At 39.0% G+C, this 288,358-nt stretch overlaps 16 protein-coding genes, 1 non-coding gene and 1 pseudogene across 30 annotated transcripts; 10 read left to right on the top strand and 8 right to left on the bottom strand.

Moving 5' to 3' along the window:
- The first annotated feature begins 17,310 nt into the window (after positions 1-17,310).
- On the top strand, positions 17,311-34,444 carry LOC143884816 (MOB kinase activator-like 1A). The gene is made up of 7 exons (XM_077388622.1): positions 17,311-17,461; positions 21,723-21,771; positions 22,319-22,427; positions 23,637-23,730; positions 25,345-25,478; positions 25,608-25,771; positions 34,144-34,444. The coding sequence occupies exons 1-7, from the start codon at positions 17,439-17,441 to the stop codon at positions 34,216-34,218; spliced, it is 648 nt and encodes a 215-aa protein (XP_077244737.1). The 5' UTR covers positions 17,311-17,438; the 3' UTR covers positions 34,219-34,444.
- Positions 34,445-35,273: 829 nt separating this feature from the next.
- LOC143883436 (uncharacterized) lies at positions 35,274-42,177 on the bottom strand. 2 transcript variants are annotated; one of them, XM_077386782.1, is made up of 3 exons: positions 41,879-42,177; positions 40,949-41,357; positions 35,274-36,081 (listed from the first exon to the last, which is right to left on the bottom strand). In XM_077386782.1, the coding sequence occupies exons 2-3, from the start codon at positions 41,293-41,295 to the stop codon at positions 35,574-35,576; spliced, it is 855 nt and encodes a 284-aa protein (XP_077242897.1). In that variant the 5' UTR covers positions 41,296-41,357; positions 41,879-42,177; the 3' UTR covers positions 35,274-35,573. The 2 variants fall into 2 exon arrangements, with proteins under 2 accessions (XP_077242897.1, XP_077242898.1); XM_077386783.1 differs by having other exon boundaries at positions 35,274-36,063; positions 41,879-42,176.
- A 29,815-nt stretch (positions 42,178-71,992) lies between these two features.
- Positions 71,993-91,740, top strand: LOC143884815 (protein ENHANCED DISEASE RESISTANCE 2-like). Of its 2 annotated transcripts, XM_077388620.1 has the most exons (23): positions 71,993-72,928; positions 73,162-73,236; positions 75,718-75,771; positions 79,591-79,656; positions 79,993-80,105; positions 81,216-81,266; positions 81,420-81,487; positions 81,585-81,701; positions 81,851-81,891; positions 82,006-82,106; positions 82,975-83,070; positions 84,342-84,406; positions 84,503-84,574; positions 84,710-84,865; positions 85,590-85,828; positions 85,930-85,966; positions 86,065-86,219; positions 86,360-86,461; positions 87,298-87,342; positions 87,417-87,557; positions 87,655-87,750; positions 87,847-87,948; positions 90,775-91,740. In XM_077388620.1, exons 1-23 carry the CDS (start codon positions 72,791-72,793, stop codon positions 90,895-90,897), a joined length of 2,253 nt encoding a protein of 750 aa, XP_077244735.1. In that variant the 5' UTR covers positions 71,993-72,790; the 3' UTR covers positions 90,898-91,740. The 2 variants fall into 2 exon arrangements, with proteins under 2 accessions (XP_077244735.1, XP_077244736.1); XM_077388621.1 differs by lacking the exon at positions 81,216-81,266.
- Positions 90,103-90,203, bottom strand: LOC143885655 (U6 spliceosomal RNA). Its single transcript, XR_013253529.1, has one exon. It is a non-coding gene; the product is annotated as a U6 spliceosomal RNA (small nuclear RNA).
- Positions 91,741-98,560: 6,820 nt separating the features above from the next.
- On the top strand, positions 98,561-121,589 carry ORC3 (origin recognition complex subunit 3). The gene is made up of 17 exons (XM_077386781.1): positions 98,561-98,682; positions 98,782-98,982; positions 99,098-99,272; positions 99,632-99,801; positions 99,925-100,055; positions 101,732-102,005; positions 102,131-102,205; positions 104,553-104,629; positions 104,794-104,881; positions 106,461-106,678; positions 108,602-108,671; positions 112,358-112,446; positions 113,399-113,488; positions 116,618-116,693; positions 119,362-119,489; positions 120,032-120,208; positions 121,170-121,589. The coding sequence occupies exons 1-17, from the start codon at positions 98,611-98,613 to the stop codon at positions 121,273-121,275; spliced, it is 2,217 nt and encodes a 738-aa protein (XP_077242896.1). The 5' UTR covers positions 98,561-98,610; the 3' UTR covers positions 121,276-121,589.
- A 2,036-nt stretch (positions 121,590-123,625) lies between these two features.
- LOC143883434 (protein CDI-like) lies at positions 123,626-125,192 on the top strand. The gene has a single exon (XM_077386780.1). It carries the CDS (start codon positions 124,177-124,179, stop codon positions 124,900-124,902), a length of 726 nt encoding a protein of 241 aa, XP_077242895.1. The 5' UTR covers positions 123,626-124,176; the 3' UTR covers positions 124,903-125,192.
- A 4,050-nt stretch (positions 125,193-129,242) lies between these two features.
- On the top strand, positions 129,243-130,889 carry LOC143882815 (pentatricopeptide repeat-containing protein At5g66520 pseudogene; annotated as a pseudogene).
- A 187-nt stretch (positions 130,890-131,076) lies between these two features.
- LOC143884814 (uncharacterized) lies at positions 131,077-141,927 on the bottom strand. 2 transcript variants are annotated; one of them, XM_077388619.1, is made up of 5 exons: positions 141,661-141,927; positions 136,441-136,684; positions 136,254-136,358; positions 131,906-132,642; positions 131,077-131,368 (listed from the first exon to the last, which is right to left on the bottom strand). In XM_077388619.1, the coding sequence occupies exons 2-5, from the start codon at positions 136,628-136,630 to the stop codon at positions 131,363-131,365; spliced, it is 1,038 nt and encodes a 345-aa protein (XP_077244734.1). In that variant the 5' UTR covers positions 136,631-136,684; positions 141,661-141,927; the 3' UTR covers positions 131,077-131,362. The 2 variants fall into 2 exon arrangements, with proteins under 2 accessions (XP_077244734.1, XP_077244733.1); XM_077388618.1 differs by lacking the exon at positions 131,077-131,368 and having other exon boundaries at positions 131,733-132,642; positions 141,661-141,926.
- Positions 141,928-146,943: 5,016 nt separating this feature from the next.
- On the top strand, positions 146,944-158,052 carry TL29 (ascorbate peroxidase 4). Of its 2 annotated transcripts, XM_077388616.1 has the most exons (11): positions 146,944-147,112; positions 147,504-147,599; positions 147,983-148,067; positions 148,207-148,241; positions 148,403-148,468; positions 148,599-148,639; positions 148,779-148,909; positions 154,793-154,899; positions 155,707-155,844; positions 156,211-156,345; positions 157,678-158,052. In XM_077388616.1, the coding sequence occupies exons 1-11, from the start codon at positions 147,017-147,019 to the stop codon at positions 157,786-157,788; spliced, it is 1,041 nt and encodes a 346-aa protein (XP_077244731.1). In that variant the 5' UTR covers positions 146,944-147,016; the 3' UTR covers positions 157,789-158,052. The 2 variants fall into 2 exon arrangements, with proteins under 2 accessions (XP_077244731.1, XP_077244732.1); XM_077388617.1 differs by lacking the exon at positions 146,944-147,112 and having other exon boundaries at positions 147,966-148,067.
- Positions 158,053-159,104: 1,052 nt separating this feature from the next.
- Positions 159,105-165,361, bottom strand: LOC143884812 (uncharacterized). Of its 2 annotated transcripts, none has more exons than XM_077388614.1 (5): positions 165,166-165,361; positions 165,014-165,063; positions 164,786-164,891; positions 163,215-163,258; positions 159,105-159,422 (listed from the first exon to the last, which is right to left on the bottom strand). In XM_077388614.1, exons 1-5 carry the CDS (start codon positions 165,277-165,279, stop codon positions 159,371-159,373), a joined length of 366 nt encoding a protein of 121 aa, XP_077244729.1. In that variant the 5' UTR covers positions 165,280-165,361; the 3' UTR covers positions 159,105-159,370. The 2 variants fall into 2 exon arrangements, with proteins under 2 accessions (XP_077244729.1, XP_077244728.1); XM_077388613.1 differs by having other exon boundaries at positions 163,200-163,258; positions 165,166-165,358.
- Positions 165,362-171,581: 6,220 nt separating this feature from the next.
- LOC143883432 (uncharacterized) lies at positions 171,582-174,030 on the bottom strand. The gene has a single exon (XM_077386779.1). The coding sequence runs from the start codon at positions 173,753-173,755 to the stop codon at positions 171,746-171,748; it is 2,010 nt and encodes a 669-aa protein (XP_077242894.1). The 5' UTR covers positions 173,756-174,030; the 3' UTR covers positions 171,582-171,745.
- A 642-nt stretch (positions 174,031-174,672) lies between these two features.
- LOC143884810 (putrescine-binding periplasmic protein-like protein) lies at positions 174,673-181,621 on the bottom strand. Of its 3 annotated transcripts, none has more exons than XM_077388610.1 (7): positions 181,171-181,621; positions 180,809-180,954; positions 179,934-180,182; positions 177,916-178,050; positions 176,286-176,468; positions 175,732-175,893; positions 174,673-175,411 (listed from the first exon to the last, which is right to left on the bottom strand). In XM_077388610.1, the coding sequence occupies exons 1-7, from the start codon at positions 181,535-181,537 to the stop codon at positions 174,992-174,994; spliced, it is 1,662 nt and encodes a 553-aa protein (XP_077244725.1). In that variant the 5' UTR covers positions 181,538-181,621; the 3' UTR covers positions 174,673-174,991. The 3 variants fall into 3 exon arrangements, with proteins under 3 accessions (XP_077244725.1, XP_077244727.1, XP_077244726.1); XM_077388612.1 differs by having other exon boundaries at positions 174,673-175,312; XM_077388611.1 differs by having other exon boundaries at positions 180,815-180,954.
- A 6,533-nt stretch (positions 181,622-188,154) lies between these two features.
- LOC143884809 (protein NUCLEAR FUSION DEFECTIVE 4-like) lies at positions 188,155-199,374 on the top strand. 2 transcript variants are annotated; one of them, XM_077388609.1, is made up of 3 exons: positions 188,155-188,585; positions 190,980-191,860; positions 199,309-199,374. In XM_077388609.1, the coding sequence occupies exons 1-3, from the start codon at positions 188,277-188,279 to the stop codon at positions 199,319-199,321; spliced, it is 1,203 nt and encodes a 400-aa protein (XP_077244724.1). In that variant the 5' UTR covers positions 188,155-188,276; the 3' UTR covers positions 199,322-199,374. The 2 variants fall into 2 exon arrangements, with proteins under 2 accessions (XP_077244724.1, XP_077244723.1); XM_077388608.1 differs by lacking the exon at positions 199,309-199,374 and adding an exon at positions 192,538-193,338.
- Positions 199,375-208,623: 9,249 nt separating this feature from the next.
- LOC143884808 (pectin acetylesterase 8-like) lies at positions 208,624-219,212 on the top strand. Of its 4 annotated transcripts, none has more exons than XM_077388606.1 (13): positions 208,624-208,905; positions 209,996-210,117; positions 210,305-210,387; positions 210,772-210,901; positions 211,289-211,368; positions 211,522-211,608; positions 211,683-211,807; positions 211,932-211,992; positions 212,198-212,251; positions 212,329-212,406; positions 214,603-214,708; positions 217,612-217,757; positions 218,879-219,212. In XM_077388606.1, the coding sequence occupies exons 2-13, from the start codon at positions 209,997-209,999 to the stop codon at positions 218,990-218,992; spliced, it is 1,185 nt and encodes a 394-aa protein (XP_077244721.1). In that variant the 5' UTR covers positions 208,624-208,905; position 209,996; the 3' UTR covers positions 218,993-219,212. The 4 variants fall into 4 exon arrangements, with proteins under 4 accessions (XP_077244721.1, XP_077244722.1, XP_077244720.1 ...); XM_077388607.1 differs by lacking the exon at positions 208,624-208,905 and adding an exon at positions 209,076-209,321; XM_077388605.1 differs by lacking the exon at positions 208,624-208,905 and adding an exon at positions 209,399-209,652.
- A 2,422-nt stretch (positions 219,213-221,634) lies between these two features.
- Positions 221,635-225,599, bottom strand: LOC143882814 (RNA polymerase sigma factor sigA-like). Its single transcript, XM_077386222.1, has 9 exons — positions 224,897-225,599; positions 224,784-224,809; positions 224,648-224,740; positions 224,236-224,364; positions 223,749-223,773; positions 223,555-223,665; positions 223,398-223,479; positions 222,906-223,016; positions 221,635-221,838 (listed from the first exon to the last, which is right to left on the bottom strand). Exons 1-9 carry the CDS (start codon positions 225,081-225,083, stop codon positions 221,730-221,732), a joined length of 873 nt encoding a protein of 290 aa, XP_077242337.1. The 5' UTR covers positions 225,084-225,599; the 3' UTR covers positions 221,635-221,729.
- Positions 225,600-225,876: 277 nt separating this feature from the next.
- Positions 225,877-229,419, top strand: LOC143884807 (Tetratricopeptide repeat (TPR)-like superfamily protein). Its single transcript, XM_077388603.1, has one exon. The coding sequence runs from the start codon at positions 225,946-225,948 to the stop codon at positions 228,481-228,483; it is 2,538 nt and encodes an 845-aa protein (XP_077244718.1). The 5' UTR covers positions 225,877-225,945; the 3' UTR covers positions 228,484-229,419.
- A 3,394-nt stretch (positions 229,420-232,813) lies between these two features.
- LOC143884805 (dual specificity protein kinase YAK1 homolog) lies at positions 232,814-262,557 on the bottom strand. Of its 3 annotated transcripts, none has more exons than XM_077388600.1 (18): positions 262,165-262,557; positions 259,982-260,178; positions 258,785-258,938; positions 258,577-258,686; positions 256,967-257,036; positions 256,771-256,853; positions 256,596-256,674; positions 256,402-256,442; positions 255,905-256,027; positions 246,526-246,676; positions 246,318-246,432; positions 246,112-246,194; positions 245,910-245,984; positions 245,373-245,450; positions 244,389-245,203; positions 234,368-234,550; positions 233,505-233,800; positions 232,814-233,103 (listed from the first exon to the last, which is right to left on the bottom strand). In XM_077388600.1, the coding sequence occupies exons 1-18, from the start codon at positions 262,279-262,281 to the stop codon at positions 233,027-233,029; spliced, it is 2,847 nt and encodes a 948-aa protein (XP_077244715.1). In that variant the 5' UTR covers positions 262,282-262,557; the 3' UTR covers positions 232,814-233,026. The 3 variants fall into 3 exon arrangements, with proteins under 3 accessions (XP_077244715.1, XP_077244716.1, XP_077244717.1); XM_077388601.1 differs by having other exon boundaries at positions 233,505-233,797; XM_077388602.1 differs by having other exon boundaries at positions 262,183-262,557.
- A 17,009-nt stretch (positions 262,558-279,566) lies between these two features.
- Positions 279,567-285,491, top strand: LOC143884804 (benzyl alcohol O-benzoyltransferase-like). The gene is made up of 3 exons (XM_077388599.1): positions 279,567-280,397; positions 283,919-284,454; positions 284,918-285,491. The coding sequence occupies exons 1-3, from the start codon at positions 279,960-279,962 to the stop codon at positions 285,306-285,308; spliced, it is 1,365 nt and encodes a 454-aa protein (XP_077244714.1). The 5' UTR covers positions 279,567-279,959; the 3' UTR covers positions 285,309-285,491.
- The last annotated feature ends 2,867 nt before the right edge of the window (positions 285,492-288,358 follow it).

The following is a 288,358-nucleotide window of genomic DNA, read 5'->3' as shown; positions in this document are numbered from 1 at the left end:
GTGCTGTCGCTTCAACCCTTCACCAAAAATTGAAGTTCATTAAAGATGGGAAGTTGTTCACTGTCAGAGGTGATGAAGAGCCAGAAATAGGGCAAATAACAGGAGAAACTTTGATCCTTCCAGTTGCAAAAGCAGATGACTACAACTTGAATGGTTTCGCATTCGAGGTTGCTGTTATCTCTTACAAGGATGCCTCTCGGGAGGAGTTGTGTTTGCCGTTCGCCATCAGTTCTGTGGTGGCCAAGATGATGAGAAAAATGAACTACTTCCCTGGTATGAATTTGGGCCGTGATCCAAGCAAGGCATCTCACTGGCGCCCAATCAAAGCAAACCATGGAATTTTCGGTCTTGGATATGTACCTACTGAAGAGGAGGAGGAAGCCATGGAAAAATTGTTGAAATTGAAGGAAGAAATCCGCCGCACCGGAAGGGTACTCCTAATGGCTCCATATCCCTTATCAATGAATGGTCATTTTATCAAAGAAGGTGAGACGTTTCCATACTATGGGTTTTCTGAACCATGGTATGACTCAGTGACAGGGATCATGATACCCGGTTTTGAAATATTCAGTGGCCTTGCTCTCCCAGAAACAGAACCGCCGATATATTATGTTGAGAAAACTGTTGAGGACTGGTTAGTCTACCTTGAGCCAGATGTGCTGGAATCTTTGTTTGAAGAAAATGTGCCTGATGTTGATTACTATTCTGAAGAACAAGAAGAGACAGATTGTGAAGATGTGCTAGTGGCAGTTATTCAGAGTAATGATACCTTTACTGAACCTCAGAGTCAGATTGCACCTGCAACAGAAAATCTTTCAAACTGGAGTTCTGATGTTTTTCCATCTTATTTTATTGCTAAGTCAAGTCTAGTCAAGTCGAGTGAATCAGTGTCAGTGCCTAGTCCAGGCGAGTCATTTTCTGAGTTTATTTACTATGTGAATCCTGAACCTGTTCAGGATGAGTCCAATGATAATGATGTAACTTCTTTCAATTCAATGAAATCTGATTCTCAGTATGTCTCTGTGTTTGCTTCTGACTTTAATAATAATGATAACACTCCCTCCTCAGATGAGGAAGGGGGGATCAACGAAACTCCCCTTGAATTGCAGCATATGCTCAAACAAGAGGAGGAGCGCCGAGCCCAGCCTCTTAAAGATGAAATCGAAATTATAAACATCGGAACAGAAGATTTAATACAGGAAATACGAATTGGAAATACTCTATCCTCTGAAGAGCGCGATGAATTAATAAACCTACTTAAGGAATATAAAGAAGTTTTTGCCTGGTCCTACAAAGATATGCCCGGGTTGAGCGAAGACATTGTTCAGCACAAGCTACCTTTATTGCCTGGGATTAAACCTAAAAAGCAGAAGCTAAGGAGAATGAAGCCTGAGTGGGTCCTGAAAGTAGAAGAAGAGGTTACTAAGCAGTTGAATGCTGGATTTCTGCAAGTGGTGGAATATCCAGAATGGCTCGCAAATATAGTACCTGTACCGAAGAAAGATGGAAAGGTGAGAATGTGTGTAGATTTCAGGGATTTGAACAAGGCAAGTCCAAAAGATGATTTCCCTCTACCACATATCGATATCTTGGTGGACAATACGGCCGGGCATGAATTACTATCTTTCATGGATGGTTTCTCGGGCTATAATCAAATTAAGATGGCACCCGAGGACATGGCTAAGACCTCGTTCATTACACAATGGGGGACATATTGCTATCGGGTAATGCCATTTGGTCTTAAGAATGCCGGTGCGACATACCAAAGAGCAGCTACAGCCTTGCTCCATGACATGATACATAGAGAAGTCGAAGTTTATGTCGATGATATGATTGTAAAAGCCAAGGAAAGGAAAGATCATATCCCGAACCTTAAGAAGTTCTTTGAAAGAATTCTCAAATACCAGCTTCGCCTGAATCCTAGCAAGTGTGTGTTCGGGGTTACCTCCGGTAAGTTGCTTGGATTTATGGTGAGTCAAAGGGGTATAGAGGTAGATCCTCAGAAGATTAAGGCTATCCAGGAGATGCCACCGCCTAGAACCGAGAAGGAAATTCGGGGATTCCTAGGAAGGATACAGTTCCTAAGGCGATTCATCGCTCATCTGACATCAACTTGTGAACCTATCTTTAAGCTCTTAAAGAAGAACTCTTCCAAAGAATGGACAGAGGAATGTCAGCAGGCCTTTGAAAAGATAAAGCAAAGTTTGTCTGAGCCACCGATAGTAGCACCAGTGATACCGGGGCATCCATTGCTGCTTTACTTGTCAGTAACAGAAACCACAATGGGTTGTATGTTAGCACAGCAAGATCCAGAAACCAAGCATGAAAAGGCTGTGTATTATCTTAGCAAGAAGATGTTGGAGTATGAACAGAAGTATACTGTCCTAGAAAAAACCTGCTTAGCCTTAGTTTGGGCCACTCAGCGACTCAGGCATTACCTTTTATCACATAAGGTCCTGCTTTTGTCGAGGATGGATCCTCTGAAATATCTCTTTGAAAAACCAGCCCTGACAGGCAGGACTGCCAGATGGTTATTATTGTTGTCTGAATTTAACATCACTCATGTAACCCAAAAATCAGTAAAGGGCCGAGCCATTGCTGAACAATTGGCGGAAGCACCCCGAGAAGAAAGTCAGCATTTCAAGCCGATGTTCCCAGATGAAGAGATCATGATGGTTGAAGATGAATATCCAGAAACTGGTTGGACCCTCTATTTTGATGGAGCAGCAAACCAAACAGGACAAGGAGTAGGGGCATTGCTTGTGTCGCCTCGAAATGAGCATGTCCCCGTTGCCGTTAAGTTACAATTCAATTGCACCAACAATATGGCAGAATATGAAGCATGCATTGTTGGGCTTGAGGCTGCATTGGCCTTAGGCATAGAGAATCTTGACGTATATGGAGATTCGAAGCTAATCATTTGCCAAACTCAAGGAGAGTGGAGAACCAAAGAAGAAAAGCTATTGCCATATCATGAATACTTGGATATTCTCGCTAAGCAATTTCAACGCGTCACTTTCAGTTATTTGCCAAGGTTGAAGAATAGATTCGCCGATGCCTTAGCAACGTTAGCTTCCATGATTGACATACCTCACAATATGAAGATGAGGCCCATCACGGTTCAAGAGCAATGGGCTCCTGCATATGTTGATGCTATAGAAATAACTGCAAGATGTCCCGATGGAAAGCCATGGTATACAGACATAAAGAACTACATCTCAGGCCAGGGGCATCCCAATGAGGCGTCGAGTAAAGAAATAAGGACTTTGCAGAGATTGGCAGCTAATTTCGTCATTTGTGGAGGAGAGTTGTATCGACGGTCTTTCGATGGAATTCAACTCTTATGTGTCACTGAAGATCAGGCAGAAGAAATTCTCGCAGATATTCATGAAGGGGTGTGTGGGCCTCATATGAATGGGAAGATGTTGGCAAGGAAGATCCTACGTCTGGGGTATTATTGGCCGACATTAGAAGCAGATTGTCACACATTTGTGAAGAGATGCTATAAATGTCAGATACATGCGAATCTCATCCATGTACCACCCACCGAATTGCATTCTCTTACCTCTCCTTGGCCGTTTTCGGTATGGGGAATTGACATCATTGGCAAGATTTCTCCCAAGTCGTCTAATGGTCACGAGTACATACTCGTTGCTATTGATTACTTCACCAAGTGGGTTGAGGCCGCTTCTTATGCAAAGCTTACATCCTCATCAGTTGCTAAATTCATACGCACCAACATAATTTGCAGATATGGAATTCCCCATGAACTTATCTCAGATAATGGATCTCATTTCAAGAAGGAAGTAATCTCTCTTTGCGAAGAGTTCAAGATTAAGCATCATAAATCCTCGCCTTATCGTCCGCAGACAAATGGAGCGGTAGAAGCTGCAAACAAAAATGTCAAGACTATCATTAGCAAAATGTCAGAAACTTATAAAGATTGGTCGAATAAGTTACCATACGCCTTGTGGGCTTACAGAACATCAATTAGGGCTTCAACTGGGGCAACCCCTTACTCTCTTGTTTACGGGATGGAAGCAGTGCTACCTGTTGAGATCCGTGTACCTTCGCTCCGAGTATTGACTGAAGTCAAGTTACCAGAAAATGAATGGGCAGATGCCAGGTATAAAGAGTTGAACATGCTAGACGAGAAGAGATTAAAGGCGCTTTACCATGTGCAAGGTTATCAGCGCAGAATAGCCCGTGCTTTTAATAAAAAGGTTAAGGTCAGAGATTTAGAAGAAGGCAATCTTGTTCTAAAAGAGAATCGAGCACCAATGTTTGACCCAAGGGGCAAGTTCAAACCAAATTGGTCAGGACCATACATTGTGGACCAAATCTTACCCGGAAAAGCCGTCAAGCTCCGTAATTTAAATGGAGAAATATTGCCAGAACCAACAAATCTTGATCAACTCAAGAGGTTCTATGCTTGAACATCAGAAGGCCGTCCTTTGGCCGAATAAATCCCAAATTCATAACCAAAAATCAAAAAATTTATAACCTTTTGCAAACCCTTTTGAGCCTAAATAAAATTTTCCTTCAAATCCCAATATACTAGGGGCATTCGCCCTGAACTACGCATGATCTGATTCCTACACTGGGATACGTAGGCAACCTGTTCATAGGTTCGGTCGAGACCCTTGCAAAACCTTAAGCCATTCTTTGAAAAGCCCTACCTCACCTATAAAGTCCTTTTGGTGTTCAAGTAAAAAGAAAAGAAGATAAAAAAAAATAATAAAAAAGAAAAGAAATGGAGCTTGAAGATCCGCTAGATTGAAAAACCTGAAAAGGCGATCTAGGCAAAATTTAGGATCATTCCCCTGCTAAGTTGAAAACCTGAAAGGGCGGCTTAGGCAAAAGGTAAGGGGGTGGCCCGCTGAGTCGAAAACCTGAAAAGGCGATTCAGGCAAAAGTTAAGGCCGAGCGGTCCACCAAGTTGAAAATCCAAAAAAGGAAGACTTGGTCGTGGTAAGATTGGATTCACGCCAAAAGAATTACATCGGTCTCTGAACTCGCGGTAGGTCAGGCGAAGCTAATACACAATGATTCTCGAAACTAGGGGCATTAATTTTGAAGCAATCTGAAAGTTGATAGAAAGATATATGAGGTATCACTGTATTAAAAATAAGTGAAGATGTTTATCAATGGAGAAACGTTCTTTAAAAGAGGCTAGTCTAACCCAAAAGAAAATACTGATAAGTCAGAAGCATCACGAGATTACTGGAGTAATCTTTCTTATTTTGTGTTTTTATTACAAGTGTCTGTAGTTCTATTTAAAAAAAAAAATTTATTTTTAGAATTGTTGTAGGGTGCAATCACTCTGAAGGCAGGTTCATTAACAGGTTCTGAGGAACTTGGAAAAAGGTGACGCTGTCACGAATGACGAAGATCTTTGAAAGAATAATCTCTGGTCAACGAATAGAAGAAGGTTAGAATGCCTCAAACTGAGGCAGATTGCTAATGAAGTGGCATCCCATATTTAAGCCCTGAAGTTCTTTTGCTGCATAGTGTTATTAAATCCTTTGCTTCTAAAGTTGTTAATTGGAAATTTTGATTTCTCTCAAAGCTCAAATCATCATATCTCTCTGAATCCATTTGGAAAAAGATATTTTCTCTCTGAACATCACACAAATATGATATCTCGCTTCCTTGGAGTCCGTACAAATACGGTATTTCACTCTCCGAGTCCATACGACTATGGTCTCTTATCCCCTTTGAACATCATACAACTATGATGTCTCATTTCCTTGGAATCCGTACAAATACGGTATTTCATTCTCTTCGAGTTCATACAACTATGGTCTCTTATCCCCTTTGATCATCATACAACTATGATGTCTCATTTCCTTGGAATCCGTACAAATACGGTATTTCATTCTCTTCGAATCCATACAACTATGGTCTCTTATACCCTTTGAACATCATACAACTATGATGTCTCATTTCCTTGGAATCCGTATAAATACGGTATTTCATCTTGCCCAAGCCCATTCAAAAATGATGCTGCATTTTCATTAAGAATCTTTCAAAAGTCATCCATTATTCTCTGAGACCATTTGAAAATGACGTCTCATTTCCTCTGAAGCTGTTCAAAAGCGATATTCCTTTCCCTCCGAAAATCCATTTGAAAATGGTATCCCATTTCTCTCGTTGCCAGCGGCACCGCAGCGGGTTTGTTTTATTGCATTCCAATTCTAGGATTTCATCTAAGGTCTTGCATTATATTAGGTTGCATTGTGTTTAGGGGGTCCTTTGTCGATTAAAGCTACGCAAAATGGTTCTGTCATTTTGACTTTGGTATTCGATGACTACGTCGTCTCTACCAAAGAGGGGCATCTGTAGACACCCACATTTTGCTTTACTTTAACCAACAATAACCTAATATATTGATCCATCCTCAAATTTTTTGAAAAAAACAAAATGATAAAGAGATGTACCTGGTGAGATGATTAGATCCGAAAAATTGAAAAATACCCTGATTAGTGAATTTAGTGTGTTAAATCCATGTGAGAACCCCCTCTATCATTGATTTATATGTTTTAGGTCATTAATATCTTGATCTGACTTTACGGATCATCAATCGGGACAAAATAAGCTAGGGTCACTTCATAGCCCGGACCCTGATTCCATTCCGAGACCCGATTTCCGTAAATCGTTAGATCAATGACAGATCTTGACCTGGGTCTCACCATCCAAAACCACCTAACCTCTCCTCTCATCCTAACCATCCAAACCTCACCTAACCTCACCTAACCTCTCCTCTCATCCTAACCACCCAAACCTCACCTAACCTCACCTAACCTCACCTAACCTTACCTAACCTCACCTAACCTTACCTAACCTCACCTAACCTCACCTAACCTCCTATCCCATTCTCCTATAAATACCCTCTCATCCCACCATCCAAGGGAGAAGAAGAAAAAGAATCCCTCTCTTAGAAAATTCATCCCTCTCCCTCATCTCTTCAAGGGTTCGGCCATCCTTGTCGGATCGGGTGATACGTTGGGTGATATATATCAAAAGCAGTCATTATCAAGCAAGGAATCATCTTCAAGGAATTAACATCAAAGAAAAATCAAACACAAAGTGGGTTTTCAAAGAGGTAGGCATTTATTTCAATTCTATGTAGGGTCTGTTTTCATGCATATCTTTTACTTTAAAAGAAAAACCATGTTAGGAAGCATCTGGGATCAATCTTTACTCATTCTTCTTGATGGTAGACTTTGAAGTTATACATGTTTCCCTCTTCTCTTAACCCATCTTATCTTCATTTTTATTTTTCCCTAATGGTTCACACCCTGGTTCCCCCTGGTTAGCCTCTGGTTAGACCCTGGTTGCACCCAGGTTCGTTGCTGGTTGCACCCAGGTTCGATACTGGTTCGCACCCTGGTTCCCTGCTGGTTCGCACTCTGGTTAGACCCTGGTTGCACCCAGGTTCGTTGCTGGTTGCACCCAGGTTCGATACTGGTTCACACCCTGGTTCCCTGCTGGTTCGCACTCTGGTTAGACCCTGGTTGCACCCAGGTTCGCTGCTGGTTGCACCCAGGTTCCCTGCTGGTTGCACCATGGTTCCCCTGCTGGTTCGCACCCTGGTTCCCTGCTGGTTCGCACTCTGGTTAGACCCTGGTTGCACCCAGGTTCGCTGCGGGTTGCACCCAGGTTCCCTGCTGGTTGCACCCTGGTTTCCCTGCTGGTTGCACCCTGGTTCCCCTGCTGGTTCGCACCCTGGTTCCCTGCTGGTTCACACTCTGGTTAGACCCTGGTTGCACCCAGGTTCGCTGCTGGTTGCACCCAGGTTCCCTGCTGGTTGCACCCTGGTTCCCCTGCTGGTTCGCACCCTGGTTCCCTGCTGGTTCGCACCCTGGTGCACCCTGGTCCGCACCCTGGTTTGTACCCTGCTTCCTCCTAGTTAGACCATGGCTAGTCTCGGGTTTGCTCCTAACTTAGACCCGACTCACTTGACCCTAACCATTAACCCAATCCAACCTAACCATTAACCACACCTAAACCCATACCCATAAGCCTTAAACCCTATAACCATAGCCACACATCATACACCACATGCCTTTCATTCATCCACCCAACAGTACCCCCATACACCCCTACAATAGACCCGGCCAACCCAGTTAACCCGGCCATCGGGCCCATTCGGCCCAATTAATTCATTCCCCTTAAGAGCCACTTTGCCCTATTGGTTCCTAAGATACTCCAACCACCCAAACCTCAAGCCGCACCCCAATCCACGCTCAACCAGTTCCAATCCAGTCTAAGCCAAGTCAACCCGCACTTGACCTTGACCATTAACCCAATCCAATCCAACTCAACCATTAACCCCACCTAACCTGACCCTAGCACAACTCAACCGAGTCACATCAACCCAAGCCATACCTTTGTCCACTCACTGAGGCACACCATTTATCCATAAATCTGGTTACATTAAATCTAACCCAGCCAGGCCACCTGCAGCTTAAGTCAAATCGCCCCAATACAATCCATCCAAGTGGGATCCCAACCCAGCTCAACTGAGTCAACTCTAGCCAACCTCCCTAGTCGAGTTGACCCAACTCTCTAGTCGAGTATGCTCAACCTCTTTAACCGATTGGACTCTCCCCTTAGTTGACTCAATCCAATTCCTTAATCAACCCATCCCAATGCAACCGAGTCGCATTCGACCAAGTTGCGGCCTTCCATGTCACAACCGAGTCATTCCCCTATTCTACTAATGCCCTTTTACACCTAATAGAACTTCCTCCCTTTTGCCTAACCAAGTCATATCCCAACACAATCTGAGTCGCATGTCTGAATCCATTTGACCGAATCTCATAAGCCCGCCCATTTTGAATTCCCAAAATTCAAACCCTTGATGATTCCTATATGCTCAATTCTTTGATGCAAATTCCCAATTCCAAAATCCCATTGCTAAATCAATGTTTCTGAATCTCAAGTCCAATGCTCAAATACAAACCCGATTCCTGATCCAAATACCAATCCTGTTTTCCAAAATCCAAGCAACCTCCCCAGCGGAACTACGTGTGGCTTGATCCCCATCGCGGGGTACGTAGGCAATTTGGCACTCCCAAGTTCAGTCGCACCTTTCTCTATCTTTCTCATTCCCTCACACTATTTCATCATCTCTTCCATTTTTTTTTTCACTAACCTCGAGAATTTAAATCGATTTGTCTTGTGTCTTTCGGAACCGTTGGATCACGGTTTCCGTCGTAAGGACCCTTAGAGCCCAATTTAGGAACACCGGTGTCGTGTCGTATCCTAAGTTTTAGAGAGTCCTAGAGTTAGGAGTCCAGCCTCATCACGGACGCTTGCTATGTATAGCAACCGTGCCATAGGTCTAGTTACACTAGTCACCCAATCTTTCCCTAGGACAAGCCTAGTAAACTAGGATGTAAGGCAAACCTGCATTAGTCTAAGGGACCATTTGCATTTAGATGAGAATCATATAGCATCTTAGATGAAATCCTAAGATAATAAAATCCTCAACTTGAATTAAATAACTTCTCCTAAAACTGTTGAAACAGTCAATCCCGTCTAGGTCGGTGTCTTAGTTGAGTTAGGCATATGTAACTTAGCTTAGGTGCACCGAACTACGTCGACTCTGATCCCAGTGAGGCTTGGGTACGTAGGCAGCTTGGATGTCTGACGGCATACCACCCGCGAGTCGGCACCACAACAAATTGTGGTGTTTTGGATATTAATTTTCTTGTAAATGCTTAATCAAATCATTTAGGGCTTTCCATGAAATTAGAATTCTAGGAGAACTTTCACTTAGAATGAATCCAGACAAATTAATAAATCAAGATACACATCTAGGATTCACATTGAAATTAGATCATAGGATGCATGTCACTTAGTTCGCACATTAACATAGAGTTGAATGAGCCATTTAAAATAAATTTAAAAAGTTAGCTTTTGGAATCGAAGGCCGATTATCGGGCAGGAATGGTGCATGTGGCGGATAACTCCCCATACCTTCCATTCTCGTAACCAGGTAGCGAGTCTAGATTTCTGGTTAATTTCGGGTCCTAGATCCCACATCTAGGTGGCGACTCTGTCAGTCTCTTTCGTGTGGAATTCGGATTGCCTTAGTGATCCCAAGTTCACATGAAAGACGAATTCAAATCAACAATTAAATGCACACGCCAATCGCGTGGGTACGGGAGACCAAGAGAGAGCGCGTGGCGGCTCGCGCCCCACCCCTCTCGCGGGATCGGGTACCACAACGAGTCAAAGACTCTCTAAGAGATGGAAACACGAGTCAAAGACTCCAAAAACACCGACTAAAGGATATACGAGTCAAAGACTCTCTAAGAGATGGAAACACGAGTCAAAGACTCCAAAAACACCGACTGAAGGATAAATGAGTCAAAGACTCTCTAAGAGATGGAAACACGAGTCAAAGACTCCAAAAACAACAACTAAAGGATACACGAGTCAAAGACTCTCTAAGAGAGAAAGATTGAGTCAGAACTCTTTAATAACAACACCTGAAAGACAAATAAGTCCAAGACTCTCCTACAACACTACTGAAAAGACAAATGAATCAAAGACTCTCTAATAACGCCACCTAAAAGGCGAATGAGTCAAAGACTCTCTAATAACACTATCTAAAGGATGAATGAGTCAAAGACTCTCTAATCAAGGCTGACTCCTATGCGAATGGACTATCGACTAAGGAGAAGCTTACAAGCAAAAGGAATAAGAGACCTTGTGCATATTTGGCAAAGGTAAAAACATCCAGCCGGGCCGGACAGCTACCTAGCCCTCAGGGTGCAACAAATGTGCAACCCAATACCCATAAGGGTAGGGGTATGAAGCCAAGCCGAGTAAGGTGTTCTTCCAAAACCAAACGGCGCACAAAGAGGAGGTTTAGCAAGAGAATGAGACCGGGCGGGTCTAAAAGGAAATAAGAGACTTTGTGCATATTTGGCAAAGGTAAAAACATCCAGCCGGGCCGGACAGCTACCTAGCCCTCAGGGTACAACAAATGTGCAACCCAATACCCATAAGGGTAGGGGTATGAAGCCAAGCCGAGTAGGGTGTTCTTTCAAAATCAAAAAGCACACAAAGAGGATTAACGAGGGAATGAGACCGGACGGGTCTCCCAAACACACAAAGATGGGCTCTAAGCAACCTTATCATTGCCCTTGCAAAGGGGGAAGCAAGGCTAAGACAACTAATTGACCAAATTGGTCTCTAATTAACAAATGAACAAACTGAGGTGTAATCTCAGAGAGGATTCTACAAATGAGGCTTGCCTCCAAAGGAGGATTGCCTAACGAGACAGAGTATGTCTCCTAGTACAGGTTATAGTATCTAAAGAAATCTAATAGAAATCTAAAAGACTGTGCTAGTCTAATCAAAGAGAGAGGAAATGCTACCAGATAATCGCAAATTTCAATCAATTATTATAAAATCAAATCAAATATCAGCAAAATATGATCTACAACTAAAGAGTGCACAATCTGTAATAATAGCAATCATACAATGATAAACAATATTAAATAGTCCAGACCAGCCGCTGGATAGCTTAACAAAGCAAGAACAACATTAAACACTTCTATGCCCAACCACAAGTACCACTGCCCCAATATGGGGGTGAAATCAGATGATGCTAAAGTAATCATCTGATATCACAAATACACAGGATAATATTTCTATGCCCGCCTTGAGATCAGACAGTACTCATGTCGATGATATCGAATAGAGTAGTCATCTGATCTCCTTCTTTCCTAAAACAATTTATTTAAATAAAAGACAAGTGTATGAACCTTAAGAGAGTCTCACCTGAGCAGTCCATTTATTATCATCTTCAAAACCTAACTCAAAGATTAGTACAAGAGAAGAATATATATAAAAAAAGAAATCAAAAGATTATGATAATTCTAATTTAGTAAAAATTTCAGTGCATACAGGGGACATCAACTTGCTAAATGCTCCACAATGAATAACATAGGTGATTCAGCTACAGATCAAGGACACTGTTTTTAGAGCTTTTATACTCTCCTGTAACAGCAAGCGTTCTAACCCACACTAAGTCCCTGAGCATTAACCCTCATAAACTTCATAGATTTCAAGCATAACACCACATATGCCACTAAAAAAAAAAAACAACAATCCATGTCAATGGGTAGTAGGAGTATTTTATAAGCAAGGAAGGTGGCCTTGTTCAGCCCAAGGAGGAGTTAAAGGCCTAGAGAAACTTCTCAATTTTGGGCAAAATTTAGTCCCATAGTACTCAAATCCTAAATACTCACTATTGGATTTCTAGCAACAGAGATTAGAGATGTGTTAAAACATATCTGAGCATGGATCAGAAAGCTTCTAAGAAACATAATATTGAGTGAAATTTCAAAATCCACTACAATCGAAGACCTACCAAAGGATAATGGGTTCAGCTGCTTGGTCCATATTTAAACCATTCTATGTTGATTGAAATCTGAAACTGAAAACAAATTTTCTGAATTTGAACTCCTTTCAACAGAATATATCCACACCCATTAATCTCCAAGACTTGCTAAAATAAAGGAATCTAATAGCTTGCTCAAGCCTTTCCACACACGACATGCATGCAATACTGATTCAGCCATTAAGTAGCGAGAAGAAAATTTCAACGGCAAGATCTTCTTTACAACTGTAAGTAGATGATTTTAAATCCTCTCTAAACATATAGACCTAAATGGATGATTAAACCGATTTCAAATCATTCAATGACAGCACAGACAAACAAATCTCTACTCGATGGCAGTCCATTTTAGCAAAGGAATAGAACCTACTTCGTCCTCCCCTCTGAGAATCAAGAGCATTGTCCAACAGAGTCTAACCTCTTGAATCTCCTCCACTGGATAGTAATGGATCACATACAACACATATTCAAGACAAATGCTTTCACTCTCAATTAATTCAATGTCATAGCTTAGATTTTAGACTCGAACAAAGTAACTTAGACCAGGAGTAGTCACAGATCTATATATTCCACAACAATTTGAAACTAGAATCAAAACATTAACCACGCACAAAGCATGTCAACAAAATCACCAAAATGAGTTTATAACAAGAAGACTAAAAACAATTTTATCTCAGAGATGTACCTTTCTCTTAGGGATCATGAAATTGCTTTAGATGAAATTTCAATCAACATGCAGATCCACCTGCAAACGATGCCTCCTTGCTCAAAATCAAGTGGAATGCCCAAATCTTATCCAAGTGACCGGCAGAAGATTAAAATGGCCGGAATCCGGCAAAGTGTGACCGGAGAAGACGAATGGCCGATGAACACTTCCCTCATCTCTACTTTTCTCTCTCTCTTTCTCTGAATTTTTTTTTTAGACGAAGATCCTTCTCCCTCTCTTCTCGGATCTGAGATTTCTGCAAATGAGAAAATCTCCGATCCCCTTTTTCTCCTCTCTCTGCTTTTCTCAGATCTGAGATAGCAATGGATGGCTAGCTCTTGCCCGGAGCTCCGATGAGGAATGATAGGATGGATGAAGGATCGACCGGATTCCGGTCAGATCTCACCGGAGAAGACGATCGGGAAAAGGGAAAATGGGTTTTTCTCTCTCAGATCCCTCGAAATTTTTCTGAGGAAGATGAAGAGAATCTTCTCTTCTCGGAGCTAGATCGGAGAAGGAAGATGAACTTACCGGAATCCATGGGATTTGCCGGAATTTTTATAGATCTGAGCTTCGGCCGGAGCTTGAACCGGGGAAACGATCGGAGAAGAGAGGGTGTGGTGGCTGAGAATGGAAGGAGATGAAGGTAGAGGTTTGGTCGGAGCTCCGATGGGAGAAGGATTTCCGACAGACGATCGGCGGAGGAAGAGAAGAAAACCTAAATTTTCTCTCTGGTTTCGCTCTCTCTCTCTCTGCTTCTCGCGAGAAATGAACAGTACCCCCTTTGCTTGATTTTTTTTTATATTAAAATATCCGTGCTGATATTCACACCCCCTTTTGATGAGGAGCGCGAATTAATAATCGCACCCTTCCCGCTTTGTCTTATTAGCCCAAAAGACAATATTCGGCTATTTTTCAAGAAGACACCCCCCGTCTAGGATAATTTGCCCCCCTTCTGCATTTATACTACGACACTGACTCGGTCCGTTCGCAGGGCAAACCAACTCGGATTTCGACGAAATTTTACAGGGACCTGTGGGGGACCCTAACCTAGCTTAGGGTGTAATTTGAGGCCCTAACTCACTGGTTTGGCGAGGTTTCGCACCGGCGACACGAACTTGGGTCCGGTCAAAATGGGGTGTCTACAGGAAGTTAATCAGACACCTGTTGATTCTGAGCATTTTCACTTTGCATGCATCGACGACGTCATTTGCATTATGTGTCGTTCTAAAAAAGTTATTTTCATCTAAGAAAGACATTAGAGCCCACTGAAGAAGTGATGTTCCCCTCTGCTTCTCAATCGCGGCCTGAAATCTAGCCATAGTGGACAAGAAATTGGTCTACTACCCCTAGAATTGAATTTTTGACTTTATATAAAATTTGGCACTCCCTCACATTCATCACCGGCCACACACCACTCACACTGATTGACCGGGGCAACCACGCTAGTGATTAGAGAACACATTTGGAATTATTGAGAATCAAATGGCCATTCGCTTGGAATGGGTCAACAGATTTTTATGCCACGCTGACGCCTAATGGTGTGTGGGAAAACGTGCATACATTAAAACACACCTGGTGCCTGTTTTTTTTGTGTAGCTTGAGTCGGACGGTCTGTCGACCCTGATCGTCGTTCACATTTTGCGCGTGCCGACACCCCCTCTGCGTTGAGCGCTGCGCTCTGCACCTAAAAAGTCCTTTCATTTGTGCAAAGGCGGAGGACCCCGAGGAAGTAGTGTTGTTTCTCTCTTCTTTTCAATTGCCTGAAATCCAATCCTAGGGGACGGAAACGTTTCGGTCTTCGTACCCCGCCAATTGAGTTTATGATTTCTTACTTTGAGAGATGGCACGCTCGTGCGTGCGTGCGCGCGCGCGCACGCACACACACATATTTTAGATGAAATCCAACATCTTGTGGCACGCCCGATGGGACACGGTGAGTTGTGTGGCATTTGAATGGCTCATTCTCCTTGAACCTCTCTACCGATCCATCTACTTTGGTCTTTACCTTGTACACCCACTTATATGAAATATGTGATTCTCCAACAGGTAGTGGAACTAGATCCCACATTTCATTTTTCTTCAAGGATATGAGCCCATCTTCCATTGCTTCCTTCCATTCTGAAACACCTTGGGCTTCTTCAAAAGACATTGCTTCGATAACACTAACTTCTTCAACTGATGTCGCCACGTACTCCACATCTGTAGACTTTGGACTTTCTAAGATTTCTTCTCCTGACACCACCTCCTCGAGGTTTTGTTAATCCGACATCACCCCACTAGAGTCGCTGTCGAACGGTAAGTCTGTCATACGATTCGAACATCTTGAATGAATTGTTCGGTCACCATTACTTGTGTCCACTATACAAACGACATCCACAACCTCTGTAATCATAAGAGCAGCTTCACATGTATTATCCTTTTCTTCTTTGATAGATAGAAAAGAACTCCAGTCCTCATCGCTGTCACCCTTTTTGGGATCTTCAGATGTTGCATAGGTACCTTCCTTGTTCTTTTTCTCTGGTACATGACAATTTCTAGCAAAGTGACCCCACTTACCACATTTGTAGCACGTCCATCTGGATCCTAAGTTCTGAGTTCGTTTTTCAAAACCAACCCCCCCCCCCCCCCCCCTCCGATCAAAACTTTCTTCCACTTGATCTGATCTAGAATTGGGATTACCTTTCCGATTCTTTCTTGATAGGAGTTCTGAAATTTCTTTTCTCGACCGGTGAAGAGAACCTCCTTGTTCCCCTTTATCATAGATCCAACCACTTGTTTGGCTAGGTTTTCTTGATTTGCCAAGAGAATCTCCAATTCAAGTAATATTGGTTGAGATGGCCGTCCTTGGATTGCTGTGACGAAACCACTGTACGTGGGTTTCAATCATTGAATTATAATCCTTCTAACAAACAAATTGCTCCGCTAACCTATTAAAAAACAACCAACTTCCTTCTAACAAAAAAGCGCAAACAAACCTAACCATTATATAGATCGGAGTGTTAGGATATGTGGAGATGATTTACAAGGAGCAGCCTAAATTTGATCAGACAAAAGACATAATCAATTCGATCCCCCGATCCAACTGGAGGCAAACGCCTATGAAAAGATCGCTTGGATTTACGATCCTTTAGAGTGGGCCCACTGTGTAGTAGTTCAGGAAAAACACTGGATTTCATGCTCAAACCGTATAGAATCTCTCCAAATCTACAGCTCACTTACCATATAACTCAACTTTATATATAATTTAGGGAAATGTTATCAGCACTACTGTATTTTGATGAGGGCACTCCTCATTTTATTAAAAGTATGGTATAGCCCGCACCATAGCATGATCCAAACCGTCCATTAGATGGGCCACAGCCTAAATAGGTTGTGCCCCAAAAATCATTTCCATAGGTTGATCCTAACCCTCCGATCTTAATGTTAGAGGGTTGACCCTAACCGTCTATATAGATCGGAGGGTCTGGATCAACCTATGAAAATAATTTTTGGGGCACAACCTATTTAGGCGGTGGCCCATCTAATGGACCGTTTGGATCATCCTATGGGGTGGGCCATACCGTACTTTTAATAAAGTGAGGAGTGCCCTCATCAAAATACAGTAGTGCTGATAACATTTCCAATAATTTTTTTATAACATTTCCAATAATTTATCGACCTATGAAATGGATGAGATTGTACAAAGACAGCAATGGCCCTATAATCAGCTGAAATTACATCCAGCAACGACAAGAGAAAATAGTGGATAAGTAACGGGAAACTATTTATTCATCCCTATCTTCCCCAAGGCACCCCTTTTAGTGTAAACAGACTAAGAGAGTAATCATAAATATACTAAGGGGGTCGTCCGGAAAATAAAATGGACTGAATATATCACTTTCCAAAGCAAAAGTTTAGGGACAAAATCTTGCGTCTCTTCGTCTTTCCACTAATAAACAATTTCTTCGCTTGAAACGAAGACGGAAAACCTGTTTCTATAATTTTAAGGGAAATGATAAATTCGCACCCGCTGTAGGATGATTCGCACCATTTGTACAAGTCAAAAAGCGTTAAAGTCTGCCGCAATTCTCGTTAAAAGGGGCGCGAATCATCCTACAGGGGTGCGAATTTATCATTGTCCAATTTTATTTGCGTGATACTTTTTTGGATGCTTGCGTTTAAAAGCTGCCCGAGAATAATGGCAGCAACGGGCAACTCGGACTGCTGCCCGAACCTGTTTGTGCCTATTTAAATTAGAGTCTTGACAAAAGCCCTTTTTCATTACAGGCACCCCCCCCTCAAGATCTCTTTTCTCTTCTCTCCTCAGCCATGAGTCTTTTTGGTCTGGGCAGGCAAGCTTCTTTTTCTTCAATGATTTAGAATTCCTTTTAATTTTCTTGTCCTGATTTTTCTGGGTTCTCAGTATTTAACTTGTTTATTTATTTGATGAGTTTTTAGCTTTGATTTTTACCTTTTTGGCTTGTATCTATCCCTATATACGTTTCAGGTTGTATCCCTGTTGCAAATTTGGTTTCTGATTTTGATCTTGCTTTATGAGTAGATCCACTTATTCTCTTATTATTAGCTTTTATCTTTGATAAGAAGTCTACAAGAATAGGGAGGTGGGTTGGATTAAGAAGTCTCAAGGACACCTTAATTTGTATTTAGTAGGAATGGAGGTGGATCAAAATAGCAAATCCTGATTCTTTTTAAGGATTATAGTTTACTACTGTTTTAGTGGATGGGTAGAAAGAGTTAGTTCTTGTATGTCATCTGGAAAGGCATTCTTAAGGTTAGAAATCAATGGAAAAAGAAACTTTTATACTCATTTTGGTTAATTTTGTGGTCCAACTGTCCATGGGGAACATCGTCCGCACAGTAAGAATTCAATTGAATAGTTTTGTGGGACTCACAGGGGATTGGGGTTAGAGAATTGACTTGGAAAATGCCACAAATATCATTGAAATGGTGTAGCTATCGATGCGTAGCTCATTGCTCTGGCTTTGGAATCAGAACTAAGAACTCAATTGAATAGTTTTGCGGCACTAACAGAGGATTGGGTTTAGAGAATTGACTTTGGAAAATAGCATAAATATCATTGAGATGGTGTAGCTATTATTGCATGGTTCACAGCTCCGGACGGCTTTGGATTCATCATTTATGACATTCACGGATTCTTCACGTCATAACATATTGGATTAGGATTACTCATTAAGAGTTGATGCTGTCTTTTAGTTGAAAACATAAGACCAAGGGCCAGTAAAACCTTTATGCACATGTTAGCTAGATTGAAATTCTACAACAATTGTGCATGAAATTTCATGAAAAGAGGACTGATTTGCAAGAAAATTATGGGCTAGAATGTCTAAAATACGGTTCTAGAAATTTATTCTCTCAACAAACTACAAATGGAACATGAAATCTACAAGCAAGATATTTCAAATATAATTTGGAAAGAATTCTCAATATAGGAAAAGAAAATTACATGCTCCATGTGATCTTGTACTCGACAAGATTTTCTCATAGTGAAGGTGCATGATCTTGTACTCGACAAGACAAGTACAAGATGAACCAACAATCCGAAGAGGATATGCAAATCACTCCATGGCGGTGCAAATTCCTAATGGATGAAACCTCCATCTCCTCTCTTGGAATACCCACGAGTCCCCCCTCTCCCACCCCCTCTGTCAAAAAAAAAAAAAAACACTTCAAAAATTGCATTTTTCAAAACTCCCTTTGAGGCTTAGACTCTATCCCAGCCCCTATTTATAGAAAACTCTAGCCCTTTAAGTGAATAACAACTCATCAATACCTATTTATAGAAAACTCGGGCCCTTTAAGTGAATAACAACTCATCAATATGATGATGTGTCATTCCATTTTAGCACACATTCACTTTCCTTTACATCGCCATACACTTGTACAATGTTTTACACACACTTGCACCACTTAACCCGCGCTCAATCAAATCTAGGACGTTGATCCACGTCCACGCCACGCCAAGGTTTGGTCCGATCTACATCATACTCCTCCTCCCCTCCTCCTCGTCCTCAAGCTCGGACCTTCCTCAACAAAAAGGGAGTGAAAGACCCTCTTGACCAGTTCGCTTAAAGTGTTGCAACAAACTCAGGTGTAAATTTCTGATGCTAGCCTGCTACCCTTCAACTTTCATCAAGGAGGAATAGCCTAGTGTTGATCATCACAATCAAGGATGATCAGCACTTCTTGATAATCGGGTTTTTTGCAAACAACCCTTTGCTGACAGCACTGGCCTTCAACTTGTGGTGACAATTTTAGGCATTCGTTGTCCAAAACTTCTAGTGGGAATGAATATTCACCCAACTAAATTATATAGCAGCGGGCACTGTTATAGTCGACATAAACTTTCAATGAGCAGGGTGTAGTTGATCCAGGCTTTCAAGCATTTATGTAAGAGCAGATGCTAGAACTCTCTTAATGATCCAAAATTATTAGAACCTTATAAAATGGAGTAGATTTTCCAATTTTGGAATTGCTTAGTTTTCAGAATAGCAACCAAGAAAAGGATAAATCTCAGCTTGTGTATCATGTATAATTGGCCATTCCTTGGGTGCTTATTTAGACTGTTAACAATAATAATAATTAGTCACTCTTCATATGATGTGTGTAAAGTCATGGTAAGCACTTTAAGAGTATTTTCATAATTTGTGTATATTAGGGTTAACAAGATTGATGTGGAGGTGTTTTTTTGGAAATTATTTTTTAGGTATTATGTTTGGACATAAATATTGCATGTTTCGTTATGTTAATGAATTTGTGGTCATCTTGGAGTAAAAGTTTATAACTTTCATATTTACACTTCTATTAGGGTATATGATTATTCGTAGTATGCATTTAATTCACTCCAGTGTTTTGTGGAATCTTTTACACTCATACTGGACTATTTACCTACAATCTATTAAGAGTGTGGGGTGATGGATTCACTTTGCTATAAATTCATTTTGTGAAACAACCAATTACTCCAAAAGCTTAAGCCGTTAGAGTTGGTGTTATTTAATCATTTATACTTCAACACTCCCCCTCACGTGTGGCCCCTCTTTTGGGGGGGGGGGGGGGGGGGGGGGGGTGGGGTGTTTGGCCATACATGCGGACTTTTAATATGAAGGAGTTGTGAATTTTGAACTCAGTACCTGTGGCTCTGATACCATGTGAAAGGACCAATTAGTTCAAAAGCTTAAGCCGTTAGAGTTGGTGTTATTTAATCATTTATACTAAAACACATTTCATTGGCAATATTATTTACATGGAAATGTCCTTCATTACATAAATACTGGTGGCAGGCTTGATTTTTATGTGCACATAATTCACACAAAATGCATAATAAAAATATATAACAAAGAAATAGAGTATATAGACTTCATACTACAATCAAGCATGTCTTGATTTATGAGTTCCTGAGTATCAGAATCATACTCTGTTTCCAAGTTTTCAACTTTATACTATTTATTTGCTTTGATGTACGTGAAGCAACTGAAGTAGTTAATGTGTATTTATGTATACAGCTGCCTTTTACTCGAGAGAACTCACCTTTACCCAAAAGAACTGAACTCTCTCCACGCAAACAAGTATTTTAGGAAACTAAAGCATATCATGTTCGACTTAGTCTTCCACTTACAAAAGACACAAGTGCCCTGAAGTTATAATGTTACTACTCACTCCAGCGTAGAGAAAGTTTAGGGCGTGTTTGGTAAGGCTTCTCATCCTCGCTGATAGAATCGGGTAAAAGCAGATTCATGAGAATTTGCTGAAGCGATTCCCGCAGAATCTCACCACTTAGCTGTGCAAAAAATGAGAAATATTAGAAATGGACTATGTGGGTCGTGGCTTCTGGACAAGATTCTCAAGATTTTTTTGCTCTCCTCATTTTGGGACCTACAAAATCGGTAGAAACGACTTTAAAGATGGTCGCTGAACGTGCCCTTAGTATTTAAATGTCTTTTCCTTTTTTGAAACACCAAAACCTGATTAACATATGCTGCTAATTAATATTTTCAAATTTGATATTTTTATATTTAGTAAATGATAAGGCATCTATTTATTAGTAGATATTGGTCAAAAGTATATTAAATTATAGAGTTGCTATTGTATACACATTGTATTTCATGTATGTATCAACTTCAACTTCGTACAACTCAATTTTTTCCATACGTACGAAACATCCTTGTTGTCCATGTTTAGAAAAAAAACTGAAAAAGTGAACAAAGTACGAAAGCTAATCAATCTTATCAAACTTTGTCCGTCCGGTTATTTTGTGGTTTTATTTGGATAGGCTTCTTATTGTCTCTTAATATGAAGTGCTAGTTCTAAGCATTTCAACTTGTCCTGTTCTATCTCTATTATAAGATGCATCTTATTCCGTGTCAACAATGATTCGTATCTAATTGCCACATGTCACTCTTAGCCTTATGACATTTATTATACTTCCCCTGCTATTTGAGAGTGACATTAGTTATATCCATGAGCAACGTTCAATTTTTTCCTTTTTTATTTTTTTGAAATTGTCGTGAGCAATGTTATATCTTGCTTTTGTTTCCTATATACATGCCGCCTTACAATGAATTGACCTTTAAGCAGGAACCAAAGGACGTTTCGCCCCAAAAAGAGTGCACCATCAGGGAGTAAGGTGTATTCTCTACCTCCATTGGATGACTACTTCTCTACCTGTTTCCAAGTGGATATCAGTACCAGCCTATTGTCCTACTTGGAATTCTTAATAAGCATCTTGCTACATGTTCTTATAATCATATTTCTATTTTCTTGTTAAATGTACCTATCTTCGTGGATTTCTTGCATGGAATAAAAACTTGTTTCACTTCTATATATTCTTGTTGTCAACTCAATTGTTTGGAGATAAAATCCAGATCTGGTTTTATGGAAAATCTAGAACCTTCAATGAGATCTGTTTAGGATCTATCTTGGTTAGTTGCAAGAACTTAAATATTTATGGACTCAGATTTCTCTGGGAAGCCTTTTACAATATAAGTGACTGGTTTGCTGATTTTTTTCGTGTTCAAACCTTTTTGTTGTTAATGTTGACTAAATGTCTCTACCATAACCTATGGGTTCTCCCTTGGAATCAAAGCTTGTCCCTACAGTCTGCTTTGACATAATTCTTCAGAAGTCTAGGGTGTCTCCTAGTTCCCTATCTCTGATACGTTTGTTACATGCAGGGTGCTCAGCTACGAAAGCACATTGATGCCACTTTGGGTAGTGGGAACCTAAGGGAAGCAGTGCGACTTCCTCCGGGAGAGGATGAAAATGAGTGGCTTGCTGTGAATAGTAATATTCTCTCTTGGTTCTTAACAAAAATACCAAAAATGTTTGCTGAAAAGCATCGCTTACTTTTTTTTTCTCCAAAGCTTCCTCATCCCTACCATACACGTCCCTCTCACGCATGCTGATGAGAGTGTTGATCTGGTGGGTCACTAAGGCCCTGTTCGTTTGAGATTATGCCAACCGATTGTGAGTTCAAAAACAATTATTGGATTCAAAATTAATGTAAATTTGAGTCCAATAATTGGTTTTGGAATCACAATCGGTTGGCATAATCTTAAACGAACGGGGCCTAAATGTGCAGTCTGGACTTCCCAAAATGGCAGCTTTCAGACGATCTTAGCCATCCACCCATTGACTGCAAATAGATGTGGTCAAGTCAACAGGTTACGGGAAAGCCTAAAAACCCCTTTCCTGATTGAATGGTTTGGATCTTGGCGACCAGATAAATGATCCCAATCCCCATCCATTCACACCCGTTGTATGAGCCAGAGGAACTTATAAACATTGAGGAGAGAGACTTCTTAGCATTTTTCCAATATCAAATATTTGTCTTGCTTTTGACATTCTTGTCTTGGTCTTTATTACCTTAGAATCTTTATTTCTATCACAACTTGCTAAAAATGCTACAATTTAATTTATTAACTTCTTGGTTTAGGTTCGTTTTACTTCGTAGTTTACTCCAACATATGTAAATAACTGAAAATTTATATCACTAGATTTACCATGTCATCTATGATTTAGCCGACACTTCGAATTTATTGATGACACACGTGTCCTGCCGTGTCCAACACGACACGCGTGTCCACCCGTGCCGACATTCCTTTGGACACTTTTCAATGTAGTGCCATATGTGTTAGACTTAATGTGGGTGTGTGGACACATTTTTGTGCCGTATCAAGTGTGACATTCTATTTTATTATTGCATATTGTGGTTACCTCTTTTATTATTAACTCTTCTTGTATTATAAGCTCTTTTTTAGCTCTTCTTTAACTAATATTTGTTGTTTTATCATATATATCCTTTCTATTTTAGCAGTGTCCCCATATCTAAATTTTGAGGGTTTGTCCGACACACTCCGTGTCCGTGTCCACAAATCATAGCATGTCATGACTACAAAGATAAATTTTCTTTTCCTGTTTTACTGCAACAAGTTTCCTGAATTTTGATATTAGAGCTTAAACTGAATAAAAATTGTTGGATTTTATTGTCAGCTGTGGATTTCTTCAACCAGGTGAATCTGCTCTATGGCACTCTCACCGAGTTCTGCACACCAGATATCTGTCCTACAATGACTGCAGGGCCTAAGTATGTCTTATGACACAAATTTACTAAATGTATTAATTAATATTAGGTCTTTGGGGAAACACTGTGATACATGTATTATTATTTTGTGAAGCATGTATATGTTTTATCCGCTTAAAAGTACTTTTTCCAATCCTCAATCCTTCAAGTCATGTGCTCACCATTTATTTCAGCATGACATACATCATAGGCGGCCCATAAATAAGTGGGCAACTAGATGTGTATTTTCTCAACACGATCAATGAGAATAAAATCCTATTTGACTGGTGTTTTCTCGAAATAAGTTGTTTCTTCTACTGTTTAGAAAATATCATCCGGCATAGTGTGCAAAAACCAAAGAGGGAGAAAAGTTTGGGGGTTAGAAGGATGAGGGAGATGAATGAGCACTAGTCAGTAAATGGCTATGGGAATCCGGTGAGGAGGTGGATAGTCTACGTAGAGAAGTTACTTCTAGCTAGTATGGAGAGGGTAGAGAGGCTTGGTCACTTTGAAAGCTAATGAGAGGTGAAGGTTCAGGAATTTGGAGAACTATTGATGGCATAGCAGATGACTTTTCTAAGTGGATTAGACATGGGTGTTAGAGTTAATGCCCTAAAAGTAGTTCATTTCACTTCAATTATTAATAAAGGTTTCATTTCATGGCGTCTATTGGGTATTATCTAATTGAATATGTGTGATGTGCTCATTATTCGACACATTCGTCCTTAGGTAGCAAAGTAGGAATACCATGCTCAAGGATTAACAGATCCTAGGGAGCAAGAAGATATGGTATCCCAGTTCTTTGCAGACCTTAAAGGTTCCTGGTTGGGGTCGAGATTGGCAATCTCCTCCTGTACGCAACCAACGCCAGTCTTGCCTACATGCACGTGTCGTGGAGTGGCTTATCTCAGTCACTTGTGTAATGGACCATAAGCAAGAACAATGGATGCGACGATGGGATTTCGCACTAAACAGAATCACATTAGAATAGCCTGTGGACAAGAGTTAGAAAGGCTATTCTACCAGACACGACTCTTCACATGTCCTTAGACCTGAGAGGTCACTTGAGGGTAGTACTGGAGTCTTGGACAAACCCACGAGGCTAATAGGGATACCCGACGTGGAATTCTCTACCCCTAATTTTGGGGATTACATCAACTGTTTCGGTAAGAGCAGTAGGCCTATAATATAGCCTGGCGAGGTGGATTTGATAAATAGTTTATCAAATGTTTTACTAAAAGCTTGTATGTTTTTGAAATGATTTTTAAAATGCATTTGCGGGCCCTAATTGTTTGACAGAAAGATATACCGTGAGTGGGCCCAGGGTATAGTATATGTCCACCCCCCGTAGGACCCAACTCAGCAGATGTGGGAAGGAGAAAGGACTTGCACATATTAAATTTGATTAGGGGTATGATGATTTGACGGTCATCTTCAGGGTTACGTCTCGATGGAGGCCACTGATCCAATAGATATTATCAATTAATGTTGTGACTTGATCTGTTACACCCAGGAATAGATATTATCAATTAATGTTGTGTGTGAACACGCCTTTCTGTGTCATACTTTGGCATCTATCTTCATTTTGTCATTAGTATAAATTTAGAGGCTCTATTTTACACCGATGAAACTTTACAGGTATGAGTATAGATGGGCTGATGGTGTACAAATAAAGAAACCTATAGAAGTTTCTGCACCAAAATACGTCGAGTATCTGATGGACTGGATTGAAGTTCAACTTGATGATGAGTCCATATTCCCTCAAAAGCTTGGTATGATCATTATTGTACATTTTATATTCCTTTTTTTTTTTGAATGGTTGTACATTTTTTATTCCTTTGAATCAACCACATGCATTTTTTCTCGGTTTATGTGTTTTTTTCAACCATTGTGTATTGCAGGCGCACCCTTCCCTCCGAACTTTAGAGAAGTCGTGAAGACAATATTCAAACGCTTATTCCGTGTTTATGCCCACATATACCACTCACACTTTCAGAAGATTGTGAGTCTCAAGGAAGAGGCTCATCTTAATACTTGCTTCAAGCATTTCATCTTGTTTACATGTGTAAGCCTTCCTTACTTATGACCATCTTACTTAGGTTGGCGAATACTCCATACACATGGATTCATGACTCAACTTGCCGTATTCCATAACCAAGTCATACACATTTATCCTTTTTCATTGGGTACTAATGGCATGTTTTTCTAAGCAATTTTCACTCCCATTTTTCCTAGTTTGAATTTTTGACTGAGTAGGGTTAAATAGAATATGGATTATGTTTTTGTGCATTGGATTTTCACATAATATTAATTTGTTTCTTTTGTGTTCCAGATTGAGTTGGGAGACCGAACCCTTCTATTAGGTTGTTAGATCTGTGTCTAGAAATGTTGTTGCAACCTAATACGTTTCAAATGTCATTTCCCCAGAGTAGCTCTTTTCATTTTTTTTTCTTTTGAAAACCATTGGCTAGACGGGCCCTCTATGATTCATCTGGGGGAGGATAGCTTGCATTATCATTTATTTCTCCTGAGGGTTTTGTTTTATGCTGTGATGCAATTTTCCCTTCATTTCTGTTCTAGCTGATTTAACCAGCAACATTGGTTCTCTCAGGTCTTGAATATAGTGCTCATATCATTTTCTTCATCTTTTTCTGTATGTTATCCCACCATTTCAAGCATGAACAATTTTTCTTTTCGTTTCTCTTTTATCTATTCCTCATCTGAATAAGAATAGTCTCCTCTGTCTTTTTCTTGTTAACTATGATTTCCATGCTTATGATGGCCATTACTACTTATTCCCTATAATGCTTGGATCACACTGTCTCAGAAGAACTGACCGAATACCTTTGTCTATAAAGAGTAGTACAGTTATTGATTGAAGGGAATAGACTGTGGGGGTACATTTCCAGATATATTTACTTGTCCAGACTCCAGAATGAGTCAAATTGTGGTGAAGATCGTTGACTACGATGAATGGATAGCCAATGGACACCACATTATTATATGAGCATTGAAATCTTCATTCCCACCAAAGAAAATGTACTAAACTCTATGTAATCTTTGCCAATCCTATACTCTTCATTTCATAGTGTGGACCCCGATCCGAGAGAGGCGGGGGACGAGCCCCCACGAAAGTCTCTCTAGATCATCCAAGTGAATGGAGAGCTCTACCAAGGAACTCTCGAAAGAAGTGTCTCTCACAGCATGAGTGGTGATACAAAGGGAGATACCTCTCGATTCGGGGACTAGCCCGGATTCGAGACGTATCTCAAACAAAGAAGAGTCGCCATCCAAGGAAGTGGTCCCTGGATCCCATACTATGCTCTGTTGCAACGGATAACCAGAGATATAAAAAGAAGGTTCGTGCCTGGTTACGAATTTGGAAGGTCCGAAGAGCACCTCATCCGCCCAAGTGCAAACACCTGGTCTCTTATGTCATTTAGTTATTGATTTTGAAGAGTTTTGGGCGAAAGTCGTGTGAAATGGGAACACATATTTCCGAGAAGACGTCTACCTAATCATGCATGTCTCGGAGATGAATAATAAGCACAAACAAAATAAATGAGAGAAGTGTCACCTAAGAATAGCTAGGTTATGAGTGTCATACCTAATTGGTGTCTAAGTTCTGGTGTGCAAACACATGCATGTTACAGCTAAAAGTATAGGGTCTGTAGATGAAAGTAAGAAAACACAACAAAACACACAACACAATTCAATTCTATACACGACTTGACAAGACGAATCATAAAACTCTAATGCAATACTTGACTCGGACCAGAATGGCCATCCACCCTGGCTGCTCTACGTATCCCGGCCTCGGGAAGAATCAGAATCAACATAGTTCGATGACATATTCTAAACTACGATGCCTAACCATCTAGAACCGCTATCCTAGACTCGATACACTAGACTCGACTGATTTTTAAAGCATTTTGTACGATTGCTTAAGTTTATGTGAATTGTAATTTTTAGGACTCTCTATATGCCCTAACTAATGCAAGTTGATTAGCCTTAAGCTAATGTAGGTGGGCCTTACATCCTATGTGTAACTAGGCTGTGCATCCTAAAGAAAACCATGGGTTGACTATATGCTTCATAGTCTAGCCATCGGTTCGACTAAATGTCTAACCGACCAAGACTCGAGGCCTTCTAACTCTAGGGACACTCATACGACAAAATACAGCATATCAACACAAACAAGATAGCCTCCTAACTCTAAAACACCCCAAACATCTAAGACAGACTCCTAACTCTAGGGGAAGATCTTTTTGAAAAGGTTTTGAAGAATTTTTGTATTTTTGAAAGGTTTGAAATGTTTATTTTTAAAGGTTTGGCTGGACCTGGGATGTGGATCCCAAGCTGCACTACGTACCTTGTGGAAAGGAATCAAGCCAACGTAGTTCGGAAGAGAATTTCCTGACTACTCCTAACGACTCAAGATTTTTAAGATTTTAGAAATTTTCAGATTTTTTAGAATTTTGATATATTTCAATGTTTTTGAGTTTTTTGACATAAGATGACAGAATCCTATCATCATAAGGGTAGGATAGACTCCTGATATCCCGCAAAGGTTGGACAACATCCTATGCTTTGAGGGGAATTGGACAGAATCACATCTCTGCTAGGGTTGGACAGCATCCTATACCTTGCAGGAGTTGGATAAAAATCACATGACTTGATGAGAGGATGGACATAATCCTAACCCCTATGATGATAGGACTGACTCCACTAAAGACTGACTCTCTAACTAAGGACAGACTCCTAAATTGATGACTCTAAAAGGGATGCTAATGAGACAAGGTATGTCTCCTAGAAGAAGAGGAGATAAAGAAGGGTACTAGTGAGACTGGGCAAGTCTCCTAGACACAGAGGTGGGCTCCAAGTAACCTTATCATTGCCCTTACAATGATAAAAATGGTTAGGACAACTACCAAACCAAGTTGGTCTTCAACTAAGAAGTGTTCTGCTTAAGACTTGGATTCTCCTATAAATGACTCGCTAATGAGACAAAGCTTGTCTCCAAAGGATGACTCATTAATGAGACAAAGTATGTCTCCAAAGGATTTGATTCTGTTTGTCGAGATTTAGGTTGTCTCCCCAAAAGGGATAAGCTCCAGCTAGCGCTATCATTGCCCTTTCACAATTAGAAAAGGGGGGAATGTCTATACAAGTCTAAAAGACTTAACAAATCTTTTAAAAGAGAGAGGGGATTACTACTAGGAAGATGGGCTTGGGCTAACAAATACCTAGTAAAATACCACAAAAATGAGAATCATCTTATGTCACAAAGGAGTACCAAACTATATTCCCTTATTTCCCATTTCAAGTAAGATATGAGGATCTAATTAGCTTAATACCAGTAACAAAACATATTACAGGATACCCTTTCAGATCACACTCAAAATTCAATCCCTATAACAATCAATTCCTACGGTACAAATGCCCCTAAAAAAATATATATGACATTTTCGAAATACTCATGAGATAATATATGCAAGCCTGGATCATTTTTTAGGAAAAATAACAGATCATTGCGACTGAACCTGATCATCATATGGACTGATTTTATGAAGTTTTCTTTCCAAAACATAATGAACCTGTATCATTTTTTAGGAAAAATAATAGATCATTGTGACTGAACCTGATCATCATATGGACTGATTTTATGAAGTTTTCTTTCCAAAACATAGTGAAAGCAAAGTGGCCTAATGCTACCTGAATACATTCGAGCTGATTTTCATGAAGACAGTGAACACATTGCCATGCACATCAACAAATAATCATTAAAATTTCTAAAGCAAAACTGTATACTCAAAGGTAGACCTAGTCAAATAGAATATGAAAGTAAGTTATGAAGAATAACATTATGAAGAATAACAGGAATGACTGAGTGCTAATAATAATAATAAAAACTGCTAGCATGAACCTTATATGTTTTAGTAATGACATTAGATACATTGGCCCCTTTTAACCTCTTTAAGCATAACATAGTTCCCAAAATCATTTACAAAGAATAAACCATGATCATAAAGAGTGTACCGTTATTAAAATGAAAAGAGGGCAGGTATTAACTATTACCATATCATCGAGATAGAGATATTCAATACAGTTCAGCACATATGCTCAGTAGATAGCATGTATGTAATAAAAACAAAATCCCTACAAAGAAATGAATTAAAATCTGGACATGTAGGATCAATAAGATGCTTTATAAGAAAGTGAAAACACCCTACATATGCTATCGAGGTTCTACTATCCATTCAACTCCTTTAAAGCTCCTTCAGCCATGTTACCGTAATGAGAAAAATTACAGACGACACAATAAGAGACCTAACAATATGAGGGATATCCATATCAAGAAAGAGTAAGGGCTGTTATTATGACAGGTGTGTGGGGGGGCTGCCATTATCAAGGTGATTGCTGTAAAAAAATAAGGCCATGATTGGGCTGTCATTATCAAAGAGGGTGAAAGAGATGACACAACAACATTACTTGACATTATGGCAGAAATCACTCGGCCATTTTCTACAACATTCAAAGATAATTGTATATTCTCACAAACTTTAAGATAATGAGGGAACAAAAGTAGAAACTACCATCACTGAGATTCAGCCATGTCACAACTTAAATAGGTATTTGTAAATGACCACTTGAATATGAACACGCATACAAGCTGTACCCTGTTTCCACACATATACCGAATTATTTTATCCCCTTAACCCACTGAAAAATTTCTGAAACAAGTGACAATATTAGACGCTAAAGACCATACCAAACTTTGATAAGAATCTCAAAGACATGAGACTCAGTCAATTATACCAGCCAATAATTCAGAAATTAAGCAAACACAAGGCAATCATAATCATATCTTTTAAGGAACTATACATGTGGCTCATGAACATATAGCAAAATAGTAAACCTCTGCAACATATTTTGAAACTTTAAAGTGACTGTAGTGACTTAAAACATGAAAAGTTAACTAGATTTTCAAAGTTACGGGCAACTCAATTCGTCTAAGCAATCCTCATCCAAACATTTAAATATATATATATATATATATATATATATATATATATATATATATATATATATATATAAAGAACAATTCTACAAAAAAATCATTCTAAGCAATCAAATTAAGGATCAATCCCTATCTATTCATTGCAAAATAAGATGTAAAATACCTGAGGATTTTCGATTCTGATTTTTAAAATATCAATCAACCTCTGAAGCCCATTTTTGTATAAATCTATGCCGATATTGCACAGATCAGAGCTTGAGGTGTACAGATCTAAACTCTAAATGACTTGATTAATACTTCTCAGATGCTTACTGTTTTTTCATCTCTTCTATCTTCAAATTTCGCTTGGTAAAGGAGAAACGCTTGCAAGATTTTGTATATGATGAGGCTATAAAGAAATCAGGCTTTGCCCGAAATTGACCGGAATCCGGCCAAATCCGATCGGAGAAGAAAGATAAAAGGGGAAAAAAAGTTAAGATTTCTAGACCTAGAAAAGGGATTTCTAAGGTTTAGGAACGGATTAGGGTTCAGATAAAATAGAGAGAGATCTTTATTTGAAGATTAGCATTTGAAACTTTCTGAAATGATCATAGATCTAAGGGAATTAGAAATAGAAAATGAAGATCCAAGATTCAAGCCTTCGGATCTAAAGTTTTAGAATGAGCTAGGGTTTCAGAAGTTTAATAGCACAAAAAAGAAGAAGAGAAAGACTAACAAAGAGGAAGATGACAAGATAACAAGCATAACTCGCCGGTCGAAGTTTGGAATTCCACCGGAATCTGGTCTGAGGAGAAAGGGGAACAAGCTAAGGTTAGGGTATTTGGGAATTTTTCTCTCGTTCTCTCTCTGCGAATTTTTTTTTTTAAATGAAGGATAAAGTGCTATTTATAGGCAAATAGGAGAGCTGATATCGGCACCACGAATTTGATGGGCGCACGAAAAGTTGATATGGCGCGCCCGCCAAATTTGTCCTATTCGGCTCGGGCGCGCCCCCCACAGGATAAATTCACCCCCTTTTCTGCTTACATTGCGGCCCTCTCTCGCTTTGTCTTATTTGGTAAATCTGCTCCGATTTCGACGAAAATTTGCAAGGACTTAGCTGGGACCCTAAGCTAGCCTAGGGTAGAATTTGAGACCCTAATTGACCGATTTGGTTGGGGTTTTTTACAATCATGGAAGGTTTAGGGCACGGTCAAAATGGAGTGTCTACACATAGGCTAGCTTATGTTTTACTTTTTGTTGCCTCTTCTTTTCCTGCTCCCACTTCCACTAGTAGGAAACTATCCTCTGATGCTAAAGACCCTGGCTCTGTTAGGATGCAGATAGGTTACCTTGGAGATTAGTGGTATAAGTAGTCAATAGGGAGGAGACAAACATTTGATCTACCTAGGACTTACCTAGTAGAATAGTGATAAGTAGTGTTTGGTTGCCAACCTCGTAGGTAATGGGAGAGAGAGAGAGAGAGAGAGAGAGAGAGAGAGAGAGAGAGAGAGAGAGAGGGAGAGCGCTTCTACTCGCCAAATTCCTCATTTTTTGAGAAATTTGGCATGGAAAGTATGAGGAGACATTGGTGCCACGTCACCAGACAAGCAATTATTACCTCTGTAACTTGTTTGGTAGTCTCCAGGGATTTGGATGCTAAATTGGAAACCAAACACCTTAAAGTTACCAAAAAGTGCATTTCTTACTTGGGTAATCCTTGAGGATGCCAGGCATGTGGCAACCAAACAGTCCGTAAGTGTTCCATATGGTTAGTTTACTAGTAGGCTCTCCGATCTTCTAGATTGCTGGTCCTTTGTTCCATGGCCAAGGAAAGGGAGGATTCTATGGAAAGTAATGTCGTTAGACACCATCTTGGTTCTTTAGAAGGACATAAATGCTCTCATCTTTAAAAGCGTAGTCAAAGGTCTGTATTTCATCTACATGAAGGCCCTATCACTCTCTATCTCTAGGATGAAGATCCTCCCTGTCTTTAAGTTCTTATTGACTTCCGATCTTAGCCGGTGTTGGTGTGATATTTGCTCAAGCAAGGAGAGGGCCAAAGTGCCCACCTGGACCACCCCTAGGTGGATCCCTCTTGGCCCAGGATTGGTGAAGCTCAACTTCAAAAGCTCGAGCTTGGGTAACGCGAATCCTGTTGGAGTGGGGGGAGTCCTCAAGGATGAGTCCAGCTCCACCAGGTGGGATTTTTCTCGGGTTCCATTGAGTTCACGGATTCCAATGAAGCGAGCTGAGGAAGATGCTGCAGGGCATTAAGAGCGTATAGAGTAATGATTTGGGCAGATTGATAGTGGAGAGTGACTCCCTCGTCATTAGGTGGTTAGGAGCTGACCCTAACCATGGATTTACGCGAATATGATTGAAGAAATTCAGGTTCAAGTTTGAAGTTCGGCAAATAGTGATGCGGACCAGTTAGCTCCGAGAGGGTGTGGCTAGGGCTCGATTGGAGATCTCTGACTTTCTTCCTCACGCTTTATTTTTAGCATGGTTTGATTTGTAGAGTGCCTATTTCCCTCTTTGCATTGTAACCATCTTGGTCGCAGTTTTGTTTTTTGTTTTTGTTTTTTTATTTTTGGCAGGTAAGCTGTGATTGAGGAGTGAAATATGCACTCTACAAAGCAAACCACGATGAAGAAGAAGAGGATTTTTCCTAATGTTAAAGTATAAAAGATAAATAACGCCTTTCTCCAATAGCTTAAGCTTTTGGAGAAGTTGGTAAGTTAACATGGTATCAGAGCCAAAGTTCTCGAGTTCAAACCTCCCGGATAGCAAAAGTCCACATGCGATGGTCGGCCCAAAGTGGGGCCACATGTGCCACTTGTTTACCAAGTGGGCCACACGTGCGGGGAGTGTTATAGTATAAAAGATAAATAACGCCTTTCTCCAATAGCTTAAGCTTTTGGAGAAGTCGGTAAGTTAACACCTAAAATAGCCACATTTCTACCTTATTGCTGCTGTCTCTTCCTAGATATTTTGGCAACAAAGGGTTGATTCTCCAAAGGTAGCACCATAGCAGCTTGATATTTATCAAGCCATTGCAGAAATTTGGGACTATCTCCAGTCTCTAAATATCTATGATTACTATCTATTATCTTAGATAAGAATGAGAAGTAAACCCTGAACAAATCCAAGTCACACATTTATAGCATATGCCTTTGTTGGCATACTGAATGAGAAGTAAACCCTGTTCCAATTTTATAGATAAGATTGAGAAGTAAACCCTGTTCCAATTTTATAAGATAATGCAAGTTACCAATTTGAGATGTATAGAGATTGCAGCATGGCAAATCGAGGTGTGGTCGAAATAAAAACAAATAATTTTTTTTGAGATGTATAGAGCACTTTCCTCTGATACTCTATAACTTATAGCGTTGATTGCTTATGCACAACTAAGGTTTGTTGCTGTTGTGATGCAGGAATTTGCTTTGATTGACAAAAAGGAGCTCGCGCCGCTTCAAGAGCTTATAGAATCCATCATAATTTCCTACTAGAACAAAAGCATTTATCTGTAGACCTACTTATTTCTAAGACAGCTGTGTTCCTTTGGTTATAAGCTTACTTTCATACCTTCTATCCTTGAAAACAGGGGACAATTTGTCATTAGCACTATGAAAACTTTTAATAGGTCTCTTGATCTGATATCTCATGTTGATAAATAGATTTTATTAGTGATTATGTTTTGAAATAATACAATAACTAAATAGTATTGGCACTACAGTTCTTTAGCATTAGATGTAAGTGATCTTTTGATTAACTTTAAGAGGCTGATATTTGAGACTGTTAGGCATTGTTTTAATATTTTGAAATTTGAAATTTGAAATTTGAAATTTGAAATTTCCCGTTTTTCTCTGTACTGTACTCATTGCATATGCAATCGTATTTTTTCATGATCTTTTGTTTTATGTATGGGATTTGCTAAGGTACAACGCAAAAGGTATTTTGCGGCTGGTCTGTCGTACGTCAGACCAGCCACCTTGTGAATGGAGACAAAAGCTCTAGCAATTCCCTGTATGTATTTATCTGTGTTGAAAAATTAACGGGTGGTGCTTTGCCGCAGTGTTTGATACTTGATAGAGTTAAAATGTCTATTTCCTAGGCCTGTGTATGTGTCCTTTTTCTTCCCCCAATGGGAGTGAAGAGGCTAAAAATTTCTGTAATCTCTGCAGACCACTAAACCAGTTCTCAAACGAAAAATCTTGATGAAATAACATTAAAAATCCATTACTTGAGGATTGCTGTGATGGGAATCTTGTACTGGCTGTGAGGGAGGATTAGTATTTTTCAAAAAGTACAGTGGGCCCACTTGGTAGGATGATCCAAACCGTTCATTTGTTGGGCCACCATGTAAATAGGCTGGACCACAGATTGGGTCATTTTCAGTGTTTTTAATTTTTTTGGCATTTCGTAGGGATTCGAGCACACTCGTCTTCTTGCGCATGAGTCACAGCATAGAGTTTTTTCTTTATTTTCCGAAGGAAATCCCGCTTTGCTAGCAAGCGTATTTTGTTTTTGTTAGGCTAATTTACATTGGAACAACTCCCCACAATGGAACAAATTACGCAATTACTTTTCGTTACTTACAAGAAGACGAAGCTCATGGATTCTGTCCCACAACATACTCTAAATACATTCAGTTAAAAGACAGTTGATTTGGGTCAAGAGGTAAAGGAATTGACACTACCCACATTGTTGAAACGGCTTCAAAACCATTTTCAAATTAAGAAGAATGGGATACGTAGCATCCCATTAGGACTCCAAAAGTTAAGCGTGCTTGGGCGAGAGTAGTACTCGGATGGACAACCTCCTGAGAAGTCCTCATGTTGCACTCCTCTCCCTTTTAATGTCTTTAGTCTTCCTCAAACCCATCTGTAGCTGCGTGCATGCTCATGAGCTCGGAACTCCCATACCTAGAAGCCGCAAAACCATATGACCCCAAAACTGCAACAAATACGAGCAGAACTGCGGCGAACAACTGGAAGTTGGCGAGCAATTCTCCTCGGACCTCATTCTCGGGCAACTTACATATGATCTCATTGTCCTTGAGGTTGCAACCGTGGGGCATCATGGGGCCGTGGAGGCTAAAGGCTATTTGGTAGAACCAAATGCCTTGGAGTGTGATGGAGATTCCACAAGTTAAGTCGAGAGGGAAACTCGTGGGGAAGAGGGTTGCGGTGAGGATGGAGATTATGGAGATGGAGATGATGAGGAGGAGGAGGATGTGGTAGTAGGACTCGAGGCCTTTGTAGCTTGTTGAGTGGTTGGAGAAGAGGAGGTATTCGGCTAAGAAAGCAGTTGCGATAATAAGGATGAGTGCTCCTTCTGGTAGGGGGAGGTACCTGCGTACATAGGCATCGCTATATTTCAAAAAAATATATAAGCTGTTCGGATACGCGGATTTTATAATCATGGATTTCGTCAAAATCCTAGATGGAAGATGAGAGGAGGAGGAGACTGTCTGTCCTTTTCTGATTTCACGCCCTACTTTCCGTCGAGCGAGAGAGTAGGAGATCCTCCCGTTTCCAGGTTTTACAAATCTCAGGATGGGGAGATATTTCTAAAACCTGGATTTCTTACTTAAAATCCAAGAAACACAATCCGGAGAGCATGTAGCAGCAGCGTGATTCTAAAATCCGCGTATCCAAACGGCCCCACAGTGCTCAAGAAAGAAACAGAATAAGAATATACATTAAATTAAAAGCCACATAAGATGTGAGGTACATCTTAGATTAGATCAGGTGCAACTTGGGTAACTAGGGTTGAGCTTTTACACAGAAGGTAACGTTTGGTTGTTTTACTTTTATCCCCGTAGAGTAATGATCAAGTCATCTCTTGGTAAAGTAGTAGTGAAGTGGTCCTTAAGTAGTCTTCAAGTAGTATTCTAGTATAGGTTAAAACAGTCATTTGTTTTTCTGTAAATAGCTAGTGGAATGCAGGAAAAGTGGAAGATATTGCATTTGGTAGCATGTAAAACACTAGTACGATACTGATCAACTTATGCATGTGACTAACACAAAATCCAACAAATTACACATGAAATCACCGCATGCTAATAAAAAGAAAAGAGAAAAGGACCTATCAATATCGTAATATCGTGGTCGATGGACTGAAAATACCTTCTATCAAGACTCGTTTCTTTTTCAGGCTAATTAAGAAGGCCATTTTTGGGATAGGTAATATTGGGCCACCATGTACTGTTACAACTTTGATAGTTAGAGAGGACTTGATGAACCAAACACACTTGCTATTTTAAGTAGGGCTGCAACTCGGGTCGGGCGGGTTGGGTTTTTTAAGAACCCAACCCAACCCGAGAAATATCTCGGGTCGGGTTGGGTTTTTTTCTGGAAAACCCAAGATTCTCAAACCCGGCCTTACCCATGATAAATCTCTGTTTGGTTGCCAGGTTTTTTTTTGTTCCTGGGATTTATGTGGAAGAAAAAAAAATCCAAGGAGATTGGTGGGGGAAAAAAAGTCCTAGAAGTATCCCAGTAAAATAAAAATCCCATGTTTGGTTGACCGGACTATGGTGGGGAAAAAAATACTTTGTTTGGTTGCTTGAACTGTTGGGAAGAAAAAAAATTCTTCTCAAGCTTATTTTAGGTTTCTGGGATTATTTTGGGATGGGATGAAATGGCAATCATTACAAGAATGAGATTAAAAAAATTCACCACACAAGCAATCATTACAAGAGTGGGATTCAAAAATTCTAGTGCTAAAAGGCAACCAAACATGGGATGGGACCAGAATTTTACTAAAACTTCATAGGACAAAAAATTTACTGGTAAGGAAAACTCTTGTTTGGCAAGGCAACTCAACTCATAGAAGTTGAAAAACTCAAGCATGGCAAACTCTCTAGTCCATTAACTAATAATTAGTCCAAAGAGAATAAATTGATGCATTACCAAATGAAAATGATACACTCATATGAGATAAACAACAAACTATTTAGTGCATTAACTATTTAGTTGAAACTTGAAACCCTAGAGCTAAAGCGGGGAAACAAATAGAAGATGGAAAGAGCCCCTGTGATTGCGTGCGTGACTTTTACTTTTAAGTTTTCACTTTTAAAGTAACAAAGTTTTAGAAAAAAAAATGCATACTATAACTTAAGTAACTTGGGTCGGTCCCTTCAAACCCGGCTCGACCCGAAGCCCGAGAAACATGAACCCAACCCAAGCTATTTTTGGGTCGGGAGCGCAATGGTCTGAGGCTTTGTATAAAAAGTGAATTGACATCCTGACGTAGGACATGGGAGCTAAAATATTTATTTTGACCAACGTGTCCAAGTCAGTTCAGCTGGGAAGAAAAGGACTCGGATAGGTCTGATTCAATTAATGAGCGAGCTATTAATACGGGATGGGTCGTGCTTTACACTAAGATCGTACCCATTGGTTTTCATTTTTCCGATAGGGATTAGACTCAATCTCGACCGCACACGTGGAAATTTTTTATTAACCACCAACTGCAGTTGTAAAAAGAGAGCTAAATTCATATTTTTAAAAAGCGTTTGACGGATCAATATGTTGAGGGGCTCACCAAATAGATGGTTAGGATCACTGCATCTATGTGGTGCAGTAGGCAAGCAAGCAAGGATAATTCTCTCTCCTTGGATGGGGCATTGTTGGAAAAAGGTCATGTTTGGTAGCTAGCCATGATTTTTTTTTCATGGAATATTAGTTTATCCACCGGTGGGAGTGAGGTAAGGAGAGTGGGAGAGGGAGAAATTTGTTAGGGCATGACTGACTAAAGGATTAAAGGGTGAGAAGTGGATAAAATCAGGGAAAAAGTAAAGGGTGATGATAAATTCGCACCCCCTATAGGATAAGTCGCACCACTTTACAACGAAAGAGTAGAGTGAGTGACAAACATAGCTAAGCTCATTTTGAACCACTGACGAAAAAGAATTCCAGAATGAATGAATGGAAAAACTGGTTAGAGCGTCGTTATCAATACAATTTATCTCAGAATAGATGGTTTAGATTAGTATCGAAAAAATGGCGAACTAGAGTCAATCAGCGTTGTACGATTGATTGAAAATTAAGATTTCAAACAATAGGATTTGTATGAAAAAGAAAAAGACCAATTCATTTATTACGAGAAAGAAAATGATCGTACGGTGAATTCATTGCTACCGTGAATTGATGCGGCAGACTTTAATGATTTTTCACTTTAAAGGGCTACGAATTATCTTGCAGGGGGTGCGAATGTATCATCATCGCCCAGAGAAAAACTTTAATAAAAATTGGGAAATGATATGAGCAAAACCATGTTTTGCTACTTTCGCTAACTTATCTTATCTTTTACTGTTTAAAGAGCTGTCAAAGGATATTATTACAGTTCCCAAAAGCTCTCACAAGCCGATAAAAAAACAAACGACAAGCTAGGTTTGTACAATTTTTAAAACATGGTTGTGGTGATATCATTTTATTTTTCCTATTTTTAAGCTACTCAGTCTGCTAACTCATGCCCTCTCGAATTCTCTCTCCAATATTTTCTACCCGCAACCTAACTGGATTTTAATGTGTGTCTGCTTTTCAACGACATGAATTTAATCACAGCTATCCAATTTGACTAGGACAAGCTAAGATAGACACCTCAGCTTCCACGTCATATAAGTGGAAGTCAAAATAAGGATAGCTATTACTGTAAAAAGAAAAATAAGTTTTAGCTTCCACGTCATAGGAGGGTAAGTCAAAATAAGGACAAGCATTACTGCAAAACGACAAATTAGTTCATCTTTCTATTATATTTTTGTCATTCCCCAAAAAAATAGATAATATTCTTGCGACCATGAAAAGAAAATTTATTTGTTTGGTTGCATAAAAGCTGGGCTCGTTTGGGTGTTTTGCTTGGCTTTTTGGTGTCACGTCAACAAAACCCCTTATTTCCCTTATTTGGTTGCTCCGTATAGCATAGAAATCCAAGGAAACTATCTACTCTCAACAAAATCCTAGCAAAAACCCACAAAAAGATGGCATTTGGTTGTATGCCTTGAAATGATGCTCTCTCTCTCTCTCTTGGGAATGACCCCTACCAATACTCTACTTTATTGACAACTAAACACTACTTACCACTACTTTACGGGAAAAATTCGAGGGATTTACAAGACTTGTCTTGTCCATATCAAGTACTTACACTGCTACTCAGGCTCTGTTGGATGCTTAAGCATCTTAGAGAAGTAAAGTCTAGGGGGGGGTAAACCCTAATAAAGCCATGTGCTTTATTTTGTTTGGATGGAAGTTATCCAGGAGAGGAAGAGATAGAGAGAGTTGGAGACAGAAATGAGGAAGAGATGATTACCTAGAAATCTCTTCTTTTTTCGGTTATTTAACATGTAAATTCTAGCGATGTCACGTCACAACACATGCAATTATTACACATGATTCGTGTCTCGTAATCTCTAAGAATTTTGGGTGTTACTTTGGAAAACAAACACCACATAGTAATCCAAAAAGTTTGTTATTATTCTTTTTTTGGCTTAGGGATTGCTTGAGGATCCCTTGCATGTGGCATCCAAACATAACATAACTACGCGGAGCCACATATGTAGATACCGAATCGCCCAGTCGTGAGATAGGGGAGGGATGACGCAAGAGGGGAAAATTTGGGAAGGCACGAGCGAGAGGGGCTAAAAAATGAAAAACAATAATTCTTGATTTGTTTTATCTATTGATACTGGAACTACAATGTTTTAATAATTGCACAAATTCAGCTAAGCTTTTCTTCTTCTTCTTTTTAATAATACGCTTGTGATAACTTTTTGGTAACCTGTAAAAACTTTTGACATCTGTTCAAAACAAGTGCCCCGTGTTAAGGTGCATTGGAAATGTAAATCTAAACATTGTTTGAGAAAAAAGACTCAAAAGCCATGTAAAGCTCTTAATCCCTGTGTAAATTTATTGTAGATTTACATTTTCAATGCAGCTTAAGGGCACTCTTAACAAAACCCAAAAAAGAAAAGACAGGGTGAGTTTGTGCAGTTATTAAAACACCGTAGTTCCAAGTTCCAACATCATTAGCCTTGTTTTGTTTTTCCCCCTTATGCTTTTCAGCCTCCATGCATGATGCATGCTCCCCTCACTCACGCCCTCTGTGCTCCTCTCTCACGACTGGGTAAGCATGGATTCCATGAAAAAAACAAAAAAAAAAATCATGGTTGCCAAACACGCTGTAAGATTAAAACGGAAAACAGTTGAGGAAGAGGTACCGAGTTAGATATGTCACCTGGTTTTCTCGTTGAGCAGAGCAACAACTCCAAAGATGAAGAACATTAGAAGCATCCCCGAGTGAGCAAAATCGTTCATGTGGGAAGGGTTTAAAACCCCATTGACGAAGTACCTAAAATGGGGCGAATAGAGGAGCTCGATGCATAAGTCTATGAAAGAACCCACCACCACAACATACAGCTCCATGTATTTCAGCCTCCCACCAAACCCTACAACTGGGCTCCAAACCCTTATTTTGAAGGCCTTTGGGTTGGACACGTACCTCACCACTGAACTCCAGGTATGCCACACCCCAATGACCAGAAACAGAGTCCCTGGAACAAGGTGACCTTGGAAGGATCCCATCTCTTTTGTAAGCCCAGATTTCTTAATTAGATTAAGCTACTTTTTCCATTTTTTTTCTTGCTCTGCAGCAATCAATGAGAAATGAATAATTTTCAGAAATTTTTTTAAGTGCATACTTGGAAGTATAAATGATTAAATAACACCAACTTTATTTTCAGAAATTTGCAGCAATCAATGAGAAATGAATAATTTTCAGAAATTTTTTTAAGTGCATACTTTATTATTTTTTCTTTACAAGGGGAAAGGTGAGGTTTGGCGTTGTTGAATTAAAGATGGTTTCGATTTCCCAACATATTGCTTGGATTTTGTGCCGAACACTCAAAATTTCTAGACTGCTTTAGTAAGAAAAATTGAAAATACTCTGACCTATTTAGTCAATAGATACATGATCAAGACTGTCTAACGAAAGAACAACTTTAATGGTGAAAAGAAGATACAGATCAAAAGAATCAGAACTTGAATCGTGCCAATATTGGTACATTAGAGTTCAAATCCATAGCTCTAAAGCCGAAATAAAATAAAACCACTGATTGTTTCTGTTTTTGCTTTTCTTATTAAGATTTCTAAGTCGTGACTTACGTACCTAGGACAGAATGAGGGTTTGTAGGATGGATTTCGTGACACACGTTCCTGAGTGCATATGATCACGAAAAAGATCTCTGAGAATAGAAGCCCTTGATTGAAAGTTTGAAAGAACAGTAAAGAACTCACGAAGTGGGGGCGGCGAGAGGGTATTTGGAATATGGCGAAATTACAGGGCAGTGATATTTACGCCCCTTTTGATCACCTGGGACACTCAGCGCCAGTGTACGGGGCAATCAAACCCAATGGATTTTTCTGAAGTCAAGTACATTAGCCTCCTTTTTGTCACAGATACACTGGCGCTGGGTGTCCCTAGTGATCAAAAGGGGCGTAAATATCACTTTCCAAATTATATGGTGATATTTGGTCCAAAGTGTCCAACACTCCAACCACAGCCTTTTATAAAGTGAGTTTTTATATGATGAAAGGCCTTATAGGGCAGTATTTTTGGACTATAGGATGATCCAAACCGTCTATTAGATGGGCCACAACTTAAATAGGTTGTGCCCAAAAATCATTTCCATAGGTTGACCCTAACCATCCGATCTATAGAGGGTTATGATCAACCTTCTAATGTGCATTCCCTCTATAGATCGGTTAGGGTCAACCTGTGGAAATGATTTTTGGGGCACAACCTATTTAGGTTGTGGCCCATCTAATGGACGGTTTGGATCATCCTATAGTGTGGGCCGGTACATTTTGAAAAATAATGGACTATTAACGCTTTTCGAGTAGGCATAAAGACGCATATATGGTGACACCATTACATGGTCGCTTGTGCTCTATTTGGATGCTGGTAGATGTTGGGGGGATTTAGAGAAGAAGAAGTCAAAGTGAAATCAGTCAATTGTTTGGTTGCGTCCGTAGTTGTGAAGGAGATTTCTTTCCGTATTTTTTAAAGATTTTTTTGGGAAAATGTTATCAGCACTACTGTTTTTTGATGAGGGCACTCCTCACTTTATTAAAAGTACGGTATGGCCCGCACCATAGGATGATCCAAACCATCCATTAGATGGGCCATAGCCTAAATAGGTTATGCCCCAAAATTATTTCCATAGGTTTATTCTAACCCTCCGATCTATAGAGGGTTAGGATCAACCCTCTAACATTCAGATTGGAGGGCTAGGATCAGCCTATGGAAATGATTTTTGGGGTATAACCTATTTAGGCTATGGCCCTTCTAATGGATGGTTTGGATCATCCTATGGTATCGGCCGTACCGTACTTTTAATAAAGTGAGAGTGCCCTCATCAAAAAACAGTAGTGTTGATAATGTTTTCCTTTTTCTTTTCTTTTTTGTAAAGGAATTTGCTAGCCAACTTCTCCGAGGTGACTTCTTAGCTTATGGCCCATCCTTTGTGCAAAGATGGGCACATGGGGCAAGGTTACTAGCAAAAACATAAAAACATAAAATAGGAAAAATACTAATCATTACCAAAAAATAGTAAAATAGCACAAGTTTTAAAGTTTTAAATGAAAAATTACGGAAAAATTGTTACAAAGTTCAAAAATTACGAAAAAAATACCATATGCAATAACATACGACAATTACGAAAATAACTACAATGAAAACTATAAAGTTATGACAATTACGGAAAAAAAAAATTTGCCTTAGAAATTCTCCCATTTTTTCTTCGATTCGGAGAGGCGAATTTTGAGGGTTCCACGTCACCGAGAAGCGCCCAACATCCTGGTGGTCAAACTCCCCAAGTTTGCTAAATTCACTGCCAAACACCCTTCAGGGAATTAGTAGAATTACATTCCCTGCTATTTTTCTCAAAAAAAGGTAACCAAACAGAGCATTGGTGATTGGTATTTTTTTTTTCCCGGCAGGGCCGACATTTTGGTTTCATATTTTTCAACTGAAAAATGCGAAACGTGATGGGAGATGAATTTAGGGCATGATTGCCCAGCATGAAAAATTATTCCCTAGAATATTAGTGGGGCCAGTTGTGAGAGATGGGTTAAAAAGGAGAGTCTTGAGACTTGAGAGGGTGGGAGGGAGAAGAGCAGAAATTTAAAGGGAAGAAATTACCGAATTTAAAAGTAGCACTTTTTTCCCTACTTTGTAGGGATTCCTCTTATTGCGGAAATCTTTTCCATGCCCATACACAATGATGCCTTTCACATGCCATATCCACTATCCGCCCTATACATAATCATGCTATATGTTGGGAATCTCCTGAGTCCAGCCCCAATGAGAGAATCTGGCATAAAGCTAGTATAATACGAGAAAGAGATTTTCTCGTGAAGCCTCAAGAGAGAGATATGGAGGGAAAATTTCTAGGTCCTTCATTTTAGAGTCCAAGCGAGTTTTCCGTAGTATTCACCAATGGGGCCAAAAATCTTAGGAGGATATTTCTCTAAGGATCAATTACCAATGGGGGACAAAAATTAGGTGGAATTATCAACAAGACCCATGCTTTTCAGAAATTATCAACGAGGGACAACAGAAGTCTTGTCATTAAAAGCTGGACAAAAATGTCCTTTTCTTAAGCAACACGTTTTGCTTTTCCACTTTTCCATCTTCTCTCATCTTTCCCTCTCTTTTTTTTTTACTTTTTCATTTTCAACTTTGTTTTTTTTTTACCTTACCAGTCACCTTCTTCATCATTTAGCCACCATTTGAGGTGGGAAAACTCAAAAATTTGAAACGTGAGTTCATTCCCATCTATCTCTCAATATCTAGGTTTTGTTTTTCATTTGTTTTAGGGTTTTACATTTCTCCTTCTCCCTTTCAATGGAGGATGAGGAAGATGAATCGTACGGTAGAAAGAAAAAAACGTGAAAAATGAACGAGTGAAAAAAAAGAAAGAAGTAAAAACATGTCCATAAGGGACTTGATAAGCCCATTCGGAATTTGGTAACCCCATTTTGATACCGGATAACCCCAACTCCAGAGACTTGAAAACCCCCTTCCAAAACTCTAGTACCGTTGGGCAATTTTAAGGGACTTGATAAGCCCATTCGGAATTTGGTAACCCCATTTTGATACTGGATAACCCCAACTCCAGATACTTGAAAACCCCCTTCCAAAACTCCAGTACCCTTGGGCAATTTTAAGGGACTTGATAAGCCAATTCGAAAATTGGTAACCCCATTTTGATACTTGATAACCCCAATCCTATAGACTTGAAAACCCCCTTCCAAAACTCCAGTACCCTCGGCCAATTTTCAAGTACTTGATAAGCCCATTCAGAAATTAGTAACCCCATTTTTTATACTAGATAACCCTAATCCCAGAGACTTGAAAACCCCCTTCCAAAACTCTAGTACCCTTGGCCAATTTTCAGGGACTTGATCACCCCATTCGGAAATTAGTAACCCCATTTTTTATACTAGATATCCCCATTCCTAGAGACTTGAAAACCCTCTTCCAAAACTCCAGTACTCTCTGCCAATTTTCAAGCACTTGATAAGCCCATTCGGAAATTGGTAACCCTATTTTTAAGAGTTACTAACCCCCTTCCAGAGAGTTGATAAACCCCTTCTGCTACAAAACCCCCTGCTTATAGCAACTCTTCTAATGGCATTACAATTCTGCTCATGATAGAAATAACAAAAGAAATGGATGTTGTTTTCATTAAATGTGCTTCATGTATTACATCCCAATTTGTGTATTACAAAAAAAAGAAAATTTAAGTAAATCAAAAAATGTGTAGCCATCCATTCATGTATTACATCAACTTTTTCTTATACAACCACTTGTCTTCCAAAAAAGTGAGTGAAGCCATCCATGCATTATCTCCAGAACTCACCCTAAAAAAAAATAGCTTAAACCCTAAACAAGATAAATTAGAAACAGAGGAATGAAAAATAGTGCAAAACCCTAAAAAAACAAAAACAAAAACAAAACCTAAATACAAAGAGATAGATGGTAAGAACTCAACATTCAAGTTTTCAAGATTTGCCAACAACAATGGTGGCTGAGCAGGGAGGAAGATGACTGGTAGGGTAACAAATTAAAAAAGGTGATAATGGAAAAGTAAAAGAAGAGGGAAGAAGGAAAAACCAAGGTCAAAACGTGTTAAATGTCAAAGGGCATTTTCGTCCAGCTTTTACTGACAAGACCTCTTTTGTCCCCCATTGATAATTTTTGAAAAGCATGGGTCCTGTTGATAATTTTGCCTAATGTTTGTCCCTCATTGGTAATTGGTCCTTTCTCTAAAGATGAAACCGCAGAAAGGCATGTTCAGAAAATTGAAATGATGTTGACTTTTTTGGGTAAGCAAGCTGGGTTAGACAAAGGCGGAACACTAAACCTAAGAATTCAAACTCCTCAATGCTCTTTAGTTTACATAATTGACTAGCTTGATGGGAGCATATTGAAATCTTTGAGAGGGTATTAGGCAATTCTTATTTAGAACCGCCTATCATGGTTCGATATATTTGATTCCTCCAATTTCGGGCACTCTCCTTCTCTGTCCTCTTGCTCAAGTGGGATCATATTGACTAGATGATGTTCATCCACCCATGATACTTTCTTTTCTCAAGCTTCTTGCCTAGGCTCTAGGTGATGAGTCAGGGAAAGATCTTTGTCTTTCCTGACTCATCTTCAGCGAATGATTCCAAAGGATTGATAGTAATCTCCCTTCCATATTTATCGTTGAGCTAATGTTCTCCATTCGTTTTTGTTGTTTTTGGATCCTCATTTTCTGTTGGATCGTCTTCATTGTCTGAGGAATATTCCGACGAGGGATTTTCTTTTCTCAATTCCCTAATTCTTCATCTTAGTTTTCACATAAAGTGGAGAAGAGATATTTCACATATAAAAGGGTTTGAAAACCCTAATACGAAAATGGTTTGATCATGTTCCGAAGAGTAAGGAGATAAGGAGGAGGAAGAAAAGCCAAAAACAAGAGGGTTGTTGAAGGCTCTTGGAGGAGATTTATTGTAAGGGGTTTTTTGAGGTAAACACGTGTTCCTCCAAGATCATTGTATTCTTCCATTTCTTGTTGTAATCCTCAAGTTTTATTGAGAAAACTTGAAAAGCACACTGTGTCCCTCTGAGGAGATTTATTGCAATCAAGACACTTGATCTTGTAGAACAGCACAAGGCAGCCCAGTTGGTACCCGTCCCCATGCGCAAAGAACATTCCATCGAGAAGGTGCAAGTTACATTTTTTTTAAAAGGGATTTGCTATGGACCATCGCAGAAGGTTTTTCACGGAACGGGCTGTTGCATGAGAGAGTGCAACCACATAGGCTCAGATTTTGTCTTATTCATTTTATTCATATGAGGTGGCGGCACTCATTCATCAGCCGTTCTGCGAAATTGCTTCTGCCATTGTCCCTAGCAAATCCGTTTTTAAAATGAATAAATTTGAAACTTCCCACCAAAGGAAAATAAGACCTTTGTTAGTTTTTTCCCTTACGATTACTTCTTGAGCCCCACATGAACCCCATGGATGCGATCTGATTGATTGATATCTTATCGTCCATGGCTCGGACTTGATCAGATGATCTTTGCCTAATTGCCTCATATTTTATTAGGCCTTATATAGGGTTATGTCAAGAAAAGTTAAAACATTGATTTTACTGCCTTAATCTTACGGGTATGATGTCCTTAGACGTGGAACGAGGAGACCATGGGTCCCCTCATTATGATCCACTAGATACACACATTTCCTAATGTTGATCGTTATCTTAAGAGTGGCCTGTCTGTGTTGCCGACTCAAAAGAATAAAAAGCTATTAATATTCCCCCTCCCATGTTTTGATGATGAGACAAACCGAGATTGTCTCTTATTATTTACCAGTTGTTAAAAGATATTACAATTAGTCTTACAATTAAGGAAAACTAGCATATCATCTGCAAAAAGGAGATGAGATATCCTTATGTTTAATCTAGGCATGTGAAATCTGCCAGTTCTTCTAGCTTCCATCAGCAGATTGATGAAGCCATGCCATGCGGTCGTTTCTTCTTCTTTTTTTTCATTTAATTTCAAGAGGGAGCGCTTGTCTTATTAACCCTAGTTGGGTTGGGTTGGGTTGGGTTGAGCTTTTGCGGAAAAAAAATGAACAGGATGATAACTTGAACCCAGACCCTAATTCCCTAAAATTAACCCTAGTTGCACCCAAGGTTTTAAATTCGGTTTCGGGGTAATTTCGGTTCTCACCGAGACTGAAATTTTAGCTGAAATTCCAAAATTTTGGCTGAAATTCGTCAGACGTGCTCGAAATTTTGTTTTCTTGGGCCGAAATTACCAAAATTTCAGTAATTTCGGCTGAAATTTTGTAACGGAATAAAAAAATTGATATTTTATCAAGAATTTCACCAAAATATCCTGAATTTCGACCGAAGCAATTTCAGTTTCGGTCCTCACCGGCCGAAATTTAAAACCTTGTTGCACTCCCTCACAATTTCCAAAAAACTTTCAACAATCAAATTAAAAATGAAAAGACAAGTGAGTTCGTCTCATTATCAAAATATGTTAGAGCAACTATCACTAGCCTAAAAAAGGGAGAAGAAGGGGAATGAAAATGGGAGAAAATGCCTTCTCAGTGCCACCGAGATACCCTCCAGGACGTGGCGATGGACTACTACGTATTCTCCCGTCTATGTATTTGCATCACACTCAAGCCCTAGATCCAGGTTCTTGGTGTCCTCTTTTGATACTCCATTTTATCTTAATTCTATTTTTGTTTTGATTTGATTAGCTTTTCTTGGGACTATTAAATCGTTTGCCTGATACTGTTATTTAGTCTGCAAATAATTAATTTCCTCAAACGTCTCGAATTTTAGTTTTGTTACACTGCATTTCTTTAACCCTTCTTTTTGATACATTGCCATGGTTCTCTCCCTGAAATGTGTTAATTGTCTGGAGGCAGTTCTAAGTGACTATAGAAGTGGTTACTAAAGGTAAATAGATATGTTGTGTTACGTGCTTATTTAGGTCCCACCTTGGCTGAAATAAATCGGTTGAGATATTTGTTATTCTGAGATTTGCTTTGTAGTTATTTAGTTAATTAGGAGTCTTAGTGATAAGGTGTCACGCCCCAAATCCTACCCTGGGTGTAGGACATGATAGCGCCGTATACCTGTAAAGCAAGCTATACAAGTATACAAGGCTAACAGAATAATATCAGATCCAAGCATAAAATAAGCTAAGCTTAAAGAGATTTAGCGACATCTTTTGCTGGGTTCACATAATACTCACTGTCTAACTAATCAAGTTAAACTAAAAGATCTCAAGGTTAAGCCTTGACTTCCTCGTTTGCCTCGAGAGGATCTAAATCTGAAAATGTTATAATCATAGTCAACTGAAAAGCTCAGTACATAATAAAATACTATAAGTGTAGGTCTAAGCATGCCAAGACTCAATAAGGGTCAAACAAAAATGTCAGAACTGAATACTAAAGAACGGAAAGAGTGGGTATACTGATAATCAAAGGAGCATGTCAAGACAAAATACTGAACGGAGGTGCATCCGAAACTAACTAGTATCAAACAGTAATCAAAGATAGTATCAAAATAAAAATCAAAGCCAGAATCAAAACAGATACCAAAGCCAAAGAGGGTGTCCAGAATATCAAAACAATTGTCAATGCCAAAGAGTGTTCGGAATTCAAAGTTCAGAATGCAAACTCCACTCCGAGATTATCGGCTTAGTCCAAAAAGTAAGTTATTTTCACCCCGACTGCCCACAGGTCCAAAAAGCGTGTTATTGCTTACACCGACCGCCCACGGTGTCGGAATTAATTCCTTAAAGTTCAAATATAAGTCGACATGGCCAACGTTTTATCCTACTGACGGGCCAGAAGTTCCAGTGTACTACCCCCATGGTGGGTCCAGAATTGCCAATTGTCTTACCCCCATATGGCAGGGTCCAGAAATAATCCAAGCCTCCACCAAAGTGTCCAGAAACAGAAGGTGAATCCAAAGTCCATAACAGATAGTTCCAAAGGTCCAGATAACAGATCCAAAGTCCAGAGACCAAAACAGATATTTTCCAAAGGTTCAGGTGTCATATCAACGGTTCGTAACTAACTGGAATAACCAAAGTAATAGTGGTGACAAAAGCAACATGAGTCCAAACATATGGTATCGAAGAGTTCATAAGGATGAGCGTCAAAGCTTAGCAAAAGGGTTCCATAAGGGTTTCAAAAGTTCACTTTATAGGTAAACTCAACAATATCGTGGCAAAGGCAAAAATCAAAGTAATCCATATCGGTACAAAGCCAAAGAGTCCATATCACATTAATATCATAACAAAACTGAAATCAAATGGTATATAGCATAATAAGAATAGCATGCTAGACCTAAGTGATAACTGAAATCTTATAGGTACGCCAACAATAACATATGTAATCAAAGAGAATGAGTTAACGGTTCACCCAAAGTAGTACGTTATTACGTACCTCAATGAAGGGTGCTTTCCTCTTGAATTTGCCTTAAGGATCAAATGCCCAATACATATAAACCATATTTATCACTTAAGGGGCCTAAAAAGTAAGCCGAAACAAATAATCCAAAAACCCGAAACCCCTGAAACCAGAAATCAGAGTTCCAACAGGTTCGGGCGCCCGACTCAGACTGTTCGGGCGTCCAAGCCTTCGTTAGGACGACACTCGGGTGCCCGAGAGCTCATTCTGCAAACTTTTCTAAAATTTGGAACGCTCGGGTTCCACTGATCCCGCTTGTTCGGGCGCCTGATCAAAGTCTATTTGGGCGTCCGAATACGAATTTCGGTTTCATCCGAACACCAAATTTTTAAGAAAACACTTCGCTTCAATTGATTAAACTATATTCTAGGGTTTTTAGGAATTAAGAAATCACCATAAGATGGAGATGTAACCTTGGATCGCGATCTTCGGTCTTCAAGCTTATTTCTCTTCCATTGATCATAGCTCTCCTTTTCCATTTGTTGATCAAATCATAAAGGAGAGGCTTACCTTTCTCATTAGATATGAAGGATAAATATCCCTGATGCCTAAATGAACCCAACTCAAAGGCCTTTTTAACTTTTCTTGGATGTGTATCCAACTGCCATAACAAGGAGTACACTTTTATTCAACAAGGCCGAGGAAAAACGTTTTGGGTATTTTAAATGGGTAGCTATCTAGACGATATACTTACATTGAGGACACTTGCTAAAGCTACCACAATAATGCTATTTCCATGGAACTCTCGTTTCCAAATCTTCTTGTGCACGTCTCCAAAAGTCCTAAGATGAGCACCAATCATTCTTAAGATGAATAATTTCTACGTTAATCCTCTAAATTTCATACAGGGTATATCAATAAAAAGGAAAGTCTCCGACTTGTTTAGCTAACTAAAACACCTACTATGAGAAGAATTAGGAGGGAATAAATGGACGTTCCATATTTGGTGCAGTCCTCCCAAACTTTACATCTTGTGATACCTCTCCATTTATGCCTCTTTGTTTATTGGTTAAAAAATAAAGAAGGAAGACTTTCCCAAAGCAATTCGTTAGCTTGGACCATAGGGAAAAGAGAATTGCTATTTCAAACCTCATCATTCAAGGCCACAAAAATAGGCACGATATCACTCTTGTGTCTACCAAATTCTATCATGTGTCGAACAAATTTTATCTCATTATGATATTGGCACCCCATAAATTTTCCAAAAACTTACACTAAGCTTTTGATACTGGCACCCTTACATGCTAAAAAAAACTATACCTAGCTCCGATGAAGACACTCATTTAGAAAATTGGGTTTTTCTTACGGTGGAGCCGGGTTTTACGTAAGGCTTATCTTGGTTAGGGATTTTTAATAAATAACTTGTACGTAGCCTTTCTTTGTTCAATGAGAATTTTATCCCCAAAATAGTGTGTTTTGTGCACAGAGGAGGACGACCCTTCCCTCGAAGTGGGTCAAGAGGCTGATCTTCCCTTTAAGAAGATCAAATCCGTTACAAACCGATTTCGTAACAAGTTGTTACTGTTTTGCTCTTGTATCCACAACGGACACTTGAAGCACGACTAATATTCTGGCATGAATTAGAAGGCAGTAGTAAGCCTAAAGTGTTGGTGTTTCTAATTTGGATTTCAATGCTATGAAATAAAGGGTTAATAGTATGCTCACATGGGTCCGTGGCTTTCCGTTTATAGGTCAATTCATAAAATAACTACACAATATCTAATTCTGTGGGCTATTTAGTTTAAGCTCTTTGGTGATGATTCTCTAAATCTGAATAAAATTGGAAGAAATCTTGGTGGAAGCAAACTGTTGGGCCACCTTGCAATTTGAAAACAACTTTCCAGGATTGTGTTAGAATTTAAATTGATCCTGAATATGTTAGTTCTTGAGGGACAGAGGATTCATTAAAAAATTGGATCTTCTTGGGTTGTTAAAAGTTGATGGAAACTATGAACTATCATGCCACCCTCCTCTTTTCTATTCTTTTTTTTTTCTTTTTGTGATGCTACCCTTTTACCAAATCTTATTAGAACACTTGACTAGTGCTGTTTTCTTTCTTTCTTTCTTTTTTTTTGTACAAACTGGCTCTAGTTTAGTTGCAATTAGCAACAAACCATTTTGATCCCGCGATGTCTCTTTCTCTCTCTCCATCTTTTTTCTTTAAATGATAGAGAATTTATTAAATGCAAAGGGGAGAACCCGTCAATGGACCTGATCCCTTGCCATGTCTGCACCTGTAGCTATGGGCCATCCCTATCTAATGGCGATTTGCTAGCGCAGAAGGCATTTGGCGGATGGTTTGTTGCACGTGAGAGCAGCCGCACAAGCTCACTTTTCAGCAGATTTTGTCTCCATTCACTTGGTGGCTGCTCTCATGTGCAACAGACCATCCGCGAAATGCCTTCTGCGATGGACGCTAGCAAATCCCCTAAAATATATTCGGAAAAGTGTTGCTATTCGGTCCTGTAGCTAAGCTTATCTACTCGGTCGGGTTAAATACAGTGGGGTCCCACATTGTTTGGGTGATCCAAACCATTCATTTGAAAGTCTCTTACCTAGATAGGGTGTCCGCAAAAAATCAGACCCATAGGATCATCCTAACACATCCAACAGTGGAGGGAAAAATGGGCAGATCTGTGGACAAACTGTGTCTGTCCATTTTTTCCCATTTTTTCCTCCACTGTTTGATAGCTTAGGATGATCCTATGGATCTGATTTTTTGTGGACACCCTACCTAGGTAAGGGGCTTTCAAATGAATGGTTTGGATCACCCAAACAATGTGGGCCCCTACGTGTATTTAACCCGTTGCATTTGATGATTCACATTACTATGTGTGCAAGTAATTAAAATAGAAGAAGATACTATTTGCAGAAGACCACCCAAGTCGCAGAGCTTTAGAGAGAGAGAGAGAGAGAGAGAGAGAGAGAGAGAGAGAGAGAGAGAGATGAGGAGGAGGAGGAGGAGGAGAAAGGAAATGGAGGGAAGGAGAGAATTCACGGGGTGTGAAGTTTTAACACCATGTCCCTCATAAAATTCTCTCTAATAATGTAGAGAGGGGGGAAGTAGTCTCTTAAAAGAAAATGACATTCACAAGCTTAAAAAGATTGTCCAACTCCAACCTAGGCATGAGCACACCAATCAAACCTTGAGATCCAAGGATTCGAGTGTCAATTGTAATAGAATCCGGCTCACCATTAAAAAAAATTGTAATAGAATCTGGCCCATTGATACCCTTAGGGCCCGTTTGGATGCCGAGAAGATATTGATTTGGATTTCTCACATTTGCAACCCTTTTTTACATTGTGATTTGGATCCGGATCAAATCTTTGGATTTTCAAATCAGCAGCTGACAGTGAAAAAATTTCCAATTATGCTGTGAAAATAAGTAATTGGAAATCTTGGCAGTTTCCTTCACCCTCTTTGCTCCTCAACTTCTCCACTCCACTAGGAAGTACTCCCTTCCCTCTCTGTCTCCCTCAACATGAGCTGGCAGATCTATTCAATTTGTATTCTCTATTCCAAATCCAAATACAGAATATGGGGAATCCAAACGGGCGCTTAGTGATCTCATCATAAGATATCCTAGACACGAGGGCTTGTTAAGGGGCAATGTGCCTTAAAGGGCTTCCTATGGGCTTTCCGAATATGTTAAGGCCTAAGCTGTTAGACGTCATGAACTATTGAAGCCAAGGTTTGCTAATGGATGGAATCTTCGTTCAGCACTAGAGTTGTGACCAATATTGCCTTGTGGTGGCCCATGGAATCAACAGTTCTGATCATCCAACTGTTTGCTGTGTACAATGGGCCATGCTTGTTGAAATTACAGACTCTTGACCTAGATATTCAAGTGAAGAGAAATAAAATGAAAAAATAAGAAACACTTCAATTAGTGGGAGAGATTCAGCAATAAACAAGATTTTAATTAGATGGTTGAAGAGGGGTAAACAAGTCAGTAACCAGTATATGGTCTGATTTCATTTCGAAGACCTTGCTTTCAATGACTTCTAATTATGCCTCATGTAAGACTTCAGATTGATTGATTTGTCAATGATTCTTCGGACTCCAATAACATCAATTCTTCTCATCATCTTTAGTTCTTGCACCCATATGTTCTTCAAAGTGACTATGCATTTCCCAGTACTATACTTTCAAGTTGATGCCCATCATTGTTTCAAGAATCCACCATCATCATGCATTTGATTATATTATTTTTGGGCTTTATGCTGAGGGGTAATTGTGTAAAATGAATGCATGTATCTCCTTCAATCTATTGGATTCTGGACTTTAATTTCTGTAGGCTTTTTTTGTTTTTGTGTTTTTCAATAAATATTCTAGTTTCTTTTGCTTTCAGCTATAGGTTTCTTTGAGTTCATATCATCTTCTGCCAATTTTGCTATAGATTGCATCTATCCTCCTTTTTCTATTTCATCTTAAATCTTTCACTCTGATCTTCTTCTTTTTTTTCCATTTCTTCAATGCCCGTTGACAGTTTTTGAGTTTTCCAACTATTCAATGTGTTGGGTTTCTAGTGATGTTCATCTTCAATCATTTGCAATGACATCGAAATTCCTTTTGTCTGAAGTCACCCAAACTGAAATAGTTGCTCTTAGAAGAGAAATGGGAGTTTACCTACAATTGGAAATAATCTGAAATATTTGTCGCAAAGAGGTGTCCACACAAATCTTGCAATCTGCTTCGTGTAATGTAGTCCTTCTATTAAAAAGTCTGATATCATAGGTTAGAGTCTGTATATTTCAGTCTTCCTAAGTGAATGCGAAGGTATATGAATTCTCGGGTTGAATGCATGTCCTTGTTGTGGTTAATGACTTTCTGACGCATGGGAAAGTCTTTCATGGTCTGATACCGCATATAGGATTATACTTAAAAAACGCATGAAGGCATGCCATTATGATGAAAACACTTTTCTATGAAAGGAGTTCGGCTTATCTCAATTCATCTCAACCCATATTTTTCCTTGAAAAAAATCCCAGGCACTAGTTTCTCGTATATCAGATTTATTGGTGTAAACTCGGAGGTTCGTAGGTTATTTTGGAGAACTTTAGGTGTCTAGAAATTAATCAATTCGTATTAAGATATTTACTTTGATCAAACTTTTGAGATAATTCCCATAAATAAGTCAATAAACATATCAATGGGCAGCAACAAATTGATGGTCTAAACACAGTATGAAAGCCTAAAGAATATAATGCATCCATGGTTTTAAATTTCTCCAAATTTTTTCCTAAATGTCTGAAAATTTTCCGTTTTCATCCCCACCGAATCGAAATCTCAACTATTTCATTCCACCTCAATTTTCTCTACAATTTCCGAAATTCGGCTTAAATTCTTGAAATTCGATCGAAATGGTCGGACCAACAAAAAATAGAAAATTGTTATATTTTCATTTCATTAACATAGAAAATGATATTTGGTAGGCAACATCATTGTACTGCACAGCAAAATAACTGTATCTTATTCATGTAATGTCATATGGGCATGGGACCAATAATACCTCAAACTCTGTGGTTTTTTCGTTTTGGGGGAAGCTCTCAATTGGAGAAACGTTTCTTTTGAGTTTGTCCAAGTGCATGGAAGGAAATGAGCTTGGCTCTTCGAAGCTCTTTCTCCTTGTTTTCCTTAATACCTTATGTTGAGGCAAGGTCTTAATAGTGTTGTCCTGGAGGGCAAGCGTCCCCACACTAGGCTGTTTGATTTGTGCTATCACTACATTGGAATGAAACATCTATAGTTTCAGTTCTACTTCCGACCTATGGGAGCTAACATCACAGGCTGGGGTGCTTGTGACTGAGATACACAAGAGGAAGGGGCTGAAGGAGCAGATGACCCTGCTGTCCGAGTTCGAAGACAAGCTCTAATCTGTGCCCGTGTTGAAGGAGAAAGATGAGATGATGATGATATCGTAAGTCTTCTTTTCTCTCTCTTTTCCTCCTTTGATTTTTTTCGTTCTTGTTACAGTTGTTGAGTTCGCTTGTGATCAAATAGATGTTGATTCGTAGCTTTTCTATTTATAATTGCTATTTTGTAAGGATGAGGATGATACTCTGTTGCTTAGTATTTATGTTTTGGACAAAAAAAAATCTATAGTTTCTGTTTGTCCATCAACATTGTAGTTTTTAGTGTTGATTTGAAGTTCCTCAACAAGCTTTGCAGAATTCTGGCTTGGATTCCACACATGCATGAAGGTTCTATGAGATTTCCCTTGAAATCTTTGTGTCTATATGCCTTATTCCTAATGTCATTGATCTTCTCCGCGGCTTCAGAAATTTGGCTGAATTTCACCAAGTAGCAATCAGATCTATGCTTAGAGCATAGTCACGGTTTTGTTCTGTGGAATGTTTTCTCTGTATTGTTAGCAAATGGAACTTCACCTTTATAATTGAATCAATCTCTATATGCAGGGCTCAATAGGATTGAACCGTGCCAATTGCTCCGCTGTTTGATTAATGATAACCTGTAGAGCGTTGAACATCTCTATCGTCATGTTGCTTCATTTTATTGTTATCCGTGGCAAGCCATAGAACGTAACAGGGCTTTGATACCACCTGGCGTAGCCGGAAGCACGAAGAATAAGTCAGGGGTTGATCGCTGTCGACATCCGATTGGATAAACCGTTGAATCCATGAAGGAAACTCTTCGAACCGATGAAAATCAAGATAAGAACACTAATATCTAATTTTAAAGGAAGAAAAGGGGATAAAGACAGTACCTTAATTTTTTTATTTTAAACAAATTAATGGTCGTCCAACACCTTTGCACATAGGGTTATATATATATATATATATATATATATATATATATATATAAGAATTCCTGTACTCCAACAAAGACTCTAAACCTGCATGGACTAGACTACCTATCCAACCCCACCTAACTCTAAACAATCCTAAATAAAAATTCTACTTGGACTCCCCTATCAATCAGAAACGTGTAGCCATATCTCAAGCTACATTCAAGGTTTTTTTAATCCTTATCACGTCTCTCTCTCTCTCTCTCTCTCTCTCTCTCTCTCTCTCACACACACACACACACACACACACACAAACACACTACCCTTTCAGTGTAAAACATAAAAAAAAAAACTCCAACAGAAAATCTCTCTCTCACTCTCTCTAGGCCCCAAGAGGAGATCCCCCAGCCTCTCTCCACCCTCCTGATGCAGAAACAAAAGGCTCAAAGGATTCCCTTGATCAAATCCGATGCTTATCAAAACACTAGAATCGGAATTGTTATGCGATTCCGTTTACAGGGGAATTGGAATATGAATAGAATGTGATATCCATACTGATTCCTGATTCAGGTAGTCCAAAGGTAATCAGTGTGAATAGGGTTTCTAGGTTTAATGTCTCTATAGACGAGAAGCCAACAATAACACTAACACTTCAAATTTCAAATGGTCCCGAAGCAGCAGGTTTGAGTTGAAGAAATGCAGTTGCACTGTTGTCATCATTTCTCTTTGTTGTTTCCACCGGAGAGAGAAAACTACGGAATAAACCTTTGTGTGTTTCAATGTTTGGAACTTGAATGAGGTTGTGGTCCAAATTTGTAGGCGCAGGTGAATACTGATCATCTTAGTGAGTATTATCTCTACCACTTGCATAAATTTTAGAAAAAATGACCACAAAAAAGGGCTTTAATATGACAATGACCAATGTAAAGTTGTTTAGACGAGAATGCCCCTCACTGTAAGTTTTTCTCTCTCCCTCTCCCTCTCTCTCTCCCCCCTATCAAATCAAATTACAGGTGATGATTACTTTTCACTTTTTTATTTTCAAAACCCCAAACCACCTCTCTCTCTCTCTCTCTCTCTCTCTCTCTCTCTCTCTCTCTCTCTCTCTCACCTGTTTTATTTTGAAAACTCCAAACCACCTCTCTCTCTCTCTCTCTCTCTCTCTCTCTCCGGCGTTCTCTCGCCAGCCCTCTCTCTCCCCGTCACCTGCACAAAAGAGGGCGCTCCGCACACGGCGGCTCGCTTCTCAGGTTGGTACCCCTCTCACTGTCACTTTCTCCTTCAATTTTTTTAGTTATTGTTCCCATAAATTCTGAAAAACCCCTTATTTTTTTCAGTTATTGTTCTCCTTAAGTTATTGGGAACACATTATTGGAAAATGTATGGTTTAAACTAATAATTTCTCATACATTATTGGTTTAAACACCTAAATTTTGGAATATCAATGGTTTAAACCAATAATTTGTGAACAATCATTGGTTTAAACAACATATTTTTAGAAAATCAGTTGGGAAATATCTAATTTTAAAAACATTCATGGTTTAAACCTACAGTTTGTCAGAAATTATTGATTTAAACAATTAAATTTTGAACTATTAATGGTTTAAACCAATACTTTGGGAGAAATATCTGGTTTAAACCCCAAAATCAGTTGAGAAAACCCCTAATTTTTAAAAAATTAATCGTTTAAACAAACAATTGATAATAAATTATTGGTTTAAACCTTAAGTAGTTTGTAAATCAGTTGATAAAGACCTAAATTTTCACAAATCAATGGTTTAAACTTATAAGTTCACATACATTATTGGTTGAAACACTTAAATTGTGAGAAATCATTGGTTTAAACCCCTAATATTTCTGAAACCACTTGAGGAAACCCCTAATTATAAAAAAATCAATGGTTTAAAACCTATAGTTTCTGACCCATTATTTGGTTATACCCCTAAAGTTTGAGAAATAAATGGTTTGAAGCAATTATTTTTGAGAATTTATTGGGTTAAACCTGTAATATATAACAAACCAGTTAAGAAAACTCCTAATCTTTTAAAGATCAATTATTTATACAAATTATTTCTCCCACATTATTGGTTTAAACCCCTGAAGTTTGAAAAATTAATGGTTTAAACCAATAATTTGTGAGATATCATATGTTTAAACCACTAATATTTTCAAAATCTGTTGAGAAAACCCCTATTGTTTCAAAGATCAATGGTTTAAATCAATAATTTCTCAAACATTAATGGTTTAAACTCCTAACTTTTGAAAAACAATGGTTTAAACCAATATTTCTGAGAAATCATTGATTAAAATTCGTAATATATCAAAAATCAGTTGTGAGTTTTGAACGATCAATTGTTTAAACCATTAGTTTCTCAGAAATTATTGGTTTAAACCCGTAAAGTTTTAAAAATCAATAGTTTAAACCAATAATTGTTAAGAAATCATTGGTCAACCCTTAGTATTTAGGAAATCAATTGAGAAAACCCTTAAACTTTGAAAAGGTCAATAGTTTAAACCAATAATTGGTTAGAAATTATATGTTTAAAGACATAATATTTCTGAAATCAGTTAAGATAACTTCTAATTTTTGAGAAATTAATGGTTTAAATCTATAAATTATTACACATTATCGGTTTAAATCTCAAAAGTTCGAAAAAATAATAGTTTAAACCAATAATTTGTGAGAAATCAGTTGTTTTAAACACTGAAATTTGAGAAATCAGTTGAGAAAGCCCATAATTGTTAAAAAATCACTAGTTTAAACCACCATTCCATTGCTTCCTTTGTAGGGGCATAAACCACCATTCGATTGCTTCACTCCAAAGCACAATTCCATTACATTGCACCAATACTAACCTCCCTTCCATGAAAAGGTATGTAGTTCCCTTTCCATTCTCCTCTCTTTCCATTTTCAGCACGTTTAAATTGCTTTAAACAACTTCTAATCATTTTTTAATTTTGTCTTTACAGGAAAGAGGAATGAAGGGCTTCTTGACGGAAAGAAGTTGCCTCTTATTGTGGGTCGGGGAACAAAATTTAGAGATTTTGACAATCTAATTCATAGCAAAATTTGGACCAATAGAAGTGAGGTTTCTTTATCTATAAAGTGTCCATATATTTTTGACCCATCTCAAATCATCTTATATAATATTCGAGATGACGTCGACCTTGATCTCAGATCATCTTATATGATATTCCCGCTGGCACTTGCAGTAGTCGAGGCCGAGACGTATGATAGCTGGATATGGTTCATGCATTTGTTCCGTTAGAATTTCATTTTGGCAGGATGAGATGTCATCACGATTGGGTCCGACCGGATGAAGAGGTTGCCTAGAGCCCTAGCGGAGGCTCTGCCAGGGTCGCACCAAAAAACCAAACTAACAAAAGAGTGATCATGTATATAATATATGTACTATTTACCTGTAGCACAATAGCGCATCCGGTGATTGTGGACCCCGATCCGGAGAGGACGTGAGGTGAGGGGAAACTGGTCCCCACACCGTCCTCTGGATCATCCACGTGAATGAGAGCTCTGCCAAGGAACTCTCGAAACGGATGCCACCCTCATAGCATAGCACGAGTGGCGATATAAAAAGAAAGAGATATGTCTTGATCCGGAACCGGGGTTCGAAACCGAGACATACCTATAATAACTCAGAGTCGCCATCCATGGATAGGCCATGGAACCCTAAAATCAAATCCTCTGTGCAATGGATAACCAGAAATATATATGGGTTCGTGCCTGGTTACGAATGGGGAAGGTCTGAGAGCACCCCCAATTCGCCCGAGTGCAAGCACTTGGTCTCTTATGCCATTTTCATTAATTCCAAAGAAGTTTGAGTAAAAATCATGTGAAATGGGAACAATCCTCAGGAATCGTCTACCTAAGCATGCATTTCCTGAGAATGGAGAAATAAACACGTAAAATGAAATGAAAAATGTGTCACCTAAGCAAAGCTAGGTTATGAGTGACATGCCTAATGGGTGTCTAAGTTTCTGGTGGACACGCACATGCAAGCTACAACCAAAGGTATAGTATCAGTACAAGAAAGTAAGAAAACATATCAAAACATGAGACACAAATCTATGCTATGTATGACGGGACAAGACAAGTCCTAACTCTAATGCAGGACTGGACTCGGACCAGAATGGCCATCCATCCTAGCTGCACTACGTATCCCGGCCTCGGGAAGAATCGGAGCCCACGTAGTTCGATGCCCTATTCAAAATTATGATGCCTAAGACACCTAGACCTCTATCCTAGACTCGATCTAAAAGACCGGACTAGTTATTAAAGCTTCTTGAACTATTATTTAAATTCCAATGAATGGTGGATTTTAGGACATCCTATATGCCCTAACTAAATGCAGATTGATTAGCCTTAAGCTAATGCAGGTGGTTCCTACAATCCTATGTGTAACTAGGCCGTGCAACCTAATGAAAACCACGGGATGACTATATGCCTAGTCTAGCCATCGGTTCGACTAAATGTCTAACCGATCGACTCGAGGCCTCCTAACTCTAGGGACACTCACACGACAGGACATACCATATCAATACAAATCAAGACAAACTCCTAACTCTAGAACACAACCTAAACAGCTAGGACATACTCCTAACTCTAGAGGAAGATCTTTTTGAAAATGGTTTGAATATTTTTGTAACTTTGAAAGATTTAAAATTTTTATTTTTAAAGGTTTGGCTGGACTTGGGATGTGGATCCCAAGCTGCACTACGTACCTCGTGGAAGAGGATCAAGCCAACGTAGTTCGAAACGAACTCTCAAACTACGCTTATAAAAGAAAACACTCAACACTTTAGATTTTTTTAAGGTTTTTGATGTTTTCAAATGTTTTTTGAGTTTTAAATTTCTAATTTTTTTTTGGATTTTAAAGCTTTTCCAATGCTCAGGACCTTAAAATATTTTTAATCTTAAAGGGAACACGCAAGTAATACCACAAACTAGGGCAAAGCCCTAAAGCAAAAGGGGAAACCCCGAATAAGCAATTAGCGTCTCAAAGAGACAAACCACAACAAGAAAGATAGCGTCCCAAGAAGAGAGAAAACGATCCAAGATCCCAAGCAAGCAAAGCTCTAATAAGACTGAGTTAGCCTCTAATCAAAAGCGAAGTAATCAACAACTCTAAAGGAGAAACTCCGAACTAACAACACTAAAGAGGGGAACAAATGAGTCAGAGACTCTCTAATACTACAACTTAGAGGAGGAATGAGTCAAAGACTCCCAAATAACGCCAACAGAAGAACCAATGAGTCAAAGACTTCCTAGTAATACAACAAAAGAACGAATGAGTCAAAGACTCTCTAAAAGAAATGGAAACATGAGTCAAAGACTCCAATAATACCAACTAATGGATAGATGAGTCAAAGACTCTCTAAAAGAAAAGGAAACACGAATTTGCACATTTTATCAGTGTTACCTGAAGGCATCGACCCTAACCATAATCTAGCGGAGTGGAGAGAGGATCTCGACTCATGACTTTGTTTGTGTACCTAGGACCGATCGTAGCCATTGGAAGATGGACTACGGCCTAATCTAGACACAAATGGGTAGGATATCCTAAACTAGGCTCACACACGTGATGCACATGTGTTCGTATACTACATGCATGTGTGGGTTAATCTAGGGGTAAGGCCAAGAGTTCCCTTAGCGCGAATCCATGTTCGATATACTGTACCAGTGTCCGGCGTATCAGTACGTGAACAAGAGATCCGTTTACGTACCATAAAGGTACTAGGCTAAGGGTGGAATGCTTCTCTAGCACAGAGGCACCAGGTGATGAAATCCCAGTCAACCATGCTAGATAACACTCCGGGTTCCTAAAATAGGATGTGTGTGCATGTGAGATGCAGGGGTTTAGATGAAAGTGATGTAAGTGTGTGCAATAAGTTCGCGCAATCTATGATGCCTTCAGGTTTTGTTAGATTAAGTTTGAGTAAATGTGATGAGAAAATAAAACATACAAACTAATCACAGCATCAGGATTTTACAAAGGAAATCAGTGATTCCTAAGGTTTCTATTTTGATAATTTAATTATTGAATATGTGATGGAATATTATGATCTGGAAATTTTTAAAACAATTTGATTTTAATTCAATTTACTCAAGGATTTTAAAAGGTTTCAATTCAGATTGTAGATTTACACATCAACATATAACAAATCTTTTCAGAACAAGATGAAATTTTTACAGTAACTTCTCCTTAATTATATAAGATTATAATAAAAATTTCATAGATTTTAAATGTGGTTTGCTATTAGTTTTTCAATGTTGAAAGTTTCTGTCCAGATTGTGAATTAACACAGTAACGTATAGCAAATCAATTCAAAACAATATGAAATTTCTATAGTATGTGTATTACAATAAGAAAGGATTACTGTAAAAGTTTCATAAATTTTAAAAATGATTTACTATTAATTTACGATTTTACAAATATCCATCCAGATTATGAATTAACAAAGAAACACATAGTAAATCAAATCCAAATCAGTTTAAACTTTATGAAAACATGTAATTCCAGTCGTAATTATCAAACAAATATTTTCAGAAGTTTTTATTGCAATTTACTATTTTTATCAGATTTAATACAGCATGCATGATTTTACGTAAAAAATCATAAACAAATATCCAACAGCAACCAAAAATCTTGAAAAATTCACGGGAGATTAGATTAGATTTAATTTGCATCTCATCCAAATTTCACTTTTGAAAACATTATAGAGTTTTTGAAAATTGGTTTTTTCCAAAAATACCCCTAGAGTTAAATGAATTTTTAAACCCTTTAAATCAAATCAAGAATTCATAAAGAAATTCGTACTAATTCAAAATCTTACAATTATGTTATGTTTAAATTTTCATTGATTTTGGATCTATGTTGACATCTTCTTAAATTCAATCTTTAGAATTTTACCCCTTTGAGGGTAAAGTTCAAAAGGTCAAATTACGGTCAAAACGAAGTCAAAATTCTTCGAAATTCCAGATTTCTACACTTCTTAATGTTCAAAACACTCAGAGATTGAAAAAAACATATTTTGAATAACAATAAGAAAAAATAAAAATAAATCACAAATTCAATCCTAGCATGCTTCTAGTTTAAGATATATGAAAGAGGGTTTTGGAATACCAACCTTGCTAGCTCTCCTTGTCTCTAGGGTAAGTAATCCTCGGATATACGCTTTGTCTTACCCTTTCAATTAGCAAAGAAAACCCCCAAAAAAAATGTTGCCGCCGATCCGTTCCGCCGTCTTCACTTTCTCTTAGAGGGAAGGATTGGGAGGTGATTGGGAGAGATAATGGAAGAAGAATATAGGGAAAGGGATTGGAGGGAGTGATTTGAAGAGATAATGGAAGAGAAAAAGATAATGGAAGATAAATCTCTCCTTTTTCTCCTCTTTTTTATGGATGGGAAGGAAGATATATATAGGGAGAGAAAGAGAGAGAGAGAGATGTGTTGGTGGAGAGCTCATCATGTTGTCCCTCTTAGTGGAGAATCCATCATCATTCTTCTTAGTGGAGGGCCCATCATGTTTCTTAGTGGAGAATCCATCATCATTCTTCTTAGTGGAGGGCCCATCATGTTTCTTAGTGGAGAATCCATCATTATTGTTCTTAGTGGAGGGCCCATCATGTTTCTTAGTGGAGAATCCATCATCATTCTTCTTAGTGGAGGGCCCATCATGTTTCTTAGTGGAGAATCCATCATCATTCTTCTTAGTGGAGGGCCCATCATGTTTCTTTAGTGGAGAATCCATCATTATTGTTCTTCATAAGAGGCCTCATAAGAGGCCCTACTGAGGCCCCACAATGTGGGCCCCACAACGCGGGCCCCACAACGTGGGCCCCACAATGTGGGCCCTCGGTTGATTCGAATTTTAAACAAATGTTCAATGCGGGCCCACCAAACGGGTCCAAATTCTCCCTCGCTCGGATTCTTATGAATAATCTCTCTCAACCTCTCAACACTAAACGGAAAAATGCGAAACATGGCGGAAATGATCGGATGGGGTTTCTCCCAAGCATAGCGAACTTGGGTCCGGTCAAAATGGGGTGTCTACAGTGATATATCCCGTCTTCCCGTTTTTGGAATATGAATCCAATGACTTTACCAGGAGGTTGTAGACGGGGTATGCCCAAGCAATTCTCCCCACGGTCTTTGCTCTTAAGTAGGGGAAGATGCAGGATTTCGTCCTGTGATCCACAGGGTCAGCCCGGGCAAAAAGCACAGAGTAGCAACACATGTCTCACTGTTGCCTGGACCGGTGCAATCTCATCTGATCTGGACTCTGCCCTGACAACATCTGCAATCTCACCAAATCTCGCCCAAGCACCAGAAAACCTCAAACCTTTGACCTCCTCTGTCGAATGCCAGTCCACCCGTATTCTATTCCCTATAAGGCTTAGGCTCAATGCCAATGCTAAATCCCTTACCTCAAAGGGGACTAATATGCCACCTATTTTAAATGCCCTCGACTTTGGTATTCAAGATCGCACGAGGACGGTCACTATTGCCTTGTGCAATTTCAGACCTTCTAGATTAAGCAAGGCCCCAAATGGGCTGCTCTCTAACATATCAGTATGTGCTTTCCTCAACTCAAGGGACCTGAAGAAGTCGTGAAACTTAGAGGGGCAGCATCTGGACGTATCATAAGACGCCTGCAAAACAAACCATTATCAGATATATACAATATTTTAAAAAATACAAGGCTTAAAAGAATAACGGAGGCATTACCATGGTTTGATGAGATGATCACTAGGTGAAAAAGATGGAATCAAATCCAATAAATCAGATTTGGACCTGTTCAGACAGAATGTGATGAAAAAATGTTAACAACTAATTTAAACCAATTGATTTCTCAAATATTAGGGGTTTAAACCAATGATTTCTCATAAATTATTGGTTTAAACCATTGATTTTTCAAATTTTAGGGGTTTAAACCAATGATTTATATCAAATATTGGTTTAAACCATTGTTTTTCAAAATGTAGGGGCTGATTTTCGAAATAGAAGGGGTTTAAACAAATGATTTGTCATAAATTATTGATTTAAACCATTTATTATTCAAGATTTAGGGGTTTAAACCAATAAGGTGTGAGAAATTATTGGTTTAAACCATATATTTTTAAAAAATTACGGGTTTTCTCAACTGATTTTTGAAAAAATAGAGGCTTTAACCAATGATTTATAAGAAATATTAGTTTAAACTATCATTTTTCAAAACTTAAAGGCTGTTTTCCGAAATAGAAGGGATTCAAGCTGTTTTTCGAAATAGAAGGGATTCAAACCAATAATTTTTCAAACATTATTGGTTTAAACCATTTATTATTCAACATTTAAGGGTTTAAACCAATAATGTGTGAGAATTATTGGTTCAAACCATACAGTTCCCAAAAATTAGGGGTTCTCTAAATTGAATAGGGGTTTTAACAAAATATTTCTATCAAATATTGGTTAAAACCATTATTTTTCAAAACTTAGGGGCTGATTTCGAAAATCTAAGGTTTTCTCAACTGATTTGGGAAAATATAAGGTTTCCTAAACTCATTTTCTCAATTTTAAACCAATGATTTCTAACAAATTATTGGTTTAAACCAAACTTTGGGGGTTTAAACACAAAATTTATGAAAAAATTGGAAGCAATTAGGGATTTAAACCAAACTTTAGGGCTCTAAACCATACATTTCTAAGAAATTAGGGGTTCAAACAAAACTTTAGGGCTTTAAACCATATATTTCTAAAAAACATAGGATTTTAAACCAAACTTTAGGGCTTTAAACCATAAATTTCTAAAAAAAAAAATAGGGTTTTAGTTGCTGATTTTCCAAACTGAAAGAGAGAGAGTACCAACCCTAACTTATTGGTTTGAATCTAAACTGATTTGGGAAAATTATAGGGTTTTCTAAAATGATGTGGGAAAATATAGGGTTTTCTAAACTGATTTTTCAAAATATAGGGTTTTCTCAACTGATTTGGGAAAATATAGGATTTTCTAAACTGAATTTCTAAACCAAACTTGTGGGTTTAAACCAATAATCTATGAAAAATTTGAGAAAAATTAGGGGTTTAAACCAAACTTTAGGGCTTTAAACCATAGATTTCTAAAAAAAATAGGGGTTTAAACAACTGAGAGGGAGAGACTACCAACCTGTGAGAGGAGGTTCGCTCATAATCAGAGGCTACCGGAGAGAGGTGCACGGACCTGCGGGGCATTGTGGCCCTCTAATGGACGGTTGGGATCATCCCATGAGATAAAAAGGGCATTGTGGCCCTCTAATGGACGGTTGGGATCATCCCATGAGAGAGAGGGGGGCATTGTGGCCCTCTAATGGACGGTTGGGATCTTCCCATGAGAGAGAGAGGGGGGCATTGGGGCCCTCTAATGGACGGTTGGGATCATCCCACGAGAGAGAGAGAGAGAGAGAGAGAGAGAGAGAGAGAGAGGCATTGTGGCCCTCTAATGGACTGTTGGGATCATCCCATGAGAGAGAGAGGCATTGTGACCCTCTAATTGATGGTTGGGATCATCCCATGAGAGAGAGAGAGAGAGAGAGAGAGAGAGAGAGAGAGAGAGGGAGGGCATTTTAAAAATGAGGGTATTTTTATCCTAAACAGACGCAAACCAGTCACCATCACTCTAGATTGGTTATTTCCAAGTCTTCCCCCTTGACAGGTCATTATCATATCAAAGCCCTTTTTTTTAGTCATTTTCTCTAAATTTTATCACCAAATTCAATTAGATTTCTATTAATTTATTATTAATATGTTATAAAGGAATGCTAAACTGAAGAGCACCCTCACAAAAAACCAGATGCAAGAGTGCCCCGGTGGATCCACATCACTCAACTTAAAAAAAAAATACAAAATTAAAGGAATGATAAATGAAATTATGTGATATGGATCTAATGGCGTGCCCTTTTGGCAGGGTTTTTCCAAAAACACCCTTCAATTTAGCATTCATGGTCTTAACATCAGTCTCCAAATTAACTCTGATGTAATAATTATAAAAATGGGAATGCTTCACTAGCACACGACTTCTCTATATGGCATAGTGATTCCCATAGGCCACATGTTTGAATGAATTTGAACTATTCACTAGCTTGGCCTTGCTTTGGATCTCATATACAGTTACAAATATTTAATCAAGGCACCTATTCTATGAGAATAGATCTCAAGTTACCCTTTACTTTTTCCGGCAATTGCATTGGTGCCTTTTTCTCTTCGTGCCTACAAATACACCAATAATCCAATCCCAACATTTGAATATGAACCATTGCCCATATGTACATTTTGAATTTTTAACCGCCCATGGGCCATTGTCAACAACAAAAAATACACATTATTGGGTGTTAGGATCCAATGATTAAGTGGTTTTTGACCCATACAAGATCCGAAGCAATACCTATCAAACGGATGATTGTTGGGACAGTAAAACTTAGTTCGAGTGTTTCACATTCCATCTCCTTAAAAAGAGACTGAAATGATGATTATCTAAGGAAAAATCTTCCGTGTGGTGGAGAAAAGTTCTACTACCAAGTTGAAGCATCGACATGATAAGATCACCCACTTTGTTTTTCATATGTCCCTTTGATGTCCAAGATTGAGGCATCAATGGGACTTTTTGGACATAATATATGGAATATGGACCCACCTTAATCTTCTTTGACTAGATTTCACCATAAAATTCATTTTAATTTCTCTATATATATTCCTTCCTAGTCTGTTGCGCTAAAAATTAAAATCGTCCAATCCACATGAAGGTCGCTAAGGGCATTTTTTACTACCATGAATTTTTTCCCCTGGAATATTAGTATACCCAATGGTGACGAAGGGTGGGATGGGGAGAGACATGAGAGGGCAAGAATTAGTAGAGGGTAAAATAATCCTGAAAATCAATGATTTAAAAAACTTCACCTAAAATAAGATTGATTTGTTCCTTGGTTTTTAAGCCACTTCTCACCTTCTACTCATTCGCGCCCCTTGAAATCTCTCCTCTCCCTGTCTTATCACTTGATAAGCTAATTTATCATGAAAAAAAAAAATTCATGTTTGCCAAACATAGCCTAAATTAAGATTCTTACCCAAAAAAAAAAAAACAAATCCCTTCAAAGACCTCGATCCTCTAATCAAGTAACACTTGAAATTTAACCCATTGGCAGGTGCTTGTGCTTCCTTTTATAAAATTTCCTAAGATGGTATATCCGATGGGGAGCCCCCAAACCGATTATTGGAGGCAAAATTAAAGTAATTTGAGTCTAATAATCAGTTTGGGGCTCACCATCGGATGTCATAATCTCAAACACAGTGGGGACTGATGCTGTACTTGTGCTTCCTTTTATAAAATTTCCTAAGATGGTATATCCGATGGGGAGCCCCCAAACCGATTATTGGAGGCAAAATTAAAGTAATTTGAGTCTAATAATCAGTTTGGGGCTCACCATCGGATGTCATAATCTCAAACACAGTGGGGACTGATGCTGTACTTGTGCTTCCTTTTATAAAATTTCCTAAGATGGTATATCCGATGGGGAGCCCCCAAACCGATTATTGGAGGCAAAATTAAAGTAATTTGAGTCTAATAATCAGTTTGGGGCTCACCATCGGATGTCATAATCTCAAACACAGTGGGGACTGATGCTGTACTTGTGCTTCCTTTTATAAAATTTCCTAAGATGGTATATCCGATGGGGAGCCCCCAAACCGATTATTGGAGGCAAAATTAAAGTAATTTGAGTCTAATAATCAGTTTGGGGCTCACCATCGGATGTCATAATCTCAAACACAGTGGGGACTGATGCTGTACTTGTGCTTCCTTTTGTAAAATTTCCTAAGATGGTATATCCGATGGGGAGCCCCCAAACCGATTGTTGGAGTCAAAATTAAAGTAATTTGAGTCTGATATAAGTTTGGGGGCTCACCATCGGATGTCATAATCTCAAACGGACAGGGCCTAAGCTGTTATTCAACATTTCGGCCTTTTGGCCTTTTCCACTGTTCACCAACGTTCGAAACACAGGATTTCAAACCAATTATTTCTTAGTTTCTACTGACCTACAAGGGGTCATCATCATTCTAGCTTATTCTTTCTGTCAAGATGTCAAGATTCTGTCCATTTGACAATGAAACCAACTTTATTACAAAATGACAAAAATAGTTGAGGCGCTTTTTTCCATTACGTGGCGCCAACAGGTCCGAAAATCAAGAAAAAATGACAAAAAGTAGCCAAATCTTAGATAAAATCATGAGATAACAATCCACTCGCCCCTTTATACTTAGCTAGAAAATATGTGAAAATATCATTTCCCTTAATACCACAAATAAACATTAAGAACGACTATGCAGAAAATAGGTATAGGCTCAAGGGGTTGCCACCTTCATCATGACTGTCTCAAAATCGTGTGGGACCCGGGTAGAACTTGCCCTTAAAAGCAACCCGTTAAGAGGAAGGTGCCCAAGTTCTTATAAGCCCATCCACATCCTCCTGCGTCGGCAACGTGGGAACTACGAGATCTTCTCTGAGGGAATTTTACCGTCCTCGAAGGCAGATCGGGGTTAGCGAGATCTTTCCCGAGGGAATTTTACCGTCCTCAAGGGCATAACAGGGTTACCACGCCCCCAGCTCTGATACCATTTGTGGGACCCGAGTAGAACTCGCCCCCTCTAACCGCGATTCAACCACAACACCCATGATCTCTCCACCCGGGTGCCCATTCCCTTATAACCCATCCACATCCATCTAACATGTCCGATGTGGGACTATTGCTTTTGTGTGGAACCCCAACACTCTCACTTTACCGATGTGGGATCTTTTGCTTTTGCGTGGAACCCCAACAAATTGAACTATTTTGTGTGATTGATGTCAGCCACCAATATTTTTGTTTTTAGTAATCTCAGCCCTTCTTAAAAAAGCATAAGGGCTAATTAGATGCGATGGAGGTGAAACAGCTTCTATGATCAATGGTAAAAGGTAATTTTTGGGCCCTGAACAGAGCCATTTACGTGAAGTTTAGACCATCAATCTTGTAGAGCATCATGAGTGGATCCATGTTGTATTTGTCCCATACTGAACAGACAATCTTAAAGCTCCCCTGCATCATTGTAGATTCCCTGAGCCGACTTCCTTTTACATTAGCCGTATTGCACATTTTGCTACTGTGTGTTGCCCTACAAAGTTAATAGAAATTCCTTTGACTCTCTCGAATTACGACAGTGTCCACATCCGCATTTTTAAACACTGTTTTACTCTGTTTACTAAAGATGCTCATTGGGCGTTCCTTCTAAAATATCTAGCACGGGGAAGTATTAAAAGGCACCGGTTGTATTCCTAACAAACACCCACTGGGCCCCATAATGCTCTACAAGTTCAACGGTCTCCATTGCACATAGCTTTACACTAGAGTTAATCGTCACCGTGGATCTGATGGTTCGGTTTGCATATTCCTTCCCTTCAATATGTACCGGATCTAAACCACAACGTCAACGCTTCTTTTTCTTTTTTTGTTTGACAAACCGAAAAAATAAAAAAGGTCTGTCTCTATCTCCGTGAGTAATTATATACTATAAGAGACTAATTTCTCAAGGGCAACGATAAATTCACGCCCCCGGTAGGATAATTCGCACCTCTGTAAAGGAGCGTATGTGGCAGACTTTGACGCTTTTTAATCAATAGGGAGCTAATTATCCTACAGGGGGTGCGAATTTATCATTGCTCTTTCTCAACAAATCATGACAAGGAAAACCCTCGCTTTGTAATTCCCCGGCGGTAACTTTGCCGGTAATTCCAACGCGCCAGCAAAGTAAAAAAAAATAAAAACAAAAAACAAAAACAAAATTTACTGCGTTTTCTCCTTGCCTTCGCCAGTTCGCCCCCCCTTATTTTAAAACCAAAATCTCTCCTTCTCTCGTCGTTGTCGTCTGTCTCTTTTTTCCTTCTCTCCTTACTGTGCCGTTTCTTATGTTTTTTTCTCTCTCTCTCTCTCTCTCTCTCTCTCCTGACGAGATTACGCCGGCAAAGGCCGTGCTCGCCGTTTTTCTACCGTTGAACGAATCGGATGACCGGAATCATCACCGGATTCATCTGAATCATCGGATTTCATCCTCTTAATGAAGTATTTTTGGTTTTGGAAGCTGCGAACGACGGTTTCTCTCTCATTTTTTTTTGAATCGAAGGATTTTTCAGAAGTATAGCGTTATACACGACGAATCGACTCGGTTTATTTGCTTTCTTTCGTTTCAATTAGATCCAGGAATGTCTTCATTTGCAGAATTTCTGTTTTTTCTCTCGACTACGGAGCCAAATCTTATAGGATCAATGCATTTTGTGAAAATTAGCGGTAGATTTTAGTTAACTAGGTCGGATTGTTTTGAAGATAGAGAGGATTAGTTTCGCGTTTTCTGATTTGCAGAATTGATGCATTCTCTCTCTACTGCGGTGCCAGATTTTATAGGATCAATGCATTTTGTGGAAAATTAGCCGTAGATTTTAGTTAACTAGGTCAGATTGATTCGGAGAAAGTGAGGATTAGTTTCCGCGTTTCCTGATTTGCAGAATTGATGCATTTACTCTCAACTGCGTAGCTGGATTTTATAGGATCAATGCATTTTTGTGGAAATTAGCGGTAGATTTTAGTTAACTAAGTCGGATTGATTACGAGAAAGTGAGGATTAGTTTCCACATTTGAGGATTTGCAGATATTCGGTTCTGTGACTCGGTTCTAGGTTTTTGATGATGCTGGAGAAGATCCTTGGAGGCCTGTGACGATTGGAGATGTCAAAGGTCGTTTACGAGGGATGGATGGTCCGATATGGAAGGAGAAAGATCGGCCGTTCGTTCATCCATATGCGGTATTTCGTTCTTGAATCCCGTCTTCTCGCATATTACAAGAAGAAACCTCAGGATAATGTTGTAAGTTCTGATCTAATACATTTGCTTTGCAAGAATTTGAGTACATTGCGATTTTCTAGGGTTTCAGGTTATAAATTTGTTTTCCCTGTATGAAACGATAAGTCATGGAATTTCGTAGCTTAAACTAGTTGTTTTACATTGTGTAATTCTTTTTGTTATTTATTTGATTTTATCTTTGGAGGAAGCATTGCTATCTGGCTTTTGATTCTGAGTTTCTCTTTGTGCATATGAAGGTTCCGATCAAGACTCTTCTTATTGATGGAAACTTTAGGGTGGAGGACCGAGGTTTGAAAACGCATCAGGGACATGTTAGTTTCTCTTTCCTTTTTAGCCCTTAACCCTTTTTTTCTGGTCTCATGATGGCTATTGTAATCAATGGGGTTATGCACATCGTCAATTTTTTATGGGGTGCCATTTGCTTCTATCTTTTGGTTTCTCAAAGTTGTTTTGTTCAGCGATTTCACGAGACTGACTTTAGTTTATGCTGCTGGATCTTATTAAATTTATACACGAAGGAAATGAGAAATGAGTAGGCTTTTGTTCAGGATGGCTATTATTTACATTAATTCAAGTTTGAGAGATATTGCATCCTTTGAGTTAGAGATCACCTATGTCACAAATGTTGTTCTCGGGAATTTCTCGGCAAGGGAAAATCTCGGGATATATTAATTTTTATTATTTTTTTCAGGTTTGTAACGGGAAATAAACGGTAGAATTAAAATTATAAAAAATATTAAATTTAAGAAAAAATATAAAATAAAAATATCGGGATAATATAGCGATATTATCCCGATATTTTATGATAAAAATGAAAATATTGCTATATTTTTAAAACCTCAAGATTAGTTCGGGATTTTGTCGTTTGATCAAAATCTCGCGATAAAAACACTATATTTTGAAAATATCGGAGATATTTGTGACATAGGAGATCACGAATGGATATCTCGCTTTGGAAGGGGATCAATATTGTTTTTTCTTGCGAGTTAGTGCTGAGAGTTGTCAGTGTTGAACAGTTTATCTTCCAATTAATCACGATATATGAAATCATTTCACTTCTAATAGTTGTGCCTTTCGGGCTTCAAGCCCGTCCAGAGGAACCACTGATATATCTTGGAGATTTTCACCCCACCTGATTACTATTGGGTGCTTTAGCTTGCATCTCCCTGTGAATCTTCTCACTGAAACTTGTGTTGTAATGTTGCCAACATTGTTCAAAATCATGTGTAATGGCTATTAAACAGTTACTTGGGTATTGGGATGAAGAACCACTTCTGCATGCAACCTTGGTATTGTAACTTTGGTGCTGTGTGTTGTTTTGGGAGTTGATTGGATTAACTTGTCTCAGACTAACTGATCAATGGACTTCGAGTCATCCTTAATTACTTATTGAGGTCAGCTTTTGTTTCTTCTCTCAATGAAACTCTCTAAATCTAGCCTAATATATTTATCATCAATTGACGTTAGGTAGATGGAAGTTCTTTTTATGGAATCTGCTTGGGAGTTTTTTAGATTAACTTGTCTTGAACCAACTCATCAATGGATTTTGGGTCATCCTTAATTTCTTATTGAGCTCAGCTTTCGTTTTATGAAATCCGCTTGCAATTTGAATTGGCGATTTCTTGATGTACTCGATCAATGTTTGAAGGATGTGGTCAAAGAATATCATTTTGATTTCGAAATTAAAAAAAAATATCATTTTGATTCATGATTGTTGCTAACAAGGCAATATCTTTGAACCACATTTGTTCGGTCAGTAGTGAAATCAATTCTTACTTTGACGGTGATTTTCATGATGAAATACCTAGAGTCAGCATGCAAGAACTTGGTCGCCAAAACTGGCTGGGAGTTGCTGATTTTCTTTAAATTCTTGTCTAAAACTTCCAATAAAAAAGAAACTTTTAATGTAATAATGGTAGTTGTTATTACCCACAAATGGAAGCACAATTATTTTAGTGAAGATTCCTTCTCATTAAGGCAGCATGATTGGTAGCTTTGTGTACCGGAGAGAAGAGTTACACAACTGTATGATGAAAACCTTATGCCCATGCATCAGCAAACTTCAACTATTAGTCTTACCTCTGCTGAGAGGTCATAGGTGGTTCTTCATCAGTCCTCGCCATACAAACCAGAAATGTAGAACATGTGCAGTGAAAACTAAACATCTATGTAAATGATATTTGCATAAACATTAAATCTTTACTTCATTAAAATTTCCTCTGCAAGAGTGTTTATATCACCTTCAAAACACATTCCTTCTTAGACCTTTTGTTACTCATTTTTTCACTTCAAAACACTATTAGAAAAGGCCAGAACCCCAAAGGACCGTACCACTTTTCAAAACAAGGACTTCTAAAATGCAAAAGAAAACTTCCAAAATTTCAAATAAATGTAACTGAATTAAAGAAAAGATCTTTTATCAAAGGTAATTCTTTTCCAATTTCTGGTTTAAAAGACCTGTGGTTTTGCACCGCATCAATAGTTTATACATATGTTCCCTAAATTAATGATGGAATTAGTTATTTGAGTCTTTCTTATTCGCGGCATATATGGTTATTTTTCTACATTTTATACGGCATTTATTAGTGAATGCCAGGCACACTCAAAGGGGTTACCCATGTGCCTTATTGTGCCGTGAGAAGCCTGGAATGTGATCTTTCATCTTCGCAACTAATAGGGCGGTATAGGCCCTTTTTATTATTATTATTATTATTATTATTGTTCTCTTTCTCCATGTATTTATTTCATATGGTTCTATGTGCACTATCTTACCAATTCTTTGTACTCAACAGATGGTCTATGTTTTATCTGTATACAACAAGAAAGAGAAGTATCATCGAATTACGGTATATACTCTTTACTTGCCCTTTGTTGGATTCTGAAGAAAGCTTTTATCTTCTATATTTTATTTTTCTTTACTCTCTTGCATGTAATCTGAACAATCAAACATGTCTATGGATGGGTGATGATGACATTTACACGCCATTATATTTCTCATTGTTGTGATTCACATATTTTGAACCTAATATTCACTAATTGTTGACTTTGAAAGCCTTGAGAAAGTTTACTTAGCGAAGTGGATGTTGAAATCGACTTGGTCGAACAATTCGACAACAATGGTTTGGGAAGCACTGATCGTATCATAAGGATTGTAAGAAAAAAGTGGAAATTTGCAGGGACTTATCTATGGGGCAAAAGCAAAGGGAATAAAAAATAGGTCTAAAATCTAAACAGCATAAAGAGATAAAAAAGGAGAGTGAAAGGTCACCATAAGGACTCACGTAAATAGATCTAAGGATAGGAGATCTTTAGAAGAGACTAAATGATGGTTATGTAAGATCTAAGGATGGAAGAGATTATTGATGCAAGGAAAAATTCCCAGCAATATAAGATCACCTTTAAAATTTCAGCAATTTCCCCACGAATTAAGTGAAAATAAAATTTCTATTCAAAGCTCCAGAAACTTAGATAACACTCAAGAATCCTTACAAGGAGGGAACGAACAACATCGAACCATTTTAGTCTTATACAATCACTTCACAAGGATTATAGCATCACAACTCGACCCAAGGTTTTAAATTTCTGTTTCAATTAGAAATTTTGGTGGAAATCCTGAAAAATCATAGAAACCTATTGTTAGTAATGATATTAGGGTTAGAAGAGAGGAAGAAGAGGAGGAGTGAAGGATGAGGAGTCTCCACTAGGGAGCTCCTCATGAATATGATGTATATATAGGCCCAAATTAGGGCAACAACATACAATGACTACAATACCCCTAACTAATACAAGTAATGTCTAAACTAAGCTAATACATTATTCAACACTCCCCCTCAAGCTGGAGTGTATATACTATGAAGCTCCAGCTTGCTACAAAGAACTACGTCAACAACTAAAAAAGTACAAGAAACTCATGCACATCCAGCTTGGTATAACACTCATCCTCAAGCTGGTGTGGTACATACATAATGAAAAACATAAACAAAAAAACAAAGGCCACCATGAACATCATCGAGATCAATGTCCATCAAAAGAGTAGCTCCCCTGAAGTAGTACAACAACGAGAGCGATCAAATAGGGCCTCTTCCTGAATGAGAGCACGACGAACATATCCGCATATCGAGGGCAATGGAGGCTCCATGGCAAGAATAGCTACAATTCAGCAAGCAAAAGAGACACCAAAGGTGCGCACAACGAACATTGGCGAAGCAGCACAACACCAAGTGAAGAGGATAACAACTGATGGGGAAACCATCGAAGACAAGGTCAACGGAGAAACTGTTGCCTGGAGAGAAGGGATAGAGAGAAAGAGGATAATCAACCAACGATGGGGAAACCATCATCTGGAGACTAGGTCGACGGCATGAACATCGTCACCTGAAAAGATAAGAAGATAGGAAGAGGATAACCAACCAGCGATGGGGAAACCATCGTCTGGTGACAACGTCTACGACATGAACATCGTCGCCTGAAAAGAGCATACCAACGATGGGGAAACCATCGCCCGGAAAGGAGAGGTCGACGGGAAAAGACAGTCGCCTGTAAGAGAACCGACCAACGATGGATATGGAAGCCATCGCCCGGAAAATGAGGAAGAAGATAACATGAAGGGATAAGGCAAAAAGCCGAACAACACGAAGAGACATGAAAACAAGACATGAAAACAAGACAACACTCCCTCAAGAAGACAAAGACAACACTAACAACACTCCCCCTCAAGAAAAGACAACAAAGTGGACAACACTCCTAAGAAAAGACACAAAGAACTAAATGAAAACACTCCCCCTCAAGTTGAAGGTCAAATACCTTCAACTTGCAACGAAAAGAAGACAAATAAGGCACTACACCGCTTTCGGACATTTGATCAAACACTTGGTGTGCGCCGTAGAGAAGAAGACGAAGGAAAGATGACAAACAAGGCACCACACCTCTCTTAGACATTTTATCAAATACTTGGTGCGCGCCTTGAAGAACTACATAAAAGACATAAAAGGTAATACAAAGAAAGAGATGATAAGAAGACGACAACAAGACAAGCACAAGAGAACAACAAGAAACAATACAAGACAACACTCCCCCTCAAGTTGAGGCCAAAGGCGTTCAACTTGAAACAAAAAGAACACTTTCAAGGCACAAAATCCCTTTGAGACATTTCATCAAACACTTGGGATGCACCTTGAAGATGAGATGAGAAAGACAAAGGCCATAGGCCAAAAAAGATATAGAGAAGAGAAAATAAAGAGAGCTTTAGAGTGGAGGAGAACCCAAAATGGGTTTACACAAGTAATACAAATATGATTTTTGTTTTGTTTTGAGATATACGATAGAGGGAAAATGGATTAAGAACGAAATGGGTTTGACGAAATGAAAGAGAAAGAGTGAGATTTCTAGGGTATAGAAATGGTTTTTTTATTTTTATTTGGGTATTGTAGTAGGTACTGTAGCAGTACTGTAGCGGGTTCCTGTAGTGGCTTACTGTAGCAGGGAATGGAGGGGTTAAGGAAAAGGGAAGAGGGGCAGTGGGAGGAGGAGGGAAGGACACGAGCGAGGAGAAGAATTGAGGGAGAAACTATAGAGAGATAAAGAGAGGAAAACGAGATACGAGAGAGACACGAGAGAAAGGGATGATGGCATGGAGAGAGATACTCTTCTTCTTTCCTTCTTGAAGGATCAGCCCATTGGCTTTGATACCATGTTAGTAATGATATTAGGGTTAGAAGAGAGGAAGAAGAAGAGGAGTGAAGGATGAAGAGTCTCCACTAGGGAGCTCCTCATGAATATGATGTATATATAGGCCCAAATTAGGGCAACAACATACAATGACTACAATACTCCTAACTAATACAAGTAATGTCTAAACTAAGCTAATACATTATTCAACACCTATGAAACATATGCAATTGATATAATTTTAAGATGAAACTTCAGGAAATGCTAGAATAAGCACAAATACACACTTAGAAATCATCACATAAGAAAGTCAATCACCCATAATGGTTTAATAACATCAAACACCTAGTGAAATGCGGTCACCATGTCTGATAATTTTGTACATACCACATTTCACATGTAATTCGTATAAATATTTATACATACTACATACACAACATTTCACATGTAGTTCATTTAAATATTTATATATAATATATACACCACATTGCACATATAATTAATTTAAACATAATTATGTTACACATACTAATATAGTATACGACTAATGCACCTTGTTTGTGGATGTTGGTAGAAAGGTATAAATATAACTCAATAATAGTGGCCGTGCACCTCCGTCCTCCGTGTCATGTGAATGAGGATGATGGAGTCAATGTTGACTTTGCTATGATTCCTTCATTTTATTCCTAACACGTCTACCCATTCAAAACATTATTTGTTTAAGCTTCAAGATTGGTTTTCCTTGACCAGCTCTTTGACAGGTTCTGTTGGTATTTTATGGTCCGGTCATTGTATTCTACTAGTGATTCTTTGCTCTTACAATTTGTTGGACTAATTTCATTTTCCATTATAACTGCTAGTGGCTAGCTCTCTCTTATAGTCCTCATGGTTGCGATGTCGTGGTGCGTTATTTAGATACTTAAGTGTATTTCCTGCATTTCCTGGCATTCTTTTCTCTGAAAACAAATTTCTTTGATATTTTCATTGTTCTCGAACAGATGGCAGCATTTAACATTCAGGAGGCTCTGATCTGGAAGGAAAAGATTGAGCTTGTCATTGATCAGGTACGAATCTACAATATAATGTCGATCTTCTTGGCTTGCTGAGACACTATGTATAAGCAATGGTTCTTTTCTATAAGGGATTTTTCTCAATTTAACTGTTTTGACTTGCGATTATGTTTCCAAATAGATGATCAATGAAGTTTAAATCTTTAATTACTTATTTTCATGTAAATCATGTCTTATAACAAATCTACGGACATTGTTGCGTTAGGTTTTAGTCACTGATTTAAATATCCCGGTGTCCACTATTTGGTTCTTGCCTATTATTAGGTTTTACATTTTCAAAAGCAAGTGATGCATATCTAATATTGAGGACTGATAATGCATAAGTTACAGCATCAGGATTCACTGGTTGCAAATGGCAACAGTAACAAAGCCTATGCTTCATTTGATTACAAACCTGGGATTGATAATGGGAGGACTGCATCCTCGTCAGACCGTGAAAGTCAGTAAGTAGCTAATTTATGCTTACTTTGCTGTAATATTAGTTATTGTGACACTGAAATTGCTTTCTGCTTTGTCTGTGAGATAGATAAGTCACAACTTGTTTTCATTTTCTTTCAAAGTATTTGAAATTTTGTGTCCTAGGCTAAGCTTAGCTTATTGAGGCCATCCAGTTTATGCCTTGGATAAATATCTGCAATTGAAGCAGAAGGAATTGATATTTGGCCATCTTCCTCCAATGCAACTTTAAATATCTTGAAACCATTGGAGACCATGGGTATGCAAAGAGTTGATGCACAAGGATATCCAGGTTTCGGTTCTACGATAAATTTAGGTTCTACGATAAATTTAGGTATCACTGATTTCTCATTACTAGTTCTACTTAGGTGTTATCACATTGCAAAACACGGCAGACCACAGATTACATGTGGAAATAATTTTTCCTGTACTTGGACACCTCCTAACCTAACCATTAACTTGGCACTATGATGGCGAAAATGCTTTCTGTAATTTGTATTCTTGTCGTCTTTGCATCTCCTGACAGCAACCCTTGACAAACCAATCATAATGGATAAGCTATGACTCTTCCATCTTTGAATTTGTCTTCGGTTTGTGAGTATTTGACAAATATTCTCTCACAGCTTTTCTGCCGAGCAGACCCTTTCTCCAAACTTTAAAATCAGCCATATCCTAGTGAGCAACCCATTAAATACTTAATTACTAGCTTTACTTCTTCAATTTTCAATCTCACCAATTGTCACATATTTTGTCCCAAAATCCCATAATGATAATCCTGATTTTTCTTCTACATTTTCCTTCACTGCTAAATTTCTCGAGGTATCCTAAACTTCTCTGTTTGCTAGCACTATGCTGCTGACTGGTCTGGTTAATGTAGATTTGGTGTTGTTCTCTTTGATTAGAATGACATTTAAATCTTTCATGCTATTATTGTCTGTGAAAAGATTTGCTTGTCCACAAGTCACAAAACAGTGAAGACTTAGGAATATATGTGCCATTTAATGGTCTAATCATCCGAAACAGGATTTGTGATTGTAATATTTAAGCCAACTGTGGCATCCGAGTATATGAGAGTTTTTTTTCTTTCTTTCTCGTAGTTTTGAGGAGTTTTGGGCATCATCACTTTCTGATAATTCTTTTTTTGAACGGTAACTTTCTGATAATTTTTTTCAGTCAGCTGTTTACTTTTTAAAAATTGATTTCCCAAGAGTGCCAGATTTAATTTTGTTTGATTCTTTTTTGGCTTATACCATACTTGCACCGTAAAATTCCTGCTTAATGTTCTGAAAGTACTCTTGTAGGTGTAGTGCACCAGAAGATGAAGAAGAGAACCATCCAACTTTGCTACGAAGAACAACAATTGGAAATGGTCATTGAAGATTTAATTATCTAAGTAGTTATAGGTTTTATGTGCATTTCTTAGAGGAATATCTTGTAGAATATGATCATACATCTCGTACTGGCAGGTCCTCCAGATTCAGTGCTTGATTGGACCCGGGAGCTTGACTCAGGGCTATCAAATCAGAATAAGAGCGATCAAGTCTTATCTGGAAAGCATTGGCGTCTAGTCCGTTGTCAGAATGGCAAGTTCTTCATGTAACCTTCTTTAAACAGAGCATAATTTAGATGCCCTAGGGCCAAGCAGTGAATATGTCTTGGTCCTTTTTGGTTTTCATTATTCTTTATGTTTCCAAGGAGAACATCAATGAGTGATTGGGCTGTGAATTTGCAGGACTTAGGATATTTGAAGAGCTTCTTGAAGTTGATTACCTTGTACGTTGTGGGCTCTTTATTGCTTTGGCATGTTCTGATAATGTTATGTACTTTCTGGTTGGAAATTGAGAGTTTTTCAAGTCACACATGTCCTGAATAGCTTCTCCAATGCAGCCAAGGAGCTGTAGTAGAGCAATGAAGGCTGTCGGGGTGGTGGAGGCATCCTGTGAAGCAATATTTGAGCTTGTAATGGGCATGGACGGAAAACGGTTTGAGTGAGTTTCTTTTGTTGTCTGTTGAAGATTCTTAACTGATTTATTTAAACAGCTCATCCTTTTGTACTTTGTAAGTATCTTGTATCTAATAAATGTTATGACTGGCTTTGAAAAATATTTTCCTGCATAGTTTGCTGTGTAAAAGTGACTATTGCATGCATGCAGATATCTTTCTAGTTATTATATTTAACTTTTCGTTTGGGTCGTGCACATAACATACTTAAGCTTGCCTAAGATCTGCATGGACTTGGAGGCCAGATTCCTTGTCCTAATTGGTGATTCTCCTGATTTTGCTCTCTAAGGCTTTCATGATTAGCTACTGTCTTTTGAGGTTTTCTCTCCTGTCTAAAGAAAGCCACATTCCCATTTCAACTTTTTCACATTCCTTTCTAGCCAAATTATTTTTTTTTATCTTGACGTCATTTCATTTAGTTCCAATCATAGTTTTAAAACTCCCTTGAGTCATCGTGAACTCTCCGAGTCGAGTCCTTTTACCTTGGCCACGTTCCACGTTTTTCGGCCGCATTCCTCATTTGCCGCCGTGTTCCGCATTTTGTCCTACAAAGTCAATAAAAACTCCTTTAACTCTCTCGAATTACGACCGTGTCAACTGGGGACTCAGCCGTGACAACCGAGTACTCGACAGCATTGTGCCGAATCGACTAGGATTTTCTTTGACCGCATTTTGACCCACATCCGCATTTTAAAACACTGGTTCCAATAGAGTTATACTTCTGATTTGAAAGGTTCACTTTCTCCCATACATGGTTAAGCCTGGTGATTATTTTTTTAGTTGTATTAACTACTATATCAATCACTGGTACACTAGCCTCATCACCTTGATCTTATTTTCCTCTTTGTTTTGTAGGTGGGACTGCAGTTTCCAGTGTGGTAGCTTAGTTGAGGAGGTGGATGGACATACTGCAATACTTTATCATAGGCTGCAGCTGGACTGGCTCCCAATGTAATATTCCCTCCAACGAAAATAAGTATTTGGTTAATGCACTGAAATATTGTATTCCTTATCCCATTCTATTGCCTGCAACATTCAGTTACTAGGTAGCTGAAATAGATAGATGTTAGAAATTCATATGCAAGCTGATATTAGAAGTAATTTCTTGCTGTTGCGAGTATGAATTTCCACTCTCTTGCATGATAAACTACTTTCCTGGTTGAGCTGAAACTCTTTCCCATCAATATGCTGTTTTTCCAGAAAGTTGACTGTGACTTGTTCATGACCTAGTTATGCCAAACAACTTAAGGTCAAGGTTTTAAATTTCAGCCCAAACGTGTCATTTCAGCAGAAAATTTTCGGTTTCGGCTTGATCGAAACAAAATTCACCGGAAATCGGAATTTTACAAGATTTAGGCGAAATTTCAAATTTTTGTTTTTACCCTCTTTTACAAAATTTCCACTGAAATTGCCGAAATTTTTACTGAATTTTAGACATTTGGTGGAAATTTTAAAAATACTTAAATTATCACGATTTTACATGATTTCGGCTAAAATTTCCACCAAAAGCAAAATATTTCTTTTTCGGCTACCAAAACCGACACCGAAACCGAAATTTAAAATCTTGGTTGAGGCCTCAAGAATGAACCACATTTTTAAATTGCTTAAGAGATTTATTTTATTTTTTGTTCTTTTTTAAAGTTGATAAATTTGAAAGGTAGAGCTTACTTCACCCATTCATGATTGGGGAAGAAACTCCACCTAGACTACACTTTCGCTTTGTAGTCAAGAGAACATTTACACATACACTTGTGCTATATCGAAATAACATACTCTGGATGTCATGTTAAAAAAATATTGTAAATGTGAAATGATATAAAATCTCATCAGATTTCTTGGCACAAAAAAGCACATATGATTTATCAACAAAATGTAAAACCTTAGATAGCATGTTGTCTTAACTTGGTAGAGTTTTTGAAGTCACGGCTACTAACCCGTGAATAGATTATTCAAGTGCGATCTTAGAAACTGATTATTTTGTTGCATCCAAAATGTTACTGAATGCTTGGAAATTCAGCTGACCTGCCAATTCTATACTCGAGTGTCATGAATGAAGGGCTATATGCTAGGCTTTTACATCTATACGATGCTACGACATTTGTTTGGTGCTGAGATGTCTAACATGTATTGACTATTGGGAAGAACTTACTACTGCTTAACAATACTTGATTAAATATTATAAATAAGAATAAGATATCTCATCTCATTAGCTGCTATTGCAGGTTTGTGTGGCCCCGTGACCTTTGCTATGTGCGTTACTGGCGACGTAATGATGATGGAAGCTATGGTGAATGTTTCACTTGGTTACTTTTACTTGATGCATTATCTCTTTTACTTTTCCGTTTTCAGAAATAACCATGGATGCATACCTGTCATTGTGCAGTTGTCTTATTTCGTTCCAGGGAGCATGCGAACTGTAGTTCACAGCCGGGATTGGTGCGGGCTCACATTGAGAGTATATTTCATTGTTTTTCCCTGAATTATACTGAGGATTCTTGTGGATAATTGAATATATGGGCCTTTTAATTCCTAAATTTTGATGTTTCATTCTTCTCAGCTAAGTAGCATCCTGTAATCACATTGTTTGCAGGTGGGGGATTCAATATTTCTCCTCTAAAATCTCGAAATGGGAGACCAAGAACGCAAGTACAACATCTTATGCAGATTGATCTGAAGGGGTGGGGTGTGGGTTATCTTCCATCCTTTCGGCAGCATTGCCTACTTCAAATGTTGAACAGTGTTGCAGGTAGATTCTGAATTCTTACATCTCATCCCCACTTTAAGTGGTTTGGAGTGTCATTGCGAATCTGACAACAGCCTTATGCATGTGGATTCGTGTGATTCTTTTCTTCTCACTTAGTCATATTACTTGATTTTTTATGATGCTTTATTTTAAACCAATAAAGTTCATGAAGTGAAAAAAGCTAGGCAAGACAAAGCAAATGACTGGGCTATTCATATACCAAGATTGAAAAAATCAAAGAAAGCAAAAATCTTCAAGCACCAACACGTCAATAATGAGAAAGTGTTGATCGAAAATCAGAGATTATGTTCATGAAGTGAAAAAAGGTAGGCAAGACGAAGCAAATGACTGGGCTATTCATATACCAAGGTTCTTTTGTGAATCACTGTGGTCTTCTCTAATTTAACGGATGATGCCGGTTGCTTTTGTACCACGACATGCAATAGGCAGAATTCATACATGAGAGAAGAATAGGCGGAAATCAATATGCTGAAATAAGGAAAAACTGCCAATAAGATAGAAATAATGAATCATAAATAGAGTTCAAGTTCGAATTCCATAGATAATACGGATGGAATTGTCTATAATGATAGAGAAATGAAACACTTCATCACGATTCTTATTCATCTACTTTTTTATTTATATGATATATTTTCATTTGAAAAAGGGTTGGTTGAACTTGAAAATTCACTTATTGAATGAGCCGGTTGCTTTTGTACCACGACAGGGTTGCGTGAATGGTTTTCTCATACAGATGAAAGCCATGTACTTTCAAGGATCCCAGTGATGGTCAACATGACCTCAGGTTCTGTCTCTTCCAAGAGGGATCAGAAATCACAGGAACCCTCTGTCCAGCGTTGTCCACCATCACTGGATCATATAAATGCTGCTAGTAGAAACTCTGTAATGATGGACGAATATTCTGATGAGGATGAAGAATATCAAATTGCTGAGACGGAACAAGAGGTTTTATTCTCCTGCTCCCCTACTGCTCCGGCATCTCTCTGAATGGTTCTTTATTGCCGAACCTGTTTTGTTTCTGCTCTCATATTTTGTGCAATTTGCAGGCATATACAGTGCTTGAAAATGAGATAAAAAAAACAGGTTGGATATAACTACTCGAGTTTTCCTACATTTGACTTTTGATCCTCATCTTTGAAACCAAGCGGATTTCTAATTACAATATTCTCAATGAATTGAAGTTTTGGATGAGGAACCTGCAGACCATCTTGATCTTTCTTGTTTTTCTGGCAATCTGCGTCGAGATGACCGTGATAATAGTCGTGACTGTTGGAGAGTATCTGATGGGAACAACTTCAGAGTTCGTAGTAAACATTTCACATATGACAAAACAAAGGTTGTTAGATTATCTCTTTGATAGCTGTGAATTTCTGCTTCTGGATTCTAGTGTTGGATGTTTTCAACAATTGTAGGCTTGCACTGGTTATTTTATTTTGAAAAAGACTGATTATTTTATTATTTCATTATATTCTGTAGATTCCTGCAGGGAAGCCTCTGATGGAGCTTGTTGCGGTCGATTGGTTCAAGGACATGAAACGAATGGATCATGTTGCAAGGCGTCAAGGCTGTGCAGTGCAAGTTAGTCCTATGAGTGACTCCTTTTGTTTTATCTAATGCTATGTTCTTTCCTTTTTAGTTTCTGTACTATCATATGCAGATGTGTTGAGATGAAATCAGTTCCACTTGGTGATGTGTTACATGCACATACTCACATTTATCTTATTGTTGTCATGAAGTATCAGTATAATGTACTTTGATCGGTCACCATTTTGAAATTGCAGGGAAAAGGGCATGCTTATTTGTAAGATATAAAAACTGTTGATGGAAAGAATTTTCTCCAACTAAATAGTGTCTTTGACATCTGGGAACCAAGTGCCTGAAATGTATATGTCGAGCGTGGTTTCTAATTTTATGAGTTTTAATAGATCAGGTTTGGGCAGGGATTTTGTGAAATTTGTTGGGACAAAATTGGACTAACCTAGGTGTCAATATATGTAGATTGGGCCTGCCGACCTGGGCTTAACCTTGATTGGCCCATTGACAAGAAATGGAGTTAGTTGTCACAAAATATTGTGTATTATATCCTGTAAACCATAGGGTTATATTAGGAATTCTTGTATCCTATACTTATGTGGTATTTGTATATGTAGATTGGTGGATTAGTTGTTAGACAGCTTTCTTGCATCCTATACTCTTAAGTTTCAACTGGTAGCATATCTGATAATTTAAGAGACAACATGTAAACTCAGGAGCATATCCTCTGAATAAATATGCATTACGTATATCATATGCATGATTTTTAACTTAACTTTCATTCCGTACATCACATAAGGTTTATGATTAGACTTTCATACCAAACTTTACTGTAGTTGATGTTTCCTGTTCTGTTTCTGGGTGCTCTCTGCCTGATGTAGGTTGCTTCGGAAAAAGGACTATTCTCGTTGGCCATAAATTTGCAAGTAAGTTGATTTGAATATTTTTTCCCCATTTGAATGTTCACCAATCACCATATTGAATATGCTTTCTCATACAGGTACCAGGTTCAACACATTACAGTATGGTCTTTTATTTTGTTACAAAAAACCTTGTACCTGGATCACTATTGCAACGTTTTGTTGATGGCGATGATGAGTTCCGGAATAGTAGATTGAAACTCATACCATCTGTTCCTAAGGTCTCTTTCTCCATCTGGACGCCTGCAATATTATTCATCTTGCTGAGCGATTGCATTTTCTTTTCGTTTGTTTCCTAAATATAGCTAAATCATGCAGGGTTCTTGGATTGTGCGTCAAAGTGTTGGAAGCACCCCATGTTTGTTGGGCAAAGCAGTTGATTGTAACTATATCCGTGGACCAAAGTACTTGGAAGTAAGAAGCACTTGCTTTAATTAGTAGAAAATGTCAATAAGATATTGGCTTGCTGCAGCTGATTAATAAAGCCTAATGGTGATCATCCTTGAGCAGATAGATGTTGACATTGGTTCTTCGACTGTCGCCAACGGAGTTCTGGGGCTTGTGTGCGGTGTAATTACAACATTGGTAGTTGACATGGCTTTTCTTGTACAGGTACATATGTGGTACATACTTAGGCTTAACAATTTTAGTTTCCTATTGGTTTTATTATGTAAATCTCTTTACTTCACTGATCTTGATAACTTCTGGTTGGTGAGTACCTGTAGACATAAACCCAGAAATCCGAAACTCTAAAGTCTAAACCCGAAGCTAGAAATTGAGGCAAATCCCCGAAAAAGAGTTGGTTCGAAAGAAATGAAAAGAAAATCCCAAGACTTCCACCCAAAAGGAAACTAGTAAACTATACATTCTTGTAGAAAGAAACTACAAAAACTGCAGTAGCATAATTGTGCACAGAACACATAACCTTTTGTGAATTCTGAAATCTACCAAATATTTGAAGAAGCTTCAAAAATTGCTTGCCTCGTTGGAGTTTCAACAACTGCGAAAGCTGATCAGGCATCATCCATTGGAATTGACCACCAAGGGTCAGAAGACTTTCCTAGGCCAGTCTCTTTTTATTTGCATTTTTCTCCAAATCAGCATGGGCACATTTAGCTTTCTTTCACTAGGTCAAGTCCATTGAATAAATCATGAAATCCTTCATCATTCCCATATTATGTCTTTTTTTAACTAGTCTCTTCTGTGTATGACTTCACAGGCAACTCTCTTTGTTTTTTTTTTGTTGAAAAGTAAGGAGATTTATTTTATTAAAAGGAACTCTCTTTGGTTTTTGTATTTTGAATCTTCTTGTATCGACCTCTTCTTCATACACTTGTATTTTGGTTGCCCCATTCTGCAAGTTCAATTCCATTATGGTACCATTCCCATTCTTTTCCCATCACTCCCTCTTCCTATAAACATCTCTATTGTAGCTACTATTGCTGTTCTTTTGTTATTGGTATACAACTCTTGTGTCACCCATAGTTTCAGAACTCCCCCGCGTCGTCGTGGACAAGGTTTGAAATCTCGGTTTCGGTCATCAGCGAAACCGAAACGTTTCGGTACGAAATCTTGTAAAAATTTCACCGAAATTTCGGAAATTTCCGAAACGTTTCACCGAAATTTCCGAAATTTCGGGTGAAATTTTGTACTTCACCGAAATTTCCTAAATTTTACCGAAACGAAACGTTTCGGCCTTTTCCGACTCACTGTGAATTTCTTTTCGTTTTCCACCGAAATTTAAAACCATGGTCGTGGACTCCCCCAAGTCTCCCTCTTCCTTACAACCCGCCTTAGACCTCCCTTTCTCTGGGCATTCCTCCCTGGATGGGATCATACCTCCCTCCTAAATGGCCACACTAAGGCTCATTTCCGGATTCTTCGGTGTTCCTTCAGTGCCTTCCACATTTCCTAGCCAAACTCTTCTGTGTTTCTTGGAACTAATATCCGCCTCAACACTCATTCTTGTGGCATCAGTTTGGGTGTCCTGGATCTTCGGCCCGTCTATTTTCAGCACTTTACCAACAAGACCTCCGATAGATACGAGGAATTCCTCGTTGTAGCAATACAAAGAAAGCTCTAGGAGGCTTATCCAGAAGGGCAAAAGCTAACTCCGAACCTGGCGAGAAATCTGGAGTCCGTCTGAGGAACCGCAACAAGAAAACCTATGTCTTCAGATTGTCCGCTAACCAAACTGTGAGGAAGTCCCCATTAGGTGCCTCTGTTCAAGAATTGTGACAATAGGATCTACACGTAGGTGCAGCTTGCTTCTCAGAACTTTCACACTTGGGGGGGGGGGCTCTTTCCGTAAGAGCGCTATAGGTGCAAGACGGAAAGGAACCACACCATTCTTCACCTCCTCATTACTGAATTACAGCGCTGGCTCCCAACGAGCAGTCTTTGCCACATTCGTCACCCCCAACAATAGTTTCAGGAGGAAGACTTTCCTTACAGTTGCACCAGCAAATGAGCGGCCGTGGCCAGGAATAGCCGAATAGCCAAAACATGGATGTGACTATGGTTTGAAATAAGCGGAGGTGGTATACTGAGACCCGAACCAGTGGGTCGCATAGCTTGGAACTCCACCTCTACAGCAGCAAAAGAGGGAGGAGTCTCCACAGGTGGAGACTCCCTCAAATCAGCCATGCCCTACTAAGACATTTTCTTAAACTGATGGAGTTCGAGAAAATGGGCAACGATAAGTAAAAAGGCGTCTCCAAGGGAATTTCAAAATCGCCTAAGGCTCCTCCAAATGTTCTATCTCCAAAAAGTATGGACCATTTCTCAATTAGTGCATGTCATCCTGGCGCAGGGGCTGTGCCAATCTTTTCTATAGCGTTCCAATTTTATTGTACCTGCCGAAACAGTGTCTCCAGCATTTCCAGAACCTCCTAGGAGTCCTTCACATACTGGACATGCTCCACAAGTTTGATGCCTTGGCCTATTTTTTACCTTGAAGGTATAATTCCGTGCATGAACACCAATCCTGTCCTTGTCATCGGACCCATGTAAAGGCCAGAAACAATAAAATATCAGCACTAGGAGACACAGAACCCCCTAATCACCCTACAAAATTCTAACTTGCTTAAACAATATCTTGAAGTAATTTGCTTAGTGCGGATTCTCTAATGATGAAACTGGGTGACTAAACATCTGATGCTCGGTGTTCTTTCATTCGAGTTTGGTGTATGCTTGAGCATGTTTGCCATTGGCTAGAGAGTGCCATGTCAGAATGGGTTTCACATTTATGGGTTTATACTTAATTGGGAAATTTTTGATTCATTTTATAGCTGAAGGGACTTTCCAGACCTACGCACCCAACACACACGTACAGAGAAAAGAAAAGTGTTCACGAACTCCTTTTTCTGTTTTCATGTCATTCTCTGCAGAATTTTCTTCCATTTCTCTCAAAAAGGGGCTATGATGTTGTGTTCACAGGCAAACACCTATGATGAGCTGCCCGAGCGGCTTATTGGCGCGGTTCGTGTATCACATGTTGAGTTATCATCTGCAATAGTTCCAAAGCTAGATGCCAGCCAATCAACTGAATTAAATAATTGACAACCACAATTGTTTCCGATATTCTTTTACCTTCGGCATTGTTATCTTATGATACCTCCCTGCTCCATGATGTGTTCAGATGTAGTGATTGCAGAGCCAATTGAAGCTCCCCTATACCTTGAATGAAGATCTACTGATGCTTGTGGGCATTCTCTCAGCTGTCACTGAGATTTGGAAAAGAGAAAATGATAGTGTCGGATTAATTGCAGGCCAATTCGAGTTCTCCTGTAGTTTTAATGAAGAACTACTGATGTTTGTGTGTGTTCTCTCAACTGACACCGATTTTGGAAAAGAAAAATGATAGTGTCGGATCAGTCTAAGTAAACAATTCCTACTTGGTAAGGGAATATCAACCATCAACTGATTTGTCATGGTATTGGGTACACCCTTGCAGGCAGGTGAGCAGCCACTTGGAACCACGGCATTTTACAACCATGCTCACAAAATCTCCCTAGCGCAAGGAGACTATATTTCGAGGAGATAATTTCCTTTGCAGGATATCAAACTTGTGAGGAGCATATGGGAAGCTTGACCTTGGCCTTTCAACATGATCCCGTGGTTCCAAACTCACAGATGACAGTAAGTGAACCACTTGTTGTTCCAACATTTATGACAATTCATAGAATTTGTATGTGGGCCTTTGGCCATTTTTTTAAAACCAGCCATTTACTAGTCATTGTTCCAGCATTTGGATCATCCGGAAAGCATGATTTTCTTGTCATGTCAACTTCATGATAGGGCCTGCCTGGATTGGGTAAATATAAGCTTGGTAGATCTCTTGATATTGAACCTATTCATTTCGTAATTCCTAATGTAAACTGATCACAAAAAAGCTTTATGATTGATTTATAGTAGGGCCCGAGTGCAATTTGCTTTCACAAACAAATATCAACATCTATTTGTATAAAAGCTTCACGACCTTGCAACCACTAAAACTTGTTTCTACATGCTTCATTTCAGACCATTACCGGTGATTCTCGTACACTCCACTAGACTCTCGAGCATTGCAAATTGCCTAGAGCCCTTCTTGTCAGCTGTAAAAGAGCATTATTAAAGGGCAAATTGCCTTAGCTCCCAAGCGCCTAATGCAACGAATTGCTCGCAAGAACGCATTATTGGAGTTAAGATTTCATTTCAAAAAGTTCCCCCCTCAAAACATTTATTAAAGGCTAAATTTTCCCTAGATGATGTATGGTTTTCTTATTTTATTAACCTGGAATTTATCTTGGTACGTGGGCTGCACCTAATGTTTTATTGATGAATAAAAGTATAAAACAGGCGCAGATCACCTTAACTTCTTCAAACCAAAATAGAAGGAAAAATAGTTCCAACGGATACTACGGATGCCGAAAGAGTCATACTTTAAGGTCTCCCAAGCTCTCTTAGGAAGGCTCTTCTACTACCAGTATGTATGATTGTCTTTTTCTTTGCAGGCAAAATTAGCCAAGGAGTTAGCAACCTGCTAAACCTTTTTTTTTAGCTCGGGATTGAGTACTAAGCAACCTAGTTAGCTTCTCTGATTTGATTCAACACTTTTGCTTTCAATTATAAAACTAAAGATTGAAGCTCCTACCAATAATATTTAATGGGCCATGGAGATTCCTTGTCATTAACCATACGGATCAAAAATTTAATATCTACCTCAAGCCAAATGTTAGATAGACCAAATACTTTACAGTATCTCAGCTCATCTAACATATTTGAGTGTCAATGGCTTGAAGGGGTTAGGTGTGATTTCAATAGCCCCAAGGGCCCAAACTTCACGAGCAATCTAATATCTAATGAAGGTTTAAAAGAGCTTTCAAGAACATTTCCCCATACCATAAGTGCCTTGATAATCCTATTTATAGGTTTTGCGACAAGAACATCATTCCTTCCAAAGTATCCAAGCGATGAAGGATGGGATGACTTTTAAAGTAAACCGAAAAGATGTTTTGCACCGAAAAGATGTCTTGCTTTTCCTCCTAGAGAAGTCAAACCAATGAATAAGCCAAGCATTTATAGCTTGAGGTGCAGTAGGCTATTCATAAAAACATGGTCGACATCCTCTTCCTTCGGCCAAGCACAACAAGTACATAATAGGGGTGCAACTCAGGTGGGGTGGGGTTGGGTTGAATTCAGGTTAGGGTTTGGGTTGAGTTTTCCCAACCCGGGTTGATTTTGGGTTGGGTTCGGGTTGGGGGCTTGGGCAACCTGACCCGAGCGAAACCCAGTATTTTTATTTTTTTTTCTAATTTTTTAGTAAGCTTAAAAATTCGGGTTGAACTTTTAGTAAGCTTAAAAGTTCAGGTCAGGTTCGGGTTGGAAAAAGGGTTCCTAGGGTCGGGTCGGGTTGAACCTCATCGGGTTGAAACTCGGGTCGGGTCGGATTCGGTTCGGGTTGAGTAAATGGTTCCACGCGTCGGGTTTGGGTTGGCCTCAATTCGACCCAACCTATACCGAGTTGCACCTTTGGTACATATGGAGGGAGTAGGGAATTTTTTATTTTTTTATTTTTCAAGCAGCTATCAACGGGGATGGCTTTCATGAAAATTTTCTAAATGAAACAGTAGATTTTTTGTCTAAAGGTCTTTCTATTGGTGAGCAGTGAAATTGCCTAACAAATCCCTATTTTTTTTTTTAAATATAGTGCAGCCCGCATTGTTCCATGGTCTAAACTAGGGTGCAAATGGGGCCGATTGTTTTTTTGGGAATTCGGGTTGAGCCTTTACCATAAACATTTGTTATCGAAAAGCTCAATCGGAACCAACCCAAGTTGCACCCCGAGTCTAATCCATACAATTGTGGCGTCCCAGCATAAATAGGCTGTCCTCATAAATCAATTTCATAAGATGATCTTAACACTCTAATCTGTAGAGGGACGGTACATCACTACATCATACAAACCTCAATAGATCGAAGGGTTAAAATCATCTTATGATTTTCACGTTCTAGCGTATTTACACTTAGGCCCAACTAAGGAAAGGTTTAGATCTTCAAAATAATATGGGCCCATCAGTAAAGGGGGCAAATTATCATTCCCCTATTTATAGTAGAGCCCACTTGATTCCATAAGCTCCCCATGCAAGCCTTCAGGCTAGGGCTGGCAACGGGGCGGGTCGGGGCCGGATGTTGGGGTCCCCTACTCCTTCCCCTCTTCGGGGAATTTTCCCCCTCCCCTTCCCCTCCCCACTGCGAGGATGGTGGGGAATCCCCCTCCCCTCCCCACGGGAAATATCCCCTCCCCTTCCCCGCCCTGCATCCTTCGAGGACAATCACTTTACTTTGTTAAATGTTAGGTTTAAAACTAAAGATTTGCTAGGGATAATCACTTCAGGCATGTTGCGGCTTGGCTATTGCATGTGAGAGTAGCCACACAACCCACACATAGGCTAAGATTTTGTCTTATTCATTTTATTAACCTGGGGACAAAAGTGGTTGCTCTCAGATTCATTTAATTGATCAACAGTCCCTAGCAGATCCCTAATTCCCAATCCCACTTCCCAAAAAGTATTGTACGTGCCACACCATAGGAAGATCCAAACCGTCCATTTGATGGGCACACCATACTACCATAGGCATAGGATGATCCAAACCTTCCACTTGATGGGCTCATTGTAGGATGATCCAAACTGTCCATTTGATGGGCCGCAACGTAAATAGGTTGTGGCCCAAAAATCATTTCGTTAGGATAATCCCAACCCTCTAATCTATAGAGGAATTGCATATTATGATACCTTCTATAAATCGGAGGGTTGCAATCATCCTATGGAAATGATTTTTGGGCCGCAATCTATTTACATTGTGGCCCATCAAATGGACGGTTTGAATGATCTATGGTGTGGCCTATAAAGTACTTTTAAATTGTAGCCTATCAAATGGACGGTTTGGATCATCCTATGGTGTAGCCCATACATTACTTTTTGAAAAATAATGGACTATACGAGCGCACACCATATAAAATCTCATCATTCATCATAGAGATGTTGCCTTTATTTGGGGGAGGGAGATTTTCAAAGAATTTAATGTTGCCTTACAGTGATGGTTCGATGGAGAGATTTTAGGGATTTCTAAGGGTAATATACTAATATAATGAGGGACAATGCCCAATGGATTATGGGTAAAAGAAAACATAAAAAGCTATTTCATGGACAAAACTGTACTAATGGAAATTATGAAAATTTTTGGGGAATCTTGTAGATATGTTTTGATCGGTTTCTAGTAGTTTTCCCAAAAAAAAAAAAAACACTTAAAAAATACAAGAAAAAAATGGCATTAATGCGGGGCGAGGTGGGGCCAACTCCAACCCCTTCTCCTCCTCTTACCCGCATAGGGGAATTTTTTAAATCCCCTTTCCCTTCCCCTTCCCTCCTCAAATCGGAGAATCCCCTCCCCAAGCGGGGTGGGGCGGATCCCCGCTTTCCTGGGTGAAATTGCCAGCCCTACTTCAGGCTAGAATCTATTATGGTCGCCGAGTGTAAAATACATGCATAGGAAAACTAGCAAGGCCTAGCAATCTAGATGATCAAAGCCCTACAGTTGTTGGGATTGAACCTCTAGCTCAATGATCAAGGTTTTGTTCTTCAACCTAGAGGTCAAGAGTCAATAACACCTTACCTACCAAAAAAGGCCATCCATTTGTTGGCCTTCGCCATTAATAGGTCATGCCCTAAAATCTTCTCCATAGAACAATCCTAGCCTTCCGATTGTTGGAGAGTTAGGATGTAGAAGATTTTTCATTCTAACTTCTAAGTCTAGAACAGGGACCAACCAATGAACGGTTTAAATTGTTATTTATTTACAATGACCCCCACCATGTAATTTCTCTTAAAACTATACTAATTATGAACTAAAGTGGTTAATTGTAAGAAAAGAGATTAGACTAGGGAAATGATATATTCGCCCCATCTTTTTTACTCAGGACAGCCGCCTCTAGTGTAAAAGGATTGTCACAAATACACTAGTAAGGGCTATCCCAAGTTATATTATCTCACTTGGGAGGAGCGCTAGCTTAGTAGCTCCTCAAGTAGGAGAGTGCGTGTCATAATTTGTGATAGAGTGGGTACGCGCGCGCACGCGCGGCTATAGTTAAAATTTTTGGTTATTTTGTTGTTGCGTGCCTACTTGGCTCTAACACAAATAAACAGTTGGAAAATAGAAAAAAGAGTGGGAGAGAAGTTGATTCAAGGCAATCGGACCTCCTAATGACTCAAATTGAGAGGAACCATGACTCTCCTAGAACAAAGTTTCCTTTGTGCTGTAAATTTCTTCTTCACTCCTAATTTTATTAAAATACTATCCTTAAATACAAGAATAAAAGTAGTTGCCACATCCCTACCCACTAACCCAATTACATCACACACAGTCGCTAACTACCACCCATAACTCTAAAACACATAACCACAAACCTAAATGCAGATACCTACAATAACTACCTTGCAACTCCTCCCATGCACCATAACCTATACGTATCAGGTGCAACTTGGGTCAGGTTGAGGGCATCAAACCCTAACCCAACCCGCCTATAAATCTCTCAACTCATCTAAACCTGAAATCAGGTCAGGTTGGTTCGGGTTCACCAAGGGACAAACATAAAAATATGATAAACCAAAGGAAATCAAGATCAAATTAGAGGACGGAGGTCGGGTTCGGGTTGCCAAGGCCTCAACCCTAACCCAGCCCCAAATTAAATCGGGCTGGCTTTTTCCAAACCCAAACCCGAGATGCACCCCTACATCTAACATGGCCACTGCTGAGATGCCATAACGTAAACACTTCACACGTTGAATGATCCTAGCCATCTGATCAATGGCGTGTAAAATGTAGGCAACAGTCCAAAACAAGGGAAATATTGTGCACGAGAAGGTTCACTAAGGTCATGTTTGGCTACCATGAATCTTTTCTTATGATAAATTGGTGTTTTGGTCCCCAGGATAATGCACCCCCCATTTCACGTGAATTGTGGGCAGACTTTAACGCTTTTGAAGTCAAATCACATTAAAAAGGGGGGCGCATTATCCTACAGGGGGGTGAAAAAAATCGCCGCCCCCTTGTTTTTTGTATCTTCAATTTTCAGCCACTTCACCTTCATCTCCACTTGGAGAAACCACTTTGTCATGAAAAAAAAAATTCCTGGCAGGCAGACATTCCGTGAGGGCATGTTTGGATGTAGGTATTTTCTTTTCTTAGAAAAAACTTTCTTTAAAAAATGAAGTTTCTATAGTTTAGTAAACTCATTAAACACGGATTTTTCTTTTCTTGAATTAATCCTTTTACAGAAAACAAGGAAAGAATAAAACCCAACTAGACCTGTAATTTTACTTTAATTTACTTTCCAAGAAAAATTTTACTTTCCAAGAAAAATAAATGCTTATTTTTCGGGTTTAGGGTTTAAGAATTAAAAAGGCAGCAGATCGGCACTCGTGAGGAATAGAGGAATGCTGCCGTAGATGAAGCCAAACCGAAGAATTTTAAATTCTAGAAATAGAGGAATGTGAACCAAATCTAAGAAGCAGAAAATCCAGAAAAAGAAAAACGGAAAAAAAAAAGAACTTTCCACAAAAAGTTTAGGGCATGTTCGGCAAGACTTCTCATTCTCACCTAAGGAATCGGGCGGAAACAGAGTGATGAGAAATTTTAGAAATGGTTATTTATCACTTTGAGGAATCCTATTTTTTAGTCGAAAAAGTAGGAGAAATTTTCAAAACGGACCTTAGCGAGTCACGTAGCCAAACATGATTTTTGAGGTTTTTTTGGCTTTCGTCATTCTCCACGCCTAAAAGAGGGGGAAATCCCGCAAGGCTCCGTTCACTTGTTTTCTAGTTGCAGGAGAAGAAATGAAAGGAAAAGAATCTGACGTGGACAACTGAAAAAGAAAGGAAAAGAAACTGTGAGAAAATTCTTTTTTCTCGTTGTTCACTTGGCGAGAAAGGAAAAGAAAGTATGCAGGCAAAGTGGTTTTCTCAAGAAAATGATTTTTCACATCCTTTTGATGAGAAAATTTAGAGGGAAAGTGCAAGAAAGTTGGTTTTCTACGTAATTATTTAGAATTTCCACGTGTGTAAATCTGCTTTCCCGAGAAAACGAGTGAACGGCGGAAAATGCCAATTACGAGAAAATTTTGCTTACTTTCTTCTCCTTTACTTTCTCGAGAAGGCGACGAATAGTTGCCTAACACGCCCTTATATTCCACGAAAAGTAATCAATGCAATATCCAATGATCTGATTCCAATTCCACCTAATTCCCGGTGAGCACTTAGTGGCCCGGGCGCGCGGGGGGGGGGGGGGGGGGGGGGGCACTTAGTGGCACTTAGTGAACGGCCGAACACGCACGCACGCACACTTTCTGAAACATATGGGACTATAAGGGCTTCCACCATATAAAATCTCCATCATTTGGGTTTTTACGGGCACCCACGGTTCCACCAGGCCCCGCCCAGTTTTGACGTGACCCGTACGGGTCGGGTCAAATTTCTATGGGTCACAAACTTAGTGATCCGGACCTACCCCGTACGGGCGGGCCGGTAGACCCGCGGGTCCGGGTCACATTTTGCCAGGTCTAGTTAACCGCACCAAGGGGGTGGTATCTGATTCCGTCCTTGTTTTCTCACTCCGTTCGAGGGAGGAATGGAATAGGAATTAAATCCATGTCTAGTTCTTTCCCGCCACTTATAAGAGGCGCCACAAAGAAGGCCCTAAACCAGAAACAAAGTGCCAATACCCTAATCTTCTTCTATGTCGCCCTCTGTAACTCCCGATTCACCCCCTTCTCCTTCCAAATCTGAAAACTCCGAAACCAATCTTCAGGTTCTTTTCATTCCCTCTCTTTTTCTTTATCTCATTTCCCCCCCCTCGTTTCTCCATTTCTACTAACGCCTAATCTTCCTTTTCTTCTTCCTCTTGCAGCCCTTCTTTGTTCTACATAAAGCATTGCCTCGAAAATCTGAGGGAAAAGCTTCTGGATCTCGAAAAACCAGAAGAAAGATAGATTTATCTCCTACTTTGCTCAAATCAAATGATAAATCCGATTCTGACAATCATCTCTACGAGCAGTTACGGATCGAGGCTTTCGATCTAGTCTGGTCTAACATCGAAACTACCATCAAGGTTCCGTGATCTTCTCCACAATTTATTTATTTATTTTGCTTCACCTTTGTTAACAATGTTTCTTTTGTAGTAAATCAAAAAATGTTGATTAATGTGCATCTTTTGATAAATGTAGGGTGTTTTGAGGCGGATTAATGTAGATCTCTTTAATGAGATATATTCTTGGGTTTGTGAATCTTTCTCTGCTACTAAATCCACTGGAACACTCGGTATTTATGATGTGAAGCGTTCTTATCCGGTCGTGATTAATAGCATATGCAAACAGATATTTACAGCCTTGATTCTCACCAGTAAGCTTTGATTTGTTCGATTTCTCTGTAGTTAGTAGACTAATTGTTTGTTTCGATACAAGAATTTAACAATTCAGGATTGTAAAAGCTAAAACCTAGATTTTATAAGCTAAAACTTGGATTTTACAATCCTGAAAATGTACAATCCAAGTTTTAGATTTTAAAATACAAGATTTTACAATCAAGGAATATAAAATCCTTGAATCCAAGCGGCCGCTAAATGTAGTGTCATGGATGTATAAATATTGTTGCTTTATAAGGGCGTGTCTTCTCATTCCTAAATTCTACATGGATGTGGTTAGCAGTTATTAGAGTTGAGCCTTGTTGCTGGACTTCCTCATCGTGTTAATGTTTTTCAGAGAACGTGGAGTTCGTTGATGATCTCCTGACATTTGAGGAGCTTGGCATACATTTGAAGTCTCATGGATGCCATGTGGCCAACATTTCTTCATTGGACTTCAGTGTGAAGAACGGGGTTGGTGGTTGTCTGAGAAGTTTGTTAAGGCAGACAGTTGCCATTACCCCAGATGTCAGTTCTTCTTTTTTAAATGCTTTTTGTCTCTTTTGCAATATGGCATTTGCCTGGAAAGGCTCTGTGATTTTGGCGTGGGTTTTCTTAAATTATCATTTATTCTACCTTGTTCACCAACAGGTTGTTGATATTTCGATCTTAGCTGCTTGGTACAGTGAACCAGATAACTATGATAAGCCTGTAGTTGTGATCATTGATGATATAGAACGATGTAGTGGCATTGTCTTGGCTGAGTTCATCATGATGTTAAGGTATCTCCATCTTTCTACTCCCAATTTTATTGAGTTTTCTGCATAGAACTAGAAGCACACTCGCAAATTGTATCTTAATATATTGCCATTCTAGTAGACTTGATAATTTTTTTTAAAAAAGAAACCGAACAAGACCTTTTGCTTCTTGTGCACAACTCAAGAGTAAATAATTTATTTTGATATTTGGAGAATGATTCTTTAATTATTTTTACAATAGATAGATCACAAAAAATTCCTTTTGAAAATCCCAGAAATTGTCCATGAAAAAAATTTCAGTTGAAGATTTAATTTACATGAATTGTTTCTGCCCTCGGAGGTGCTTTGCAATCACCATGATGTTCAGGTGGATCAAACTAGGAAACATTCATTAGCTCTTCTGTAATTGATTGTTAATTGGAAATGTTCAGATTTTCAGAGACAAGGAAACAATTGAGCTGTAGTTCATTCCTGATTATTATTATTCGCCAATGGATCATATCTTGGATGCTTGACCTTGTGATTGTTACTAGCATTTAATTTTACTCAATGGAGAAACTCTGATCTTCTTGGTTCTTGTTATAGAGAATCCATCAGAGAATTTAGCAGGTAAATTTCCTTGGCTAGTAATCATCCTGAAGGAAGCTACTTCTGCAATAGTGCACACAATTTGGTCAGTGCATTCATTTTGAGCCTTGCTTGGATTAAAATAACCTCAACACAATGTAGAAAGAATCAATTTCTAGCAATGTATATTCATCACAAAAATTCAACAAAAACGCCACATGAAAATCACAAAAAATCTCATAAATAATTTAACTTGATAATCTAAGAACAAACAGCTCACCAATTGGTGGCATCACTACACATAAGCTTTGTAGAATCACTCTACTTGAAGAACTGCAGGTGTCATATCCGAAGAAGACATTCCATGCCAGTATCATAGAACCTATCAAATACCATAGAAAAAAGAACTTAATAAATTTCCAACCTCATACAATAATACAGAAAATCTTAGCTCTTAATCTATAACTCTTTGCGACCTAACTTGATCCAAAAGAAAAATCTGCCTGTTCTGATATATTAAAATTTTATTTCCTGAAAATAGTTTTTCTTGGAATTGAGTATTTATCTTTTAAACAAACCAAGAAAAGAAGCAAAGTGAGAAAAAGAGAGGAGAAGAGAGAAAGGTAAAAGAGTCAGTGGGTTTCAAAAGTTGAACCACACAACTCCCTTGAGTTCATTATATATAGGGTCCGGCACTATATAATTACAAGTATGTCCCCATAAGTGATGGTCCCCATCATTTACACATAATATGAAGTATAAGAATACTCCCCTTCTGGAGATTGACATGCCTTTGTCCATCGGAAGGATCTCATGTAGTCTTTTCCTATACCTCTAAACCTGCTTGCCCTTTCATGCGATCTGAAATAGTTGATAGTTTCAGGTTAGGTTTCAATGTAAAAAACATGTTTGTCTTAATCTGCATACCCATCAGTTGACTCACTCAACTAGATCGCCGCTCATGTCTTTGTGAATTATCCAATGAGTTGTTTACTGTGACATTTTGTATCATGTTTCAATTCTGGTGGTCTGCAGTTTGCATGAATTGATCAATTATTGTGTAGCTATTTCTCATAATTAATGCTCATTTAATCTCTACTCTGGCTTCTAAAAGCTTGGTTACTCTTTCACAGCGAGTGGGTTATAAAGATTCCAATCATCTTAGTAATTGGAGTTGCGACAACCGTCGATGCCCCAAGAAAAGTTCTTCCATCAAGTGCACTGGAACACTTGGAGCCTCGTCAGTTCACTCTGGGATCTCCCATTGAGAGAATGGATGCAATCGTTGAGGATGTTCTAGTAAAGCCAACTTCTGGGTTCAATGTTGGTTACAAGGTAGCAGCTTTCTTGAGAAACTATTTTCTAAAGCATGATGGAACAGTATCTGCCTTCATTAGGGCTTTAAAGGTTAGAAATTTCAATCTTTTTGAACATCCTGAGTACCTTTTCTCATCTTATATGATGAAATCTTTCATACTTTGCCCGTCATGGCTGGATCTAATTAGTTTAGTGACTTCACATACATTCTACAGATTGCGTGCATGAAACATTTTTCCATGGAGATTCTGAGTTTCTTAGCCAAAGGCACATTCAATGAGGACAGTCAGGTTAAATTGCTACCACCTCCTTGCTATTTTTTTAACATTGCCATTCTCTATTCATCTGTGTTGCATGCATTTGGATTCGCATGTCGGATCTGACACGGATTCAAGGTGTCGGATTTGGCAAACCCCAAAAAGTAGGATTATGAATTCGGTAAGTAGGATTATGAATTCGGTAATTTTTATTAAATAAAATAAAAAATTTAAACTTAAATATTTAAACACACACACACACACACATATATAATATATATGAGGAAAAGGATTGTACGCTCGAGCGCACCAAGCTTATGGTGCGCTCGAGTGCCCCAATCACATGGGTCCCACATTTTTTGTGGTGATCCAAAGCATTCATTTGCAAGGCCCTATCATAGATAGGGTGTGTACCAAAAATCAGCTCCATTGAATCATCCTAACCCCTCCAAAAGTGGAGGGCAAAAATGGCAGATTTGTGGACAAACAGTGTCTGTCCATTTTGACCTCCACAAATGGATGGGTTAGGATGATCCTATGGAGCTGATTTTTGGTACACATCCCATCTATGTAAGGGCCTTTCAAATGAATGCTTTGGATCATCCTAACAAAGTGGGCCCACGTGTGATTGGGCACTCGAGTGCACCATAAGCTTGGTGCGCTCGAGCGTACATTCCTTTTCCTCTCTCTCTCTATATATATATTTATTTATTTATGAAAAAATTTAGGGGTGGTGGGTCAAGGCAGTAGGATTTTTATTAAGAGAGTCGAAGACGAAGGGGAAGGGGCTTAATGTTCAAGATTGATGGTTGAGGTTTTGAGATTTTTATTAAGAGAGGACTGGCTGTGCTTTTGTAAAGAAACAGTTACGAAGAAAGCGCGTTTAAGGGAAAATATACATAATTCACATTTTAAAAGAGACAACGATGTGTCGGATTCTCCTAAAAAACAGGATTCGTGCAGGACATGGCTACAACAATTATCTGGCTGTGTCCCATGTGATCCATGTCCAAAACATGTGTTGAAACTTGTCGACATGGATTCGACATAGCGGGTAAAGAATCCATGCAACACAGCTATTCATGCTTTTATGAGCAGTTGCACATTCTAGTTCTAGTTCAAGCTATGTTTCCAAAGGGCACTTTTTAATGAAGGGTCACTTGCTAACTTTGGTGATACATGTATCAGCACATGATAAGCAATTGATGTAAATTTCTGACTAAAATACTGGGAAGGAAGACAAAATTAGTAAAATTACTAATGAAATTATAGTGATCAACTAAAATTTAAGAATGCCCTATAAAATAAATTTCCAATGTGCGTGCGCGTGTATCACTCGTCAACAGTGACAATTATTGTAGTACCCTTTATCTATCTTTTCTAGCCATCCTTGAATCTTGATTAGCATCTCAGTTATTTAACATCTATGTCCATTTAAAAAAAAAAATGCTCTATGTCCCATTTGGTTTTGAGGAATATATATCTTTGATGGGGAGCTGCCCCCTTAAGAGATGTTGGAGAAGCATCATGGAGTTTCGTTCCATATGCGATTACTTGGTACCTTTGGAGAGAGAGGAACTCGCGGATATTGAAGGAAAGGTGTAACTCATATGGAAAATCATAACATAAATAAAAATGGATTTAATCCAATGGGTGAAAGGCAAGAACTATTTGAGCTACCATTCTATCATTGATGCCTTATGAAATTGGAAGGTAATTGTTGGGGAAATAGCACATTTATCTAAACCTTCACACCATTGGCAGCCGCCCCCTTTGGATTTAACAAACTAAATTCTCAAAAGGCAATTCTGGCCCAGCAGGCATTGGGGGAGTTTTTAGAAATCAGCAAGGCAAAGTCATTAAAACTTATTCCGGTCAATTGATGAGACCGGTTTAAATAAAGTGGAAGTGAAAACCCTCTTAATCGGGCTCTGAATCTTGAAGGAACCTTTATTTGGAAATCTCATGATAGAAGGTGACTTCTAGAATGCAATCCCATGGGCTCTAAAAGGGTCAGCAGGCCTATGGTGACTTGCTCATGTCATACTAGAGATTCTTGACTTATGCAAAACCATCAAACCGAAGATGGCACGTCGCCCAAAATCATCCATTGAAATGGCTTACATTTTCGCAAGAGAGAGAATCGATAGGCTGGAGTTAAAGATCAGAAACACCTTCCCAACTGAATAATGTATTTGAAAGAATGTAACGTATGTGTAAGGCGGTTTTGATGCAGGGACATCTCGTCCTTTGCTTTTTTCGATGTGTATTTTTTTCTTTTCTTATCTAATATAAGTTCTCCTGTTGCCGTTCATTTTTCATGTATATTATAAATTTGATTTCTAGTCAATGTTTACCCATTGCTTGGTTTTCAGTGCAGGGTTTCTGGAGTGACAAGTGTAAATTGTTGCCAGAGGTGATGCTTAAATATGCTTTCGATCTCCCATCTTGTCAGAGGTATCAAATAGAATTCTGCATTTTTTTATTCAGTTCGAAGGAACATCAACTTGTGAATAAAATATACATGTCTATGCTTCAAATTGGTTATATGAAGTCTGGACAGCAATGTATCTATGCTGTCTATGCCGAATCACATTAGGTAAACCTCTTTATGTGATTAGGTTGATTGCTGAAAAAGTTGGTGATAATTTGGCTCATGGTCTGTCAGAAGTGAAGAAATTGCGAAAGAACTGGAGCTCTGTGGTTATGGTGGGTCCTCAAGCTCGACCTCTCTTCTTCAGCTGTTGATGCTGATTATAAAATGCATCTCTAGCGTTATAATTTTCTTATTGCAGACTAATGATCTTCTAGTACAATTTTGAATATGCATTCCTAAATCTAATGGGCATAATTGTTAAGACAATCCTGCTGATGCCTTAGGCAACTAGGTTTTGTGTTGGCTTCTCCAATAACATGGGCAATTTACAACGATTTATCCTTTTTAGCCTCTCTTGGATCCATGCTGTTTGCGCTCGTTATAGTGCTCGATTGTATCCCTTCCATTAATCATAGAGGAAAAATAGTTATATTTTACAAATTAATACATGTCCTTTGGATTGAGAAGAGAGTTTAAACTTTAAACTGTATATAATCTCAAAAATCTTAAGTTTTCAATCAAGGAAAATTCATGCTTTACTTGTCAAAAAGAAAAAAGGAGAAAAATATAAAGCTCAAGAAATGGCTTTTTCAAATCCAAATTTTATGCGTTTCTATCTAAGCCAAATAAATTGGAACTCATTATTCCTCATACTGAAATTATACAAACCTTTTGGTCAATTAGACTGTTGAGATATTTTACATTATTTTCGGCATCAAAACTCCAGTTGAATTCATAGTTTCATCAATCAAGTTTGACAAAACAAAGAAATAAAATAATGCAGTTTTTTCCTATTTATGCTCATTTTTATTTGGTTATCTAATATGAATTCCAATATTTTCTCACTGAAGTCCGCCTGTGCCCAAACTCCCCAGATATTATTACTGGTTGCTACATTCTTCTGTAGGGTGTTTGATTGAGAACAGGGAAGTGACGATTTTCAAAGCATGGAATCAACAGCGAAAACTATTTGTTTCTATCACGCACAAAACAATAACTTTAAAATTAATCTGCTTATGTTCTTTTATGGTACTAACATATTCCATGATGGTATTTAATAGATCATAGAAAATTAACTTGCCTAGTATAAAAAGAAATTAGATTTTCAGCAATATTTTATCCCAACCAGTACAAATAAGCTTATTGGTTCAATTTATGGAGTCATTGTAATGATAACCATTGCAGAAGCAAAGAGAGAGTTTGGAGGTGGGAGCAAGATTACCAAGTAGGAGTGACACATTGACACCTTGGGTGACTGATTCCTGCTATGAAGTCCCTGAACTGTTTGGATGCATGTTTGTTGTTTTCTCCCACATGTTTGACATTATTACAATTGCTAGAATTCCATCATTTAGCTCTCGGTTAGATGAATGATTCTTGTTTTCCCATTCTCTACTCGACTGGTACTTGTCCCAACTGATTTAATTCATTATGCATCCTCCGTGATCTAAGGGTAAAATTGTAAGCTCCTATAATCTGTTTAGAGACAATATTTATCTGAGATCTGATATGATATCCTTGTAAAACACTCTCATTTCCAAGGTACGAAACCTTAAAGTTGTGCACCTCTCTTTTCTATGGTCAAAGCTTTAATCACTATTTTGTTATGGCATATATTGTCTCAGATATTTTCCTAAAATCATGTCAATGCGATGGAATTTCTATTCCATGACGTATATATTTTCATTGCAGTGCTTATATGAAGCTGGGAAATTTCACAGAATGCAACTACTAGACATTTTATGCGAGGCACTTGATCCTGATTTTTGTAACTTAGAGGCTTCCGATTATTTACTGACAGTGGGGAAAGATATCACATTACCTTCATCGGCTGATCACGGGCTACATGATGGTGAATGTTCTGGACTGACAAAGGGAAGATTTATTCTGCAGGCAGTACAGACGGTAAGGTATGTAGTGTCACTTTCTTTTTGGTCGGTGAGCTGGGATTGAAACTGGAACATCAATATTATATTTATCAACACATAGTTTGGAGTCCCATGCTCAAATTAATCCCTCTTATTATGCTTAACACAACTTAATGTGACAGAAGTTTGAACATTCTTGTAGACCAAAAGTTTACTATGCAGCTCTATGACTTGGTTACAAGCTCCTCTAGTGATGTTTGTAACACTGCCAGTAATGCTCCGAGTTTTTATTACATGGATAGACCTGTCATAATTAAGATTCTCAAACTAATTCTATCTGCAATTTAATAAAACTTTTCTGTTGAAGTTGTGCAACACACAAGTGAACCAGCATTTAAGTAATATGGCAATTATTTTTGGCCACTGATATTGGCACTGCCATGTTTTAATTTCTTTATATAAAAGTGGTGGCACTGACTATTTCTTCAACCCAATTATATTATATTTCGTACATTTTGTTTGATATTTAGGATCCATCTTCTAAGTGCCAAGTTATATTATCTCACTTGTAACCGTCTAAATATGGTACACATTTAGCACATCATATACAAATGTGAAAAAATATATATTTTTGAATGGTGAAGATCTTATTAAAAAAGTCAAAAGCCCAATGACCAAGGTGGTCAAAGAAAGTACATGCAACATAGATACGGCATAAGAGTTGGGAAGCAAGAATAAGATATGAAATAAGAGGTGCAAAGAAAGAATAATACAACCTGCACAGCATCCTCAAGGAGGTAAGTAATCAAAACTAAAAAATGCCTCTGTAGAGTGTAGACACTTGAGCGAGGTAGGGTATAAGCCTCGAAGTTGGCTGATTGCAACATATGTCGGACCTCTATATTGTGTCCCTCTAATCATTTATGAATCTTCTCTATAGCATCTGCTAACCTCCATGTTAATGAATTCTCGTCTCACCATTGAGGAAATCTCCCTCGATAATGTTCTAGTCTATCTGATAAGGATCCACCAATTTGATCACATGAAGAACCTGGGCCTCTACCTCATTAGAGCCTTTCTCTCCGATTAGTCTCGAAAAATCCCAGAGAACTTCGCTAGCATCATTCCTCCATAGCACCCCCGACATCAGCTGGACCAGTGTTGCTAATACTCGACCCGTCATAATTGAGCTTTAGTCTCTCAGGGTAGGGGGAACGGGGTCCTATCTAGGTTGATGGTCCTCCAAGTGTGCACTACTCTTGACTGATTTCTTCCTAAAACCTGTAGAAAGATGTCGCCGAAACACTACGAAACACGAAAAGGCTAGCAGCTCATTGGACCACAGTAGAGAAGATTTGACTCTGAATATTCGTTACAACTTTTGATACGCCTTTGAAAACTCTCTTGTTTCTTTCCTTTCATACACGCCAAAGGGTAGCTACAAAAATAGTTTCCACACGATCCTACCTTTGGAGGTCCAAGGAGAGGACGTCCACGACTCAAGATGACTAGCGATGCATCTAGGGAGAACCCAACTTCCACCAAAGAGGCCAAAAATGAAAAACTAGAGATCGCTTGTGAAAGACAGTGTGGGAGCAGGTGACCGGCAGACTCAGCCTTGGCTAGATACTTTTTTTTTGGAATGGTAGCCTTGGCTAGATACATTGCGCAGTGATTAACAATAATCTTATATATGTGATGAAGGTGTCCTATCATGAGGATCTTGTCTAGACATGCAGACCAGCAGAATGCTATAGCTCTCGGCGGGGCTTTAAAATTCCACAGCATATAGCAGGAAATAGACTAAATTATGCTACATTTTCATTAAAGGATTTCAATGTGCATTGTGAATACTAGTTTTTATGCAAATTTGTAAAATCTTCCATCAAACTCCCATATTTTATTTGTTCTCCTCTTACAATTTTTTATTTTTTGCTAATAAGTTTTAACCTTTTTGTGGACCAGGGATCTTCCAGTGGCATTACTGCTTCAATTGCTCAAGCTGTGGGAAAAACACACTGTGGGCATCGATGAGGTACACCTTATTGACATTTAGAAATTCTAGTGAGTGAAGATGCCTCTTGCATGGGGGCTTTGTTTGGTGTTTTTTGGTATGTAAGCTGGGATTGAACCTGCGACCTCAAGGTTGAGATACAAAGCCTCAATCATTGAACTATAGGCCCAACCCCTAGGCTTTGTTTGGTGTTTATACTATGATATAACGTAGTATTGTAACTATTGCTAACTGTATGCTTTACCCAGAGGAATTCTTCTGAATTTTTAAATTTTCTATATGCAGCTGAAATTCGTATTAGAATGTATATCATTGCAGGGATATTTATTTGCCTGAATTGTGTTCATGAATGAGTTCATATAATTTGGGGGATGTGACATTCTAAAGGAAGAGAAATTCATGATCTCTTGCAGTTCTTAATCTGCGCTTGTGTATATTAATCTCAGATTTGCCACCTTCTTTTCCTAATGCAGTGATCTAAAATTAACTTTGCAAATTAATTTCAGTAGATTTTTTTTTTTTTGAATGATAGAAATTTGAATATAAATGTAAGAGAATGCTGCCAAAAAAGACCACGAGTACAAAAGAGAAGAAAAAGAAACTATACAAAAAGAATACAGAAGATGGCCTAGACTTGGCACCTATCAAGGGGGCCAAAAGTCAAAGACCTCAATGCCTGCCTTTGAAACACCTCCCCTTGCCATTTTATCCGCTTCCCTGTTAGCCGACCTTTTAACATGAGAATAAGAAATCACCAGATCCCCCACCTTATCTTGAATTCCATCAAACCATTGGGCAAATCTCCAAGGGATGGGTAGACTAACCTTTAGCCACTTAATTACATTGCGAGAATCCCCTTCGACTGACACCATGTTGAGAAAGATGGGATCTATTTCCCCTGAAGGACTGTCCTCACCTCTGCTTCATTAGAATCCACTATCCACATAATTAATTTCAGTAGATACATGTCGAAAATTATGGATGCCACCATCTTTCCTGAATCTTTTGCTCGGTTTTGTCCTTCGACATGTCATTATAGTCCATAAAATAAAGATTTGTTTCTCTTCCGGCGTATTTGAAATAGGATCTTTAGCTTGGGATTGAATGATAGTGAATTTCTTTATTTGTTTGTTTGGAAGTCCTAGACTGTATGTTAGATTGAACAAGTGATATTACAGATACAGGATTTATAGGGATGATTTACAAAGGGGTTTTGCTTATCTTTTACTTTTCACAATTTTTGCTTTGGTTGCTTATTGACATAAAGTTAATTTATTTGAGTCTTAACTCTCAAGGAAAGGTTATCACTTTCCAAACAGGGATTAGCTATATATATATATATATATATATATATATACTAGTAAAAAACCCCGTGCGATGCATGGGTCGACAAAGAATTGTACGGACCACATCATAGGTTGATTCAAAACCGTCCATGTGATGGAACACAACATCAATAGGTTGTGCCCGTAAAATCATTTCTATAGGCTGATCCAAGGTTTTAAATCTCGGTTTCGGTACGAAATTTCGGACGAAATCTTGTAAAAATTTCACCGAAATTTCCGAAACGTTTCACCGAATTTCCGAAATTTCACCGAAATTTTACCGAAGCGAAACGTTTCGGCCGAAATTTCAGAAACGTTTCGGCGAAGTTTGGTACTTTTCCGACTCACAGTGAATTTCGTTTCTGCCGAAACGAAACCGAAATTTAAAACCATGGGCTGATCCTAGCCCTCCAATCTTTAGAGGTTTCCATAATCTGTTGTTCGTCTGAAGGTGCCCGTAATATCCTCAAAAAATTAATAAGCAAAAGTAGTTTTTTCGTAATTGTCATATTTTGATATCTCTTCTTTGTATTTTTTTTTCCGTAATTGTCATATCCAGGTACCCGTTGTCCGTAATTTCCCTCCCAAACTATACTAAGTAATGATTATTATTGCTAGCTTCTTTCTTTACGTATTATTGCTAGCAACCTTTCAAGAAATAGTATTTCCGTGCGGTTTTTCATCACATCTAATAAGACAAATCTCTGAATACATACAATTGCAAAGGATGGGCGAGACATATCGTTTGGAGAAGGTGGCTAGCAAATCAAGATTCGAAATTACCAGCGAGGTTTTATTGCCACAGATTTTGCAAATAATTCCGAACATTCATACCTTTTTTACCCTCACATAGATAGTATGTGCAGATATGTGGGGAGGGCAAAAAACGGTAAAACTCATCCACATTGACGTGTTAAATGGAGAAAATTATCTCCTTTTCTCTTCTGCTATATATATATATATATATATATATATATATATATATATATATATATATATATAGAGGAAACTGTGTTAAGCTCACCAAACTTATGGTGAGCTAGCTTGCCCAATCACATGGGTCCCACATTTTGGGGAGTGATCCAAACCAGTCATTTGCAAGGCCTTATCATAGATAGGGGGTGTACCAAAAATCAGCTTCATAGGATCATCCTAACCCCTCCATTTGTGGAGGACAAAAATGGGGCAGATTTGTGTCTGTCCATTTTTGTCCTCCACAAATGGAGGGGTTAGGATGATCCTATGGAGCTGATTTTTGGTACACCCCCCATCTATGTAAGGGACTTTCAAATGAATGGTTTGGATCATCCTAACAAAGTGGGCCCCCATGTGATTGGGCAAGCTAGCTCACCAAACTTATGGTGAGCTTAAGCGCCCCAATCACATGGGTCCCACATTTTCTGTGGTGATCCAAACCATTCATTTGCAAGGCCCTATCATAGATAGGGTGTGCACCAAAAATCAGCTCCATAGGATCATCCTAACCCCTCCATTTGTGGAGGAAAAAAATGGGCAGATTTGTGGACAAATAATGTCTGTCCATTTTGACCTCCACAAATGGATGGGTTAGGATGATCCTATGGAGCTGATTTTTGGTACACACCCCATCTATGTAAGGGCCTTTCAAATGAATGCTTTGGATCATCCTAACAAAGTAGGCTCCAATGTGAGCTTAAGCTCACCAACACTTTCCTCTCTCTCTCTCTCTATATATATATATATATATATATGAGGAAAATGATTGCTCATATAGCTTATATGAGCTTGAGGGCCCAAACACATGGGTCCCACATTTTTTGTGGTGATCCAAACCATTCATTTACAAGGCCACATCATAGATAGGGTGTGTACCAAAAATCAGCTCCATTGGATCATCCTAACAACTCCAAAAGCGAAGGGCAAAAATGGGCAGATTTGTGGCAAACGGTGTCTGTCCATTTTGCCCTCCACTTTTGGATGGGTTAGGATGATCCCATGGAGCTGATTTTTTATACACATCCTATCTATGTAAGGGCCTTTCAAATGAATGTTTTGGATCATCTTAACAATGTGGGCTCATATGTGTTTGGGCCCTCAAGCTCATATAAGCTATATGAGCTTCAAGCTCACAATCATTTTCCTCATATAATGTAGCATAACTTGAGAAAATGTATTTTACCGTAATTATTTAAACAACTATCAGAATTGCATTAAATGCTAAAGTGTTAGCCAGTTTATTATCCACACCACTGTAAATATATATTTGCACATAATATTTGTTCCTGATGGTATAAGATACTAAGATCTTGCCTAGACATTGTTGGATCAGTACTAGGCTTTCATATGTTAATGATGTAGGAAAGGAACCAACTTATATGATAGTGAACCATGCTCTTCTGATAGGTCATTCAGAAAGTGAAAGAGCTCCAGTCAGTTTTGACATTTGAGGATCATGACAAGACTATTGAGCCAGAGGGGCTAAGAATGCGCGGGTAATATTCTAGCATTTGGAGCACTTTTCTGTTAACTCTAGATCAAATGAGCTATAAAGGAACTATATTCAATACCATATCTGTTTAAGATCCCATTTTGTTCATTTTAGGTTATGTACATGAAATGATTCTTACCGAACAAGAATGCCTTCTTAAAATGAATTTGTCTCTGTCTGAACAAAACACATCTATGCTTTATCATATTTTTCATCTTAAAACTTGATCTAATTTAACAATCATTATTTATGGAAGTTAATGGCCAATATGATTACAACACTATTGGCTTTTATCATTACTCGTGCTATTGTTTTTTTTCTGAAAATTATAATGTTTGATGTGGAGATAATTAATCACAATGAAAAGCGTGTAATGTTTGATGTGGAGTTAATTAAGCACAATGATATGAAAAAATGATTTTAATATCTTTGTTTTTCTTATATTTTCCTTTTCATAATATTACCTACATACGTTACTTGATTTTTTTTTCTTTGTTATATAACTTTTCTTTTCCTTTTCTTTTCTTCATATTTACACTACTTTGTATAATTTTATTCTTTTTCCCTTATTTTTTAAATTGTACCAAGGTAAAATTTCTAGTTGCTTCTAGTTTCAACTCTTGATTCAGAAATTGTCCCACCCTTGGTGATTCATTATTGATTCATGTCTATGAACCTTGAATATTGGCAACATTAGTTGAATGCACTGCAGATTTTGCATTATATAGTTTTTTTTTGAAAATTAGATTTTGCATTATATAGCTATTGCAGGCCTTTTGTACAAAATATTTGTATAGCTGAGAACATTAGATATCATATCTATGCCTGTTAAAATTTCGAAAGGCAGGGAATAAGCAATGACTTGACTTGTATCTGTGCTACATAGGGAGTGTGAGATTGCTGTATCTTAAGAAATAAAAAGACCAATGGTTTTATGCTCTATATTCTTGTGATAGGAGGCCAATGTCTCGGCACCAATTGACCATGGAAAAGTGTACTTCATCAGTGAATGAGAAAGCTGCTTTGCTGGTTGAGTTTATGATCAGGTAGGTGATGCACTGGTATTGTCCTTCATTATGCTCTTGGTACTTGCATGGATATGAGAATACTTCATGTTTTGTTGTTACTGGGTTGATATATGATGTCTTTTGCAATTTCAAGCTCTTTAATATGGTTGCAGCTTCATTCACAAATGGCAAATCTCTGAAATAGGCCACCATTAGAGTAGAATTCTAGTTCCTAATATGTTGATCTGTGTTTGCTTTCCAAAATAATTATAGTTTTAGACTTTATGTGTGGCTTAATTATTTTTGCTGTGGAGTTCCTATTTCTAGGCATATCATAAATTTTGAGAAGTGATCAGTTAGTGTTAACCACCAACTGCAACTGCCAAGTCTCAAAGTTTGTCTGGTATGTAGCACACAAACTTCAGAAGTCTAGTCTTAGGGATGCTACTGTAAATAAATAAATAAATAAAATAAATAAGAAAACAATAAAAAAAAGAGTCAAAATAAAGATTAAGGTAATGTGTTCTAAATCCAGTCAATGTCAGTTAGACCAACAAGATATTGAACAATGGTCCCTGCGTAATTATCCAAGGTTAGATGAATGTAACTGGGGCACGGATCTGGTGAGAGCGTTTTAGCTTTTCGAAGTTCCATGGAATTAGAAACCATGACGACTAATCTATTGATCTTATAATATCAGAAAATCTACTAGTTGATCTTATTCCTATGCAGATCCATTGGATTGCTAGTGGCAATGATACATTTCCGTACCATATATAAAGATCTTTTTACTAGGTCAGCCATCAATATTCTTTTATTTTACTTGTCATTTCCCCTCCAGTGTATAAGAGATGTTCTTAGTCTTGTTTCAAATGAAGGTTGTTAGGTTGATCTTATCGAGGTCGCTCTCTGAGAACATGTCAAGTTTTTTATGCTTGATTTTCATGTGCCGTTGATGATTTTTTTTTCTTTGGAGAGAAGATAGCAATTTTAAATCTAGCAAAAGTGTGGCAACCCATTGCCCCTCCTCGTGTTACGGCACTCCTTTGGACGGTAGTGCACAGGGGTATAAATACCTGCGAACGTTTGTAAAGGCGTGGGTTTCGTCTTGCTAGTCGGTGTGTCCTTTGCAAAACTTAATTGGTCTCCACCACCGGAGGGGTAGCTCAAACTTAATTTCGACAGAAGTTCGCGGGGGAACCCTGATTGGGCTGGCATTGGTGGGGCCATACGGGATCACAATGGGAGGATTGTGATGTCATATTCCGGACCGGCCAGTGTATGCGATGCCAATGAGGCAGAGGTAACAGCCCTTCTCTTCGGTCTGAGATGGTTTGAGAAACATAATCTTGGCTCTCTAATCCTGGAAGGCGACTCGGCTAACACAATTGCTTGTGCAAATAACAAGAATTGTGGTCCCCTGTGTCTTGCTAGCAAATTCGACGAGATCCGGGATTTGGTGAGGGCCTTTCGCCCGCGAATCATGCATATGAGAAGATCAGCAAACAATTTGGCGGATGAATGGGCGAAGGCGGGGCGGACCGTGTGTCCATTTCTATTGCTGACGCCGATAATATGGGGAATCTCAATGGAAACAATGTTTTGGTTTCATGATTTTTCTCTATCTCATATGCATATGTAATGGGGACAACTTGTCCCTAAAGCCACCTTGGGTTATTGAAATAATTTTTTTTTTTTTTTTCAAATAAAAAAAAAACATTTTCATATCCCCAACAGGAAAACCAGTCTCCCAGGCCTTTCCCCTTTGCTGTGCATTACACCTGCAGATCACCGTAAAACACTTGCAGCATCAGAAATTTTTGCCTGTGCGACAACACTCGGTTGCAGCCAAAATGCTTCCAATGTGGTTCTAGCTGTCATGGTGAAAGCTTGTCTGTACCCTCCTTAGCAATTCAATCTGCCATGCCATTTGCTGACCGCCTTATTGAGAGAATTCCGGTTTAAGCCTCCGACAGAGGTCTTGAATCTCTGTGATTGTGTTGGATAAATTCCATGGCCTCTGCTTCTTTTTGCCTGCCCATGCCTGTGTATCAACACGTTTGGAGAACCCCCCTCGACAATTAATGGTTTGTGCTGCTCTTTGACGTACCATCTTAAACCCCATAGTAGAGCTCGTGTTTCCGCCTCGTTTGAATAGCATATTCCGATTGACTTTGAGAAAGAATGACTTGTGCACTCGTTATTATCGCAGAAAACACCTCCAATACCGGCTGGCCCCAGATTGCCTTTAGAACTGCCATCAAAATTGAATTTTATACTTCCAAGAGGTGGCGGCTTCCATTTTGGACTAATCTTGAATTTTGCTTCCTTTCCCCAAATGATCGTTTTCCAACACCTTTAGATATCTCCCATGGAGTATGCCGATAAGGTAGAGCTGTCCTTACCCCGTGATATGAGGTTAGTTTTGACCTCTGCCATTATCCTGCTAGGTTTCTTTTCTTTTTCTTTAAAAATGCGTATATTCTTCTCTCCATATGTGCCAAATCAGCGCAAATGGTACAATGCCCCAAAGTGTTCTCCTCATCTTTATGATTGGTCCATTACTCCATTGTTCCAGTGGACAATCGTCCTTCTGATCAGTCTATGGAAAACCCAGTGCATGCCAAAGCTTTTGATGATGGCCCTCCATAGGCTGAAGGAGAAAGGGCAGTGGAGTAATACATTGCCCTCCATAGGATGAAGATCGCTCTAGCCAACAGGTGCATCTTTTGCAAAAAGGAAGAATAAACCCATTAATGATTTTGCCTAGACAGTTCTTTGGAGACGTCGTGTCCAAATTATGTATTAAACCCATTTTTGTTTTGCATGAATTCCATCATTCACCTACACCCAATTGCGTCAAGTACTTACGCACTTGCTGGATAATAAAAGTTTAATTGAGTGACTTTCATTTATTAAATTATTTTATGTCTATGAAGTTGCATTAATTATAAAAGACATTGTTGCCTTTTGATGCAGAGGTTTTGTTGAACTTTTCACAAGTTCCCAGAGACTCATTTTTTGTTGCCATTACCTAGGAATTGTTATCTTATTTGATAAACAGAAGGACATTTGTCTTATTTGTTCTGATTCCATAATGATTCAACTATTGTCTTATACAGTCCTATTATCTGGAAAGCTTCTGAAATTGCGGCATTCTTGGAACAGGAATTATCTGACACCCCTGGAGTGTGCGCCTTTTCATGAAATTGTTTGCTTTAAGCATGTTGACATACTGCAATCAGTAAGTTTTTGAAGAGCTTGTAACATCTAATTGCGTGAGGTTTGTTAACAAGGTTTTCTTATAGTTCCCATTCGATCTGCCATTTTTATGCTTGTGATCTGCTGTAACCTTATTATCCTCTGGACAATATCTGCGAAGGACATTTAATGCCTATGTCACAAATATCCTTCTCGGGAATTTCTCGGCAAGGGAAAATCTCGGGATATATATATATATATATATATATATATATATATATATATAATTTTTCGGGTTTATATCTGGAAAAAAACAATAAAAATAAAAGTATTTAAAAAATATATAAATATATAAAATTTAAGGAAAATATAAAATAAAAATATCAGGATATTATCGTGATATTTTATGAAAAAAATGAAAATATCGCTATATTTTTAAAATCTTGGGATTATTTCCGGATTTTATCATTTTATCAAAATATCGGAGATATTTGTGACATAGTGTAATGCTAAGCATAACTGCCTTTTAGATGTAAATGTAGTAATGTTTGTAGTTATGGTGAACTTCATCTATCCTTTTGCTGTTTTGCCATTAAAACTGCACACACATGTTTTTATCTGTCTATTTCTTCATGGGTTCAGATTAAGGAATAGACCAATGAGTCCCTGTTGGCAAATCAAGTGCCGTAATTTGATGTTGTGCATAGTTATAAAATCGGGAATTGATATTACCTAGAGAAAGATGTTAGTTTACATGTGACGCAAAATGAGCTTTAAATGATAATACTTTCAGAACATTCCATCCATCTAGAGAGAATTTTCAGGATTTTAGAGAATTGAATTCTGTGTGTGTGTGTGTGAGCTACACCATTTGTAGATCTTGGGTTTCTGGTATTCTATACTTATGTGGGAACACGGGTGATAAAATTTCAGATGAGGAAACTTGTTGGGCACAAAAGAAATTGGTCCTAAATGTACTGTACTTTTATTGAACAACCCTATATGCATGTATTTACGTATATATGTATGTATATGTGTAGAACAGATAATTCACTAAAAGTGGAAAAGGACTCTGAGAGAACTGGCCAGCAAACCCAGAAATACAAAGCAAAACAAAAAACCAAAGGAAAAAAATTACAGATCTGGCATTTGCCACAGCAGTAGCTCTGTACAAGATATTCTGAAGTTCGCTAGCATGTCAGTCTTTGAGTTTCCTTTGCTGTGAACGTGGGTGTAGGAGCGCTCGCCAAACTCATCCCTAGTTTTAGGCACCCTGATCAAATTGGACAAGTTTAGGTGCAAAAGTACTAAAAGCATGTGAAAACTTTTTTTATAGAATTTTTTTGCCTTGAGAGTACGAGGGAAAAGAAAAAGCTGTAACATGGATTGTTTTTTTCAATGTTTTTTGATTAATTTTTTTTACATGAAGAGCCTGTTGAGATTTCCTGAAATATCAATGCTGAGCTATACACATGTATATCAAAGCTCTTGGGATAGTAAGGTGGCCTGGAGGCTCTCTCTGGCAAAGAAGCCCAACTGTCGTCACAAAATTTTTCTCAAAATGTGACGTTTCAGATTTTCTTTTTTGCCAATTTGTGCTTCAACAAAATGAAAGACTGCCTTTTCTTCATTAATCTAAATAACCATATTAGCATAATTTGCTCCTATATAAATTGGCTAAAACTCACATTGGCTATTGCAATATTATCACCATGCTTGGGGATAGAAAATTGCCAAAAGTGTACCCTCTATAATGGTGATACAAAACTCTAAGTCTTGATCATCCAACATATGAGGACATTTACAGACTTGAAGGTTCAAACAAAAATGGGAGATTTACAAAGGTTGACTGGCATCTTAGTGGACCCCGGAACTGTGTACTGCCCTCTGTTGCTGCAAGTACATACTGATGCAAACGTATCAATAGAAAGACATTCTAAAAGCATGTGATCAAATTTATTTCTAGCAGTTAAGTCATAAATTAATGTGCACGTCGACCCATTTGCTCCATAACAGTCTGTTGAAAGCTCCCGTGTGCCCGAATCTGTTATTGCTAAAATAATTGTCAGCCTCTCCATTCTTACTTTGCTGCAAGTACATACTGATGCAAACGTATCAATAGAAAGACATTCTAAAAGCATGCGATCAAATTTATTTCTAGCAGTTAAGTCATAAATTAATGTGCACGTCGACCCATTTGCTCCATAGCAGTCTGTTGAAAGCTCCCGTGTGCCCGAATCTGTTATTGCTAAAATAATTGTCAGCCTGTCCATTCTTACTTTTTTTAGAATAGTGGTTAAGTGATGTCATTTGCTTTTCTGCTTTTTTGAGTAGTATTGCACAACCAAGTTTTCTTAAATTGGCTCTAACAAATTTCTGATGTAGCATTGGTATGGACTTGCTGGTAACTGTAAGTAATGAACTACTATTCCAGGCTCTGTATGTAAACATTTATGCAACATTGGTAATGGAATGCAATTCTTACTTGTACAATCAATTGTGGTAATGACTGCACCATTTTAGGCAATAATTTTTTCCTTGAATAAGTTAGTTGCTTTGGTAAATTAGAAATATTTCCGTTGGATCTTTGAGAACCTACCATACTCTAGAATGAGATTGTTATCTTTATGATATTTTCGAAAAATTCATGGAAACTGGTTTTGAAGCCGTACTAACAGTCACTACATTTACAAACATCTTATTTTTGGTAGGCTCTAATTGGAGATCCGAGGAGAACTATTCAGGTTGATCTTCTCAAGTCGCACACCTATCTCTGTTGTAGCTGCTGTAACAAGGGTGGGAGTATCTTATTGCCATCCATGCATGATACCTCAATTATGTAAATATCCTAATCCTCTTTTTAGTTAAAATACTGGCAATACCATTACATATTTGAAGAATTAGCCTGCACATCCTCATCCTTTCTAAAATGATGATCATGCCTCTTAAATTAAACCCTAACTTTACCATTCAAAAAGAAAATTATTCTCTTAATTTTTCAGCAAAATACTTACATTTATTAGGAGGCTTACATGGTTATCATTACCAGAAAAGTGATGATCTGTATTTTGGATTTTGCTTTGCTGTTTAGAAGCCAGAAACCTTGCTCTACCTCCAGATGTATATAAAACTTAATTGGCATGTGAGTCATTTGAACAGATCTCTGCTATGTTGACAATGGAAACTTGCCCCTCAAGGCATTTATCTGTTCAGTTTAGGCTCAGCATTCTCATCATCTAAAGAAGTGATGAGGGTTCTCAATTCTGAAAAACAGGCTATCAAACTTTCTACTTAATCATCATTGGTTGACTTTCTGAAGAAGCTCTTGTCGATTTACTTTAACTAACTTGAAATATGGATGAATCAAATGTGGTCTCTCAGGTATAATCTGGCTCAAGAACATGGTGATCTTATCAACCTTCATGACTGGTATCAGTCTTTCAGAGCAACAGTCCTCAGCTCATGTACTAAAACCAAACATAAGCTGCAGCGGTCACCAATGTCCAAAAAAAGAAAACCTGCAAATGCAGTTGCCAACGTGTTTGAGGCTTCAATTCAGTATCCTTCTAGCTTCACATATCTTTCTGTTTGTTCTACGCTCATGCTGATAATATATACTTTTTTAGGATGTACAACATATCACTATCTATACTTGTGGGGCAGAGACAAGATGTTGGGCAAAGTAGCCCCGAAAATACAATCCTAATGCATCCTTACAGTCATATTAATGATATGATAAATATTGTGATATAAGCCTAGGTCTATAGGGATATTTTAAATATATAATATATCTAAATTCATGGAATCATATTTGAATTGCATTCTATATCAGAAGACGAGAGAAGGGTTGTTTTATGATTGCAATACACCGTCAAGAATATGAACAGACGGTCTTCATATTCCCAATTGGAGAGTATCTAAGTTGGATTTGTAGTGTTGTTTTTTTGGATTGCACACAGTAGTAGCCATTCTTTGTTAGTGTACATTCTCAGACAAATCTTAGTTTCTTATATCAGAATGTTGGATACATGCCTCTTTGAATACCAGCAAAATAGGGCCTTATTTAAGGATAATGTTATTTTTAAGTGAATCTTATTTGCAAATGGAACGATAAGGCTTCTTTGGAAGCCATTTGACTATATGATCTAAAGATAAATATGGTCACTATAAACATTGTCTTCGAATGAGATTGTTTATTCTGAAAGAAGAAAGTCTCATTTGCAACTAATGATTAATAACCTTATAGAGGGCATTCGGATAGGGCCTAACAGTTATCAGTTTGCAGTTGAGGTAGCCCTTTCCCTCTTTGCATTACAATGGTTTCAATTATAAAACTGCAGCTGATTTCGAGGTTTCACAAATTTGAAAAATGTTCACAACCACTGACTGAGTATAATTCATGCTTTATATCCATTAATGCACATGTTTATCTTTTCAATAACTGTGTGTCTCTTTGATAAGTATACTTCTTAGCTTGCACACCAGCTCTTCATGATAAGCCTTGACATTATTTTTCCAGAGCTCGGTTTTGCAGAGCAGTTACAGAGCTTCAAATAACAGGGCTTCTGCGGATGCCCAGCAAGAGACGTCCAGATTTCCTGCAGAGAGTTGCTTTCGGACTCTAGTCTCCAAGCTTTTCCCCAACTAAACATTTATTCTGATTTATGGTTACCGGAAATCTCCAATTGGGTAATGATGTCCTTGTAAATTATCTTACGTCAAAAAAAAATGTAATGTTTGTTAAATATCTAAGCCTGATTAACCTAACTTCTGATGGACACAGTTAAAAGATTTGTCTACATTCCCCAATTTCCTATGGCTAGGAAATGTGGAGATTTTTGGTGCGTATCCTTCCACATTGAGGCCCGCTAGAAAAACCACTAGTTGCACCTCTTTGTTTTGATAGATGCACCTCGCTTTTTTGTTCTATTCCCTTCTCACTGGTTGCCTACAGTTTCCCAAAAATATCTTTGCTATCTGACGATTTAATGTGGACGGAAAACTATCTAAGGCGATGGACCACACTCAACGACCAAAAATATGCCATTGGATTAGACTGTCTAATTGACGTGATTTTGAGCCATTGAAGACCCAACATAGGGCCAGATCTATGAAAACTGAGTGCTAAGCTCAAGGGTGCCCTGCAAAAACCAGCTACAAGAGTGCTCTTATTGGACCATCTCACCAAAATTCATTTATAATGGCCATGAAAAATAGAAAAGTAACATGTTTTAACCAGCTGGAAAAAGGCTATTACAATTCTAGGCTATTGATGCTTGCTTACAATTTCCAAAAGGAAAAGGATATGGTAACAGAGTAAGACCGATGGGAGAAACTAACAATGGGAATGTGCCATGTGCAAACAGTATCTTTTTGGTGATTTTCCTAAACTAAAGGACTGATTGTACGTCACTTGTGATGTGGTGGCAACTGGCAACAACCCATTTATTCCGTCACTTCCTAACTTGTAAAACCTGTTTCCCTAGCATTACTCTTTGCAAAAACCTCTAGATAGCCGATTAAAAAACAGAAGACAAGCTGAGTTCGTGTGCCCCAAAAACCTCTCGAGTGTAAAACAAAGTGACTCGTCTCATTATAAAAAACATGGTAATATGCTAATCAACAGTAGTGAACGTGGCAATCAGCCCCACTGAATCTATCTGACGTGAAGTACATCAACCCCTCTGCAGTCATTGATACATTGCTGCCAGGGGTGGCAAAATTGGCCGAACCGGAACCGAGCCGATTTGGGTATCAAACCGAACCGAAACCGAATATTTGCAATTATTATGAGTAAAGGGTGGCAAAATTGGCGGAACCGAACCGAAACTGAACCGAAAATTCAGTTTTGGTTCGGTAAAACCAAACCGATTCAAATTTCGGTTCGGTTCGGTTTGGGGGTCAAACCGAACTGAAACCGAACCATTGCCACCCCTAATTGCTGCTAGTGTCCCAAGTAATCCAAAAGGGCGGATATATCACTTCCAAAAAAAGAAGGGGAGATTGAGATCCCCCCTGTGACCGATAAAATCCCTCCCTTTAACGTTACCAGTTAAGTTTTAAAGGCAAAGAAAAATGTTGAAGGGAGTGAATTTATCCTCCAAGACCGAAACCGGGTGTGATTTAATCTATTTAGGGGGGGGGGGGGATATCATTTCCAAAAAAAAACTCTCATCTCTGGGTCATTTACTATTGCTGCTTGGATGATAAGATCAACAGATTTCCACCAGCACCTCCCTTAATTCAAGTGATTCAATGAGAAACGAAGGCTTTTTTTTTTAATTTTTTGATGGGCAAGCTGGGGTTAGGCCCGACCCCTACCAAAAATTTAAACAGCAAGAAATATTACAATCTAGTATAAGGACCTCTGTCGAGTCCACAGAAACAATGTCTATGAGAGGAGAAAGAAAGACCTTTATAATAGGTCCATTCAACTTGGTGGAAATTAGTGGAGATGACAACTGACCAATTTAATCCGTCGCGTCTGACAGCAAACAAGATTGTATAGTTAATTAGTTACCACTTCAGGGCTGGCAATTTCACCTGTGAAACAGGGGATCCGTTCGGGGCGGAGATGGACCCGCCCCGTTTTACTATGCAAGCCATTATCAATAATTCAATATCCTCTTATTTTAGTATTGTTTTAGTGTTTAATTTTTAAGTTAACAGTAAATATTTTTTTTATGCTAGTGATATTGGCACCACCATATTTTGATTAGTGCACAAATACGGCTTCTCTTTTCCTTTTTTTGGGATGTTAAAAAGTTGGTGAGGATTTTTGTGTAAGGCGGGGATGGGGATTAGGTATTCCCCGCGGGGCGGGGACGGGGATTCCCCTTCTGGCCGGGACGGTGACGGGGAATGCAACATCCGGCCCGGCCCCGGCCCCGGCCCCGTTGACAGCACTATACCACTTACCGCTCGTTTCTATTAAAGTCAAATCCCAGTCGTGGTGCCTATAAAACCAACGGCCACCGCGTTCTGTCGGTGCGCTAAAAATCCTTGGCGCTGGAAATTCGAAAAAGAAATCCAGAAAATAAAACGCGTAAAATTAAATGAAAACCGGAATTGTCGTAATTAAAGGGAAGCGAGGGTATCTCTCTTCATCTCTGCTTTTCCTCTTTTTAAGCCGCACCCCTAGACCCCCAAATCTACGTCCTGGGAAGCGCTTCTCTTCTTCTACAAACTCTCCACATGCCTGAAAACCCTAGACCTGGGAGTTTTATTTGACGAGTTTTCTTTTCTTTTTCTTGGGAATTTCAGATACATCCAGATCTCGGACAATATTTTCTTCTGGAAAATATTCAGGTATTGAGATTTTTTTTGTCATTTCATCTGAAGATTCTCATATTTTTCTCGTTTAATAGCAAAGACTAGTCCCTTTTAGAGTCATTTTGCTAGCCGATCTAGGGTTTTTTTTTTCCGCCTTTATTCTCTCGATCTGGAAACTACTCTGGTTTAGATTCAATACATCCTGTAGAAACAGTAGTAGAACTATCATTCTTTTGTTGGAATTAGCATTTGAAATGGGATCGGATCAGATGGATTTATGCAATGGGAATGCGAATACGTTTAAGATCTTTGTAGGATACGATCCTCGTGAAGATCTTGCTTATGAGGTCTGCCGTTATTCGATCTTGAAGCGATCTACAATTCCTGTTGAAGTTCATCCAATTAAACAGTCAGATCTAAGGAATAGACGCCTTTACTGGCGTGAAAGGGGTCCCACCGAGAGCACTGAGTTTTCATTTAGTCGGTTCCTGACTCCGTTCCTCGCTAATTTCAAGGGTTGGGCAATGTTTGTGGACTGTGATTTTCTCTATACTACTGACATTAAGGAATTAACTGAATTGATTGATGATAAGTATGCGATTATGTGTGTTAAGCACGATTACACACCGAAGGAGAGTACAAAGATGGATGGTGCTATACAGACTGTTTATCCAAGGAAGAATTGGTCTTCTATGGTTTTGTATAACTGTGGGCACCCAAAGAATCAGATTTTGACACCTGAGTTGGTGAATTCTCAGACTGGTGCATTCCTTCATAGATTCATGTGGCTTGATGATAATGAAATTGGGTCAATCCCATTTGTTTGGAATTTCCTTGTGGGTCATAACAAGATTGGTGAGAGTGATTCTATGTCACTGCCTAAGGCCATCCATTATACTGCTGGGGGGCCTTGGTTTGAGGCTTGGAAGAACTGTGAATTTGCTGATCTGTGGGTGAAGGAAATGGAGGAGTACAAGTAGGAAACCAAGCTGGTTTGAAGGAGAAGACGGCAAAGTTAGGCAGCAACAGATGGGGGATCGTATTTCTCATGCAGTAGGAAATATGTTGTTTTCTATTTTGTAGCTCTATTCTTTTGTTATATTTTTTCATTGAAGAATTCACATCCTATGATTTTAGATCAGAAGTATTCAGTTGTATTGTTCTGATTAGGCTGGTATTTTCTTTCTGATGCTTGCATCGGATTGCAATTATCTGCTACATGTAATGTTTCATGAATTTTCTATCAATAAACTTCAAGTTTATCGTATAACATGAAGTTTTGCTCGTTTCTATGATAATTTCAAGTTTACTATGTAATGTAAAGCTTGGCTCTGTAACTTATGATGTCCACTATGTTATCTCAGTTTGCCCGTTTCTATCTCTCTTTATGTTATTCAATCCAAGTTTTGTGGGGCACATGATTTGAGACTGCATTAAGCTTCTGCTTACAGTGAATTCTTTACTGCAATGTTACTTGCAGACTCTGGAGCATTTTACTTGGTACAGATGTCTAATGCATACTGCACTTTTTGTGAAGCATCGGCTACATTTTCAATTAAATGAACTAGATATCGTGCTTCTAATGTTCTAATTTTTGAAAGCCATTGAGTCCCATCTTTTGGGAATAATGTTGCAGGAATGTTGTACTTTGGGTGCTTTACCGGCTACAGAATATTGTATTCCATAGATTCTTTAGCTCATAAATTGGTTTATCCCTACTTTCTTTTGCCAATCATTTTCCTACACACCTATGATTTCTTCCTTTTCTGGTAATTGGTTCACGAAAGATTGTGATATGCTATGTTCAATGGTACATACCCATCTTTGTTTTTAATGTAAGAACCTCGTGTTTGCGTCCCTTTGGGAACCAGCTTTCACGATTCACCAGGAAGGAGTTCATTTAAGATGTCTGGATAATCGATTAGGTTTAGTGGTGTAACAACACAAAACATAGGGTGCTGAATTTGTGATGGATGCTTGCCTATTGTCATGAGAAAAAAGACAGAAACCTACTCTTGAATATAGGATACACGAGCAAACAACTGGAGTCTAAGGCTTAGGGGACTCGTTATGGTCCTATTTTTTTCATGCTCTGAACATAACTGTAGGCCTGTAGCTACATAGCCTCATTAAAGGACAAAACAGTTCTTGTTATTTTAACCAATCGGAAATTCTGTTCGGGCAAAATAGAGGGGAAGTGCATAAAGGGGTGCTTTATCAGCGATTATGAGCTTCCCTTCGCTCGTAGGTGGATAATTTTTATATAGGGATGCTTAAACTCAGATGGGGTTTTGTCATCTTTCATGTGCCTATAGATTTGATCAGAAACGAGGTGGATAATTTACTGTAAATGCAACTTTTCCAGCTGGCTATGACTCCAGAAAATGGCTTCTGGGTTGGTAGAATCATCTACTGTTTCGTCCGCCTCTTCACTGCTTGACATGTTCAATTGTTCATGACAGAGATTGGAGGTAGTCTGTCTTAATTGATCGAATCGAAAGTCATATGCATCTGTGTTTATGTTGAATCAGTTGCGCAGGATTCTCATGAAAGCAGTGCAATTTGGCATTTCCTACCATCATCTCTGTTTCTTTTTTCTACAGTGACAGAGGAAGAGAGGTGATGAATGATCCATGAGATGCGGTCTTTGCCTTGAATTGTCCAATGGAGCACAAAGCCATTTCACTAAAATTGAAACTCTCACACTAGCTGTTACCCAACAAATGAAAGAGTTCAAAGTAAAGAGAGGGAGAGATGTGGTACCAATTACCAAAACAAGGGATGTAAATATTTTCTCCCTTTTTTCAGGAATCATAAGGTTTGTCACCGACTCACCGTGCAGTATTTTTCTGGTGGAAAATAATGGTAAAAAAAAAAATACAGTCCTCACTTCGTGTTCTGCTTACATACCTTATATGCATACTTTGTTACCCAGTTGTCAAAATGCGTGCTGTAGCAGTGTTTGACACTACAATTTTTTTTTTTTTGAGATCGATTACTATATCACAATTCACAAGAGACGGGCAAAGATTGCCCAACATACAAGAAATCCCGCAAGGCCCCTGATTTGGCCAATCGATCTGCAAGATTGTCGGCACTTCTAAGAATATGGACAAAAGAAGTCCATCTTTGTACAATGTAGAAATTTCATCCAAAAACCTAGCTAATCTCCAAGGACCTACACTCTTACCTTATACGAGGGGTCAAGCCATGATCGTGCCATGGTTAATAGCCTAAACTTATCTACTGTTTATTGCACAATACTGCAAGTTATAATCTAATTTTATCTTAAAAACGATTATAGGTGTAATGACAACTACAAGTTAGAATTTCATTTATTCTCATGTTTTGAAGATAAAAACACTACTTAATCATGAGAAAATACTGCTCAGAGACAGTACCATATATAATTTTCCTATTTCACCCTATACACTAACCCATTTGAGTAACATCTCATCAATCTAGACAGTTCAAATAATTTGCAGTTATAAGGTGGGTTACAATCAACAAATGGCACCCGTTGGGGCGATCTCAACCATCCTATGAATCACATTCACTGTGCAAGAGATGCAATTCATCAGATGGTTTAGATCGTCTAATTGACACAATTTTCAGGCTTTCAGCTAATATCCATCCACGAGCTGGCCCTTTGATTGGATGGTTCGGATTGATTAGATGGTCCACTAATAGGCTAGCATTTGGGTTGAAATATTAGAGGTGCACCATGCAATTATTTTCACTTTATCTTCCCATTAAGCTCTTAAACTGTTGTATAATCGTCCTTTATCAAAACTTTTTCTTCATTTTGTCTTTGTATTCTCCGGTCAACCGGCCAGAATCGTTTTCCTCCGCCAAAGACTGACTCTCTTGAAACACAGTCTATTTTTTATTAAACAATGCCACTTCGTCTAGGCGTGCATATTCTTTCCCTTCTCTAGACCTGGGTCACTTCTCCCTCCTCTTGATTTTTGTCATCTTGTGGGATCAGCACGTGAGGTGAGCGACAGCTTGTTTTGGTGGTTTTGGTAGCCGACACGGTTTTGCTTTTCCTTCTTTTTTGTCTTCTATTTATGTAAAAATCAAAGAAAAGAAAAACAAGCAAGAAAATTCTAGAATTACCACTTAGAGAGTGTTTGGTTGCAAGGCAGTCCTCTCGAAGAGTAGTGGAAAAAGTAGAGGTGTCATTACCAATATAGAGATTGAAAAGAGAGACAGGGAAGAGAGAGAAAGAGATATACATGCTATAAAAAGCAATAATGATATCTCAAACATGTTAGGGAGTCAAGTTGAGTTTCAATGCAATTTTTGCAACCAAACAAGAAAATGAACGCCTAGCGCTTGTCCAACCAAACATAGAAAGTTGTATTGAACTGACCCTTTTCTCCTCCATTCAAGCGACCAAATACTAAAAATCATAAAAACATATATAAAATAGCATATTCGGGTGCCACGCTGGACTTACAATATCTCAATATTTTATTTATTTACAATATCTTAATATTTTATTTACACGCACCAATAGCATTCCGGGTATTGTAGCTTGACGCTAACAATCCGCTTGGGCTGACTCTGCAACATTAGTCTAGATTCCTAGGATCAGTTCTCATCCTTGTTCGATGAAGCGAACTTACCTTGTCTTTTCCTTTTTAATTGGCTGCTGTCTTTTGTTTTTTAACGGGCTGTTAGAGCTTTCTGGGGAATTGTAATTACCTCTGACGACTGATTAAATAGCTTTTTAGGAATTGAAATTGTCTTTGACAACTGGTTAAAAGACAAAAGACAAGGTGAGTTCGCCACATTATCTAAATATGGTAGTGCGAATATCAAAATAGCCTATAACAGTAGCTCTGCCAACTTTATAAACACAGAGGCAGCATAAAACCCTCTGAGATAGATTCATTTGCTTTGAAACTTCACCACGACCACTTTACTTTCTCAAGATTCTCAATCTCGCCCTTTTGGCACTCCATCTGACATCATGTCTTGGAACAAATTCAATGCTAGGCTTAGCAAACCTTCCATCCATCTCTGCAAAACTCTCAAACACTTGGAACAGACTCAATGCTAGGACTTCCCCCCACACCACGTTCCCCCCAATTTCCACTCCCCTCTTTTTCTTCCCACACCCCCAACAACAATCTCAGGCCCCTCCATTTCCTTATTCTCCTCCAAAAATGCAGATCCCCTCACCAACTCAAGCAAATTCACACCCAAATCTACAAAACCCACCTCCAAAACCACAACCCAATCATAAAAAAAACTAATCGATTCTTACATCTCATTTGGCCTCTTATCCTATGCTCTCCCCACCCTTTATCAAATGGATGACCCAAATGTATATGTCTGGAACACAGTCATCAAAGCTTATACCCACCACGGCCTTTGCATTCAAGCACTCCATCTTTATGTGAAAATGCTCCAACAAGGCACACCACCTGCCAATTTCTCGCTCCCAGTCATTCTCAAAGCCACAGCCACATTGGGTGCACTCTCCCAAGGCCGGCAAGTCCACGCGTGTATTATAAAGTCCGGCGTGGACATCATCGAGGACAATTACGTGGCGAACTCTTTATTGGGCATGTATGCCAAGTGTGGCCAATTGGGCGCGGCCCGTCTAGTATACGACGCAATGCCTTATCATAATGTCATGTCCTCAACCGTCATGCTAGATGCGTACAAACGGTCGGGCGACATGGAGGGCACTCTAAGGGTCTTTGAGGGCATGTTGGAGCGCAACGTGTTCTCGTGGACCACAATGGTCACGGGTTACGTGCGCAATGACATGCCCGAGAGAGCATTGTCGGTGTTCCGGGCAATGCAGAGGGAGGGCGTGAGGCCGGACGAGGTCGCAATGTTGAGTGCCCTCTCGGCTTGCGCCCGCGTGGGTGCATTGGAATTGGGCCGTTGGATCCATGACCATGCTAGTAGAAGTGGATTGAGAATGGATAAAGTCTCTTTGGCTAATGCATTGATAGACATGTATTCAAAGTGTGGTGAAATTGATGAAGCACTCAAAGTCTTCAAGGGGATGGGTGAAAGAAGCCTTGTTTCTTGGAATTCAATGATTTCAGGGCTTGCCATTCATGGGCATGGAGTTGAAGCACTGAAGCTCTTTAGAGACTTGCATGAAGATGGTTTTGTGCCCAATGAAGTTACCTTCATTGGCGTCTTGAGCTCTTGTTGTCATAGTGGCTTGGTAGAAGAGGGTTACAAGTATTTTAATTGCATGAAGGAGGATTATGGAATTGAGCTTAACATTAAGCATTATGGTTGCATGGTAGACCTCTTGGGTAGAGCCGGGCGCCTAGACGAAGCCCTTAGGCTCATAAATGGAATGGCGGTCGAGCCGAATGCCATTGTTTGGGGAGCATTGCTCTCCGCCTGTAGGAATCATGGGAATGTAGCACTTGGAGAGTACGCAATGAATAGATTACTTGAATTAGAGCCTCGGAGTTCGGGGAATTACATGTTGTTATCAAACACATATGCCGCCAGTAGGAGATGGGACGACTCTGGTAGGGCTCGAGCGATGATGAAAGGGATGGGGGTTGCCAAGGTACCGGGGTGCAGTTGGGTTGAGCTGAAGAATGTTGTTCACGAATTTGTCGCGGTAGACAAGTCGCACTCCCAGAGTGCGAAAATGTATGAGGTGCTAAATGATCTCGGAGAGAGATTGAAGGCGGAGGGCTATGTGCCCGATACAAGTTCTGTGTATCATGACATAGAGGAGGAGGTGAAGGAGGAGTTGCTCCGGAGGCATAGCGAGAAGTTAGCGATTACCTTTGCTCTCATAAACACAGAAGAGAATGACACCATTAGGATTGTGAAGAATCTTCGTGTGTGCAGGGATTGCTACTCGATGACCAAGTATGTATCGAAGATTTTCGGACGTGAGATCATCGTGAGGGATCGTAATCGGTTTCATCATTTCAAGGATGGCTCATGTTCTTGCGGGGACTATTGGTAGACATTGTTATGCTACCTCTTAAGGTTGCAATACTAAGAGTAATGCTCAATTGAGCTGTTTATATGAATCTATATGTAATCAATTTACATTTAAATTTGGGTCCAATAATTTTTTTTATTGGTGGGTAAACTGGGGTTTGGCAACACTCCTGCTAGATTGTTATGGAGAAAAGATATTACATTCTTTTGTATTGGACTCCAATAAAGTCAGAAGATACAATGGACTGAAATGAGGGAGGAAATTGCTTATTGGAAGTGAATACTCCCCTACATGAGCAGTTCGGTTTGGAGAGGAAATTGGCTGCCTAACCAGTTTAGGACTCACATTTGGTGAACTGCATTAGGAAATTGGCTGCCTAATAACATTAGATGAATTGCTTTCCACCTCTATTTTAGCTTCCATTTGTTCCCTAAATATGCGCATGCCAAGGTGGAAAACCCGAACCTCAGCCTCTGTGGAATCTGTTAAACCAATCAGACCTGAAAACAAAAGAAGGATGCCGCCATTGTTATCTCTGAACACGCCCTCAATTCCTACTTTGCCAGGGTTGAATTGACACTTAAATTTTAAGTGTAAATGCATTGTACAGACACATATATGAATGTACACAGAGATGCACATACATATATAGTTACGTACATTCCCCGTTTGCTTGCCTCAATGACAGGTTATCAAAGTGACAAACTGGTTGGACTAAGATACATGTTAAACGGGAGTAAATTCATCTATTTAGATTCCTGGTCTCTAGTCCATTGCCATTTCTGCACCATGGCAAATTCATGTTGGGCCCACCAAACGACGTTTCAGATCCTCCAATTGTACTTATATTATTTAATAAACTCATTTCTTGAAGCTTTGCTCTTCATTCAAAAAGATTTATAATACAATCTCCCTATCTCTCTCAAACACAAACACAAACACAAACACAAACACAATGAAAACTTCCATAACTTCCGTACTTCAAAACCCAGAAAAAGAATACACATTTCAACAACAATCTACAATATATTTGGTACCTGAGATGCCAATCTAAGCTGCAACTGCTGGACCGTGGAGCAGAGCTCTATCTGCTGTTCTTTGTAGCTTTGCAACAGAAACTCCTTCCCTTCAATCACTTCCTTCAATTCCCCCACTTCCCTCTTCAACAGCTCAATCCTCTCTGAATCTCCTCTCCCCTTCCCCGCACTCAAAAACTGCAACTCGGAGTCGCTCCCCACTTCAAAAAACCCATTGATGCGTCCATTTCTACCTTCCACCTGCCGGTTTCTGGCAACTGAGGGCTTTTCTAGAGACACAGTCTCCCCCATGCAGTGATCAGCAATGGCTTTCCTCAGCCTTTGAATCTCTCTCTCTGATTCAAACAGGTCCCGATTAGCAGAATCAACCTCTGACTGCAAATGGGACGATTGTGCTAGTTGAGCTTTCAGCGAATCCTGTAGGTCTGTAATCTGAGCCTGCATTTCTAAGATCATTTCATCCCTTCTTTTCAGCTGCTGTCGCAGTTTGTGTATCACCTCCCGTTTGCTGAAGATGTCGGAGCCAGATTCAGACACACATGGAGAGTCCGAGCTGTTTGAGGGATGGAATGGCCTCCGAGAGAGCTCAAGGCGCTCAGGCGATGATGCCCATATGATACCATTTTCTTTGTTAGATTCTGGCGGTGGAATCGTCACTAAAGGAAGTACTGGATCAGTTCTTTTTGACATTGGGCTTGCGGATGGCCGCTTAATCTCCACTGTGCCTTCTGAAATCCCTGTTCCAAGAATAACAGATTTTGAATCAGTTTACAATCGCACAGGTATCAGTAGAACTGAAAAAGCAGATTACCATAGTAACTGGCCATTTGGGTACAAGCATTTTATAATCCAGGATTGTAGAATACTGGGTTTTATAAGCTAAAACCTGGATTGTACATTTTCAGAGTTGTAAAATCCTGGTTTTAGCTTGTAAACCTATCCAAGGTATTTAACTGATTTAAAATGGCCCTTCACAAGATAATCGGCAGAGTCTAGCCACTTCCCACCCATCTGCATTTTTGGAGGTATTCGCACCTACCACCATCGTAATCATCATCTTCTCCATGTTAAGAGAAGTGACAGATGGAGAGAGGAGAGATAAGTATTTTTGTGAGTCTGAATCCCTAACCTCATGAATTTTTGCTTTTATAAACTCATCACTCATTACAATACATACCACTAAAGCCATCCAAGATGGACCCTATCTAATTAACATAGAACTAATACTCTACTTCTTAAAAAAATTACGCTGAAATAAAATATAAATTTAACTTTAACCCTCACCACTCCTCTTCATGCTTGTGCATAAATTTCATCCATGCTCAGCTTAGAACAAATACTTCCAAATTGGTTTTGTGCAAGTGATTTCCTAAATACATTGGCTAGTTGATTTTTGTGTGCAAGTGATTCCCTAAATACCTTTCCACGAATGAAGTGGCAATCTACTTCAATAAGCTTAATCCTCTAACAAACCAGCCACCGAGTAGAATGATAGGCACAAAGAACAGCAGCCTACAACACAAGGGGGCCATTTGGATACACGGATTTTAGAATCTTGGATTTCCTCAATCATAGATGGGAGACGAGAGAAGAAGGAGACAGCCGTAGTTATCTGATTTCTCGCCCTTCTTTCCATCAGCAAGAGAGTAGGAGACCATCCCATGTTTCCAGGTTTTAGAAATCTCAGCATGGGGGAGAGATTTCTAAAACCTGGATTTCTTACTTAAAATCCAAGATTCTAAAGAGAAGCGAAACGGACGGTCTCCTTCTTCTCTTGTCTCCCATCCAGGATTTTGAGTAAATCCAAGATTCTAAAATCCGTGTCTCCAAACAGCCCCAAGGAACAGGCTGCCCACGACAAGCAAGCACAAAAGTGCACAAAAGTCGTCAGGATTTGCAATAGTCCACACAAGTGCAAATCAATCCACTAAGGAACAACAGGTCAAATAGTGCAGCAACCACATGAAAGTAGAGACTTCAGTTCCCAACTAGTAAGTGATGCGCAACAGTCCGCACAATGCACAGTAGTTACATTTGGTCAACCGCCCAAGCAAGGCTAAACAAATCCACATAAGTACAGCAGTCCATACATGGGCGCAACATATCGATAAGGTGAGCAAGAAACGCCCTTTTTTAAGGCACAACAGTCCACGAAAAAACAGCAGCAGTGTCCAATACAGACAACAGTCCATACTCCATATAGATGCTCAGCAGTACTTATATTGAATTTAAGGCATCCTCTTCGATCTAGCACTAAGGACTGGAACACTATAAACACCACGGATCACACAGTAACCCATAAGTAGGCAAGTTGACTTAAGCGTAGAGTTTCAAATGAAGTGCGAGGGACAGTTATGGTCTGAAATAGGCAAAGAAAAAGAGTTGGGGTTTCAAGAAGTTAGTGGGAATGGTTTGCGGTGCAAATTGGTGAAGATTGTGTTCCAATGGGAGGAAACTAGGCTTCAGGGTTTTTCTCGTACATGGAATTGGGGATTTGGGATCTTCCGATAGGGATTTTTGACATTAACAGTGAAGCACGGGTACGGGTACGGGGTGCGGGTACGACACGACACGGGTACGTGATTTGCCAAAAAAACCGGGTGCGGGTACGTTCGGGTACGCCGAATATAATAATATATTTTAATATTTTATTATATATTTATAAAAATTAAAAAATAATAATTGTAGAGCAATCAAATAACAATAACATCACCAAAATGGAAAATTCTAATATTACTCTTCATTTCATAAGTGATTAAGTTCCATATTTCATAACATGAGGAATCAATACATCATTCATTAGAAAAAAAAGTCTGTCACCAGTGTGTTGACCAGTGCCTGACAAGATGAATAATTTTTAGAGACTAAATTATGAGATTTTTTTTACCAGACTTTGGGATTTAATAATGTTTGGACAAAATAGATTTTATGAATTTTTAAAATTTGAAAAATACCCCACCATTTGGAAGTTAAGAAAGTTAAAATTTTGAAGAGACCCTTTTTCTTTGAATTTTGTACTAGAACTTTAGAGTTGACTTTTTTTCCTTTTAGATTTGGGTGTTGAAACTATTTTTAATAAATCCAAAAGGAGGGTATTCCGTTATTTACATGTAAATCTTAAGTAAATGGACACGGGTACGCGTGGCGGCACCCGACAAGCACCCAACCACCAAAACTAGTTTTTTTTTAAAAAAAAAAAATGGGGTACGTACCCCAGACGTACCCGGGGCGTGCCCGGACGTACCCGCACCCCATACGTGTCAGGTTCGGGTGCGGGAGCCCCGGGAGAGTACCCGTGCTTCCTAGGATATCTATACATATATAGAATGAATATTGCCATTTTCTTTTTAACAAATACGTGCTAGGCTTCACTGTCGGCTTTTTTAAGCCTGTGAAAGATGTTGCAGACAGTGTCTTCAGTGCAACCACTAAAAAAAAAAGAAAGGAAAAAGATAAAATAACTGCGTCTTCAGCCCTTGTCAATTAATAAGTAGCTGAAGTTATTATCCATTTAAGTTAACAATTTAAATTGAAATACCTTCACTCTTTTAATTTCTAGATGGATTATAAATCTTTCTGACAGTCAAGCGAAGTGCAGATATAAACTTGATATTCACCTTTTTTTTTAAACGGTTTTTAAAAGGCGGTGGGTTCGATTGAGTTCAACTCTGAAGGCATGTTGGGACCAAGGCGCACCAACTCTTTGTCCTTCCACCGTTGAGAGCAGGAGGTTTTCGGTGCTCTGTGAAGCCAGCCTGGCACATTGCCCTCCACTACGAGACACGTGGCTCATCAAGCCTTAGCCCGAGTCACATGACTCAACTGCCCAACTTGGACCGGGCGAGCCAGAAATTGCACCCTGAACCCGACCCAGCAGAGCCAGGGTTAACCGTCCACACCACCCTAAAGCCCCGCATGGGTTACAACTTACAAGCTCTCGCGACTGAGCTCGGCTATTCACCTCCTATTTGTATTATGCATTTTTTCTAATTAGTGATGTTTTTATATGCAATTGATTGGACAAGTTGATCTGTATAATTTTTTTGGATTTTATGCGCTCGTATACATAGTGCATCTACATTTTTATGTATGACTACTGCAATTATTTTGTCTGGATCCTTCGAAACAGAACTGCAAGCAGACTGAATTTAATAATGCTAAGGAGGAAAAAGAATCATATTACTAGTCCCCGTGCATTGGTTGGTGATCTATAATCAGTAATGTATAGCAATTAAAAGGGGTGATTCATGCTTGACCCATGTTCTGCTAAGATCCTAGGACAGCTGAAGTTGTTCTTTGAAGTCCAAACGAATTCACCGTCGTGAAAATGTAGAGTTAAGTACTCTACCTGAGAGACAATGGTAACAGCCATCTTCATCTTGGGTAAAACAATATACATTTGAATGCAATGGACAACCGCCTGACCGCCTTTTGGAAGCAGAAATTCCATTTCCTGAATTGGTGACAACTTTAAAAGTGATGAGAATGTAATTTCATAATAGAAAATATGACTAAATACTTATGAACCACTAGACCTTTCAAGGCACTACTAGCATTTGCCGGCCGCTTTGTCTCCAGAGCCTGCTTCAGTTTGCATCCAAGCCTAATTGATAGTGTGCTCAACAAGGCCCCACCTGCTGCAATAAGGACCCAATTCGGCCCCTCCCCTTGAATATGTTTTGGCTTTTGAGTTCTTGATATGGTCCTATCTGTACTCGATTTCATTTTATGATTGAGGGAGACGTGAGAACAGAACTCTTCAAAGCTACCAAATACGACCTACAACAAGAATAATAAACCAATAAAACATTTGATTAAAATAAAGAACTACAGATTCCCAGGTCTAAAGTAAGCCAAATGTTCTAGCTTCCACTAAAATATACCTATAATAAAGGAAAAATACCAACAAGCTAAAGCAAAGATATCTTCTGGGACTCTAACAAGGAACACTTCCTGAAAATGGTACTGTTTGTTTCATTCTTCATTTTCTTCTCTATTAAGAACGAAGAGTACCATTCTCTGACCAACTTATTCCTTCTTAGATATCTTACTTATTTTGAAGGGAATTTGCAAGGAAATGAGGCGCATGCTTATTAAGACATGGGAAATGGATGGGGAGTATCAAGAATGAAAACTCACATCCAGCTAAGGTATTTCCTTCTTATTCGATTTTTTTTTTTTTTGAACAATAGACATAAAAGATTTTATTCCAGAAAAGAAGAAAAATAAATCAAAATCGAAGGGGACCAGCTTTCCAAATACATCAACTAAAAAACTAATTGCTCACTGAGAAGCAGCAAGCAACTGTAAGGTATTCATTGCCAATAACAAGTTGATCCCTACCCACTCCTTCCATAACTAATGAGTCTACCATAACATATGTGAATCTTGGTTGATGCCGAAGAGATGGAGAAAGATATCTTTTGACATAAATCAAGAATCTCCAAGATTATCACCACTGCTTTCCCTACCCAATCTCCTTAATGCCCATGAGATTACATTGGTAGAATCCCCTTCTACTAATAGTGGTCCTTGCATAGCCGATGCAAAGATTCTAACTCCGAAAAGTAGCACTTTTTCTCCGCTTCACTCAAGTGGCGGAAAACCACTCCTATGCTTGCACAGCTTGGTTTGCCCCTTCAACATCCATCAAAATTTAACTCTATACAATCAATAGGAGGTGGTTTCCACCGAACTACGATTCTTCCTCAGATTAATCATACTTTAAAAACATGGATTTCTATAGTATTATATATAATACTATAGGCGGTTCATCAAGGGCTTCTCGGGTGAGAGATTATGGCAGATCATGTTCACCAAGGAATGATCAGAAATTGGATCTTGGTCTATTTGAGATTGTTCCTTTTAATCTTAATCAAAGATCTTTTCTTGTTAATCGTTTCTTTTCCGAACAAATTGAAGAACCTAGTGGATAGAACTAATCCTTGGCTACTACGAAACATATCGGCCTTGCGTTGCGGAAGGAACGTTCTGTTCTGATAAGGAGGCTTAGACTGAGAGCAAGCAACCTCGTTTTGCCGTTTCGGGTTGAGGGAGATGTGATGATCTTTCCCAAATGATTATCCTCCAATTTCTAATGATAGGAAGAAGTGGCATTGCTTCGCTTCTTTGCGCCCAATGAATTATATCAGTCGTTATTGCCACTAGAAGTTTCCCTGTAGGAGAATGATGATCATTAAAAATACTATTGTTCCTTTCCTTCCAAATGTGCCAAATCGTCACAAATGGAAGGAAAATCCAAATGGTTTTACAACTATTGCCAAAGGGGGGCCCACCCCACAAACTGAGAAAGATCCTTGCTATTCTATTCTTATGTATTGTTCAAAGCATAGTTACAGGAAGCTCCCTACTTAAGTCGAAAGCTCCCTTCCAAGGAAGCTAAACTCTTCTCGCTTCCCAAATTTAGCGGAAGCACACTTCCATCACACTTCCTATTTACATGATTATTTTTTTCCTAAAAGAGTGTTTTCCCGATGGTAATGCCAAAGAATTGTATGTAAAACTTAAAAACTCATTTTGAGTTCCAAATAACACTTACGTGATTTGTCTTCAAAAATAACAAAATGAATAAAAATTAAAGCTTGTAGAACTATAAATCCCTAAAACTTGTAATTATAATATGTTAAGTCTATAACTACTTGTAACCCTAACCTACAATGATCCTTCCTCCCTAAATTACTATAACCCTATCTCTTCCTATGCATTTCTCATTCACTTCCAGTTCCAGCATTTTTTCTCTTTACTTTCCGCATTGCTTCCTTGGAGTTTTTCACTTCCCGTATTTTCTCTTTTTTAAACCCCTTGTTTCCCACTTCCACTTCTGGCATCACTTCTCGCATTTGCTTCCCATTCTAGCAACTATGGTTCAAAGTGTTAAGATTCGCGGTTATTTTTTAGTGGATTTCAAATCCTCATCCAACAGAGAATTTTGCGTAACTCCCACCCAGCTAAACAATGAAGCTTGTACTAAGGGTGGGTTTTGGCAATTGAATTAAGTCAGTTGTATTCAGTATTGGAACTTCTACAAGCTCGATCTCCAAGAATGCCCAGATCAATTGAATTAAGTCAGTTGTACCTAGCATTGGAACTCCTACAAGCTAGACCTCCAAGAATGCCCTAGTTCCATCCTCGTAGAAAATGCATGTTTTCCATTAAACTATCAATATCCATTATTTTATCTGTTTGAAAATATTTGCATGTTTCCACTCATGGCATTTAACATGTTTTACATTTTGTCCAATGATATACTTGATACAAAGCCTTTAGTTGATGACTGAAGTTGGCATGTGGCAAACATAAAAAATGCTCAAGGCACTGACACATCTAGACCAAGCCGAGCACATGCATCAATGTGGCAACTCAAAAAATGCTAAAAGGCATTCTGGCATCAAGACCAAGTCCAACATCCTCACATGGCTTTGAATGAATCCACGTAAAACACCACAATGAGGCACCAAATCTTATTCAAGCATTCAAATGACCTATAGTATAGCAACTCAAATTCCTAAGGCATTAATGCGGCAAGATCAATAGCAACATGTTGATGTGCCTCAGTCAAAATCATAAATTCAACTAGGCAGTCCTCAAGCGGCTAAGGCAATCAATTATATATATATATATATATATATATATATATATATATATATATATATATATACGAGAGAGAGAGAGAGAGAGAGAGAGAGAGAGAGAGAGAGAGAGATGCACATACATTTTTTTTATAATGCATGAAATATACTGACGAAAGAACTATATCAAACAAAAGCAATAGTTGATATGACCCAGAAAAACAAAACACAAAATAAGAAACAAACAATGAAGATACACCCTTGAACAAACAACAAGATGCTCCGAACCAAGTGTTCGTGACAAACCGTGTCCTCAATATTATGACTTGAAATACCGCACAATGCATCAAGTCATGAAGACAAAGCTTTGAACCTAGACAATCCTCATCACAATGCCATAGTTAAAACACTAGCCGATGGTAGCAAAGTGTGACACATAGAGATTATGCAAGAACTATGGAAAGAATGAGGCATGCATTGAGATTGGTTTAGGCTTATGTGTCAACAGTAGTAAAGCCTTCTTTGCATAGATGTCGGTTAGGGAGGTTAATAGGAGGGTAGGTATGGCGTGACAACATGTGTTGTGTGAGTTTCATAATGATGCTTGCTTCAAGAACTTAACTTACATCGCAAATATAGAACAAAGTTCAAGAACATACTTTGTACATCGAGGCCCTGCAAAAAACAATATGATTCACCTCAAAACTAGCTTCTCAATCGTGGGTATGGATCAATACAGTGTTTGTGACAAGTTGGATCAGCCTTGTGCATGACTCACATGCTATGATGCCCACATACAGATATGGATATGGAATTGGGTACCTTCCGTGACAACTACAGTAGCAAGTGCAACTGAGATATGACAGTTGTCAAAATTCATGTCCATTAGCATCACCCACCTATGACCAAAAATGGATGTTAAGATGGCTAGATGAGGTGTAGAGAATAACAGATGAGAGGAGGCGAAAGGCAGAGGAAGCCTGGTCCTTAGACAACCGAAGCTTTTCGAGTCTCTCATAATTAGTAGTCTACAGAAGATTATGGCTTAGGTTGGAGAGCTGAGAGCCTCAACATCTCTCTCTCGTCCTCTTAAATAGCTCACGTAACAACTCTCACGCTCTATATCCTAGGTGACTCGTTCTGATTCCTCACCTCATCACTACTTGATCCTACCAGCCTAAACACCCAACCATGACAGCTTTGTTGGGACTTTAACCAGGTAGAACTCACCCCTAAAACCTAGCGTTAGAGAGAGGGTGCCCATTCCCTTATTACCCATCCCCATCCACGTCACTTATCCGATGTGGGACTATTTGCTTTATTTGATTTTGCGTGGAACCCCAACAAAGCTTGCCTTGACACTTCTTACACTATATAGTTCAAGTGTTTCTCTCCAAATCATCACCTCAACACTTCTCAAAATCCATAGCCTTAGTGTCTCTCACTTTTAACGGTTTAACAACACCCTTCTTAATACATCTCACACCACTTCCCAAACTCTCCATCTCACCCCGACATCTCTCGGCACTTCTCATGCTCCATAGCATTAGCATCCCCCCTTCACTGCCTTGCTCATTTAAATCCTTCACAATAATCCTTGATCTTCACCATTTTCCATTGCCATTAACATATGTCCAACTTGATGCCCTCCACACTATAGCGCTCCCTTTCCCGGCAATCAATTTAGGTATCACGAGTGAGGTTCCAACGAATTGTATGAATCAATCAATTTATATCTCTACACCATAACCCATTTTCCATCACTAGGTTCACAAAAACCCCGAAAAACAAGCTGATCTTAATCCATATTTTGAATGCTTAAACAAAATCATACAACAACCTTCCACCTTTCACAATCCCTTATTCGAATGCCCCATCACCCTAAGAGCATCTATAAGCCCTAATCATTCTTTAAATCACTCATTTCTAGCTAACCACACGCATTTTTCTACATAAAAAGCGCCTACAACAGACACTTCACAAGAGCACCTAAAATAGAAATAAGCCATAAAAACCCAAACCCTAAAACAGCAAATCAAAAGCATGGAACATAGAAATCCCCTTAAATAGCAAAATTCAACAGAAATGGGTCTCGATTAAAGTAAACACAGAGCCAAATCATGCCGGGAAAAAAAATGTAAAAAAATACAGGAGAAGAAAACAGACCTCATTCAATCAAATTCTGCTCTAGGGTTTTGATCGACCTTCATATATCTCCGCAAAAATCATCAAATGAAGCTGGGAGAAACCTCCCTCGTCCTCTCTATTCTCTACCGTACAAAAAGTATAGACACTTCTAAAACAAATGCCTTTTTTAAAACACTTCTAAAACAGGGCTCCGTTCTGGAAATAAAAACAACGATAATTTTTCAATGACCGAAATACCCTTACTTAAGTGTTAAATTTTCAAAAAATGGCATCTCAACTAAACTTCTCATTGGCCGCTGCACAAGACAAACAATGACAAGGCTTTCCGACCGACGATGGAGGTCGCTAGTCCCTACGTTGAAAATTTACCCTTCTAATTGGGGTGTTTTGGTCATTGTGATACAACCAAATTTTAACTCGGCGATTGAGCTCCCTCTCTTTTTGTCTTTTTTCCACGTGTCGAGACAAAATAAAACCTTTTTTTTTTTTTTGGAGAAAACCGGTTCTCGCTTGTATTTTCGCGGCTGAATCTGCGCCGGTGCCACGTCATCATCAAAGCCTCACAACTGTCACCCCATAAAAGACCTCGCCAAGAGAGTATAGAAAATTTTGTAAACTAAATATTTTGGAAAATGATATTTCGCAAAAGGCCAGCATGCTGCCTCTTTTTCAATAGAGAGAAGTCACCTCAAAGCTGAATTTGTCTTATTCAAGTTCCTGAAAAAGAGGAGCTGCAAATTGTCTTTTCTGTATTTGTATTTGATTAGACACTCCCTTTTTTATTTATATGTCTATATTTGGATATCTTTCAAGCTTAGCCACCACAAAATTTAATTTTCTAGGTACTTTTCATAGATATACATCACTAAAATCACTAAAATGGAATTGTTGGAATTCATTGGAATTTTACTCGAAAGTAGTATATTTTTTTAAGCTGGGGTTAGGCAAGACCCCTACCAGATATCATTAAAAATAAAGAAAATGTACATAGATTAAGGGGGCTCCGGATATCATTAAGAATAAAGAAAGTGTACAGAGATTAGGGGGGCTCGAAAGCCAGCAAAAGGGGAACAAGCTCCCACATACATCAGAGAAAATAAAACAACATGCAATGAAAGTAGTAGATATTAACATGCAATGAAAAGGATAAAACTAAAGGTTGATTGTTGTATAGGATCTTAGTTTCAGCCTTTCCTTCTTTTATTTTCGTTTTAATTCTCTTTTTCTTTTACCTTTTTCTCTTTTTCGGTGAGTTTCTTAAGATGACACAAATACCCCCCTAATATATGTCGTGAAATGGGTAGGTACATGAATATTTGAAAAGGTCACCCATAAAAAAACGAAAGGGGGAAGTGTCATCACCACAACCATGTTTTGATATTTGCACAAACATATCTTATCCCCTAGGGAAAAATACAGATACACCCCCTCAACTTTCTGACATTTTCAATTATAACCCCGCTTTTAAAAGTCACCAACTACATCCCCTTGAGATTTCAATTTGTACAAGGTAGATCCCCTCAAGTGACAGTTCGTCCACAGATCGAAGGGTTAGGATGATCCTATGGAGCTGTTTTTTTGGGCACACCCTATCTATGCCGGGGCCCATCAAATGAAAGCTTTGGATCATCCAAACAATATGGGCCCACTGTGTTTTTGGTAGTGTTTAGATTCGGATATGGCGTTTGGAAGGGGGTATGGAGTCTTCACTAGCATTGATAGTGTTTCAAAAGAGGGGGTCTACCTTATATATAAATTGAAACCTCAGCAGTGGGTGTAGTTGGTGACTTTTAAATGTGAAGGTTATAGTTGAAAATGTGAGAAAGTTGAGGGGGTGTAACCAGGCGCGAAGTCAGGAATTTACACTTAGAGGAGCCGGACTAATTTACACTAGCCTCCATTGGTGATTTGGGGGGGCCATGGCCATTAAACTAACAAGGCAAGCATGTACATGCCATGAAGCTAAAAGGGATTTTGCAAGTCATTAGGGGCCATAGCCCCCCTCATGATATATGTGCCTCCACCCTTGGGCGTAACTGTATTTTTCCCTATCTTTAAACCCTCGGGGCACGTGGCAGGCGCCGCACGCTTGCTAGGTAGACCCGGCAAGTGTGCAAGGCCTCTGAATATACAAAGATTCAGACCAAGGATGAGACCTCCTCGTACCAGAGCAGTATTGTTAGCATTTCTTTCACTCCGTCAGGGCCTGTAAAATCCTACTCTTGGTTGAATTAGTTGCCTGTAAAATCCTATGGAAGGCCAACCCAAAAGTGATACCATACATAAGAGAGTGTCTTGAAGTAAAAATGATTCGATAACACTTACTCTAAAGCTTAAGCTTCCACTTCCACCAACTTCTTCTTTTTCTTCTTCTTCCGAGCTGTCATAGGTCATTACCGTTCTCAAAAAAAGCTCTAACAAGCCAATTAAAAAAACAGAAAAGACATTCTGCATTTGTACAATTATAAAAACATGGTTGTGCTGATAACATTTCCCAAAAAAAATTGATCTTGAATTTTATCGTCATTCATATAAACATTCCGCAGCGTTTTTTTCCTTTCTAATTGACTAAAATGACCTTGGCACTTACTTCTACAGCACGAGACAGTGGCCACCCTGGATTTTTCATGCCACAAGAAAACATGTGTCCCACAGCGAATAAAGCTAAAAAAAAAATTAAAAACTAAGCAAAACGGTTAGGCAGGCGTAATTGAGAGTGAAAGACACCCTGCTCGTGTCGGTGCGGATCTACTGTTTTGCTTAAAGTAGTTTTTAAAAAATAAAGGTATGTAGAGGTTTCAATAATATGCCATTCCGGGATTAAGATCATCGTGTGGAGATGAATTTTAGGCTACGGCCTATTTAAGTTACAGCTCGACAAATGAATATGATAGGGATCATTGAATAATATGGGCTCCACTTTGTTATTTTAATACTTGTATAGTTCTATGTGTGCGGCAGAGAGATAAACACTGGTAACTATATTGCCTTTTAGTGAGTTTTTTATATGCTATAACCCTACTTAGTGCGTGCAAATGTTATTCCAAAATAGAGGGGCCACTCCTCTCCATCTTTTATCTCTGTTGTTTGGTCGGTATTGCTTCTCCTTTTCATTGATGCCGTAATCTGTGTGCCAAGGAAATTTTTAGTTTCTATTTGATATAAAAATTGTGGTCAGTATTTCCATGGAATTAATGGTTGCGACTTGAGATAGATGGAGAATTAGAGAAAGTGGGCCATAACCCATATCGTTTTGTCCTATATGAGAAATTATATGATGTCCGACTGTGAAATAAAGGGCAAAGAGAGGTTTTGTCTCTCTCCAAGAGAAAGCCCCGTGTTTTACTTTTCCTTGGTTCAAAAACCAAGGCATCAGGTTTTGTCTCCTTTCGCCCTTTACAATTTCACGGTCGGGCATCATATAATCTCTCTCTCTCTCTCTCTCTCTCTCTCTAAATATATATATATATATATATATATATATATATATATATATATATATATATATATATATATATATATATATGAGAAAACGGTTCCTACACATATGTGTAGAGAAAACGTCCATTTTTGCCTCCACAGTTTGAACGGTTGGGATCATCCAATGGAGCTGATTTTTTGGGCACACCTTATCTATGTGAGTGCCCATCAAATGAATGGTTTACAACACCGAAACAATGTGGGATCCACTGTATTCTAAGGCGTCGGTGTAGCTACACTTTTCTCTCTCTCTCTCTCTCTATATATATATATATATATGTGTGTGTGTGTGTAAAACTGTAAAAGTATATCACACTAGCATTCCTTTTATTATTTTTGATGGGCAAGTATAGGTTGGCCGAGTGTTGAGGCTGCTTACACATTAGCATTCCTGATCATGCTATGGATGTGTGTAAAATGGTGGGCTCTACCCTATTCATGGGGTCGGGTGGAAATGTTGGGGGCACCAACCCATTAAAAATATGAGGTGTAAAATGGTGAGTCACACCCTATGCATGAATTTGGGAGGAGATGCTTGGCCCATCAGAAGAATAATGGCAAAGAAGAAACAGAAGAGAAGTAGAAAAACGAAGAAGTTGAAGAAAAAGAATGAAGAATGGCAAACCCTATTTAATGGGACACGTGAAAAGTTTTTAAGTTTAGGGGAAGTGTTAGCCAGTATTTGCATCTTTTTGAATTTAAGTAACAAAAAATTCAAACAATTTGGCTATTGATGTTTGCACAACCATGTTTTGAGAATAGGCTGAACTCACTTGTCTTTTATTATTTAACCAACTGTAAAATGCTATTGTAATTCTTCTAAAGGAAGAAAGCCATCAGAAGTCAATCAGAAGTCCATCCTATCCTTGATCCTGTTCTCATCGGATGATTCTAGACCCCTGGTAAATCATGATGAAAAAGATGTCCTTAAGTAATGGGATCTCCATTTGGCATCAGACATGGATACACTGGATCAGCCTATGATAGGACCTTGAGGTCAACAACCCCAATCACCAAGCGCAGATGCCACATTTGCTTTCGATCATGGTCGTTTTCGTTGTCAAATCATCTTTGTAGTTGATCTCATATGAAAAATTCTAAAACAGAAGCTAGTTTTGAGGCTTTAAGGATCAGTTTTTGGGCCCCTTGAGTTGCCACACAGACGTAATCTTGTAATTGAGTCCATTGATCAGATCATTGAACCCAAGTCTGGCCAGTTCCCATTGGCCCAACCTTGATTATATTTGATAATCTGATTCTGATAGACAGTGTTTAGGATTGGGGCGATGATATTTTCACCCCCTCTCATTACGCATTCGCCCCCCTTTTAATGTGATTTGACCCATCAAAAAGCGTTAAAGTTCCCCACTGTTCGCGTTATAAGGGGGGCGAATGGATACTGCCAGAGAGAGTGAAAATATCATCTCCCTTAGGATTTTGTCAGGAGAAGTAGTTGGTTTTTGTTGGCTCTAATCTTATGATTTAGGGGACTAATATTAGGTCCACTAAATCAATGGTCCTAATCACACACCTATCCCTTTGTGGGAGGAAGACCACATCAATTGGGTGGATCGCGATGGTTCCCAATCCCCATCCACCCTTCTCCGTAATAATCAATAGGGGTCCGTTTGGTTGCCACCCAAAGTAAAATGACATCATTTTTCCTTTTCGAAGGAGCGTTTGGTTGCACATTCCAGAGATTTCTTTTTAAGTTTTTTTCTTAAAACGTTTGTGCTCCACCAATAGAAAAATAGCATTTATCCAATTGGATAATGCTCTTATTGAGATTTTGTGGATACATTTCACGCTCTCATTTCATTTCCATGCATCGTTCAATTTTTTTCTTTTATTAAAAGACAGAGAAAGAAAGAAAGAGAAATCTGAGGGTTTGAAAATGGCCCTCAATACACTCTCCTTTCTATCAACCCTCCCTTCTCTGCTTCCCACTCCTCCTCAGTCATCTCTCAGACCAACACCCAAATACATCAGTGTAAATATTTTTACCATCATTTTTTTGTTTCTCAGTTTTTCTCTTTCATTTATAAGAGAGCTTACTTTTTAGTAGCCATGTGTTTTACTAGAATTTGATACCATTTTCATATCTCAAATGCTGTTCAGACACCAACCCATCTGGGTCATTTGCCAATGCTCTCCTTTTATGCTTGCCTTTTTTTCCCCACACTGTTTTTTAGTTTTCTCATCAATTCCCTGTACATTGGCATTGTCTGTTAATTTAGAAGAGAAAGAAAGAGTAGATAATCTTGTTCAGGAAATAGTGTCCTTTTTTTATGCTTATATCCTGAAATGAGGGTGACGATTTTTTTATACAATGCACATTTGACTGAAAAATGACAATTTAGCATCTGGTTATTGAAAACCAGGGAAGCATTTGTTGTAAAATGAAGGGTTCAGTTCCTGAAGAAGTTCAGTTTCATCGAAGGGACGTTCTGACATGCTTTGGCACTATGATTGGAATGGTATGTGTTTCTCGATTTCTTGTTCTATTCAATTCAATTCCTAACAGAACAAAGCCAAGTTTTCTTAAATTATGTTTTCCTATTTACCTTAACTAAAGCTGTTATTTTACTCATTATCATATGAATTGTCACCATGCTCCCTACTATACTTGATCATAGACAAGAACATCCCAAACAGACACCAGCAACTGCTGTATGTGCCTCGAGTATTTGCGTTGTTAATGTCTCATTGTCTACCTTTGTGTTTAGTAATTCTTTTTATACTAGTATGTATATGCAGAATTTTTGCAGAAAACCTATGTTAAGATTTTACTTTTATTTTAATATTTCGTGAATTAGAATGATGTGATGATGAGTTTCTGCCAGTTGTTATCCCTCCTTAGGAAATGATGGCTAGCTCAGGATCTTTTATAGAAGTAGCCAATGCTGCTGATTTGATACAGAGAAGACAACGTTCTGACTTTTTGTGTAAGTTTTGAAGAAACTCTTCTCAAGTTCATTTAACTGAGTTTCTCCCAGAGGGGATTTTACAATCAGTGAACTGCATAAGAAAAATTTATTATCAAGCTCCCTATGGTGACATGATAATTTGAATTATTTTTCGCAGCAAACATTAAAGGAACCTTATCCACAGCTATAAAGGTAAGCTTTAGTGCTTTCCTCTCTGATGAATATCGTAACGCAGCTTATACCATGGATCTTTAACTTTCTTGAACATTTTGGACCGGACTTCCAAGATTTTATTGATCTCGTTGTATATTTTATAGTATTGGCCATAAGAATTTCCTTAGTGTGTGTTATAGGGACAACCAGAGCTCATCCCTTCCATACTAATGCTAGCACTGAATGATGCTACGACTTATGACAAGGTCAGACCTAAACTTTTCTGGTTGGAACTTTTTGCCAATTAATGAAGTACCCATTGCTTCATTCCTGTTTGTTTTGAGGTTGATATAATCAATCAAGTAAACCCCTGATTGTTTGTGAATAAGTTTGTAGGCTACAAAATCTGGGGGCCCGAATGGATCGATCCGGTTCAGGTACTTTTTAAACTGTCCTACCTTTTTGAGACTTTGGAGTTCTAAAGCTGCTGGTCCATTCTGGGTACCATCCTGTTTTTTAAGCTCAGCATTAACCTGATCAAGTTTCTTGCGCTTTGTGTCCCATTATTTTGTGAAGCTCTGAGATAAGCAGACCAGAAAATAGTGGGCTTTCAGCAGCTTTGAGTCTTTTGGAGGAAGCGAAAAAGGAAATTGATTCATACTCCAAGGCCGGCCCTCTTTCATTTGCTGATCTCATCCAATATGCTGGTAAGATGTAATTGTGCTGGAGATGAATATGTTTTTATAACAGTATACATGTTTTTTTAAGAACCAGTCAAGGTGAAGTATTCTTGTCAGGGTACATGGTCACAAGATTCACATATGTATTCATGATAAATATGTTCACATTCCTTATATTCATTCAAGACTCTCCATATAAAGTTAACAGTACATGATGATATGATAACATTGGGAGCAATCATACTTAAAGTCTTCTTTACTGGGTGTAATCCTTACCTACATTAATGTTTCCTCCCTAACATAGTTTAGCACTACTCTTTCTATACACTTTTTATTTGCTTCCAATGTGGCTTCTTACATATTTCATGTTTACTTTCAATGACACTATCCACACATTTTCTCTTTACTTTCTTTATATATCTTTTAGCTTGCCGCATTTTCTCATTTCTTACTCTGTCGCTTCCCTCATAGCTTCTCGCACTCACTTCCCACTCTGGCAATTATGGGACCAATTGAGCTGCATATTTGAAATGAACGTGGTGCCAAAAATCTTGGAATGGTATCATCAATTAGAAAACATTGGAAGTTAGAATTTGCTGATAATGTATTGATCACCAAGTCCCCTATCAAAGTGCACACTGACCATGCAACTTCTATTAAAGAATATCAAAATACCATGAAAGATGCATAAGAACCATAGTCCATGTGTATATAGTGAACTTGCAGTCAAAAACTCTATTTGAGATTAAATGTACTGATGTGCATTTTATTATTACGTCTATAATAGAATCCAGACTTGGAATTTTCAATTTATGTAATGGGACTTTTAATGTTGATGGAATAGGGTGAAATCAGTGATAGAAATAGACTACCAAGCAAGTTTGCTCCAAAAGCAAGGATGGTGACACTCAGGAAATGGTTTCTCTTGTTACCACTAAACTGATGTACTTAAATTAGAGGGACATAATGAATGCTGTTCTCCATGACAATCTTTGACTGGAGTTTCACTGGTGTCTTCCTACCGAGTACCTCGTCACAGTCACAAAACATGTGAATGCCTACTAATAACCTTCTACGATAAGTCATTGAGGAGAGAATAAATATTGTATTGTGGAAGATGTGGGGATGATTCCTCTATTCTATCAAATTAATATGTTTTTGGATTGAGTTACATTCTTGTAAGCTCAAATGATTACCTTATTTTATATACACTTCTTACCCTTTTGTCAGTTCCTTTAGTTGGACTATCTCATCCTTGAACATTCTCTTGTGCATATGCATGAGGTCCACTGTGACCACCATGTTTGAACCTCTCTTGCTTTTGTTTCTTGATTTTCCTCTAGAAATATTCTACTTTTAGATATCAAGAAAATATTTATGCTTCCTATTGCTTTAAACGGTGCCCATGTGGTCTTTTCTGTGATTTTCTATCGTCACCTAGAATTTTGGTCTTAATAATGCCCATGACCTGACTCCACCAGTACCACCACTACTCTGTAAAGCTCTATCATGACTATTCTCAATATCTTTACATTCTCAATTCTAAGATGCTTAACTGTACTGTTCTTTAGTGCTTGTTAACTCTTTGTTCAATTCAACTAGAAGATTTCTTTTTTCTTTTTTTTCAACAGGTTTGCCTGATGCATAATTGCATACTAATTAGATCATTAGACAATGATCAGACCTTTCACTCAATTAACTCTGATGCTTGCCTTGTCTTGATAAGTTTAAATTATTCCGCAGATCATTTTTCACTTTCCTTAGGATCAACACGAGTCCGGCATTTCACATATTGGGGTTGTAATTGAATTCCCAGCTGAAAACATGCAAATTACAAGAAACCGCATAGCTTACATTTTCCATGGTGTTATGATTACACTGTAGTAATACCTAGGACCAACATCTGCAATCTGGAATCATCTCCATTGGAACCTTGAAAATCAAATATGGGTTAGACATTCAAATATCTGTGTCATCTTTCCAAGACTATTTATTAATTCATAAATGTAAATTTATTATCCCGGTAACAGAAAATAAAATCACTGCTTTTTAGCAAGGTACATAGTTGTAAATTCTGTTTCGGTTGCCATTTCGTTTTGGCCATCGAAACGAAATTTTGGTGGGATTTCGGTCATTTCGGTCGAAACTTTTCGGTCACACAAAAAAAATATTAAAAAATATGAGAAAAATCCAAAAAAATAAAAAATAATAGAAAATGATGAAAAACTAATAAATAGTCCAAAATATGTGTCCCAAAAGGCATATTCATTACTTAAACACATAAAGTCTTGCACAAGTCCAACTGATAGTCTGATACATAGAAAAACATAAAAAAAAATAGATACATGAAAGTGAAACATAGAAAATAGCTAGTAGCAACAACTCTCAGTCATCATAACCCCGATGATCATACTCAATGTCTTCTTCGTCGTCGTCGTCGTCACCGCCGTCATCACCACCTGGACCACCAGTAGGGACATCTTCTTCAAGAGGCATGAGAAAGTCGTCGTCGTCGTCCCCGACCCCAACCACAGCAGTAGGTGCTTCAAGATTTTCCCACCCAATGTCTTCCGGCGTGAATATGACATCTTCTTCTTCTGCAACCCAATCCATCATGACATCCAGATGGTCTATGCTCAAAGGGTCACTAGTGGTAGACGATTTCCTCAACAAGTCCCTGAAAAGGAAAACATTAAGTTTAATGTCAAAGGTTAAACTTAAAAGCTTAAAGTGATGAGGTGAGAGTTGAAAACATTATATTACGTTGTATACCTTTGTCGAAACTTAAAATTGTAATGGACAAACACCAAGTCATCCAATCTCTGGTGCTCCAACCTATTTCTCTTTGCAGAGTGAATGTGTTCGAAGGTGCTCCAATTCCTTTCACACCCAGTTGCACTGCAGGTCTGACTGAGGATTCTGATCGCAAAGGTCTGTAATTCTTCCACGTCACCTCCGAATTGATTCCACCATGCAACTGTAAAGTAACAAATAGTAAAACATTATTTGTTGAGAAACTGAAAGTTAAAATGTATTATACTTAATTAAACAAACAACTCAAATATACCTGGTCCCAACTTCGTTCGGTTGAGGATTGCAAGCTTCATTCCAAACATACCCTTAGCCTCTCGATAATCCTCAATCTGATTGGTGATGAGGTCTTCTGTAGCTTCATCAGGTACCAGTCGAGTGATGCATGCCAACAAGCCGCTGGTTACTTCACTGTGCCTAGAGAAGGTAGGAGTGCAAAAGAGAGCAAGGTTAAGAAAATATCCTGCTGCATGGAGGGGACTGTGGAGTTGCCTATCCCATCTTTGGTCGATGATCCTCCAGATGGGCATGTAATCTGATTTTCTCTTCAACCTCTCCTTGATGTTCTCTTTGGCCCTATCCATGGCCTCATATAGGTAACCCATCGCCGGTTTGTCCTGCCGATCTACCAAATGCAGCACTCTCACTAAAGGCTCGCTGATGTTTAGAATGTACTTGCATTGGTCCCAAAAAGATTTATCCAACACAGTACTAACTACCCCTTCACTCAGTGGGTGTTGGACAAACCTACTAGTACTATACTCATCAGACACAAACATCTGCTGAAGTGCTTACCGATTCAACACCAGACTTTGTATGCTAATGAAATTTGTAGCAAATCTGGTTGCAGCAAGGCGGCACAACTCCTTCTCACCTGTGAACTTCTTCCTCATCAAATTCAAGAGGCTTCCATGGTTGTAGATGAACTTTGTAATCGTCCGAGCCCTCTCAATTGTGGTTGCTATGTCAGGAAATACAGTCGGTTTGCACAGATGCTCCAAGATGAGATCTAAGCAATGGGCTACGCACGGAGTCCAGAAGAATGTACCAAACGCGGCTTCTAGTCTTTTCCCAGCAGCTTTGTAACTTGGCTCACTGTCAGTTACAAATTGCACCACATACTCCGGATTCACCTCTCCGACAATCTTTTCAAAGATATTGTATAATTCATCGGCATTCTTCACTATGCCAGATGCATCAACGGATTTGAGGAATATGACTCATTTAGGGCAGTACACTAAAAAGTTGATTAGGAAACGTTGTTTGGTGTCTATCCATCCATCTGCCATAATGCTACAGCCAATGTATCTCCATGACATCTTAATCTCCTCTAAGTAGTTGTTTACCTCATCCACTGTATTCTTCAAAATGGAACCCCTTAAAGCATGATAAGTAGGTGCCTTATAACCCGAACCCACCGCATTCACAGCATCAAACATAGGTTGCCAGAAATGTGAATTGGCAACGTTGAAAGGGAGATTGGCATCGTAGCAAAGCATGCCAACCGCCATGTCTGCTCGATCCACTGTTTCTTTGGTAGCCAAAGCACTTTTAATGGTTGGCTGGGCTCCAGGGGTTGTTCGTGGTGCAAAGAAATTCCTGATCCCTCCTGTGATTCCCTTTTTCTTCCTTTTTGTACCACTCGGTTCTACAAGAACTTCCTTACCTCTTCGTTGAGGCAATGGTGAGCCAATGTCTTCTTCATCCTGCTCTTCTTCTTCGTCTGGTGTGCCATAAAAACCTCGAACCTCTGCTCTGGATAGGCTCATCCTAGCCCTTTCTTTTCTCTTTGGATCTAAAAGTTGCTTCATTCGATATTTTACATCTTCAGTCACTTTTTTGCATGATGCTACTTCATCAGAAACAGCCGCTAAATGTTCTTTCAATCGGGTTATACCTTCACTTGATATGACTTTGCCATAGAATATGCAAGTTACTTTATTTTTTTGACCCGGAACCAATGTACCGTAAGCCCATGCCGGGTCATCCGATCTAGCGGGTGTCGAACCAATAGAGGATGCTCCTGCAGAAGGTCCCGAGCCCGACCCACTCATTCTGAAATGAAGTAGAAGAAGGGGGAAAATGAATTAGAAGAAAGAAAATTGAAACAAATTACAAAAAAATGAAGTAGAAGGGGACAAATGAAGTAAGAAATAAAAGAAAGGAAATGGAAAGAAATAAAGAGAACCTTGAGGTTGAACTTGATTTGAAGAGAATAAGATAATATTAGCCTTCCCTCACTTGAAATTTGTAGTGTAACCTGTAAGCCTTCACTTGAAATTTGTAGTGTAACTTGTAATTTGCAAGCCTTAGGGAATAGTTCTTGTAGTTGTAAGTTGAAGGTAGGCCTTCCCTTTGCTCCAAAATGGACTTGGATTGAGCTGAAGAAGAGTGTAGACTTGTAGGAAATTTATTAGAATAGATAGTGTAAGTGAAAGTAGAAAAGAGAAGGAGAATCACTTATGTGAAGGTGGAGGAGAAGAAGGTAGGGCAAAGGCTATTTATAGAGTTTTTTATTGTTTGTGCAAGTAAAAATGACTAAAATACCCTTCCCAACAGCTATAAACGGTTACATTTGGAGGCCAAAATGGTCAAAAACTCAAAAGAGCCGTTACAGGGGCATTGATGTAATTTCTGCAAAAAACGTCAAACTAGCTGTTATAGGCAATTTCGGACGAAATCCGAAATTTCGAACGAAATGACCGAAATTGACTGAAATTTCGGACGAAACGAAATTTTGAGGATTTCGTTACCAAATGTTTCGTCCATTTCGGACGAAACGAAACGAAATTTATAACCCTGGCAAGGTATGTGATCAGATATTTGATTATTTCAAATGAAATCATAATAAACTTTTATTAGATATTTTTCTCTTTAAAGTATTGGTGAGGCTCCATTGAAAATTGAACCAAATGATTGATTTTGGTTTGATCTCATTCTGGAATTTTGCCAATATCCTTGGATTTTTAGTGTCTTTGGATCCAATTGCAATTTATTTCTTTGGGTATACTAGTTTCACTTCATTAGGGAACAGTATGATGTAAGTACATCTTTTTCATGTTGTTATTACCGACAATGAAGTTTCTTTCTGCAATGCAGCACAATCTGCTCTGAAAAATACCTTCCTGGCTTCTGCAATCCGCAAATGCGGTGGAAATGAAGAGAAGGGGAGCATACTGTATACTGCTTATGGCTCAACTGGGCAGGTCTATTCCACAATCTTTGCCTCTTAAAATGTGCACCAAGCACCCAACCTTATGGTCTCTGTCAGTTGATTATGTTATAGATTTAAATAATGCTGAAGGCAAACACATTCTTCAAATAATCTGTCAGAAAATCACCAAATACTCCCAACTCTAACTACAATGCCCATGATAACATGAACATGCCAATATAATCTTGATTTGCCATGGAGTATCTGATATATAATTGTTTTAATGTGGTGATATTCTCACAAGATTTGAAAAATGGTGACTTCTTATAAAGTTCTTGAATAGTGCAGCTAAAACTAAAGACCTCAAATAACCCAGGCCTATATGGGAAAATAGTTTTTTAGAAGAAATATATGATAACAATGTGTCTTATTCTAAATGTTGATTATTTCTGCTGGCTGGCCTTAGTCCTAGTGCAAGATAATTTACTCGAGACCTATTTACGACAGTCAATTGATGGATTCTCTAGTCATACATGGCAATGATACAATGAATCACCATTCTTATCATGTAGTATTAGTTTACAATCAGGAGAAAAATGCCCGTTGACATACATAGGCAATTGTATGTTTATGTTAGATGCAATCGTAGGTTGTCAAACATAGATTTCTAGAAAGAAAACTCAAAATGTTAGAGATTAGTTAAATTTGAACATAGGACTTGGAGACAAATCAACTATTTATGTATGTGTCTGTGAACCAAGATCATCAGCATGGTTTGATTTGCTCTTTTTTTTACCGCCTTTCAATCAATAAAACTGATGGTGCATCGAGTTAATTTATGGTGTTTTCATTTGGATAGTGGGGACTGTTCGATAGAAATTTTGGTCGAACGGATTCTCAGGAGCCAGACCCAGAGGGGAGGATACCACAGTGGGAGAAAGCATCTGTTCAGGAAATGAAAGATAAATTCACTGAGATTGGTTTTGGTCCCCGGCAGGTATTTCATTTATCACTTTCAATAGGGAAATGATATCTAAATTCTTGTTTTGATAATGACACATTACTAAACACTTTTCTGATTCAGTTTCGATAGCTATTTGTGATTTGTACCATTACTGCGTAGCTAATTAGACAAGGAGTATGTGGATATGATTTCCCTTTCCATGTCATTAGAGCAATTTATATTTTAAATTTCCCATGTAACAAACGTTCCATGTGATGAAATAACTCTACTTTATGTGCAATTAAATTCAATGAGAAATATTTCGAGTAGCTAGCAGATGGTTGATAAGTTGAAAGATATTTTTTTTAAAGTTACTAGGCCCTGTGATTAAGGATCATGGAGTTACCGATTATTATGCAGCTGGCGGTCATGTCTGCATTTTTGGGTCCTGATCAATCTGCAACTGAGAGTTTATTGGCGTCGGATCCAGATGTTTTTCCATGGGTTCAGAAATATCAACGTAGCAGAGAAAGCGTGTCCCAGACTGACTATGAGGTGAGAATTATAGGTGTAACTTATTTTTTTCACCAAAAGAAATCTGAATTTTCATACCGCTCCTTTTCATTGATTCTAATGACCAAATGTTCGAACTGTGCCTAAACTTTCATCCCAAGAAATATTGAGCACCAATTAGAAAAAAATGCTTGCAGGGTTACAAGGCTTCAAATTCTTTCTTCCCTCTATTTGCATAGAATCTTTTTTTTTTGAACTGGCAAGAATTAGAAAGAAGCCTTAAGGGGAGAAAGTCAAAGATCTCTAGCCTCTCACCAGAAACCCATGCTCTAGCTAGCCTATCTACCCCAGAATTAGCATCTCTTTTAACATAGTGATAAGAGATGGATGATCCCGCTACCCTGTCTTGGATCTCATCAATCCAGTGTGCAAATCTCCCTTCAGCCATCTGATCACGTGTAAGGAGTCGCCTTCTACAATCAGGTTATATAAGGGGCCAATGCCAATAATCCTCAACCCCTAAAGGAACTATGATCTCTGCCTCATTTGAGTCTCCGTACCTCTATTTGCATAGAATCTTATATGCACATGGTTATATTATTTTTTTGAAACTAATGTTTGTAACAGTCTTAGAGATGTTATAGTTAATGGCTTCCAAAGAGACCTTAATGTCCTATATGCAAATAAGATTAATTTAACATCTTATTTGCAAAGAAGGACTAATTTTGACAGCATCCAATAAATAATTGTACTGGGCCTGGTTGCATTCTTTTAGCTTCTTTATGATTTTCCAAATGCATATCAATAATTGAAGATTGATTTGGTTAGATTTTTTTGGCCAAAAATACAGATGTTACTTCGATGTAGCCTTATAATGGGGCCATGAAAGTTGAAACCTTAACATCTGGCCTCAATTTAAGAAGCCAATGTAAACTTGTCTATTTGATTTCTCTGTCATATTTTTCAGTCGGTACCATTTCTTTCAACTTAAAATGGGCGTAAAACAAATTTTACTCCCAAAAATGTTTTACGCCCATTTTACGTTCAAAGAAATGGAGCCAAATGAAGAAGAACAGCTTTGAAGCAGTTCTTTTGGACTGTTCATCATGCAGAGCTCCTTACAGTGGATATTGGGTACTGATTGATCTGCTAAACTATCATAGCATAGTCTCACTAATCGCATGTTGGTTTTATGCCCAATGGATATTCGTAGCCCGTTTGACTCATTCATTTATCATGGGTGCTGCCTCCAAAATTCAAATTTACTTCTCTGGTTTATGGCAATTTCATTTCTAATTTTACTCTTCTGGATAAGTTGCAAATATATGATTATTTACACTTAGCATTGTTTTGTTGTTTCTCTTTTTTTTTCAGGTTGATCTGATCGCCACCCTCACAAAGATGAGTTTGTTGGGGCAACAAATAAATTACGAGGCCTATACATATGCCAGACCAAAAGTCGATTTCAGCAAACTGAAATTATAGAGAACATATAAATACTGGATGGAAGAAGCTTGGAATTCCCAAATTTTCTCGCGATTGATCTCTCAATTTTCTTAGGAGCTTATCAGTTCATAGAGGCTTTTTCTCTGAACTTCTTTGGTTCGTGAGTTATTATTGAGTCTCAATGAATTACTTGTTAGGGGTAAAATCAGACTTGACTGGTAGCCATAGTTCTAAAATAATGCAATTTCCAAATATCTCGGATCTTTTAATATTATTACAATTATATTACCTGATTAGTTCTTATGATTGATGATTTAAATTCATTGTATTGGGTTCTAATCAAGTAGACATCATGGTAACTTTATATCCAGATTCTACATATAAAAAACTGGGATTTGCTAGCCAATTTGTTGGAAAGCCATTTCGCGGCTAGCTTTTGCATGTGAGCACAGCCACCTCAGATGAATTAAATGAGTAAGACAAAATCAGCCAAAAAGTAAGCATCTGTGGCTGTTCTCACGTGCAAAAGCCAGCCTACAAAGGGAGATGGAAGTTTTTTCTTGGATAATAAATGGTTTTTTTGGTAGATTTTTTATGGGGGATGATCCCCCCCCCTGTAGGATATATGTGAGGATTTCGAAGTGAAGGGTGCCCCTCGGGGGAGTCTCATTGGATCCACCTCACCGAAATGCATTTATAAGGGCACTGAAAAGGACAAAATCAAAGGAATGATAAATGAGTACAGTTGGTTTGATTGAATGGAATGGGGCGCCCTTGGGGCTGGGTTTTTGTAAGGGCACCCTACAATTTAGCATTTCTTAGCGTTCCTCTCTCCATATATTATGTTATTTTAAAATGGGATTTGAACAACGGGGGCGCCCCCTGCCCCCCCCTTTTTTCTTTTTTCTTTTTTTTGCAAGGGCACGTGTGAATCTAGCATTCCTCCAATCTTTAATACTTAAAACTAAAACGGTAAAATTAAAGATGGGAATTGCTAGGGACCATCGCAGAAGGCATTTCGCGGAATGATTGTTGCATGAGTGCAGCCACATCAGATGAATTAAATGAATAAGACAAAATCTGTTGAAAAATGGGATATGTGACTGCACAGTACATAGAAAATCCCATGATTATTAAGCAAAAATTAAATTAATACTGATTTTCTTCATTTTTTGGAAGCTGATCATGATTTGAATAGGAGATCATTAGAAGTAAAAAAGTTAAGACCGTCCAGTCGTCTGCGCCACTGTGAATCCAGTTAACACTAAATACAGAGGGCTGTATTTATGAAACAAGGGGGTATGATTTATTTAGGCTATTCCATGTTTTGATAATGTTTCTGATATTATTTAGGCTACTGATATTGTCTTTTATTATTTTACCAGCTTTCAAAGGTTATTACAATTCCCAAAAAGTTGTCACAAGGCAATTAAATCACATGTGATTTATCCTTTCTTCACAATAAAGGTCCAAGACAAACCCAAAAGGAAAATTAAGAATCTTCAGGGCTTTTGTTTTTTAAAAGAAAGAGTAACATCAGCGTAAGGCACTTCTCAGAAGTCTTGCTTGAAAGAGCATTTACAATTAACACCAAACCAAAGACTATGAACACTGTAATTTACTAAAAGTCAAAAGACCCCTTTATCCCCTCTAGGCTCTCTCCCAATGATAACCTGAAACGAACAAAACAAAATTGAATGAATCCAATTCTTAAACAAATCATAATACAAGTAATTTATAAATTAAGGACCAAATTGTAGGTCATTGTGTCTACATTTTCTGGCAGGAAAAGGAATACTAAACTTGATGATGACCTCTAGCTGTCTAAACCAGTATTAGATGTCGGGTCAAGATTATGCAACTGTGACACACTCAAAACTATAGAACATGAGATGTTTCAACACACTCCTTTGGCCGTGATTAGCATATCAACAATGGGAAGATTGGTTTCTCCTCTTTCGGATACTAAATATGCTACACCACTGTATTTTCACATAGACTAGGTTACATCATTTACAGCTAGATTACAAGTTCAACTAGTAGAGCTTTCGGGGGATGTTGTATTGTGAAATGGAAAAATATTCTTAATGAAAAGTTACATCATCCCAGAATGGAGATGAAGCTGAAAGAAAAAATACATCAGAAACCTCCAATGACATGTAGGCATATCCAAAAAATCAAAAGCAAATGTAAGAGAAATGATATGATGAATGGGCGTATAAACAAGTAAAGGTGGTACGACGAAAGTACCACCCTTCATATTTGATCCAACAGCAGCTTCTTAAAATGTGCGCTGCTGTTGGATCAAATATCAAGGATGGGATGATGAGTACGTATTTAAAAGCCCATTCATCTATAATTTCTCACACATCCTATACTCTAGTAGTTTAATAAATTCAGGGCTCAAGTAACCAAGAACCAACAATTATCTCATTGTTCAAGTAAACATTCTGCAACTTTTTGAAATGATAATGATCAATGCCATACGCATCCCCTAGTAATTTTTAGATGAGCCCATGATTTCTGAGAGACGAGATGGCAACCACATTGAGGTTTTCTAAATAGATTACTCAGCCTCTTCTAAGGAGCTCGATGTCCTTGGAGCCATATTACTAGGAAACATCATACCTATGGCATCACACACTTTATGAATGTGTTTTCTATTTAATCATCAAGCATTGGAAAAGGGGAGACCGAGTTTGAAATTTGAATTATCCATGTAAGTCAGTTCCAATTATAGTTACAAAAATCCCCCGAGTCAACTCCCTTTTACCTTGGCCACATTCTTGTCCGAGTCCTTGTTTTGCCCTATAAAGTCAATCAAAAGATTCAAAACTCCTTTGACTCTCTCGAGTTATGACCACGTCAACCGAGTTCTCAGCCACGTCAATTGAGTACTCGACCACGTCGCACCGAGTCGACTAGGATTTGTTTTGGCCGTGTTTTGACCCCAAAGCTTATCAAATCAAAGATGCACAATCGAAGCTTATTGAGTCCAAAGGGAAGCATGACAATCTGACAGTCAAACGATTGATAACCAGTAACAATACCAAGCAGTTCTACTCAACTCACTGAACTGTACATGTGGAGAACGCGATATGGTGATCTGAATCATTAATTTGGTGGATGGGGCATGCCCCCAAAAATTTCCCCATTCAAACAATCCAATCCCTCCAATAGGTTGTGTATTTCTAGTTTAAGATGAACATTCATCATATTTTTACCAGTAGAATTGGAGGCCATCTATGATTCCCAATCATAGAGTTTGTGGGCACGGACCTCCATGGTAGGCCCGCAAGATGAAAGGTTTATATCACCGACAAAGGGCCCAAATGTACAATTTGATCATATACTAAACAAGGATCCAGTGCAGGACTATGAACTAAGTCAAAAAAAACTTTATTCAGAAACATGAGAAAAATCAAAGGAACATGACTACCCACCGCCTCACATGCCACCTAGAATTCAAGTGCAATCCAATCCATCCAATAGGTTGTGTTTTTCTTGTTTAAGATAGCATTCATCATACTTTTACCAGTAGATTTGGAGGCCATCTATGATTCCCAATCATAGAGTTTGTGGGCATGGACCTCCATGGTGGGCCCACAAGATGAAAGGTTTATATCACCGACAAAGGCCCCAAATGTACAATTTGATCATATTCATATACTAAACAAGGATTTCCCAAATGAAAGGTCTGTACTACAAAGTTGTATAGTGGTTTCCAGTGCAGGACTATGAACTAAGTCAAAAAACTTTATTCAGAGACAAGAGAAAATCAAAGGAACGTGACTACCCACCGCCTCACATGCCACCTGGAATTCAAGTGCAAGGATTTTGGGAGGATGCAGGTATTCGAAACATAACACTTACTTCCAGATCAGATGCTCAGAATCTTATGCTTTAAAATCCATGATTTGTATTCATTTCCATAGCCCTCTCCCTCCCACTCTCCTTGGCTCCTTGCTATGGATGACTCCTTGATGCAGCACCATGAAGAAAAATTGAGGAAAGGGGAGAGAAAGCCGAAGAACTCAGATCCTTTGCTTTGATACCAAATTGATGCAGCACCGTGAAGAAAAATTGAGGAAAGGGGAGAGAAATAGACGAAAGGGGACAGAATTAGAAGAAGAGGAGAAGAAGAGACGAAAATAACCTGAAGAAGAGATGAAAATAACCAGAAGAATAGACGAATTTAGGAAGAGAAGAGAATAAATCAGAAGAGAGAAGAAGAAAACCAGAATTAGAGGGAAAAGAATCTTTATTCAATATCAATAATCATAAAAAAGTTACAAAATAAGCTGTAAAGAGGCCTATATATAGGCAAATAAACAACCTGAGAACTAGAATCCTACTAAAACATGAACTCTTAAAGAAGCCTACTAAAATAAGAACTCTAAACAGAATAAACTGTGTAAAATGAAAAATAAAATCCTAAAAACTAAATAACATGGAAAATAAATTCAAAGAAAATCTAAAGGGCAAATATGCCTCTTATTTAGGCCTAAAATCTGCATCACTCCCTCCCATCAATCACCATCCCCCCCCCCCCCCAAACCACCACCACACCCACCCACACAAAAAAACTCTGATTTCTAGTTTTCTACATAATAACTCATTCCACAAAAATGTCTCGAAAGACGCTTGCTTTTACAAGAGCATTGATTGAGTTCTATTATAACTTGATGACATTAATTGATAGTTTTTTAGAATTGTGGATACAAAATACATAAATACAAACGCATTTTTTATAATGCCTTACTGAAACTAGGACATTTTATACCTGTTGTTTTGACCGACCGTTTTTTGCTATTCACGTTTCTTTTACATTGTTTTTTTTTAAACCATAGAGCTTTAAAACCCCTTTTTTTAAACGGCGTTTTTTTGCCTCCGTACCTTTGGCCAACTATTGTTATGATTTCTTATAATTCCTTTCTGAAATTCAAAGTCCCTTTCTTCCCATCAACACTGGTTCAAGACCTCATTAATTATTTGTTTGGGGTGGGTGAAGTCAGTTCAGGCTACCAGAAACTTATTACAAGATGAATATGTGGGGACGTTATCCCTATATAGTAGACACTCCTACATGAGATTTAACAAAGCTGCTCCATCCAATTTGCTACAAGAGGTTTTAATGTTGACTAAGAATTCAAAACAGATTCACAGAAAGAAATTTCTGAAGTAGTTACGGTTACAGTTAAGTTTTTATAATACATAATTTGAATTATTACTTTAAACATGATTAAAAATGATCAAAATGGATCCTCAACACATGTAGGAAAAAAATCTACTTTGTAGGTTTTGCTTCTTCCCGTCTTTCCTAATATTCTGAGCATGTTTGGTAATTATAATACAAATGAGCTTCTAGAAAAAATAATTGTAAACAGAAACGCACACATGGAAAATGCACAACATATAAGAGAGGAAGTGAATTTCAGATAATTTCTTACTTGTGCAGACAGTACTTGTACTCCTGGCTGCGAATGTAATCTTTCTCGCCTTCTTCGAGCTGAAAATACACAAATAAATGTATAAACAAAATTGAAAGTACAATAAAATGGAAGAACCCTAAGGGGCCATTTGGATATAAGGTTTCTCGAATCCTACTTTTTGGAAAACATGTTTTTTATAAAAATATGTTTAGATGCAACAAAACCCAGATTTAACTTTCCGTCCGCATTGATTTATATTAAGAAATCCAGGTTTTAGAAAGCAATGCCAAAGACTGATTCCTAAAATCTGGATAGATAAATCAATGCGGACTCGGGCAACTTATCATCCCCCGCACACTCTCGGTCGACACTTGTAGATTATGGATGTTGGAAGAAAATAAAAGACACTCTCGAACAACACTCATAGATTGTGGATGTTGGAAGAAAATAAAAGTACTCTCGGTCGACACTTGTAGATTACGGACGTTGGAAGAAAATAAAAGAAAATAAGTTAGCAAGACTAGAGGAGAGAAGCCAAACTTGTGAATTTATCATTGGCGTTTTGTCTGGTTCGGTTTTCTTCAGTAGATTGATTTTTCTGATAGAAAATTGTAGGTATGCTTCGATACGGACAATGTTTTTTGTTACAGTAAAAGCTTGTTCATGTCTTTATTCCTTATCTGCTATACTAATGCTTTTATTTGTTTGCTCCTCTAATAACGTGGTTGCCTTCAGGAAAAGCAATAATCTAGATGAGGTTGCCTTCAAGAAAAAAACAACACTTATATACTGTGGATGATTTTTTTTTTGTTGTTGTTTTATGAGTTCTTTTTTTTTTTTTAAAGGATACCATAGCCATGAATTCTTGTAATCAACAATGCTGTCTTGAACATAGTAATTCCATATATTTTGTTGCGAAAATATTATTATTATTCAACTTCAATGCGGTTAAGGAGAAGGCCACTTGATTTGAGTTGTTTATTTTTTAGTTTTTTGTCAAAATATAGAATTTACTAAATGAATGTGACTTCAGGCAGGCATTTGGAAGGGAGGAGCTCTTCAACGGAGGAGGTTTTTTTTTTTTTTTTTTTACTGGCTCATTGGAGGAGCTTGTTTGGAGTTATGAATTCACTAGAAAGCATGAGAGGGAAAGAGAGGAGGGGACCTTTAATCCCGTCGATCTCCAACAGTTATCCCGTCAATCTATAAAAGAGTTCCATGATGCTGCAGATAACCATGGGTTGACAAGGTCAATTCCTTTTTCTCTGGTAGGTAAGCTGGGATTGAACCTCTGACCTCAAAGTTGCAGAGCAAAGCCTAAACCGATTGAGCTAGAGACTCAACCCCAAAATTTTATTATGAAAGGAATTTGAAAGGGTCAATTCCTTCATAAGAAATGGAAGTAGAAATCCTCCTGGAGAGTTGAAGAGTAATATTAAAATGCATTAGAGTAGCAGATGGTACTGCAACTGATAATTTGATTAACTGATAATGTTGAAGAAATTAAAAATTAAATCAAAATCCGTAGAATCCAGGGTTCCATCCAACAAAGAATCCCAAAAACATGAAAATCACAAAATCACATTGAGGAGAAGACAACTCACGGGATCACTTTCATAAATGAGCCCATAACAGGTGTGAGAAAGGCATTGCAAGGCACAATTCTCTTTTGCTATTATCGAAGACTTGCATTGTCGTCCCCACAATCCACTTCATCTCCAAATCAGAAGATTCATTCATCAAAACCCAGAAACCGATACAAGAAAAAATATTTTAAAAAAAATCATTTTTAGCAAATCCCCAATCTAAAAATCACATAACAAACAACCTACCTTTCAATGTCTGCATAACAAGCGTTTTTCTTCTCTCTAATCTCACTATCCTGTTGTTGGATTCAAAAGCAGATATCACAAAACGAGAATATGAAAGAGAAATCAAAACCCTAACGGGTTGAACAGAGAGCATAAGATTTGGTGATGCTTACAGAGATTGGGCGATGAGATGATTTTGCAGATGATGTGAGAGCAAAACAACATAGAAATATTGCCAGCACAAGACTGGCGAAATAGAAATTTAGGGTTTGATGAGGTTTAGCCATGAAAATCACACACCGATCGAAAATATTTTCAGAGATGAACGGTAGAGAGAGAGAGAGAGAGTCAGGGTCCGATAAAAAAAACCCCACTCGCTTGGATTAAGGCTCTGGTCCACACGAGTGAGCAAAGAAAAATGGATGGTGGGAACCACTTTTAAAATGATCTGGGCCATTCATTTGTTATCATAAAATCTTGAAAAATCGGAGGATTAGGAATCCCAAATAATTACTCCTAAATTTCTTATATTTTTATGCTCTTGCTCTATTTTTTTCCTTGTAATTATAAAATATATATTTTAGGATGAATAATATTGGCCCAAAAACGGATGTTGTTTTCTTGTATCTGATAAGTGCTGATGGGGTGTAAAAACTCCAGTCTCTCATAGGCCGCCACCTGTCCTAGAGTTGGTGAACTCCAGCCTCTCACAGGCCGCCACCTGTCCTGGAGTTGGTGAACTCCAGCCTCTCACAGGCCGCCACCTGTCCTGGAGTAGGTGAACTCCAGCCTCTCACAGGCCACCACCTGTCCTCGCCCAGAGAAGGAGAGCCAAAGAGAGGCAGGAAGTGGCAGTAAAGGGAGCCTTATCCAGCTTCTGCTTTTCGGAGGCCAAATCCTCCGCCAGTAGCTTCTTCTCGGCCTCTACCCGTCCGATGCTCGTCTGAAGCTCCTTGACCTCAGTGGCCAACTTTCCGTTCACCTCTTCAAATTTTGTGATGGCTTCGGAGAACAACTTGCTCTTCTCCTTGAGATCATTATAGTATATTCCAATCTACAAAAAGAAACAAGCATCAGTATAGAAAGAAAGCAAAAGACGGACAGAAAGTAAACAAGTTCATTACCTGATAGAGTGAAGAGAACACTGCCTCTTCTCCAGTGGCCGGCGGCTCGTGGACGACCTGTTGCTTATCCTTCAGAAGAAGACACTTGCTCACAGTCTCAGCCGCTACTCGGCTCTCTCCCAGGACGGTATCGTCCTTCTGAACAGCCCAATTGGGCCGAAAAACATTGTCATTCGACCTCGCAGGAGGACGGGCTCCAGCCCCAGTTCCAGTGGATGTTCCAGTAGATTTAGAAGAACCACCTCCCTGAGCGAAGGGGCCCACTAGCTTCACTGTGGTTTTTGCCTTTTGAGCCGGGCGTGGCGCAGTGTCCCGCGAGGGGGCAGGGCTCGCCAGCTCAGACGCCTTCCTCTTTTGGCACTCTTGAAGTGCCTGTTGAGCCCCTTCCTGCGCCCTGGGCTGGGCTCCTTGCCTTATCTTCTCGACCGTCGATTGTTTCTTCATTTCTGCAAGTAAGGAAGGAGTCAGAAGCACATAAACAAAAAGCAGCATATTTTGAGACAAGTCTAGCTACATACGTGCCGGAGTCGCGGTACTTATACCAAGTCCGACCAGAATATCTTCACTTGAAAAATCCGAACAGTGAATGAGGCCTGTTCGTTCAACCTCCTTCCGCATCAAGGCGAATGTTCTCGCATCTTCACCCTCAAGAAGCGGTTTGCGACTCAGTCCGGTGGTATCCGGAGTGTCCCACACTAAAGGGACCGGCCAGGCCTCAGTGGCTTCCTTATCCTCGACGTAGAAGAACCTATTCTTCCACGTATGTATTGACGAGGGGATGCCAGTAATTATTTTCAAATCAGGGCGCTGGCTAATATAAATCCAGCCCCCCTCCTTGTGTCTCTTCAGATGTGCACAAGCACGGAATAGCGGCAAGGTCACGCTCCTCTCTAGCCGGCCGTGGACAAGGTATAAAAACCCAGTCAGTAACCTCCATGAGTTCGGAGCAACCTGGGCTGGGGCCAGCCCGTAGTATCGGAGCACCGCTGTAAAGAACGGGTGCAGAGGAAATCGAAGTCCTGCTCTCAACGACTCCTCATAGATACAGAGGTCCTGACTCTCATTACAGGCCCTATCTCCTTCTATAGCCGCCCTCAGCTCGAATCTTAGGGGCACATAATATTTATCTCTAATGTCCCCCAGCATGGACTCGGTGAAGTGATTTTCCTCGACTAGAGCCCGCATGTTGTACTTAGGGTTGGCCTCCATCCGTGCTCTAGCGATGACCTCTACAGCCCGGCCAGGGAGAAACGTTGTCGACGCTTCAGCAAAGTCACTACCCCCACTCCCCCCTACTCGGTGGAGACTATCAGTCGGGAGTGGGGTGGCGTTCAGGTCTAATATCACTTCGTCCCTGTCCCCGCCATCATCGCTGTCTATAATATCTACTCTAGTGGCCGGACTAGCCATTACAGGCTTCTGAAGCGGTCTAAGTTCTGAGCTACTACTAGAACTGGAAGACTCAGAACCGGACTCGACACTCGAACTACTATCAGACATGTAGTAAAAAGAAAGGCTGAGAAAAATACCAGGGAGGGTAGAGAGCTCCTAAGGATCCACGCGCAAACTCCAAACACGAACTGCGAAGACCGAACTCGCAGAGGAGAGAAGAGGGAGAGAAGATAAAAAGTGAAAAGTGAAGAATGAGAGGTAAAAAACCTCATTTTATAACTTTTTAAAGGAGGTGGGGCATTAAATGCGATGCACGCATCCCGAGGGCACTCAAAGGACGCCACGTGTCCCTTATTTATGACGGACACCTTCTCCCAGACAAAAAACTGATTGAGCACGCGCGTACGAATACGCGTACCTCCACCACCAAAGCACTCCAGACTGAATCTCCGCCCTCCGGACTGGTATAACGCGTTTCTACAAAACGACAAAAACCAGTCCGGCCCAAGCCGGACTGGACGCAAGACGACAAAAACCAGTCCGGCCCAAGCCGGACTGGATATAACGCGTTTCTGCAAAACGACAAAAACCAATCCGGCCCAAGCCGGACTGGACGCAAGACGACAAAAACCAGTCCGGCTTGGCCGGACTGGATATAACACGTTTCAACAAAACGACAAAAACCAGTCCGGCCCAAGCCGGACTGGATATAACGCGTTTCAACAAAACGACAAAAACCAGTCCGGCTGGGGCCGGACTGGACGCAAGACGACAAAAACCAGTCCGGCTTGGCCGGACTGGATATAACACGTTTCAACAAAACGACAAAAACCAGTCCGGCCCAAGCCGGACTGGACGCAACACGACAAAAACCAGTCCGGCCCAAGCCGGACTGGATATAACGCGTTTCAACAAAACGACAAAAACCAGTCCGGCCCAAGCCGGACTCATCTCCAGCCGGACTGGCGAACTCCGGACTCATCTCCAGCCGGACTGGCTCAACTCCGGATTGGATTTCCGGACTCATCTCCAGCTGGACTGGCTCAACTCCGGACTCCGGACTCATCTCCAGCCGTACTGGCTCAACTCCGGACTGGCGAACTCCGGACTCATCTCCAGCCGGACTGGCTCAACTCCGGACTGGATTTCCAGACTCATCTCCAGCCGGACTGGCTCAACTCCGGACTGGCTCAACTCCGGACTCATCTCCAGCCGGACTGGCTCAACTCCGGACTGGATTTCCGGACTCGTCTCCAGCCGGACTGGCTCAACTCCGGACTGGATTTCCGGACTCATCTCCAGCCGGACTGGCTCAACTCCGGACTCCGAACTGGAGAACTCCGGACTCATCTCCAGCCGGACTGGCGAACTCTGGACTCATCTCCAGCCGGACTGGTTCAACTCCGGACTGGATTTTCGGACTCGTCTCCAGCCGGACTGGCTCAACTCCGGACTGGATTTCCGAACTCACTTCCAGCCGGACTCCGGACTGGATCTCCGGACTCACTTCCAGCCGGACTCCGGACTGGATCTCCGAACTCATTTCCAGCCGGACTCCGGACTGGATTTCCGGACTCATTTCTAGCCGGACTCCGGACTGGATTTCCCGACTCATTTCCAGCCGGACTCCGGACTGGATTTCCCGACTCATTCCCAGCCGGACTCCGGACTGGACCTCCCGACTGAACCCCTCGATTCACTTCCATACGGTGCCTGCCCGTCCAGATAATTCATCAACCACACTTTCCCAAGTCACTCAAGGACTTGGAAAACTGGGGGGCAACTGATGGGGTGTAAAAACTCCAGCCTCTCATAGGCCGCCACCTGTCCTAGAGTTGGTGAACTCCAGCCTCTCACAGGCCGCCACCTGTCCTGGAGTTGGTGAACTCCAGCCTCTCACAGGCCGCCACCTGTCCTGGAGTAGGTGAACTCCAGCCTCTCACAGGCCACCACCTGTCCTCGCACAGGTCATCTCACGTCACCACGTTTTCCCCTATAAATAGGGGTTCAAAGCCCAAACCAATGGGTAATACGAAAAACCCTCTCCACCCAAAACTCCTAGACTAGCTCTGCACTCCTGCTCATACTGACTTGAGTGTCGAAGGGCCTGTCCGGAGTAAAACCCGGGTTGGTCTTCTGACCTCGCTTGCCTTGTGCAGGACTCAGCCCTCATAGCAGGACTCAGCCACTTCGCTCCCCTTCATTCCGGTCCCTCAAGACTCAGCTCCTCTGGTCATCTAGCTCAGCTCTTACGTCACTGTCGTACCTGTTACCGATTTTCGGTCTAACAAGTGCGATTATCTGATGTCTCTAGCATAGAGAGCCCTCTTATTTCTTTTTTGTTGGCACATATTCTACGCAAGATTTATTCATTACTTATGAAATTAACAGAAGATTTTAGGGGTAATAAAGGGAATGTTAGACTTAAGACGCACTTCCAAAAACCAGCAGCAAGGGCGATCCAGGCCATCAAACTATCAAAGTGCATTAATTCTGTTGAGAAAATATGGGCAAATCCTATATGGAGCATGAATAAACGCAAGGTGCGAGATGAACACCGAGATTTTACATGGTTCGGAGCAATGCCTACATCCATGGCCAAGAACAGGATGTCACGATCTTTCATTGAGAAAAACAATATACGAGGATTACAATCAAACCCACAAACCTGCAAACCTTCCCTTATAGAAAGAGTAACCCGAGAGTAAACCCAAGAAAAACCCAAGAGGAAAACCCAAAAATAAACCCAAGAAGGAAAACTCTCTCTCTCTCTCTCTCTCTCTCTCTCTCTCTCTCTCTCTCTCTATCTACGCCAATGCCAAGAGCAAACCCACTCTTCATGTAGCCTCTTACGTGTTGCTGCAACCTACAAGAGAAATAAGCCTCTCTTTCATCCTTGGGTTTCTAAAAAACCTAAAAAAATAGCTTATATTATGCCTTTTTGCCTTCCCACCCAAGCAACCCACAGTGCTGGAAAATAAACGCAATTTTCCGGTTCGCTATCGCCGCAAACCACAAATGGCCTTTCGAAGTACCAGCTACATACCATCGAATCATCCTAGTTCTGCCTCTTGATTCGATCAACACGGCCAATGCACATGTGTACCTACCAAGTTACACACCATCAAATCATCCTAGTTCTGCCAACATTGATCAAGATCGCCAATGCGCATGTGTAGCTGCCAATCCGTTGATTCACTTAGTCAACCTTGGAGAGGGATCTCGATCCATCCCCCATCTCAAGTACCTTCACCTAGGCCAAGGCGCAAAAACCCAAGAAAAAACCCTAGTTGGCTATGCGACCATTAAGGACCCCAACTCACCCCAAAACACTTTCACAGTTTAAACACCACAAAATTGATTAAAAGCATATGAAGTATGTACAAAGGTTTACCATAGATCTTACAAATAATGGTACTGATTGCATCTCTCATCTGGTATGTGCTCTCTACTGTAAACTACAAATGTGATTGGTTGTAACAAATGAAGAGATCTTAATGGCACTGAGTGAAGAAAACATGACAAGAATCCCTATTGCCAGTCCTTTCCCGGGGATATCTAAGAGTGGATATCAATAAGACCACTAACAGCACCAATATATTTTACACAACCCAAAATGGGGACATCCTTGGGTGCAATTCACGTGCACAATTATGTTCACCGGCACAACCACCCCATGAGCAATTGGCAAATTGCTTTAGTTCTCAAGAATTTAAGCTAATAATAGATAAGTAACAAATGGTCCATTTGAACCATTAATACAATTCCTGTTTCCCGTACATAAATCTGTCAAAATGAAGCTTTTAAACTCTATTTCTACCATTGACGATAGAATTAAAAATGAAGACATTCACAAAAAGGTGAGTGTCACCAACCGAGGAGAAGACGAGAGAGCACCGCTTAAGATGGTTTGGTATCCAACGTAGGCCTTTGGATGCTCCAGTGAGAAGAGGCGACTCGTGCCAAGTTGATGGAGTAAAAAGACGTAGGGGTAGACCAAAAACAACTTGGGTAGAAACAGTGAGGAAAGACTTGATAGCTAGGAACATAACAGAGAATGTGACATTGGATAGGATAGAACGGAAGAAAATGATCCACGTAGAAGAACCCAACTAGAGCCAGGATTAGAGTCGGGTAGATTCCTTTCACCTTCTTCATGAAATTTTTCTAAAGGATTCATTTAGCTGACCCCAACTAGTTTGGGACAAAGGCTTTGTTGAGATGGGTTGAGTTGAGGTTACGATGAACAGAATGGCAAACTGACCTCTTCGATGATTATGGAAAGTGTTTCCAAATCTTTGTATATTGTCCCCATTTGAGGATGGGATCTGTCATTATAAACAAATACATTTATTTTCCCCTTGATCTCAATCCAACTACATCCTTGTTCCTTCTTCGCCCCACGCTCTTTCATTAATGCTCTGATGCTTGCCGCATCCTCCCACATCCCTTTTGCAGCATAAATATTTGATAAAAGAACATAAACCCCTCCATTTGAAGGCTGAAAATCCAGTACCTTTTTTGCAACAATTTCACCCAGTTCTAGATTTCCATGAATTCTACATGCACTTAATAAGGTTTCCCACGTATTCATAGGAAGATCGACTGGTATTTTCTTTATAAAGTCATAAGCTTCACTCAATAGTCCAGATCGCGCAAGGAGATCAACCATACATGTATAATGTTCTGGTTTAGGAATCAACTTCCAATCCCTCTCCATAGAATAAAAAAAATCCCAACCTTTGTCTACCAAACCTTTATGAGCACAGGCAGACAACAGGCCAAGAAAGGTCACATGGTCTGGCTCAAAGCCAGCTTGAATCATAGCAGGGAAGAGTTCGCGTGCTTCCAATGAAGATCCATGGAAAGCTTGTGCTACAATCATGGCATTCCACGCAATTGTATCCCGTTTCAACATACTCTTGAACACTTGGACAGCATCATTGATCAAGCCACATTTGGAGTACATGGTGATTAATGCACTTATGACCCTTGTATCATAGTCATAACCAGATCTAACGGCAAGGAGGTGCATAGTTCTTCCCCAACCAAGTGAGGCAAGAGCAGCACATATCGAAATTAAAATGGTAAATGTACCCTGATCAGGCTTAAATCCTTCTTGCAACATCCTAGATAACAAGACAAATGCATCCTCACTTCGGTATCCAGAAATTATTGTATTCCAAGATGTTTCATTTCTTTTTGGCATCTTTTCAAACAAATCGCTAGCATTAACCATATCATCCTGTTGAACATAGCCTTGTAAAATTGAATTCCAAGACCAAATATCCCTCCTTGGCATCTGCTTAAACAGTTGTAAAGCATCTCCCATCATTCCATTATGGATGTAGCCACTTATCATTGAATTCCAAGCAATAGTATCTCGAGAAGGCATTTCATCGAATAATGTAGATGCAACTTTGATCTCTCCCGTTTGCAAATAACCCCGAATAATTGCAGTCCAAGCTTCTATACACCTTTCAGGCATCTCATCAAACAAGCGTCTAGCAATCTCCATTTGCCGAGCTTGTGAATAGCAAGTTATCATGATAGTCCACGACACTACATCTCGTTGAGGCATTTTATCGAATAATCGGCTTGCATCATCAAGACACCCCAACGCAACATAGCCAGATAACAAGACATTGTAAAGATATGAAGCCTTTTCAGGCGCTTGATCAAATAAATTGCGTGCTTCAACCACAAGCTCATGTTGGAGATAACCACCAATCATGATCGCCCATGAGACTAAATTCCGAATGGGCATATTGTCGAACAATTCTCGTGCATTACCAATTCTTCCATTGTTTATGTATCCAGTGATCATAGAATTCCAACATACAATGTTTTTTTCAGGTATCTTATCGAACAACTCTTGAGCTTCCCTAAGCATTCCATTCCTCGTGTATCCAGTTAACAACACTGTCCATGATATAATGTTCCTCCTAGGCATGATATCAAACATCCTCTGTGCTTCAGAAAGTCTACAATTCTTGATATATCCTGATATCATGCAATTCCATGTAACCAAATTTCGTTGAGTCATTTCATCAAACAGCCTGCGAGCGGCCTCAACATCCCCGCGTTGGAAGCAATTTGTAATGCTTGTGTTCATCATATATACGCTATTTTGTGGGAAAGATATGTGTGATTGGGTATTAGTGAGCTGAAACAAGGGGCATGAAGTAAAAAGGGATCGCACAGCAGGTATAAACCTTCCCTTTAGATATCGAGTTTGAGTTAACATGTTTCAGTGCTTTCTCTTGAATGAATCATCTTTTCTTCACCCTTCATGTGCTTGTCCCGCCGTAGATAGGTCGTGCTCCAAAAAAAGGGGTCCCATAGGATGATCTCCTAACCCTTAGATTTGTTGAGGTTTCTCCATCTTACCGTTCATTTTAAAATTCCAAAAAACGAAGGGTTAGGATCTTCTTCCTATGGGTCCATTTTTAGGGCACGGCGCTACAAACACATGGATGGTTTAGATCATCGATTCAAGTGGACCCCCTTGTTCATTTTTCGATGGACTCCCACTAAATGTCGTAAGATTTACTCCATAAGCTTAAGCTGTTGGAGAAGGCGTTATTTAATATTTTACACTCCCCCCTAAAGATTGTGAAACTACCAGTTACTCCAAAAGCTTAAGCGGTTAGAGAAGGCATTATGTATCTTTTATACTCTACCTCACATGGGGCCCGTTATTTTTTTGGGTTGGCCTACACGTGGCACATGTGGCCCCACTTTTGGGTTGCCCATTGTATTCGGATTTTTATTAATAAGGAGGTTTGAACCCAAGACCTTTTGCTCTAAATATCATGTGAAACAACCAATTACTCCAAAAGCTTAAGCTGTTGGAAAAGAGACGGCTTTATTTGATCTTTTTATATTCTTAAGTCTTAACATAGATCACTTGCCATGTTCTTTTCTGGACACTGACTCTGCCCGAGTTGACCCTCTTGCCTTGGGCAAATTCTCTTTGAATTTGAGTTTCTAAACACTGATCCTAAGAGCTTATGAGACCCTGATATTGATAGTGATAAAGAATCTACCGCTTTGGAAGAAGACTGCTATCGTTGGGAGGTAGATGCGGCTGGAAAAGAATTTTCCATACAATTATAATAAGAAAAGCAGAAAGTAATATCTTAGCAGCTGGTAATGTCCCTGTGAACAGATAAGGCCTGTACCAAACAGACATTTATGTAATTATTTCAAGCATCAATTAGGTTTACAGCAAGAAAAGCAAAGCCAAACATGATTCCTAACTTAGGTAGGACACTCTAGTAATACAACAAGACAATATGCAGCAACATAGTCAACTCGAAACCACTATAAGAAAGAAAGGTTACCACATAGTTTAAATTTGCTTGAGTTAGACTGTAGTACAGACTTACATCCCAAATTTGCAGAAGCTTGTAGAACTATTCTTCAAAATTTTAGCATAGGTTTCCCAAAACCCAACATTCTACACTCAGATCTTTTGAGGTTATGATAACCGCGGCTTAAGTCTAAATGTTCGAATTATTGATGTGATGTAATCCAGGGAACTTTTGATCCATCCTGGACGTGGTTCCCGCATACCAGCAATCAACCACTGGTAATCCACCAATGCTTCCTCTGATAATGGCTCCAGAAACTCGCATCTGGCTAAAATATCAGGTGGTGGTATCCCAGCAATGAGATTAGTGTCGAGCTTCGGCTTTCCCTTATTGTGCACTTGAGGCACTTCTTTGAAGGGACTATATCCAAGGTCCAAGGGTGTTGCCCCAGGTATAACTTCCTGCCGGAAGGGCAAAGCTCTCGCAGTCTGCAAACAAAAGTCAATCCACTGGTGGATCAGAGGAGATGGGCTTCTGACACGCCCACCAATTCGATTGGTAATAAATCTAGTGGCCGCAGGGATAACCTGCAAAGGATAAAATACTCCTTTCAAAATTTATAGTAAAAAATGTTAACTTTGGTTTGAAAACACATTTTCAGTTAACCAAGTATTTCTTATTCTTGCAGTAGCCTGTGGATAGTTTAACAAAAATTCCACTGCCACTTTTTTTTTTCACAGAACGGGGAACCAAAAGCTTGTGTGCGTGTGTGGGTGGGTGGGGGAGGCATAAAAACACTAAAATTTAGAAAATATCAAGAACATAATAATATGTAAGCATGCAGATTTGAGTGGGAAAGATAATAAAGGAAGGAAGCCTACATGAAAATGCAAAGTCGACTACTTACCCATAGATCAGCCCACAAACTGGCTCCAGACTTCGGAATTACTAGTGCAACATTTGACATGCGTTTGGCAGTAGGAAGAACATCACTGCTCCATCCAACAGTGACCCACACATCCCCTGCTCCAAACGCCTTTAAGTAATGCACACTGTCAAACAGTCGAACCTATGGGAAACACCAGCCGAATACACATGTTACCAATAGTTTTCAACAAATGTCTGAACTGAAGATCTAAACTATGGTGAGATTCTTACTTGAAGGAAAAATTTTGCTAATTTTCAATTTTTAATTTTTAATTATAATATTGATCATTAGACAGTGGAATTTGGAATAGCAAATTATCTTGGCAAAGAAATTGAACAATTCCATGGCAACAGGTAAGGAGAATTTAAACTTTAAATGGAGAGAAAAGTATCTAAAAAAAAGAGACAAAATGTATGTATCACAATACGACGACAAATTCCGGATCATTTGTAAACATATAAAGAACAACTTGATTATTATTATTATTATTACCTACCTATTAAAAAAGTTGGTTATGATCTGCCTCATAGTACCTGTCTTTGAAGCAACTGCAAATTCTGCATGACAGCATTCCTTCCACCAGGAACTTGCGAGTCGATGTTCTTTGTGTTGTATGAGGCCCCCATATATTTCAAAACTGCACCGACAACTTCTCTAGGTGCATCAACCATTGAAATCTTCCCAGCAAGTTCAGGCCTCCACAAATCCCCCCAGTCCTGCACGGTTCATATATGCCTAGAATACTACATACAATGTGACCATTTACAATCTAATGTTGGTCATATATATAATGTGGACAAGCCATGTGAACTTGGCCAATAACCAAAACAGCAACATGAAAAATCAATAAAGAAACACATGGGGATAATGACAATTGAAGAATACATAACTCTTCATCATTCATAGGCCTACAGATTCTATTTTTGCGGTGAAAATAGCAAGCATCCTACAAGTACTTAACTTTATCTTTACGAATACTTTATGCCATGTGAATCACATAGCAGTGGTGACATTGGCTATTATAACTCAAACACAAAGTTTTTTATTCTGATAAATATAAAATTGATTAAATAGAAAGGATGGAACAACTTCAGGAACTTCCTATGGGCTGACTCGCCTGACCAAAGAATGTATCATCTGGTTCGGCGGAAGGAGGCGTATTGCCCTAAATCCAAAGGGGCCTTGGATTTCACAATCTGAATGCTATGAACAAAGCCCTCCTACGGAAATGGCTGTGGAGATTTGGGTAGGAGAGATCTCTCTTATGGGTCTTAGTCATTGAGCAAAAGTACGTAAGTGATTTTAGCAGGTGGACCTGGAGTGATACTTGCAGATCTTGTGGAGTAACAGTTTGGAGAGGAGAGATATTTTGAAACAGAGTGCTTCTTTTCAAAGGGGTATCAGATTCCTGGCCGACAAAGGTGATAGAATTCATTTTCGGAGACACCCTTGGTGCCAGAGAGAGACCACTTACGATTCTTTTCCAGACATGTTTGCCATCATTAATTACAAAGATATCATTATTCAAAACTCCATTCACCTTGACGGCAAGGTGTCCTGAAACTTCCGCTTCTGCAGAAACTTTTAAGGCCCGGAAATTGAAAGAGTAGCTGAGCTCACAAACATTTTGGGAGGGATCTTAGTCAAAAAAAAAAAAAAAAAAGGGGGTAAAACAAAAGTTCTTGGAACTGGAACACAAAAGGAGTCCTCCCTGTACAATAACTTTATCTCGACCCATATCGACAAGCTCTTTGAAGGTTGGAACGACCTTTGGCTTTAGAGAGGCAGGATCTTGTGGATGCTAGCTTTTCTGGCTAACATATAAGCAATTTGGAACGAGAGAAATAGCCCTATTTTCAAAAGGTGATTCACATTAGGTAGAACAGAGGGGAATAATGAAAGTGTGTGAGCACGCAATTTTTTATGAAGATCATGAGTATAATCAGGGAATGGCAATCCCTAAAAAACGGAAAACTAAAAGAGAACATTTTTTTTTTTTTTTGATTGGTACTAAAAGAAAAAATATGAATTAACTAAATGTGCAGCGTGATCGTGAGGTGGTGCTATCAACATCCATTGGAGGCAAATTAGATGGTTACAATCTCAGTGATGCCAGAGTTGGAGAGGAGAGATTTCATAACTTGGCAGTACCATAAGTGTTACCTCGATTGGGGCCAGATTATGCTTTCTAAATTTATTTTCCTTGTATGCTATCACCATGCTTCCCCATCGATACGGAGCTCCCCATATTTTCCCGTCAGAATCTAGATCTCCCTTATTGTTCCTACGCAAATAAACCTGAGAGAGATTTTAATGAAGCTAAAACAAAATACCAAACCATAAATTCCAAAAAAAGGATTAGCAAAAGCATATATCAAAGATGGTTCATTATGTTTGTTTCTCAGCAATACAATCCACTTACAGATTTAATGATTGAAACACTTAAACAGGCGATGCATATATATAAGGATGCTTCTACAGTAGAATATTACTGTTGTTGCTAAGGAATGCCTAACAGTAGGGTTACAATGTCTATGACTACCAAACCAGATACCAGCCACAAAATAATAATAATAATAATAATAAGGGCGAAGATATTTTCTCCTCCCCCCCACTCCCCCCCTGCATTACGCATGAGCTCCCCTTATAAGGTGATTTGACGTCAAAAAGTGTTAAAATTGCACACTGTTCACGTCAAATCACCTTATAATGGGAGCTCATGCGTAATGCAGGGGGGTGAAAATATCATCTCCCTAATAATAAATCTGTCTTCTATAATAAGCAGGTTCAATGGAATGGAATCAAATAAACTGGCTAATGGCTATCAAACAGATAATGCAGCAGAAATCTATTAAAAAGTAAGAGGCCAACCAGGAGGAAACAAGTCAGTGAGATGAAAAAAAAATACAAAGCACATATACAATGGGGAGATGTGAACCGCACAGAGAAGTAGTAGCCAAACATGAGAGTGAACCCTGTAAGACTTATCAAAACCACTAACAAATTAAATGATTTAACACACGAGGGCGAGCCTTGGCGCAACAGTAAGGTTGCTCCATTGTGACCGGGTGGTCACGGGTTCGAGTCACAGAAGCAGCCTCTCTGCAAAGCAGGGGTAAGGCTGCATGCATCGAGCCCTCCCTAGACCCCGCAATGGTGGGAGCCTCGTGCACTGGGCCGCCCTTATTATAACACATGAAACTGTAAAATATTATTCACTGTACAAAAGAAGACAGTCCCTCTTTCGGGAGTTAATGAATACCTAACCTAAATATAAGGGCCTTCAAGATCAAAAACAGAGTTTGACTCGAGACTCACTCAATTACCCATATGAGTCATGACTAGGTTTTGACTCTAGTAACTCGAGCCACATTATGAACATGGTGTTTTAGCCAGATTAACTTTAAAAGGTCAAATATTATACTATAACCTATTAACCTGTAAGGTGTAAGTAATACAAAGTAATGTAGCAACATATACATAATTATATCAAATGTTTACATAATGTATGATGAACAGAATATTGAATATGTATATAGGTATTCAGTCTAACAATATGCAATAATTACTAGAGAATGATGAAAAGATAAAAATAGATGGGAAGAAACAGAGAAAAATAGAATGGCAAAAGAAATTAGAATGAGTTTTTAATACATTTGGCCCAATGACGAATAAAGAAATAATCTTAAAAAAACAATGCAAGGGGTTACGAATCATTAGAAGCCACGAACAACTCCATGCTCCGTACTTGGTCACTCATTGCGGGAGTTAACCCAACACTTTATGGCACGAGGTGACAACAACCATGCAATACTAGCATTATAAAATATTCAATTTGTTGCTTCAACATTTAAAACAATACAAATAACATCTGTGCTGATCACTGTTCACTCAAATGCAGATACACATGTAATTATGAAGTACATAATGTAGGCACATAGTGCACGTGTAAAGGCAGAAAACTACATAACTGAATACATACATGACAGACGTATAATTATATGTTCATGCTTATTGTGCATATATGTGTATCGTTAGATTTATTTATGGCAACATGTAAAGCTGAATTTTTGTGACTACAGTTCAATTTTGGTTCTTCTTTCCAATAAAACCACTTGGAGTTAATAAAAACAATTACCAAAAAAAAATTGAAATTTGTAGGACAGAGTCAGACTCTTTACCTTCCATTTTTCATTTAAACTGTTAAACCAGTCCTGTCCTTCTACATCATGTATGGGTTCAATTGTGCCCTCATTAACAGCCAAACTGAGCCAAGAGTCACCCATAGTTGCAATATCAGCTGCCATGGCAGATTTAGGCTCGAGACGGCCTTCCTTAGCGGCCAAAGACAGATCAGAAAAAATGTCTTTGAGATTTCCACGGTACTCTGCCTGTAACTTCAATCTCCTCCCTTGTATTTTCATAAAATCCTAGATATCATGAAAGAAATAAGCAAAATGAATTTTATAATTTGTACAATAAAGTCAACAATGACAATTTCAAGCAGAGTGAAGTGAATAGATGAAGAAAAAATAGATATTGTGGGGCGGACAATGACAGTTCATGTGCTTGATTTAAAGCATCAATTAATCTTCTCCTAGAAAGGTTTAGAGAAGCACACGAGAGTGTCCCTTGATATTTTTGAACTTGGCAGATAAAACAACTGGTGGAATGAACTTCTGGTGAGACAAGGCATCCAAATTTACCATTTCATAACATTTCACTTAGGCTTCTTTCGACGTAAAAAGGAAGTGAAACAAATTCCAAGCTTATTTTAAAATTTTAAGCATAAAAATGGGAGGAAAATTTGTTTTAATTCCCATTTTACGTCAAAAGAAATGGAGCCTTAATGAATCTGGTGAGAAGATTGCAGCAAATCAGAGTTTCTACAGTTCAAAATCAACAATATATCTAAGGAGAAAAACGAAACTAACATTACATAACAATGCCGAACTAAATTCATTACAACTGTTCAGGCAATAATTTCTAAGACACCAGGTACTTCAAGATAACTTGTGAAATATTGGGAAAATTAACTTTGAAAGAAAGAAGAAACCTTCACCCATGAAGGAGGTATGGATCCACGAAGGGCAACGATCCTTAGAGGGACGGTCAAAGCATATGTCTTACTCTTCCAAGCCTCAAATGCAACTTTCAACTCCTTGTCTTCTGTGTTTTCAAATTTCCCCACAATCTGATGCCCTGTGTTTGGTATATATCAATTACAAAGACCAAAAAGACTCAATTCACTAAAGCGAAATTCATCCAAAGTCAAGATACAAATCATATTACACAATGCTACACAGAAACTATAATGTATCTTCATAAACACTTTACAGATCAAAGACTAAGAAGAAGAAAAAACGAAAGAGAAATTAGAAGTAAAGTTGAGAAACAAAAGGGAGAAGATGAAATGACCTGATTTTGGGTCCACAGGATGGAAACCATCATCCAAGTTTTCTCCGAGTTTGTCCGGAAGTGACTGACACGTGGCAGGCGGAATAAGAGGGAGAGCGGTGCAGGCACGTGCGCCGAAACTGAGCAAGAAGATGGCAGAGGCAGCCACGTGGAGTAATTGTGGAATTTCCGAGGAAGACGGAGTCGAGTTTCGATGGTGGGAGGAAACGAGGGCAGAGCATCTAAAATTCCACCCTCCCTTGTTTCTATACAGAAGCTCAAGACAAAGAGGCCTTGGGCTGGAAGAGAACCTAGAGACCAGGCTAGGGTTAGGGTTTAGAAAATGGGGGCGTGGGTTTGAGAGCGGAGCATATAGCAGCAGCGCCATTTTTTAGTGGAGAGAGAGTGGATTTTTTTTCCCAGCCACAATAGTCGATAAGAGGGTTTATATCATCTTATGGAAATGATTTTCTGGGTATTAGATAAAAGGGATGGAAAAGCAAAATGCATTTTGCCAGTTGGGGTGTGCATTAAACGGTTAAAACCGAAATAACCGACCGAATCGGTTCGGTTAGCAAGTGTAACGGTTCGGTTTCGATATTTAGGTAACCGAAAATTTTCAGTTCGGTTATTGTTGGTAAAATCGGTTCGGTTTTAACTGAATGAACAGCCCAGGTTGGTAGGGCTGGTTTATGGCATAGATTTAGAGTTGAAAGGTAAGTACATATGTGAATGAAAAGGGACAACTAACACCGTCTTGACATGTCGGGTGGTCAAGTCTATTATTAGAAGAGTTTAGCCTTAAATTTTTACATTTCTTTTATATAATTTAGGGAAATATGGCTAAAAATTCTTATTAATTCCAAAAAATACTATGAATTTATAGCTCTAATTCTTAGATACGATAATTAATGTGTGGATATGATTCACAAAGAGAGCAACATCTATCAAACCCGGCTAGAAAATTCCAAGCTGATTGTTTTTTTTATTGAAACCGAATTTTCATTTTCAATCCTTGATTATCTGATTTAAAAATCTTTAGTCAAAGCTCCTAAATTCATTTGTTTTGCTTCTCATTTTCACTGTAGGCACTTCGTATATGATTTAATAATACTAAGTAGAAAATTTGAGAACCATGAAGGTTTTTCATGGTTACCAGTATTACTTTCCTATGGACTTTCTAGTGGGATCAATTTCATTTGGTGGAAACCGACACCATGTTGATCATCATGGACTAATACTTGTAGACTGTACTTTTAATCCATTTTATCATAAATTTTTTCAAAGTTGAAAGATGAACAATTCAGAATTTAGAATTTATTGTTCGACATCCTTGTGAGTTCCTACCTAAGTTGTGTTAATTTGCAAATTATGTGATCATTTAGTTATTTTTTCTTTGTAAATTTTTTTATTGATTATTGCATGTTGATTGCCCCCTGACTCTGTCTGTTGTTCCAGGAAATTGAAGAAAATTAACTAAGGGCACGTTTGGGTGCCAGGAATTTGTTTTCATGATAAATCGGTCATCTTCAAGTGTGAAGACATTGAAAATCAGAAAACAAGATCCCGGAAACGGCTGTTTTCATGATGAGAAGTAGATAAAAATCGGAAACAAAATATTCTGCTCAAAACAGGATCAACATTTTCCGGATTTTTAGCAAATTCTCATCACCGATACAACCGTTTCCGGAATTTGGTTTCCTGATTTTCAGGGATTTCACACTTGAAGATGCCCGATTTATCATGAAAACAAATTGCTCGAAGCCAAACATGCCCTAAATGTTTATGAAAAGGGCGTTGATATCCCCTGACTGCCCACTAACTATAAAGCACGATTCGTACCTACTTTTTAGCGGCTAAGCAGTCACTCCTTTTCTCTCTCCCATTCTAGGATAAAAATCACCCCCCTCTACTCTACAGCCATAAAACACTACATCAAGCAAGGTAGGCCTCACCATAGGATGATCCAAACCATCCATTTGATGGCCCACAACGTAAATATGTTGCACCCCAAAATATCATTTCCAAGGGATGATCCTAGCCCTCCGAACTAAAGAGAAAATGCAAGTTATGGAAACCTCTATAGATTGGTGGGTTGCGATCATCCCATTGAAATGATTTTTGCAACACAACCTATTTACATTGTAGCACAACAGAGAATGAACAGATGTTGAGGAAAACAGAAAGGGCAGTGATATTCCCCCCACCCCCACTCTACAGCCGGTCTCCCACCATGAACGGTTGGTGGGCCTCACAATTAATTTGTTTAAATCTTTGAGCAAGGTAGGCCCCACCCATGTTTTTCAAAATGAACGGCCAACACCATAGGATGGTCCAAACCGTCCATTTGAAGGGCCACAGCGTAAATAGGTTTTATCCCCAAAAAATCATTTACACAGGATGATCGTAACCCTCCGATCTAAAGAGAAACTGCATATTATGGAAAGCTTATAGATCGGATTGCAATCATCCTGTGGAAATGATTTTGGGGGCACAACCTATTTATGTTGCGGCCCATCAAATGGATGGCTTGATCATCCTATTGTGTGGACTGTACACTTCATTGTGAAAAATATAAGTGGGGCCTACAATTGGGCCTTAATGTTACTGTATGACCTAAACCATAGGATGATCCAAACCATCCATTTGATGGGTAGGTTGTGCCCCAAAAAATCATTAACATGCAAGCCTCCAATCTATAGAGGTTTCTATAACTTGCAGTTTCTCTTTAGATCGGAGGGCTAGGATCATCCTTTGGAAATGATATTTTGGAGTGCAACCTATTTACGTTGTGAGCTATTGAATGGATGGTTTGGATCATCCTATGTTGTGGCCTACCTTTCTCACAGATTAAAACAAATTAATTGGGCCCACCAACCGCTCATGCATGTTGGAGAGAGAGACCGGATTGGAGTAGTGTCGTAGGGGGGCCGGATATCAGCGCCCTTATAAAAATTGAGAAAATTAACGTCTTAAGGGAAGATAAAATCTAAAAAACAGTAACGAGAAGGAAAGAGCTAAAGTTGTAAAAATCCTCCCCTACAGAGGCTAACAACGTTGTTAGTTTTATGGGAAAGACCTAACCCGAGTAAGTACCTGGGCCTTATTTTTGTTCCTCACAACTTATTTCCATTCATGCTTTATTGAGGCTTGCCTTTTTTTACTAGTAGTCACGTCTCATCTATCTACTCTCGTTTCTGACTAGTAAGTTGCGATTCCACGCCTTCCCAATCTCTTCTTAATCACAAAGGCAACCTACTACTTTATGACACAGAATTTATGAGTCCACTGCTGAAAAATGAATTATAGTTAAATGTGTGGTTAAGATCATTGATTTGATGGATACCCTATATGAGACAACCTAACTTTTGGGACCTTGGTCTCTTGCTACATTCAAGCCCTATTTATAAAACCAATGCCACAAAAATATACAACTAAGCCTTCTTTTTTTTCTCTTCCTCATGGGCTCCCAATAATGCCTTACTTGATTAAGGCTCGAAGGCCGTTTGGATACACGGATTTTAGAATCGAGGTTTTTAGCTTGAAAACAGTGTAAAAGAGAGTTTATAATCAAGCTGCGGTATGCTGTCCTGATAGTGTTTCTTGGATTTTAAGTGAGAACTTCGGGTTTTAAAAATCTCTCTTGCATCCTGAGATTTCTAAAACCTGGAAAAATGGGAGGATATGCTACTCTCTCGATGATGGAAAGAAGGGTGAGAAGTCAAAAACGATGGCTGGTCCGCTTCTTCTCTTGTCTCTAAGCTACAATTTTGAAGAAATCCCGGATTCTAAAATCCACGTATCCAAACGGCCCCTTTATGAGTTAATGTACGTGGGATAAGCTGCAATGGCTAGACATGTGGTACACAAGAGTTCAACGTATTCAATAAATATGTGCAGGTGACATGAATGGAGTCTAAAATCACCTTTCTTTTCAGTTTTTTTCTTCTTCTTTTATGATGTATGTGTGGCCAAAAGTCATTAAATTTAGGCTTATTATATGGTGTAAAGCCTTACAAAATTAAGGCCTTTGTACGTGTGACCAAAAAGTCATTAGATTCCTTCTCTTTTTCTTGTTCTATATGTGTGTGACTAAAAAACAATAGATTTAGGGTTTTCATTAGATTTCTTCTCTCATTCTGTTACTTTTTTTTTTGAAATAGTTCTCTCATTCTGTTACTTAGAAGTCATCTAGGGACCAGAAAAACTTAATTACAAGCATGGACCTGAAATTTCAGCTGAAATCCCAAAATTTCATCCGAGGTCCAGTAAAAAATAAATCAAATAATCATTTCAGTAATTTTGGCCGAATTTTTTGTAAAACTATTATTTTTTTTTTAAATAAATTGAATTTCTCAAAATTTCAGCCGAAATTTGGGAAATCTGAAATTTCGGATTTCGCAAAATTTTGACTGAAATCCGAAGACGAAATTTAAAACTATGATTACAATTAACTTTAGGTTGATTGGTTATGGGCTGGTTGATAGGTTGATCAAGGTGTCGATCGCCTTGTTGAGCTCAATCTTTAGGTTTTCTAAATATTTTTATAGGCTTTCTATTGGTTCTATTGGGAATTGTGGATCTCAGGAGGTTTGGGTGTTTTCGAAATGCATATTTTAGTGTAAGTTTTGAAGTAAAACTCGTATAGTTTTCAAAATCTCGTATCTTTTTACAGACTTTAAAACTTTGGATTTGCTAGTGACCATCTCATTATTCAATTTGCGAGCCTGATGTTGCCTGAGAGAGGATTGCTCTCTCAGGCAACAGCAGGCCCGCAAAATGTCTTCTGCATGGTCCCTAGCAAATCCCTTAAAACCTTTTGAACTTTCATCTCTAGGCGCAATTTTCAACTCGGGAAGTGATATTTATGGCCCTTTTGATTACTAGGGACACCCAGCGCCAGTGTATCAACGACTAAAGAATGGTTAATGTATTTGACGTCAGAAAAATCCAGTGGGGTCGTTACTTGTGACTTTATCAACTTTGGTCTATATGCATCTTTGGAATCTCAATCCTTCTCTGTTGCTAGGCTAATATTCGAAATAAATTGCACACATTAATTAATCTGATAGCTTTTAATATCTGGTTAAGTTGCTATATGCACTTTATTTTGTCCATGACTGACGTAACACTTGTCACCCCAGCGATATCATAGGAGTCGTCGGCACCATGGACCTCCTCTCCTATAAAATGACATCCACACATTCAAAGAAGGACAAGGCATTCTATCCCTCTCGCTAGTATTCTGTTTCGGTTCTTGCTCACTACCCTACGTCCATTTTGTTGGTGTTGCATGTTTCTGACTTAAGTGCCGAAGTGGCCGCCCGGAGCCACAACTCCGGGCCCTCTAACGCTTTCTTTGTGAGCGCAAGATCACAAGCTTTACCGGTCTAGACTGAGCAGCCGGATTCCGGGCACCATCACAACTAGTTACCCCAAAAGCTTAAGCTGTTAGAGTTGGTGTTATTTATTCGTTTATACATCGACATATATGTGTGTGCCTGCAATTAAATATATATGTAAAACTAAAATCTTACAAAAGACATTTAACTCTATTACAAAAATTATAAAATAATCTATGCCAAGAATTTTATGACTCGTAGGTAAAAGACACACATCAAGAGTTATCAACTCGGGGGGGGGGGGGGGGGGGGGGGGGGGGGGGTAATTTTACTATTCCAAATTTGAGTGGTGTAAAGTTGAAAATTTGCTTAAAATGTGTTTAATTTATCTAAAACTCATTTAAACATTTTCTTAAAAAAATACAGTTGTTTTTGGAAGAATGATAGATGCAAGGGCTAAAGAAGGACCCTTGAATAGATCCACGTCATTAAGTGCAACTGAATTCAGTTTCTCAACCGATTTTAAAAATGATGTGGATCTATTCAAGGGCCGTTCGGCCATTGTGTAAAGAGGGCCTTGCATCTATCATTCCTCATGTTATAAACGGAGTATAAAATGGGATCCCAACAAAACACAATTTTTCTTCGAAAAAACAGTTTAAAATGACGTTTACCAAACTCTGATAAGAGTCAAGGACAAATACCAGAGTCAGCTATCAACACTTCATAATTAGCATAATGGCAACAGATTGGTATATTAGAATGTTAGTCCAAAATTGTAAATGTTTTCTTTTCTTTTTCTAGGTAAGCTGGGATTGAACCTAGATTCATAGATTGGGAATTTGGGATACAAAGCCTCAACCAATTGTACTACATCCCAACCCTTAAAAAACTTGTGGACATTAGGCTCCATAGCCCAAAAACTTCAGCATTGAACTCATAAAAATATTCCCGGGTAGTGATATTCCCCCATCCCATAGTTGCATAAAATATTTTTATGCAATAAACTTGTAAAGGGTAGCTCCTCCGGACCTTAAAATATCCTAACGATTTGCGCGTGTGTTGCGCTGGGTATCACCTCCCATATTCAGTAGAAAAAATAGGGCAGTGATAAATTCACCCCCTTATATGATGAATTCGCCTCTATTTTTCAAAATGGACCTACACCATAGGATGATGCAAACCGTCCATTTGAAAAGCCACAACGTAAATAGGTTGTGCCCCAAAAGTTATTACCATTGGATGATTCTAACCCTCCGATCTAGAGAGAGAATCACATTATGGAAACTTCTTTAGATGGGACGGTTGGGATGATCCTATAGAAATGATTTTTAGGGCGCGACCTATTTACGTTGTGGCCCGTCAAATGGACGGTTTGGATCATCCTATGGTGTGGGCTGTACTGACCATTTTGAAAAATAGGGGTGAATTCATTATAAAGAGTGGGTGAATTTATCCCCGCCCAAAAAATATCCCAAGAGTGATTTTCTCCTGTATAATAAATAGGATAACAGGCTACCAGCCCCAAGGATAGTGCTATCTATGGTGTCAAAATCAGCAGATATGAAGGATATTTTCGCCATTCAATGTTAATTTTCGTACGTAAGAGTAGAAAAGAGTAGAAATGAGATGAAAGTAAACAACACGCTACTTAAATTCTGGTTATAAAGGCGGCCACGAAGAGACGCAGAGAAAAGAAGGCTCCCAACAAAGCAGGAAAGAAACAACGAAGGAAGAGACGAGGAGAAACGAAGGGGAATATTCTATCCAGGAGATTCTATTCCGATGGACGGACAATCCCGGAAATGGATGATATTAGTGGCGACGATTTGGATCCAGGCCTTTACCGGCACTAACTTCGATTTCTCGGCATACTCTTCCAATCTTAAATCAGTGCTTGGAATCTCACAAGTCCAGCTCAACTACCTATCCGTCGCGTCAGACCTTGGAAAGACCCTCGGATGGTCATCAGGACTCGCCCTCTTATATCTCCCTCTGTCCCTTGTTCTTTTTATGGCTTCTTTGTTGGGTCTCGTTGGATACGGATTTCAGTGGCTCGTCATAAACAACTTCATCTCCTTGCCTTATTTTGTGGTTAGTAATTCTTTTGTTTTATTTATTAGATTCCCTGTGGATTTAGATATGTTGATTTCTTTCTAGCTTAAAATCTCCCATTTTTTCCCTCTCTTGAGAGGGTTATACACTGAGCTTTGGTGTATTGTTCTTATACTTAGATAGTAGATACATGTACATCCTCCTTACCCACCATTCGTTGTTACTCCTAATTGGATCTTCCAATTGAATGTGGGCCGTCGCCTTATGTATTTGTTAGAACCGCTGCTTCGCTCGATCTATATTGTCTATGGTGAGATGGACAGTCTCGATCATGTGGGGGTGTGGCACATTAGTGGCAAGAAGAAGAAAGGCATTGTTTCGTCCCCGATAGGCCTAGCAGGTGTGGGCTGGAACCTTGGGATTTGCTCATGGGTTGTAAGAGGACTTGCTTATGCATGTGATGCACACAGCAGGAAATCATACTTCAACTCGTAAGCGTGCCCTAAGGGAGCTTTGGGTGCGGACTGTGAGTTATCCACAGGGATTCTCCAGTTTTTTTGGTTGAGGATGGGGGCCAAAGACAGTGCATATTGGGTTGGGTTCCCACATGCATTGCGCGTATGGACCGGTGCAAGGGGCTAGCTATACTGTTTGCCTCTTGCACCGCGGTACGTCATGTGGGCAGGTCAATCTCTAGGTCTTCCATGAGTTCGTGCCGGGGCGACCTCGGTTGCCCTCGTGAGGTGTACACCTTGCGGATCAGTCCATGGTGTATCTTGCTTCTTGGATGACCAAGCCCCAGTGCTTAGCGGATTGGTGCGTGGCATCGTCATGCCTTGTACTCGATGGACTTTGCATTGGGCTCCAAGGCCTGATGCTCGATGTACTCGTGATGCAGGCTGATCATGAGAGTGAGTATCTAGAAGTGCACGTCAAGATCCGAGCCAAGTAGCCTGTTGAACAGCTTAGAGACTGTGTGTACATCCGAAGCATCAAGGGGTGTTGGCGTGTAGGGCCTTCAGAGCCTTGCACGATTGAAGGCTTGCCCTAGCATTCGTGCATGTTGGGGCGCCGCACGGGTTATTCCGCTGCTCAAACATTAGGCTTGTGACACTTGGGTCATCCAATCCTAGATGAAAAATGCATTCTTTTCAGATTGGAAAAAAGCTGCTTCTGTCATGAAAGTACGAATGAACAACTCAGTCGTTCGATCATGGTTGGCCACCAGATCATTATAACCAATCTATAAGTGGATATTTTATGTGAAGTGGTATATTGGCACCCTTTTCTCCCCTGGGCCAGGGCGCCAGCCCCCTCTAGTATATTTATGACTACCTTTTTACACTGTATAAAAGTGATTTAGTCCGAATCCATATTTGGCATTTGCTAGCAAATTCCCTATAAAGTGTCACATTGTTTACATGGGAAGATGGTCTGCTAGAATATCTTTGCCTGGTTAAGTGATTATTCATTGATAAAATTGCAGAGAAAAGCATTTGATTTTATTTTCAACCTTTAGGTCTCAGGTTCTATACTAGCTTACCTACCAAAAAAAATTGCAGAGAAATGATATTTCAACCCCCTGTACATGTGCATCTGTCCTTCTCCTTCTATCTTCCTGTAAAAAGTCATTTGTCACGAAAAAGACAAATGTGGTGAGATAACAATGCCCGTAGATAGATACAAACAGGAAATTGGTGGAAATGCATGTAATGAAGATCAAAATAAATTTAGGCTGGTGATATTGGCGCCACCATGTTGTAATAAATTTTTTTTTATCGTTTCATGTTGTAATAATTGCACTAACTCACCTTGTCTTTTCTTTTTTTAATTGGCTTCTGACAGCTTTTTGGGAACAATAGTAGGCTTTGGCAGCTGGTTAAATAATAAAAGATATTGTGAGTTAGTGCCATCATCAAAACATGGTTCTGCAGTATTCTAAGGCTCTGTTTGGATGCCAATATGCTAGGGAGCCTTAAGTATTTCCCAAGCAAAATAATGCACTTCTTGGTGTTTGTTTGCTAATTTAGTATCACAATCCATGGAGACTACTGATAAGAATCATAGCTAATTATTATTGTGTGGTGACGTGGCAGCCATGAGCTCTCCTTATACCCTCCATGCATCATTTCTCCAAAATGGTAAAATTCTTCGAGTAAAATTTTGATCTCTCTCTCTCCCCTCTCTCTTCTCTTTCCTCATATTGGTAATTACATCCCTTCCCATTACTTACGAGATTGGCAATCAAACACTACTTATCACTATTCTACCAGGTAAACCCTTGGTAGATCAAACATTACACAAGTTTTTCTCCTCCCTATTGACTACTTATACTACTAATCTACATGGTAACCATCTGCATCCAAACAGAGCCTAAATTCATTCCCAAGATAACAAAAAAGAAGCGCCAACTAATCTTTTGAATTGTGGCAGGTATTCCTTTTTTGTTTAATGGCGGGATGCAGCATCTGCTGGTTTAACACTGTCTGTTTCGTCTTATGCATACGTAACTTCCCCGTAAATCGACCCCTCGCTCTCGCCCTCACCACAAGCTTCAATGGAGTGAGCCCCACGCTCTACACCCTCGCGGCCAACTCCATCTCCTCCTCCTCCTCCTCCCTCTATCTCCTCCTCAACGCAATCCTCCCTCTCCTCAGCTCCTTCGCAGCACTCGTCCCCATCCTCCGCCACCCACCCACCTACCAACTCCCACCCGAAGCCGCTCGCCGTGATTCTGTCGTCTTCCTCGTCCTCAACATCCTCGCCCTCCTCACCGGCCTCTACCTCCTCCTCCTCAGCTCCGTTTCCTCTGTAGCGTCCACCGCACGATTACTCTTCGGCGGGGCCCTCCTCCTCCTCATTCTCCCTCTCTGCATCCCTGGCATAGTCTACGCCCGTGAGTGGGCCTGCCGCATCATCCACTCAACGTTCACTCTCCAAGGATGGGGTTTCAATCTTGTCGACGTGGATGATCTGGAGCTTCATAAGGAGCTTATCAGCCGAGAGAACAACGGCAATGTGGATTGGAGTGATGGGGAGAGGTTGAGTTGGTGTGAGAGGTTGTTGATGGGGGATCAATTGGTGGTGCTTGGGGAGGAGCACTCGGTGAAGATGCTTGTTTGTCGGGTTGATTTTTGGCTTTACTATTTGGCCTATTTCTGGGGTGCAACAGTGGGGCTGGTCTATAGTAACAATTTGGGGCAGATCACTCAGTCGCTTGGATTCGATTCGACCAAGACCACCCTCGTTGCGGTTTACTCCGCCTTCTCTTTCTTCGGCCGCCTTCTTGCGGCAGCGCCAGACTTTATCCGTGGGTATGCTCCTTTAACTGAATCACTACTTTTTTTTTTGTTTTGATAAAATTTTGCTTTTTGCGGTTCAAAACATAAACTGGGAATATACTGGTTGAGAAAATCCGCAGGGCAAATCAGATCCGTTTGTGCACAAATTTTGTGCACAAATTAAACAGAAAAGTAAAATAAACACAAACCACAAGATGAAGTGATGAACAACTAGATTTTTCGTTGTTTGGCCAAGCCTACTTCCACAGGTGAGAAACACGGTCTTCCACTATGAGAAAAACAATATACAAGGATTATAATGGATTTAACCCAAAACCTACTACGTCTAGCGGAACCATTTTATCATAATCATAGTTTGAAAACTCCTCCATGTTATCGTGGACTTCCCGAGTCTACTCTCTTATAACTTGGCTATGTTCCTGTCCAAGTCAGGCATTTTAGCCTACAAAGTTAGTCAAAACTTCTTTTGACTCCTAATTTATGACCTAGTCTCGTCAACTAGGTACCCAACCGCATTGTGTGACAAGGATTTGCTTTGGTCATATGATTTGTGTAAAACTAATGTGAAATTCATTAACAACTACGTTTGCCTTGCATTTTTAGAACATAAATAAGCAGTTAGCCATTTTCCATTATAATCAATGTAATCAAAAGATGAGATGTTCTAACACAAGGAATTACACATGAAGGAAGGTGTATTTTGCGCGTACGGGGTGGCTGGCAATTGCATTGACCCCTACACCGCTTGCGTTCTTATTGCTCGCGACCGCAAGTGGTGAGGTGACGTTACATGCCAGCACGGCGCTCATTGGTCTGAGCTCCGGGTTCATCTTTGCTGCCGCCGTCTCAGTTACTTCGGAGCTCTTTGGTCCCAATAGCATGGGTGTGAATCACAACATACTCATCACCAACATCCCATTGGGTTCTCTTTTATATGGCTCACTCGCGGCTGTAGTCTATGATGCCAATGCCAAATCAAGCCCCTGTGCCCAAGCTCCATTGCGTGAGGAGGTGGTGTGTATGGGCAAGAGGTGCTATATGGACACATTTGTCTGGTGGGGGTGCATTTCCATGGCAGGATTAGTGATTAGTTTACTGCTTTTCCTGCGCACTAAGCCTGTCTATGACCGTTTTGAGCGGAACCGGATTATGACCCAGCCGTTTTGAAACTCCAGTGGCAGCCCGTTGAGGGGAAGGGAGGCCCCCCAAGGTGCCATGTCCAACTATAAAGCCAGAATGTCTAGTGTCCTTTAGGGGCTGTTAATTTACACTCATCTGATACTATTAGATCCAACGGTTGAGATGTACGTCTAATACTCTAACAGGGGTGCGGGCATTTGCTCTATGAAACTTTTATTGAGAAGTGTCCAAAACTCAAGACAGAAGGTACTGTAAAGTAAAAAAATAAATAATTGGCCCCAGTAATCGTTACAGAAAAGATGTGGATATTTTTGTGATCACAATGAGAGGCTTTTCTTTGATTTTCTGTATCTTTGTTCTTTCCTTTTTATTTATGTTTGTGTGTGTGTCTGAGAGAGAGGGGATACTTGTTTGAATTGGCTAGAGGAATATGAAGGCAACGAAGTAGAATGTGAAGAAGAATATAAAGAAGAAATGGGACAACCTCCCACTTCAATCAAGCTTCATAGCATTTTCATAGTACTTACGAAGAATATATGCAAATGAGCTTTATCCATTCTGTAGTGAGAAGAAAAGGTGGAAGCTTCAGAGCTTTTCCCCAATGCTCCTGAAGAAAGTTGTACAAAAGAACTTCTACGTGTGAAGTCCATATCCTATTCGCGACAGCCTTTTCTTATAAAAAAAAGGCTGTCGCGAATAGAGTTTTTACTCGCGTTTATTTATACTGACAATCCTCTTTCATTCTTCTCTTTTTTCTCTAAGTATGGGCACACTGGTTGGGCTCGGAGTGCATCCCTTGATCATGGCATAGGCTCTGTCTCTTCGGGACGTATTTCCTGGTAGCCACTGCATAAGTGGGAAAATTAATGTTTTTAAAAGAAAGTCTTAATTGGCTTACCTTGCCTATCTCCCGTTTTTATTAAAGATTCTATCCTTTTTTCTTTGTGTTTATTCCTTCGATTATTTACTTCTCCACCATTCGATCATTCATCATGGCATTATTGTAATAGACAGTGGCACAGGCAAATCCAATGGTGGGAATTGGCCAAAAAGGGAATTGGGCCATGGGACCTAGTTGGGTAGAGAAAGAAATGTAGGGTGTGGAGACTGGAGAGGGAATGAGGCCACGTTATTTATAGCAGAGCATTGGCTGTTAGGAAGGCCTGACTTGAGGTGCTTATTATATGCTTTCCTGTATTTGCGATAAAGGTTGGATCTCAAATCAGTCCTTCCTAACAGCCAATGCTCTGCTATAAAGCTGATAATAAGCACCTCAAATCAGTCCCTCCTTTGGTCATTTAGCGAGGAAAGAACTTCGTGGAAGAAAAGGGTCGGTTGTTTCCTGAGGTCAATGGGATTTTTGGAGTAATGAAAGGGCAACTACAACAGGTACGTACCTCTTGGGTTGGCCGTCCCAAGAAGAAGGCTTGGGACTTGATAGTGGAAAGAAGGTTATCTACTTGGAAATGAAATCTCAAGTCTCTTGGGGGAAGAATCACCTTAATCAAAGCAGTGCCAGCCAATAGAAAGACGCACGTAGGTGAGAGGAAGTGTTCAAGCCAATTAAAGCAAGAGGTCGTGGTATTCGCAGATTGAGTGTCGTCAACAAAGCTTTGCTTGGAAAATGGCTATGGAGGTTTGAAGAGAAAGAGAACATCTTTAGACCAAGCTCATTGATTGCAGGTATGGCGCTTGCCCTGATAGGTGGATCTCTAAAGATGAGTATAGATCTGAAACTTTGACGATATGGAGTGGCATACCAGTGATTAGAGTTAAGTTTTAGTATGACAAATGGTGTCAGATTCAGAGTCTATACCAGTGATAGAATTAAGTTTTGGCATGACAAATGGTGCTCTGAGAGGCCTCTCGTAGATCTATTTTCCGATCTGTTCAGAGTGGCATCTAGCAAAGAAGTGTTTGTTCATGCTTGTTTTATCGGGGAAAGAGGGAGGGTTTCTTGCAAGGTTGACTTCAGGCGGAATTTCTTTGATTGGGAAGTTGATAGGGTGGCTGTCCTTACTAATCTCTTTGAAAATCTCTACACTGGGAAGACTGGGAAAGACAAAAGAGTTTGGATCTTGAACTCCTCTGGAACCTTCACGGTAAAGTCTTTTTACAGCCAAATTGCTTATTTCCCCCTTCTTCCCAGCTAGCCAAAGTATTGAGTGTCCCAGCCCCTCATAGGATTTGAGCATTTGGGTGGATTGTGTTGAAGGACAAAAATCCAAACGGTAGACAATCCCCATTGTCGCCACATGCTCATTATAGATCATTGTACGATGTGTGTGGAGGCGGGTGAATCAGTGGACCGCATGTTTATCCACTGTAAGTATTCTAGATTCGTGTGGGCTAAAAATCTTTGACAGGTTTGGTACCTCCTAGGTGTTCCGAGCCCATTTCTTCGACCACTTTGAAGCATGGTTCAATACACCGTGGCCTAAGAAATGCATGATTCTCTAGAAGACCATCTTTTTAGCCACAGTCTCGGTTCTATGGAAAGAGCGGAACTCTCGCTCCTCTAAGAACATTGCTAGAAGAGCCTCTTACTCCTTCTCGAGGATTTCAACCCTAATTATTTCTTGGGCTAGGATCCTTCCGTGCTTCAAGATGTATTCAACAATGGACATCAGACGTTGTTGGAAGGAGATATGTGCAAGCACGGATAATGAGGAAGTGATGACCCCTAGATGGATTCTCCCTGAGCCTGGATGGTTTACATTAAACTTCGACGAATCTAGCCTCAGCAACCCATACTTGGCTGGTATTTGGGGGCTTCTGAGATATGAATATGGAGTTACCAAATGGGCTTTATCTGGTCCTGTAAGTTTGAAGGATTCCAATGAGGCGGAAGCTAGTGCTATTCTCAAGGGGATTAGACTGTTGGCTAGAGGGGAGTTGGTTAATATTATTGTGGAGGGAGATTCTCTCAATGTAATTAGATGGTTAGATGCTGGAGGATCACCAAGTTAGGTTCCATCATACTCAGACGTTGACTAATGCAAAAGTGGACCACCTAGCTATGGCCGGTGTCGATCGCCGTTCGCTAGAGATCTTTGACTTCCTCCCTCCTTGATTGTGTTTGATCTTATATATTGTTTTGTTTGTTCATTCGATCTCCTCGGTCGTTAAGTTTTTTCTTCTTTTCTAATAAAATTCCATCATTTCAAAAATGAGGAATGCTAGACTCACATGAGCCCTTGCAAAAAATAAGGGAAAGGGCGCCCTCATTGGTCAAAACTGCTTTATGGCAGTTATGACCGTGATTTTCTGCGCATCCTAAATTGGTTTTGACTAATGAGGGCGCCTTTTCCCTGTTTTTTTCCAAGGGCTCCTGTGAGTCTAGCATTCCTCTTCAAAAAAAAAAAAGTAAGTATCTTATGATCCAAAAAGGTAATTTCCATGGCAATTTTCCTTAAGCCAAGATATATTGACCTTCTTGTCTTTACCTTTTTACCCTTAGCAGCTACAGTTGTGAAATATTCACCACTCACCAGGGGATCTTTTGTCACTAACACTTGTTCCTTTATTTCCAACTTGAGGCGGTGGCTCCATTTTCAATTCACACAATTTATCAACAACTGAGTAGAGAAATTGGTTTATAAAAGAAGGTTGTCGATATAAAAAATAAGAGGTGAGTATCCGTGGATGAGTAAGTTGAACGAAGTAGAAAGAGACTAAAAAATTTGAGATAGATAAGAAGTGGACCCCACAAGTCGGTGATTTAGACCATTCTGGTGGACCCAAACATAGTAAAAAATCTTAACCCATGCCAACAATATGATTTTCTGTTACAAGTAATGTAAGCAATGTTAGAGATCGATTTAACCTGATTTGAAATTTTAAAAGACTAAGGGACTTAAATACCTAAAATTAGAGATAATTATGGAGAGGAACTTAGGAGCATGAATGCATAAGTCTAGAATAGTGTAAGCAAGCATATCCTTGTAATAAATTTTTTTAGAATTTATTGTGAGGATCGTGACAAGATGCGTACCGATGATGAGAATTCGATCGGATGCGATCCAGACCACAAGTTGGTGACAAATAACCATTTCGAGGAGGGCAGAGGCTTTACAAATGCCAATATTAACATCATAAGCTGATCGAGACCGTAAAATGATGATTGGGCGTTATTTAACGTTCAGATTATTCGCACATCTTGATTAGGTGCCTCCAAAAGGTGCAATTCAAAGTGAAAAGTCACCAGATCGAAGGTATATGAATAGGCAAGAAATTCATCCTTTGCAGTGTAATGTGAGATTCCACTACGGATACCATATTCTTGTGATTTCCATAGCCTTCTTCATTTCTTTCACTTCGGTTACCTATATTTTGTAAAAAGAGAAACCGGTATGTCATAGACTTGCCAAATCCGGGGGTGTTTTGGGTCTGTTTCTATTTGTGCATAAGCTCAAAAGACCTGGATAGATTCTGTTTACTGAGCTTCATTGTATCTTGGAGGCAAATTCTAAAATATCCAGTTCACATCAATTCGTCAATTGGTTGGAGCGAATATTTTCTTAAGGAAAGCGACTTAGTGTGCACCTTGAAGTATCATTCTTTATATCTCCACTAAAGATTCGTATCCCCAACCAAGTTTTCTTCTACAAATATTACTCTGTACTCTATGGATACACCATGTCCCAAAAATCAAAATCCTCCAGTCAGACTATTGTAATAACCCTTGATTTCCTAGGTAATCTCTTAATTAATGTGGGTTATTTCCCTTTTAATTAATTACTAACCATCCATTAAAAAGGAACAAACTGGGAATAGACTCTTGAATATTCAAGCAAAATTACCCTATGACAGCTAAGTGAAGGTTCTTGAAGGTAGAATTACCATGTCCTCCATCCAAAACCGACCCAGGAGTGGGCCCAGACCATTCATTGAGTGGGCCCCAATGGAAATAAGTCTAAGCCTCAGAAAATCTCCCACGTCTAATCCAAGCAACTTGCAAATATGGACAATTAATAACGAGAAAAAACAAACAGTCAGCATTCAACATGAAAACGTTCATTCATTGGAAGGTTATGATTGTCGTGTGGAGGAGACCTTTGGCATCCATGATAGGGCCCACTGACTGAACCGACCGATGAAAAAACAAGGAAAGAATAGTAGAGGGGCGGTTCAAGATGGGGCCTATAAAACTATTAAGCATGGCTGATTTCTGTCCGCTTCGAAAAAAGAAACTGAGCATGACCCACAAAGATGGAGCCCTTATATGGTCCAAAAAGCAATGTCATTTTCCTCTCTTTTGCATGCGTATTCAATCTCATGGGCTACCACATGAAGTCTCAGCCCCTAGAAACTACGGGAATATCGTTCCCATCTCCTTTGAAACGCTTCCTTTGGTATTAAACTTTCCAAATTCCAATCCTACATCAATGTATGACAGAAAATTTAAACATAAATCTTGATTTGTGGAGGCACATAATCGTTCAGAGAGGAGACATAGTCCATCCATGGCGAAGCCTAGCAGATAAATGATTTGGATCATTAAAAAAAGTGGTCTCCACTTGTACTTTTGCGAGCTCAGGCATCCATCATATAGCAACTGATCAGCCCATAGTATCAAAAGGCTTTGAACAAACGAGTCAGGTCGATCGTCAAGTCTGGTCTGCCTTTCTGCACCAACCCGAAAACCACATTATCCAAGCACTTAGACATTATGGGCCTTGGGATAGTTTTTCTCACTTTCTAATAGGTAAGCATAATTATGAAGTTTAGACATAATATAAATTTGATAATATAGTTGAGGAAGACTCCCTCACTTTTTAGCAGGAGTTGATAGATTCAATCCCTTTTCTTCTCTTGTAATCTTTGTTGCCTTGACGGTCTGGGTCATGTGATTTTTCTAATAAAATCTCACCATTTCAAAAAATATTGATAATATATATACTTAGATTTTTGGCTACACTAAGAGCAAAATAAGTTGTCTTTTGGTTGAGGGCATCCACTTTATTAGGGGTGCAAGTTTGGCCCTGTCAGCCCTGACCCGCCCTGAGCCCGAACAGGGTCAGGGTTCATTTTTTTAGACCCTGACTCAGGTCGGGTCGAGTTCTGGGTTAATGCCTCGGGTAACTTGACCCGGCCCGACCCTAACTTTCTATTATAGAATTGAACCATCTGTGCATGTTTCTTTTGCTAATGTTTTCTATTATCTTGGATTGATGTTTCTTTAGATTATTATTATTAATTATCTCTGTTAGCCGTCATGTTGTTGAATTCATATTGTCTTATTTTGTTCCATTTTTCTGTTTATTGATCATTTTATTCTATATGATAAGTGGTTGCTTTATTTTTGGCACTCTTAACAGGTATTTGCACTAGGGTCAATAAGGGCCGGCCCGGCCCAGCCCTGCCAAATCAGGGCCAATCAGGGCGGGCCAGGGCCAGCACTGAGCCCTGTAAGGCGGGCAATGGGTTGAGGTTTTTCGGCCCTAACTCAGGATCAGGGCCGAGATAATGGGATCCAGGGTTGGGCTAGGGTTTTGAAAAATCTGACCCAACCCGACCCTGTTGCAGCCCTACACTTTATAGACTCTACTTGATGGTATCAAGAATATGTGACATTTTTGCATAAAAACACCAATTCAAGAATGAAAAGAAAAATATCAAATTAAACTGTGAATACATTAATGATATTAATTTCTTTCTAAAAGTGCTTTAATTATCTGAATGTAACAAATAGATTACATGATCATCTTCACTTCCCATCAAGACTCCTTTAATTTAAAGGAGAAAAAGCGTGTACTAGAACTAGAAATGCAAGGTTAATTCCGATCAAATAGGCTGTATGGTCATTGTAGCAGGCACAACAGGAATCGAGAAATATGGTTCAACACACATTACTTGGTTTCTAAGTCCGGCATCATTGAGGACATCGCCGGAAAACCCAACACAAAATCCATTTGGCTTCCTTAGGAGGTAAGACACTAGCGACTTGATGCCCCTTAAGCTGATTCCACTTAAGTTTCGTACAACTCCCCTCTTTCCTAGTGACTCTAATCGTGCCTTCTTCTTACTCTTGGTACTTATATTAGGATGTCCATGGAGTGTACCAGTGTCTTCAGCTTTGCCGATATCTTGGGGGATCAGATGGTAGTATGAATTTTGGCGATGGGGTGGCGAGATATCGATCGCAATGTGGTTGGAGACGGTGGAGTTTCCTGATGTATTAGAGGTTTTTGGCCGGAATCTGGTAGCCATATGGGACTTGGGTTGGCTGTGGTTGATGGTGTGGAGAGGAGTTGCTTCATTTATAGAAGTGGAAGGACAAGGGATTGGAAGAAGGGGTTTTCAAGGTTTTGTTGCTTCTAATAGATAGCACGTGAAATGTAGGACCGGGATGTTGACGAGGTTAGTTTGGTCATTTTCAGATGATGGGCCCTTCGTACATTCAAATTAAATTCAAAATTAAAGGAAATGATATTTACGCCCCTTTTTATCACCAGGGACACCCATTTGCCAGTGTACTTTGCAATCAAAGCTACTGGAATTTTCTGACATAAAGTACATTAGCCACGCTGGGTGTCCCTCGTGATCAAAAGAGGCGTAAATATCACTTCCCAAAATTAAGCCATATTATTCATCCCTTGATAAATTTTGGGCGCTGATATCCCCCCCACCCCACCCCCCGGCTGGCTAACGTATTCCCACCATTTGACCTCTCTCTCTCTCTCTCTCTCTCTCTCTCTCCACACACACAACAGGAACAGTTGGTGGGCCCAACAGAAACCATTGGTGGAATAGTAGGCCCATCTTTGAACAACATAGGCCCCACCCATACCACACCATAGGATAATCCAAACCGTCCATTTGATGGGCCATAAACGTAAATAGGTTGCATCCCAAAGTATTTTTCCATAGGTGGATCCTAGCCCACCGATCTAAATAGAAGCTACATCTTATGCAACCTCTATAGATTGTAGGGTTGTGATCATCCTACGGAAATGATTTTTGGGGTACAACCTATTTACATTGTGGTCCATCAAATGGACGGCTCGGATCATCCTATGGTCTGAATGGTACACTTCATTTTCAAAAATATGGGTGGGGCCGAAATTGGTACGAACCACACCATAGGATGATCCAAACCATGGACGGCTCAGATCATCCTATGTTGTGGACGGTACGCTTCAATTTGAAAAATATCGGTGGGGCCTACGATTGCGCCTTAATGTTAGTGTACGACCGACTCCATAGGATTATCCAAACCATGGACGGCTTGGATCATCCTATGTTGTGGATGGGCCTTAATGTTACTATACGACCACAGGATGATCCAAACCATTCATTTGATGGGCCAACCCTTTTGGGGGCACAACCCATTTACGTTATGGCCCATCAAATGGACGGCTCGGATCATCCTATGGTCTGGACGGTACACTTCATTTTCAAAAAATATGGGTGGGGCCTAAATTGGGCCTTAATGTTACTGTACGAACCACACCATAGGAGGATCCAAACCATGGACGGCTTGGATCATCCTATGTTCTGGACGGTACGCTTCAATTTGAAAGAAATCGGTGGGGCCTACGATTGGGCCTTAATGTTACCAACTCCATATGATTATCCAAACCATGGACGGCTTGGATCGTCCTATGTTGTGGACGGGCCTTAATGTTACTTTACGACCAACTCCATAGAATGATCCAAACCATTCATCTGATGGGCCACAATGTAAATAGGTTGTGCCCCAAAAATAATTTCCATAGGAATATCACAACCTTACAATCTATAGAAGTTGTATAAGATGTAGTTTCTATTTAGATCGGAGGGCTAGGATCTGCCTATGGAAATGATATTTTGGGACGCAACCTATTTTCGTTTATGGCCCATCAAATGGACGGTTTGGATTATCCTACAGTGGTATGGGAGGGGCCTACGTTGTGTAAAGATGGGCCCACCATTCCACCAACGGTTTCTGTTGGGCCCACCAACTGTTCCTGTTGTGTGTGTGGAGAGAGAGAGAGAGAGAGAGAGAGAGAGAGAGAGAGAGAGAGAGAGAGACCGGTCAAATGGTGGGAAAGTGACATATCCTAACGTTTAACTTTAGCCAGCCGTCTCGAGAGAGGGGGGGGGGGGGGTGCGTGGGTGTATCAGCGCCCTAAATTTGTAGGACAAGAAAAGATGCTTGGTTTTCAACATCTTGTTGATCAATGGCTTTTGATCATCTCGTACTTCACTAGATCATCAGATCCATCACCATGAAATGCCACGTGTACTGAACAAGTTACCAAAACAAATGGTACACAATGTGCTTAGCTAAAGAAAGAGGCAGAGTTTTTGCAAAATATCCCAAATTTAAAACAAATCTCCAAATTAGTCATGGAAAATATTGGGTGCATCGGGGTAATTTAAAACCTTATAAATACAAAATTACCTTTAACCATTAAATACCATTTTATAGCTATTCTACATATTATGATAAAACTTGTGTTGCCAATGTAGTTTAAAACCTTTTTATTTCATGGCTTTTTAAAATCTTATAAATGCAAATTTTCGATCTGCATAAGGCATTTCGCAGATGGCCTGTTGCATGTGAGAGCAGCCACCTCGTGAATGAAGACGAAATCTGCTGAAAAATGGGCCTGTGTGGCTGCTCTCACATGCAACATGCCATCCACGAAATGCCTTTTGCGATGGACGCCAGCAAATCCCATCATATGAATATTATTTCTTTATAGCTACGAAATATCCTATGTATCTAAATTTCTCAATAGCTATTCGATCAATACCTTAGATATGTAAATGTCTTTATAGTTGTTAAATACCTTACATTTTACGAAATGGAGACCTACAGATGATCAAAATATTAAAGCAATATACGTGACTTATGGGAGTTTCATATACGTGACTTATGGGAGTGAAACTCCCGTTGCTGTTACTATCTCTTGGCTGGTGAGACAGTTATGGGATGCTAACTCAACCATCAGGTGATGGGACGGATAGCCCCTTCAAAGTTATGTGCTTCTCACAGAGTCTTGGGTCGTTCTTCACACCACATTTTCTTTGGTAATAAGAAAAAGGAATTGATTCATATCTTCAACTGACCTAATCAATTTGGATTGGGTGCACCTATTCGTTGGGGTCACAATCTATTAGATTTTTAAGGAAAATGATATCAGCACAACCATGTTTTGATAATATGCGCAAACTCACTTTGTCCTGTACGCATAACCAGCTTTGACAATTCTCAAAAAGCTGCCAACAGCTTTTGACAGCTGCTTAAAGCATATGACAGGGGGTCAAAACATGGTTGTATCTTTATCATTGCCTGAATTACATTATGAATTACATTATCTGTTAAAATTTCCCAAGGAATTTTTGCTAAACATCCCAAATTTAAAACATATCTCCAAATTTGTTACATTGTCTGTTAACTGGCCGAAGGTCAAACATTATCTGTACAAAGAAAGAATTTTCAATGTGATTTTAAACCCATGAAGGATTTTTTTTTTTTTGACCGGCGAAGAATTAAATTGAAATCAAGAGAAGGGGGAATACCCCGGAGATCGAGAAGATCGGATACAGAGAAGAGCAGAACACAAAAAATCATACATAATACAATAAACCCTCACGGGGGAGGGGTGGAAATAAAAAATTTCTACCTCTGCCCTAGAAACTCCCTCCCTAGCTAACCAATCGGCGCCCTCACTTTTCGCCGATCTTCTAACATGGTGAAATGAAATGGATGAGCCTGCAACAATATCCAAAATCTCTTCAATCCACCGAGCAAACCTCCAAGGTTGGGGGGAGCTTCCCTTCAACCAATTTATTACATTTAGGGAATCACTTGCCACTATTACCTTATCAAGAACATTATGATCTAACATTCTGATTCCTTGATGCACCGCTCTTATCTCTGGCTCATTGGAGTTGGTAATTCCAATGGGGCTAGAGAAAACCCATTATCGTTTCTCCATTGGCATTTCCCAAAAGGCCACCAACTCTTGCTGGCTTTGAATTCCCCAAACTAGATCCATCAAAGTTTAACTTTAGAAAGGCACTTCTAGGAGACCACCAAGTTTGAGATATGATCAGCCTCATCTCACTGCTATTACATATTTTTGACCAACTCTGCCACAAGGCATGTGCTGAGACGAAACGAAAAGTAGGCAAAGATCGAGCCCAAGTGATGGTCAGTTCTAATACCTTTATGAACAAGAAGTGTGTAGTTTTCACAATACCTCCAAACACCCGGGCATTTCTCTCATTCCATAACAGACATATTGTAGCTAAGAGTATCATATTCCAAAGGACTTTTCCTTTTTTGTGCCATGGAACATTAAACCAGCTTTCCACTACCTCTGCAAGCATGGTTGGGGAGAACCATGATATGTCAAACTGACATAGGATTTTGCTCCACAGGAACTTGCTCGTAGTACAATGAATGAACAAGTGGTCAACTATCTCCCCCGTCTCCACATAGAGCACAATGGTCTATGATCTACATACATCAATAACAAAGAACTGTAAGGATCTTGTCCAGTGTCGCAGTCCAGACAAAGTTACACACCCTTAGAGGAGTCGATATGTTCCACACTTTAGGCACTGGCAAGCGGCAAGATTGGCTACAATCAAGTTGTAAAAAGATTTGACACTGAATGAGCCAGAAGAGCGTCGGATCCAAACCCTTTTGTCATCGCCCGATCTCTGGTCTTCCCTCACCCAGCTGAAGGCCAAGGTTAGTTGAAGGGAGTTGATCCAATGAGCACCCCAATATCTCTGCCATCTCTTATATCTCCGTATACCAATAATCCGAGATTTACCAAAGTTTGACCTTTGGCCTGTTACCAATTCATAACATCTCAATATAACCTTATTAACTTCTGGAGAGTTGAAGATTAAAGTGTCATCTGCAAACTAAAGATGGGATACCTCCGGCCCTTCACTCCCACTTTGAACCCTTCAATCAACCCCAAAGACACAATGAACAAGAAGAGGTGAGGGAACAATCACAATTATGAACTTAAATAGTCAAATATCTAATGAGGGGCAATCAACTCTAGCACGGGCAAGATGATCCACCTCTACATTAGCCGACTTTTGGGTGTGCTGGAACCGGGCCAGGGCTAGCCCTCTACTCTGTCCTTGGTCTCGTCTACCATCTCAGAGAATCTCCAAGTGCGATGTGCCTTCCATCTAGCTACCTGATCACATTATAAGAATCATCCTCCACAATAATATTACCAAAATCTCCTCTAGTTAAGAAATTATATGGTGCTGTATGCCGACAACTAGCTACTGAATGACTAAGATTCCATTTGAGAGAGACCATGAAAAATGAGAAATTATATGGTGGCCGAGCGTCAAGCCCAGCGAAGGTGGTATGTCAAACGTGCCACCCTTGTATTTGATCCAACAACAGTCTCTTAAAAAGTGGGCTGCTGTTGGATCCAAGGGTAATACCGCTTTCACGGTACTTGACACGGGCACCATATAAAAACTCATGAACAATTAGTGTTATTATCGTTAATGGAGTTTTTATATGAAGTCGGCCATAAAGTCCAGTATTTTTCAGAAAGTACTGTACGGCCCAAAGGATGATTCAAACAGTCATTAAACCTTTTTTAAATTGAGTATTTTTTGTGTGCCCTGTGTGGATCCAATGCAGCCAAAAAGTACCCTAGTGTCCACATGAATGGATGATCCTAACCATTCATTCATTGCCACCCAGTTCCCTGTTGATGATCCCTACCCATTGATGTGTGGAGGTTTCCATATCATGCCTTCCATATTCAATCTCTACAAATGGAAGGATTGGATTCATCCTACGGGAGATCAACAAATGAATAGCGTAGATCATCTCATCATGTGCCCCCCCTCCCCCTCCCCCTCCCCCTCCCCCTCTTTTTTTTGCTGTACTGCGTCAACACGGCCGTTCGCCAAGTGAAAACTGTTTTTCAGATCACCCCTAACCTTGGACTAGTTGCTCCATGGCCACTCATTAAGCTTGGGCTGGACACAGGCCCATATGGCTTCGTACCTGTTTGTCATACCGAACCTAGATCAAGCCTAGCCCCTCCACAGCCTTAGGATCTTTTTTAATACTTCTAAAAATCATTTGCATATAAACCGTGTGCGCAAATGGCTTTGATTGTATATGTGAACGGTGTGGGGGTTCTCACCTTTGAATGATCTGAACCGTCCATTTGAGAGGTCTTGCTTTGGATCTCCTATGGCCAAAAAAATTACACGGATTGCCGTTCATTTTTTCTTATGATAGAAAAATATGATTCCGAGCGCTTAAACAAGAGTATCTTTTTTTTTTTTTGGTAACGAAGGGTGTCCCCACCCCCTTCAGGGGTAGGACTATTTCCCTACGGATGCGCACAATCACCCGGAAACCAATTAATTAAGGAGGGATTCGAACGCTCGTCACTGGGGAGCAAACCCATGACTTTACGCCAAAGAGCCACACCCTTCCGGGTTGAAACAACAAGAGTATCTTATCAACAAAAAAATCATAAAAAAAAAAAAAAAAGTATGTTTCATCAAGTCAGCATTCGCATCAACAAAAATGTTCATTATTTAATAGCACTCCAATTGATTAGCTAAAAGTGAAGTAGACAATTATAAATTTCCACATAGTCTCTGTCGTTATAAGTCCATATTTTTTTTATGGTCTTGTTGATGTGAAGTAAAAGTTCGTTGGTAGGATGTGAGGCTGAAAAACCATTCCACAAAGGCTAAAATATCATCTTTTATTCATTGCATTTTGTTGGTTAGGTAGTGTCATCATCAATATTACCCACTTGGAAACCAATGCTCAAAACACCCATCTTACTCACGTAGGCTCACGGCCTTCCCTCATTTAAATGAAAAAAATGCCTTTATATTTTTTCAAATAATAAACATACCCCTCCTTAGGTACACATGCACTGTTGGGTGGGCTGTTTGGAGATATTAGGAAGGCTAAGGGTGAAAAGGTTGAAATTTCTCTTTAGGGCCGTAGAAGTCACCTGAATGGACGCAGGATGTCACATCGTTGCATGCCTGCATTCCAACTTGAGATCACAGCTTTATGTCGGCAACCATTGATCCTAGATCAACGGTCAAGATTGAAGAGTAAGATTAATTGTGAAATTACTAGATTTAACCATTGGTGAAATGATTATTAAAGGGTATAAAGATAATCAGTACATCTTAAGAGTCCAAGTGTGCTATGAAAATTTTAGTGTAACCCTAAGTTGACTACATTAGAATTATTAGTCAATTGAATTGATCTAGATTTTGATAAATTAAACTAATTAGAATAATGGGTGGAAGACTAAAACCTTGTTGATTTTAGATTGACACTCAATTGTGAGTTCGAAATGTTGGGGGTTCCACGCAAAAGCAAATGATCCTACATTGGAAAAGTGAACAGATGTGGATGAGCTTATAAGGATTTGGGCAAGGTGAGTTCTGACCAAGTCCTAACACAAAATTGATTATGATAAATTCTAGAGATTTCCCCTAAACTTGGATGCATTTACAAGAGGATCAATGTGTGCCTATATAGAGCACTTACATGATAAACATGGAATGGAATCAAGATAATTCTAGAAGGAAATAATCCTAATCAAATCTACTTTCCTAATCTCTACTGCTTGCCTCTTCTAATCCACTTGCCTAATTTATCTAGTTGTCTCGTTTACCCAACTTACCTAATCTATCTCCGAGATGATCCAACGGTGAGATCTTAACCCAATCTAACCGTTGGATCCCACATATTCTAACAGATTAGTGGACTTAAAATTAAACGTGATTTTGAATCCAATAATCGATTTATGACTCACAATCATTGTCAAAATCTAAAAATGCAAGGGCCCAACCATTGGTTTTTTATTAATTTACATCACATGGTCTTAGTCCCATGCTAAGATGAAAGAAAACATAAATCGACCATTAGCTTTTCTTGGTGGAATCCTAAAAAAAAGATTGAATGATCCAAATCCAATCAAGGAGTTCTCCCCCGCTAGATCAAGATTCGATGAATTTTTTTTTCATCATTTGCCAAACACACCTTTAACAAGATTTCCACTCTTTTGTCTTCTTACGAAAATAAATCTCAGCGCTATCAAGAACACCACGTGACCATCAGATCTATCACGTGCGATTTTTAAAAACCTTAAATTTAGACATTTCCACCCACATTCCCAGGGACTACGCTCTTTGTTTTAGCTTTTTAACCTAACAGCAGCTATAAAAAAGAAGGGTGATGATAAATTCGCACCCCCTGTAGGATGATTCACACCCTTGTAGACGACAAGAAGCGTTAAAGTCTGTTGCTTTTCTACGTCAATTCACCTTACAAGGGTGCGAATCATCCTGTTGGGTGGTGCGAATTTATAGGAACAAAATAAAGATGCACACACAAGCGAAGCTCGACCTCGTGGCCCCCACATTGAGAATCTTGCATGACCCTTGTTTGTTATTGATTTCCGGCTCTAATCAATCATGCCAACCTTTTCCCATGCAACATGACGCCATCTTGATTAAACATTTGAATCTTAATCTCCCCCAATTTTAACAAAATTTTGATATCCGATAAGATTGAAAATTATTACTGAATCCCACTAAATCTGTATTAAGATTTTGTAATATTAACAAACGCACGCTGAAATATAACATTAAATTACCATTCATTATAAAAAAAAGAAAGAAAAGAAATGCTCTGAAATCAGAGCAAACCACTGTCGTTCTCTATTGGGTTTTGTAGTGAGAATCGTGTTTGTCTTTTTCTCATTTTTTATTCCCAAAGATCTAAAGGGTTTTTCCTTTCTTTTCCTTGGAAAATTTATCGTTTTTCTGTTGTCGATTCTATCAATGCTATTATCATTATATATGTGCTGGGACAAATAGTATAGTCAGTTTTGGCGTCAGATTCAAGAACAGAAGCTGATTCGTGATTGGTTCAATCACAGGTAGGCTTTTGAAAATCAAATGATTTTTTTTGGAATTTTCTAAACATTATTCATCAATGGAAAGTGGGCACTGTTTGGATTTATTAAAAGAAGAAAGTTTAGTAGAATGCTATGTCTGTCTTTTCCTTTTCTTTTTCTGGTATTTTATTGGCAAAAGTAGTATGATTTCTAGGATCTGGGTTTTTGTTTTGAGTGTTTTTCGATTGAAGGAAATAGCACAAACCCAAGTTTTTTTATTTTTTTTATTTTTTGGGTTGTGGGCTTTTAGTTGTTTTGGGATTTTTTAATTGAGATGAGTTGTGTGTAATACTTTTTAGTGGCATAGGAAAGGCATGACTCTGAGTTGGTGGAATATGATTGTGAATGTGTTTATGGATAAGTTGGAGGAAGGGGATTAGTGGGCAAATTAAGATTTGGTAAAATATAGTTGAAGTTTTAGAAATATATGATCAGTTTGTTCTATTATTCTGCAAATGTTTGAACTTCTTATTGGTAAAATGGTTTGTTAGCATTTCAGAGGTTTTCTTCTATAAATATGAAAAGTTGTTTTATTTGCTTGTTAATCTTGTGGATGGAAAACTAGGGTCTTGGACGTATTGTAAACGTGTAGCTGTGGTCCCTGCCAAAGTAAATAAATTAAGAAAGAAGATTCAATTTGATAAGAGTATTGGGAGAGATCTTCAAGATTTTGAGAGGACAGGGTAGAAAGGAGAAGAGGTTTATTTCAATGGTTATTGCAGAAAAAAGGTGTTTTCAAATGAACTACTGGTCTTAGATAGGATGATACCCCAGCGTTTGAAAATGGTTTTTTTTTTTCTGTTAAATTCTGGGCTTAATCTGTTAATCACTGTTAGGTGCTTGAATCCTGAGAAAAATTTACCCATCAAATTCATTTTAGTTTATTATCTAGATAATTAGAGTATCTCTCAATTGCCATTTTTTTGGGTATAGCAGTGATCCCCATTGTGTCTGTTTTTAGAAGCAAATTGTAGTATATTTCATTGAAATTGGATATGGTCATGAAAAAGTGTATATATATATATATATATACGGAACATTCATTTTGTTTTGATTTGATGCAATTCTGCAGAATGGTAGATGGCAGAGTAAGCGGATTGATAAGTCTTCTAACATGGGTGGTGATATCAGTGAAAGCAAATGGTCTCTACGCCCCAATTATATATGTTGAAAATGCTCTAGCGAAAGGAGCAGGTGCCCTTTTTTCATTGATTGGTTCTCTTCCTTCTGGATTTTGTTTGATTATATCTTCTTGAACTTTTAAATTGAGACATTTTTTTAGAACATGGAAACTGGTGTCTATTTCTTTTTCTAATCTTACAAGTTCTGCACTTAATTCTGATTCCATTATTTTGTGGTTAAAATTTGAAATATTGTGCAGTTTGCTTGGATGGAAGCCCGCCTGCTTATCATTTCGATAAGGGTTCTGGGACAGGGATAAATAGTTGGCTTGTTCACATTGAGGTCGGGAATTTCCTTTATAAACTTCTTTGTAACTGCTTATCTATGGGAAGAACCTATGAGTAAAATGAATGTATAGTCTTTAGCATGAGTTCAAAGAACATCGTTGATTAATACTTAGTTGTTCAATTGTTACTGGTTTGTTTTCCTATTCTTGTTGAACTACTGAGTCACCTAAACCAATTGAACACCTTAAGGATTCACTCTGGAATACACCTCTATATTATTCATAATAACATGCTTCTTGTTGTTTTTATATGTATTGGGAAGCTTTTCTCATTTCTTTCATAATCTGTTCCTACTTTTTTATTTGAATGGCATAATCTGTTCCTACTTTATCCACTTAATTTTTAATTCACGATTTAAAAACTTTTTTTATCTTCTCAGGGAGGAGGTTGGTGCAACAATGTTACATCTTGTCTCATGCGAAAACACAACCGTTTAGGTTCCTCTACACAAATGGTGAAGCTACTTGCATTTTCTGGAATTTTAAGCAATATGGTGCAATTTAATCCAGGTAGGAATCATAGGACATCTAATTGTGATTTGTTCTGTCCATGACCAAAGTTCATCAGGTTATGGTCTTCGATGTCACTAATAGCATATGAGATGTGTTGGTTGTGTTAATGAAACCATAAATGCAAACTTTGAAGGCTTGGCTTCTTTTACTTAGCTTGAGATACTAAATGCACTAGTGACAAACTAGTGGAGAATTTTTTTTAAAAAGAACTCTGGGATAGTGGAAGACTCTTCAAATAGCCTTCTTTGAAAAAAAAAAAAATTTCTTTTTTCAAATACAGTGAAGGAAATCATTTGTCCTCTTGCATTTTAGGACTTGAATTTCATTCCTATTCTGGTTTCACTCTTTTTTACTTAAAATCTCTTCTCTGAACTGCAAATCCAGATTTCTATAACTGGAACAGGGTCAAGATTGGCTACTGTGACGGATCATCATTTACTGGAGATGTGGAGAAAGTAGATCATGTGAGTTATAGATACTTACCATTCTTAGAAGTAATATTAGTTCTTCCACAATGCATTTGAACTTGGCAATTGTAAAAATAGCTTCAACTTTGTGGATGAAACCGAAAAGAAAGTGTTTATTCACAATGCTTTCTACGTGGGGTATCTGACCAGTCTACCAATCTTCACTATAGAGGAGCAAGGATTTGGCTTGCTGTCATTGAGGATCTATTAGCAAAAGGGATGAGAAATGCTGAAAATGTATGCCCCTTCCAACATTCTTTCCATTTATTCATCCAAAAACCGATACTTAATAACTTGGGAAAATTTTACAGGCTCTTCTTTCAGGCTGTTCAGCTGGTGGATTGACATCCATACTTCATTGTGATAGTTTCCGTGCTCTTCTACCAATGGGTGCCAAAGTAAAATGCCTTTCAGATGCTGGCTATTTCATAAATGCGTAAGCTTTTATTTGTAATTCAAGTAACTTTATCTAAGCAATTACCTCTTACATCTAAAACTATGAGACACAAGGAAATAGAATGTTCATCTTCGTTATTTTATAACCAGTATTCACCTTACAGGAAGGATATTTCTGGAACGGCGCACATACAAGCCTACTTTGATGATATTGTGACTACGCATGTATGTTTAAAACTCTGCTATTTTGGTTTCTCTCCGTTAAATTTCAATGCTGTACCCATCAAAAAAAAAAGTTTCAATGCCTTCGATGATATCTCAAAATAAATATCCTATATTTTTTTTCCACAGGTTAATTAACGGCTGCACTTCATCCTTATGCTGTAATGTCCAATTCAAGTACTGATCATGTTCTCTGTATCTTGGACAGGGGTCAGCAAAAAATTTGCCGTCATCTTGCACATCAAGAATGAATTCAAGTCTGGCAAGTAATTTATTTTCTAAAATTCACACTTCAACATTACCTAGCCATCCTATTAACATGTTTGAATATGAATGCAGTGCTTCTTCCCACAAAATATGGCACAACAAATCCGCACTCCACTTTTTATATTAAATGCAGCTTATGATTCATGGCAGGTTGGTATTTTTCTTTGCTGTGTCTCTGTTAACCTGCTTATGGATTTTATTTTTTTAATCCATTTTACACAGAATTAAGATGTTTCCATTCGCAAATACTTAAAAAAGAAAAATTTTCTGATCCAAGGAATGCCAAGATGGCCCCGGTATGTGAGAAGAAACACCTTATATCTGATATAGGGTTAATATCAGTGAATTTTGATCTGGCATTTTGAATTTCTTTAGTTTTTGTAAACTTGATAATTACATAAGCACAAACAATACATTGAACTGAAGATTGAGGGAGGTTTTATTTGGTTCTTTTTTTTCCAATTTTCTTCTTGGGAAATGACAAGATTGCTGTGTTGGCATGAGTGAATATCTGGTTCTAGTTTGCTTCCATGCACCCTCTGCTGAAGAACTTAAGTTAGATAGTGCCCACTCGACAAAATGTTTATATTAATTAGAGTGAACTCTATGTTAATTTGATAGTGCCCATCAATGTATGACCCTAATAAAATTCTTTGTACTTATGTTGAATATTATAAAATACAGTATTTTGTGGCATTATGGGATTAAAGCCACATAAATCTTCTTCTTCTCCTTCTCCTTCTCCTTCTCCTTTTCCATCTTCTATTTCTCCTGCATGTAAATATAAATTTGGATGGATCTACATTTTGATATAGTACCAGAGCATGTCGATCATCGATTCCAAGAAGGCTAAGACTTAGGGTGTGTTCAGCAAGGTTTCTCATTCTTAGCCGAATTACCAAGAGAGAAATGGATTGATGAGATCAGGGAAGCGACTCCGAGTCGCTCCGCAGAATCCCATCTTTTTATGGTGTAAAACGCGCAAAAGCAAAATTTTTTTAGAAACGGGCTTGTTGTGGCTTGGTGAGCCAAACAAGATTTTTGGGATTTCCCTATTTTCTCTCATTCTTGCACCTACAAAATAGGTGGAAACAAATTTTATAATGGTTGCCGAACACACCCTTAGTATCTCAATCTGACGTAAAATTCTTTGCAAACTATGATACCACGCTACCTTTTTAATGAATCCACAATCCAATAGTATTTGGCAAACTATGATAATCAAGTTGCCACATACCTTGCTACCAATCATATATTTCATGGGAGGAATAAACATATTGAAGTGGACTGTCATTTTGTTTGTCAAAAGTCCGTCAATAAAATAATATCTACTCCATCTGTGAAGTCCAAAGATCAGTTAGTGGATATATTCACAAAAGCTCTTGCTCTTAGTCATTTTTGAAATATTTGTTCCAAACCGGGGATGGCTGACATCTCTGCACCAACTTGAAGAGGCGGGGGGGGGGGGCGCCACGCAAGGTAGATAAGGTCCATTTAACAAATTATTATACAAGTTAGAGTGAATCTCTTACGTTAATTGAATAGGACCCATCATGGGATGGACCTAAGGGCATTCTTTATTATTATTTTAAGTGAGCATTAGAAATACAATATTTGGTGGGGTTGGCGGATTAAACCCCTCCAAATTCTCTCTTTCAGCTATTCTCTTTTCTACTACTACTTCTTTCACACCTTCTATTTATCCCACATGTAACTACATATTTGGATGAATCTACACTTTGACACCCTAAAAAACAAGCATTTCTCATCTGAAAAATGCAATTAATGTAAAGATTTTGTCTCTGTAAGCTCACTCATTAAATCCAACGCCAAAAAAGATTATAATATAAACTCTATCAATATGCCTTTCCCATCGATTAAATCTCATTCTCATGTACCAGAAGAATCAATATTTTTTGGCCGAAAGTACAATTAGCTTAACTGCTTGATTCTAAGGCCACCTGTTGAGTCTCTCCCTAAAAGGGTTGCAATACTTTCCTATAGTACATTCCAATTGATTATTTGTTACGGTTTGATGTTTTTATTTATTTACTCTTCATCTCAATTAGTAATGAGTTATTTGTTTCCCTTGTGCTTGATATATTTGTTAGTAATATGCTTACACTTACCAACCATTCAAAAAAGAACAAATGTTTACACTTACCATGTGGCCATTATCCAATGACTTCTAATGATATTAATAATTAATGAAGTAGCAACGTATAATTCTGACCTAGCAACATATAATTCTATGTTGGATGAGTTTACTGTACCTCAATAAACTTTCATAGAGTGAAACTTGGTTATCAACAGTTGCTAACTTGATAAAGTGCTACCTGTTTCCAGATAAAGAACATTTTGGCACCTGCTGATGCTGATCCTCGTGGGCATTGGAACTACTGTAAGCTTGATGTAAAGAACTGCTCCCCCACGCAACTCGAAACCATGCAAGGTCATTACTCTAAAGTCTAAGAAACCTCTGGAAATTTCTATCTTAGTGAATGGTTCCACATGTGAGCAACTTATCAAATCTCTGTGTGTGTGTGTGTGTGTGTCAAAGATTGGGTATGAAAATTAAATACTGAAATAAGATTCATCTAAACTGATGAGCAAGATCAATTTGTTAAAGAACTTGTACGGTTGCATCTAGTCCAGATAATTTATAAATTTATATTAGTTGATATTGAGTCATTGGTACTGTCCATTTAAAGTCTATGACAGAACAATCCTATTCTCTTACACATATATCCTATATTTCACATGTACTTATCCAGTTATGCTGTCTCACACCTAGAAGAAGTCAAATAAATCCCAACAAAACCATGGTTGCCACATACAGCAATGTACAGATGAATCTGGACATGAGTAGAAATATGGCAAGGCCTGAACAATAGGTTAGGAACAAAAAAATGCTACTAAAACTAAAATAAAATTTTAATAAAATATAAATAATCATGTCCATTAATAAACTATTAGACCTAAGACTAAATCACATCAATTATACATGATTGGTGATCACAAAAGTAATCTAGCCCGAATGACATATACATTCGTACACATGTTTATTTACAACATTTACAATATCAAACCCCAAGACTTATATACACCTAGAAGAAGTCAAATAAATCCCATCAAAACCATGGTTGCCACATACAGCAATGTACAGGTGAATCTGGACATGAATAGAAATATGGCAAGGCCTGAACAATAGGTTAGGAACATAAAAATGCAACTAAAAACTAAAATAAAATTTTAATAAAATATAAATAATCATGTCCATTAATAAACTACTAGACCTAAGACTAAATCACATCAATTATACATGATTGGTGATCACAAAAGTAATCTAACCCGAATGACATATACATTTGTACACATGTTTATTTACAACATTTACAATATCAAACCCCAAGACTTATATATATGGCATACAAATGTATATATAACTATATTAGGATACGTAAAATGTGTATCGAGGTTAAAAAATAGAGCTTTAGGATTAAAACCAAAATGATCAGGAGGATTACACAGACGACCAGATGAAGTAGAAGCAAATGTCGGAGAAGAGGAAGTAAAACCTTGCATCAGTAAAGGATATGGTGCAAGAATGGTTGGCAGAAGTTCTCCCTTTCTCTTCTTATGCTAGGTAATTGCAGGCTGTCAAGAGGAAGGATTATGAAGCTCAGAAGGAAAATGAATAGAATCATCCTGGAAATGTGGTAAGTAAGAAACAAGATGAAAAATTACATTCAAATAGATATTTTCAATAAAAAGTTATAATAAAATTTACCATTCAAAAAAAAAAGTTATAATAAAATAGAATTTTCAAGGAAAAAGCAACATGATGAGATACTCACATTTGTTGGTTTTCAGTATCATAATAATGAAGACCCTTTTTGGCCATCTCCAAAGCCTACAAATACATTTTTTTAATAGTTAAACTGGGATTGAACCTCTGACCTCAAGGTTGAAAACCAAAGCCTTAACCAATTGAGCTAGAGGCTCAACCCTACCTATGAATACATATTGCATGACTCAGGAGTAGAAAGCTTATCATGTTCATCAGGGAGATGTATGAAACATACACAACGAAACACATGAAATAAGGAGTTTTTCAGTGGTTTCCAAAAAAAAAGAGTGATGGAATGAAATTGACAATTTATAAGATGAATGAGTGTAACTGTCACTTCATCCCAAAGAAAATGCGGTGTATGTGACTCAATGCAAAGAGTGCAGCTATGAATCTAGTCGCACGTCATAGTCATTGACTGAAATTGTATTTGCACCATCTTAGGAAACGTATGGAATATAATTATCACTTTAGATTTTTTATGGAAAAGAAATATCCATATATATTGAGAGAAATCATCAATAAATGGAACGAAGTAATGATAATCGTGTAAGGAATGAAACATGAGCAGGTCCCCATACATAACTGTGTACTAATTCAAATGTTGCTTTGAAAACATGGTCACATATAGGCCAAGGTAATTGAGTACTTTTACAAAGAGAACATGAGTCAAAAGTGCATGGACATGATACCCTAGAAATATCCTATTTATTTGTAATCAAACCAAAATTCAGCAATCTTCAATTTGTCTATATGTATCCGACCTGAGCATTTGTGCCATATAGATGATGCATTATGAGCTAACTGAAAATCAAATGAATGTGCCAAAAAAGAAGAAGAAGAGAGGAGTATATAATTCCCTTATCAAAATAAAAAAAGTAGAGTAAATGCGGGACTCTCTGGAGAGTCCACTAGTCCCACTGATTTCACGAGTAAATGTGCATCTATTGAGCATTTTTTACTTTTCACAAGTACATGTGGCAATATAAGTCCTTTTAATTTGTTTACACTTCCACTTACTGAAAAAATTATCATATAAAATATGAAAATTTAAATGAACATACAATCTGAGAAATTATATTAATCTGAAAAGTTGAATAATTTGCACTGAAGTAAAATATATTAACTGGTAATGAACAAAATTGTTCACCAGCCAATGTTAAATAACTAAAGAGAAGGCATGTGGGCCTAATGGGAAGGGCAAGGATAAGAATTACAGAAATTGTATCAAGCAAAGTCATCTACCGCACAGCTTGTTAAATTTGATTGAATAGCACTTATTTATAAAGAAATAAAAAAAAAAGGAATGAACAACTGCAGCTTTTCGTTCTTTGAGTCTTTGACTTTGTTTCTGAAATCTATTACTTGTGTGTATTTAATTTATTAGGCATTCTGAGTGCATGACTACCGTCAGCGCTATATCAGCGCTCACACTTTTTCTTAATATTAGACCACTATATGTACATCTTTTTCTTTGCTGATGAAATAGTCTGGTGCCATAACAGGTTACAGGGCGGAGTTTCTACGGGCATTAGGAGGACTCGGAAACTCTTCAGCTACAGGGTTGTTCATAAACTCATGTTATGCTCACTGCCAAACGGAGGTGCAGGAGACATGGCTGAGATTCGACTCTCCTGTGCTCAATAAGACGGTAACCTACTAAGCACTAGTCTTTTTCTATAATTTCTGATTGGGAAGTGATATATCCGCCCCTTTTCATTACATGGGACACCCACCTGCAGTGTACGTTGGCAATGAAATCCATTGAATCCTCCTAATGTGAAGTATAACAGCCCCTTGCAGTCATAGATACACTGCAGGTGGGTGTCCCAAGTCATGAAAAGGGGGCGGATATATCACTTCCCCTTCTGATTTCTTGTTACCATTAAAATTAGATTACAGTGTCTATCATTAAAATTAGATTACAGTGTCTATAATTGGGTGAACTGGCATATATTGTGGTAGAACACGCTTTGGATTTAAATACAGAAAGGAAATGTCAGGCATTTTTAAACTCAGAAGATGTGGGAAAGCCTCCCCATACATTTTGAAAAAGATGAAGCATTTTTTTTCTTTTTTTTACTGCTTGCACATATTTTTTCTCCAAGTTCATCCTAAAATAACAAATTATGGGTTCTTTTTTATATCTTTCTCGTTTAAATACATTGGCACTTGTATCTATTCTAAATCCAAATCAAGCCTGTGGTCTTTTGCTTTTGGAACACAGTAGCCTGAAAACTCTCTTTTAAAGGAGTGAGGAGCTGAAGATATGTATTCTTGGGTTTGGATTTTCGAGAAAAATGGATGATAAAGAATAGGGGAGGTAGTAGTAAAATTGGATAGATATCGGGGTGCTCTTGGGGAAGAATATATGGTGGATAACCTGTAAAGGAAGATACATTCTATGTATGTGTAGGATTTAATAGTCTAAATTACCCTCTTGGTGATTTAGGGTATGCCCTGAATTGCCCTCTGTGATACTATGTAATGATACTGGGGACTCCTGGTCCCTAATGTAACTTTCATGGTATCAATGAATATATGTCAATTTAAAAAAAAAAAAAAAATCCAAATCAGGCCGTGTCTGACGTAGTTTTTACGAATACCATTAGAAAATAGAGTAAAAATCGAAGTCAAATTGATTTGACAAGAAGAAGAATAAGATTCGAATAATTAGGTGGTTTTTTAAACATTTATTTCATGGGACACTCTTATTATTATCGTAAACTTGATAATGTTGACTACTAATTTGCATCATCTCTGTGTTTGCAGCCCATTGCAAAGGCAGTCGGAGACTGGTTTTACGACCGGAGTGCCTTCCAGAAGATTGATTGCCCTTATCCTTGTGATTCCTCATGTCACAACCGCATCTTCGAAGCACTATGACTGAAACATATCAAATTCTTCCTGGAAAATATTTATTTGCATGCATCATAATTATTATTATGATGAAATAAGCTCCTGCAAGAGCCAATAGACAGTCCGTCATTTCTTTAAAATAAGCAAAACAGCACCATGTATATCATTAGCCTCTGGTGGCGCCTTACATTATTTATTTATTCAAGCATTATTCATATAATAAAATCAAACATTTTATTTTCCTGCAGATTATGTACACGTTTTTGTTCTAATTATAAGCACAAGTATGCTTAGCACAGAAGTCTCTGTTTGTTATTGCTGGAGACAATGTCCATCATCATGTACTTTCTCTTCTAGGTTCCTATCTGTTTTGGTGAATAGAAAATGACATTTTAATGTTGAAACTTAGATAATAAATATGGAAGCTAATATTTTTGCCACCTTGGTTTGCCACATATCAGTGGCTCCTGTAAGTTATTAAGAATCGTAACAGCCAATAAAGAGAATAAAAAATAAGAGGGTCAATTCTCCAAAATAAGGAACGCTCTCTATTAGTACTTAATGCAAACATTGAAATCTTCAATGTACAGTACACTGTATCATGTTACCCTTATAGGGGTTGTATCTACCAAAAAAGGGGGCTCTTCAATCATCAGTTTCCAATTAGTTTGTTTTGCTTAACTACATTAAGGACACGTTTGGGTTTGAAACCCAAACTCCAATTTGAGTGTACATCCAAATGCACCCAGAATGTAGTCTATTTTCCCAATGCTCGCACCTTGTCCAATGGACTTTACATGAAAAGCATTATTTATTGTTATTCACATACCCATAATGTCTCATTGAATATGAAATAAAACTGTATAAGAAGCTTTGGACTGCTTTGGATGCCACCAAAATTGGTTTTTATTAGCAAATAAAAGTATTTTAACTTTGAAAATGGCACAATAAGGTCACTGTTATCTTTTTCCTGCAATTAAAGGCTGAACTTTTATTATCTTTTTTCTGCAATCTTTATTTTTTAATTTACCGGTGAAGTTGATATCGTTTGATGGAAGGGATTTGCTATCGTCCATCGCATAAGGCATTTCGCGGATGGTCTGTTGCATCTGACAGCAGCCACCTCATAAATGAAGACAAAATCTGCTTGAAAAGTGAGCCTCTGTGGCTTCTGTCAGATGCAACAGACCATCCGCGAAATGCCTTCTGTGATCGACGCTAGCAAATCCCTTGATAGAATGTTCAAAATAGCTGAAAGTTGAAGTTCAGAATTGAAGATCCGCACGAGGTGATCAGCTGATCTAGACCGTCCACAGGGTGGGTGGGCCTTGCCACATAGTACAAACACACACTCTTCATAATAGCCAACTCAGTGGCCATGTATTAACAGTTAGAGATAAGAATGGTGAATGATACATAATAAACCAACAAAGCCTATTTGTTGGATGATCAGGACGATACAATCTCGTGCTTTTTGTAGCTTGGTCTATTTCTCACCATACGGATGTAATGATTTTCCTACCATATACAGGCACATATAAGTAGTGTTGTGCAGAGTCGCAGCAGACAAGAATCCAGTTGTATAGAGAACTGTGGGGAGTGCTTCCAAACTATGTTTTCTTATGCTAGATAAGCAAGAATATATTTAAAAAGGAAACTAAAATACAACAGGGAGCTGAGACTAAGCCAAACAGCTATACCATAACTAACTACGAAGATCAGCCCAACTTAAGGGGAATCAGATAAATCCGGTCCTGATTCCCGGTCTTGATTATCTGTGTGCTTTCCTCTTTTACATGCCCTTTGTGGAATTTAAACATTGGAATATTTTGAATAGACCACACTTTGAAGCTTTGGAAGCTTGACTTAAAGTGGATATCTGGTGGATTTATGTTCTTCTTTACCTTTTGGGTAATATAATTTCTGTTTTCATGAAAAATATTGTTATTCCTTTGATCTCCTTCTCCTTCTAGTTTCTTTTTGCTAATGTTATACCTGAGCTTGGGGGTTCCAACTCTTGGATCTCCTTTGTTTGGGTAAAAAAACTATTGCTGCCATTTTCTTTTCTTTCCTCTTTGTTTTTAGAGAAAATAACTTATTGTATAGATGGTTATAGTTTGGTGAAAATATAATAGCTGATGAAAGTAGAAATTTTTGAAGTTTTTTTCAAAGATCACAACTGTTTTGGTTCATTTATAATTACAGGAATTCTTGTTTCAAACAATGCCCTCTTCATAAGAACTAAAGTTCTATACACATGCGAGTGTTCTTATTTTACAATAATATTAAAGAAAGGAATCATGCATCCTTTAAGCATATGAATTTCTTTTTATTCATATCATACACAAATTTTCATCTTACAAGCATGGTTTAAAATTTCGATTTCGGTAACCATTTCGGACCCCACCGAAAACCAAAATTTCAGACCGAAATTCTCCTAAATTCCTGAAATTTCAGACCGAAATTTTGTAACACTTTTTAAAAATAAATAAATAATGGCATTTAATCGAAATTTCGGTGCTAAATTTGGCAAATGGCGAAAAATCAAATTTCGGATTTCGGTCGAAATTTAAAACCATGTTTACAAGTACTGAATTGGCATTTCTAAGCCCATTACAGAAAGCTTCAGGTTTTAAACTTTTAATACCTGTCTCTTCCAATACATTTACTAGTATATTTATTTCCGGTGAAAAATAAATTGGAGATACATATTTTTCTTTCTTTATATACATTCATTGAATAATGTATACAGGTACATGCCAAATCAATGCTTTACCAGAATTGCATCCAGCCTTCTCTTCCTTGCTGCATGTTTTAGTTTCTCCAACGAAACAAGCCCAACTTGCCTCACCCTTTCTCTTGATAGACCAATCCTGAAGATACAGATGGAATTACAAAATGACATGACAGTAGAAAAACCCGATGATTTTAGTAGAAAAATCCAAAGGACTAGGCCCAAACAGGCTTACATGACAATGAGGACATGTACGTCTAAAGCTTACTTAAAAGCAAGAAACACGATCAACCCTTAAGACGGAGACATGATTTGGATGATCCAAAGCAGTCATTTGGAGCTGATATATATATATATATATATATATATATATATATATATATATATATATATATATATATATTCCTTATATTCCAGAGTTCAGACACAGCTAAACGGTTTCACTTAGTTGTGTTTTTTTTCCTTTGATCCAAATTTACAACTTCTGCAATTAGTGGTTATGATCAAGGCTTAGATGCTTGGAACTCCAATATAGTTAGGGTCAAATCTGACCTGAAACTTGGTTGAGAACTTCTTTTTTTTTAAAGGTAAAATTTATTACTTGCAATAAGATCATTACAAGAGACAACAAAGTAGGGGACAAGTTGTCTCACAATAAGGCCCACCAGAAACCCAGAAATTACATGTGAGAATCCAAAAACGAATTACAGGTATGTAATGAAGAAATAGACGAGGTATAATGGCGCAAATCTCATATATCAGTCATAAAGATAACTGATGTATCGTCACGCATGGCACCATCTTTAGCCAGCCCGTCCACCAATACATTGGCAGATCTTCTCATATGAACTTAATTAAATGCATGCGGTGTTATTTCATGTTTTCAAGGGCTGGTTCAGTTTTGGACCGTGTTGAAGGAAAAGTGGTTTCATTTCATCATGTTTACCCCTTAGCTAATGACTTTCCTGCTGTGTTAACTCTGAGTGTAGTGCCTCTGAGTGTAGTCAATGACTTTCTTTTCTTCGATTTTATGCTTTCTTGTTACTATTGTCTGCTCCCTTGACCCGCTAAGTCGAGGTTTTCTTGTAGCTTTGCTCTTTTAGCATAAGTTTGCTACTGTTCCCATAAAAAAAAATATATCTTAACATATATATGAAACCATAGCAAATCTATTGTCTACAGAATTTAGCATAATAGTCTACTTACTGCCTACTAATGTCCTCCCATGTATGCCATTCTTTGTCCAGACCATAGTAAAGGCGTATTATATCTCTTTCCTGTTCACCAAGTGTCGTACTGATAAGTTTGTTCACTTCATCATGAACAATGATAATTTCATTACTTTGTTACTAATTAGTTACGCAGATCAAGCATATAAAACTCATGAGAGAAAACTCGGAAACAACTACAATTTTTATTACTTGACAAAAGCCATCTTTATCCATCGAAAAGGATCAAAATGACATTGGCAGATAACAACCAAGAGAAGAGGAAAAACTGGAAAGGCATCCAAATGTTAGTGATGCACACTTCCCAAATAGTGAAGAAGTTTACTCTTAATATCCATGAAGGGAAAATTTTGGAAATGCCAACTTATGTAAGGGAAAAGGAGCATTCAAATCATTGCTATGATCAAAGGATCATTCAGAGGTTCCTTCTAAGATCTTCAGAACTGTATTCAGTTGGGTTGTTTTTTTTACCTTGAGTGACCATTCATCTACTCCATGCCATGGGGGGTTCTCAAGATTAGCATCTGCAATGTAATTTAAATAAAATAAAACTTTCATTTTAACGTTGCACAACTAGACAAAGGGACACTTCATTGATAACTTTCCACTTTAGACAACAGATATACCTACATTATGAAGAGTATCTCCTGGAAGGCCATTCAGTGTGGGGAAGGCTTCCCTATCAAGTGAAAAAACCTTAGTGGTTGCCTGCAGTCCTGACTCCAGACCTTTTTTAGTTAAAAGAGATGGAAATGCTGCTTGCATCATAAAAAGGAAAACATGGCATAATCTTACCTCTGCAGCATTCCTAACTTCTGTGACATATTCAGGCTTTCTGCAATTCTCTGGAAATAAAATAATAACTCGTTTCAGAGTCAGTTTTTCAAGCTAGATCAAAATGTCTCCAAGACCAGATTTCCAATAACTACCAAGTATAACTATAACCAGACGCGTCCATCTTAAATCAATTCAATTACAGTTGATTGGGAGGCATGTAGCAGCTTCTAGAATTTTCAAGAGGGTACAATTAGAGATGAACTAAATCTGATCTTTCAGAAGACCGATGCAAGCTACAAGGCAAGAAAGAGTAAAGGATGGATTAAAAAAGAAGGAATAAAACAGAAATATAAGGAATAAAACAGAAGTATACTATATTTAAAAAAGAAGAAAAATAATGCAGGATAAAGCAAGTGAATCGGTTGAAGTGCCAAGTTAATAGGATGGAGCATTAACATCAATTACTTGTAGTGTAGTTTGGAAAGAGGAAACATTCAAAGTATCCAATCTAGAAATACTATTTGACTTACGTTTATGGATGGTGTTATTACTTTTTCTTGTAATTTAGTCTTTGCATTCCGAATTATGCTTAACCTTTCATGCAAGTGAATAGGTAATCTTAGTGTTTGGGAATTCTCAACCAATGCTCTTGAAACACCCTGGCAAGAAGCAACAAAGAGAAAGCATGGATTAGTGTAAGATTTGAAAATTGATTGGCTGTGGCATAATTAGGCTCATTCCGAACGATCATCTTTAAATAGATATTCTGCATTTGTTTTCATACAAAGGCTTAAGATTTTTTTTTTTCCATAGTATGTTTCCACTATTTTATTTATTTTTCTTCAGTCAGGAGTCTACTTTCTACCATGTGGCCTAACGAATTCTTTCAAATCTTCATGAGCAAGGTTACTAGCTTCGTTTACTATGACACTAAATTCTCACCTGACGTATCCACCAATATACATATGTAGAAATTTTGAACCCCTTTGAAGAATCAAACTTCTCTATCCCGCGTAGTAGTCCAACCAAACCGACCTAAATACAACAGAAATTTTCTCACAACATTGTCCAGAGGTACGAAATTTGGAGCATGGTGCAGGGACACTTTAGAAATAAATCCAAGCTAAAAACATAGACTGGAGATGAGACTAATGGAACTGGAAATCACTGTTACTTATATCTTATTGTGGCCTTCTCCAGGTGCATCCACTGTCCCTGTCCGATCAAACGAAAGGTTCCACTGCTTTTCCAGCATAGATTTCTGCAACAAAATGAGGACTTCTAGCAAGGATTCAAGATCAGCATCATTCTTCTCTAGGACCTCAGAGCTCTTATGCCATGTTTCTGTGGTTGAAGGAGCAGAGAAAGTAACCCACATGTTCCCTAAGAGCCTTTATAGACTGTGATTGTGTATGTTAATTACGTGGAAAACCAGAGCCAAAATTAGTATTCTTTGAAACAATCGCACTCTTTGTTGACGCTGCCGAAAATTGTGTTGTTGTGTCATGGACATGGAAGATCTTGTCTATGAGGTAAGATGAATAAAATGAAGAACTCAGCAGCCTCTTTCCTGCACTTAGCCCAATAACTGCAGAATGTAGCCATCATATGGTTTTTTCACTGGGAATTATAAAAATTAACCTTTTCTATGAAGCCTGTTGAACTAAAACCATGTCGTCTAAGTTCTAAATTGTAAGAGAATCAGTTAAAACCGAATGAATTGTTCTGATGTTACCTCATGAGCTCTCCCAGAGAACTTCAACTGGATTTCTGATCATGAAAGGAATATATTATTAGAATTTACCTAACAAGTTGTATACTGTCATTTACAATTTCATAGTTTAAATCCAGAGAATGCATGATAATGAACTTAAAGTTACTTCTTATAAATTAAATTTCGTACTTCCACATCAACCTTGAAGCAAGATTTTGCTAGAAAACTGTTAATACTTCAACATCTGAAAGTTGGAGTATATACCATTGATTGTCAACAAACACCAAAAAAATGCAGACTTCAATGCTTTAATTTCTTTCCGTTGCTGAATGTGAACCGTTCGGCTACCGCTGATTCAAATAAAAACCAAGAGGAATGTTAAAACTGAATAGTTATTAATCTTCGCGCGGAGGTCACTAGCAATCGTCATTCATCATCATCAAACTCTTATTCGTGATCACTCCTTGAAAGCAAAGATAAGAAGATAAAAGCAGAGAAACATGAAAGAAGAGGGGTTGAGCGCGAAATGGCCTCCACCTTCCCTCCCCTCTTCTCCTCCTCCCTTTCTTATCCCAAAACCCACCAAAATCGAGTCTCAACCTCACCTTTCCCAACCCAAGAAAACCTCCCAACAATATCAATCTCCCAACAAAACTCCCCAAAACCAAAATCCAAGATTACAACTATCCGAACCCATCTCAGCCAGTTATGCAAGGAGGGTCGGATCGACCTCGCTCGCCGCATTTTCGAAGCTCTTCCTCGACCCACCACCGTCCTCTGGAACACCATCATCATCGGATTCATCTGTAATGGCATTCCTCAAGAAGCCCTCCATTTTTACATCCGAATGAATACATCTAAATCCGTAAAATCGGATTTTTATACCTATTCTTCTGTCCTCAAGGCCTGCGCCGAAACCCGGCAGCTGAATTTTGGAAAAGCAGTACATTGCCAGATAATCCGTGCTCGATTGAACCCTAATGGAATTCTTGGGAATTCCCTTCTAAACATGTACTCCACCTGTTTGAGTTCTGTTTATGATGTGCAAGATGAAAATGCCATGGGAGATGTAGGGAATTTCAGATTTGATATTGTTCGCAGACTGTTTGATAGAATGCGTAAGATAAATGTTGTCACTTGGAATACGATGATTGCATTTTACGCCAAGACGGGAAGGCCTTTAGAAGCGTTGGCACATTTCAAACTCATGATTGAAAGGGGAATAAAACCGACGGTTGTCAGTTTCATCAATGTATTTCCTGCAATTGCGGGGATTGGGGATCGGAGTAATTCTGATGTTCTATATGGTTTGCTTCTCAAGTCGGGTCCGGATTATGTTAATGATTTTTTTGCTGTGAGTTCTGCGATTTTTATGTATTCTCAGCTCTCAGATGTTGATTCTGCGAGGCGGGTTTTCGACTGCTCTGCAGAGAGAAACACTGAAGTTTGGAATACTATGATTGATGGGTATGTTGAGAATGATTGTCCTAATGAAGCTCTTGATCTTTTCCTTCAAATTATTGGCTCGGACCAGGTTGTTCCCGATACGATAACTTTCCTTGCAGCTCTGATGGCAGTCTCACAGATTCAGAGGTTGGAATTTGGGCAACAAATCCATGCTTACATGATTAAATATTCAATGGGATTGCTTGTGATACTTTCGAATGCACTTATAGTCATGTATTCGAGGTGCACTTCTGTGGAGACTGCATTTGTGTTGTTCGATAAAATGTCTAAAAGAGATCTTGTTTCATGGAACACCATGGTTTCTGCATTTGTGCAGAATGGGTTTGATGTTGAAGCTTTGATGCTCGTCTATGAGATGCAGAAACAGCGTCTCTTCATTGATTCAATAACAGCTACAGCCTTGCTTTCAGCAGCTTCAAATCTCAGCAATCTGAGAATTGGAAAAGAAACTCATGCTTATCTTTTCCGCCATGGAATTCAATTTGAAGGCATAGATAGTTATCTGATATACATGTATGCGAAATCCGGTTTAGTTGAAACTGCACAACATATTTTTGAAAACAGTTATATTCATGAGCGAGATCAAGTCACATGGAATGCCATGATTGCAGGGTACATGCAAAATGGACGGATCGAACAGGCTATCGCTACTGTCCAGCAGATGCTGAAGCAAAACCAGATACCCAATTCAGTCACACTGGCATCAATCATCCCAGCGTGCAGCCATATGGGTGTAGTTACTGTTGGTAAACAGCTTCACGGATTTGCCATTCGTTATAACATAGAGGGAAGTGTATATGTTGGCACAGCTCTGGTAGACATGTACGCGAAATGCGGTTTGATCAGTTATGCTGAAACATTGTTCAATATGATGGTGGAGAGAAATTCTGTCTCATACACAACCATGATATCAGGCTACGGCCAACACGGACTTGGTGGGAGAGCACTGTCCTTGTTCTGGGCAATGCAGGAAGATGGCATGAAGCCTGATGCTGTCACATTTGTTGCGGTCTTATCAGCGTGCAGTTATGCTGGACTCGTCGATGAGGGTCTAAAAATATTTGACTCAATGGCGAGAGAATATAGGGTTCCAGCCACACTTGAGCATTTTTGTTGTGTTGTGGACATGTTGGGAAGGGCAGGGAGGGTGAGGGAGGCCTATGAGTTTGTTAGAGAACTGGGTGATGATGGTAATGTGATTGCAATTTGGGGGTCATTGCTTGGGGCTTGTAGGATACATGGAGAATTCAAATTGGGGAAGTTGGTTGCTGAGAAGCTATTTGAGATGGAGAAAGGGAATGGTGTGTCTGGATATCATGTTTTGCTGTCGAATATATATGCTTCAGAAGGAAAATGGGAGAGTGTTGATAGATTGAGGAAAGGGATGAGAGAGTTGGGTTTGAGAAAAGAAGCAGGGTGTAGTTGGATTGAGGTTGGGGGTGCTGTGCAGTGCTTTATGTCTAGGGACCAAAGGCATCCACATTGTGTCCAGATATATACAATGTTGAAAGAGTTGGCTCTGGAGATGAAGATGGCTGGTTATAGTCCTAATGTTGGTCCTAATATGGATGCCATGCTGGAGTCTGAAGGGCGGTGAGCTTGAGCACACTAGGTGGTGTGTGTGATATCTATTTGGGATGCCGCAAGTTGATCAACATGAAGAAAGAATCACTTGTGAAACGAATTATGTATCGGTTAGATGGATTGTTCGGCAGATAACATGGGTGGCTTGAGATGAGATGCCAAACTTAAACGGGGAACAATCTGAGGATATGGAACTGATCTGCAGTCTGTTGGGTGAAGTGCGGCTTCATAAGGATTTGGACATAATCCAGTTGCCATGCAGATGCCACCCAATCCATGAACCCCAAAGCGTGCAGTTACTCACTTTTCAGATGAGATTTTAGCTGTTTTGGGTGGACTTGAGGCATGGGCACTCGGCTAAGGTGAATTCTGTAGACTGGGGACTCATGGGATGGGAAAGTCAGAATGAGATGGATTGCCTAAATAAGCCACCATTGGAAAAATTGATGATGGATTGCTGAGGGGTAGACGATTGAACATGGTGTGGTACAAATCAAGTTGGCCACCCTAAAACGTTCAACAATCTGAGTTGAACTGACCATACATGCACCATTTGTGCAGCATATCACAACTATGGATATATGGAGCCCATCAGAGTGGAGTGCCATTTACAAACACTTGGAATAATGTAAGAATTACCATCACTCATCAGTCTTCAAGCTATCAATCCCATAAGATTCCCATACTTGCAATCAATCATGTGTGTAGACTACAATGAAATTAAATCCATGCGATAATCAGGTTCAGTACGAAATATTGTCTAGGGCAGTTAACAAGGGATGGCTCAAGACCTAAAGGGAACGGTGCATAGGGAAAAGGGTCTGATCTGACTTGAGAACCTAGACAGAAATAACAAGATAATTTCTGTCTGAGCGACTAGTTATTTGTATTTTTTCCTTCCAAAAATTGAACGTCCATAGTAAATGAATGGGACTGATGATTAATTAGATATCTCTAATGATTTTTTTGAAATAGATATATCTAATGATTTGATTAAAAACTATAGATTTTGATTAGTTATTTGTATGAGCTGATGCAAGGAAGTAATGGTGTGGCTCTATTTATGCAGAGAAAAATAAGCGCAGGTACTTGCCAATTTTAAACCCAATAATAAACTATGCATGTAAACTAATTCAATGGATGATTTATTTTGAATAAAATTAAGTTTTAGGGATTTATTCCTCGTCTTCATCTTCTTCATTGAATATATTGAAAGTTGCAACAAGAACAAGTTTCTTGATTCAAGGTTGGCATTGGAGATGTTTGAGGCAGATAGACTAGTGAGGGAGAGAGCCTCAAGGGTGGGATTGGAGAGAGACGCTTGATTTTCTCCCTCCTTGATGTGGGTTGTATGTTCTTTTTTATTTTCTGTTCCCTTCCTTGGTTGTAGATTGATTCTCGTGACCGCCGGGTTGATCCCCCAGTCCTTTTTTCTTTTAATCCAATTCTTTCTTTATTTTTATTTTTACAATTAACAGTATTTTATTAAATCAAAAGAAAGGGGCAAGATGTCCCAGTACATCCACAGTACATCCACACAGGTAAGAGATCGGCATAATAAGCCTATGTATAATCCATTTCTTAATCATTCAATAAAAAAAAAAAACTTTCTTGATTCAACCTCTTAAACCATCAATTTAAAAGCAGCCGACTATGTTCATCATCTTGCGATTGAGAGGCCCCTTTCTTCTTGGTTTGCCCGCGCAACAGCCCCACGATTTTTAGCAGCAGGCATGATTCTGCCATATGTTGACTGCACAAACAGCAGTTTTGATCGTAGACTAAGCCACTACAAGCAGCGCAAGATATATGTGCAAAATTCCCAGCTTCAGATAGTAAATCAGCCCCTGCAAATAACTGCCCAGGAAACAACCCCTTTCACCCTTAGTCAGCCCAAATTTGTTTCAGCCGACCACCCTGTTTCCTCTTATTTAGGCAGTTGTAAATCCTCTTCTCAAGCCAGCTGAATCCTTCACCAACAGCATCCAAGACTTGTCCCTCTTCCCTTCTAACCGATCCCCTTTTCTTTTGTTTCAGCCGGAGGGCCCTCCTTAGTTTTAGGTGTGAAACTCAGTTTTTTACAAGCACCAGTCCCTAAATTCAGTCGTCCCAAAACATTCCATTCTCAGCCAAAATGACCACCATCAAACAGCCACTTCAGCCTCAAAAATCTCACCTAAGACCTTCTTTTAACGCCCAGTCGAAGTCCCCTTTCCCCTCTTACTTGCCACACGCACCTGAAACAAAACATTCCATTCTCAGCCAAAATGACCACCATCAAACAGCCGCTTCAGCCTCAAAACCTCACCTGAGACCATCTTTTAACACCCAGCCTAAGTCCCCTTTCCACTCATGTTTGTTGCAGGTTCCTTGATTTTTTGGGCACCCAGTTTCAGCCCAAATCTGTCACCTTTCTTCCCTCTTAACCAGCCGCTCCAAATCTGATCAATTCACCTGAAACATCACACCTCACTTATCCCGAAAGCAGCCCCAAAGCCCTTGTAAACCTCTCAACAACAGAGCCCATATGTGCTATAATCAGCTAACCCGAGAGCAACCAGTTCTCTCAGTTCGCTGCTGAACTTTTAGCGAGAGACACATTACTCGATTACACTTATTCTCCCTTCATGTTAACCGCATAACCCCTTCATCACATAACAGGAAATACCTAGCTATTACTGATTTCACACGCCTTTCCCTCACCCCAAACAACCTTTCTTGATAACTGATTACACCTTTCCTAACAATCCATTCCTGAATCTGCAAGTTACCATCTCTTTTCTTCACTTTCCTAATTATTTCTTGAATTTCCAACCAGCTTATAACCTTTTAATCCTTAACCAATTTTCCTACTACTTTCCCTACGTAACCACCTTTCCTCCAACAAAGATTTCAATCAGTTTCAAGTACCCTTTAGTCCATTTCAACTACCTTTTTCCTTTGTTTTTCTCAGCCAATTCATTTAACCTTACTCTAAAGCTTCTGGTACAACATCCTTCCATCCTTGCAATTGGTATCAGAACTTCCACATACGCTACTTCTCATCATTAGATCATCTGGCTATAAAGTGATGGACTTATAGGCAAATCCAAATGACCTTATTTTCCATCTACCTTAAATGTAGCTTACTGAAAACAGAATAGTAATTGATGGGAACTACCTTGAATTTTGATTGGCATCTTTTCACTAGAAAATTCTACGCTTTCTATTTGAGAATCAGAGTCATGTGCAAATTCACAGCAAAAAGGTCCTATTCTGACCTGTAACAAATAAAATAACAAGTTTAACATATATGGACATTATAATACATGCAAAACGATTTGAAATTCTTGCAATTTATGGACAATATAATACAAAAATCATCCAGCACAATGGGAACAATCCATCCAGCACAATGGGAACGGATAACACAAGAAAAACAATTTGAAATTCTTGCAATTTATGGACAATATAATACAAACTACATTCACAATAAAATGGAATGCTGAAAGACTAGCATCTCGTGTCCTGTAAAGCCATTAATTTCAAAGCACAAGGATTCTTGATTGACAGACAGGCAACAGACAAAACACAAAACTTCTGAAGCTGGGTTGGCAAGCAGTTTTAACAATAAATTCTACAATCCTTTTTACATGGTTTCCGGATTAATTTCCATCCAGAAAATTATTCTTCTTCTTTTTTTTCCAAAAAGAAACCCTTTTTATGCCCAACTTCACACATTCCTCTTTAGCCCATATCCTAATAAGCTTAGATTTAATGAATCTAAGCTTTCGGCAAGACCGCTAGTCAGCCACCCCACAACTCCCTGCCTCCAGCCACCAAACTTTAAGCTTATCCCTTAAGGATAGCTCCTCCAGCCAGCCTAATTTAAATAAAAGGGAAATGGGATCGTCAAGGCCACGTCTGACAAGCATTTCACTATCTGCAAAGACCACCTACAGAGTCAGTTTATGGATTGACATTTCAAGTAAATTGTAAAGCTGTCATCCAAGGAAAATATGCCCAGTGTTGCGGCTGTTGAACCGTGAGTGTATTTCAAATGATTTACCACCATTTCATATGGTGATCATAGGCAATGAAACAAAGTTATTCGAGTGACTTACCTGTTGAATAATTATAATTGATTGATCTCAAGGATTGGCCATCTTTCACACTTTCTTTTATTCTATGACTGCAAAAAACCTCAGTAAATATGTCAAATTCCATGAAATACCAAAACTACTTAGCTTTATTATGAACAATAATAAATCCGGCCCAAGGTTGTGACTTGACAGTGTTCAGAGAGACTTTGCTAAAGATTAGTAAGTCCAACGAATAACCACGCACAAAGTTCAAAGAACATATTGACGCAATAATTATGGCATTATATTTATGAAGCATAATGTATTAACAAGACCCAGACAAAGATTTCCAGATACATCAAAATCAAAGGCAAAAGAATTTTTGAGTCCAATTTTCACTGCCACAATTGTATGATAGATCATGCGAGGGAAAGTAAGTAGCCTTCCTTGTCATGTGATCCTCCCATAGTCCTTGAAAGTGAGTAGCCTTCCTTGTCACGTGATCCTCCCATAGTCCTTCCTTGCATGGTATGATGGCGGAATTGTGGTAATGGGATATCCGGCCCTTCGCCCTAAAGAACATGTCATTCAGTTAAATGGCAACAGGAAGGTAGATACGACATTGACCATGCAGACAAAATGAAAAAAGATAACCATCACTTTTGGAAAAAGACAACCAGCACTAGTAAGGGTGTAGGACGATGAAGGAGAACTAGAAGGATGCCAAGGAGGGCGGCCTCCTGGACCACATGCAGGGCGTGCAGGAGTGGCAGTCCAGGGAAGCCGCCCTCCCTAGGCATCGTCAAATCATTGTCCTAGCAAGATGTCTTTGTCCACAAAGTCCAGGTGCATTGTCAATATGGCTGAGTGGAAATAAATATAGGCAAGCATTGACCAACGGATAGATTAGTATCCCACGGCGTCAAAATCCCAAACAAACAGGGCATTAATAAAATGCAGGATGGATTGGTACCCCATGGCGTGCCATTTGCAAATATATTCTGGCCTGTAGAACGTGGTCCTGCAGAGTTACAGGAAAGAGTTGGCTGACCCTTGGGATGATTCCTCTCCCCAGGAGCAAATGTTGGGTGCACTTGGTTGAACTGCTGAATTGGTTGTTGACCGAATCGGGTGGGAGAGTTTTGTGAGAAATGAGGCATATAGTGTGAAGCCTTAGGCATGAGACGGGAATGACCGATGTGCATATCATGGATTGAAGGAGGGCTTCCTTCTACATGTGAATATTCTTGAACTGCTCCATTTGTTCTGCTGTCACACAACCACACATGAAATCTGAGACCTCGAGGATGACCATAACATTTATTTACTAAAGTTTTCACGGTAAAATAATTCTACAATGGTAACAGTAACCTTTTTTGGGTAGGTAACAGTAACACAAAGGATACAAACTCATTACCATATGCAGCCATGCTAGAAACTTCAAACCCGACAAAATAATAATGGAGAGAGCATGTTTGACAAAATTGGGCTTCACCAGTACCAGCCGGCAACTTTGAAAGATGAGATGATATCGCCTCGCCTCGAGGGATTAGGCACACAAAAATCTAACAGGTTTTCGGTGGTTGTTTACGCAACAGATCTCCAGTGAGATGCAGGTTAGAATACCTCTTAAAAGATAACAGTAACTTAAAAAAAAAGAAAGATACAGTATTGATCAATCTAAACTAAAATTATTACCAGCACTCTACATTTTTTCATGTATGTCACAAAAAGAATGAACTTTGATTGCTGACGTCTCTGTAAGTCATACTTGCAAGATAGTGGCAACATCATTACAAAACCTCCATGGCACTTTTTAAGGAACACACAACATACCTTTGATTAGTTAAAATACAGCTTGAGCTTGTCTGGGCCTGGTCGAAGAAGCCACGGTTAAATCTACCAATTCCACTCGTTAGACTTGCAGAATCTGAAGCTTGAATAAGGCGCATTCCATTGGCAACTCCAGATGTGAGGGAGCTCACATCAGAACCATCCTCTTGCAAAAGAAGCTCATCACTGGAATAAATCAATCACGTGCAGAAAAAAATCAAAAATTAATAATTTGATGTCTAAAACAAAATATAGTGGCAGCATATATCACCTTCAGTAACTGTTGAAGGCATTTATCCATGCACGCACATGGGAGATAGCGTGTGAGTGTTGTGTGGATGGGGGGGTCTTACTCATGTAAATTAGGTAATTAACGTAATTAGAAATTTATAACAAGGTGGCCCTAAGCGGCAGCTGTAGGCCCAACCTAGAGAGGGATCGGGTGCGGAACTTGCCCGGGTGAATTGACATATATGCTATTGCTTTGGAGTTGCCATGTCATCAGAGTCAATTCTACCCAATGTTTACACAACAGAGGAACAGCAATACATATGCATAAGTCACAAATCACCAGTAAAATAACCATATCACGAGTATTTATTTAAAATATATTATTGAAATATTAATTTCCACAATATGCATAAAACCTACTTATTTTAGATTCTGATCACACTATAAATATTAAATTAGCATAAGAATCTATTGAAAAAACCAAGGTATCTAGTTGTTCCTTGATAACCAAGTGTTTTCTTACAAAATGGAGTTAATGGGCAGTCCAAAATAAGCACATGTACAGTTATTGTCACGAAGGTGGGAATTTCATCTTTATTACAAGGAATTGAATTTTTTAATAAAACTAAAAAATCGTATGATTTCTGCGCACAACCAAATCACTCGTCATATAATGAAATGTGCAAGAAAGTCATTCCTTGTGAAGGAGTTAACAAGCCAGATTCTTGTACAAGATACCTGATGCAGTTCGTACACCAGAAGAGTCGAAAGAACAGGTGCAAGAGGAGAGGGAGCTCAGCGCCCCACGAAATGGGCTCCACATTCCATGGGCTGGTGTTATGTGAGTTTTATTTTGGGATTTTGGACATGAAGTTAGAATAGGAAAGGAGATTCGTGGGTTTTTGTTGGAAAAATCATCCCTTTTGTTCATAGGTTTAAGGTTTTAGGTAGCATATATATATATATATATATATATATATATATGAGGAAACTGTTGGTGAGCTAGCTTGCCCAATCACATGGGGGCCCACTTTGTTAGGATGATCCAAAGCATTCATTTGAAAGTCCCTTACATAGATGGGGGGTGTACCAAAAATCAGCTCCATAGGATCATCCTAACCCCTCCATTTGTGGAGGACAAAAATGGACAGACACAAATCTGCCCCATTTTTGTCCTCCACAAATGGAGGGGTTAGGATGATCCTATGGAGCTGATTTTTGGTACACCCCCTATCTATGATAAGTCCTTGCAAATGAATGGTTTGGATCACTCCCCAAAATGTGGGACCCATGTGATTGGGCAAGCTAGCTCACCATAAGTTTGGTGAGCTTAACAGTTTCCTCTATATATATATATATATAAACTCTCTTTTGAGAAGAAAAACTTTAGGTTTATGAAAAGAAATAAAGGACCATATTTTCATAGGGAAGAAAAGATGATTTATTCGGCTTCTTTTGTTTCTATATATTCTTTATAATGTACCAGAATTGCAGACTTTAACCATTGAAGATTCTAGGCTTGATTGATAGGTATTTGGGTGTTGAATCTCGTCAAGGGACAAAATCACTGAAGCATGAGTGGAGGCAAAACATGCCAAGATGGAGGGGTTTTCCTTTAAGCGGATAAGTCCAGCGTAGTGTGATTGGCTAGAGAGGGAGTTCACAGAGGAAGAAGTGTGGACGACAATCCAAAGCATGGAAAACGACAAAGATCTAGGACCCGATAGCTTTCTGATGTCATTCGACCAATGGTATTGGGATTTCATCAAAAAGGTCTCCGCATTTTTGGAGGAGTTCCACAAGAGAGGGAGACTGTGCAAGGAAAAAAACAACACATTCACTCTCATACCGTAAGGTTGAGACCTGGTGGTCACAGGTTCGAGTCACGGAAACAGCCTCTCTGCAAAGCAGGAGTGAGGCTGCGTACATCTAGTCCTCCCCAAACCCCACAATAGCAGGAGCCTCGTGCATTGGGCCGCCCTTTATTCACTCTCATACCGTAGAAGGAAGGAGCAATTTACCAGGTGGACTTCCGTCCCATCAACCTGGTTCATAGCATGTATAAAATCTTGGTCAAAGTGCTAGCTAGAAGAGTCAAGGAAGTGATGGACAGTATCATTTCTGAATTCCAAGGGGCATCCATTACAGGAAGAGAAATATTGGATGGAATTCTCATAGCGAGTGAGGTAATCAACACCACCAAGAGAGACGGCAATCGGGGAATCATGCACAAAAGCGATTTAGAGAAGGCCTACGATCATGTTGATTGGAAGTTCCTGAAGTTTATACAAGAGAAGATGGGCTTCATCCAGTGGTGGAATTAGATAAGAGAGTGCACATCTATAGCTTCTTTATCCATCCTCATTAATGGGGCACCAATGGGTTTCTTTGGGAGTTCGAGAGGTTTAAATCCTATCTCACCTTACCTATTCATAATGATGGTCGAAGCTCTAGGCATTTTAATATCATATGTGAAAGGAATGGGATTTAGTAGAGGCTTGAAACTAAGTACAAATGCAAGCAATGTCTCACCTTCAGTTCGCCGACTACACTCTCATGTTCTTGGAGGTGGAGTATTAAATGAGAAACTTGAAAAGAATATTTAAATGGTTAGAAATGGTGTCTGCCCTAAAGATTAAGTTCTCAAAAAGATCCCTGGCAGGGATAAACATATAATCAGAGGAGATGAGGGCTCATGCTCAGGTGCAAAGATCTACCAATTACCTATATAGGCCTCCTATTGGGGTATGGAGTACTAAAAGTGGCTCTACGGGACCCGGTTGTGGAAAAGATGAATAGGAAGTTAGCATCCTCGAAGAAACATTACCTTTTTATTGGTGAAAGAATAATATTGATAAAGACAGCACTATCCAATCTACCAGTGTACATCAAGTCATTGTACAAAATTCAAACAACAATATCAAGGAAAAATGAACGATTGAAAAGGGATTTTCTTTGGGAACTAGGGACTGGAAGAAAAAGCTTAAACACTCGATGAATTGGAAAAGAAGTATGCAAATTGAAGAAACAGGATGACTTAGGAATGGAAAATATTAAATTGAGAAACAAGACACTTTAAATCTCTCATTAGGTGAATCTTTGATGTGTCATGCATTTCTGAGCCAATAACCATTAGGGACCGAGAGGGAGGCATGAGTGAGGGATTACATGGAGAGGGAGGGGCAGTGGGAGTGTAGTATGGTCCTTTAAGGTTAGGCATAACATTAAAGATAATGAAATAGAAGGTCTAATTGTCCGGTCGCATCTTCATTCTAGTTATTGTTAATCTAATTCATCGGATCGAAGGGTGTGGATGCTGGATCCTTGTAGCTCATTCTCAGTTCGATCTTTATTCTTCACTTTGGTTACTAATTCTAGAAAAGATTCCCGTTTTGTGGGTGTGAAAATCTCGGGCTCCAACGAGGGAGGCAGCCTTTTCTTGAACAGTGGCAAGGAGAAAGTCAACATGTTTGATCTATTGAAAAGAAGCATGCCTTGCAAGTTGCACTGCCCTATGCACGAATAATGAAAATCCTTGGAACATATAATGATTAATTGCCCCTTCTCTTATCACCTTTGGATGTGCATCAATAATAGTGTCCTTGGAAGAAAACTAGTGTCCTTCTCAGATCTGACAGGGGTTTGTGATTCAAATGAAGCAGAAGCAAAGGCACCATTGTGGGGTCTGAGATGGTTTGTAGAAAATGGTGTTGGATCTTTGATTGTGGGAGGTGATTCATCAAATGTCATAGCATGAGTCTATAATAAAGCAGTAGGGCCGTGGAAGCTGGCTGCAATCATTGACGAAATTAGGGATCTCGTTGAGGTGATTACACCTAAATTCCAGCATGGAAGAAGTTCGGCAAATGAGGATGCTGGCGAGTTGACTAAAAATAGAGCAAATAGGGAGGAGACGTTGATGGTAATAGATGACAGTTAAAGGAAGTAGAGATGGAGTGGGGCGGTTTCAATCTTCCATCAAAGATATTTCGGATTCGTTTGGTGTGATCTGGAGCGTTGCAGCGTAACTCTGTGTATAGGATCTCAGCAGCTGGGGTATTATATTTTGTGGCTATTTGGATAGCAAGATAGGTAGGATCAAGAAGTAATCGGATATGCTATTCAGGGAAGATTGGAAGTTTTTGGAGGGGCGAGTCGGGCTCATCAGGACCGTTGTCTAGCAGGGTGGGCTGCAGGTGTCGGGCGCTTTGATTTTCTCATCTTCTCCTACCTAAATGATGGGGGTTTTACTTACCGATCTTAATATCGCATTGGGGAGTATTGAAGGGGCAAGCCTGGATCTTTCTACTTTACGATTTGTTCACTGAAGGCTTGGAAGTTAGAGCAGGTGTAGCATACTTGGTGGCTGTAAATTTTAGGTTGTAAATGATGAAGGAAGAAAATTTACTGTATTTTGCTTTGTTTTTCCCATCTTAGTTTCTCCTGGTAAAGGATATGCCCGAATCAGTTTGATATTTTGTAATACAGGGCGGGACTCCTGGTCCCCGCTGTAATTCTGACATCAATGAAATATGTCATCTTTCAAAAAAAAATATTGTGGATTGGCAATTGTGAGATAGCTATCCAGACTGTTGAAGATATTTCAGATTACTTAGTGATAATAATGCAGGACGACCGAAGGAAGGCTTAATAATTTGCTCTGATACCAAATCTAATGCAGGAAAATCAAAGGAAGGACCAATACTTCACTATGATACCAAATCTAATGCAGGGTGGATCTATAGAAGGAACATTAAAGGTAAAAAGGATAGGTAAAAACTAGGGTTTCGGATCCTAAGATATGTGATTAGATTGGGAAAATATTTCTACTAGGTTTAGGGTAGGTTTAGAAAGGTGTAGACATATGCCGGGAAGTTGTCAAAGGATCTCGGGAGGGTATAAAATTAATTTTTGGACAAAATTAAAAGGGCACAGGGCATGAATGGGTTTGAATGGTGATTCTAAGGTTGGACAATTATTTTGTGGGTATTTTAGGAGTTTTGGGTAGAAGATAGGTGAAAAAGTAATGCAAGCAAGGTTTGGGGTTACCGGAAAGGTAGTTTATCGTGGCGTGGAGTGGGGGGTGGGGGGAGAAACATGAAAGATACGAAGGTTGGAATCTCACCAAGAAAAAACCGAAGGCATCGCACCAAGGGGTTCCTAGGCATCACACCTTAGGGAAGATCAAGGCATGGCACCTTTGCGAGTAGACATCACATTCACACAAAAGGAAAAACTTCAAATACTTTTTCATTCATCATTCCATCATCATAGCTATCATCATCATTCATTCATCCATAGCATAACATAGAATAATAGAAAAGTGCTACGGTGCTTACAATATATAAGAAAAAGAAGAGAACTAGAAAGTTCTAAAACCCTAAAAAACCTAATACTTATGGTCCAAATGCCCTCTAATGACTTAAAGACTTGCTTCCTACTTAAAATCCCGTAATAAATGTGTGGGGCCTATTTAAAACACACATAACTCAAACAACTTAAGAAATTTTGGTGGGAAATGACTCTAATACCCCCTGTGACTTAAAAGGACTTAGATTTAACACTCTAAAAACTAAATAAAACACATTTAACATCAATGATGTGCCACATCTTCTTAATTCCTTGATTCTTCATTGCATCTTGGATGGTCCCCCATCATAATCCCCCGTTTAAAGGACTCGACCCTGTCGAGTATAATGGTCAGCTCCGTTCATCAACTTTGATCTTTATGTGGGCCGGATATGGTTGTCCTTTCCAACAGACTAAGTATTTCCATTGTAGTAAGTATTGTTAGAAATATTATAGACGATCATATCCTTAATTGAGCACAATCTAGATGTCAAATTCAATTTCAATATAATCTTCAAGCTTTTCGACCGTTAATGAAAAAACGACATCGTATGTGTTTTTGCAATGCCATCCGCATCCTTTGGTACTAATTGAAGATCTTGCAGACTCTGTCAAACAACTCTCTTTTACAATCATGTAGAATAAATATCGTCAACATCCTTATTCTTGTGTAGCACATATGAGCTAATTATCGTCGGAACCGGCTATGGATGATGATAGCAGCTCTAATCCGTCGCTTTAATTTCACGCTCTCCATAAAAGGTGCAGTAATGATTTTGCAGGCACAAACTCATGATCGTGAAGCATGTGGAGTCTCTGAAGCCAAATGAAGTGCATGGAAATATTGCTGAGTACAATATTTGCAAAACAAGTGGGTCAACAATCGTTCAAATTTGGCGTTTAGGCCTTCCAATAACTCAACTATTCTATCATGCCTGCATCTAGATGACATGTTTCCACAACCATGTTCTTCTGCAGAAACGAAAACCTGCGGCAAATCAGTCGTAAACCACCAAGTTTCTAACCATGGAGATGGGGCCTACCATTCTAGGCTTTCTATGCAAGAGTTCTACAGATCTTCGCCTACTGGCTTGAGAGCTCTTGGTAGGATTTGGGATTTCATTGATCTGATGTGTTTCCTCTTCTCAGAAACAAGAAAAAAATCAGAGTTGCCCACTGATTTTAGCTAGATCTGCACCAATTCGCGACAAAACCCCTAAAAATCTTTTTGCCCAAATTCTCGATATCTCCCCAAATCGAAAGGGAGGAAAGAGATGGAAAGGAGGTTGCTGGTGCTTTCGATGCCGGTTGGAATTCCAGAACTAGGTTCGGGCAAGGAGTCGCGAGAGAGAGAGAGAGAGAGAGAGAGAGAGAGAGAGAGAGAGAGAGAGAGATTTGCGGGTAAATCCTAGGATTTCAGCAGTAAAATATCAAATTTTTTCAAGTTGTTTGGAGACTACTAGGGATGTCACATGGGGCATACAAGCATCCGACAACCCAAGTAGTGTTCCCGGCTTTTCGGTATTGTTTGGCAAACAAACACCTTTTGTAGCCTACGTGGCACCCCAAAACACCTAGTAAATCCATAATATTCGGCAACAAAACAAGCCCTAGGAGAATCCTACTATGACTCGGGCCAGTTTTCTATCCTCATCTCCACTTTCTTTGATCCCTCTCTCTCTCTCTCATGACTAAGTGAAGAGCTACCACCCTCTTCTCTCTCCACCTCTTTAAACCCTATGACTGTGAGCCTTAACAACACCCCCGCCCGCCCCAAAACGCACGTACACACACACACACACTTACACTTTGTTTCCTCCCCATAATATTCGGCAACAAAACAAGCCCTAGGAGAATCCTACTATGACTCGGGCCAGTTTTCTATCCTCATCTCCACTTTCTTTGATCCCTCTCTCTCTCTCTCTCATGACTAAGTGAAGAGCTACCACCCTCTTCTCTCTCCACCTCTTTAAACCCTATGACTGTGAGCCTTAACAACACCCCCGCCCGCCCCAAAACGCACGTACACACACACACTTACACTTTGTTTCCTCCCCTCTTCTTGGTTCTTGTGGACATAGGCCACAGTTGAGAACTCTATATTTCTCCCTCTCCTTTTCTTCTATCTTCATTACCTCATTACTGTCCTACATTCTCTCCATATCTTGTGGCCATAGGCCACAGTTGAGAGCTCTATATTTCTCTCTCTCCTTTTCTTCTTTCTTCATTACCTCATTACTGTCCTACATTCTCTCCATATCTTGTGGCTAAGATCACCTCTCTCTCTCTCTCTCTCTCTCTCTCTCTCTCTCTCTCCTTAGATATCACTTGCAGATACATGACTACAGCAAGAAGCCTGGCAGGCTATCCTGGTTCCCAAAAAAGTAATATGCAAAACTTGGATTTGCATCATTACAAAAAGAAAATACTCATGAATTCTATATAACTGATGATTTCAGAAATATTAAAACCAAGGTTACTTCATGATATATAAATATCCTGTAAATACTAAAGGCTGGAGCTTGGTTTGGGTATTTCGAAAGATGAATTGGGTGACCAAGAATTACACTACAAATTGAAGAAATAACATATTTTAATAAAAACAAAAGGAATTGTCAATAAGAAAAAAAAATATTGTTAATAGGAAAATATTCTACTCAACTCAACTCAACTCAACTCAACAAAGCCTTTTGTCCCAAACTAGTTGGGGTCGACTAAATGAATCCTTAAGAAAAATTTCATGAAGAAGGAATCTACCCGGCTTTAATCCTGGCTACGTGGATCATTTTCTTCCATTCTATCCTATCCAAGGTCATGTTCTCTGTTATGTTCCTAGCTATCAAGTCTTTCCTCAATGTTTCTACCCAAGTTATTTTCGGTCTGCCCCTACCGCTTTTTACTCCATCAATTTGGCACGAGTCGCCTCTTCTCACCGAAGCATTCAAAGGCCTATGTTGGATATGTCCAAACCATCTTAAGCGGTGCTCTCTCATCTTCTCCTCAATTGGTGCCGCCCCCACCTTTTTATGAATGTCTTCATTGTTAATTCTATCTAACCTTGTGGGGCCGCACATCCATCTAAGCATTCGCATCTCCGCTCACTGTCTTATAAAACTTTCCCTTCAACTTGGTAGGGATTTTACGGTCGCACAGAACTCCTGAGGCAAGCTTCCACTTCAACCAACCTGCTCTTATTCTATGGTTAACATCCTCGTTAATAGGAGAATATTATTCAATAAAAATTCTTTTAGCAAATTATGGGGAATCTTGTACACAATTGAGAGTGTAGAATGTTATGCCCAGTTTGTCGGGGACAAGTCCCCTTTGTTTATGGTTTATATGGGTTGTCCCCTTTCTGTATGGCTTGCATGGGTTGTCTGGCCCAGTTGTTTGGGCTCTGTCCCCTTTCTTATTGTCTATATTTTATATAATTTTCAATGTCCCCTTCTTTGTAGATTTTCCTTATAAATAAATACCTGTTCCAGGAATAACCAAAGGAATTTCTTTAGAAGGGAAAAGGATTTTGTTAGTAAATAATTGACTTTCTATAAAAGAAGTCAGTGCAAAAAAATAAATAAATAAAATCCAAAGGAGTTCTGATAAGAAAATGATAATTTCTTTCTATAAAAACGAAGCGCAAGATATGTTGAGTTTTTCTTCACATGTACAGCTTGTGAATCCATTGGTTTCATCTATGATACCAAGATACGGATATCTACGGGCATGGACACAGTAATGGAAATACAACTCAACAACTTCCCAGATCATGAGATAAGACACAGGGCATGCATAAATAAAATGCCATAAATCTTTACTAGTTTTAACTCAGAAAGTGCTATTAATAATAAATTCCAAAATGCAACTTTAAGACTCATACTCAAAACCAAAAAAAAACATGCTAATTAATCTGAGAGATTAACCTACGTTCGAAACAAGGATAGTTATTTTGAAAAGAGGTATTCATGGAGTACAAGTATGCGTATCAGTATCATATTATTTCTCACACAATAATTTTAACCTATACAAGTATCGAGGCACTATAGGGTTTCGTTGATACCGAAGGTATTCACTATTCAGTTAACAGAGAGGAGGAACCTGTTGCAGGCCCTTCCAAAGAAGTAGTTGTTTGGACATACGCTCTTTAGTGCAACAAGCTTTATTTACAGATCAGGTGAAAAGAAAAGAAATCTAATTCTCACTCACAGCTATCTATTGTGCCAATACATACAAGGGGACAAATTTGGGGTGCAACTCGGGTCGATGTTTGGGCATTCGGGTTGAGCTTTTACCATAAAATTGGGTCGGGTTCGGGTTAATTCCAATTCATTTTTCAGTAAGAGCTTAATCCGACCCAACCCAAGTTGCACCCCTAGCACAAATGTTTGTAGTTATAAAGATTGCAAAAATGCAAGAAAGGGAATGACCATAGCCATTTGCAGATTACCTATAATTGGGGTCCCAATCTCCAGGATCAGGCGGTGATGAACTGCATTCAGCCTTATCATAAGCTTCCGAAGAAGGTAAGACAGCCACCTGTGAACTGAGTGGAAAGAATAACGGAGTGTTCTGATGAATGTTTGATGACAACCCTGAGGAATATCCATTCCTTTGCTGCCGCCAGCTTGGAAGATTAGAAGCCGACTGCATATTTCGAGGTGAGCCGACGACGTGCCCTCGAGAATTCCCATCAGTGTGACTACTGCTGATACTGTCAGTGTGATGCCCCCCCTGCCAGTGTTGAGATAATGCACTCTCATAAGTTCCAGGATATCCTAAACTTCTTCTTCTGTTATATTGGCCTACTGCAGCCCCCTTGCCAAAAGGGGATCCATGAACACTGCCTCTTGCTGGGGATGATGGACCATACTTTCCAGGAGAACTGGCTGAAACCTGAATTTGGGAACTTGGAGGAGTAAATTGTGAGGGACTAGCCCCTAGGGACATTGGCCCAAAAGTTCCAGTGGATGGACTCACACCAAATCCATTTCCATGAGGGAGCTGAGAATTCCTCATTGCATCTGGACTAGGTCCAAGTATCGATGCTCGACCCGGTGACTGGCTGTTGAGTCCAGATGAACAAACAGACGGATAATACATATACATATTACTGTCCCCATAACTTTCATAGCTGCCTCCAAGACCAACACTATCATTATAACTGCCATGACTTCCCAAACTTCCATAGCTACTGGTATGAGAAAAAGGAGCCATCTGAAAATGAGGGCTGTTCTGCAAAGAACCCTTGCTCACTTTTGCAACCTATATTGGTAGAACAGATTTTAACATTCTTATATTACGAAGATCTAAACAGTTAAAATATTGCCAGCTCAAACTACTGGAGTGTAAGAAGATTAACCCCTGCCAACAAGAATATACATGGGATCTAAAAAGTTAGCAGTAGGGGTTTATTAAGGAGCAGTATGCTGACCTGAGGAGAGAGACCAGCCACGAACCAATGACCTCCACCTGGGTTATGGTCTTCCACCATAATATTCTGGCTAACAGCCTAAAAAACATAGGAACAGTCACACATTATTGATCCATCCAAAATGGTGCCCTTGAAACAGTACAGGCCAGCAGACGGCCAGGTTTTGAATTGTTTAATTGCCTCAACATCATGGGTACAGCACTCAGCACCTACGATTCTTCTGGAAGATACACAAATCCGCTACACCAATGCACACAGTACCAAGAAATCTAGTTGTGATTGTCACTTTTAAAACATGAAGGGTACAGTGTACCAGAAAAACAAAGTGTGTACCTTTTCCCAGTTCCCAAAGGGGTTTTTTGGACTAAATAAAGGAAGCATTGCTTGGTCGAAGATAAAACAATGTCAATCTAGACACACAGGTGAATAAATCCTTGACTTGCTAAGTGGCTCAAGGCAGACAGTAAAAAATAGTAGAACAAGAACGAGAACTCATAAAAGAACCGAGATTCCAAATAGATAAATAAGTGCACTCACCTTGCGAGGTGTTTTTGGGGGAGGTTTATAAGGGCATGTGAACGGTTCCCCAGTCACAAAAGGATGTTGCATCGCCTGCAAGGATAGAAATTTAAACTATCAATCAAGAACAGCTAAACTGACAAATGAAAATAGAAGCAAAATCTGAAAGGTGATGACAATGACAATCACTGGGGCAAGAGGGCAAGTTAAGTTCAACAACCTGCAGAGGTGACCACCGCTTAACTGGATCAAATTCAACGAGGCCCCTCAAGAAATCAATCAGCGCTAAGCGAGTTAGATTTTCTGTAACATGATGGGACAGCTATCAACTACATTTTGGCAAGACGAGAATTAAATATTCATTCATACCAAGATCGTCCGACTGGTACTGTTACAAGATTCTTGAATAAGAAAAAAGCAGCTAACCTTTGGAGATTTCTTCATCGGGAAAGTTTCTCCGATGAGGATAATTTGCAACAATCTCCTTGAGCCCCACATAATCGAAATACCTTTTTCCCACCACTGGTTTTTTTGATTCCCTCTGAACAGAAGCCACGAGCCAGAAGAAATTGAAGAGAAGAATCGAAATGATATATCAGAAGCATTCGTGTATCAGAATGAGATTAAGACTCACAGATTCGAATTCTTCTTCAGTTAGCACTTGGTAAGCACTTCTGCCCCCATTGCATGCTTCATCATCCTCAAAGTGGTGGATACTTCCGACACGCTTGAAGAACTTATTTGTGTTGGTTGCATTCTTTAGTATATAATCAGGGGGTTGTCCTCTACACAATTACGAACATACAAAACAAGGCTCAACCATGAAAGTATAAAAATGTTAGCGCAGAAAAAAAAAACATTTAGGCCCTGTTAGTTTCAGATTGTGACAGCCGATTGTGAGCTCCCAACCGATTATTGGCTCAAAATTATGATTAATTTTGAGCCAATAATCAGTTGGGAGCTCACAATCGGCTGTTACAATCTGAAACGAACAGGGCCTTAAAGTTTTGTACAGAATGAAAAAACAAGATTCAGAAGCTTAGGTATAAAACAAAATACAAAAAAGAAAGAAAGGAGTGAAACAGAATCTATACAGCCTCTAAATCCATAAACCTAATTGTATTTGTACAACTTTCGCCAACTTGCAGTTAAGTCCTTACAGCTCCCTAAACCTACGCTACATTTCAATTGAAAATACAATGATTTCCTTAGAAATTAAAGTAATCTATTCCACCAAGCCCTAGACAAATGAAAAAAGACACTGCAAAACAAAACAAGAAGTAAAATAACCAAAGTCCATAAATCAATGATGCAGTGTATTATTGTGTATAAAATGGGGACATAGTGGTATTGGAGAGAGAGAGAGAGAGAGAGAGAGAGAGAGAGTGTGTGTATTATTCTGAATAACTTGGGACATAGTGGTATGTTTCTGTGTGGTAGATATGATGTTGATTAGTCGACTGACTGGTAGGGATGGATTTTTCGTTTCTCTTTTTTACTTTTTGAATAGCAACATGTTTCATTCATTAAAAGAATCAGAAATATAAAAGTTCCGACCGAAATAGTGAAGCCAGTACTGTTGGAAAGAAAAAGTAAAATAACCACAATCTGCCTATTCAGGCATATGATATCAACAGGTCACTCCCTCATTAGAAAATATGTCAGCCTCCCGGTTGACTTTGCTTTTCAAATGGCAGTATGGCCCTCCAATCTTTCTAATATCTCTTAAAAAACATCAGCTAGCATTCAAGAGAACCAACACATCTCTGCACAATCTAATGACATTTAAAGAAGCACCCCTTCTATAAGTGGGATCAGAATTCTAGGCCCCTAGCCAAGGCTTCAGCTTCGGTGGAGTTCCTCTCACCCACCAGACCTGCAAATGTGACTCTAACCTCACCATTTCCATCTCAAATGAAACCTCCATCTCCTGATTTACAAGGGTTCCCCCATCTTGAAACATCAAAGTTCAGTTTTATACACCCCATATGATGCAGCCTCAACCATAGTTTCAAAACACCTCTGGATCATCGTGGACTCCCCCGAGTCGACTCCTTTTTCACCTTGACCGTGTTCTTGTCCGAGTCCCTGTTTTGCCCCACGTCGACCGAGTACTCAGCCGCATTGACCAAGTACTTGACCATGTCGTGCTGAGTCAACTAGGATTTGCTTTAGCCGCATTTTGACCCGCATCCGCGTTTTGAAACAGTGTCCCCAACCAAGGTTTTAAATTTCGGTTTTGGTCGCCACGGAAATGGAAACATTTCGGTTTCAATTGGAAATTTCAGTGGAAATCATGAAAACACACGGAAATGTATGAAACATATGCAAATGATAGAATTTTAAGATGCTAGAATAAGGACAAATACACACTTAGAAACCATCACATCGGCAAGACAAGCATCTATAATGGTCTAACAACATCGAAAACCTATCATTCAAAAAAAGACATCGAAAACATGGTGACACGGGTTACCACACGTCTTATAATTTAAAGCATACCACATTTCACATGCGATTCATTATAATTATTATGTATAATATATACACTACATTTTATAATATAATTATGTTACACATAGTTGTGTAATATACTTTATGAGGGTCCCTCCAAAATGACATGAATCAAGGAGTTAAGAAGAATGGGCCCCACCATTGGTATTAAAAGAGTTATTATTTAGTTTTTACAGAGGTATTTACATCTTAAGTCGTAGGGGGTATTAGAGTATTGTCCCATCAAAATTACTTAAGTTCTTTGAGTTATGAATATTTTAAATAGGCCCACCATTGGTGCTAAAAGAGTTTTATTTAGTGTATAGAGTGTTATTTATGTTGTCATATGAGGTATTGAGTTTTTATATGGTGTAAGCCCTTATAGTCCCTTATTTTTCAAAAAGTAAAGTACGGATCACATCATAGGATGATCCAAACCATCCATAAGATGGAGCACAACGTAAATAGGTTGTTCCCCAAAAATCATTTACATAGGGTGATCCTAGCCCTCCGATCTATAGAGGTTTCCATAATATGCAGTTCTCTATAGGTCGGAGGGTCGGGATCATCCTATGGAAATGATTTTTGGGGAACAACCTATTTAAGTTGTGTTCCATCTTAATGACGGTTTGGATCATCCTATGATGTGGGCCGTACAATACTTTTTGAAAAATAAGGGACTATAAGGGCTCACACCATATAAAATCTCTGAGGTATTAGAGCATTGTCCCATCAAAATCACTAAAGTTCTTTGAAGTTAATGAGTATTTTAAATAGGCCCACCATTGGTGTTAAAAGAGTTTTATTTAGTTTTTAGAGTGCTACTAAAGTACTTTTAAGTCATATAGGGTATTAGAGTCTTTTCCAAACAAAATCTAGCGTTATTTAAGCCTTTTTAAGTCATGGGATTTGGGGGAGGGGGGGGGGGAGGAATTAGAGTATTTTCCCATCAAAATCACTGAGGTTCTTGAGTTATGAGTATTTTAAAAAGGCCTCACATGTATTATGAAATTTTTTAAGTGGGGAGAGTGTCTTTAATTCGTTAGAGGGTATTTCTCTAAAAGTTTTAATTTTTTTGGGGTTTTAGAAATCTCTAGTTCTTTTCTTTTTCTTATACATTGAAAGCACGAGGGCACTTTTCATTAATGATGATGATGATAATAGTAATAGATAATGGATGCTATGCTACGATGATGATGGAATGATGAATGATGAATGAATAAAGATTTGAAGTTGTTTTTTCTCTCGTGTTGATGTCTACTCCTTGCAAAGGTGTCTCAACTCAACTCAACCAAGCCTTTGTCCCAAACTAGATGGAGTTGGCATCTCACCAAAGATGAAGAAGAATATGCTAGAATCACACTAGCAATCCTGATGCTTCGCACCTTAAGAAAAATTAATGCATTACTTCTTGCAAAGGTGTGATGCATTAATTTTTCTTAAGGTGCGAAGCATCGGGATTGCTAGTGTGATTCTAGCATATTCTTCTTCATCTTTGGTGAGATGCTATGATTTGTGGACACGGACAGGACACGAGTGTCGTGTGTAGACACGGGCACGGAGTGTCGGACATTGCAACCTTCCAAAATCTAGAAACGGGGACACGGCTAAAAAAGCAGGGATACAACTACATATATAACTATATACTAAATAAAAATCATTGTAAAGATATCATAATTAAAACATGAAATAATACATGAGTTTTCACATGGATAGAAAAAATATATATCTGGGAAGGGAATTCTTTACAGTATGGATTTCTCTGTATGTGAAAAAAATTATAAAAAAATCACTGGTCGTGAAACTCCAAACCTTTTAAAATTTCAAAACTTTATATTCTGTCCTTTTTTACACTGCAGATTTTCACATGCCTGAATAATATATAAAAAAAAGTGCTGTAATAGTAGTGTAAAAAGTTAAAAAACTGTCACAATGAGTCAAAAAAGTAAATATACTGCAAGCTGATAACATACTAAAAAAAGGGAAATGATACCAGCAAAACTATGTTTTAATAATTGCACTAACTTAGCTTGTCTTTTCTATCTTGATTGACTTGTGACAGCTTCTTTGGAACTTTAATAGCCTTTGACTGTTCTTTAAATAATAAAAAGCAGGAACAGTTAATACAATTACTAAAACATGATTCTCCTGATATCATTTCCCTTAAAAAAAGGTCTAAAACGACTGCAAGAAACTTATTAAAAAAATGATTGCAATCCGAAATGACTGGAAAGCCTGATAATATATTAAATAAAGGACCAATTACCAATGGGGGACAAACATTAGGCAAAATTATCAACAGGACCCATGCTTTTCAAAAATTATCAACGGGAGACAAAAGAGGTCTTGTCAGTAAAAGCTGGACGAAAATGCCCTTTGGCATTTACAACATGTTTTGACCTTGTTTTCTCCTTCTTCCCTCTTCTTTTACTTTTCCATTATCACCTTTTTGATTTTTTACCCTACTAGTCATCTTCCTCCTTGTTCAGCCACCATTGTTGCTGGCAAATCTTGAAAACTTGAATGTTGAGTTCTTACCATCTATCACTTTGTATTTAGGTTTTGTTTTTCTTTTTCTTTTTTAGGGTTTTGCACTATTTTTCATTCCTTTGTTTCTGATTTATCTTGTTTAGGGTTTCAGCGATTTGTTTTTTAGGGTGATTCTGGAGATAATGCATGGATGGCTTCACTCACTTTTTTGGAAGACAAGTGGTTGTATAAGAAAAAGTTGATGTAATACATGAATGGATGGCTACACATTTTTTGATTTACTTAAATTTTTTTTTTGTAATACACAAATTGGGATGTAATACATGAAGCACATTTAATGAAAACAACATCCATTTCTTTTGTTATTTCTATCATGAGCAGAATTATAATGTCATTAGAAGAGTTGCTATAGGCAGGGGGTTTTGCAGCAGAAGGGGTTTATCAACTCTCTGGAAGAGGGTTAGTAACTCTCAAAAGTAGGGTTACCAATTTTTGAATGGGCTTATCAAGTGCTTGAAAATTGGCCGAGGGTAATGGAGTTTTGGAAGAGGGTTTTCAACTCTCTAGGATTGGGGTTATCTAGTATAAAAAATGGGGTCACCAATTTCCGAATGGGGTGATCAAGTCCCTAAAAATTGGCCAAGGGTACTAGAGTTTTGGAAGGAGGTTTTCAAGTCTCTGGGATTGGGGTTATCTAGTATAAAAAATGGGGTTACCAATCTCTGAATGGGCTTATCAAGTCCTTGAAAATTGACGGATGGTACTAGAGTTTTGGAAGGGGGTTTTCAAGTTTTAAGGATTGGGGTTATCAAGTATCAAAATGGGGATACCAATTTCCGAATGGGCTTATCAAGTCCCTGAAAATTGGCCGAAGGTACTAGAGTTTTGGAAGGGGGTTTTCAAGTATTTGGGATTGGGGTTATCTAGTATCAAAATGGGGTCACCAATTTATGAATGGGCTTATCAAGTCCCTTAAAATCGCCCAAGGGTACTAGAGTTTTGGAAGGGGGTTTTCAAGTCTCTGGGGTTGGGGTTATCCAGTATCAAAATGGGAATACCAAATTTCGAATGGGCTTAAGTCCCTTGTGAACACATTTTTACTTCCTGTTTTTTTCGTTCATTTTCATGTTTTTTTTCTTTCTACCGCACGATTCATCTTCCTCATCCTCCATTGAAAGGGAGAAGGAGAAATGCAAAACCCTAAAACAAATGAAAAACAAAACCTAGATATTGAGAGAGAGATGGGAATGAACTCACATTTCATATTTTCGAGTTTTCTCGCCTCCAATGGTGGCTAAATGATGAAGAAGATGACTGGTAAGGTAAAAAAAAAACAAAGTTGAAAATGAAAAAGTAAAAAAAAAAGAGGGAAAGAAGAGAGAAGAGGGAAAAGTGGAAAAGCGAAACGTGTTGCTTAAGAAAAGGGCATTTTCCTCCAGCTTTTAATGACAAGACCTCTTTTGTCCCTCATTGATAATTTCTGAAAAGCATGGGTCCTGTTGATAATTCCACCTAATTTTTGTCCCCCATTGGTAATTGATCCTTAAATAAAAGACTACTAGTCAACCTGAAAAGACTGTAAAACTTAAAAAGTACTGGGTAAAAGTACTGCAGTTATAGTGAAAGGACTGGAACCTTAGAAGCACGAAGCGGGGGCGGGGGCGGGAGCGGAGGCGGGAGCGGGGGCGGGGAAGCGTGGGTTCTAGAAAAGTCTAAGTTTGGGAGCGCCATGGGAGCGTGTATGTAATATTTTCTTTATATATCTTTCAAAATTCAAGCACATCAAAAAATAATAGTTTCTAACCATTTTCATATGTATCTTTCAAAATTTAAGTACATCTAAAAGCTAATTTCTAACCATCTTCACCATCTTCATTTGTGTGCACTCGTTCCTCGTGCCTTCTGAAGATGCACAAGCCTTTGTGCTTTCTCCAACGAATTACTTTGAAGAGTTGGAGGAGTTTGATATAAGGAAGTTGGTGATCGTGGGACTTATAGAGTAATAGAAGCAAGCTGTGAGCGTCATTAGAGCAGTTCCTGTCTCTCTGGGGTCGCGCTCCCTGGAAGCTCCTTCCTAAGGAGCGCGGAATCGAGGTTCCGAGGTGGGAGCGGCACCCCGAGAGGAGGTTCCTGCTTCTAAGACTGGAACAGTACCAAATATCAGAAGTGGTTTTCTTTTTAGTTTTCCAATGGTAATAGGACTGCGAATACAGATAAAAGGACTGGAACAATCCCAGGTATCCATTTAAAACTCACTGGTAATATATAAATTTGTTTAAAAACCCCTGGGTATTTCATAAAAAATTGTGAGAAGTGGCTTTGTTATTCTTTTTTAGATAAAATATGGAGGGAGAAGAAGATGGGTCAAACCATGTGTTGACACGTATCCACACGCGTGTCCGTGTAGACACAGGACATGGGTCAAACCTCAAGTTCTTGAGTGTCCACAGGTCATAGGTGAGATGCCAAAGCTTCTTCGGTGAGAAGCTAAAGAAAACTCTTGGCGAGATGCCTTGAAATAAGTAGCTTTTTTTTTATCACCTGCCATCTATAGTTCTCCTATTTTCTCTCTTCTTTTTTTACTTTCCTCTGTAAAAACAATATGTCTGGGAACCAGAAACATTCCTTTTCCTTGCTTGAAACCTCAAAACCCCAAATTTTTTTCTTGTTTTACCCATCTCATCTCACCCTAAACCTTGCATCTCTTAATCTTGTTCAAAACCCTTTCTTGCACCTTCCCAACACACAACTGCATCCTTCTAGGCCTAGTAGAAATTTTTTTCAATATAATTATACATTGTACGAGTCAAAACCTTAAATTTTACCCATAATTTTCACTCCTAGTGTCCCTTCCATAGATTTGTCCTACATCAAATTTGGTATCAAGCTACATATTCAGTTGTCTTCCCTCATCCATCATGCATTATTTTGGTATCTACTAGTCCTTCCTTCGATCGTCCTACATCATATTTGGTATCGTCCTACATCATATTTGGTAACATACCTCAGGTTGAAAGCATATCTTCTAGATGCAGCGCCGATTGAATAGTTGAGTCATTGGAAGGCTTAAACGTCAATTTTGAAGGTAGCTATCCCACATGGATCGTCTTGGAGACTCCCCAGGATGCAAAAAGTAAGGAGTTCTGCCGTAACAATCACTATTGATACTAAATTCCAAAAAAAAAAAAAAACAATCATTGTTGATACTTTCTATAGAGAGCATGAAATTAGAGCAACGGACCAGAGCATGTATCGTCATACAAATATGGCTCAGATGATACTTAGCTCATACGCATTACATGAGGAAAAAGATGGCACTGATATTGATTCAACAAGCTTGGAAAAGAAGACTAGTTCGACAGAGTCTACGAGAGCTTCGGTTAGTGCCAAAGGATACGGATATGTTGCTAAAGCAGTCACGACGTCATTTGTTCCATCAACTATCGTAAATCTTAAAAACTATATTGAAATTGTGCTCATCAGGGGATATATGAGTGTTTGACATACTACATAGTCCGTTGGAAAGGACACTCGTATTCAATGTGCACGAAAATCAAAGCTTAGGAACTCCAACCAATGAGGCTGATAATTATACTCGGCAGGTCAAGTCCTCTAAAATGGGGGAGTATGATAGGGGATCATCCAATATTATATGAAGAATCAAGGAGTTATGAAGATGAGGCCCATCATTAGTGTTAAATGAGTTTTATTCAATTTTTAGAGTGTTATTTAAGTCGGTTTAAGTCATAGGGGGTATTAGAGTCTTTTCCCATCAAAATCAATTATGTCTTTGAGTAATGAGTGTTTTAAATTGGTCCCACGCGTGTATTATGAAAACTGTAAGTGGGGCGGGAGTATTCAAGTCATTAGAGGATATTTTAGTCTAAAAGTACTAGTCTTTTGTAAGGTTTTAGAAATCTCCAATTCTCTTCTTTTTCGTATATGTTATAATATAAGCATCGGGGCACTTTTCATTAATAATGATAATAGATGATGAATGCCATACAATTATGATGATGGAATGATGAGGATGCTATGAAATGATGAACGAATAAAGATTTGAAGATTTATATCGCTTGTGTGGATGTGATGTCTACACCTTGCAAAGGTAGAATGCCTTGATTGTTCCTAAGATGCGAAGCCTTGAGATTGCTAGTGTGATTCGAGCATATTCTTCTTCATCTTTGGTGAGATGCCAAACTTCTTTGCAGAGCTGCTAAAGAAAACTCTTGGTGAGAAGCCTTGGGAAAAGTATCTTATTTCTTTATTACTTGTCATCTATATCTCTCCTATTTTCTCTCTTCGTTTTTAGTTTCCTCTATAAAAACAATTTGCTCAGGAATCGAAAATATTCTTTCTCCTTGCCCGAAACCTAAAAACCCCAAATTTTCTTCTTATTTTACCCATATCATCTCACCCTGAACCCTGCACCCTTAATCTTGACCAAAAGCCTTACCTGGACCTTACAGGCATACGTCTGCATACATCTGCACCATTCCAAACCTACCTTAAAGTCTTAAACCCAGTATAAATATTTTTTTCAATTTAATTACATATTTTAGGATTCCAAGCCTTAAAATTCACCCATAATTTTCACTCCTAATGTCCATTCCACAGATTCGCCCTGCATCAGAATTGTAGGAAAAATGAAAGAAAGCTGATAATCAATCATTCAATCATAACCCTAAGACAGCAATATTTCTAGGAAGAACCTTTTACATTATGTGCACCTAATTTTATTAGAGACATTCGCCATACAAAACACAAAAAATTCCACAAATACAGCAAATCATGCAATAATGTAATGTCAGTGCAGCGCAGTCATAAGAAACAAGTGCTTACATCACAAGTTTTCTGCATCACAAACAAATAATGGGCACACCAAGAACAGGAACATTTCCTTTCACAAATTTTATTCCGGATTGCAGTCGTCCACGGCAAATTTAATCCTAAACCATAATAACTGTGCTTCTATTCTGTGGATACAAGTTGGCACTTGGAAGTTTAAAATAATTCATAAACAAACGTACCCAAGAATTTCTATCATTCGCTTAAGAAGATCAAATTCTGAAGCTCCTGGAAACAATGGCAACCCTAAGAACAACTCAGCAACAATACACCCAAAAGACCACATATCGATGCCAGTAGTATATCTGAAATAGGGGTCAAGTATCAAACTATAACTCTCCATCATGATAAAAGTTCAATTTCATTAAGATAACAGGTTTTTGCAGACAGGCCGCTCTGGACATAAATAATAGCCAAATGAGGCCATAAAAAATGCAGGCATGAATTGTTGAATTGTTCAGAAACCACAATGTCTATGCCCATGTATTAATGTGAACGCCGAGCTCTTTCTAAATTAGCAACGGAACAAAAGATAAATTAACATAGAAGAGAACCACTGAAAAGAATTGACAAACAAAATGAAAGCTCAGGTAACAGCTGCTACCAATGAGGATAACCTTAGTTTTCACTACCAGTAAAGAAATATTTTAATGAGAAGAAAAAATTTAGAGAAGGATACGGGTACCCAAGAAGAACTTCTGGAGACCTGTAGTAACGGCTCTGTGGCAGAAAGAGAAAACAAATTAAAATATTAAAAAAAAAAAAGACGCCAGTGCTATAAAAAAAAACCTGACCCCTTAAATCCACATGAATTTATATCAACCATATCATCGCCATAACATTTGAGAGTACCAACATATAAGAAATGAAAACCTGAATATAGGAGTAAACTGTCCGATTCTCCGTACAGGCTGATCCAAAGTCAATAATTTTGATTTCTGGCGACTTCACACTGAAGCCCAAGACAACGCACATAAAAACAAAAATGAACAGAAAGAAATCTTACATGACTGAGAAGAACCCAAAGTGATTAAAACAAGTAGCTCACCTTGTTGATATAAGAATATTTTCTGGCTTCAAATCACAGTGTATGATACCAGCATCTTTCATGATAAGCAGTGCATGTAATATCTGAGAAACCAAATGAAATTCATGATGAAAGATAACTCTTGAATGGACACCCAGGAGAATAAATGACAGTTACAAGCAACTTCAACTCTATGAGTAGGAACTTCAAGCAACACCTGTTTTGAGAACAACTGGACAATGCTCATAGACAACCCCCTAAATTGATTCATCCTGATAAGCTCATACCTGATAAGATAATAAAAAAAATAACCAGTCATTATGAGCCCCACACATATCCGAACAACACGACAGCAATACTTGCGATTTTTTAGGCGATTTTGGAGCTCCCTCCCTAGGTTGATGGAAACCCTAGGGAGGGAGGGGTTTTCTTCCCTATTCTCTCTCTCTCTCTCTCTCTCTCTCTCTCTCTCTCTCTCTCTCTCTCTCTCTCTCTCTCCTTTTTCTTTTTCTCCCCCATCTCTCGCTGATCTTTTTCTCTTCGATCGATCTCCCTCTCTCCTTTCCTGATATCCCTTTCTCCCCCTATTTTTTTTTCTTTCACTTTTCTGATCTCTTCCCATTCCCTCTCTTTCTGCTTTTTCTTCTCCTCCCTATTTCTTCCTCTCTGGTCTCTCTTTCTCTTAGATCTATCTTTCCTGTGTTTTGATCTTTCCCTTTCTCTCCCTTGATGAGCAAGAGAGGTGTTAGTGGCCGGATGATGCCCGGAGTTGGGCAGACCTCGCAGGGGATGCAACAATGGCGGCTGGAGGTGCGAAATGGCCAAATCTGGGTCCGAGTGGGCCGGATTTATTGGGAAAATGATCGGATTTGGGTTGGATGGATGGAGAAAGTGGGCTGATGAGTTGTTGGAAGTGGTGGACGTGGCAGGAGTGTGAAAAAGGGTGACCGGATTCTAGGGAAAAAGAAAGAGGTTGGATGTGGAGGGTAAAGATGGGGTTCGATCGAGGTGCAAGGTTGGGGCTAGAAGGGTAGGATTAGGGTGAACAATGGTGGGCTCTAGAATTAGGTGAAAATAAGGGTAGTATTAGGTTTTTAGGTTCTGGTGAAGCTGAAGGGGAAGAAGTTAGGGTAAAAAATGGTAGTCTCTAGGGTTAGATTAGGGTTTTTGGCTTGGTGGTTTAATAGGGATCCCCCGGAATGGGCGGTGGCGCAAGGTGGAGACCGCCGATGATCGGCTTCGATGGATTGGCTATCGTGCACGGTTAGAGGCGCACAATAGCTTTAGGCCTTTGAGCAGGATTTTTAAAAGTTGAATTAGCCGGCTAGAAAGTGGTAGAGCAGTCTGAGTGTCGTGGCAGGTCACAGCTATGATTTGATGGGGTCCACAAATATGGCACTTTCAAATGAGACCATTGTGCAATATAAAGGAAAGGAAGGGGGAATGGTGAAGGCTTTTTCAGCTGCAGTAGTAGATGAAGAATTCGAAAGGGAAGTGAAATAGGTATTCGGAAGGGTGGCAGCACATGGAAGTGTAGAACTCGTTGTAGTGGTTGACCCAGAAGATCATTTTTTGGCTTTTTACTGGTCTAGGAGCATGCTCCTAGCCACCCTTAATTGATTCTATGTAATGCAAGTACGGACCCCTAGTCCCCAATGTAATCTTCATAGTATCAATGAAATTGTCAATTTTCAAAAAAAAAAAAAAGACTTACGTAGAAACAGCACAGCATATTAGTTAATTGGAGTAAAATTCTTCGACTAGATCAATCTGAAATAATTTAAGCGATGCTCTTAAACTGGTGAAGGAATTATCAGGTGAACTTACAGATTCAAACCAAGCATTTCAAATGAAATGCACAAATGATGCTGATATATAAAATGATCAAGAATACGAACTATATGGTGCTTGTCCTCGGGATCAAACTTCTGATTTAGCTGCACAAAAGTAAAGCGAATTTTAGTCAGCATTAAAAGGAATTCCATATGGACATCTACGGTTATAAACTTATTGTTGCAAGAGAGATTTTAATTACCATTCTCAGAATAGAGACTTCAACATGTGACTGTTGATAGAATGCAAGTTGATTTTTGATGATTTTAACAGCAACAAAACTGTTAGTTTCTGAAACCCAGCATTTTGCAACTTGTCCAAAAGTCCCCTGGCCAAGAATATCTTTCACGACATACCTAATATATGAGACAGCGTAGACAATATCAACTCCTTAAGTTAGGAGGGTTAGAATTATTTGTTGACATGTTACAATGGAATATTTTGCTATTATGGTGCAATTATTTGTTGTCAAATATTAACAATAACAAAACATTAATTGTATTCCCTCGGCCTAAACTGAAATTTCCATGCCCACGATTGCTTGCAGCTAAATTAACTAAATACAAGTACTAGGATCAAACTTTCTCTGAGACCACCAATTAAGGTGCAGCAGAAATAGAATAGCAAACATAAAGTTAAAACTTAAATTCAAACCCAAAAACAAAACCAATCACACACCTCAATAAAAGACAAGGAGTGTATGATACAGTGCTGCATTAAAGAAAAAACAACAGAGAAAAGAGTAGAACTCCTTCCATAAATTTCAAATTTGTAAATATTCAAATTTGTAATTAATTAAGAACTCCCCAAAAGCAATGACTTACATCATATAAATAGGGTGTAAGGGCAGCTGAACCCATAGCTATCCTTTATCAGAAGGGCAGCTGAATCCCTCTTGAACACATAATTAGGGGGTGAGGATTAGTTTGAGTAACATTGGTTTTCCAAATTCAGGGCATGAAAAAACTCTTTACTTGGGGAAGCATTAATTAGGGAGAATTTCATAAATCATAGCAGAAAAATAAATTTTTCCACAAGCTTAGTGTACAATGTCATTATTAAACCAGAAAAAGCAAATGATGATACCCTAGGTTTTGAAGTTCAGAGATCAAAGATTTTTTTAATTTGTTGTGCCTTACTAGGATGCCACAACCCACAAGCAACCAACTGCATCTTTTATTTGAATGAAACCAGTTTAAAATTAATGAAAAATATTACAAACACAGCTAATAACATTCTTGAGATGACCCTAAGTTTCAGAATGGTCCTGTTCTTTCTCAATTTTTCTAAGAGAATACATTTTTTTAGTTGCAAAATGTCACAGAGCAGGCCTCTATGGAAAGAAAAATAACATTTTAGAATATGAAAAAATGGAGAAGGCCAAGTTACAAAACCAAACCTTTGTTGTGAGCCATTTACCAAGACAAAGTTCACAGTCAAGATAAGGTCTGAGTTTGCATTGTCAAATCCATCATTCAGCACACCAACCGATGGGTTTGTAAGGAACTTTTTTGGGTTATATGATTCAGAATACGTGAATGCTGCATTGCATATTTGATATGTCTCAACTATGTCCTTTGTCAGTCTTACCACCAGCTGCAACAATGAAGAAGTTTCCAGTTAGAGTTTCTCTTCCCAGTTGAAACAAATTCCAAATCGACAGAATGCACTCCAAATGCTTTACAAAGGTTCATGTATGAAAAAAAACATGTAATACACTAATATAATAATACATATTTTCTACCTGTCATACAGCCTCCCCCATTCATATTACAAGCTAGGATATTATACAAGCATAGTGAGAATTCCGCTCTCATATATATGAGTCTACTTGCAGTTTCCAATTGTAATATTGTGACTTTCTATACCTGCAAACTTTTAGAATAATGTGAATTCTATGAAGCAAAGAGATATGCCTGACGCATTTAAATCTGACATTGACAAAGAGACATTTATTCTCCTAATGGAAACTAATCCTGGTAGAGGCCGACATTGAGAAGTGAAACTTCCCCACATTTGTATATGAGCCTCCTTGCAGTTTCCAAGAAACATATGACCATATGAGGAAAAAAGGGCACAAATCTACCAATTCACCTTTTAGAAGGTGTGAAACGACCAATTACTTCAAAAGCTTACGCTGTTGGAGAAGGCGTTATTTATTCTTTTATACTATTACACTCCCCCGCACGTATGGCCCCTCGTTCTTTTTGTTGGCCTACAAGTGGCACATGCGGCCCCACTTTTGAGTTGACCATTGCATGTGGATTTTTGACATCAAGGAGGTTTGAACTCTGGGCCTTTGCTCTAATACCGTGTGAAACGACCAATTACTCGAAAAGCTTAAGCTGTTGGAGAAGGCATTATTTATTCTTTTATACTTTTACAAAAGGATATGAACTGTGCTTTGAATAGTATGTTTAGCTAACATTGACTAGGAGTTAGAATATAAATCAGAATATAACGTTTAAAAATGGTAGAAAGCATTTAAATGCATTACAAAACATCTAAATACAAAATTAATGTAGCTAAAATGATGTAGGAAGGATCACACTTGTATGGGAGTTACCTAGAAACTGGAATGAGGGTGACGTACTATCAACTTTTGGATGTTTAGGAATATGGAAAGAATAATAACAAAACTGCCATAAATCTGGACAGCATGCAACTCCAATGATTTGATCATAAAAATATGATTAAACAATAGATATTTTAAGAGTAACCATGAGTAAACTTAATTATATAATCAATCCATACATAAGCATGCAACTCAACTCAACTCAACTCAACAAAGCCTTTGTCTCGAAATAGTTGGGGTCGGCTAAATGAATCCTTTGGAAAATTTTCATGAAGATGGTGAAAGGATCTACCCGTCTCAAATCTACTAAGTCTAATCCTGACACTAGTTGGGTTCGAATCTATACATAAGCATCACTAAGAGAATCCTATAAAAGCGTGTTTGATAACAAGGAACATTTTCTTTGAGAAGTGATATATCTGCCCCTTTTTTTACTTGGGACAGCCACCTCTAGTGTATCTATGACTTCAGAGGGGCTGATTTACTTCACATGGGATGGACTCAACGGCCCTCATTGCCACGTATACTAGAGTTGGCCGTCCCAAAAGGAGCGAATGCGAATTTATCATTTCCATTTTCTTTTTGTTCCTTTCTTATTCCCAGTACCCACTACCCAGGAATTACAATCCGAGCTAACAGAAAGAAAGAAAAGGTCTAAACGGTAGAACGCAATAAAGAACAGCTCATTAGTGGATTTACCCTGCCTAGGATTATCAAATTCAGGATATACAGTAACTGTCTCTCATACATGATTGGTCTCTGTGAAGTTTAAATTCAGCCTACTTCTGATCAGATTGTGATTAAACTTTAATAGTGCTTGAACATTCAAATGAAGGGTTTCTTTCCCAAAGCCCACAGATACTAAATCAAAGTTGCTTCAGGCTAAAACCCAATTCAAAGCTTTTAAATCAATCAGCTTCCATTTCAAACTTAAATCCAGAAAAAACAATCAATAAGAAAAATCAATAATAAATTTAAATTTAAACAACAAGAACGAAAACACATACAGGTCTTTTCACGATAACCTTGAGGGAACTAGATGTCTGGACAGAAGGCGGAGATGAGGAATATGGCCGGAAAGCTCGCTGACGTGGATTCCACGGAAACTGAGATTCATGATCCATGACCCCACTGATCAAGCTCCGATTGCATAAGTTAGATTCCCCCTTATCAAAATCAATGTAGCTCCAGAAGACTCCAATCCCATTCTCTCGTTAGGAGAATTCCGTAAAACATTTCATATATAAGGAGCCCTAAAATCTTGTATTGTTAGAATCCCATTACAGAGAAAGAGAAATTAGGGTTTTGTAGAGGGTGGAGGGAATCAACATGAATGAAGACGGTATTCGGGCCACAGGGACTATTTTCCCTCCGCCTCTCTCTCTCATCTAATGAAGAGTCTGATGTTTATCACTGTCTAAACCGTGGTTACAAACTAGGGTTTATTTGACCCTGGCCCGTGGTCACTTAAACGTCATCCGATTAATGATATGATTATGAATTGGAAAACACTTTTTAAAAACGGGATTCCGTTTGGAAAATAAAAACGGGACTGAAATGGCCGTTGATATGACCTTTTAAATGTGTATTTATTGCTTTTATTGGGATTTAAGCTCTCCGTTTGTCTTTTAGTGGACCCCGTTTTCCTAGCAGTTCTCTTATGAATTTATGATTATTATGCCAGAATTTTTTTTAGTTCTTGGGACTTTTGTGGAATTTCTCCAGGATACCCACGTTTGGTTGCTAGTTATATAGTGGGCAAAAAAAAATCCCACGAGCCAAAATAACCCCGCACGAAACCCAGAGTTGGAAAAAAAAAATCCAATGAACCAAAATAATCCCGCACGAAATCCGAGGAACCAAAATAACCAAAAGAAAAACTTTTTTCTTCCCAACCGTTCAAGCAACCAAACATGGGATTTTTATTTTACCGGGATACTTCCAGGGAGTTTTTTTTCCCACCAATCTCTCAGGAAGTTTTTTGTTCCACAAAAGTCCCAAGAACCAAAATAATTCTGGCATCCAAACTCACATCTAATTTAGTGTTGTTGCTAAAGTTAATGAGAACGAGTTAGTGCATATAACAATGGTTGGAAAAATTGTGATAGTACCCCTTGGTTTCACTGTGGAACTAGAGGAGTCAAGTGCAAATATAAAGAGACTGTAGACAAGTACATGCTTTTAAATGTATTCAACGAAAGTGAAAGCGATGGTTTATTTAAGAAAAAAATTTCTGACGTAAACATTCAAGTTTGAAGAACAAAAGGTTTGGATTAACTAGATAATAAAATAGATTAACGATAATGTGTATGTTGATGATCTTCTAGATATATGATCATCTCGAAGACATTTAACCTATGAGACTTGTTCGAATATCATACACCTATTTTTTTTTTGAAAAGGGTCATACACCTATTTTGTAGTTACGATCCCATATGATTTGCTCGAGCTGGAGTTTCCTTCAAGTGAAGGAGTTTTTATTTGCTATTTTACAAATGTTGGGTCTGATTTTAGGACCCGTATGCTATTGGAAACTAGTTGGTTTGGTTTTAAAAACTGTGGGTATTATGGTTTTGGTATAAAAGCTTATATAGAGAACATATTTCAGCTTCTTCTTTTTTCTTCATTTTCATTGCAACAAGTCCTAATTTTTTATTTTTTTTCGTAGGTAAGTTGGGATCAACCTGCGACCGCAAGGTTGAGATACAAAGCCTCAACAGTTAGGATAGGAAACAGACCTAACCAACAAGTCCTATTTTTGTCTATTGTTTTCTCATCTTTGCGGGCACAGGGATCTTTGAGATGGAGATGACAAACTTCTTTCTTAACATGCCGGCTACAATAGTTAGGGAATAGGAATTGGTTATCGTTGTGTATAGACTGTACAAGTATTGCAAGATTGATTTTTTTCCTGCTAAATAAGCATTTTATTCTAACAATGATCAGTATTGTATATACAAAATATGAATTTGAGTAGGTATGGACAGTCATTGTTCAGATCAATCACAAATATCAGTTTTTGGGTGCCCATATGGATATGAGAAATCGGGATTTCTGTCCCATCTCGAATGTACATCTCAGTTAGAACTACAAAAATCAACGGCAATGGGCTGAGCTAGCTAGTTTAATCAACTAATCCTAGCACGACTCAAGTAACACGCGGAGACTAAGAATTGGTTGTTTGGAAAGTGCATATTACCCGTGCCTTTTTGGCATTTCCCATACCATGTGTGTTAGAGGGCTAGAAGGGTGTCCACGTGGACACTTGAATAGGGGTGGCCATTCCTTGTGCTCCTTACATGTGGGTCCACATTCAGGGGACGAGCAATGAGTCACGGTCCCCGGCCCTAGCTGTTGTAGTACATGCCCTAAAAGCCAGTGCATTTTCTATACGTTGCATCTATGTACTAATAAAAGTTATATTTCATGATATATATTGTGTATTTTGTATTGGAATGTCTGTGATGTGCTTATTTCCATTCATCCTTACGTAGTAAAGTAGGAATGACATGCTCAAGGATTCACAGATCATAAAGAGTAGGTCGATATGAGATTCTGGTTGTTTGCAGACCTTAAAAAGTTCCTGATTGAGGTCGATATTGGACATCTCCTGCTGTACATAACCAGCACCAGTCTTGCCTACATGCACGTTTCACAGGGTGGCTTATCTTAGTCATCCGGGTAGTGGACCCTAAGCAATAAGAGTGGGTGCGATGATTGGATCACGCACTGAAAGTGATTATATTATTGTAGCTTGTGGACAATAGCTGATAAGGCTATTCTACGCAGACATGACCCTTTACATGCCCTTTGACCTGGGGTTTCTATTGGTCTGTGTGCTCGTTCTAGGGTTTTTGGTCCATCTTACTATGATTTTCATTTAGGATTGCATTCGAGTAGTACTGGATCTTAGGACAAACCCACGAGGTCAATAAGGATACTCGACATGGAATTCTTCACCCTTAATCTGTAAGGGATATCATCTATAGTTTCTGTTATGTGCCTACTTGGCTAAAATAAATTTGTTTAAATTTTATTACTTTTAGGATTTGCTTTCTTAGTTGTTTGTTATGGCTAGGATTTTTAGGGATAAGGACTATCTATAATAGAGACTTTTTCTATAAATTACATGTACATCAGAGCCTCGATCTTGCGCCATGGCTACGTATCGGGAGATTTTGGATTCCATACATGAGGAGTTCAAATCATTTATTTCAAAAATGATAGAGGAGCAACAGCGATTTGCAGAAGGATTGAACAAAACCAGCATATTGATTAGGGAAATACGAGAAGAAGGAAAGCTAAATATGAAAAATGCGCAAAAATGTTGCCGAGGAAGATGATTTAGTTGAACAACATGCCAAGCCTCATCTTTAATTTATCGACCCATTCAATCATTCCATCGCTTTGAAGAGCTGCTATGGAAAATCGTATTGTCTTCCACCTTTGATCACAACTGATTTTGAGAGTGAGATTCAGAAGATTGTGTTCATTATTTATGAAGAACGTGAAGGCATGGCGGCAATTACAGCATTCAACAAAATTGTAACCACTAAGATTTGGGATTCGGGTGGAATAAATTACTTTCACCAATAATCCACCCTTGGGGACAAGGTTCATTTCAAGGGGTGAGGAATGTTACGTGCCCACTTGGCTAAAATAAATTTGTTTAGATTTTGTTACTTTTAGGATTTGCTTTCTTAGTTGTTTATTATGGCTAGGATTCTTAGGGATAAGGACTATCTAGAATAAGGGCTTTTCAATAAATTATATGTACAAGTCTTTCTTAATTATAATGAAGAATATTATTCTAGGGAACTGTGTCTTGGGCACAAGGAGGACGACCCTTCCCTCTAAGCAAAGTGGGTGAAGAGGCTGATCTTCCCTCTAAGAAGATCAAATCAGTTTCGAACCGATCTAGGTTCATAACAGTTTCGGTCAGAGCAGTCGGCTTATAAAATAGCTTGGCCAAGCAGATTTGATAAACGGTCTATCAAATGATTTCTCTAAAATAATTTCATGTTTTGAAATGATTTTGCAAATGCATTTGCGGGCCCAAATTGCTTGATTAGAATGTACAGGTCCACGAGTGAGTTAGTAGATGTCCACCCCCGTAGGACCTAACACAATAGATGTAGAATGGGAAAGGGACTTGCACATTAGATGCCTTTAGGTCATTAAGAATTATAGGCCCCTTTGAACGCTAGACGGATCGTTGGCCCTATGTTTATAATTTAGGTCATTAAGAATTATAGTTAGTTTTAGATGGGTTCGGGCAAGTACAAAAGGGATATGATAGTTTCTATTATTTTATTATTTTATTATTTCTAGATTTTTAGAAAGTGGAGGGGACGTTTTCTCTTATGCTATGTTTGGTTGCCGGGTTTTTTTTGTTCCCGGGAGTTATGTGGGAGAAAAAAATACCCTGGGAGATAGGTGGGAAAAAAAGAGTCCTGGAAGTATCCTGGTAAAATAAAAATCCCATGTTTGGTTATGTGGGAGAAAAAAATACCCTGGGAGATATGGTGGGAGAAAAAAAAACCTTTGTTTGGTTGCTTGAACTGTTGGGTAGAAAAAAATTCTTCTCAAGCTTATTTTTGGTTCCTGAGTTTATTTTTGTTCCTGGGGTTATCTTGGGATGGGATGAAAAGGCAATCATTACAAAAGTGGGATTAAAAAATTCACCCCACAAGTAATCATTACAAGAGTGGGATTAAAATAAACCTACTGCTAAAAGGCAACCAAACATGGGATGGGACCAAAATTTAACTTACTCTCCCACAAAACTCCCAGGCACAAAAAAAACCCAGCAACCAAACAGAGCATTAGAGGTTGAATTGGGAAAGTCTTTAATCTGAGAGTAGGTACAGGTTTCTCTCTCTTCATTTGTTTTGTATATGAAAGCACACTGCCAAAAAAATGTAAACAGCGGAGAGGAGAATAGAGTTTTTGAACAGAGTTGACAAAAGCGTGAACAGAGAAGTGGAGAGAGAAAATCGTTGAAGTGTAAATAGGGTTCAAAACATGAGAAGTGAACAGTAGTGTATGGTTTTTGTTATTTGCAATATACCATTCAAAGGGAAAATCTCTCTCTCTCTCTCTCGTCTTTGTGATATGTGTTTGTTTTGATATTCTACTTCTACTTTGAACGAACAGAGAAGAGGAGAGAGAAAATTGTTGAAGTGTAAATAGGGTACGAAAAACTTGAGAAGTGGAGAGAGAGAAAATCGTTGAAGTGTACATAGGGAATGATATTTTCCTATGGGCGCTGATATTCTCCCCCCACCCTTGTAGGCTATTTCCCCCCCTTACGGCTGGTTAACGTTTTCCCATCATTTGACCGGTCTCTCTCTCTCTCTCACCACACACACAACACGAATAGTTGGTGGGCCCAACAAACCGTTGGTGGAATGGTGGGCCCATCTTTGAACAACGTAGGCCCCACCCATACCCCATCATAGGATAATCCAAACCGTCCATTTGATGGGCCATAAACGTAAATAGGTTGCGTCCCAAAATATTATTTCCATAGGCTAATCCTAGCCCTCCGATCTAAATAGAAACTACATCTTATGCAACCTCTATAGATTGTAGGGTTGTGATCATCATACGGAAATGATTTTTGGGGCACAACCTATTTACATTGTGGCCCATCAAATGGACGGCTCGGATCATCCTATGGTCTGGACGGTACACTTCATTTTCAAAAATATGGGTGGGGCCTAAATTGGTACGAACCACACCATAGGATGATCCAAACCATGGACGGCTTGGATCATCCTATGTTGTGGACGGTACGCTTCAATTTGAAAAATATTGGTGGGGCCTACGATTGGGCCTTAATGTTAGTGTACAACCAACTCCATAGGAGCATCCAAACCATGGACGGCTTGGATCATCCTATGTTGTGGACGGGCCTTAATGTTACTGTACGACCATATGATGATCCAAACCATTCATTTGATGGGCCAACCCTTTCGGGGGCACAACCCATTTACGTTATGGCCCATCAAATGGACGGCTCGGATCATCCTATGGTCTTGACCGTACACTTCATTTTCAAAAATATGTGTGGGGCCTAAATTGGGCCTTAATGTTACTGTACGAACCACACCATAGGATGATCCAAACCATGGACGGCTTGGATCATCCTATGTTGTGGACAGTATGCTTCAATTTGAAAAAATATCAGTGGGGCCAACGATTGGGCCTTAATGTTACTGTACGACCAACTCCATAGGATTACCTAAACCATGGACGGCTTGGATCGTCCTATGTTGTGGACGGGCCTTAATGTTACATTACGACCAACTCCATAGAATGATCCAAACCATTCATTGATGGGCCACAATGTAAATAGGCTGTGCCCCTAAAATCATTTTCCATAGGATGATCACAACCCTACAATCTATAGAGGTTGCATAAGATGTAGTTTCTATTTAGATCGGAGGGCTAGGATCAGCCTATGGAAATGATATTTTGGGACGCAACTTATTTACGTTTATGGCCCATCAAATGGACGGTTTGGATTATCTATGGTGTGGTATGGGCGGGGCCTACGTTGTTCAAAGATGGGCCCACGATTCCACCAACGGTTTCTGTTGAGCCCACCAACTGTTCCTGTTTTGTGTGTGTGGAGAGAGAGAGAGCGACCGACCGACCGGTCAAATGGTGGGAAAGTGACATATACGTGAATCCTAACGTTTAACGTTAGCCAGCCGTCAAGATGGGGGGGGGGGGGGGGGGGGAATATCAGCGCCCTTTCCTATTTATGGTTTTTGTTATGGGAAATGATATCCCGCCCTCGCCCTCCCCCCTGACGTCATTCGTTAAGTTTTATAGGCAAAGAAAAACGTTAAAAGGGGTGAATTTATCCTCAAGCAGGGAACCATTCTCACAGAAACCCGTTAAAGGAGGGGATTTTATCCGTCCGGGGGAGGATATTCGTCTCCCTTTTGTTGTTTGGAATACTATTGAAGGGAATCTCTCTCTCTCTCTCTCTCTCTCTCATCTTTGTGATCTGTGTTTGTTTTGGTATTTTACTTCTACTACTTGTTCTTTGTTCTAAATAAGTTGTATTTTTTATCTTTGTTTTCTACACAACTAAGTATTTTGTAGAACATGACGAGGCGACCCACATGGTATCGGTCCCATACAAAGAGACATCTGAGATAAAGAAGTACAAAAATCAATGGTTTAGCTTTCTTTGGCAGAATCCGAAACAAAGGTTGATATATATATATATATATATATATATATATATATATATATATAGATAGAGAATAAAGTTCCTAAGGTGTCACCTCATATAGCTTATATGAGGTGGCGCTTAGAAACATAAAGGGCCCACTTTGTTTGGATGATCCAAAGCATTCATTTGATAGGCCCTCACATAGATAGGGTGTGCCCAAAAAATCAACTTCATAGAATCATCCTAACCCTTCCATTTGTGGAGGTTGAAATGGATGGGTATAAACCTCCATAAATCTGCCCATTTTTAACCTCCATAAATGGAAGGGTTAGGATGATCCTATGGACCTGATTTTTTGTAGGCACCATATCCATCTAAGGGCCTTTCAAATGAGTGGTTTCGATCACCCAAAAAATGTGGGCCCCTTATGTTTTGGGAGCGCCACCTCATATAAGCTATATGAGGTGACACCTTAGGAACTCTATTCTCATATATATATATATATATATATATATATATATATATATATATATATATATATCAATGGCCTGGGATAATCTGATCGGATGTTCTCACTAGCATATAACTGGACCAATGGTTGGCATTCGATCAATGGATCTGATCCCTTTGACTGGCATAAGTGGGCCCCAATAATTATCTATTACGGTAGAGCAGAACAACCATAAGTGTGGCAACCACCCCATGCATCATGAATTGATTCTTGTACTTGACACTGTTGTTTTGAAGGACTATCAGAGAAATTATATGGTGCCCGATTATCTATCAGGGTAGAGCAGAACAGCCATAAGTGCGGCCACCACCACGTGCATGATGAATTGGTTCTTGTAATTGTCACCGTTGTTTTGATTGACTATGGGAGAAATTATATGATGAATGGGTTCTTCCAATTGTCACCGTTGTTTTGATGGACTATAGCCCTTGTTATTTGATCCAGCAGCATCCTCTTAAAAAGTGGACAGCTGTTGGATCAAATATCAAGGGTGGTGGTGCCGCCTGCACAGTACTCGACGCTCGAGCACCATATAAAATCTCGGACCATCATAGACTGACCAGTGGGTTCAGGTCTAACGTCCAATGGAGATCCTAATCACAAGATTGATGCTCGTGAAGAATCAACCATATGACATTTTAAAGAACACTTTGATTAAGTTCGACTAAAGATTTAGAATCATCCAATAAAGCCCATACGAGATTTTATATATGGTGTAAGCCTGTATAGTCCAGTATTTTTCAAAAAGTACTGTACGGTGTAGGATGTTCCTGACCGTCCATTAGATGGGCCAAAATGTAAATTGGTTGTGCCCAAAAAATCCCAACCCTCCGATCTATAGAGGTTTCCACAATGTGCCTGATTATAGATCGTAGGGCTAGGATAATCCTATGAAAATGACTTTTTGGGCACAACCTATTTACATTGTGACCCATCAAATGGACGGTGTGGTTCATCCTATATGGTGTAAGCCATACAGTACTTTTAGAAAAATCCTGGACCATATGAGCTTACTTCACCCAACAGAAAACACCATATAATATCTCATATCTTCATACTTCTGATGCCATCATTGTTCATATAGCCCTCATCATCGTACACGTGACAACCGATCTATATATACCAGCGTTAAATAGCTCAGCCAAAATCTTCATCTTCTGGGCAGTCCACCCATCGGACCCGCTCACTCTATAATAAGTATTCAGTATAGGTGTACCTGAACGTAATTTATTAGAGGCTGCACTTTCATTAAATATCAATGGCTGCACAGTGCAGGAACGCGCGTACACAGTATAAATTCCTGGGCTCGTGGAAATAGCAGCAATTTCAGGTTATGCGGGTCCCTCACTACTGCCAATGGGAGCTAAAAGGCTTATTAGGTCCCATTTGTTTTAGATTATTACTACCGATTGTAGAGTCCCAACAGATTATTGGACTGAGAATTCCACTAAATTTGAGTCCAATAATCGGCCGGGGACTCCACAATCGGTTGTCATAATCTAAAACAGACAGGCCCTTAAAAGTTTGCACAGACTAGCCCCGGACACAGTTTCTTGTTCTGTCCTCTATGTGTAATCCAGTTGCTGTCATCAACTACCCCAGCCCAGTTTCCTATTTGTCAGTGTCATTAATTCAACTAGATTATTTAATGGGAAAACGATGGTCACCTGTTTTGGGATACCAGTTGCCTGCATTCTTATCTGCCGCAGATGGTAAGGCACTCCAAATTAACATGAAAAAATATCAACCATAAAGACAGGACCACTAGAGAGTGTACACCCTCTCACCCACCCCAACCATTCATTTGTCTTCTTCAATCAATTGAAGAGAGACGCACCAGGGAGATGTATAGTTACAAGGCGTGTGGGAAAGAGATCAAAGTTTGATAAACCCGACAAAGGTTAGGGCGTTCATGCCCTAAATATTAAAAAACAAAACTTGGCTCTAGCTCGGGTTGGAGGAACTTCCTCCAGCCCCTCTGATAGCAAGGGGTGTGGAAATATTAATCCCAAGCTTACGTTTTATTGTCAGAAGGAATCGATATTTCCACACCCCTTGCTAATAGATTATTAGCAAGGTCTAATAGCAAGGGGTTGGAGGAAAGTTTCTCAGACCTAGGCTGGAGCTAAGTTATTTTCATAAAAAACAAAGCAATCAGCTAAGGCATTAAGGTATCATCAGGATCAGAGACGGAGCGTCAATTTCCCCTCTAAAAAATCTGAGAAAAATTTGATATCAGATCTGGTCATTAGATCATCAATGTATTAGATGAGAAATAGATGAGAGGTAGTTAGAATAGATAAGGCAAATGGTTGAGATTAGGATTCTCTCAGACTCATGTTATCTCTTAAGTGCTATTATTAGAACTGATAATAAAAAATCTAATAATAAAATGGCAACATATACTATGTCTATGGCAATCATCCTCAAACCAAGATTTCATGAATGTCGATATTTAGAAACTACATCTTATGAAACCTCTATAGATTGTAGGGTTGTGACCATCATAAGGAAATGATTTTTGGGGCACAACCTATTTACATTGTGGCCCATCAAATGGACGGCTCGGATCATCCTATGGTCTGGACGGTACACTTCATTTTCAAAAATATGGGTGGGGCCTAAATTGGTACGAACCACACCATAGGATGATCCAAACCATGGACGGCTTGGATCATCCTATGTTGTGGACGGTACGCTTTAATTTGAAAAATATTGGTGGGGCCTACGATTGGGCCTTAATGTTAGTGTACGACCAACTCCATAGGATCATCCAAACCATGGACGGCTTGGATCATCCTATGTTGTGGACGGGCCTTAATGTTACCGTACGACCACATGATGATCCAAACCATTCATTTGATGGGCCAACCCTTTTGGGGGCACAACCCATTTATGTTATGGCCCATCAAATGGACGGCTCGGATCATCCTATGGTCTTGACCGTACACTTCATTTTCAAAATATATGTGTGGGGCCTAAATTGGGCCTTAATGTTACTGTACGAACCACACCATAGGATGATCCAAACCATGGACGGCTTGGATCATCCTATGTTGTGGACAGTATGCTTCAATTTGAAAAAATATCGGTGGGGCCAACGATTGGGCCTTAATGTTACTGTACGACCAACTCCATAGGATTACCTAAACCATGGACAGCTTGGATCGTCCTATGTTGTGGACGGGCCTTAATGTTACATTATGACCAACTCCATAGAATGATCCAAACCATTCATTGATGGGCCACAATGTAAATAGCCTGTGCCCCTAAAATCATTTCCATAGGATGATCACAACCCTACAATCTATAGAGGTTGCATAAGATGTAGTTTCTATTTAGATCGGAGGGCTAGGATCAGCCTATGGAAATGATATTTTGGGACGCAACTTATTTACGTTTATGGCCCATCAAATGGACGGTTTGGATTATCTATGGTGTGGTATGGGCGGGGCCTACGTTGTTCAAAGATGGGCCCACGATTCCACCAACGGTTTCTGTTGGGCCCACCAACTGTTCCTGTTTTGTGTGTGTGGAGAGAGAGAGAGAGAGAGAGAGAGAGAGAGAGAGAGAGAGAGAGAGACCGACTGACCGGTCAAATGGTGGGAAAGTGACATATACGTGAATCCTAACGTTTAACGTTAGCCAGCCGTCAAGAGGGGGGGGGGGGGATATCAGCGCCCTTTCCTATTTATGGTTTTTGTTATGGGAAATGATATCCCGCCCTCGCCCTCCCCCCTAACGTCATTCGTTAAGTTTTATAGGCAAAGGAAAACGTTAAAGGGGGTGAATTTATCCTCAAGCAGGGAACCATTCTCACAGAAACCGTTAAAGGAGGGGATTTTATCCGTCCGGGGGAGGATATTCGTCTCCCTTTTGTTGTTTGGAATACTATTGAAGGGAATCTCTCTCTCTCTCTCTCTCTCTCTCTCTCTCATCTTTGTGATCTGTGTTTGTTTTGGTATTTTACTTCTACTTTGTTCTTTGTTCTAAATAAGTTGTATTTTTTATCTTTGTTTTCTACACAACTAAGTATTTTGTAGAACATGACGAGGCGACCCACATGGTATTGGTCCCATACAAAGAGACATCTGAGATAAAGAAGTACAAAAATCAATGGTTTAGCTTTCTTTGGCAGAATCCGAAACAAAGGTTGATATATATTATATATATATATATATATATATATATATATATATATATATATATCAATGGCCTGGGATAATCTGATCGGATGTTCTCACTAGCATATAACTGGACCAATGGTTGGCATTCGATCAATGGATCTGATCCCTTTGACTGGCATAAGTGGGCCCCAATAATTATCTATTACGGTAGAGCAGAACAACCATAAGTGTGGCAACCACCCCATGCATCATGAATTGATTCTTGTACTTGACACTGTTGTTTTGAAGGACTATCGGAGAAATTATATGGTGCCCGATTATCTATCAGGGTAGAGCAGAACAGCCATAAGTGCGGCCACCACCACGTGCATGATGAATTGGTTCTTGTAATTGTCACCGTTGTTCTGATTGACTATGGGAGAAATTATATGATGAATGGGTTCTTCCAATTGTCACCGTTGTTTTGATGGACCATTGCCCTAGTTATTTGATCCAGCAGCATCCTCTTAAAAAGTGGACAGCTGTTGGATCAAATATCAAGGGTGGTGGTGCCGCCTGCACAGTACTCGACGCTCGAGCACCATATAAAATCTCGGACCATCATAGACTGACCAAGGGGTTGAGGTCTAACGTCCAATGGAGATCCTAATCACAAGATTAATGCTCGTGAAGAATCAACCATATGACATTTTAAAGAACACTTTGATTAAGTTCGACTAAAGATTTAGAATCATCCAATAAAGCCCATACGAGATTTTATATATGGTGTAAGCCTGTATAGTCCAGTATTTTTCAAAAAGTACTGTACGGTGTAGGATGTTCCGGATCGTCCATTAGATGGGCCAAAATGTAAATTGGTTGTGCCCAAAAAATCCCAACCCTCCGATCTATAGAGGTTTCCACAATGTGCCTGATTATAGATCGTAGGGCTAGGATAATCCTATGAAAATGATTTTTTGGACACAACCTATTTACATTGTGGCCCATCAAATGGACGGTGTGGATCGTCCTATATGGTGTAAGCCATACAGTACTTTTAGAAAAATCCTGGACCATATGAGCTTACTTCACCCAACAGAAAACACCATATAATATCTCATATCTTCATACTTCTGATGCCATCATTGTTCATATAGCCCTCATCATCGTACACGTGACAACCGATCTATATATACCAGCGTTAAATAGCTCAGCCAAAATCTTCATCTTCTGGGCAGTCCACCCATCGGACCCGCTCACTCTATAATAAGTATTCAGTATAGGTGTACCTGAACGTAATTTATTAGAGGCTGCACTTTCATTAAATATCAATGGCTGCACAGTGCAGGAACGCGCGTACACAATATAAATTCCTGGGCTCGTGGAAATAGCAGCAATTTCAGGTTATGCGGGTCCCTCACTACTGCCAATGGGAGCTAAAAGGCTTATTAGGTCCCATTTGTTTTAGATTATTACTACCGATTGTAGAGTCCCAACAGATTATTGGACTGAGAATTGCACTAAATTTGAGTCCAATAATCGGCCGGGGACTCCACAATCGGTTGTCATAATCTAAAACAGACAGGCCCTTAAAAGTTTGCACAGACTAGCCCCGGACACAGTTTCTTGTTCTGTCCTCTATGTGTAATCCAGTTGCTGTCATCAACTACCCCAGCCCAGTTTCCTATTTGTCAGTGTCATTAATTCAACTAGATTATTTAATGGGAAAACGATGGTCACCTGTTTTGGGATACCAGTTGCCTGCATTCTTATCTGCCGCAGATGGTAAGGCACTCCAAATTAACATGAAAAAATATCAACCATAAAGACAGGACCACTAGAGAGTGTACACCCTCTCACCCACCCCAACCATTCATTTGTCTTCTTCAATCAATTGAAGAGAGACGCACCAGGGAGATGTATACTTACAAGGCGTGTGGGAAAGAGATCAAAGTTTGATAAACCCGACAAAGGTTAGGGCGTTCATGCCCTAAATATTAAAAAACAAAACTTGGCTCTAGCTCGGGTTGGAGGAACTTCCTCCAGCCCCTCTGATAGCAAGGGGTGTGGAAATATCAATCCCATGCTTACGTTTTATTTTCAGAAGGAATTGATATTTCCACACCCCTTGCTAATAGATTATTAGCAAGGTCTAATAGCAAGGGTTTGGAGGAAAGTTTCTCAGACCTAGGCTGGAGCTAAGTTATTTTCATAAAAAACAAAGCAATCAGCTAAGGCATTAAGGTATCATCAGGATCAGAGACGGAGCGTCAATTAAAAATTTGATATCAGATCTGGTCATTAGATCATCAATGTATTAGGTGAGAAATAGATGAGAGGTAGTTAGAATAGATAAGGCAAATGGTTGAGATTAGGATTCTCTCAGACGCATGTTATCTCTTAAGTGCTATTATTAGAACTGATAATAAAAAATCTAATAATAAAATGGCAACATATACTATGTCTATGGCAATCATCCTCAAACCAAGATTTCATGAATGTCGATATTTATTATTTAGGCCGTCAAAGCAACCCCCATGTAAATCGACCCAACCAGAATTTTAAATGGTGAAGATAAGTGTCCAGTCGCTTCATTCATTTATTAGCTTACTACGAGTTCATTGAAATAAATATTTCTGCTGGATTTTAAAGACAATCACGGAAGGAATTAGGTATTTGAAACATTTGACCCATATTTTATTTTTTATTTTCTGAGAAGATCCATCTCTTGCAGAAATTGAAACTAGTGGGGGTCTACTTGTAACTTTTTAAACATGTAAGAAACCACAGGGGTCTAAGTGTATTCTTTCCTTTTTTTTTAAACTGTCATTCGTTTGTACAGCTAACAGGTGAAAGGACCGACAAGTGGTTGGGAACACTAACTCTCTCCTTGAATACTTTTATGTTACCCCAACACCTTGCATGGTTTTATTTTACCAATACTTCCCTCCTCACTAAAATATGTAAGGCTTAGTCATCATGAATCTTCATTAATTTAACCAAACAGAGACACACTGGGGGTGCTCTACTTGTGCCTCCTTTGTAAGTGATCAGATTTCTGTCAATCCCGACTGTCAAATGCTGTTGAGAACGCTTTGATCACATGATCCATGGATCCTCCTCCCCTACCGTTGAGCAAAGAAATAAAGCTAAACTATTGATTTTTGTAGTGGTTTAACTTAAGGTTGATCAATGATGTTCTGCAAGATCAGCTGTCTTGATTTCAGATTTCAGATCTCCACTGTCTGACTTTCCTGGTATATCTAGCTAGCCATTAATTTAATGGGATTTCAGCCAAGGTTTAAAATTCCGATTTCGGTACCGGTTTCAATCTTCCCCCAAAATTTGGTAAATGGCGAAATTTCTAATTTCGCCGAATACCGGTTTCGGTCCCCACCGAAAACCGAAATTTCGGTCGAAATTTTAAACCATGATTTCAGCATATCTATTTGATATGTTGTCCTATGTCTTTTACATGCATGGGAGCATGGTTTAAAATTTCGACCGAAATCCGAAATTTCGGATACCAGTTGGGACCGAAACCGTGAAATTCCGAAATTCAATTTTTCGCCATTTACCAAATTTTGGTAATTTCAGTCCGAAATTTCGGTTTAATGACATTATTTATTAAAAAAAAAAAGTGTTACAAAATTTCGGAATTTCGGTCCAAAATTTCAAATTTTGGGTTCGGAATTTGGAACCAAATTACCAAATTTCGGACAGAAATTTCAGTTTTTGGTGGGGTCCGAAACGGTTACCGAAACCGAAATTTTAAACCTTGCATGGGAGTGCCTAGTAGACTAGTAGTTAGGGTGGCCACACTAGACCTCTTCTAAGCAGTTGCTCAAGTACGCAGAATACCAGCTGACTCATCCGTACATCACATGGATGATAACAGCGACTCCTCTTCTTTTGCATTTATGCCGTGCCTTGCAATATTCCCCGTATTTGATATTTGCACCCATCTTTTTTACGTGCCGTTCCATTGCTATTCAAGAGATTTCTACTATCACTGATAAATGTTGCCACTATTCTCTATTTATTGTCTCTAATTATTGTTGTCCTAACCAAGGTTTAAAATTTCGGTTTCGGTACCGGTTTCAGCCACTGGAATTTCGAAATTTCAACTGAAATTTCGGAATTTCGGTTGAAATCTGGTACATAAGCCGAAATGAATATTTTATTCCATATTAAATTTCAGCCGAAATTAACAAAACTTCGGCCGAAATTTCAGTGAAATATTAAATTAATATTAAAAAAACAGATTTTTTGGGTCAAATTTCGACCGAAATTTCAAAATATCGGCCGAAATAAATGACCGTTTCGATTTTGATGCATTTCGGTGTTGGTCATTTCAGTCGAAATTTAAAACCATGGTCCTAACTACTTGTTTCCTCTCTATTCCTTTCTTCCTTTTAAATCTCAATTTCCTTTTCTATCTTCTCCATCAATCCAATTTGGTTGAGGCTTCTCTTTGAGGTGTACGCCCAAAATAGGAGTTTTATGCAGTTGAGGTCCCTCGGTTCCGAGGGTGTATGACTTAAAGTGGGTAAATGACGGGCACGGGAAGAGGCAACTTACAACTTCTTCAGGGGTAAGTAGCACTTACTACCACTGAACAATAACCTTTTTTTTGTGAGGGATAAATGAATACTTACCCTCTATCTACCCAACTAGCTATATAGCATAGGTTTCTGGAAAATTGGCAAGATACAAGATTTGAAAATCCAACAAAGTAGGTTCGATACTATACATGGATCACCTAAAGTGGTAACATATGCTACGCCTATCGCTATCATCCTCAAACCAAGATTTCATGAATGTCCATATTTACTATTTAGGTCATCAAGCAACCAACCCCACGTAAAGCGTACACAACCAGAAATTTAAATGGTGAAGATATGTGTCTAGTCTTTTGCTGTTTCATTCATTTTGTGGCTCACTAAGAGTTCATTGAATTAAATATTTCTGCTGGCCTATTTTAAAGATAATCACGGAAGGAATAGGTATTTGAAACATTCGACCCATATATCCCTTTCTTCTTCTTTTTTTGAAATCTCTTTTACTTAAAACTGTCATTCGTTTGTACAGCTAAACAGGTGAAAGGACCAACAAGTGGTTGGGAACACTAACTCCCTCCTAGAATACTTTTATGTTACCCATCACCTTGCATAGTTTTATTTTACCAATATTTCCCTCCTCACTAAAATATGCAAGGATTAGTCATCATGAATCTTCATTAATTTAACCAAAAAAACACACATTGGGGATGCTCTACTAGTGCCTCCTTTGTAAGTGATCAGATCTCTGTCAATCCCAACTGTCAAATGCTGTTGAGAACGCTTTGATCACATGATCCATGGATCCTCCTCCCCTACCGTTGAGCAAAGAAATAAAGCTATACTATTGATTTTTGTAGTGCTTTATCTTAAGGTTGATCAATGATGTTCTGCAAGATCAGCTGTCTTGATTTCAGATTTACACCCCTTGTGGGACCCAAAAATTTATTGTAACCTGGTATTGCTAGCAACCCGTGTAGTATTTAAATAGATGGCAGAGGATATTTTTGTGGAGCACATGTTTATCAAAACACTTTGGCGCAGATAAATTTAATTGGACTTTAGCATATCTATTTGATATGTTGTCCTATTTCTTTTACATGCATGGGAGTGCCTACTAGTTAGGGTGGCCACACTAGACCTCTTCTAAGCAGTTACTCAAGTAGGCAGAATACCAGCTGACTCATCCGTACATCACATGGATGATAACAGCGACTCCTCTTCATTTGCATTTCACCTAAGGCCGTTCAAAGACCCAACCCCTAATTGGCTTAATTATGTTAGAAACAATGAAGCTTACACAAACCCACTCTTCATCCCTATATATAAATCCATATCCCAAACCATGCATGAAGAAACAAAGCTCTCAACCTCACCCAACCTAAGCTAAAGTTACCACCCCCTTTGTTGTTGGAGTTTTCCCCTCTCCTCTTTGATGGCATCCCCTCTTGTCTTCTCCGTAACAAGGCGTGAACCAGTGTTGGTTCCACCTGCAAAGACCACACCCCATGAATTCAAGCCTCTTTCAGATATTGATGACCAGGAGGGATTGAGGTTCCAAATTAGGTCCATACATTTCTACCGTAATAATATTGCGATGAAAGGGAGAGACCCAGTTAGGGTGTTGAAAGATGCGATGGCGAAGGCCCTGGTTTTCTACTACCCGTTGGCTGGTAGACTTAGGGAAGGTCCGGGTAGGAAGATAATAGTCGAGTGCAATGGGGAGGGTATCATGTTCATAGAGGCTGATGCAGATGTGAGGCTCGAGCAATTCGGTGAATCCTTAAAACCACCATTTCCTTGCTATGATGAGCTTCTCTATGATGTTCCTGGCTCCGGAGGGATCTTCCATTGCCCCTTGCTCTTGATGCAGGTGATCCTTATTAAGCCATCGTTTTCTTTACGAAAAATGTTACCAGCACAACCATAGTTTGATATTTTCACTAACCCATCTTGTCTTTTAGTATTTAAAGAGATGTCAAAAGGTTATTACATTTCCTAAAAAGCTCTCATGAGGCAAGTAAAGTAGAAAGGACAGCTGGGTTTGTGCAAATACCAAAATATGTTTGTCCTGATAACATTTCCCTTTTCTTTATCTTTTTTTTAATGATTAGTTCACTATGTTGTTTCTCAAAAACGCCTCAGAAAATATTTATTAAGCCTAGTTTCTAATTGCTTTATTAGGGGTAGACCTGGCAAACGGGCGGGCCGGGCCGGATTTGACCCGGCCCGTACGGGGCCGGGTCAAACGGGCCGGGTCAAAGTGACCCGGGAAATTTTACGGGTCACGGGCCTTGGACCCGCACCCGGCCCATACGGGCCGGGTCGACCCGCGGGTCACCCGGGTTTTTTGCCTTTTTTTACACGTTTTCTGTTATTTTTTCCCTGTTCTTATGCCTACATTTTTCCTATTTTTTACGCACTGTAATAGGATGATCCAAACCGTCCATGTGATGGGCAATGACATAAATAGGTTCAGCCCAAAAAATCATTTCCATAGGATGATCCTAGCCCTCTAATCTATGTAAGAAATGGTTCTCAAACTCACTTTTCTTTCCCTCTTTTTTTAATTATATCTGCATAACTTTCAACATTTTTAGCCAAGGAGAATGATATCCTCGCTACCTTTTTTTCACACTTCCCGTCTCTTTTAACCTTCTTGAATCTTAGCCATTTTTTTGCCTCATATATTAAAACTACACTAAACTCTCTCTCTCTCTCTCTTACACACACACTTACTTTTTCGTCCAATTCTTAAGATATTACACCCATTAGTTTCCAAAATGCCTACAAACCCTCCTAAACTCACTCTCTCTCTCAATTTGTTTTCATGATAAATCGGTCTCCAAGTGGAGATGAGGGTTAAATCCCTAAAAATCAGGAAACAAAATCCCCAAAACTTGTATTTCTCAATCCGGTTTTGAATCTTGATTAGAGTTTTTTATTTCTGGATTAGAAACCATACATAAAATTGGCATTATTAAAAAATAAAAAACTAAGCTGGGACAGTGGGACACCAAGAGATCTAAGCTTCAAGTTATTTTAAAAAAAAAACTAAGCTGGGACACCATTGAGAGAGAGAGAGAGAGAGAGCCGTACCTGTGGAGAGGTGGCGACTGGCGACGCTTTTGGAGGTTGAAGACGAAGAGAACCAAACCCTATTTTGTAAATCTCAGAAACCCAAAAGTTATATGGGAAAAAAAAAGTTATATGGGAAAAAAAAACCGACTTTTTTCTGTTTAGTTTTTTACGGGCACCCGCGGGTCCACCCGGACCCGCGCAGTTTTGACGGGCCGGGTTGACCCGCGGGTCACGATAGAAACGGGTCACAACATCTTGACCCGGACCCGGGAATTACGGGCGGGCCGGGTCGACCCGCGGGTCCGGGTCAATTTTTGCCAGGTCTAATTAGGGGTGTGATTGTGACGGGATCCAATCATCCAAATCATTCAAATTTAAGTGAGTGGGACATAAGACACATTTCCCAGGTGCGGGATAGGCACAACTGAAATCTTGTTGGCCCAGGTCCAACTGGATAGTGGTAAATTATGAAAAATAGGCTCCATGTTTTCGTATGAATATGCTAAAAGAGAGGGCATTTTTGGTATATTATAAAAAAGCCGCCACTTCAAGCTTGGGGATTTCGAAGGAAAATGGTTGGCAGCCATTATTAAGCATATATTAAGGAAAATGATTTCTGTGCTCAAGTGTTTTGATAATTAAACACACGCTCCGCTTGTTTGTCGTGTAGTATTTAAAGGGTTTTAAGAGCTTTTTGAGAACCGTAATATCCTCTGACATCCCTTTAAATACTACACGACAACGAACAAGTGGAGCGCAATCTTATCAAAACACTTGAGTGCAGAAATCATTTCCCTATATTAAATGTTGGAAAACACTCTGAAAACGGGATTCCGTTTGTTTGGAAAATAAAAATGGGACTGAAATGACCCCTAATTTGACCCTTTTAAATGGGTATTTATTGCTTTTATGGGGATTTCAGCTCCCTTCATCTGTGGATGTGGGATTTGCTAGCGTCCATCGCAAAACTGATATTATGAGGCCATCATTAATGCCCAAGGAGGAATCATTATCAAACATAAACATATCATGCATATAGAACTGACATTATGAGAAGAGCAGGCTTGAGAGTTTCACATGGAGCTTACCTATGCAAACTCCTGGAAAACTGCTTACCGCCAGCGTTCGAAAAAGTTTTTCTAGCAAGTGGCCGGTACCGTTTTGTTCCTCTCCGACTGACGAGTCACCCCCCTAAAGTTTCAAGACAATCCGACAGCTAGAGAGGGAGAACAAAGTTTCAAAGTTGAGTGGCACCCTCCCGGCCGTCGGATCGACTTAAAACTTTAGGCGGTGATTCGTCGGTCGGAGAGGAAGAAAACGGTACCGGCCACTTACCAGAAAACGTTTCCGGTTGCCGGTGGTAAGCAACATGCATAGGTAAGGTCCTTATGCAAACTCTTAGGCCCACTTTTCTGTAGTTTTTATATGGTGGACGGATGTGCATCAGTGCATGCATGTGTGGTGAAAAAATCACATTGGTCTCAAGCTTGGTCTCGAGCTGTTGGGAGATATAAACCATTCATCTGTTGGGTCCCAAGTAGATAGATCGTGCCCTAAAAATCTTCTCTATTGGACGACCCAAGCCCTCTGATTTGAGGAGGTTTAAATTTGATGGTGGGATATGGAAACGCTGACATATTAGTGTTAGATCATCATATGGAGCAGGATATCTACATCAAGTCCCAACAAATGAATAGTTTTGATCACCCAATAATGTGGGCCCTGGTGTTTTTTTTGCCCACTCGGGCATACTACTTAGAATAAGTAGTAATTAGCAACCTATTCAAAATATTTATTACGATTTTCTGGGAGATAATAATAAGAGAACAGAACTTGGCTTCTTAACGTTATGGTGGAACTTCCTCCATAATTCCCTAATAGTAGTGATTTACAGATAAAAAATAGGGAAATGATATCAGCACAACCATGTATTGATTATTGCATTAACTTATCTCGCGTTTTAGTATTTAAAGAGTTGTCGACAGGTTATTACAGTTCCAAAAAAAAATAAAAAAAATTAAATGCTTTCACGAGCCAATTAAAGAAGAAAAGACGGGCTGAGTTTGTGCCATTATTAAAATATAGTGGTGATATATAGCCACAAAAATAAGCTAATGATATTGGTACTACCATGTTTTGATAATTGCACAAACTCATCTTGTCTTTTATTATTTAATGAGCTGTTAAAAGTAATTGCAATTAACAAAATGCTCTTGAAAGCCAATTTAAAAAGAAAAGACTAGGTTTATAAAATCTCCATAATAAGAAGAATAGGTAATGGTTTGTGAGTAGCGGGTCGTGGTGTGTGTGCAGGTGACGCGCCTCCGGTGCGGCGGTTTCATCTTTGCCGCTCGTATGAACCACACAATCGCCGATGGTTACGGTTTCCACAATTTCCTCATAGCCATGGTGGAGATGATCAAAGGTTCAGCTGCCCCCTCCGTTATTCCCGTCTGGAGCAGAGAGTTGCTGCGTGCTCGTGACCCGCCACGTGTCACTCACTTGCATCGCGAGTACGATGACGTGGCCGACACGAAAGGCACCATCATCCCACTCGTCGACATGGCCCAACGCTCTTTCTTCTTCGGCAAGCGGGAGTTCTCAGCCCTAAGGAAGCATGTGCCTCCCCACCTTCGCACATGCTCTACATTCGAGCTACTCACCGCATGCCTCTGGCGATGCCGCACCACAGCCCTAAGCCCGGACCCTGACGAGGAAGTCCGAGCCGTGTGCATCGTCAACACGCGTTTCAAGTACAAGCCCCCATTGCCCGCGGGTTACTATGGTAATGCGCTCGCTTTTCCGGTGGCTATATCGACCGCAGAGAAGCTTTGTGAGAAGCCATTGGGGTACTGTAAAAACAATCAATTACTCCAAAAGCTTAAGCTGTTAAGAGTTTGTGGTATTTAATCATTTATACTTCAACAATCCCCCTCAAGTGTGGGTCCTCCTTTCAGGGTTGGCTACACGTGGCACATGTGGCCCCCCTTTTGGGTTGGCCATTACATGTGAATTTCTAATATTAAGGGCTGGTTTTTATTCTTGAACTTAGGACCTGCCATTAGGCAACAACTCTGATACCATGTGAAAAGTGAAAACAACCAATTACTCCCAAAGCTTAAGCTGTTAGGAGTTGTTAGGAAACTTGGCTCCAGACCGGTCTAGAGGAACTTTCCTCTAACCCCTTGCTAATAGTCTAATAGAAAGGGGTGTGGAAATATGCTATTAGAGGGGTTGGAGGAAGTTCCTCCAGACGGTTTGGAGCCCAGTTTTGTTATTAGAGTTGTTATTTAATCATTAATACTTCAACAGGTATGCGTTAGAGTTGGTGAAGAAAGCTAAGGAGGAAGTGAGTCAGGAGTACGTGGAGTCAGTGGCAGACTTGTTGGTACTGAGAGGGAGACCACACTTTGCGGTGGTGAACGCATACTTGGTTTCTGATTTGACGCATGCTGGGTTGGAGAGGGTGGATTTTGGGTGGGGGAGGCCACTTTATGGTTCGGTGCCAAATGCAGGTGTGGGGAACATTGAAGGAGTGGCAAGCTTTTATATTCCATTTCGGAATGTAGAAGGGGAAGATGGGATTCTTGTTCCTCTCTGCTTGCCTGGTCCAGCCATGGAAAGGTTCGTGGTGGAGCTTGAGGCCTTCATTAATGAGGAGCCCTATAATCGCACCCCCAAAGTCATTATGTCTGGCCTTTAAACCAACAACTCAAAAACATGAGCAGCATCGTATTGGAGAATATATTAATTATATTTTGAGACAACTCTCACTCTCTTTCTCTCTCCGGCTCTAGTAACTAATATGGCAGGTTGTAGCATCTTTTGTATGGTATTAGAGAGCATTAATTATCATATAAATGATGTCCATCATTTCCACCTCTTACCACTGGCCACATGACACTTCCTTCATCAAACTCTTAGTTATTGCCGTGCCACGTTTACACTGCACTAAGTTTTAGAACTTGTCTAGAAAGAAGAAGATACAGTGACCTGCTAATGCTGTTGTCAGGCGGAGTCTCCCCTCCCTGCATTCGCCACTAGTGTCACCTCCATCCCCATCTCCCTTCTTCTTCACTTCCTTCTATTATTTTGGAATTTTTTCTTTTTTCTTTTCATTTTCATTTAATCATTCTACTTGTCGTATACTGAGTGTTTTTTTTTTCTTTTTTTGTTCTTATTCTTAGACTTCATAGTCTTTTTATCTTGAAAGACTTTGGATTGCTAGCTTCTCTAAAAGCTTGACAACTTGTTAGGCTTGCCAAAGTTCCCGACGACTTGGTACTCGCGCGGTTCTTCAGATAAATGGTTTCCAAGTATGGAATTAAAATGAGAGGACTTGAAAATTGAGATTTAGAACCAGTGCAAGAAAGTTAAGGAGTTAATAATTTGCCAAATACTATCCATTATTTGAACTGATCATGTTAATCAGAAATTAAGAATGCTTTGGGTAATGGGCCAGTTTGTTTGTCGAGAGAACTCGTTTCATATGGAAGGGAAAGTAAGACGTTGAGCTTTTTGTAAGCAAGAGAGGAATCCTTTCTAAAGAAGAGTCTGGAGCTGGAGAATAAAGACTGTTAGCAAAAATGGAGGAACGATAGATACAAGGGAGCCATTGCATAAAGGGCCAAAAAAGGGCTCTTGATTGGATCCACATCATCAAATGTAACTGATTTTACTTTTTCAACCGATTTTAAAATGTAACTGAAAATGACGTGGATCTAATGAAGAGCCGTTTTCCGGCTCTATATGCAAGGGCTCCCTTGTATCTATCATTGCTCATAAAAAATAAATCAGCGAATTAAGCAAATTTCCAACCCTTTGGAAAATAGGCCAGAATCAAACCCAATTTGAAATCAAGAAATGAAAATCCAGCTGAAGCCTGAACCAAAGGGTGATATACTCGGCCTCAAGTGAGCCACACACTCCAACTTTGGGATTGGCCCGCCCTAACTATAATCCCTAATTCGCAAGTTTAGAATGGAGTTTTTCTTCTTAAATCTAAAAATCCATGAAAAATACTTTTTAAGCATTAGAAATCACCAAAAATAATGTTTCCAAATAAATAAATCTGGATTTTTATTGTTGGAACTAAAAATAAAACATGTTTTCTTCACTGTAATTCAATAAAAAAATTTAATTAAAATTTAATTAAAAACAATTTAAACCAATTAAAAAAACCATTTAAAACCTAAAACCCATACAAAAATCATTTGTAATTTCTAAAAATCCTAAAAAAAATTATTTTAATTAGTGGAAATATAAAAAAGTAGTTAATCAACTCAAATAAAAAGAATCATTAATTAATAAATCTAAAAATTAATTAAAATCAATTTTAAACTCAAAAATTATTAAATGAGTTTAAACATCCAGGAAAATCCAAAAAAGACAGAAAATTCAGGAAATTAAAAAAATCCAGAACCCCAAAAGTGCGGCAATCCCAAGTTCAGTCATACCCTTTCCAAACTCATTCGTTCTCTTTATCATCCAATTTCCTACTCAAATTCATTGTAGATACCTTGCAAATGTGATAAGAACATTAAAATACTAAACTAATTTAGGGTTCACATCAAACTAAACTTTCTAAGTTGCATATCCTGTATATCACATATTAGCTCCCATTTAAGGGATTTAATAGCCTTCTAGTAGAGTTTAAATAAGTTAATTCTCGAAATTAAAGACCGGTTTATCGGGTGAGAATGATGTCTAACACCTTCCATTCGGACCTAGATATATAGGATCACAGACTAGTATGCAGTGTCACTTATGAGTCCTATGTCCCTAACTAGGTGGCGACTCTTGTCATCAGTCTTTTGCGTGAAGTTCAGATATTTCCTTGGTCCCAAAATTCACGGGAGAGGGGAAATATGAAGAAAAAATCACTAAACCAGAAAAGAGCAATTAAATAATACCACTTCCGTGGGTGCGAAGAGATAACCTCCCGACACGGTACCACATATGCCGCCTCGCCACCACTCCACTTCACTAGGCCATCCAATGAAAAGTCTCCCTGAGCTAAAATTAACGGCGTCACAGGGAAAACAAAGAAAAGTAGGGTCAAGTACCTGCTCGCCATTGATCTACCTAAAGGTTTAGAACTTCTATCGCCGGGGCATCGAGGTAATTAGAGGTAGCATCCTGCATACTACCCACAAAACCAAACACAAGCAGAGGGGGCCTGTGAAAATTCATCGCATGTGGACCTTACGGTCGAGACTCGTGTTAGCCCACTCCAGTACAACCGAAGCTCAAGGCAAATCCTAGTTGCCTAGCATGAAAATAACCCTTCCGGAACAACACTTGTGATCCCACTGATTTATCACGCATGATCCCCATTGAAGACTAGAAAGCTTCTCACCCTTCATAGCGAGGAGACTCAGCATGAAAAAAATGAAGATGGAAAATGGGGAGTCTACGCCCCTACCTGTATAAAGCCTTCCCGTGGCAGTTCGAAAACTGTCTAGTTGCATTAATGGCAGAGATCACATTGTTTCGCATTTCATGGCTCGGATCCAATTTCCCAACAAAAGCATTTATCGTGCAGTCCCAGATGCATCACTTCCCCAATAGTGGCATGGAAAAATACCGCCCTACCATAACTCCCCAATCACTTACAAGGAACGTGCATTTAACCACGACCCATCGAACCTTGCGTCCGCCTCTGAGGGCGAATCAGTTACGAGGAACGTGCATTTAACCACGACCCATCGAATCTCGTGTCCGCCTCTGAGGGCGAAACATCGTCGGATTGCG

The sequence above is a fragment of the Tasmannia lanceolata genome, unplaced genomic scaffold (genome assembly GCF_043159265.1).
Source record: "Tasmannia lanceolata isolate RefF3 unplaced genomic scaffold, GAP_Taslan_0.1 ptg000008l, whole genome shotgun sequence".
Taxonomy (NCBI): Eukaryota; Viridiplantae; Streptophyta; class Magnoliopsida; order Canellales; family Winteraceae; genus Tasmannia; species Tasmannia lanceolata.
This window is presented reverse-complemented; position numbering and strand designations above follow the sequence as displayed.

Excerpts from the sequence above, each read along its gene's own strand:
- LOC143884805 (XM_077388600.1), bottom strand. The coding sequence starts at position 262,281 with ATGGATCATGAATCTCAGTTTCCGTGGAATCCACGTCAGCGAGCTTTC. Across the intron at positions 256,854-256,966 it reads TCCAGTTGTTCTCAAAACAG|ATATTACATGCACTGCTTAT; the intron begins GTGTTGCTTGAA and ends TTGGTTTCTCAG. Across the intron at positions 234,551-244,388 it reads GATTGGGACCCCAATTATAG|TGATGAGCTTCTTTTGCAAG; the intron begins GTAATCTGCAAA and ends GATTTATTCCAG.
- ORC3 (XM_077386781.1), top strand. The coding sequence starts at position 98,611 with ATGTCGCCCTCTGTAACTCCCGATTCACCCCCTTCTCCTTCCAAATCT. Across the intron at positions 99,273-99,631 it reads TACAGCCTTGATTCTCACCA|AGAACGTGGAGTTCGTTGAT; the intron begins GTAAGCTTTGAT and ends AATGTTTTTCAG. Across the intron at positions 104,882-106,460 it reads ACTGGAGCTCTGTGGTTATG|TGCTTATATGAAGCTGGGAA; the intron begins GTGGGTCCTCAA and ends TTTTCATTGCAG.
- LOC143883432 (XM_077386779.1), bottom strand. The coding sequence starts at position 173,755 with ATGTTAACTCAAACTCGATATCTAAAGGGAAGGTTTATACCTGCTGTG.
- LOC143882814 (XM_077386222.1), bottom strand. The coding sequence starts at position 225,083 with ATGTGGGTTACTTTCTCTGCTCCTTCAACCACAGAAACATGGCATAAG. Across the intron at positions 224,741-224,783 it reads TGCACCATGCTCCAAATTTC|GTCGGTTTGGTTGGACTACT; the intron begins GTACCTCTGGAC and ends TGTTGTATTTAG. Across the intron at positions 223,017-223,397 it reads GATGAATGGTCACTCAAGGT|TGAAGTGAACAAACTTATCA; the intron begins AAAAAAAACAAC and ends CATTGTTCATGA.
- LOC143884809 (XM_077388608.1), top strand. The coding sequence starts at position 188,277 with ATGGACGGACAATCCCGGAAATGGATGATATTAGTGGCGACGATTTGG. Across the intron at positions 188,586-190,979 it reads TCTCCTTGCCTTATTTTGTG|GTATTCCTTTTTTGTTTAAT; the intron begins GTTAGTAATTCT and ends GAATTGTGGCAG. Across the intron at positions 191,861-192,537 it reads GCGCCAGACTTTATCCGTGG|GAAGGTGTATTTTGCGCGTA; the intron begins GTATGCTCCTTT and ends TTACACATGAAG.
- LOC143884807 (XM_077388603.1), top strand. The coding sequence starts at position 225,946 with ATGGCCTCCACCTTCCCTCCCCTCTTCTCCTCCTCCCTTTCTTATCCC.
- LOC143883434 (XM_077386780.1), top strand. The coding sequence starts at position 124,177 with ATGGGATCGGATCAGATGGATTTATGCAATGGGAATGCGAATACGTTT.
- LOC143883436 (XM_077386782.1), bottom strand. The coding sequence starts at position 41,295 with ATGGGATCCTTCCAAGGTCACCTTGTTCCAGGGACTCTGTTTCTGGTC. Across the intron at positions 36,082-40,948 it reads CTGCTCAACGAGAAAACCAG|CGATGCCTATGTACGCAGGT; the intron begins GTGACATATCTA and ends TTTGAAATATAG.
- LOC143884815 (XM_077388620.1), top strand. The coding sequence starts at position 72,791 with ATGTCAAAGGTCGTTTACGAGGGATGGATGGTCCGATATGGAAGGAGA. Across the intron at positions 75,772-79,590 it reads AGAAGTATCATCGAATTACG|ATGGCAGCATTTAACATTCA; the intron begins GTATATACTCTT and ends GTTCTCGAACAG. Across the intron at positions 81,488-81,584 it reads AAGAACAACAATTGGAAATG|GTCCTCCAGATTCAGTGCTT; the intron begins GTCATTGAAGAT and ends TCGTACTGGCAG.
- LOC143884816 (XM_077388622.1), top strand. The coding sequence starts at position 17,439 with ATGAGTCTTTTTGGTCTGGGCAG. Across the intron at positions 17,462-21,722 it reads AGTCTTTTTGGTCTGGGCAG|GAACCAAAGGACGTTTCGCC; the intron begins GCAAGCTTCTTT and ends ACCTTTAAGCAG. Across the intron at positions 23,731-25,344 it reads ACAATGACTGCAGGGCCTAA|GTATGAGTATAGATGGGCTG; the intron begins GTATGTCTTATG and ends GAAACTTTACAG.
- LOC143884808 (XM_077388604.1), top strand. The coding sequence starts at position 209,919 with ATGGTCATGAAAAAGTGTATATATATATATATATATACGGAACATTCA. Across the intron at positions 212,252-212,328 it reads CAAGAATGAATTCAAGTCTG|TGCTTCTTCCCACAAAATAT; the intron begins GCAAGTAATTTA and ends ATATGAATGCAG. Across the intron at positions 217,758-218,878 it reads CTCCTGTGCTCAATAAGACG|CCCATTGCAAAGGCAGTCGG; the intron begins GTAACCTACTAA and ends CTGTGTTTGCAG.
- LOC143884804 (XM_077388599.1), top strand. The coding sequence starts at position 279,960 with ATGGCATCCCCTCTTGTCTTCTCCGTAACAAGGCGTGAACCAGTGTTG. Across the intron at positions 280,398-283,918 it reads GCCCCTTGCTCTTGATGCAG|GTGACGCGCCTCCGGTGCGG; the intron begins GTGATCCTTATT and ends GTGTGTGTGCAG. Across the intron at positions 284,455-284,917 it reads CTTTGTGAGAAGCCATTGGG|GTATGCGTTAGAGTTGGTGA; the intron begins GTACTGTAAAAA and ends ATACTTCAACAG.
- TL29 (XM_077388616.1), top strand. The coding sequence starts at position 147,017 with ATGGCCCTCAATACACTCTCCTTTCTATCAACCCTCCCTTCTCTGCTT. Across the intron at positions 147,113-147,503 it reads CAACACCCAAATACATCAGT|GGAAGCATTTGTTGTAAAAT; the intron begins GTAAATATTTTT and ends ATTGAAAACCAG. Across the intron at positions 148,242-148,402 it reads CCTTATCCACAGCTATAAAG|GGACAACCAGAGCTCATCCC; the intron begins GTAAGCTTTAGT and ends TGTGTGTTATAG.
- LOC143884814 (XM_077388618.1), bottom strand. The coding sequence starts at position 136,630 with ATGAAATCGAGTACAGATAGGACCATATCAAGAACTCAAAAGCCAAAA. Across the intron at positions 136,359-136,440 it reads TGCTAGTAGTGCCTTGAAAG|GAAATGGAATTTCTGCTTCC; the intron begins GTCTAGTGGTTC and ends TCACCAATTCAG. Across the intron at positions 132,643-136,253 it reads CTGTTACCATTGTCTCTCAG|GGATTTCAGAAGGCACAGTG; the intron begins GTAGAGTACTTA and ends TTCTTGGAACAG.
- LOC143884810 (XM_077388610.1), bottom strand. The coding sequence starts at position 181,537 with ATGGCGCTGCTGCTATATGCTCCGCTCTCAAACCCACGCCCCCATTTT. Across the intron at positions 180,955-181,170 it reads TCCTGTGGACCCAAAATCAG|GGCATCAGATTGTGGGGAAA; the intron begins GTCATTTCATCT and ends TACCAAACACAG. Across the intron at positions 176,469-177,915 it reads ATAATCTGGCCCCAATCGAG|GACTGGGGGGATTTGTGGAG; the intron begins GTAACACTTATG and ends TGAACCGTGCAG.
- LOC143884812 (XM_077388613.1), bottom strand. The coding sequence starts at position 165,279 with ATGGCTAAACCTCATCAAACCCTAAATTTCTATTTCGCCAGTCTTGTG. Across the intron at positions 165,064-165,165 it reads CATCTCATCGCCCAATCTCT|GATAGTGAGATTAGAGAGAA; the intron begins GTAAGCATCACC and ends ATCCAACAACAG. Across the intron at positions 164,892-165,013 it reads TGTTATGCAGACATTGAAAG|TGGATTGTGGGGACGACAAT; the intron begins GTAGGTTGTTTG and ends TTGGAGATGAAG.